Source organism: Fundulus heteroclitus, unplaced genomic scaffold, assembly GCF_011125445.2.
Source record: "Fundulus heteroclitus isolate FHET01 unplaced genomic scaffold, MU-UCD_Fhet_4.1 scaffold_28, whole genome shotgun sequence".
Lineage (NCBI taxonomy): Eukaryota > Metazoa > Chordata > Actinopteri > Cyprinodontiformes > Fundulidae > Fundulus > Fundulus heteroclitus.
In genome coordinates this window covers 3,781,676-4,070,033 of record NW_023396689.1, presented here as the reverse complement: position 1 = coordinate 4,070,033, position 288,358 = coordinate 3,781,676, and the positions used below count along the sequence as shown (strand labels likewise).

At 41.1% G+C, this 288,358-nt stretch overlaps 1 protein-coding gene and 4 long non-coding RNA genes across 6 annotated transcripts; 2 read left to right on the top strand and 3 right to left on the bottom strand.

The window, feature by feature from the left end:
- Positions 1 to 118,577: 118,577 nt before the first annotated feature.
- Positions 118,578 to 120,974, bottom strand: LOC118559388. The gene is made up of 3 exons (XR_004928823.1): positions 120,888 to 120,974; positions 119,019 to 119,126; positions 118,578 to 118,615 (listed from the first exon to the last, which is right to left on the bottom strand). It is a non-coding gene; the product is annotated as an uncharacterized LOC118559388 (long non-coding RNA).
- Positions 120,975 to 120,981: 7 nt separating this feature from the next.
- Positions 120,982 to 251,622, top strand: gfra3 (GDNF family receptor alpha 3). The gene is made up of 8 exons (XM_021312300.2): positions 120,982 to 121,487; positions 220,341 to 220,637; positions 230,088 to 230,159; positions 231,777 to 232,131; positions 233,128 to 233,237; positions 235,734 to 235,868; positions 243,435 to 243,571; positions 250,544 to 251,622. Exons 1-8 carry the CDS (start codon positions 121,448 to 121,450, stop codon positions 250,763 to 250,765), a joined length of 1,368 nt encoding a protein of 455 aa, XP_021167975.1. The 5' UTR covers positions 120,982 to 121,447; the 3' UTR covers positions 250,766 to 251,622.
- Positions 168,175 to 174,884, bottom strand: LOC118559387. Of its 2 annotated transcripts, XR_004928821.1 has the most exons (4): positions 174,699 to 174,884; positions 174,381 to 174,625; positions 168,359 to 168,603; positions 168,175 to 168,288 (listed from the first exon to the last, which is right to left on the bottom strand). It is a non-coding gene; the product is annotated as an uncharacterized LOC118559387 (long non-coding RNA). The 2 variants fall into 2 exon arrangements; XR_004928822.1 differs by lacking the exons at positions 168,175 to 168,288; positions 168,359 to 168,603 and adding an exon at positions 174,197 to 174,310.
- On the bottom strand, positions 208,841 to 209,109 carry LOC118559389. Its single transcript, XR_004928824.1, has 2 exons — positions 209,002 to 209,109; positions 208,841 to 208,928 (listed from the first exon to the last, which is right to left on the bottom strand). It is a non-coding gene; the product is annotated as an uncharacterized LOC118559389 (long non-coding RNA).
- Positions 251,623 to 257,816: 6,194 nt separating the features above from the next.
- LOC118559382 lies at positions 257,817 to 262,347 on the top strand. The gene is made up of 2 exons (XR_004928812.1): positions 257,817 to 261,389; positions 261,529 to 262,347. It is a non-coding gene; the product is annotated as an uncharacterized LOC118559382 (long non-coding RNA).
- The last annotated feature ends 26,011 nt before the right edge of the window (positions 262,348 to 288,358 follow it).

Genomic DNA, 288,358 nt, shown 5'->3' with positions numbered 1-288,358 from the left:
AGGGCTTGAACAGGGGTGTCAAGCTCCAGTCCTCAAGGGCCACTGCCTGCAACTTTTATATGTGACTCTACTTCAAGTGGTGAGATGCTCTGTGAGCGCCAGGTACTGATAAGAGAGCACCACTAAATGATGGGTGGGGAAGACACCTTATAGTTGGGCAGGTTGAGGTGTGCCTATTTGTTACTCCTGTTGCATGTCAGCTGTTTGTGTGGCTGTGTTTTGGGGATCTGCTTATCTGAGATCGTAAGTGCCGTTGTTCAACCAATCTGTTTGGTTTTTGAGGGTTACACCTGCTGTTTGTTTCTGGAACGCTGCCACTCGGCTGGTGTTATCAGCTGCAGTTGGAGTCCTTCACAGTGCACGACTTCTGCTGGTTCCTGAACAGCCTTCTTGTTCTACCTCCATTTTGAAAAGCTACCCTGTTTATACATTTCTTATTTTATGAGCACATGCCTGAGGACTACAGCTTTATATATATATATATATATATATATATATATATATATATATATATATATATATATATATATATATATATATATATACAGGGTGCGATTTGCTGGGGGGGATGGGGGGGATTTCCCCCCCCTCTGGTTGTGACGTCCCCCCCTCTGGTCATTCGTGTTTTATCCCTGGGGGGGATACATTCTTCCCCCTTCTGATCTGAATAAGTAATACTATCAGGGGTTTAATGTTCTCCGTCGCTGTGAGGGACTTTCGTCATTTGGAAAATGAGCGCAAAATGTTCCGTGTAGAGTTTTTATTCAAGATTTTAAACAGAAGCTGCGCTTAACCAATGAAATCTGGCAGAGCTAGGACATTAGCAAATCAGAAGGAGAGTAGTCTTTGCAAAGCGGAAATCTACCAGTCTGAGGTTTATCGGTGTTCAATCATTTTAACTTTTAAAAGAAAATCTCAAACTGACCACAGATGCATGAATGAAAGTAGCGGTAGTCAAAGGTTTTCTTTGGATTTATGTAAACCAGCAGGTTAGAAAGTTCAGTGCATAAAACAGCTGACAACAACTTCCCTCGGTAAGTGTGTCTGTTGCTGTTATGTTTTATTTAAAACTGAAAGAGTAACGCTGTAGCTCGGCTAATTTAGCATGACGCACTTTTTTTTTAAGAAGAAGAAGAAGGGTCGAAATGTGAAACGATGTCCCGGTCTCACAGGGTCTGATTCGGAAAAAGTAAAAAAGATCATAAATATTATTCCACCTGCGCTTTTCTGTAACAAAGAAGGTCGTGGAGGGGCTGTTGACCATCTCCAGCAGTCAATGAGCGAGAGGTGGGGACACAGAGTATATAGGATTGATTTATATTGAATGTGACAGGTGTGAAGAAGATGATGTAATGATGAAGCTGCTGTCTTTTGAATAAGCTGCAGTCCATGGAGGGTTTTGAAATTGTAAAGTGGAAAGGTGAGTGGACAGTGGACAAGTTTGTCAAAAGTGTGAAGGAAGAACTTGATGCTGTAAATATGAAAGTTAACCAGGTGATGTTATGGATGTGGAAAGTGAAGGAGATTATGGAGAGGGCTGTCCAGGATGGCGCCAAGGCTCTGAAGCTGGAAGGTGGAGAGATACAGGAATTGTCAATGGAACTGTCAGATTTGGTTAAAGTGGACTTGTTACAATAAGCAAATGAGGTTACTAAGGTGGCATGACGTCCACGGCCCGGGAATATATGGGCTGACTAGAAAATATTTTTAGTCAAATTGATTGTTTTTGCTTTAACCCCTGAATATGATGGATTTTTCAAAATTGATATTAATACATGTCTTGTGTCCTTCACATTTGTAAATTAATTTTGTTGTTTGTATTTAAAGAGTATTATTACATTTTCTGCTCAAAGCGGTTAAAGTAAATTAATACCCACTCCTGGGGAATATATGGGCTGACTAGAAAATATTTTTAGTCAAATTGATTGTTTTTGCTTTAACCCCTGAATATGATGGATTTTTCAAAATTGATATTAATACATGTCTTGTGTCCTTCACATTTGTAAATTAATTTTGTTGTTTGTATTTAAAGAGTATTATTACATTTTCTGCTCAAAGCGGTTAAAGTAAATTAATACCCACTCCTGAGTCCCGACAGTAGATGGCGCAAGTTTAAAAACAAAAGTCTAACCTACTGGATCTAGCTAGCTACCTGAAAGAGCACCTGCTAGCTAACCATTATTAATAAAACTTTGATTCATTAATACAACTTTTGAAATTATCCCCCCCTCTGGTTTTTTTGCAAATATATATACAGTGTGCGATTTGCAAAAAAAACAGAGGGAGGGATCATTTTCCTCGATTAAGATAACAGTTATCACCGGTTATTGCACCGTAAACTGCAGAAAATACGTGCAGAGTTGCTCTGTCAGCGAAACAGACCCGCGCTTACTGTTGCACAGACTGTTTATTTCATGCGACTTTGGGCTTATTTTATTCTAAAGGCGCTTGTAAATTTTATAAGTCACGGGTTGCGGTTTTTTTGGGCACGTTTCTGAAAGTGAAATCGCTTATTTGGGCTCTAAAATAATTGACGAAACAGCGGTTATTAAGAGACCTGCCTGCACTAGACACTTTGTATCCAGCTGAAATATCCCTCCGCCATAGGAGCCGACGGTAGTAAAGGCAGAATGAGCAACTCTGCACATATTTTCTGCAGTTTACGGTGCAATAACCGGTGATAACTGCTGAAAGTAGATTACTTGGTGCAGATCACCATTTTGAGCAGACATTGGTTCTGAAGATGAATTTTTAACATGCTGATAACATCGCAGATAGATACCCTACCCATAAACCGTACTTTAATGCTTATTAATTTGTTTTCTCTGTATTTGACAAATTAAGGCTGAATCACGTTGCCAAACGAAGGACCTGGAGTTACTAAACAGTTGCTAAACAGTCTCATTCAGGGTACTAAGCTCCTGCCCAGTTGCAAGCAACGTTTAAGACTGGAATGACCTGGAGATTTAAAACCTTTTTCCAGGCTTAAACTGTATGAACATGGATATAAACGGCAAGCAAAAATATGCAAAGAAGTTATTGTTGGTGTGAAAGCTCAGAATTAGATGTGTGTGTGAGAGAGAGTGAAAAAACGAAAAATAAAACTTATGACTTTATTGAAATGTAACATTTTTATTAATGCCTAATACCATGTCTATCTTTGTTTAAGAGGCAAAAAAATATATCGGCATGGTATTTATTTACAAATTTTTTTTACACATTGTGTAAACATCAGGGTGTCATGATTAGTCATTTAGCCATTATAGTCCAGAGTTTAACATTTGTCACTAGGATGTTTTCATTCCAATTCTCAAAAGTGCTTGAAAAATAACAAAATATAAATATTTTTTGTACAAGCATGTATTTTATTAGTGTCATTTATTGCAAAATTGCATATTAAAATGCCCAAACAGGCTATTACACTTTCAGAAATAAAAGGATAAAACATACAATTAATTTGCAATTAATTAATTAAATTAATTAATTAATTTGCAATTAATCTCGAGTTACCTATCGACATTATGTGATTAATCGAGGAAATGATCCCCCCCCTCTGTTTTATTTTGCAAATCGCACACTGTGTATATATATATATATAAATGGCTTGTACTTGTATATCGCCTTTTTAAGTCCAATAACCCCAAAGCACACCATTCACGTACACATTCACACCCTGACGGTGGTGAGCAACACTGTAGTCACAACTGCCCTCTAGCAGACTGACAGAAGTGAGGCAGAAGTCTCACTCAGTTCTTCCTTAGCAGGACTTCTACTGTGACACACACACACACACACACACACACACACACACACACACACACACACACACACACACACACACACACACACACACACACACACACACACACACACACATATATATTACCATATACGTAGAAAAATCCAAGATCTTTGTCTTTTTCATGTAATCAGCTTAAATCCATTGTACCTAAACTAAGTAATCTAAAAGAAAGTATTGCTATAATTTGATACTTTTTGTAAGCCATGTAACTTGTTAAAATCTCAGGTTTTAGAGAGGTGTAATACTGGTTTAGCCTCGGTGTGCACGTCTGACTTTGCTCACAGAGGTCCAACGAATGCTCAGACAAAATTAGGGGAAACATTGGTGGAATCCCATCAGTGCTGGAGTGCAACAAGGATTGGCAACAATCTTTGGCTTTCAGCAATGTTTGACAATCATTATAATTAATGACTGATCGACATACTAATGTAGCCGGGTGGTACATCCATAAAAACATATGTTTCGGAGGCTAATAGATACCCTGTGATTATGTGTACATAATAAAGTTTGAATTTAGTTAGGTTAAGAATTACTAGTAAATTTTATGTTTAAAGGGCGAACACATTTGAACGTGCCTAGTGGAGTTGTTACACCTATGGTCAATAGGGGGAATGTTGTGATAATTTAATGTTTGCTGCTGGTCAGGTCTGAGCTTGTTGACCTTTCTTCTTGTTTTCATGACATCAAGTGAGATAGACTGATAACTGTGGTGAGATATTTTAAAAAGTATAAAGTCATATGCACACAAATTAGGTTAGATTGCACAAATTTTTCTTTTTCCAATATATTTATTGATTTTTTGCATTGCATAACAATTCAAAATAGAACATTAACACATAACCCCCCCCCCCCCCCCCCCACACACACACACACACATACACACAGACCTAGGCTAAACATGCAAATTCCACCTTTGTACAACTTAGCTTAAGGAATATATACATTTGAAATCAAGTACTCACATGTAAAAAGGATCTCGCTTAAAAATTATAATGAAAAACAAATAAATAAAACATTTAAAAAAAAATACAGAACTTAGGATAAATAAACATTATATCTCAGACTCTATAATGCTCATATATGGTTCCCAGAGATGATAAAACTCTTTCTGTTTTCCCTTAGCAATATACGTTAGTCTTTCCAGTCCAAGGCACTTGGAAAGCTCCTTTACCCAATGTTTCATTGAAGGAGCCTCTACACTTCTCCAATTAAGTGCAATCACCCTCCTGGCTTGTAGAAGTCCAAAGTCCACCAATCTAGTCTTTCTGTGCATTTGTATAAAGTTCAATGGATAGATCCCAAGTACACACAGTTTAGCATTCAGTGATATGTTAAGATGAAAGGTCTCTGACAGAGAATTTATAACATCTTTCCAAAACTTCTGAATCAATGGACATTCCCACAAACAATGAAAAAGAGTTCCCTTGTTATCTTTACATTTACTACAAGTGTCTGGAATGTTGCCAGACATATGATGAAGTTTGACAGGGGTCATATATGTTCTCATTAACCATTTATATTGGAGGAGTTTAGACCTTGTATTTATTGTCTGTACTTGTGCCTTTAAACAGGCTGCCTTCCAATCCACTTCAGTTATGTCTTCTTGTATGTCATCTTTCCAGGCATGTAACCTGTCCACTACAGATTCTTTAGAAATAGATAAAAGCAAGTTATAACAGATAGAAAGTAGGTGTTTCCTTCCCATACGCCCAAGGGAGACTTCTTCTATTTTTGATAATGGTGGGACGTGTGTAAACGGTTTGATGAGATGAAATGTTTTAACTGCAGATATTTATAGAAATGCTTTGAAGGGATTTGATATTTTTCACACAATTGTCTGAAGGTTAGCAACACTCCGTCCATGTATAAATCTATCATTCTCTGTATACCTTTTGCATGCCATAATTTAAACCCCCCATCTTTTTTACCAGGAGTGAACTGTTCATTACCCCAGATTGGGGTGAATTGAGAGATTACTGGAGAGTCCCCCATTTGTTTGTGTGCAGCATGCCACACTAAAATTGTGTTTTTCAGGAAGGGATTTTTTGTTTGTTTTTTAAGTCTTTTTTCATCTGAGGAATATATATAGCTATGTAAGGACAGTGGAACGGATTCTCTTTCAATGCTTACCCAAGATGGAGGTGATGCACTAAAATAATGTGTAGCTGATGTTAACTGGGCAGCCATATAGTACCACCTAAGATTTGGAAGCTGGAGTCCCCCCCTCTCATATGGTTGATATAGCAGTTTTAGGCGAAGTTTCGCTTTCCTGTTGTTCCAGATAAACTGATTAAACAATTTAGCTAAATTATCATAATACAGTGTTGGTAATGGTAGAGGAAGTGTTTGGAAAAGGTACAGAAATTTAGGTAAAATTGACAGTTTTATAATATTAATTCGCCCCATCATAGATATAGGCAAACCAGACCATCGGTTTAATAATTGAGTTACCTGATCTATCAAGGGGTCGTAGTTTGATGGGATTATTTTATTGAGATCAGGAGTAATTTTAACGCCCAGATATTTGAAACCTTCACTAGTTGTTGTAAAAGGTGTTGTTACTGTGGGGTTCTTCCTCTCTTCCTCATTAAGAAACATTAAAACAGATTTGGAATTATTAATTTCATAACCAGAAAATTTTCCAAGGTCTTCCAATAATCTTGTCAGGTTTTGGATGCTCTTGTTTAAATCTGTCAAAAAATATATAATGTCATCTGCAAATAAAGAAATAAGGTGTTCTCTTCCTCCAATTTCTATGCCTGATATATCTTCATGTGTTCTTGCCGCTACAGCCAGAGGTTGCTAATGTAAAAAGTAGTGGTGATAAAGGGCATCCCTGTCTGGTCGATCGCTGTAGGTTAAATGGTTTTGAAACATTGTCATTAGTTAGAATTTGTGCTGTAGGATTTGTATATAGTAGTCAAATCCATTAGAGAAATGACTCACCCAACCCATATCTTGGAAGTAATTCTAGGAGATAGTTCCATTCTATTCTATCAAATGCTTGGCGTGCATCCAGTGATAACATTGCAGTGTCTTTAGTGTTATGTTTTTCATATAATATATTCAGGACCCGCCTGATATTGTGATATCCCTGTCCATTTCTGACAAAACCTTGTTGATCATTAGTTATTAATTTAGGTAAATATTTGTCTAGTCTCTTGGCAAGAGCCTTACATAATATCTTAGTGTCACATTCCATGAGACTTATTCCCCTGTAGGAGGAACATTCAGTTGGGGGATTGTTAGGTTTTAATATAAGAGTTACAGTAGCTATTCTCAATGAGTCTGGCAACATTCCCAATTCATATGATTCATTATACATGTCTAGAAGGGGCTGAACCAATTTACTTTTAAATTCTTTATAAAATTCTATTGGCAACCCATCTGGCCCAGGTGCTTTACCACTATTCATGTCACCTATTGCCTCTAAAAGTTCCTCTATTGTTAGTGGGCTATCCAGCATTGTTTTATCCTCCTCTGGCAATGTCTGCAATTGTAATTGGTCAAGAAAAGTGTTCTGGGCTTCTTCATTTCCAATTATATTCTGATTTGTAGAGAAGCCTGTAAAATTCTCTAAAGTTATCATTTATCTCTGTGGGGTCAATTGTTAAGTTGCCTTTTTTTGTCTTGATACTATGAATAGTTCTGTCAGCCTGTATTTTCTTGAGTCGCCAGGCCAGTAATTTACCAGCTTTTTCTCCTTGATCATAATATGTTTGTTTAGTCCACATTAAATTCCTAGCCACTCTTTCAGCTGTCAGTTTATCAAATTTAGCTCTCATGGCATTTAGGCTTTGTAATTTTTTAGGATCTTTGTCATGACAGAATTCACTCTTTATTTTTTTAATTTGTTTTTCTAGTGACTGTATTTCTTGTCTGTATTGTTTATTTTTGTTACTAGAGTAGCTTATAATTTCTCCCCTTATGTAGGCCTTGAAAGCTTCCCATCTAACACTAGCTGTAGTTTCATCCCCATTTAATTCAAAATACATGTGTATAGAATTTTCCATAAATTTGACAAAGTCTAGGTCCTTCAACAAAAATGATTGTAGTCTCCATCTTTTTGGACAATACCCAATCTTTCCCAAACAGACTTCCATTGACACTGCTGCATGATCACCAATTACAATGCTATTATACCAGCATTTTTTAACCTGGGGTTGTAACTCTATAGATATTAAAAAATAATCAATTCGTGAGTGAGTTTTATACGAACTAGAGTAACATGAATATTCACGATTGTTAGGATTACTAACCCTCCAGATGTCACATAATCTCAGATCTTGTATATAATTATGTAATATATTTCTGGTTCTTGAATGAGTGCTGTCAGTTTGAGTAGATCTATCTAAAACTGGGTCTAGGGTACAGTTAAAGTCTCCTCCTATGATGTATAGGCCCTCCAGAGTAGACACAGTTAAGAATAGATTTTCAAAAAAGGACGGGTAATCATCACTGGGACCATATATATTAATAAGGTTTAGTTTTTGTGACATAATACTGACTTGTACTATAATGTATCTCCCATTTGGATCTCTGATGAGTTTTGTTGTCTGAAATGGTATTGATTTGTGTATAAGAGTAATAACCCCTCTAGCCTGACTACTGAGTGAAGCATGAAATACCTGACCAGGCCATCTTTTGGCTAACCTTTGCATATCTGTTGCGGTCAGATGTGATTCTTGTATGAAAACAATCTTAGATTTTAGGTCTTTTATCCTGTTTAATACTTGTTTTAATTTATTTATTTTCCTCAATCCCCTAACATTCCAACTTGTTATATTAGCTATTAAACTATTTTCCTGTTTAGTCTTTTCCATTTAAATATGTCTCTGACTGGGACACCAGTAATGGAAATAAAAAGAAATAAAATAAAATAAGAAAAAAGGGAGACCCTATTGGAAAGATGCAGGTTTACACATACACTCAAACACACACATACACGAAACACTGAACCCCAAATAAACAATCCCTCACTGAACATTGTCATTTCCTCTGTGAAATGCCTACCCCTCCCACAGATTCAAAGTGGATTTTGAGAACGCTGATCTACAGTTTGAAGATCAACTATCAGCGTGAACACACAGTCCTCCAACCATATATCCAAAAACCGTGTTATGTTTACATAACGAACCCTTATAAAAATATCACTTATTTTAAAGACTTGCTTTCAACATGTAGTCTTGTACAAAAAAGTTGAAATTAAATTAAATTAATTGTATCCTTTGAACAACACAATAGCCTACAATATAGACTAATAAGAGAAAAGGGAAAAAACAAACAAAAACAATCTGCACATTCAGTGTAGCCTCCTCATAGTCCTACATGCATTTGTCAGGAAGAAGTTCTAAAACATCACCTGCTTTGATTTAGCTACATCTAAATGTCCACCTGTTTACACCAGACTCGCCTGAAATGTCACTCACTCATTGGATCCTCTCCTGTTGCTGCTGCCGCTTGTGTTGGGATGGTTTTATAAAATTCTTCGGCTTCCTGTGGTGTCGAAAACACATGCACCTTCCCATTGTAGAAGATCTTAAGTCTGCAGGGATTGTGCAAAAATCCACGGAAGGCGTTGATATCAACAAACGACTGTATAATCGGGTGAAACCCCCGTCGGATGCGCATCGTCTCCGCGGAGAGGTCTTGAGCAAACGTAATCTTGGCCCCATCATGCTTGACCTCTTGTTTTCTTGTCATCCGATATACAAGTTCCTTGTCTTGGTAACTTTGGAAGCGAACCAGCACCGCTCTGTTTTGATTTGGCTTCCTTGAGGCCAATGTGCGATGAACCCGCTCCAGGATGAATGTCTTTGTAGGTGGCAATTCCAACCATTTTGGCAGCATGACCGTCATAAAGTTGAGGAGTGTTTGGTCTCCCTTTGCTCCTTCTTTTAATCCAAATATGTGCAGATTCTTTCTCCTTCCCCGGTTCTCTAGGTCATCGGTTTTTGCCTCAAGGAAAGCGATTCGCTTGGTAACTGCTTCCCAAGCTGTCTCAACTTTTTCTAGCGCCCTCTCCGTTCGGTCAATGCGAGTTTCGGCTTCTTCGACACGTGCTGTATTAGTCAAAACATCTTGTTTCATCTTTGTCACTTTCCCCTCCAGAGCAGACAAAGCATTTGACATTCCGGACAGTTTTGTGTCAATGTTATCCAACTTTGTCCCAAATTCCGACCGTAATAATTTTAGCTCATTTAGCACCTCCATGCTAGCATCTGTTTCTGGCCCACTGGATGAACTCGGTTGAGAAATCTTACTTTGTCTGCGTCCACGGCCAAAAATATCACACTGCTTAACTGCCGTTGGCTTTGACATACTGCGTCTTTATAAAGGGTTGTTGAAAGTTTGTAAGGGTACTTTTTAAAGAAATGTAGTTCACGGTTTCGGAGCTTCTCCTCTAAGCTGCCATCTTGGTCACGTGACCTCTTCACCCCCTAGATTGCACAATTTAGTTTAACGTGTTCTTATGGGTTCTGATGAGACATTGTTTGTGTGATGTGGATGATGTCAGCCCTGTATGTGCTGCTTTCAAGTTGTATGATAAGTCCTGAGTGTAATGGTCACGGTTCCTGGGTCTATGTAGAGCAGCTGTTACCCATCCATTTAAGGATGTACCTATCTTTGACTCTGCTGAAAAGCACGATATGTCCCTGTCATGATGTGCCTGAAGGCTGCATTCTGAACATTTCTGACCCTGTCTCCAGTGCAGCCCTGATTGGGAACACCTGACAGGCTGCATTCAACCACGGACTCGCTCCACCGGCTTACCCTGCTATAAAAGCCTACCTCAGTTTGTTCTTTGTCACCGGTTCGTCTCCAGTCCTCTGAACAGCATGCCTGTCCTGTTCCTGCTCGTGTCCTGGTCCTGCCTGTTCCCGCCTGCCAGTTCCTGTACCCCTGCAACCCCCATCTGGTAAATGACTCTGGCTTTCATCATCCACTTCAATAAACTCTGGAAACTAGCTCTGTGTGTGTGTGTGTGCTGTGTTCTGGGTTCATCTAAGACAAATCATGACAGTCCCCCTTCAGTGACGTACACCACACAAATGAAATTAGCTCTAAATCTTTCTATCTTAAACTAATTTATCTCTGCCAAGACACAAACACCTCCTTTATGTTTAATGACTTTCGGAAGCCTTCTTTGAATATGAAGTCCAGTATGTCCAAGGCCTGGGTCAGGCCGAATGGCTTCAAACATTTTCTTTGGCAATGGAAAACCACTTTGTCGATGTAAAATAGAGATGGATTTGTCTCTTTTTGGATAGTCTATGCCTAAATGGAACCACAAGAAGGAAGTCTCAGTATTGGCTGTAAAAGTAACTGGATACACGAACAGGGATCTTAAACATTTTTAACATACTTCTTTGAAGGTTTAAAATAGTCTAATTCAACCAGCAAATCTAAAGATGTTCATGTGTCATCAGAGCACTAGGTAACAAAGTAAATTGTCAAAATGAAAAAGAATGAGCAGTTTCCAGTACTTTCCTGTATCAACTAGCGTAATATAGGACCCAGGGTTTCTAAACACTCCAATGCAGCCTCCATTCTTCACTAAAAGCAAATAAAAATCTTCCCAGGAAATAAAAAACTGCCTATTCATGCATTAGATCTCACCCATTTCTGTCCAAATCACACATATGTCTATTCACATTGGATTAGTTTTAGTACAGGACCTTGAGGATCAGGAAAACATAATAGGTAATTTTCGGGGGAATTTTTACCTTACAAATTCTTGACATGTCTGATTTGCATGGGATTAACAACACAGAAAATCTACGCAATTATCACAAATCGCAAGAGCATCTTCACAGCTGGAGCTCATGAAGGGAGGAGCTTAAAAAGGATCAGATACCCTGAGGATTGTTTTGCTCAACGAGTGGTAATCAGGCCTCTACTAGTTTGTTGCGCTTGTATTCTTTGAGGTTTCGACCCTTGTTGTCCTCCTTTCAGAAAAATATGTTTCCAGTCCTCGGTGTGTTCCTGGAATTAAGTAAAGAATATAACTTAAAATTCTCCTTCTCAGGTATAAAGCCCTTAATAATGAAGCACCATCATATATCCGAGCTCTGATTACCCCCTATGTTCCTAACAGAGCACTTTGCTCTCAGACTGTAGGTGTACTGGTGGTTCCTAGAGTCTCTAAAAGTAGAATGGGAGGCAGATCTTTTGGTTATCAAGCTCCTCTTCTGTGGTACCAACTCCCAGTTTTGGTCCGTGAGGTAGACACCCTGTCTACGTTTAAGACTAGGCTTAAAACTTTCCTTTTTGACAAAGCTTGTAGTTAGAATGGCTTAGGTTACCCTGAGCCATCTCCCTCCAATGCTCCGTCATAATCCCCATCTTCCATTGAAAGAAGGAACAGAAAGAACATGAATACATTACCAACCTGCACCGCTCAACAAGACCAGCTAAGCTTAGCTTTTTTGAGTATACTCCTTTATGGAAACTCTGCCATCTAATCAACTGTTAGAACCCATATCTTCCATCATCTCCATATCATACAAATCATATTATACAATACAACAGAAATACCTTTTTTACTCTCACAGTGGGGAAATTCAGGCATAACAGTGGCAAAAACACATAAACAGGATACACTAGAGTTACACACTAGATTAAGTTCTATCAATAAAAAGGTAATTTAAAGTTAAAGGAGCTATAAGCCACCTTGTGGCTCAAATTGGTACAATAGCTTGCCGATCACAACAATCTAATATGCCGTTTTTATACGGTGTGTCACTGTTGTGAATTTTTACTTGCACAGGATAGTTTTATAATGTTGTATTCTGTTCCATTTCTGGTCTGCTTCTCTTGCTTCCATGTTAGCAGGCTGCTGCTCTTTTGATTGGCTGAGGAACCAGGAAGTAAAAACACGCTACTCTCTAAACCGAACTCTAGGTTTGAAAGGGGAACAACATGATTAAGATATTGTTGATGGAGAGGGCCTGATTGAGAGAGTGAGAGAGAGTGAGTGAGAAATGAGAATGATTTAGGTTGATTTTACATTACCTTTAAATTCAAAAGGAAATGACACTGAACTTATTGGGGGTGGGGTGAGGGATTGTGCAATTATTGACAAAACGGCATATTCATTTAAAATGCTTACATTAAACAAAAAAGAAATGCAATATTTAAGCTAATAATAGAGGAAAGACAGCAGCTTATTTACAGAATGATGTGAGAAAAAATATATGACATATGCATGATCGTACAAAAAATACACATCAGAGTTGCTAAAGCATGTGCAAATAGACATTAAACAATATAAATAATTCTTGATCAGATCGAGAACCTGGGCAACTGTTAGCATGTTGTAAACACTTACTGAGTCTGTTGTGAACAACAGAGATTATAAAGTCAGCTGGGTAAAAGGACATGTAGAAGCGCTCCTTTGAGCATCTAGGATGCAGTAACTGAAAGAGTTCACTGAAAGAGCTCACCAGCCCTGCAAAAGCTCCAATGCATGGTTGGGAGGCATTGTCCATCAGTGATGTTATGTAATGTTGTTTTCTTACAGTCTTTCTATCTCCCACCTCCTGCACTTGGTCCAGTGGGCATCCCAGGACAGAGCTGGCCCTACTACTGAGCTTCTCCAGCCACTTCCTGTCAGCTACAGATAAGCTGCTGCTCCAACAGACCACACAATAGACTCTGTGGCATCAGACTTTGTGGCGGCATTGTGGTGGCTCATGCTACCACAGAATCAAAAAAGGTCTCCAGGAGTTCCCCTTGCACTCTAAATTATACTTCATTATAAAAATCCACTTACCTTTCCTCCTTAGTGCCATCCTGTACCCCCCCCCCCCCGAACCTGGAAGTATTATTCATTCCATCACCTGTATCAATAAACTTTTCAAGCATTCCATTTATTAATGCATGCGAATATGACTTCTGCCCAAGGGGAACAAGGGCAATACTCATATGAGCAGTTTTATTTAATGCACACACACATAAACTACTAAATAACCCCAAACAAGGGAAGCTAAAGAGTAAAATGCTCACTTTTTTTATTAAAAACTCTTGCTGCAGCATTTTGGATCAGCTGAAAGCTTTGAACTGCTTTGTGGACTTCCTGATAGTAAAGAATTATGATAGTTTAGCCTTGAAGTAACAAATGCATGAACTAGTTTTTCAGCATCACTCCTGGACAGAATATTTCTAATTCTGGAATTATTCTGATGGTAAAAAAGGGAAACCATAGAAAATTGTTTAATGTGGGATTTAATGCTATCCAGGTTAAGTGATTAATTAAAATGTTTTTTAAAGACTCGGATCCAAAGATGACAACTTCTGTCTGTCAGAATTTTAAAGCAAATATGTTTTATGTCATCCAAGTTTTAATGTCAATTCAATTCGATTCAATTCAATTTTATTTATATAGCGCCAATTCATGAAACATGTCATCTCGAGGCACTTTACAAAGTCAAAATCAATCATATTATACAGATTGGTCAAAAATTTCCTATATAAGGGAACCAGTTCAATTCAATTCAATTAAATTCAATTTTATTTATATAGCGCCAAATCATGAAACATGTCATCTCAAGGCACTTCACAAAGTCAAGTTCAATCATATTATACAGATTGGGTCAGATTATACAGATTGGTCAAAAATGTCCTATATAAGGAAACCAGTTGATTGCATCAAAGTCCCGACAAGCAGCATTCACTCCTGGGGAACCGTAGAGCCACAGGAAGAGTCATCTGCATTGTACATGGCTTTGCTGCAATCCCTCATACTGAGCAAGCATGAAGCGACAGTGGGAAGAAAAACCACCCATTAACGGGAAAAAAAACCTCCGGCAGAACCGGGCTCAGTATGAACGGTCATCTGCCTCGACCGACTGGGGTTACAGAAGACAGAACAGAGACACAACAAGAGAAACAAAAAAGCACAGAAGCACACATTGATCTAGTAATCTGTTCTACATTAGATGGTAGTAGCGGGTGAGCAGTCTTCTCTGGATGATGTCACAGTTAACAGAACGCCAGACCAGGTGTACCTACTATGAAGAGAAAAGAGAGAGAACAGAAAGTTAAAGCAGAAATGACAACACATAATGCATAATTGAAGAACAGTAGAACTCAATATAGTGAGAAAATTAGATCCTGATATACTCCAGTAACCTAAGCCTATAGCAGTAAAACTATAAAGGTAGCTGAGAGTAACATGAGTCACTAGTTATAATTTTTGTCAAAAAGAAAAGTTTTAAGCCTAGTCTTAAAAGTAGACAGGGTGTCTGCCTCACGGACCAAAACTGGGAGTTGGTTCCACAGGAGAGGAGCCTGATAGCTAAAGGATCTGCCTCCCATTCTACTTTTAGAGACTCTAGGAACCACCAGCAGACCTGCGGTCTGAGGGCGAAGTGCTCTGTTAGGAACATATGGGGTAATCAGAGCTCTGATATATGATGGAGTTTGATTATGAAGGGCTTTATACGTTAGAAGAAGAATTTTAAATTCTATTCTTGATTTAACAGGAAGCCAATGAAGGGAAGCTAAAATTGGAAAAATATGATCCCTCTTGTTGATTTCCATCAGAACTCTTGCTGCAGCATTTTGGATCAGCTGAAGGCTTTGAACTGCATTTTGTGGAATTCCTGATAGTAAAGAATTACAATAGTCCAGCCTTGAAGTAACAAATGCATGGACCAGTTTTTCAGCATCACTCCTGGACAGAATGTTTCTAATTTTGGCGATATTCCGGAGGTGAACAAAGGAAACTCTGGAAACCTGTTTAATATGGGATTTAAATGACATGTCTTGGTCAAAAATAACACCAAGATTTTTTACTTTATTACCAGAGGCCAGGTTAATGCCACCCAGATTAAGTGATTGGTTAAGAAGTTTATTTTTTGAGGACTCTGGCCCAAAGATTAAAACTTCGGTCTTGTCAGAATTTAGATGCAGGAAATTTAAAGTCATCCAGCTTTTGATGTCATCAAGACATGACTGCAGTCGAAGTAATTGATTGGATTCATCAGGATTTATGGATAAATATAGCTGAGTATCATCAGCATAACAGTGGAAATTAATCCCATGCTGTCTGATAATTTTGCCTATCGGAAGCATATATATAGTAAATAGAATTGGTCCAAGGACTGAACCCTGTGGTACTCCACAGGTGACCCTAGAGTTTGAGGAAGATTTATTATTAACATGAACAAATTGGAATCTGTCTGACAGATAAGATTTAAACCAGCCTAATGCTTTCCCCTTAATCCCTACAGTATGTTCAAGTCTTTGTAGGAGAATATTGTGATCAACTGTATCAAACGCAGCACTGAGATCTAACAGGACAAGTATAGACACAAGTCCATTATCTGAGGCCATGAGAATATCATTAGTGACCTTCACCAGAGCTGTTTCAGTGCTATGATGAGCTCTGAAGCCTGACTGAAACTCCTCAAGTAGGTCATTACTTTGTAAATGTTCACAAAGTTGATTAGCAACTACTTTCTCAAGAATTTTAGATAAGAAAAGAAGATTAGATATAGGTCTGTAATTTACTAACTCATCTTGATCAAGAGAAGGTTTCTTAAGTAAAGGTTTAATAACAGCTACTTTCAAAACCTGTGGTACATATCCATTTACTAAGGATAGATTAATCATGTCTAAAATAGTGCCACTGATCAAAGGGAATATGTCCTTAAACAACTTGGTTGGGATTGGGTCTAACATACAGGTAGAAGGTTTAGATGAAGCTAAAATTTTAGATAGCTCATAAAGCTCTACTGCTTCTAAACAGTTCAAACACTGCGCAGATTCTAAAGATTCCTCCAATGCTGCCTCACTTACTGAGGACGAGGTAATCATGTTTGGGAGGATGCCAATTATTTTTTTTTTAATGGCATCAATTTTATTTATGAAGAATCCCATAAAATCATTACTACTGAGAGCTAAGGGAATGGATGGATCAACAGAGCTGTGGCTCTGGGTAAGTTTGGCAACTGTACTAAAGAGAAATCTAGGATTATTTTTATTCTCTTCAATTAATGATGAAAAACATGCTGCTCTAACTCTGCGGAGGGTCTTGTTATACAACAATAGTCTGTCCCTCCAGATTAAGTAGGATTCCTCTTGGTGTGTAGAGCGCCATTTTCTCTCCAATTTCCTAACATTGTGCTTCAAGGAACGCAGCTCTGAATTAAACCAAGGAGCCAGCTTCCTGTGAATAATCACCTTCTTTTTCAAGGGAGCTACATTGTCTAATGCAGAACGCAATGAGGAAGTCACATTGTTAGCAAAGGTATCGATTTGTGAATGGGAAGAAACAGCAATGCTGCCATCTACAGGGCATTTCTGCAATACTGAGGATATTAAGAAGGGGACAGACTCTTTAAGTTTTGATACAGCATTATCTGATAAAAATCTACTATAATGGAACCCTCTTTTGGGGGTGGAGAATTCAGTTAGATTAAACTCAAATGTTATTAAAAAATGATCAGACAGGACAGGGTTGTGAGAGAATACTGTTAATTCTTCACAATCAATGCCATATGTCAGAACAAGGTCTAAAGTATGGAGCCGAGAGTGCGTCGGTTCATGCACATTTTGAGCAAAACCAATTGAATCTAGGATAGTTTTAAAGGCTACACTAAGGTTATCACATTCAGTGTCAACATGGATGTTAAAATCACCCACTATAATAACCTTATCAGTATTTAACACCAAATCAGATAAGAAATCTGACAACTCATCCAAAAACTGAGTGTAAGGGCCTGGTGGACGATACAAAACAACAAACAGAAGAGGTTTTATTGCTTTGCAGTTTGGATGAGGGAAACTGTGGGTTAAATGTTCAAAAGAATTGTAATTATTAGTTGGCCTGGGACTAATTAATAAATCAGACTGAAAGATAGTTGCCACTCCTCCTCCTCTTCCCACAGATCTGGGAATGTGGAAATTTGAATAACTGGAGGGGGTTGACTCATTTATACTAACGTAGTCCTCTTGTAGCCAGGTTTCTGTGAGACAAAACAAATCAATCTGATTATCAGAAATCAATTCATTAACTAACAAAGTCTTTGGAGGGAGAGACCTTATATTTAATAGACCACATTTTATTATTTTATTTTTAGGTTCAAGGTGAACCATATTGATTTTTATTAGGTTTTTATGATTTGTTCCTTTTAGATCAGTTTTTGATCTGTTAAGTTTTGGCCGTGGGAAAGACACCGTCTCAATAGGATAATGGGTGGGTAACAGTACAGAAGCTGCAGAGAGGTGTGTTAAACTACGGCTCTGCTTCCTGGTCTGGACCCTGGGTTGTCAGCATTTAGGAGAACTAATAAATCCGACCAGATTCCTAGAAAGAAGAGCTGCACCATCCAAAGTAGGATGGATGCCGTCTCTCCGGATCAGACCAGGTTTTCCCCAGAAAGTTCTCCAGTTATCAATGTAGCCCACGTCGTTTTCTGGACACCACCTAGACAACCAGCGGTTGAATGATGACATGCGGCTAAACATGTCATCACTGGTCAGATCAGGCAGGGGACCAGAGAAAATTACAGAGTCCGACATAGTTTTAGCAAACTCACAAACCGAAGCAACACCAACTTTGGTGACCTCTGATCGGCGTGACCGGGTGTCATTACCGCCAGCGTGAATAACAATTTTGCGGTATTTACGCTTATTCTTAGCCAGTAGTTTTAGGTAGGATTCTATGTCGCCTGTTCTGGCCCCTGGTAGGCATTTAACTATGGTCCCTGGTTTCTTTAGTGCCACATTTCTCATTATGGAGCTGCCAATAATTAAGGTCGGCTCCTCTGCGAGATTGTCGCTCAGAGGGGAAAATTTATTAGAAACGCAGATGGGTTGGTGGTGATCTGGGGTCTGTAATCTAGAGCTATGCTTCCTACGAACTGTCACCCAGCCAGCCTGGTTACCAGGCTGCTCGGGTGCTACTGCTTTAGGTTCGCTACGTGAAGTTACTCTATGCGGCTCCGCGCTAGCAAAAGAGCGGCTATCAGCTGGTTTTTCAACAGCACGGAGCCGGGTCTCCAATTCTGACACCCTCGCCTCCAAAGCTACAAAAACACTACATTTATTACATGTACCATCATCACTAAAGGAGGCAGAGGAATAACTGAACATCTGACACAGAGAGCAGCAGATAGGAGACTTAGTCAGGGACGGAGAAGCCATTATGAGGCTAAGGCTTGGCTAGCGCTAGGCTAACGCTAGGCTAAAGCTAGGCTAACGCCCTATTATCACGCCAAAGAACAAACCGTGTGAAACACGAGGAGTTCCCAAACGTGATGAGCAGCCACAGACAATGTTTTAAAAGTGCTTATGTTTGGAAACAGATGTTACAGCAAAGAGGTTTAAAGATAAAAAGCGAGAGAGCCTGGAGCAAAGCTCCGTCGTTCACACAGCAACAACAGGAAGTGACACAATACGCCTTACCGCAAACAGGAAGTCCGCGAGTTGATTGCTTCAAAGTCCCAACAAGCAGCATTCACTCCTGGATAAGCTTAGAGCTACAGGGAGAGTCGTCTGCATTGTCCATGGCTTTGCAGCAATCCCTCATACTGAGCAAGCATGAAGTGACAGTGGAAAGAAAAACCACCCATTAGCGCAAAGGAAAAACCTCCAGCACAACCGGGCTCAGTATGAACGGTCATCTGCCTCGACCGACTGGGGGTTACAGAAGACAGAGCAGAGACACAACAAGAGAGAAAAAAAGCACAGAAGCACACATTGATCCAGTAATCTGTTCTACATTTGATGGTAATAGCGGGTGATCTGTCTTCCCTGGATGATGTCACAGTTAACAGAACGTCAGACCAGGTGTACCTACTATGAAGAAAAAGAGAGAGAGCAAAATATTAAAAGCTGAAATGACAACAGTCATTTCAATGTAATGCAATGCAAAACTGGGGAACAGTAGACTGGAGAACAGTAGAAATCAGCAGAGTGAGAAAAATAGGCCCTGATGTCCCCCAGTAGCCTAAGCCTATAGCAGCATAACTATAGAGGTAGCTCAGGGTAACATGAGCCACTCTATCTATAAGCTTTGTCAAAAAGGAAAGTTTTAAGATTAGTCTTAAAAGTAGACAGTGTGTCTGCCTCACAGACCAAAACTGGGAGTTGGTTCCACAGGAGAGGAGCCTGATAGCTAAAGGATCTGCCTCCCATTCTACTTCAGGAACCACCAGCAGACCTGCAGTCTGAGAGTGAAGTGCTCTGTTAGGAACATAAGGGGTAATCAGAGCTCTGATACATGATGGAGCTTGATTATTAAGGGCTTCATACGTTAGAAGAAGAATTTTAAATTCTATTCTTGATTTAACAGGAAGCCAGTGAAGGGAAGCTAAAATAGGAGAAATATGATCCCTCTTGTTGATTTTCATCAGAACTCTTGTTGCAGCATTTTGGATCAGTTGAAGACTTTGAACTGCATTTTGTGGACTTCCTGATAGTAAAGAATTACAATAGTCCAGCCATGAAGTAACAAATGCATGGACTAGTTTTTTAGCATCACCCCTGGACAGAATATTTCTAATTCTGGAATTATTCTGATGGTAAAAATCAGAAGCATATATATAGTAAAGAGAATGTCAAAATAATAAAACTCATGCTACATTCTGTCTGTGCTATTGGGGGTGTAATAAGTGGGTTAATGAACATATAGACTAAGACTGGTTGAGAGGATATTTTAAAAGCTACAGTGATTTATAGACTGAGACAGTGTTAATGTTAAGTGGAGCTCATACAGACACTGAATCTTTCACACATTCATAAATTAATCCTTGCATGTTTGACACTTTTCACACTTAAGTTGTAGCCTGACATGGTCATACTCAATTCTAGTCAGACTTTGAGTCTGATACTGCTCCATAGAGCTGTGATTATGGGACGTGTTTCGAACGAACCAGGAAATAAAATTCCTCTGCACTCAATTGGATAGACCTACAACCAATAAGAGCAACGGAGTGTGTGACGTATGTTAAGCGACGCATAGTTGTTGTCAACGGAACTCAACTGTTAGCCTAGCATAAGAAGATGAGCGTTAATGATTTTTGCCGGTGTTGCAAAAAGAATGTAAGGATCCAAGGAGTCCTTCAACACACGAACCTGTCGATATCTTCTAGAACAGACCTAATAGCAGAATCTACACACCTCAACTCTCCAGCGGCAGCCATCGTTGTTGTAAACAAATTCAACCCAAGCGCGCTTTGGTGACGTGGTTGATTACGTTACTGTTGATCATCTGTCCATCATCGTATAAAGCCCGCCCTGACAATTTGATTGACCCGCCAGATATCGGGCGAGCATACTCGCGCTACTATTGAGCAATGCCAGACCGAACTTCCCGACCTAAAACGTTGTGGGCGGGACTAAGTTCGGAATGGCACCCAGGCTACTTAAGTTGCCTTTTCATTATATTTTTCCTTCTAGAGGAGAAAGCAAAAAAGTTTGATAAATTTTAAGGACCAACATTACATTGAGATGTCATAAGTGAAAAACAATATGAAGACTGCTCAAAACTTCACTGATTAATCATATCCCGTGTCTTTGTCTCCGCATTCAACACAGAATTATCCCTATCAGGGAACTGGGAGTCTAATGAAATTAGCCCAAAATTGTGAAGTGAAGTTGAAGAATAACTATAGGGATAAAGTATGAGAAATTGAAAATTCCAGGGGTTTTTACTACTTTTCAAGGGATGCTGTATGTTGCCACATTGCATTTATTGCTAAATTTTTTGACACTGCAGTGTCTTTAAAGTAGGAACATGTAACTTTTAGCCACCAGGGGCACTAGACCTGTAACTTTCAGGTTTAGGTCACTGGCAACACAGACATCATATACGTAGACGCGTCATAGGGCGCAGGTTCGCACGTCAACGTCACCGCCATATTGTATGTGGCAGAAAAAAGTTGAGTTCTGTTATTGTGAACGTGAATCAGAGAAGATGCCTCATTCCTGTGCTGCATGAAAATGTATTCTGGCTGATTTCACTACTTGTATCTGCCTTCTATAAACTAAGGCTGCACGATGTTGCAAAACTGGACACACTAAAACTGCAGAGTGGCAACACAGGCTATATATATATATATATAGATAGATAGATAGATAGATAGATAGATAGATAGATAGATAGATAGATAGATAGATAGATAGATAGATAGATAGATAGATAGATAGATCTGTGTGTATGTGTTATGAATATAAGGATCAATTTGTTAAATCTAAACATTGTGGTCTTCATTATTTCATAAAACCGTGTGACATGTGAACCTTTAGGAACAGACTTTTTGGGGGAGTATTAAAGAGGTAAAATTATTAATATGAGGAAAAAAAGGTCCTAGGTCAATAAAGTAAAAAAAAAAAACAAACACAAAAGTGATAATGTTATAGAAAAATGTCATATTATGTGAATTAAGTGGGAACATTTCCAGAATAGTCACAGTTTGCACAATTATTTCACTCCTGGAGTAATAGGGCAAGGTTAGATTATTTTAATTATTTTTATTCTTTACGAGAATAAATTCAGGAGAATGAAGCTAAAGGGATACGAAAATAAACTTGTAATGTTACAAAAACAAAAATACTACGAATACAAAGTATATTCAGAGATTAAAGTCCCTCTGATACTGTTTAAGTGACTGAGTAACTGCAGATTTGCCACATTTAAGATGGCGGACGCTCTGACACATCGCACCATAGGCAGAACCCGCCCAAGAACCCGCCCATAGACATATAATGTCTATGACTGGCAACACTGCGCTGCCGCAAAATTATACAGTCTCCAATCGTGTTTTGGAATCTGATTGCAGACCTCTTTGGACCAGCAGACTGAGAAGTCATGGAGTTACTTGTAAACTTGAGTTATTTATTTTGCATTTTTTTTTAACTACGTGCGCTGTGTCTCTGTGCTTCACCGCTCTTACTGCGCCCCCGCCCTCTCGGAGCCAGGTGCTTTTATAAGCGGCCAGCCTTCAAAACGTGAATCACTACATTTAATGTCCTTCCACTCGTACCAAAATGTCCCAAATTAAATGAATAGGAGAGTCAGTAGCTGTGTTTCATGCTCTTTTGTTTTTAACGACACAGACACAGCGGTGCTTCGGTGACCATGGTTCCTTGCGCCAGGTCGCAAAATTACGTTACATGTAATATAGGTGCACACTTTTAAGGGTCATTTTAAGGAACTTGTAACATCAGGGGCTTTAGCTTAGATCCATTTTTCATTCTCTCCCCTCTAAAGGAGCCCTTTACAGTCTTAATTTATGCATTTTTCCCACCGTTTATCCCTCGCATCCAGCAGCTGGATAATGCGTAAAGACGCAGCATGAACCCCTGTGTGCTTTAAGTGTTGCAGCTGAGGGAAAAATGTTGGACCACTTGATGAAACTCTGCCTCATTCACAAATGAGACCAACATGGATAGAATAATGATAATCTGTTGTGTTTTTATTGCCTGGATGTAAATCTGATAATTCATATTGTGCCTTTTATAACAAACTTAAAATTTTCCTATCAAAAGGTAGGAAACAAAGATTTCTCTTCCAGGGTCCAGTCAGCCACGCCCCCAACCACGCCCCCCCCCCCCCAAATTAACATAATCTCACTCTTAATTTTTGGTAAAAATTGAGAGGTCTGGTGAGGATTAATATTTTGGCTGGTAAAAAATATGCTTGGCCGGTTGATTTTTACATCAACCGGCCAAGCATATTTTTTACCAGCCAAAATATTAATCCTCACCAGAGGATTAATATCCTCTGGTGAGGAGATGACTTTATGACTTTAGAGAGAGATGACTTTAATGGCATCTGACATCCTTTTGGATGTCAGATGCCATTAAAACACGAAGAGGAAGAAGAAGAAGACGAGCGCACCACTTTTAAAACAGAAGAAGAAGAAGTGAAAAGTCGTCAACTGGTGGCAACTGATGGGGAGCTGCTGTGTTATGGTAAGTGTGTTAATCGATTCATTTTATTTGGATCAAGCTGATCCTGTGAGAAATGTTTTTTTTTTCCAGGTTAAAAAATAATCAATAAAAAGTAAGACAAGACCACGAGTTGCTGCTCACATGAGTAAAAGACACTCAGATAAAATGTAACAGAATGATTGAAAACTCTTTGTAAGGCGCTAATCTGGTATGCTGGTTCTCCAGGGATCAACAAGGGTTCGTCTAAAGAGGTTTTAGAACTGATTGGTGACCTTTACTTTATATTTCAGATAGTTAGTTATTAGTAGAGTTATTACAAGTTGTTTTGCTGATTTATGGTTGTGATTTATGAGCATAGACTTCCAGGCTTAGGTTTAGCTTTTCTACTGCTCAGTTCTGATTTATGAAAGTTCCTCATGAAAAAATAGAAGTCAGTAACAGGAAAACTGAATGAGAAAATATTTACATGATCTGAGAACGATGGAGGAAGAGATAACTGCCTGTTTAAGGTTCATTTATTATGTTGTTTTTGCTTGTATCTCCTAGTATTGTGGTAATTAGCATTTTTTGTATTTAATCAGAGGAAATAATAATAATAATAATAATAATAATAATAATAATAATAATAATTGGACATTTTCATGTTGTACAATCTAATGTTTTTGGAAGTGATGTTAAATATATAATGTCTCTGTTTTAGAATAATGTAAGATTGATACAAGAGGTGAAAGGAAGAGAATAGGAAGACAGTAAGGAGATTAAATGAGAGTGGAGGAAAATAGGAATATTGATGTAAAGAATGATTGACGAGAAGGGAGAAATATTTACTTAGAGTATTAATAAAGTTCAAGTGATAAAGCTCTGACATAATATACTCAGGTTTGAGCTGAGAAGCCCAATTGTCTGAGGATATAACCTCTTTCTGAGTCTCTGCACTGAACATGAGTTTCACTGCACTTCCCTAGCTGTGGCACAATAAAGAGGCAGTTTAGTTTTTTTTTTCTTGTGTTTTAAAAATTTCAGTTCTGCACATAATATATCCTCTTCTCCTCTTATTTTATCCAGACCTTTGGATACCGGGGCTGATGGCTCTTCAGACACAAAACGCCTTGAAGAAACCAGAGATGATCTCATGTTAGCTGACTCACTGACCGGAGTTAACTCACCTTAAAGGATCAAACAATATACTCACACATCAGCTACTACCATACACATACACATAATGTAGTTATACACACTTTATGTAAGTTTATACATGCTCATGCTGCACTACACACAAAATCACTTGCATTCATGTCAAGGGGTTTTCCAAGTCTGTGCCTTTGTTTTACCTCACATCACCACAATCCATTGGACAATGTCTTGTCCCAAACAGGCTCTATGCACTATGTGCTCTATGTGCTTATAGCTCATTAGTGGGAGAAATTAATCTGCTTTGTGATGCACAGAACCCTTATGTGATCAGTTGACAGTAAGAAACATATATCATCCTTTACCAGCGGGCTTGACTGCTACTTTTTGATGTTAACGCAGAAAAACCTATTTCTCATAGGTATGTAGACGTGAACAGAATGAGTATTTGTTGCACTTTTTTGAAATTTGGGGGACTCTGTCTCCACAGACAGCCACAGGCTAAATGTTTGTATTTACTGGTTTTTCTTTTCCTCATGTCACTTTCCCCTTAGGGGGTGGCAGAGCTCTTTGAGCCCCACAAAATTGAAAAACCCTGCTAACCACTCTGGACCCCTCCACTCCCACTCCCACCACTTTGCCCCAACCCAGAGACACAGTTCTAGTTTCTATTAATAACACTATTTATTGATTTTATTAATCTTAGGATGCACTAAAGGTCTGGAGAGGCACATTCCTGTCTTTTACACTTGATTTTTATTGTTTAAATATTAATAAACATGTAAAAATAAATGAAACCATTACTGTCCCCGTTTCCTAATTTCATCTTGATTAGATGTATTGATTTTTATCCACGAGCAAGAAATGTCCCCAGATTTGATTTTAGAAATCTGGTCACCTTATGTAAAATATTTCAGCACCTAATTTCCTAGTAGTTGATAGTGTTAGTACATCCACTGACTGTAGAATTACCTGTGAAACGTTTTCACTCAGCCAGAAAACTGCTTGTTATTGCAAGCAAATCCTATGGGATTCTGTGAGAGTAGGGACTAGCAAGATGGCGGCCAGTGACTTCAGTTTTTCGGCAAAATCAGCACTCCAGTGTATAATATAGCTCAGTTGGTTGCATAGTATACCTTTAAGGTGCACCTTCATGTATTAGCTAGCTGAGCTAAAGGCTAATGGAACACAGGGATACCAGGCCATGCCAGTTATACAATATACCTTCTAGTTTGAAGGAAACAACATGGAGCAACAGTAAATTTATGTTTTACTGTATTTTATTTCATATTTACATTTTATTTCAATTCACCTGTGGTCATAGTAATTTAAAAAAACAAACAAACCCGTTTTCAGTCACTGTGAATACCATGCATTAGACAGTACGTAATCTGAAAATTAAAATGGTGGACTTACACTGGCTCCCTGTATCTCAGAGAATAGACTTTAAAATACTTCTGTTAGTCTATAAATTCCTAAATGGCTTAGCACCTAAATACATTACAGACTTGTTATCAGTGTATCAACCCTCCAGACCACTAAGGTCTTCTGGCTCTAGCCTGCTCTGCATACCTAGAACACGAACCAAACATGGAGAAGCAGCATTAGTTCCTATGGTCCACTTAGTTGGAACAAACTTCCAGAAAACTGTAAAAGTGCGGGAAGCCTGAGTTCCTTTAAATCAAGATTAAAAACACATTTGTTTAAAATTGCCTTTGACTGTTCTAGTTAAACTGTTTCACTCTTTTTAATGTTCTTTTTTGTTTCTACATTCTATCCCTACTTGCTTTTATTTTGTTTCATTTTCCTATATTTTAAACTTGTAAAGCACTTTGCATTATCTCTGTACTGAATTGTGCTATATAAATAAATTTGCCTTGCCTTGACTACAGTTCAATAATTTGAAGATCCAATAAAATATAAAATCAACAGGAATAGGATTATTTCAAATAGAACAAAAATAAATCTGTAATTGTAGAAGAGAAACCTCTAAATCAACTTTTTTATTTTGTTGCTAATGAAGTGTTAACATGGTTGTCTTATAGTGCTGGCTACATATCTTGGTGATTATTTTGACAATTTACTGCATATTTTTTGAAATCCTTCTATCGATTTTCAGGTTAGCGATTATTAGCTTAGCATGTAGTTAGTTTATTTAACATTAATTAAGCTTTTACTCCCTGACACCTTAAATAGCTTCTTTGCACACTTTGACTCTCCAAGCAGCAGGGAGCCTTCTCCCCCAGTTAGAGGAGCACCATCAGCCTATTGTCCTGCAGCTCCACCAAGTAACTTCTTCCCTGAAAACACCAACAAGGCCACAGGTCCAGACATGGTGTCAGCCTGGATGCTTAAATCGTGTGCTGAGCAGCTAACAGGTGTCTTTCTGGACATCTTCAACCTCTCCCTGCAGCTCTCCATGGTTCTTGCCTGTTTGAAATCATCCGTTATCGTGCCTGTCCCCAAGAAATTAATGATTATCATCCCATCGCTCTGACCCCCGTCATCATGAAATGCTTTGAGAGGATCCTCCTAAAGTACATCAAGGACAGCATCCCTGCTGGCTTGGACAGCCTGCAGTTTGCCTACAGGGAGAATCACTTCACGGAGGGTGCTGTCTCGTTAGCACTGCACTCAGCTCTGACTCATCTGCAGCAGCCCAACAGCTATTTAAGGATACTCTTCATGGATGTCAGCTCAGCATTCAACACCGTGCTCCCAGACATTCTGACTCTGAAACTCCACAACATGGGATTATCCACACCTCTCTGCTCCTGGGTCAGGCCCCAGGTGGGGGCAGAGGAGAGGAGAGGAGAGGTGGTGGAGCCTGTGGACACCATTAGATTCCTGGGCATTTACATCTCCTCTGACCTCTCCTGGTCGTAAACACCTCCCACCTGGTGAAGAAGGCCCAACAACGGCTCTTATTCCTCAGGAAACTGAAACACACTGGAATTTCCACCAAGCTGCTAAAAAACTTTTACATTGCTACAATAGAAAGTGTTCTATGTCTTAGCATAACTGTTTGGTTTGGGAGCTGCACAATGAAGGAGAAGAAGGACTTAGCTTGGGTGGTGAGGACAGCACAGGGAAATGTGGGATGCTGTCTGCAAGAACTGGACTCAGTTTAAGCTGCACGGGTCAGGAGAAGAGCTAGATGCATTGTCACAGATCCTGCCCACACGGGCCATGCACTGTTAGCCCCTCTAACATCAGGGAAATGTTTCAGGAACATCAAATCCAAAATGAACAGACTTAGAAACAGCTCTTTGCAAAAGTTGTAAGGGCTATCGCCCCCTGCTGAGAGCACTGGGTCTGTGCACGTAACAATAACACCACTGTGAATGCATATTTTTTGCACAATCCTGCACAATTCTGTATATTGTGGTGTAAGAATATTGCACATTAACTATCAGGAATATTGCATATTAACATTGCACAGTTTCATATTTAAATAGTACTGACTTTCGGTACTTGATGCGAGTCCTAGCAGAACCTAAAGCAGGGATCACCAACCTTTTTGAAACTGAGAGCTATTTCATTGGTTTGTTATCATACAAAGGGTTGTATGATAACAAATCGGACCTTTGAATTTAAGGTAAACTAGAGTTTACCCTAAATTTATATAAAATAAACATATTCTTCATGCTTTATTATAGTTGTCATTTTTAAATTTATATAAACGCAAGTGTAAATAAACAGGAAGAATAACAGAATAAAATAAAGTTTTAGATGCAACTCACTGGTTTGCATCTGGAATTGTTTATTTGTTGCTTGTTATTTATTGTGTGTAAACTAGGTCAGAGTATGTCCCAGAAAAAAAATTCACCACGGTGCTTCTTAAAGGTGCTTCTAACTGCTCAAAGTGTCTCAGGGAAGATCAGCCATTCTTTCTGAAACGGGGCCCTGGAAGTCCAGTCTCCTCTTTTTTTTCTCTGACTGGTCTAAGACAGTGAAACATAGTCCACAACAATGGTCCATAACTCAGGAACCGTAAGGCATGTCAATGTCATTTCTGGAATATCTGAAATGTTGACTTTGTGTTGCTCTGGGTGGACTTGATGGAATTTACATGTCAACAAGGGTAAAACTTTCGGATTGCAGTCAGAGAAACCTATATTTTGATGTATAATTTGTCTGGATAGAGAAAAAATTTAGTAAGTGAAGAGAATTTGTTCGTTCTGTCTTAGGTGATTTGAAAAGTTAGAGTGTGCCACTCTATTGTGAAACTGAAAATCTTGAAAAACTGATAATCTAAGTCAGAATTTTAGAAAAACTGTTTGATATCAAAAACTTGACTTAATAGCAGAAGGTTGTGAAAGCTATGTAAACAGGAGACTGGAGAACAACACAGAGAAATGTGACATACCATAGTCCATCTGAAATATTACCTTTAGTTCTTCACATCACTATTGTTCATTTTGTAAATTTTGCTAAAAGCAGAACTTTTTGCAAAATTTGGTGGAATTTTCAAGGGTTCCATTCATGTTAATGGGGGAAAAATTGCCAGAAAAAGGTGAATATCCTAAAAAGTATAAATAGCATCAATACCAAAAGTCACTCTCCTGAAAAAGCTGTACGGTTGGATATATGATTTGTTGAAATGGGTGTAAGTGGACAGAAGGAGTTAAGCACTGAAAAATGTACGGAAAGTGGAATGGTAATAAAGAAAAACAGCTGCACTGATTAGAATTCAAGCTGTTGGCAACAAGCCCAACAAATACCCACTAATCTAGAAGTTACCATGTCCCAAAGAACACATCGACTCATCTAAAGAACAATGGTGCGATACATCATAAACTGATGAGAGGAAGAGTGTTTTCTTTTTGCGTTGAAAGGGCCACAGTCAGTTTGTCAGATGACCCCAGAACACTGAAAGCAGGGGTCATGGTTAGAATCCATCAAAAATACTTATAGCATGTTTAAAAAGACGGTGACCAAAAAACACAAGTGAGGAGTGGCATCTTTGCTCCAAACTGCCTGTATCAATAGAAAAGTTGTTAGATGACATCAAACAAGTTGTTTCTGAGGCAAAACCAATGGTTCTGGGTTGGAGTACCACATGTTGGTTGACTTTATGCAGCACACATGTGAAGCAGATCCCGTCTTATTAAACCAAATACCGAGCAGGAAAAGTAAAGCATTTTTCAGTTTATACAGTAAGTGCTTGAGTTTGGAAAGAGAAATGTAACCACAGCTTAATGTTTGTTTTTTCTTACCTTCTGTAGAGTAGAGAGAACAAACTGACACATTTTCTGCATCTTTTGACTTGTGTGATGTTCCAAATTTATTAACATGTATAGAAACATGTATAGAAACATGTCTAGAAACAGCTACTATACTGATTTTCAGCTTAGCTGCTTTTTTTCTTTTAAACAGATTGCTATGATTTCCAACACAATTGCTTGTCTCCTTTATGCCTTTAACTAAATGTCCCTCTTTAAACCCAGTGTCTGAATATAAAACACAGATTTCGGAGTTATATGTTTCTAACAGACTGATTCCTCCTTTACCTCCTCAGTCCTTTAAAATGTAACAAGTAAAATGTATGCAGAGCATATGTTTGTCTGTCTGTCTGTGTACTTGTAGCTCAGTGAGATTTTTTTCCCCCTGTTTAACTAGTAAAGTGAGGACTTTGATGTAAAGAGAGGACCTTTTTTGTTCTCTTTTTTCTGGGCTAGGAGTTAGGTTTAGGACTATGGTGTCAATTAAGTTTAGGTTAGAGTTAGATTCAACTGTTAAAGGTTAGGGCTAGGGTCAGAGTTAGGCCATAGAAAGACTTGAAGATGAATGGAAGTCTATGGAAGTCAAGGCACGGTCCTCACTATGTATATTAAACAAGGATGAGTGTGTGTAAATGCTACTCTGATTTTCCCAGCAGATTTACTAATCATCTGGCCCAATGTTTGTGGTCTGTGGCCTCATCAGAAGTTGTCATCAACAGTGCTGTGGCATTAGGCGGGAGGTTTGTAGAGCTCTCTGAAGCAGCAGCCTCAAATATAAAAAACAACTGAAATTATTATGGATTGATTTAGATAATGTATTCACTGTGGGATACTTTCTGTTGTACAAACAGGGGACAGAGTTCAACTATTAAATGTGAGACAGTATTTCACTGGACGGAGATGACTGAGATGGAAAGATTGACCAGAAGAAGAAGTGAAGGCAAGAGGGAAATATCGAGCAGGCTGTTTCCTCCTGCCACAGCTGTCTTGTTTTGTTCCCAGCAGAGGTTTTTATCTGAAATATCTGGGATCTAACTGAGTTACTGTATCCTATCTCCATGCCGCAGATAAGAAACCCGGGCTACTTTCAGGACAATCAGATATGCATCAAGGTCTCAGGGCATTTTATTGACCACCCCAGGATCCCTGTGGAGTTAATACAGGGCTTACATTTACGTGTCTCTGTGTGTGCGCGACATTTAATTCTTGCTCTTTCCAGGTCGTTGCTAAGTTACTCTACCACAGGTTCGCATCAACACTTTTTTTTATTGCTGTGACTGAGCACAAACACACAGGCCCTTTGTCTGCAGGCCCTGTAATTTCCCTCAAGAGGTGAGTGAGGGCTGGTTAGTTGATGAGTGAATGTGACATGTTTGTGAATGTGTGTTTGGTGTTTTGATTGGGCTTTTTTTTCATGGCCTTGGTTACTCACAAAGCAGCACCTACATCTGCTCTGCAAGGCTTTTTAAATAGATTTGAGAGTGTTGACTTGTAACTTCTTAGAGATCTCTTTTAGAACATGTTCACCCTAATCTCAAAGTACATGTATAACAGATGCTGCAGTAAAAACATTCATGTCATGGGGAAGAGAAAGTACCCCCCCCCCCACACACACACACCCTTGTTTTAAATACAAAATGAGAACTGAGCCTTGGCTTCCATTGACTTCCATTTATGTTCAGCCTTTTTTATGGCTTAACCCTGATCCTAACCCTAAACCTAACCTTTACCAGTATATATCTAACCTAAACCTAATTGACTCCATAGTCCTAAATCCCGCACTCAATCCCCCAGACTTTCCACAGGACACCACAAATTCATATACCTCATCAGCCTGAGGTTCCTACATCAGTCTGCAACCCCCTGCACATAATTGGCATCTGTGCTTGAAACCATCTAATTCAATTCCCTTTATTTTAATCAAGTTTGTTTATACAATTCACAACAAATATCATCTGTTTTGATATTGATAGTTCAAGGCCCATTCATAAAACCCAAAACATCCAGAAGACAGAAATTAAAAGAGTAATGGCAGTAATAGCTCCTTTAGTGGCTTCATCTTGGATAACCTAAGCCCCTCTAACTAGATGTTTTGTCAAAGAGGAAAGTTTTAAACCTCGTCTTAAAAGTAAAGACTAAAACTGGGAGTTGGTTCTACAGGAGAGGACCCTGATAACTAAAAGATCTGCCTCCCGTTCTACATTTAAAGACTCTAGGAGCCACCAGTAGACCTGCAGCCTGAGAGCAAAGGGCTCTGTTAGGATTACATGGAGCAATCAGGTCTCTGATGGCGCTTGAATATTAAGGTCTTGTGCGAGAAGGAGAATTTTCAATTCTATTCTGGATTAAACAGGGAACCAATGAAGGGAAGCTAGAGTAGGAGAAATATGATCTCTTGTTTTAATTTTCATTAAAACTGTTGCTGCAGTGTTTTGGATCAGATTAAGGGTTTGAACTGCATTTTGTGGACTTCCTGACATGAAAGAATTACAATAGTCCAGTCTTGAAATAGCAAATGCATCAACAAGATTTTTACGGCATCACTCCGGGACAGAATACTTCTAATTTTAGCAATATTCCGGAGTTGAAAGAAGGAAATCCTTGAAACAATCTGCATGCCATACTTATGTAAAATATTTAAATAATTCCTTGGAGAGACATTCAGATGTTGTTCTTACAGGTTTGAGGAGTGTCGTAATCCTGTCAGGACCCGGATCTCACTGTGATGACATGTTTTCTCTCTTTGATCACTTCTGTACCTACTGTGCTTGTTTTTGAAGAGAGAACAGCTCTGACAAAAATAGGTATAAATTGCTGTATCTGCTGGACATGATGTCCATGTGTGCGTTTCCAGAAAGTTGGTGTAATTTCCTTTCTGAATCCAGACCAAAGATGATGAAGATGGCCTCTGCAAAACACATGCAGATAACTGATTGAGGACAACGGGGGAAAAGGTACTTGTAAATCAAGCTTTGTAGCATAGTAAAGACATTTCAGATAAACAAAAATGTTTACACCTGTAGAAAAACAATCATCAGATTGTGAGATGAATATTAACATCTGACATCTTACATGTTAAAACAAAATATAAAAAAGTGTTAAAGCTCATTAGATCAGTTTCTGGGTATCAACAGGGAGCAGATAAATACTAATTATTAGATATTTATAGGGCTTTGATAAGATCATGTGTTGATTATGGATGTATGGTGTTGTGCCATCAAGCCCTGAGGAAAAATCTGAATGGGTAGTAAAGCAAAGGAATTTCACACTGCTCATCAAGAACTGCCCCCCTCAGCAGGGTGCTCTGCTATGCAGCCAAGCTACACTTCACTTATCTTCGTTCTTGCCTGTGGACTCTTGAAGAGAGGGTCCGCGCTGGGAAGACCACCCACCCATGCGGGCCGCATGGGGCTCAAAGACTATCAAGCATCTGCGGGGTCGACCAAACTTTGTATTGCGACGTTTGTGTTTTCCGGTCCGCTCTTAACAACCAGAATAAAGCCGAAGCTTTTTAAATTTAACACTGAATGTCCGCTAGCCTAATGCTATTAGCTTCCGGTAACATTCACCCTTCTCAGATACGCACCTATGGGTCGTTTCAAGCATAAGGTTTGTTTCGTTTCGCTCCACCATCGTTTGATAGTGCTATGAGCATGATATTGAATATTAATGTCGATTTAATTGTGTCTTTGTATAACTTTAAGATTAAACGATTTTAGCAACCGATCGCTACAGCGACCCCCAGCCTCCCAAAGGTATAATCGCATTAATAAAATTGAGCGTTCTTAAAGTTCACTGATATTTGACTGATCAAATCATTCTTTAAAATTTTATTTCATCAAATAATGTTTTGTTTAACTCATGACTTGCATTGTGAATGGGTTGAAACACATATATAATGTTGTTCTGAATTAGTTAAGCTAATTTAACCATTCAACATTCTTTAAGATGAACTTCTTCTTCTTAAACTTAGATTCACAGTGAACCAGGATACACTGAATTATTCTGATGAGGCTGCTGCTGCTGATGATCAACCACTTTATCTTGTCTTTTGTTTCTTTTGTGCGTACATAGTTCCTTTGCTTCTTTTTTATCTTCATTTTGCTCAGTAGTTGTAGTTAAGTTTCACAAACCTAGTAGAGAGGATTTGTTGATTGAAATATAGTGTTAATTCAGATAAACAGCATTCTATAGTGATGTTCTCTGGATGTTAATTTTATTTCTGTTAATAAATTCTTAAACTTGAAGAAAAGTTGTCACTCCTATATTCTATATGTGTGCAGAGTTTGCTGTTAAAAGAACGCCAGTGCTCGAATCATCCCTTTCAATTGTTGTCCTGATATCAGCTCTTGGGCTGATATTCACCGGACAATACCTAACAGACCGAGAGTTATTTATTAAACATGAAATAATTTTAAACAGTGTGTAATAGCATAACAATGGTGTACGGCTCACCAGCCAAGAGTACTCTGGAAAAGTAAGAATTCAATTTAGAGCGCTTAGACTCAGTATAGGTGCAATTAAGACTACTAATGTATTACTGGTGGAGGCTGATGAATTGCCATTAGACTTAAGATGTTTAAAACTGTCATTGGCATACTGGGTAACATAAAAGGGATCTGGAAAGGAACAACCTGCAATAAAGGTTTTATGTGAATGTTTAGAATATTCCCAACAAAGAAAACATAAAGGATTTGAATGGACTATTATTACAGAAGGAGTAAAATGTGATTTAAATACTTTAGAATATGGAGCAAACAATGTGTGGGGAAATGTTCCTCCCTGGATATTTCTAATGCCCAGTGTTGACTTACAGGTTGTAGAAAAGAAAAGAGAATAGTGTCAAAGAAGTCTAAATAATACTTAAAACTTAGACAATTTTTATTATCATTTTGTATGTACAGAGTGCATACAAAACGAAATTTCGTTATACTGCTTACGACAATGTAATGAGATTGCAATTGAAATAAAATAACAATATAAAGTGTAGCAGTGATAAGAATGTACAGTGCAGGAGAGAATTTTTAAAAAGTCTTCAGAAGAATGTTCTACCATGTTTATAGTGCAAAAATAGTGGTGCAAAAAAGGCATTGATTTGAAAAGTTCAATGTTGGCAGTGCAAAATAATAATGGTGCAAAAATGCAGTAAACGGTCAGTTGTGTACTTTTAAATTTGAATGGATTGTAAAGTTCAGCAATGTTGGCAGTGCAAAAATAATGATGCAAATGTGATGCAGAGTCCAGTTTAGTGTTCAACAGTTCAACAGTCTGATGGCAGCGGGGAAAAAGCAGTTGCACAACCTGGTGGACCTGCAGCGGATGTTGCGAAACCTCTTCCCAGAGGACAGCAGGGAGAACAGTCCATGGTGGGGGTGTAAGGGGTCACTGATGATGTTACGGGCTCGGGAAGCGCAGCACTGAGATGAAATGTCCTTATTGGAGGGAAGAGGAGCCCCGATGATCCCTTCTGCTGTCCTCACCACTCTCTTCACGTTGTTCCAGTTGGAGGCGCTGCAGCCTCCACGCCACACAGAGAGACAGCTGGTCAGAATGCTCTCTACTGTGCTTCTGTAGAAGGTCTTGAGGATGGGAGAGGGCAGGTGGGCTCTCCTCATTCTTCGCAGGAAGTACAAGCGCTTCTGTGCTCTCTTCACCAGTGATGTGGTGTTCACACACCAGGTGAGGTTGTCTGTGATGTGCAACCCCAGGAATGTTGTGCTGCTGACCACCTCCACAGCTGAGCTATTGATGAGCAGTGGAGCGTAGCGAGGCCGGTTCTTCCTGAAGTCGACGACAATCTCCTTCGTCTTCTCCACGTTCAGGATCATGCTGTTGTCTCTGCACCAGCCCACCAGCTGCTCCACCTCCTCTCTGTAGTCCCGGTCATTGTCATCTCTGATGAGGTCCACCACCATTGTGTCGTCTACAAACTTCTCGATGTGATGACGCAGTCATGTGTCATCAGAGTAAACAGCAGGGGGCTCAGAACGCAGCCCTGAGGGGAGCCCGTGCTGAGGGTGATGACATCAGAGGTGTTCCGTCCAACCCGGACTGACTGAGGTCTGTTGGTGAGGAAGTCTAGCAGCCAGTAGCAAAGGGGTGTGCTGAAGCCCAGATGTTCCAGTTTTCCTACCAGATGCTGTGGGATGATGGTGTTGAACGCTGAACTGAAGTACAGGAACAGCATCCGCACATGGGTGCTCTTCTCCTCCAGGTGTGCCAGGCTCAGGTGAAGAGCAGAGGAGATGGTGTCCTCAGTGGAGCGGTTACGCCGGTAGGCAAACTGGAACGGGTCGAATGTTGGGGGGAGTCTGGAGACAATGTGTTCTTTTACCAGCCTTTCAAAGCATTTCATGCGGGTTGACTCTCCTCAGAGTCTTTAAGACGTCGACTGTGTCAAGGCAGAGTACCTCCTCTTGCTGATGAGGAACAGCCTTCACTGCCGGAGTGCTGTTTAGTGCCTTAAACCTCCCAAAGAAGTTATTTAGTCAGTTAAGGAAGTCAGCATCAATTTCACCCACTGAGGGGGCAGGGGGGGGTTGTAGTCTGTAATCGCCCATATGCCTTCTGACATTATTTCCCGATGGTTTGAAAGATCCAGAAAATTGACATGTGGGTTCAGGTGTGTTTAAACCTGAGTTTAAACATACATAGGTACATAGGTGTACGTAAAAGAATTAATGATAAATTGTCTGTATTTACAGCTAAAATAACTACAATAATGTTAGGGTTACAGTGGATAGAAGAGGTAAAACATGCAGTCATTTGCTGTAACTCTACAGCAGCATTAAACAGTTTGATTTCAAAAGAAACAGAAAGAAGTGATTTGTTGATGGAAATATTTACATTTCTTTCAAGAATACAAAGAGCTGGAATTGATGTGAAATTCTGTTGGGTTCCTGCACATGTTGGTGTAGAGCAAAGCAGGGGTTTTCAAATTCGTTGAATATGAGCCTCCCCTTGGAATAGATAAAGATAACTAAGCCCCCCACACCCAACCACAAACCTACCCCACACAGGTCCCTGCAGTCAATGCATCTTTCTTTTGTTTCCTGAAACGCTGTGTTTCAAAAACAACTGATAGCCCAATACATGTTTTTTTATTGTAGTTCTTTTAACAAAGTACATTCATAGAAAAGGCCTATTCATAAAATATCCATCCAAATATTTCCATCTTAGAGGCTACTTTTAAAATTGACAATTTCATAAAAGATTGTTTTCAACAGCAAACAAACTGAACTAAACAGACGCCAGTGTCAAATTGGACTCACTTCAACAGGAGACATCAGGTAAAATAATAATAATAAAAAAGATAACCTGAACTTAACAGACGTCAACATATTCCATGTTCAGATTTACTTTTTAGGCTGATTATACACAATTTAAACCTGTTGCTATTTTAACAACCATGTTTTCAAGCATTCTCAATGCGAACAACGAGAATGCGCCTTTGATGTGCAAAGCTGTTCTATGCGGGGTTGTACAGAAGAAAGAAACAGCCTCAAGTAATCCTGCACTTGTGGCCTTGACCGGTATTTGTTTTTGATCAGGGTTCAAAGCAGAAAACACACATTCACATAGGTAAGTGGAAGTGAAGGGGATCAGGATTCTCATGGCTTTGGCGGAAACATGGGAAAACTTGAACTTGACACTCCACCAGAATCACGTAATCGGCATTTTCACCAGTCTCTGTTTTAAGTCCACATTTGAGCTGAGCTCAACAAGAGCCTCTTCCTCTTGGATGCTCAGTTCATCGCGGACTGTGGGTGGGAAAAAGAAGGGGTTTCTGACCCACTGGTTTCCCAGTGGGTCCTCTCCAAAATACTCTCCAAACTGATCACGCAGCCCGTTAAGATGTGCGCTGATGACCAGTTTCACAGAGTTGAGCGCAGCGCTGTCTTATATTTCTTCGTACCTACCCGGCGACTCTTTGGCACCTCCGAGGGGAGGCACACCTTGTCAGGGTTCTCTGTGTTGGCTGCTCTAACTCTACTCCTCAGGTGTGTCTAGTTGGCTGAGGAGGCGTGGTCCACACCAGCAGCTCGTTGCAGGCGGCTTCCTCTGGCTTCTTAAGCAGAGCACTGGCAGATGGAAGACGCCGGAGCCTTAACCAGTCGTGGTACGACGTGGCCTCTGTCCCAACTCTCGAAAACCAGCTTGTGAGTTTTTTTGTGACTCTTCTTTTTTGAGTAATTTTTTGTACCTCTCTGTTGCTCCAGATTTTGGTGCTTGGATGCACTCACCTGTCTTGACGTCCCGTCCGAAGAAACAGACCAGCAGACCTGTCTGCTCAGATTTTGCTCTGGCGCTCCCCTCATACTTCCTGGAAGTTACCCAGCGAGGCCTGAGATCCCCTTTCCCGGGTTCTGTTGGTTCTGTGCTCACTCTGGTCAATCCATCTGTCAACCGCTGCCGATGAGGTCGCCTCGGATTCCTCGCCAGCTACATCTGCCGCCCTCAGCCACTAGCCACCTATCTCCATCTGAGTAGTCACATAGAGTTCTCCTGACGCTACTTCTTCCCGGTTAGGTCCGCCCAGCCTAATGGTAAGCAGCGCAACTCCTAGCAAGTTTCCTGGCTCTTATTTCAGAAGAACTCACTTGCTCTTTCTTACAGACTCTCCAGCCGTGACGTTCTGACCCAGCCGAGTCACCTGTAGTTCCGTCCATAGACCTGCCTGTTTTCCTTCAAATAAAATCTTAAAACTGTGCATTGCCTCCCGTTCGTATCTGTATGTGGGCTCGTCATCTGAAAACCATGACACACCTCACCTATAGAAAACCACTGGTGTAGAGTAAACTGAAAAAGCAGATTGCAAAAAGCATTACATTTTACAAACGATGAAATGATGAATGTTTCATTTGGAAAGGGTGAGGCCAAATCACAAATAAGAACAGTAGTGAGGGACATATGGCAGGAGAAATGGGACACCGATTCTAAAGGAAGACATTATTATAGAATACAGAAATCAGTTAAGGTGAAAGAAGAGAGGAAGTAATCTTTTCAATGTTAAGGTTGGGGCATACAGGACTAAAATCGACTCTTTAACTCTCTTATTTAATGGCTAATTGTGCATCTAATGAATGTGAGGTATGCGGTGTTCCAGAGCATGTAGAACATATTATTTTGAAGTGTAGTAAATGATTATGAGAGGAGTATTTTGCGTGATAAGATGTATGAGTTGGAACTGGGATGGAACGTTGAGGAATATTAGGTGTTAGCTTGCAGACTCGACATTTGCTCTGTAGTATTTATTAATTTCAAGAATAAAAAGGTACATTTTCAAACAAGTATGTCTATTCATATGTTTTCATTACTGCTAAAACTGTCAGCATGCCCTAACTAGTGTTAGCATAAGTTATCTAGCAAATCTAACAGGCAGGGTCCGAAATTAACACTCGCCAGTCGCCAAATGCGAGTAAATTTCCCGTTTGGCGAGTGAATTTCAGAGGGCTAGCTGCCACGTGGCGAGTAAATGTTTGTACCAAATAAATAAAAAATAACATAAAAATAACAAAACCTATCTGGGCTGCGGATGATCCGTTCACAGCTCTGTCCATCCAGAGCTCAGTCTAAACTCCTCCTTCTGCGGAGAAGGAGGCATGGGGGCAGAGCGGCTCCCAGATAAAGCCTTTATTCAAAACCAGTCATGCTGCACGCTGGATTAGAAAACAGTTATGCTAACCAGATTCAGTCTAAAACGCCAATTAGTCTGTTTATAAGTTTCGTTCTTATTTATTCTGCATTTTTTTAACTACGTGCGCTGTGTTTCAGTGCTTCACCGCTCTTACTGCAACCCCCCCTCCCCCCCTCCCCCGCCCTCTCGGAGCCAGGTGCTTTTATCAGCGGCCAGCCTTCAAAACGTGAATCACTACGTTTAATGTCCTTACACTTGTTCCAAAATGTCCCAATTGAAATCAATAGGAGAGTCAGTAGCTGTGTTTCATGCTCTTTTGTCTTTAACGACACAGAACAAGCGGTGCTTCGGTGGGCGTGGTTCCTTGCGTTTGAATTCAGGTGCGCAAAATTACGTTACATGTAATTTAGGCCGTTTCTCAATATGCGTTCTTGAGCGGTCTCGTGTGCTCGTGACACGTCATCAGCCTCAGACCGAGCTCTTGCCAAGACCGGGCTTGACGTGAACGCGAGTACAGACTCGCGTTCTCGTGAATTGAGAAACGGCCATAATCTCACTCTTAATTTTTGGTAAAAATTGAGAGGTCTGGTGAGGATTAATATTTTGGCCGGTAAAAAATATGCCTGGCCGGTTGATTTTTACATCTACCGGCCAACTTGGCCGATGAATCAGGAAGTTAATTTCGGACACTGCTAACAGGCACAATGTTAATATGTTTAGGTCATGGTTAAGGTGAGTTTGGGTGGTTTTCCCTCCATAATCCTGTGATGAGCTTAAAAACAGTTTCTAAAACTAGTTACCTTGAAAGTCCCACATTTGAAATGTTCCTCAAGTACTTACAACACAGTTCAACTTTGGGTATTTGAACACTACCCTCAAATGATTAAAATCTTTAGCCCACTAGTAGATGTGTGAGCGGAATGATATGATTTTCAGTTTCTCGCCAGTTTCCTCATAATATATATATATATATATATATATATATATATATATATATATTATTTATTTTTTAATTAAAGATCCCATGAGGTCCAGTGGAAAGGGTGTGAGTTAGATACAGTGTAGTGCTGTCATGTGAATAGTTGTGATGAATTTGAATAGGGGTTTGGGATGTTGCTGATTAGTGAGCAGGGTTTTGTCCTGGTTTCTCTTTTCCAACCATGGTGGTGGAATCTCCAGAGGTGTGTGTGGGGGGGGGATGCCAAAACATTACCCTGACGGCAAAACTATTATAAATAAATAACCATGTTACTGTTGTTTAAATCAAACATACATTTATATTACTTGATGAAACATTTCCTGAATTCACAATGCATACATCAGATTTTACCAAATGACTCTATACTATACTGTACATATGATACAAGTACAACCCACAATTCCTGTATAACCTTTGTTTAATTGATTGTAAAGAAACAATCCAAAGTTGTAAAAACCTGTAGCTTGTTTGCTGCAATTTCAAATATTACAGGCACACTTTTTTCTTCTAGGCTTTTAAAAAGATTTGTGTAGATTTTTGAATGCTGCATTATCTAGAGTCTAATTTGTTCGTTATCCACTTCTAGAAACCAGATGTGACGGGGATGCGTACTATTGTACATCGAGGACTCTCTGTTCTACTTGATGATGACCTCAGTGACTTCTACATAACCTGCTTTGTAGGTTTTCATAGTAGCATCTGGTAGTTATGGGAACATTTAATTTGTATTTGACTGAATTTGTATTCAGTCCTGGGACCAATTCTCTTTACTATATATATACTTCCAATTGGCAAAATTATCAGACAGCATGGGATTAATTTCCACTGGTATGCTGATGACACTCAGCCAAATTTATCCATAAATCCTGATGAATCCAATCAGTTACTTCGACTGCAGTCTTGTCTTGATGACATCAAAAGCTGGATGACTTTAAATTTCCTGCACTTACAACTTCTGTCTTGTCAGAATTTAATCTTTGGACCAGAGTCCTCAAAAAATAAACTTCTTAATCAATCACTTAATCTGGATAGCATTAACTTGGCATCTGGTAATAAAGTAAAAAATCTTGGTGTTGTTTTCATTTAAATCCCATATTACACAGGTTTCCAGAGTTTCCTTTTTTCACCTCAGGAATATCGCCAAAATTAGAAACATTCTGTCCAGGGGTGATGCTGAAAAACTAGTCCATGCATTTGTTACTTCAAGGCTGGACTATTGTAATTCTTTACTATCAGGAAGTCCACAAAATGCAGCTCAAAGTCTTCAGCTGATCCAAAATGCTGCAGCAAGAGTTCTGATGAAAATCAACAAGAGGGATCATATTTCTCCTATTTTAGCTTCCCTTCATTGGCTTCCTGTTAAATCAAGAATATAATTTAAAATTTTTCTTCTAACGTATAAAGCTCTTAATAATCAAACTCCATCATATATCAGAGCTCTGATTACCCCGTATGTTCCTAACAGAGCACTTCGCTCTCAGACTGCAGGTCTGCTGGTGGTTCCTAGAGTCTCTAAAAGTAGAATGGGAGGCAGATCCTTTAGCTATCAGGCTCCTTTCCTGTGGAACCAACTCCCAGTTTTGGTCCGTGAGGCAGACACCCTATCTATTTTTAAGACTAAAACTTTCCTTTTTGACAAAGCTCATAGTTAGAGTGGCTCATGTTACCCTGAGCTACCTCTATAGTTATGCTGCTATAGGCTTAGGCTACTGGAGGACATCAGGGCCTATTTTCCCACTCTACTGATTTTTACTGTTCTCCAGTCTACTGTTCTCCAGTTTTGCATTGCATTACATTGAAATGACTGTTGTCATTTCAGCTTTTAACTTTTTGCTCTCTCTTTTTTTTCTTCATAGTACACCTGGTCTGACGTTCTGTTAACTCAGAATCAGAATCAGAATCAAGTTTAATCGCCAAGTAGGTTTTCACATACAAGGAATTTGACTTGCCGTTGATGGTGCAGACAAAAATAAGAATACAATAAAAAGAAATAAAATTGAATAAAATCGATATATATACAGAAGCAATATACATTCAGTAAACTGTGCGTTAATGTAACGCAGAATCTTGTAAGTCCTGAACGGGGGAGAGAGACAGTGTCCAGTGTTACAGGCGGCTCTTGGCCTTGTTCATAAGACCGGTGGCAGATGGGAAAAAGCTGTTCTTGTGGCGTGAGGTTTTGGTCCTGATGGACCGCAGCCTCCTGCCAGAGGGAAGTGTCTGAAATAGTCTGTGACTGGGGTGCGAGGGATCAGCCACAATCTTCCCTGCACGCCTCAGTGTCCTGGAGGCGTACAGGTCCTGGAGAGATGGAAGATTGCAGCCGATCACCTTCTCTGCAGACCGGATGACACGCTGCAGTCTGCCCTTGTCCTTAGCGGTGGCACCAGCATACCAGATGGTGATGGAGGAGGTGAGGATGGACTCAATGATGGAGGAGTAGAAGTGCACCATCATTGTCCTTGGCAGGTTGAATTTCCGCTGCCACAGGAAATACATCCTCTGCTGGGCTTTTGCAAACATATTTTTGCAGCACTGCAGTTCATGAATAAAATTTGTGTTGATACATCTTTTCTTAGAAAAAACATTTAACAATTTTTTATTTATTTACATTAATCGTTAAGGAAATATGAGAATTAGATGTGAGGTTTGTTGTTTAACCAGTACCAAACCGTTGGAACCCTTATTAGGCCCGTTTACACTACACTTTTTTAACCGAGCCGAGACCAGTCCGAGCTCGGTAACCGAGATAACTCTTGTGTGTAAATGGTCAGCAGACTGAACTGGACCGCGCTAGACATTACCTGACCACGCTAACTGCAGACCAGTTCCTGAGCAGGTCTCGGACTGTTTTTTTTTATCCCGGTTATCTGATAATGAAGAGCGCATGAGCAGACCGCATCATCACTTTAGTCAGCTGACTGTCCGCGAGTTTTCCGGCGTGTCTGGCTGCACATCCCGATTCACACTCCATTCAGACAAATTTCCGACATTCATAATAATATTAGCTTCCTTACCATGCCACACGATTTCCAGTGATGATTCTGCTTAGCAGTGTAATGAACCTCAGTGTCTGTTGTTGTTTCCTGCGTCTGTAAATCCTTATTAGACGTTTGTTTGTCTTATCCACGTCCCAAAAGCCGACTCTGTCTAACCATAGACATTATATACGTAGACGCGCCATTGGGTGGGTTCTGTCTATGCTGCGATTCGTCAGAGCGTCCGCCATCATAAATGTGGCAAATCTGCAGTTACTCAGTCACTTAAACAGTATCAGTGTAATGATCAGAGGCAGGGGACCCAGAATTCAGCCAGACCAGCAGAGGTTTCTTTAAAACGAAGGATTTTAATAACAGAAATCAAAAACAGAGACAAAATCCAAAAAAACCTGTTGTAACAAAAATGGCAGAAAAACAAACAGTCCAGTTGTGCAGGCAGGGCAGGACAGGAACAGACAGAACAAGATGGCTCAGGTAACTGGAGACAAAGGGGGTCAAAAATCCAAAAGCAACTCAAAAAACAGAATCTTGCAGAAGGAGATCTCAACAAGACAACCTGGCACTGATGTCTAGTCTCAGCAGTTTATATGGAGGTGGAATCAGGTGAAACCGGTGAGAGGTGATTGCAGCAGGGGTGGAGTCAGGCAGGTGTGCAGAGTAAGTAATTAGACCAGACATCAGTGCTGAGGCTCAAAACAGGAACAGATCACAAATTCAAAACCTAAACTAAGAAGCATCTGAAGACATAACTAACACAGTAAGCACGAACCTAAACAAGAATCCAGACTAGACAGAACTCAAAACAGCCAGATAATAAAAGACAGGAAAGAGAAGGAAAACTAAAACTAACAAACCATAACAGAACTCAGAATATTACAATCAGTGGGACTTTAATCTCTGAATATACTTTGTATTCGTAGTATTTTTGTTTTTGCAATATTACAAGTTTATTTTTGTATGCCTTTAGCTTCATTCTCCTGAATTTATTCTCCTAAAGAACAAAAATATTTAAAATAATCTAACCTGGCCCTATTATTCCAGGAGTGAAATAATTCTGCAAACTGTGACTATTCTGAAAATGTTCCCTCTTAATTCTCATAATATAACGTTTTTTTCATAACATTATCACTTTTGTGTTTTCTTTTTTTTTACTTTATTGACCTAGGACTTTTTTCCCCTCATATTATTAATTTTACTTCTTTAATGCTCCCCCAAAAAGTCTGTTCCTAAAGGTTTTCACATGTGAAACGGTTTTATGAAATAATGAAGACCACAATGTTTAGATTTAACAAATTGATCCTTATATTCATAACACATGCACACACAAATATATATATATATATATATATATATATATAGCCTGTGTTGCCACTCTGCAGTTTTAGTGTGTCCAGTTTTACAACATGGTGCAGCCTTAGTTTCAGGACTCAGGACTGTCAGGACTCAGTCAGCACGGCCGTGTAGCTTGCTACCGGTTCTGCTGTCCTTGCTTTTTCCCACAGGTGTTCAGTGTTGGCCAAGTGGGTGGAGATCGTCACTAGGAGGCGAGGAGCAACCAAGTAACCGGGATAGTGTGGTGTGTAAACGGTCGTTTCGGCTTGGTTAACTGATCCAAGCTCAGACTGGTCTCGGCTCGGTTAAAAAAAGTGTAGTGTAAACGGGCCTAATATGAGCTCTAAATGCTGCACTTTGACTTCAGGTCTCCTTGACATGTCACTATCCAATCAGGTTGAGGTGTCAAAATTAGCAGTTGTAACTACAGAGTTGATTACAGAGGGCAGATGAGTTTTACTTTCACATTTATGAGTTTTATCTTCATCAACTGTTCCCAAACTACCAAAACCTGAATCAAAAATATTATTTGTTTCAGTAGTTGCACAAATAGGAATTTGACATTTTAGTTCACAAGATTACAAAGTTTGAATTACCAGCACAGTCTTTTTTGGCCTGGCTTATTGGCCCATACAGTTGCTTTTGTAATTTCACCTGAAAGAGTCCTGCATGGGTGAGCCAACAGTAATTGTGGATGCCAGGTGATTAAAAGTGTGGTTGAGGAGTGGAACCCAAGTTTACAGAATTACTTTATTAGTTAAATCTCTCAAGTGTGACTTCCAATTAAACTAGACCTGTTTATACTGTGAAGAGCCTGTTCATTCTCACTGTGCTTTTCAAGAAAACATTACATCTTCGAGGACAAAGTTTCTTTTGTTTTTTCCCTTTAGTTCATAGTCACTGTTACTCAGATTTCCCCTTTTTCTGAATTAAAGCAACTTTATGTAAAAAGCTGAAAAAACAAATTTTCATGTTAATGGTGCGGAAAAGGTACACTGTCATTTTCCTTCTACATTTTAATTGAAGCAACTAAAAATACAACAAGCACTTCTCACATCCTGATGTATCAGGACCAGCCATTTTCACACATATGGTGTTTTTCAGCACAACCAAAATATCTTGCCTAATTATAAAGATCACTTGAACTTCTATGGAAAAGTGTTACCTGGCTATCATAACAGCATGTTTTTTGGTTAAATGGTATCAACTGAAAAAAGTAGGTGGAAAACAAATAGACTCATTCCTGAGTTGATTTGACCACATTTTAAAAATGTTTAAATGCATTGCAGAAGATCTGGTCTTCTCCAGCTGTTCCTGTATCTGCCCTTATCTCTCATACTCGTCCTTAGTGTGTGTCAAAACTTATAGGTTAACTTCTTTTTAACATCATCATCATCATGGCTATTCATAACCCGATGTACAGATATATTTTCACTTCAGGATGTAAAAAAAAAAAAAAATCATGAGCATCTTGTGTCATCTCCCTCAGAGTTGAATTAGTTTGTGAAAATCTGTCAGTCTGTCGCTAAGAAGTGTCAGCTGCTTAGTGACAGCAGATCCTGAGCTGCAGGGCTTCATCTGACACACACACACACACACACACACACACACACACACACACACACACACACACACACACACACACACACACACACACACACACACACACACACACACACACACACACACACACAGCTGTGCTCTCCGCCTCCTTCGCCTAAACATCAGTGGGGGTGATCTGTCTTCTCCAGTCTCACCTGAGGGTGAGCTGTGAGCGCCAGCAATCTGTCGGCTGTCACTCTCCATCACTTTTCAATCCTCATTCCGCTCAGATACACACAAGCCGGAGCACGACTGCAACAACTCTTTAAAGACTTTCAGATCAACTTGAGTCGTCTGACTGCAGTCTAACAGCTGGCTCTGTGATGACAGGGTCTGCATGTTTGGAGGCCCGGCCCGTCAAGCTCTCCATCCTTCTCTGCCCTATATTTTGTAATTACCTCTCCTCGTTTTAAGGAAAATTTCAAAGGGAAAATGTTCCTGCTGTTAGAAATTTACATACTAAAAGCCTGTCGATTAGCAGTTGAAGCATCTCACCTTATGTAACGTGACATGTTACTGAATATAGGGGCCAATTTAGAGCAGTATTTCATTCAGTCAGAGACTTGATTGAGAGGAGGGAGAGGAGGTTCTAACAATCAAGTTCACATAGAAGGATGTTTTGCCTGCCTGAGTTTTCACTCTCACCCTGGTCCACGCACCTACAGTCAGAGGCAGAAGAGGAGACAGGATAAATAACATAGCAATGATATATTTTCCACTCTTTCCTTCCAAGATTTCACAGCACAGAAACCAGGCTGTTTCTTTGAGTAATACATTTACCAAGGTGGGCACATTGCATGCAGAAAACAGTTTTCTGTTGCTAAAGTAAATGCAGAAGCAATATCATGCTTTATAAAGACTCATTGAAGCGTTTGTGTTGGTTCTGTGTTGAAATCATCATTATGAAATCTCCTACATGCAGATGTAGACAAAAGTTAAAAGCATGTTTTTTTTCATATCACATTCTAGTCTGGTGATGGAGTTTCAACAAAATTTTGATTTTAATGCTCGTGAATTTTGGTTGGCTAAATTAGTTTTAAAGTATTCCAGCTTTTCCTTTCCAAATATCATAACAGTTTATTTATGTGATATAGCTCTGTGGGAATTTAGATACCTGATAGTTGTATTTTTTAGTGAAACACGGCTGTATTCATTAGCACCCAGTCTCAACTCATTACATCCTCTAATATATTTTCATTACTGTTTCTATTTATATGTTTTTGTTTTTACCGCTCTTCCAAAAAGAACACCCTTGTGAAGTTCTCGACTAATACTTGTCCTGCCAGCAAATTCTTGCTTCAGAGTTACCATGGCCCTTTGGTTGGTCTTTCAGTTTAGGTGGACATCCATGTTTTGGTAGGTGTGCAGGTGGTCCATCTTCTCTTCAAGTTGAGGTGATGGAGTGATCAGAGCTCTGGGAGATGTTCAACGCTTGAGATCCTAACTGCTTTGATATTCTCCAGAACTTTCTCCCTGACCTCTCTGCCGAGCAGTGGCCGCACATGTGCATATTTTCAGTTAGTGTTCCACCCCCTTCTAGTTGCCTTCTAGCTGCTTGTATTTTATTGATTATCTCACACGCGTTTCTTGTCCAGTTTGATTATTGCCCAGCATATTTAAGTTTCTGGTTACGGTTCAGTCTTCACTGCATCCTTAGTTAATAGTCACCCTCTGTTAACCATAGTTATCCTTAGTTGTCCCTAGTGAAGCTTTTTATAACCTTACCTGAAGTTCCGTCATTAAAGTCACTTAACTTCCTTTTGATGGCTCTACGTCACCTTCACTGCACTGTTGGTCCTCACCACCCCACTACCTGCTTTTTAACGATTCAGCAAATATAAAAAAAGTTCAAACTAGGTTGAAACAAACCACAGAAAACCTCTTTACCAGAGGGGAAAATATAACATAGACATCATCCTGGACCTTCCTTGGACCCTCATCTTTTGTCACGTTATCAGTATTAATATTTCAGTTACTAATACTGTATACTCCAATAAAAGATTGAAAAGATCAATGTTTGTGATTTTAAAGGGGCAAAATGTGATTTTCTTGATGAATACAGGTACTTTTACAATTACACCTGCACACAACCATGTGTCCCAGGATTTCACACACATCCACACACCAACCTGCAGTTGGTGTGTGGATGTTTGTGAAATCCTGGGACATTTTGGAAACATTTTAAATCCAAAACCTCAGCTTTCACTGAATACACAATTATTCTTTACTTTTGAAACAATTTTTTTGGATTTAATGTTTTCTTTAATAACTTAAGTGTTCAAGATTTTAATTGATACCAAATTAAACTTTATGAATAAAAGTAAGATTTGCTTGAGTCGCTGTTCAGCTGTTGTCTGACAGTCTTTTTATCGATGTCTAGATCATTTACCGTACCTGACTATTTCCAACAGGATATTGTAATTAAAATGAAACCTTCTGTTAAAGGAATCTGTTCACGAAACCCCTGATTCTAGACTGCCTCTTTTCTCCTTTGAAAACCTTTATTTGGTTTCGGTTAAGATATTTTTCCAGATAACATAATTAGTTAAGTCATTTAAAAGAAAATATAATGTCAGGTGGTGTTAGATGTGTGCACACACCAACACCTCCCCTTCTGATCTTAAAACATAAATCACTGCCAAACACTGAACTGTAAATTGCATCTTGAGCTTTACTTTGTCTTCTGAATTAGTGCTGAGGTCTGGTTAATAATGGATTTTCTCATTCACATCCATTTCTGTGGGCTGTCTTTAGCTTAGCATATTGTGTGAATTTTATACATTTTGTACACAGTTCTTCTGGCAATTCTTTTGATTTCCATCATTTTTCCACCTTAATTTAACTGCCGGCTGCACCGTCCTATTTGTCTCTTTGTATCGACACACGTCTTGCTGAAACTGCTCTGTTCAATTAGCAACAATAATAGGCTCGGTAATTCCTCTCAAGGGACTTGTTGTTGGTGTGCATACTAAAGATTTGAATATGCTGCATTTGGATGTGAAGGGAGGACTTTAAAGTGTGATTAGAATATGAAATTCCACTGACAAAATAACTTTTTACTGTCATTCAACAGTGCCAGTGTAGTTCACTTTACAGCTAGTGTGAAATCCTCTAAGAAGATGGAAGTAATGGAACTAAGTGATGCTACTAATTTCACATATTCTACTATAACCTATTCTGCCTAAGATGGCGATGAAGATGGCTGCAGATGGCCAAGCTCACCGGCTCTTTTTGTCTGTTATTGTGTTTTTGTTCATGTTATCACTCCAAGCGCTAATACCGACCACCGAAACCGGACTTTATCCCACCCAAACTGGTACGAACAACAGAATCTACTCTCCCCCTGCTCCTAAAGTCTAGAAGCAGGCCAAGGCAGATGCGAAAAACATGGTGCAGTACCTATGGAAGTCACCACACCAAGGTTCAGGCTAACCGGCACAGGCCAGCTCTGCCCAGTCTCCTCCTGAATAACGTTAGAGCACTCACTAACAAACTGGATGAGATCTGGCTTAGCATTACCTCACGTAAATTGGTCAGCTGTGTAGCGATCTTCACACATAGGTGGCTGGATGGAAACGTTCTAAACATTGCAGTCAAGCTAGCAGGCCACTCTTTGTTTAGAGCCAACGGAACTGAAGCAGCTGAGAGGAGCCGGGGTTGGATGCCTAGCAATATACTTCCACAACTCTTGGTACACAGCTGCAAAAGCAATCAGAACCTTCTGCTCCCCCGACCTGGAACATTTGGTTACACAGGTTTCTGATCTGATGTAAATCAAATAATGTATACTGTCTCTCATTTGCAAATGTGTATTAGCCCACATCAGTCTCTCAGGGACTGTTCATCCATGCAAATTGCACAATTCTGCAACTAAATCTATTGCACAGTATTATATACTTTTTGACTTGAAAATAAGCCCATTAGCTGCTAAGGAGTATATGCAGGTAAGGACTATATGCATGCTCCCCCCAGGGAGCATTGTTGTTGGCCAGTTCAAGCAGCATTTTAAAGTGGAATGCACCTGTTGTGCTATTACACACTGTTTTAAGTTTTTTAATGTTTAGTAATTACCTCTCTGTCTGTTAGGTATTGTCTGGTGAATATCATCCCAAAAGCTGATATCAGGACAATAGTTGAAAGGAATGATTCGAGCACTGGCATTCTTTTAACAGCAAACTTTACACACATATATAACAAATGAGTGACAACTTCTCTTGAAGTTCAAGAATTTATTAACAGAAATTAAATAAACATCCAGAGAACACTATGGAATGCTGTTTATTTCATTCAACAAATCCTCTCTACGAGGCTAGTGAAACTTAACAAAACTACTTAGCAAAATGAAGATAAAAAGAAGCTGAGGAACTATGTACACACAAAAGAAACAAAAGACAAAATAAAGTGGTTGATCATCATCATCCGCATCATCAGAATATTTCAGTGAGTCCTGGTTCACTGCAGATCTCAGTTGAAGAACCAAAGTTCTTAAGGAATGTGAATTGAGTTTAAATTAGCTTAACTAATTGAGAACAACATTTGGTATGTGTTTCAACCCATTCACAATGCAAATCCTAATTTAAACAAAATATCATTTGATGGAATAACATTTTAAAGAATGATTTTCTCAGTAAACGTATCTGCGTATCTGAGAAGGGCAAATGTTACTGGAAGCTAATAGCATTAGCTAGTGGACATTCGGTGTTCGGCATGGCATAGTTTCAAAATGCTAACGGGAGCTACGTCGGTTAGCACCACATGTTTAAAAACACAGTGAAAACGGATTAAGTCAACCGTTCTAAATAAACCATTTAACTTTCCCTGTTTATTTCTCTACCTAACCTGTCGGTGCCTCTGTGTCAGTTTGGTTCACTTTGGACATTCTGTTGGAAGCAGTTGAAGCAGGGTAAAGGTGAAAGCAAGCATACAGTTCTGCAGCCATGGCCTTGCTGAAACGTGGCGGTCGGAGCAGGCAGCTCGGAGTCCTTGATGCAAGTCTTTGACCCGGTTGCAGTGGCCGATTTTAGCTCAGCTTTTGCTCTCAGCTTGGGAAAATGGGTCCTGTGCCAGCTGCAGGCGGGAGGCCGCTCCACGTCGTCTGGAGTCAGCTTCCTGCAACAGCTGGGAAAAAAAACCCACAAGGCTGGTTTCGGCATAGACGGATTCTTTACTCCGTCGTCTGGTTACACAGAAGTAAGACTGCAGACTTAGCTTCGATCCAGCTGGCAATTCTCTGAGCCCAGTCAGGTCCTCTGGACAACGAGAGTTTCCCCCTTTGTCGCTCCAAGAGCAACGGACTGCGTTTCCCCCCAATGCTGTTCCAATGAAACAGTGGGAAATGAGGACGTCTGTCTGTGGTAAACCCAGATTTATAGCAACGGCACCCTGCTGAGGAAGGCAGTTTCTACATTGATTCAACAGTGTCATGTTTCATGTTGATCAGAAATCAGTCATGATTTTTCCTCATGGCTTGATGGCACAACAATGTCTATGACTACAGACAAGTGTGGTAGCTAGTTTGAAAACTAGTCATTTCACTAAACCCACACTAGAGGTAATGAATTAACAAATATATATATTTTAAAAATTCAGTTAAATGGGTCATTTGAAGTTACAGTATATTTCAAAGTATAAGTTGCTCCTGAATATAAGTAGCATCAGTCAAAAAATGCGTCATAAAGAGGAAAAAAACTCATGAATAAGTCGCACCGGACTATGCACATCAGTTGTAACTCGCCCAAACAACAGACCTTTAAGGTTGCGCTAGCTGATATTAGCTTCACGGACAGCCCAATAACAGGGTTCTGTCACAACCTGGGTCCTTCGAGCTGCACCACGCAACGCTCTGCTGCGTGAATGCATACTGAAACAGCGAAACAACATCCACACGTGTTCAGTCTTTGTTGTCTATAAATTAAGATTTTAACAATTTTTTAAGTTAAGCTCTGTCTGGGGGTTGGTTTGTTTTGCTTGATTGCAACGCCGACAGGACGAGGAAGGCATCTAAGCTTTTTTCCTCCATCATGATATAATAAATATATATACTATAGACAGTAATGTGTACTCCTTGATTCATGCTGGTCAAGATGAATTACCATTTAAATTTGATATCTAAGTCGCACCTGAATATATAAGTCGCAGGATCGGCCAAACTATGAAAAAAAAAAAGCGATTTATAGTCCGAATAATTTATTTTAAGGGAATCTGCCTTTCAGTACCTAGTGGTTTAGAAACAAACTTTTTTTTTTCTTCTAAAAACATGTAACAATGAAAAACATTCTGGTTTGAAAACAGCTATACCTCTATGCAGAATATGTCGTCAGTTATCATCTAAATGAAAAAAGTATCATACAACATGGCTCTCTTTCTTTATGAGATCAGATTTATTTTTTCAGTCACTTTCTGTCATACATTTCCCATAAGCAAAAGGGAGCAAGAAGGAGATAAAATCTTATTACGTTTTCCACTTCTTATCAGGCCCTGTTTACGTGACAATGATCCACTCAGCGCAAGACTTTTGTTCCATTTCTGTTTATAGGTTTACATGACAATGTTCTAATTACAATCCCCATTTACACGGCAGCAGTAGAAAGCGGCGTTAAAGGCATACTATGCAACATTTTTCAGTTAATTAATGTGTTCCATACCATTTTGGATGATTAAATGAGTCATTTCAGGTTGAACAAAGGTTTTCTCGGCCGCCCTGGTGGTCTGTGGGGGAAATACCGCACTTGCAATTGCAGGAGCCCTCGGCCCGCACCCACAGGCTCAGAAGTCTCGTGCAAGACCGCAAGAGTCGGTCTTGCTTTACGGCGAGAACTTTATGTGTTTTTGCCCTGCCATTCACTATATGCACGCGCAAAAGCAACAATAAAGAACCGTGTGTTAACGTCAAATAAACATGCAAGCATATCAAGTTTTTTTAATTATTATTATTTATTTTTTGAATGTTGGCGAGGCGGTAGCGCGAGTTTGGCGAGGCGGCCGCCTCGCCAAGATAGCGCTGCGGGAAACCCTGATGTTCATACTTTCATTGTGTTAGTCATTGTTTGTACTGCCGTTTTTTCCACTTTTCGTTGCGTTCGCCTGTCTGCTAAGCTCAAAACAACCGCGCCTGGCTTGACGGAGAAACCAGAACAGCTGAGCATCTTTATGACAGTGCACTTTTACTTTCGCCCTCTGGGGGAGCCTCGGTGGAAAATCAACCCCGGTTGCATAGTATACCTTTAATACTGTTATGTAAATATAAAATCAGTTTTTGTATTAATCACATATTTTTCTTAAAGCAGTAAGAGTTACCTAAGTTCTAATTACTATTGTGAACTTTGTGGCCTGTAGTCTACATAGGACGGGGTCTGCAGGCTCACTCAAAGCTATAAATTCACCCAACCTTCTTGTGAGTGTGATGTTCTTGGCACTGGCGCTGATTTTTCTAAACTCTGCACACCTGTTCCTCTCTGCCCTGCTCACAATTATCCTTTACTGGCTTCAGCTGTTTTCCTCTCCATATAAGCCCCGTCCAAATCAGCTTCCAGTGCCAGATCGTCTCATAGCTTGCTAGCGAGTACCTTCCAGCGTTTTTTCCCTGTTCTGTCTGCTAACCCGTACCTGACCTGTTCTGCCTTGACCACCGAGAGTGCCTAACCCCTTATCTGATTCTGTCTGCCCACGTCTGGAAACCTGACCCGGCCCGTCCCTGGATTTCTGCATCTGCCTTCGCCTTGGATTTCTTGCCTGTGAACCGGACCTGTCTGACCGTGAGTTTTTCGAATCTGCCTAACCCCTGACGTCTGTGTATCTGCTAGTTTTTTGGACCTTGGATTGGACCTGGACCTGCCTTCTGGATTTCCCCTCTTGTACCTCTGCCTGGATTTGGCTCACTGGACTTTGCCCCACAGACCATCACCCGTCAAAGACCCCAGTGGACAGTCAGCCGCTCAACGGCTCAAACCCCCGCAAGCCCCTTCCTGTCGAGCCGGTCCCCGAGCTCACAAACCCTCTAACAGGTTAGTGTTTCAGATTACCTCTTTTCCCTTTTTTTTTCCCTGACTGATCACTAACCTGTTGTCTCCGTCTCAGGGGGTTACCGGCTCGAGAGCTACCCGCGCGCTCCACGCGCAGCGCACGCACAGTCAAAATAAAGCCTGTTACCAACCACTGACCTGTGCTGTGTCGAATCTTGGGTCCTACGTTATCGTTCGTTACAGAAACGATCTGGCCAAGAAACGGATCCCTCGCCAGACGGTCAGTGGCGGGCTAGCGTAGAAAAGTCCATCTCTGAGTTAGAAGCCGGCGTGTCCGAGATTTTAACTCATCTCCGCAGCCAGGCTTCTCCTAACCCGGCACTTCCGCAAACACCTCCTCCCGCTACTACGTCACGCGTCGTGACGTCATCTTCGGAACCACGTCTCACTCCGCCAGAACTCTTTAGAGGTGATCCCGAGCATTGTCGGGCATTCCTCACGCAGTGTGACATTAATTTTGAGCTTCAGCCATCATCCTATCCCACTGATCGCTCAAAGGTTGCTTATGTAATTTCTTTGCTGGCTGGTAAAGCAAGATTGTGGGGAGCCTCTGAGTGGCAAAACGACTCCCCTCTATGCTACTCATATTATGAATTTTCACAGGAGTTGGTCAGGGTGTTCAGCCCTGTGTTGCCCTGCCGGGAGGCCACTAGGGGGCTTTTGACTCTTAGACAAGGAGACAGGTCAGTAGCCAATTATATTATTGATTTTCATCTTTTAGCTGCTGAGAGCCCCTGGAATGAGCCTGCACTGATGGACGTTTTTATAAATGGACTGAGTGAAAAAATAAAGGACGAGCTCGCAACTCGGGATTATCCTAGGACCCTTCAGCAATTAGAGGACCTAGCAACCCGTATTGACCTCCGCCTCATGGAACGGCGAAGGGCACGTCGCTCTGCTCCTTTCTCCCGCTCTTGGTCACCTTCACCTGGCCCAGCAGCACCATCGCCCTCTCATGGTCCAGCTGACCCTGAACCAATGCAACTAGGAAAGGTTAAACTGACCACTGAGGAGCGTCAGCGCAGGGTTCAACGCAACCTTTGTCTCTACTGTGGTGCAGAGGGACATCGCGCCGCATTCTGCCCAGTAAAAGGTCAGGCTCAGTAGGGGGGGGGAGATCCCTATTGAGCCGAACCAAGCTCTCTGTCTCCCCTGACCTCCGGTTACCAGCTGTGATTACTGTCGCCGCCACGTCCCATAACCTGTCTGTGTTTATTGATTCTGGAGCTGACACAGAGTTTCTGGATGAGGGACTGGCTAGAAGGCTAAACATCAAGCTTCTACCAAGCCCGTCTCCCCGCAGCATCCTGGCGCTGGACGGCCACAGACTGGACCACTCTCATCTCGTCACGGAACCCATTGAACTGCTGATCGGAGGTAACCACAGAGAGACTCTCACTTTTTTGATTATTAACTCTCCACAGGTCCCAGTTGTCCTGGGGGCAACTTGGCTTAGGAGACACAACCCCCTCATAGACTGGCGGAGGGTGGAGGTCACAGGATGGGCTCCGTCCTGTTCTGCCTCTTGTTTGCGGTCGGCCCAGCCTCTCCAGACACCCGACGTTAAGGTTGAGGAAACCTACCCTGACCTGTCCAGGGTTCCTGCTGAGTACCACGATCTGAGGGAGGTGTTTAACAAAGCTAAGGCCACAAGCCTGCCTCCCCATCGGCCTTACGATTGTTGTATTGATCTTCTTTCCGGGACAACTCCTCCAAGGGGCCGCCTTTATTCTCTGTCCGCCCCTGAGTCTGAGGCCATGCAGAGGTACATTGAGGATTCTCTTAGGGCAGGCATTATCCGTCCCTCCTCCTCACCTGCTGGCGCGGGTTTTTTCTTTGTGGGGAAGAAAGATGGCTCGCTTCGCCCCTGTATTGACTACAGGGGACTGAATGACATCTCTGTCAAGAACCGCTACCCTATTCCTCTGATGAACACTGCTTTTGATCAGGTCAGTGGGGCCAAGTTGTTCACAAAGTTAGACCTTCGAAATGCCTACCACCTGGTTCGTATTAGAGAGGGGGATGAGTGGAAGACGGCTTTTAACACTCCTACAGGTCATTATGAGTACCTGGTTATGCCATTTGGGCTCACAAATGCCCCAGCCGTTTTCCAAAACCTTGTAAATGAGGTACTCAGGGACATGATTGGGAGGTTTGTCTTTGTTTATCTCGACGACATCCTGATCTACTCAGAAGACCCCGTGACCCATAGACAACACGTCCGCTCAGTCCTGCTTCGCCTATTACAAAATCAATTGTATGTGAAAGCAGAGAAATGCGAGTTTCACGTTACTACCACTACCTTCTTAGGGTTTATCCTGTCCCCTGGCCAGATGGCCATGGATCCAGCCAAGGTACGGTCAGTGACAGAGTGGCCCATACCAACCGACCGGAAACAACTACAGAGATTTTTGGGGTTTGCCAATTTTTACCGACGTTTTATTCGAAATTATAGTCAAGTGGCCGCCCCGCTCCATGCCCTGACCTCAGTTAAGGCGAGGTTCAACTGGAACGATCAGGCTGGCAAGGCTTTTCGGCAACTCAAGCTCCTTTTTACCTCTGCTCCAGTCCTGGTCTCTCCCAATCCAGAGAGGCAGTTCATTGTTGAGGTTGATGCCTCCAGTTCCGGCGTCGGGGCAGTTCTCAGCCAGAGGGCTGAGGAAGGCCGAGTTCATCCATGTGCCTTCTTTTCTAGGAAACTGTCTCCAGCAGAGCGAAATTATGATGTGGGTGACCGAGAGCTCCTCGCTGTCAAGTTGGCACTGGAAGAGTGGAGGCATTGGCTTGAGGGATCAAGAATCCCTTTCCTTGTCTGGACGGACCACCGGAACCTGGAGTACCTTAGGACGGCAAGGAGGCTCAACCCCCGACAAGCAAGGTGGACTCTTTTTTTTAGTCGGTTTAATTTTACTCTGTCTTACAGACCTGGGTCTAAAAACATCAAGCCAGATGCTCTCTCTCGAATGTTTGAGGAGGAGGGTCCCGAACAGACACAGGAGTACATTCTCCCTGATTCGGTCCGGTGTGCAGTGACTCGGCTCAGTCTGGAGCAAGAGGTTAGGAGTTCTCTTGCTGGGATGTGTATTCCTGAGGCCTGCCCCAAGGACAGACTTTTCGTCCCTGATTCCTTGAGGGGTAAGGTGCTCGAATTCTGTCACTGCTCCCGCCTGTTTTGCCACCCTGGCATCACAAAGTCTTTACACATTGTCCGCTCCCAGTTTTGGTGGCCTACTCTGACCCGGGATGTCAAGGACTTTGTTTCAGCCTGTACCCATTGCTGCCAGGCAAAAGTCTCCCGTCGGCCCCCATCTGGTCTCCTCCGACCTCTGCCGGTTCCCTCTCGGCCGTGGTCCAGCCTGTCCATGGACTTCATCTCTGGTCTCCCTGCCTCCGATGGTAACACAGTCATACTCACCATTGTGGACCGTTTCTCTAAGATGGTCCACATAGTTCCCTTACCCAAACTCCCCTCTGCCAAGGACATGGGAGTGATCCTGGCTAGAGAGGTGTTCCGCCTGCACGGCCTACCGGCCGATATAGTTTCGGACCGAGGACCACAATTTGTGGCTCAATACTGGCGGGAGTTCTGTTCCCTGTTGGGCATAACAGTCAACCTCTCCTCCGGTTTCCACCCACAGACAGATGGTCAGACAGAGAGGCTAAATCAGGAAGTAGAGACCAAGCTTCGCCTTTTCTGCAAATCTGATCCCACTAAGTGGGCCCAGAATCTGCCTTGGGTGGAGCATGCCATTAATGCCACTCCCTCCAGCTCCACAGGCCTCTCTCCCTTTTATGTTGTTTATGGTTTTCAACCTCCAGTGTTCTCCATCCAGGAGAGAGATGCAAGGGTTCCATCTGCTCATCTGTCAGCTCTGAGGTGCCAGCGAGCCTGGAGGAGGGCCAAGAGAGCCATTCACCGCTCCTCTCAGGCTCAGGCTAAGGCAGCCAACCGCCGGCGGGTCCCAGCCCCCCAATATCAGCCAGGAGACAGGGTTTGGCTCTCGACCAAGGACCTTCCCCTCAAGGTTGAGAGCAGAAAGTTAGCGCCCAGATTTATTGGGCCTTTTCCCATCACTAAGGTGGTGAACCCAGTGGCGGTCTGCCTCCGTTTGCCTCCATCCATGAGAATCCACCCTACTTTTCACGTTTCCCGCATTAAACCGGTCAAAACCTCAAGTCTTGCGCCCGCCTCCACATCCCCACCACCCTCCCGGCTCATTGATGGTTCCCCGGCCTACACTGTTAGACGTATCCTCAAGTCCAGGAGATGGGGAAGGGGAACTCAGTACTTGATTGACTGGGAGGGCTACGGACCTGAGGAGCGCCAGTGGGTCCCCTCTCGGTCCGTCCTGGACAAATCTCTAATCAGGGATTTTCACAGAGCCCATCCTGACCAGCCTAGGCCGTCTGGAATCCGCCCTTAAGGGGGGGGCTCTGTGATGTTCTTGGCACTGGCGCTGATTTTTCTAAACTCTGCACACCTGTTCCTCTCTGCCCTGCTCACAATTATCCTTTACTGGCTTCAGCTGTTTTCCTCTCCATATAAGCCCCGTCCAAATCAGCTTCCAGTGCCAGATCGTCTCATAGCTTGCTAGCGAGTACCTTCCAGCGTTTTTTCCCTGTTCTGTCTGCTAACCCGTACCTGACCTGTTCTGCCTTGACCACCGAGAGTGCCTAACCCCTTATCTGATTCTGTCTGCCCACGTCTGGAAACCTGACCCGGCCCGTCCCTGGATTTCTGCATCTGCCTTCGCCTTGGATTTCTTGCCTGTGAACCGGACCTGTCTGACCGTGAGTTTTTCGAATCTGCCTAACCCCTGACGTCTGTGTATCTGCTAGTTTTTTGGACCTTGGATTGGACCTGGACCTGCCTTCTGGATTTCCCCTCTTGTACCTCTGCCTGGATTTGGCTCACTGGACTTTGCCCCACAGACCATCACCCGTCAAAGACCCCAGTGGACAGTCAGCCGCTCAACGGCTCAAACCCCCGCAAGCCCCTTCCTGTCGAGCCGGTCCCCGAGCTCACAAACCCTCTAACAGGTTAGTGTTTCAGATTACCTCTTTTCCCTTTTTTTTTCCCTGACTGATCACTAACCTGTTGTCTCCGTCTCAGGGGGTTACCGGCTCGAGAGCTACCCGCGCGCTCCACGCGCAGCGCACGCACAGTCAAAATAAAGCCTGTTACCAACCACTGACCTGTGCTGTGTCGAATCTTGGGTCCTACGTTATCGTTCGTTACAGTGAGACTAGGCAAGTGGGAGTGACATGATGGTTTATGGTGGGTAACTGTCAAGAGGGTTCATGGTAAAAGCTTTTTTGTTCTATAATGTTATCATAGAATCCTAGAAACACCTGGTCAATGAATTAAAAGATAATTCCTTGGTTGACACTGCAATGTGGATCTGTTTTTTTTTTGTGAGCACACAACCGCAGATAGAATGAGTGTGCACACAGCCCCCTGACACCATCAGTCATGTACACAGTGAGGGCCCCTGCTTTTAGAAGTGTGCTCCTGGCCTGGTTCTGGCAGACACACGCCTGCAGCCGACACGGGAGGGTGGACTCTGCGGTTTACTACATGAGGCTTTAGGATAAAGTTGTAAGTGTTTGTCCCCCCATGGAATTCCATTTGTAATAAATATATATTTATTCTGAGTGTTTTGTCTCTGATTATTGTTTTCTTCCTTTGCTGCCAACATTATGTGATTAATCGATTCAAATTCAAATTTTTAATCGTTTGACAGCCCTAATATAAATGCATGTCTTGTGTCCTTCACATTTGTTAATTTAATTTTTTGTTGTCTGTTTTTAAAGAGTATTAATACGTTTTCTGCTCGAAGCGGTTACTGTCTCCAGCCAGACAGCATACAGGGCACATAACCTTGTCGTTATGTTCATTTATAAAACACTTGAAATGATCCCCCCCTCTGTTTTTTTTGCAAATCGCACACTATATATATATATATATATATATATATATATATATATATATATATATATATATAGCTGTCGTTATATTCAGAAGAGTCAGCAACCGAAACAGTACTCTAACATCTCTCCCTCCCAGACGCCGAAAAGCTGGTTCATACCTTTGTCTCCTCCAGACTGGACTATGGCAACACACTTCTCGTTGGGATCCCTAGAAACAGTCTGCAGAGGCTTCACAACCTGATGAGAGTGTGGAAACATGAGCACATTACCCCCATTCTCCATTCATTACACTGGTTTCCCATCTCCACCAGGATTGAGTAAGGTTTCCCTCCTCACACATCAATGCATCCATGGACATCCACCCCCACCACCTCAAAGAACTTATAAACCCACAGAACACAACCCGCTCCCTTCGCTCCACTTATTTAAACTTCCTCCACATTCCCAGAACCAGACTCAGGACAATGGGAGATAGGGTATTTTGTGCTGCTGCCCCACATCTGTGGAATGCCCTCCCTGACACCTTTTGCTTTTTTTTTATTATAGGCAATTGTAATGTTGTTCCTGTATGGATTAATTTCTACTGATCTTTCTAAAATTGCGCATTAGCCAGGGATTACCTAGAGGATAAATTCCTTTTCTTTTCCATTTACACTTCAGCAGAAGCAGGCATGTTTTCAAATCTTTACACTCAGGAACCCATTTTCAAACTGTGCCATTGTAAGAAAAAACTGTGTTGTCATACAAACACAACCAAAATGTTCTCTTTTCACCAGAAAACGTTGTCATGTAAACATGGCATCAGTCAAAGTGAAGTTCAATTAATCTGCTCCTTATCCAACCTAAACTGATATTGTTTTCTATATCTGGATTCCCATGTCCTATCTAATGTCAGTCTTGATGTAAAGCCTCTTTTGTTATGTTCTTCTTTACTATAAAGCTTACTTTAAGAAAGTGGTGAGCTATGACTGTTGTTTGCTTGTGATTTGACTCACAATCCGAAATATTTTCCTGCTTTATAAACCAAGTGCTTCATTTTAAAAGCATATATTTTTAAACACTACAGACGATTTTGCTGGCTTGCCACATTAGCATTAAACTAACCTGTCGCATATGCTAACTACAGTACATACAACGTTAACGTTTGAAATTGTAAAGCATAAATACAAGTTTGAGAAGGCCATAATTCAATGATCGACTTTGTTGTTGTTTCATCTGACCTGCGACCGCATGTCTTCGACACTCGGGTGAAGAGAAGGGCGGAGCTCTCCACCGACCACCACCTGGTGGTGAGCTGGCTCTGATGGTGAGGGAGGAAGCTGGTCAGACCTGGTAGGTCCAAACGTATTGTGAGGGTTTGCTGGGAACATCTGGCAGAGGCCCCTGTGAGACGGAGCTTTAACTCCCACCTCTGGGAGAGCTCTGAACACGTTCCGAGGGAAGTGGGGGACATTGAGTCTGAGTGGACCATGTTCCGTGCCTCTATTGTTGAGGCGGCTAGTCGGAGCTGTGGCTGCAAGGTTGTCGGTGCATGTTGCGGCGGCAACCCTCGAACACGCTGGTGGACACCAGCGGTGAGGGAAGCTGTCAAGCTGAAGAAGGGGTCCTATCGGGCTTTATTGGCCTGTGGGATTCCGGAAGCAGCTGATGTGTACCGGCAGTCCAAGCGGCAGATGGATCGGCTGGTCGCTGAGGCAAAAACTCGGGTGTGGGAAGAGTTTGGAGAGGCCATGGAGAAAGATTTCCGTACGTCTTCGAGGCGATTCTGGTCCACTATTCGGCATCTCAGGAGGGGGAAGCAGTTGTTGAGGAAAATAAATATCTTAGTTGTTAAATTAATCAGGTATTTGTATGGAAGAACTGAGGAATGCATGTTTTTGACTGTCTCCCTTTGAGGAAAAAATAAACATGTAGCTTGCAGGATGTGTTGAGAGCCGATTTATGGCTTGGAGAGGTCATTTGGCTTGACCCCTAACCGAGAAGAACAGCCTCTTTGTTCGAAAACAGATATCCCCCAAATTTGAGACCACCCCTCCCGAACTAAGCAGGAGGGGCAGTCAGCTTAGTAAAAGGATGTCTTTGCGAAACTTAGATTAGACAAAGAGCAGCAATACTTGGGAGAAGCACGTAAGTAACAATGGTAATGTAACTTTTGTCTCTGTTGGGAATTCCTAATGAATTAAATATGCATATTTTAAAATGTTTTGCCTCTGATCAAATGTTTTTCCTTTACTGCCAAATCTTAAGCCGGGGTATGATGGGCCTTCAGAGATATGCAGGAGCAGGCCAGTATTAATATCTACACAGTGCAGTACCAACACTGTTTATAGTGGGGGTGTTGTGCTGCTGACCTCAACTCGGGACGTCATGTGTCGGTGGGCGGAATACTTCGAAGACCTCCTTAATCCCACCAACACGTCTTCCATTGAGTAAGCAGAGCCTGGGGACTTCGGGTCAGGTTTTCCCATCTCTGGTGCTGAGGTCACCGAGGTGGTTAAAAAGCTCCGGGGTGGCAAGGTCCTGGTGGTAGATGAGATTCGCCCTGAGTACCTTAATGCTCTGGATGTTGTGGGGTTGTGTTGGTTAACACGACTGCAACATTGCGTGGACATCGGGGGCAGTTCCCCTGGATTGGCAGACTGGGGTGGTGGTTCCCCTATTTAAAAAGGGGGCCCGGAGAGTGTGTTCCAACTACAGAGGAATCACATTCTTAAGCCTCCCTGGTAAGGTCTGTTCCGGGGTTCCAGAAAGGAGGGTCCGTCGGATAGTCGAATCTCGGATTCAGGAAGAGCAGTGTGGTTTTCGTCCTGGCCATGGAACACTGGATCAGCTCTACACCCTCAGCAGGATCGTGGAGGGTACATGGGAGTTTGCCTAACAAGTTTACATGTGTTTTGTGGATCTATGTCCATAGGGGGGTCCTGTAGGGGGTACTCCGGTTAGTATGGAGTACCGGGCCCTTTAATAAGGGCTGTTAGGTCTCTGTATGACCAGCGTCAGAGCCGGGGCCACATTGCGGGCAGTAAGTTGGACTCGTTTCCAGTGAGAGTTGGACTCCACCAAGGTTGCCCTTTGTCACCGATTCTGTTTTTTATGGACAGAATTTCTAGGCTCAGCCAAGGCATTGAGGGGAGCCAATAGGCAAAGTCCTTAATTTACCAATATACATTCCTACCCTCACCTATGGTCATGAGCTTTGGGTCATGACCTAAAGAACGAGATCTCGGATACAACCGGCTGAAAAGAGTTTTCTCTGTAGTGTGTCTGGGCTCTCCCTTAAAGATAGGGTGAGGAGCTCAGTCATCCGGGGAGGACTCAGAGTAGAGCGGCTGCTCCTCCACGTCGAGAGGAGCCAGTAGAGGTGGCTTGTGCATCTGGTTAGTATACCTCCTGGACGCCTCCCCAGTGAGGTGTTCAGGGCACGTTCCACCAGGAGAAGACCCAGAGGGAGACCCAGGACACGCTGGAGGAACTATGTTTCTCAGCTGGCCTTGGAACGCCTTGGGATTCCCCCAGAGGAGCTGGCCCAAGTGGCTGGGGAGAGGGACTTCTGGGCCTCCCTCCTGAAGCTACTACCCCCGCGACCCGATCCCAGATAAGCGGAAGAGGATGGATGGATGGATGGAAGTTTGAAAATTAACCATAAGCATAAACCACAGTGTCATGTACAGCTGATGTGGACCCATAAGTTCACCCATGACAACGGACCTCTCAGCTTTTATCAAAAGTTAAGAGTGAGATTATGTTAATTTTCGGGGGGGGGGGGGGCTATGGGCGGGGCTGGGGCAGGCTGACTGGACCCTGGATGAGTCAGTCCAGTCAACGGATTCACTGCGTACTCGCGGTAAGACACTCGTTTCACTGTCACCTGCCGTTCTTAGCCGTTGTTCTTTATCCAGAGAGTGTACCCTCGTTCCCTTCGTTCCCAGACTTTCCCGAAGACTCACATCATAGCTCTCTCTGTAGTTGCTTCCTTCTATATACCTTCTAAATTCTGCCATTGTCTCCCCAGTGTGTTCTGCATGTGGGTCAAAAAAACTGTACCATGACACACATTATTGTTCAGTTAGTGGGTTGAAACTGAAAAACACACAACTGTTCAAATAAAACTGAATAAAATAATAAAGTAGTTTTAAGTTATTGACCATATTATTACACTGTTACACATTAATCTATGGGTTTCTTTATCAGTGTAGATTTATACCCTCATTGGGGAATCAGGCTGAGTTTCATCAAGCCTATATGGTCTGACATTTTCCGCGCAGCTGAAACACTTGAGGTAAACAGGGGTTCGTGTTGCGTCTTTACGCATGATCCAGCTGCTGATGTTTGCCCTCTTTTCAGCTCCACTATCCTGTACCAGTTTACAATCTTTGTCGTCACCTTTCACAGTGACAGGTTTCTCATCTCAGTCTCCACGCTGACCAGACAAATCTCCTCTATGGCGCAGGGTGCTCTGGTGCGTAAGAGTTTGAAGTTGTTCTCTGAGCATGTTTTGTTTGTGGTTGGAATGGACGTAATAATGACTTTCTGCTTCACTTTTAGCCCACCAATAGTCTTAAATGGGGAATCCTGCAGGAAATATAGCACTTTTTATTTATTGCAACCTCAGAGTCGATGAGTATAAGTGCAGCTTTTCAAGCTCTGCATCTCACTGATTCCTAAGTGATGATAAAAAAACACTTTTTTGGTAACGTCTGGTACCAGCATAATTTATAAGTAATGATACTGGTTTGAGGCGGTGAGGTGGCCGGATTTATCCCCCATTGGTGCACTGCGCGAGGAATGAACAGTGGGAAAAATGCATAAATAAAAACTGTAAAGGGATCCTTTAGAGGGAAGAGGAGGAATGATGGGTCTGAGCTGAAGCCCCTGATGTTACAAGTTCCTTAAAATGACCTTTAAAAGTGTGCACCTAAATTACATGTGACGTAATTTTGCGCACCTGAATTCAAGCGCAAGGCAGCACGCCCATGGTTCTGTGTCGTTAAACAAAATCGCTTGAAATTGACTTTAATTGGCTTTAATTGACTTTAATTGGGACATTTTGCTACGGGTGGAGGGACATTAAACGCAGTGGTTCACGTTTTGAAGGCTAGCTGCTGATAATAGCCCCTGGCACCGAAACACACCACATGTAGTTAAAAAAGCACAATTAATAAGAACGAAACGTATAAACAGGATAAGTGGCTTGACTGTATCTGGTTAGCAGGACTCTTTTCTGATCCAGCGTGCAGCAATGACTGGTTCTGAATGAATGTTTTATCTGGCAGCTGCTCTCCCCCCTGCCTCCTGTGTACGCAGTACTGGACCGTACCGGCTTACTTTCACTGGTTAAGACCAAAATTATTTATAACTCTGATCGCTCTTCCTGTTCCTCTAATAACATGAACTGTAGCAGGAATAATTACTGATGGCCACAAGCTGTGAAAGAAACTGAAACAGCTCTGCAGAAGGCGGGGTTTAGACTAAGCTCTGGATGGACAGTTCTGTGAATGCATCATCCACAGCCCAGATGGGCATTGTTATTTTTATGCATGAGAAATGCCATGTCTTGCACGTGAGCATGTGAAGTCAGTGAAATGTGTGTGTCACACGGTCTCTCACGGGCACCTGCAGGTGCTTGGATCCAGGTGCTTAGACTCACTTCTATACAGAAAACCCCTATTAGTATCTTCAGCTGTCACTTTATACATGTCGTATTAATTAATCAGTGAGAATGCTATACAGCATTCTCACTTATTAAGTTCCTTCAGGTCTTGATTATTATTCCGTACGTTTTTCGGCATCTAACTACTCCTGCATACTTCAACCGATTTAAACAATTTTTGTATCAAAACGTTTAGCTCATTCACGATATTACTGCTATGTCTTTTTGTAATTATAACTTTTATAATATTTAAAATATTTAACTTTTTGTGCGTTTTTTGCTCTCATTGAAATTGAATGGAGAATCCTTCAAATTCTTCAAATATTTCAGCTTTTTGTCATCTTACTGCTTCAGCCTACTTTCAGCTAGAAACGTCATTCAACTTTTAAAATGTAGTGACATCTTTTGGCTATTATGGTATGTTTCAGCTTTTTCATATCTTTTACCATTTTCGTATAGTACGTCATTAAAATAATTTTGGCTTTTCAAGAAATTCAGCAAATAACATGCGTTGCTATGGTCGTCAAGGAGGCTCTTTTAGAGTGCGAACCTCTAGAAATTCAACAAATTCTTCTTCTCCGAACAACTTCTTCTCACTCGCTCAATTTTAACCCTATCCACATAAATTATACATCAAAACGTAGGATTTTTTGTCTGGATTCGGAAAATGTAACCATCATTGGTGTGGGATTTATAGATTTTTCGCAAATCACCTCAGAGCGACAGTAACCCGAAACCTTCCCCATTAATTTCCTATGGAGCGGTTTTCAAAAATGACACCTGAAAATCCAAAACATCACATGTTTTCGCATCGTCGCTACTCCTAAACCGTTTCATGTACAGGCATGAGACTTTCACACATGAATGTCCCGACCCTTCTGGAATTTTGTCGATAGCTGTTATGGTTTCGCCACAGGAACAATTTGTTCGGGAGTAGCGAATGTGCAAAATCCTTAAAACGCTTAGGAGCTTAATTCTTCCACAACATCCACTTTTTTACATCATCGCTGTGCCTACACCGATTTTTGTACAAACATAAAAATGAGCTCCATAGTCCTCAAAAGCCTGCTGATACTCACAGTGAAAGAATTATTTTGATATCTCTTATACTTTTTCAGCTACAGCAATTTGTTCGGGACCGTTTTTCAGAGGATTTCTGAAAATCCATAAAAATCCCCTTTATATCATAATTTTTTACGCCTAAATTAAAATATTTCTAGCAAAAACCGATAGTTCTTCTTGTTCTCCTATCCGTTACAAACTAAACGCTGAAAAAATTACGTCTACCATATACGGATCAGGAGATATGGAGCGTTGCGCGAGGCAAAGTTCTCTATTATAACCCAATGGGACATATTTTGAGCAAAGTCTCTGCACTTCGGTAGACTGGCCCGCTGCAGCTGTGTCAGTGAGTTTCCATGACGACGGAACTCTGAGGGCCAGAGGGAGAGGCTCTATTCGGATAGAATGGCAACTTTCAACACTCACTGCAGTTGCTGTGAATAATGCAGCAATCTGAAATTCGCAGTCACTTCCTCTTGACATTTTAAAATTTTCAAGTGACTTTCAGCGATATGTCACTTTTCTGTCCCATTTTGGATTTCACATGCTTTTCTATTGAGTCTTTGCTTCCAACAGGACCTGGCATGATGCCCAGACATGACTTAATTGGCCAAATCAGCACCACCCACCTGTGGGAAATGGCGCTACTGACAATTTTGGTCAAATGTTGAGTTCTGGGCCCAGATTTGGTGAGGCTGAGTTGCTAAAGGAGGCGGATCTGACCCATGAACTTTGGTCGCGTTTGGTGACATTAAGTATTGGCACCCCTTTTTGAGGCACTTCCCAGTACAGGATTTGGACCAAACTGACAGAGTACAATTACCCGGTGATACTGAACACAACCTTGTTAGCGGCTAACGGTTAGCATGTTGCTAACCGGAAGTAGCTCTAGGAAGCTCGTACAAACTTCTGCTTCACAGAGTCTGTACTTCCTTTAGAGAGAAAGCTCCACAAGAAATTTGGCCTACGTCAAATTTTTCAAATTCTTCAAATTTTTCAAATTTCTTCAAATTTTTCAAATTCTTCAAATTTCTTCAAATTCTTCAAATTTCTTCAAATGTTTTCAAATTCTTAAATTTTTTCAAATTCTTCAAATTTTACAAATTTCTTCAAATTTTCAAATTCTTCAAATTTGTTTACGTTTTTAAAATTTTTAAAACATTTTCAAATTCTTCAAATTTTACAAATTTCTTCAAATTTTTCAAATTCTTGAAATTTCTTCACATTTTTAATTTTTTTCTAATTTCTTCAAATTTTTCAAATTCTTAAAATTTTTCAAATTTTTTCAATTCTTCAAATTTTTTCAATTTTTTTCAAATTTTTCAAATTCTTAAATTTTTTCAAATTCTTCAAATTCTTCAAATTCTTCAAATTTTTCAAATTTCTTAAATTTTTTCAAATTTTTTCAAATTTTTCAAAATCTTCAATTTTTTTCAAATTCTTCAAATTTTATAAATTTCTTCAAATTTCTTCACATTTTTAAAATTTTTCAAATTTCTTCAATTTCTTCAAATTTCTTCAAATTTTTAAAATTTTTCAAATTCTTCAAATTTTTTCAAATTCTTCAAATTCCTTCAAATTTTTCAAATTCTTCAATTTTTTCAAATTCTTCAATTTTTTCAAATTCTTCAAATTTTTTCAAATTCCTTCAAATTCTTCTATTTCTTTCAATTCTTCAAACTTTTTCAAATTCTCCAAATTCCTTCAAATTTTAAAATTTTTTCAAAATTCTTCAAATCTGATTTCAATGTTTTCTGCATCTTCTGCTCAATCATTCTGCAGATTAGCATTCTCACTCGCTGTTACGCAGGAACAGCTTTTTCTTGTACTGTATTTACTTCAGTTATGTATCAAGCCGTTACTTGATTGTATCTGTGATACTTTATCGGCTGGTTGTGCTGTTCTTTTTAAAACATCTCTTTGCAGGTGAAGAAGCAGGCTGAGGATGTATCGTTCTCTCCCTTTACTCCCCTGTATTTCACCTTTTCTCGTTTTTTTCTTCTACCTTCTTGTTTCAGTGACCATATAACATGAAATATTCCCTGCATTAATTACAATAAAAGCTTATTGCATGTATAAATCATGCGGAGCACTGTGGCGAGTGGGGTAAGGCTCCGTTTGTGAAAGTAAAATCTATTGGGCTCTTTTTGACATTAAGACAAGAATTCTTTTTGCCACATTGCCAGACAGGACACTATTAAAAAAAACATGAACTACTATTCATTACTGTTCATTTTCTTTAATCCAAATCGGGCCAAATCCAATACTTTAACAAAACACTTTTGGCAAGTTGCACCTCAGCCACACTTTGTAGCCATGAATAACCTTTGCATGATTCTGGCAGGATGTTAGAGTACTCTTTTGGGAAATCTGTTAGAGTTTATGTAAGCAGATGAAAGCAGGTCCTCCTGGACTACCTTGTCAACTGTGACAAATCTCTTTGTACCACTGGACACAGCTTAGGCAGGAGGCAAGTTGAGACAAGGCAGTGGCTCAAAAGAGGCTGGGACTCTTTAGACTCGAGGAGAGGCTGGGAACGTGAGTATGGGAAGAGGAGGAGAAGAATGATGGTGATAATCATAGTGCCACTGAATACCTTGCAGTTGCTGATGGATGTAGAACATTGCTCAGGGCATGCTAATGGCTGCTTGGGTGGGGATTGTTGTAACTCAAGAAGAGAGGATGGCAACTAGAACAGATATTAATACAACATGGGTAACAATAGTTACAGTGGCAACGATGGCCATGGTAGTGCTAGAGATGAATTTTGGAGAAGGAGATGGGAAAGAAGACTGCTTGGATGGAGACCACGTAAGCCGGTCAATGATAGTCCAGATGGCCTATCTATGTCATGTTTTGAGCTCCTGCCTTAGTTTAGTTTCTGTTTTGGGTTCTTTCTTGTTTGGTTTCTATTCTAGCTTGTGTCCTGTTTTAGTCTTAGTTTAAGTTCTGTCTTAGTTTTGGTTCATGTCATAGTTTGGGTTTTGATTTTGTTTATGTTATCAATTCACTTGGCCTGCTCAGATCACTTCTCTATATCCCGCCATTAATCAGTCAACTCAGTTCACCTACCAGCTATCTGCCAGCTCACCTCACCACCTGATTTGTTTGCTTGTCACTCCCCTGTCTAGTCAACAGCCAATCAGTTGGTTCATTTCAATCACCACTTTCCCTCTGATTATTCTCACCTGCCTCCTCTAATGAGTCTTCACTACTGTTCACCTGCTCACTCCCCTATTTATTCCTGCTTCACTCCCTTACATATTGCCAGACCATTAGCGAGCCTTTGGTGAGTTTTGTCCAGCATTCAGGAGTTTTGTCCTGTAGATATTACCCAATTGCCTCTTGACGTCTGAGCCAGCCTGATCCCTGATTCTGTTTTTCCTGCCTGTTCTGACTGCCTGCCTGTTTTACCTGACCTGATTCTGTTTTTGGATATCTGAGCTTGCCTGATCCCTGCCTGCATTGTCTGCTGAACTGTGTACCGACCTTGGACTGTTATCCGACCACGAGCTCTGTTTTTGTCCTGCCCTCACCTTTTTTTTGTTAAAATAAACCTTCCTAATCATACCTCCTGCTTGTCTGGCTGAATACTGGGTCCTCAATCTCTCGTTCATGACAATCTAGCCATGTAGTGATTGGCTAGTGGGCTAGCGAGCCATCTAGTGATTGGCTAGAGGGCTAGATGGTGCTCGAAGGGCTCAGGGGAGAAGCAATGGCTTGGGGTCTAATAGCATGTGAAGAGAAAACAACTTGGGTCTCAACAAAAGCTGGAGTTGAGTTCTTGTCTTTGGCTGCAGTTGGGACTGGGACTGTGGTGACTTTAGTTACATTTCTGGCTGTGTACCTATGCTAATCTTAGCTGCTGAATGTGAAACTTGAATCTCAAATCATGGCAGCAGATATAGCACCAAGTGGGTTCCGGCTGCTTCAATAATGTGATCTGCGAACAAAGGTGCTCACTGAAGATGCTGTTGCTGAAGGTGGAGGTATGGCCCAGTATGCGAGAAGTATAGCTTTTGAGAAGACTGTGGGATACAGCAAAACCATGTTGACTGGCCTGAACAGTCAGGAAGGGGCACCCTCATGCCCCATTAATGTGACCACGCTTCCAGAGATCTTCAGACTGGAGCATGTTTTTAGAAGCTTCCTAACGTGTGAGTCCTTCTGGCTGCTCCCTTATTCAGGGGTCACCACAGCAAGTCATTACAACTTGTACACAAACTTGGCAGAGTGTTTATGCCGGATGCCCTTGCTGAAGAAACAGGGAGTCAAACCCAGGTCCCCCATATTTAAGACACAGTCTTATTCCACTATAATGATGTCTAATGATGAAGGACCCAAAAGTGGCAGAATAAATCTCTGTGGCTGTCCGCAGAATAACCTGGGACACCACTGAAGGCAGGAACAGAAAAAATCTCATTAGAAGATATAGTGACACATTCACTATGGAATTTTTAATGGAAAAACTCTAAGGCATTTATTGCTAGTAAATGAATCCATTCATCAACATATGAAGGGATTATCCCCTTCCCTCATTCACATGTGGTGGTTAGAAAGATGAAGCAAGGGAGAAGAAGAGTCTGTAAAATAAAACACAAGCTTGGTCCTCATGCACATCCTGCACAGCTGTAGCATGTATATGTGAAGTGCATCTCTCCTCCCTTCCTCCCTCATGCTTTGCTGTGAGGGTGATAAGTCTGACAGACGGAGGCTAATTCAACCAGGTGATAAGGCGTGTCATTGGCTCTTTGTGCTCTGCGACCGTCGCTACTGTGCTTAATTTGACCTGCTGGTCAATATTAGCTCTACAGCCTCTGACTCATAAGGACATATTTGTGCACCCCGAGTCCCTGCCCCCGCTACCTACACAGAAAACAAACACACACTTCCAGCTCACACTCACGCAGGGTGCAGATGACACTGATAGTAGCACGGGGCAGGCAGTCACCTGGGCCCTGAACGTACATGGAAACAGTAACAACAGATGTTTGATGGCCAAGCAGTGCACTCTGGGTCTTTGTGTGCTGATGTTTGGTGGTCTGCTTTACAAGGATTTTATTCTTTAGAGATCAACCTGTAATCCTTTAGCCTTAACAGTAGCTTTAGAGATTCTGATGAATGTGACGTTTTTTTCAGCTGACATAAGGGTGTTTATAAAAAGATGTTTCTGGTCATAAAGACGTGTGTGATTTCGGGAAAGGTTTCAGATAAACTTAAAAAAGAAAAGTCCATCTTAAAAGGCAGAAGAAACTACAGCAGAAAACATTAGTCCAACCTGGCTCACTCTGCCCTCTCTTCTTAAAGCAAAAGGTAGGAAATAGATTTAGTGTTTGTCATTACACAGCTTATATCTGTCTATAAGTGTCTAAATCCTATATAAGGATTTAAGGTGGGAGGGTGGGGGCGGACTGTGTGAGTGTTTCAGCTCATATCCTGTTTGTTTCGACTCTGCAGTTCTTTGAGGGTAGCAAGGTAGCGGCTCACTGGGTTTAGATTGTTTGTCATTTAGCATTTCAAGTGGAACTAACAAGCCTATAAAATGGTAACGAGAAGAAGACTCGAGGAGGCGGAGGGCATCTTGAAGAGGATAAAGAGGGAGAAACATTCAGTGTGACATTTGGAGACTGGAGAGAGAAAGAGTGAAAAGGGAAGGGGGAACAAGAGATGGATGGTTAGGAACAAAGGGTGTGAAGGAAAATTAGAGGTGTAGGTATGAAAGGTAAGAAGAGGTTGAGTGGGAAAAGCCTCACATGAAATGGTTTGTGAGATTTAGTTACAATCAGGTTGTTTCACAATTTAATCTGTCTGTCCTCTCCTACACTCCTTCCTGATTCTGTCTCCTTTTTGTACCCAGCAGCAATAACATGATGCAATTTTTATTTGAAAGAAAAACCTTTAAAAAAAAAGACACCTGTGGACTACAGCTCTTGAGGTCCAGATCAGACTACTAATAGCAGACCAGGTATAAGAGCTAAATCTAACATAAAGGCTCCTCTATAAACTGAAGAGTGGAACTACAGTTGTATGGAGTGAAAACTAGGTGTTTTACCCTTCTGTCTTTTTGCAGTGCTAGAGCACTTTTAGAACACTAAGTATGCGTGTGACAGAAACAGTTTTCATATTTACAGACCTGAATAGATTTTCATAGAGCAAAAGCTCCGGGATTGATGAGAAATTTGGAATTTTTGCCTGCTGGGACCAGTTTTAGAACTATGAAATAAGAAAATAGAAGAGTAGCATTAAAGTATTTCTTTCTAGGCTTCCATCCATGAGTGCTAATTCATAATTACATCACCCCAATGTGCAAGAGAGCTGTCAATGTTGAGCTGAGTTTTAACATTACACCCCCCCCCCCCCAAAAAAAAAAAGTAGTTCAAGTCTTAACCCATCTATAGCATTTCGCATTAGCATGCTTTTAGCAATGTTAGCTTGCCCAGAATTTCTAAAACTCTTTCTGTCCATTCCTTAGAGAAGGTAGATTCTTCCAAACAGCTGCCAACATTTCCAAATCCAGCATGATTTGTAACAGAGGTTGAAAACCTAAAAGGATAAAGCAGAGCAAATTTGCTGTACTCTGTTTAGCCTCCCTGTTACCTGTTCTTACAGCCACCATTCTAATCAGTGGTCTCAAACTAAAATAATTGAGGACCGGTGTCCTGCAATCTTTACACATGTCCCTTGCCCTACACACTTGAGTCAAATGGCTAAACTACCTCACTAGCATACAGTCAAGTTCTGCTAATGAGCTCTTATCGGAGTCAGGTGTGTTGAGACACATCTAACAGTTGCCCTGGAGGACTGGAGTTTTAGACCACTGGTCTAAATGAACCAGAGATGTGTCTCAACATGTTGTAGATTCAGCAATAGAAAATGCAAAACAAAAACTGACCTCAAACATACTTCTTCACACAGGTTTAAACACACCCACTATTTTTACCTAGACTTCTGGTGACATTACAGTGTACTAATGTGTTCCACAGACTCTGCTCTTGGGATGGATCAAATTCTATATTCATTAATGTGAAACTATTATGATAAAGTGTATATTTACATGTAAGTCAAAAAAAAAAAAAAAAAAAAAATATATATATATATATATATATATATATATATATATATATATATATATATATATATATATATATATAACATAATTACCTTCATCGTGGATAGTCTTTAAAGCTAATTGTCAAGCTTCTAAGCAATGTTTCCTACCAATGCTTCATGGTGCATGAAGTAGACCTTGAAAGAATAAACAGACGGTGAACTTATCCAGACAGTGGTGTCTAAATGGTATGTAACTCCCTCTTCTAAAGGTAAATAAATATGATCTGAATGTTTGTTCTTAATTCTCCTCTCTTTACATACTTAGATTTTAGTTTTTTTTATCAATGTATTGTATTCTTACTTAGTTAATCCTAATATTTTGGTGATCATTGTTTTATTATTGATTCTTTTTGTGTCTAATATAATGATTCAGTTTACAATTGAAGTGTTAATATGGGGATTGTGATGGTAGACATTCTATCATAATGTATTCTTTTCATGAAGTGTACAATTAGGGCTCCATGACGTGGACAATTTATCCTTCAGAGTGATGCATATCAGGTTGATTTGGAAAATATATATATATATATATATATATTTAATTTGATGAATTTGATATTGTTGATACATAAATATAATTAAGTAGTCAGCTGCTACAGTTAATTTTTTTTTAAAAATCTCTGATTTCCCATTAAAGATTTTAGTGATACTAAAAATAACAATTTTGAGTTCTCATCCACACTGAAGAGTGCTGTGGTCAGTGAAACCCAATAGTGCTTAGCATGTTGCATTCACAAGATGCAGTACAATCATAAAGGATCTGCACAATTGTTGCACAAGTTGTTGCCAGTGAGCTGCGATGTGTTCTGCTAAGAAATTGGAACTAGCAGAACTGCTGGATAAACCATCACCAGGTACAAGTAGTGGACAGACATAAGCTCAAGGTGCGTTTGACTCAAATGTCAGAGCCATGGGAGTATGTTGGAATGTGGTAGCGTTAGCTGTGGGTAGGAAGGATCTCCTGTATGCTCAGATTGGTCCATTATGTTATTAATTTTAAGCACCCTTATTTGCACAAGGGGCAAATTTGAAATAAATTTAAAGAGACATTTCTTATTGTCGTCTAATAGACTCTAGCATAAACCTGATGAAAGTTTACCTCATTGCTCACTTTCAAATGTACAATGTTCATGGGTTTACTGCTTTTGTTTCTACAACACTATCGTGTTGCAAGGTCTAGTTCAGTTTCAGATTTAATGTTTTATCCATATTCTCTCTGGTAAACTTTTACCTGGATTTTAAAAAACATTTGCTTGCACACCTCCCATGAATGTTAAACCTGTTCACTCTTTTTTTTTTTTTTGGTACAGATAGGTAAAATTACCAGACCCAAGGGTTTCAAACAGCAGAATAGCTAAAAACCTTTATTTATTTAAAATAAACATTGCCATATATTACATATATATTATATATTACAGCATGCTTGCTATGAGCTATACATTCCTTCATCCTATGGTTTTAAACTATGTGTGTGTCCAAATTCAGGGGTTGCATCCTTTGTAGGACCCGGCCCACCTAGACTCGGTCCTACTTCGGACGTGAAAAAAAAAGACTAGAAGATATTGGCTGTGAATTTGGACGGTCTAACCTTCACCGGCTGTCCCCACCCTTACCTCAGCATAAGGTCTGCTGCCTAGCAACCAGTGTGCAATTTGCAAAAAAACCAGAGAGGGAGATCATTTCCTCGATTAATCACATAATGTCGATAGGTAACTCGAGATTATTTGCAAATTAATTGTATGTTTTATCCTTTTATTTCTGAAAGTGTAATAGCCTGTTTGGGCGTTTTAATATGCAATTTTGCAATAAATGACACTAATAAAATACATGCTTGTACAAAAAATATTTTTATTTTGTTATTTTTCAAGCACTTTTGAGAATTGGAGTGAAAACATCCTAGTGACAAATGTTTAACTCTGGACTATAATGGCTAAATGACTAATCATGACGCCCTGATGTTTACACAATGTGTAAATAAATTTGTAAATAAATACCATGCCGATATATTTTTTTGCCTCTTAAACAAATATAGACATGGTATTAGGCATTAATAAAACATTTACATTTCAATAAAGTCATAAGTTTTATTGTTTGTTTTTTCACTCTCTCTCACACACATCTAATTCTGAGCTTTCACACCAACAATAACTTCTTTGAATATTTTTGCTTGCTGTTTATATCCATATTCATACAGTTTAAGCCTGGAAAAAGGTTTTAAATCTCCAGGTCATTCCAGTCTTAAACGTTGCTTGCAACTGGGCAGGAGCTTAGTACCCTGAATGAGACTGTTTAGCAACTGTTTAGTAACTCCAGGTCCTTCGTTTGGCAACGTGATTCAGCCTTAGTTTGACAAATACAGAGAAAACAAATTAATAAGCATTAAAGTACGGTTTATGGGTTGGGTTTCTGCAATGTTCTCAGCATGTTAAAAACTCATCTTCAGAACCAATGTCTGCTCAAAATGGTGATCTGCACAAAGTAATCTACTTTTAGCAGTTATCACCGGTTATTGCACCGTAAACTGCAGAAAATATGTGCAGAGTTGCTCTGTATGCTTTTACTACCGTCGGCTCCTATGGCGGAGGGATATTTCAGCTGGATACACTCAAAGTGTCTAGTGAAGGCAGGTCTCTTAATAACCGCTGTTTCGTCACTTATTTTAGAGCCCAAATAAGCGATTTAACTTTCAGAAACGTGCCCAAAAAAACGCAACCCGTGACTTATAAAATTTACAAGCGCCTTTAGAATAAAAGAAGCCCAAAGTCGCATGAAATGAACAGTCTGTGCAACAGTGAGCGCGGATCTGTTTCACTACAGTCTCTAGCTCTCTTGAAACTACGGAAAGCGCCGAGGGTAAAAGAAACACAGTCCAGGAGCGCGGTGGGGAAAAACATTTAGGAACGGTGTGTGTGTTTTGACGCGCGATTAACAGCGACAAAAGAAAATGTCTGCGTTGTGGTCTTAAGCGTTAAAACTGACAGCCCTAATTTATATACATTTTTAAATTCAGACCAGAGGGGGAGGAATGTATCCCCCCAGGGATAAAACATGAATGACCAGAGGGGGGGACGTCACAAGCAGAGGGGGGGTAAATCCCCCCCATCCCCCCCCCGGCAAATCGCACCCAGCTAGCAACCAAGACAGCATTAAGCACAGCTGTGAAGCTGAACTAATGGAGCCCAAAAGGTGATGTTGCTGTCTCCACCAAATACCTACATGGGTTTTATTTTCCCCTTTACACATCCTGATGTTTTGTTTAAAATGTTGTTGTTTTGTTATTTCATTTTACGCTCATTCATCAATCAGCTGTTTGTACTTCAACGTGTCAGGATTTGTCCTGATGAACCCGAAGACGCACACCACACACGGAGCTTTTGTTTAAGAGAGTTTATTGAAGGAAGGATGGGTTGTGGATAAAGAGAACCAGAGTCTATACCAGGGTGGAGAAGATGGACGAGAGTGCAGGAGTTGGAGGACTAGAGAGAGATGGAGAGCTGCGGGTGCTGCACCAAGAACCAGCAGCTCAGCAGAGAGAGTTCTTTGGACGCAGGTGCTGCAGTAGGACCAGGAGCACAGCAGAGTGGGAGTCCTAAGAACGCAGGGGCTGCATTAGAACCAGGAGCACAGCTCAAAAGGCAAGGCAAGGCAAGGCAAATTTATTTGTATAGCACATTTGAGTAAAGAGACAATGCAAAGTGCTTTACATGATTAAAATATGGGAAAATAAAACAGCAAGCAGGAATAAAATGCAGAAACAAAATAGAACATGGGAGAATAGAAATTAAAAGCAAAGAAGTAAAAACAGTTGGACTACAAAGTGAACTAATGATGTTTCAGTAATACAGTTCAATTAGAACAGTCAAAGGCAAACCTAAACAAATATGTTTTCAACCTTGATTTAAAGGAACTCAGGCTTTCCGCACTTTTACAGTTTTCTGGAAGTTTGTTCCAGATAAGTGGAGCATGGGAGCTAAATGCTGCTTCTCCTTGTTTAGTTCTGGTTCTAGATATGCGGAGTAGGCTGGAGCCAGATGACCTCAGTGGTCTGGATGGTTGACACACTGATAACAAGTCTGTGATGTATTTACGTGCTAAGCCATTCAGGGATTTATAAACTAACATACTGTAAGGATTTTAAAGTCTGTTCTTTGAGATACTGGGATCCAGTGTAAGGATTTTAGAACTGGGGTGATGTGCTCTACTTTCTTAGTCTAAGTGAGGATGCGGGCAACAGCATTCTGTATCAGCTGCAGCTGTCTGATCCACTTTTTAGGCAGATCTGTGAAAACACCATTGCAGTAATCAATTCTACTAAATATAAACGCATGGATTAATTTTTCCAGATCCTGCTGAGACATTAGTCCTTTAATCCTGGAAATGTTCTTCAGGTGATAGAAGGCCGACCTTGTAATTGTCTTTAGGTGCTTTTGGAGGTTCAGGTCTGAGTCCATCACTACTCCCAGATTTCAGACCTGATCAGTGGTTCCTAGCTGAGGCAGCTGAAGCTGTGTGCTAACTTTTGATCTCTCCTCTATTGGTCCAAATATTATTACTTCAGTTTTGTTTTTATTCAGTTGAAGAAAATCTTGGCACATCCATGCATTCATTCTTCTAGGTGTAACACTGTTTACTCAGTGCCTGAACTGGTTCATAGTCACCTGGTGACATTGTGATGTAGAGCAGTGTGTTGTCTGCATAGTTATGGTAGCTGATGTTGTTGTTTTTTATGATCTGAGCTAGGGGGAGCATGTAAATATTGAACAGGAGGGGACCCAGGTTGGACCCTTGGGGAACCCCACATGTGATTTTTGTCATCTCTGATGTAAAGTTACCTACTGATGCAAAAAAGTCCCTGTCCTTTAAGTAGGTTTTAAACCAGTTGAGAGCTGTACCAGAAAGGCCGACCCAGTTTTCCAAGCGCTCTAACAGGATGGAGTGATCGACAGAATCAAATGCTGCACTGAGGTCTAATAGTACCAGTACTGTGGTTCTTCCACAGTCTGTATTTATTTGGATGTCATGAAACACCTTGATAAGGGCGGTCTCTGTGCTGTGGTGAGTGGCTAGTTGTTGTTAAGAAGGTGTTTTTCAATAATCTTACTGATAAAGGGGAGGTTTGAGATGGGCCTGTAGTTCTGGAGTAGTAGTTTGTCTAAATTGTTCTTTTTCGACAGTGGTTTGATAATTGCTGTTTTTAGGGACTTGGGAAAAACACCTGACAGAAGGGACGTGTTTATTATCTGAGTCAAATCAGATGCTTTGACAGGCAAACCTTTCTTAAAGAAAACTGTGGGTAGAACATCAAGGCACCAGGAGGAGGAACTTAGCTGCTGAATGATTTCCTCCAAGCTTTTGTTGTTTATTTGGCTGAATTGGGACATTTTGTCAGGATAAGTTCCAGTTGGATACAGTTTTGGTTCTGGAGTTGATATGGATGTACAAACTGATCCTGTAATTTTTAGGCTTTTCTCACTAAAGAAGTGATGATCTTAGAGAATAAAGATTCCCTTTCATTTTTTAATTGTAAGTTATATCTGTAAAGTCTCTCTTTATAGGTTTCATAGTGAACCTGAAGTCTGGTCTTTCTCCACCTGCGTTAAGCTTTTCGACACTCCCTTTTTTCGCCTCTAACTGCTGGAGCACTTTTCCACGGAGATTTTTTCTTCCCGGAAATAACCTTCACTTTAACTGGAGCAATGTAGTCAATGATGTCTGAGACTTTATACTGAAAGTTATCGACTAGCTCCTCTACTGAGTTGCAGCCCAAGGTTGAAGTAGCAGAGTAAGCTTGAATAAAAGTTTCTGTGGCATTGTCCTTAAAGGTGTGCTTTCTTACGATGTCCTTTTGGCTAAATGAGTCACTGGAAATTAGGCTTTCAAAGGTAACAGAAAAGTGATCAGAGAGAGTCCTTCGGATGCAGGGGCTGCAGTACGACCGGGAGCGCAGCTGAGAGAGAGTCCTAGAACGCAGGGGCTGCAGTGGATCCTGCAGGACTGCAGGGATAGTTCTTGGAGGTGCAGGGCTGCAGTAGAACCGGAGGTGCAGGGGCGGCAGACGGGAGAAACTCAGGCAGGCAGGTGAAAGAGGATCTCTGACCGTTAGATGTGGGAAAATCTCTGACCGGTAAAAGAGGGAAGGCTGACGCTCAGACAGACGTGGGAAAATCTCTGACTGAGGGACATCAGATGATTGAAGATGGACCGGCGGTGAGGAGCTGACTGAGGAGGGTTTATATGGAGAGGCTGGCAGGTGGAATGAATCCGTGCTCATGAGAAACTGACAGCTGTAGATGTTTACTGGAGGGAGACGGAGCAGGGCAGGAGGAGGAAGGTGCTAGAAAGGTTCCGGGTGCAGCAGGCAGAATTGCACCCCGACACAAAGTAATTCATGTTCATAGATTTAAAAATATACCACCAAATGAAATTAATCACAGTAGTCCTAGGAATGTCCTACAGACCTCTGCTTCATGGAGTCTATACTTCCTTTACAGAGAAAGCTCCACAATAAATCTGGGCTATGTCGGATAAAGCATCTCCATGATATGAGGTGTCAAAATCCATTTTGACCCCTTTTTGCATCTGCTACATGCTGCAGAAATGCTCCAAAGACACCAAAATCACACATTCCACTCAGTCTCCCCCATGATAATGGTAATAATGAATAAGACAGAGGGCTGCAGCTGTCAGTGAGTCTCCATGACAATGCTGCTAGCCAGGGGCTCCCAGGAGGTCAGGGACATGCTCCATTGGCTTAGCACAGCACGTTTTGACGCTCAATGCGGGGGCTGTGACGAACGTAGGAATACGATATTCGCAAGGGTAACTCTTACGGTTAGGATGGTACGCATAAAGATGCAGGACCCTCTTTAAATTTATTCAGAAATTTTCTAGTATTATCCATGTTGCTCGTACTGGCCAGCTTCTTGTGATAGCATCCTAAGTGAGGATGCTAGAGGAAGGAACAGGCGTATGGAAACGCCAAGGGAAGGAACGGGCGTATGGAAACGCCAGGGGAAGGAACGGCCGTATGGAAACGCCAGGGGAAAGAACGGGCGTATGGAAACGCAAGGGGAAGGAACGGGCGTATGGAAACGCCAGGGGGAAGGACAGGCGGACTGATACGTTAGGGCTCAACAGCGTAAGGAAACGCTGGGGCACAACTAACGTACAGAAACGGCGGGGGGAAAGAACGGGCGTGCGGAAACGCCAAGGGGAAGGACCGGGCGTACGGAAACGCCAAGGGAAGAAACAGGCGTACGGAAACGCCCGAGGAAGAAACAGGCGTATGGAAATGCCAGAGGAAGGAACGGGCGTATGGAAACGCCAGAGGAAGGAACGGGCGTATGGAAACTTCAAGGGGAAAAGACCGGGCGTATGGAAACGCCAGGGGGAAGGAATGGGCGTATGGAAACGCCAGGGGGAAGGACAGGCGGACTGATACGTTAGGGCTCGACAGCGTAAGGAAACGCTGGGGCACAACTAACGTACAGAAACGCCGGGGGAAGGAACGGGCGTACGGAAATGCCAAGGGAAGGAACGGGCGTACGGAAACGCCAAAGGAAGGAATGGGCGTACGGAAACGCCAAGGGAAGGAACGGACGTACGGAAATGCCAAGGGAAGGAACGGGCGCACGACAGCGCCAAAAGGGAGGGAACGGGCGCAAAACAGCGCCAAAAGGGAAGGAACGGGTGCACAACAGCGCCAAAAGGGAAGGAACGGGCGCACGACAGCGCCAAAGGGGAGGAACGGGCGCACTACAGCGCCAAAGGGGAGGAACGGGCCAACGGCAGCGCTAAAGGGAAGTAACGGGCGCACGACAGCGCCAGAGGGGAAGGAACGGGCGTACGGAAACGCCGAGGGAAGGAACGGACGTATGGAAATGCCAGGGGGATGGACAGGCGGACTAATACGTTAGGGCTCAACAGCGTAAGGAAACGTTGGGGCACAACTAACGTACAGAAACGCCGGGGGGAAAGAACGGACGTGCGGAAACGCCATAGGCAAGGAACGGGCGTACGGAAACGCTAAGGGAAGAAACAGGCGTATGGAAACGCCAGAGGAAGGAACGGGCGTTTGGAAACGCCAAGGGAAGGAACGGGCGTATGGAAACGCCAAGGGAAGGAACGGGCGTATGGAAACGCCAGGGGAAGGAACGGGTGTATGGAAACGCTAGGGGAAGGAACGGGCGTATGGAGACGCCAGGGGAAGGAACGGGCGTATGGAAATGCCAGGGGGAAGGACAGGCGGACTGATACGTTAGGGCTCAACAGCGTAAGGAAACGCTGGGGCACAACTAACGTACAGAAACACCGGGGGAAAGAACGGGCGTGCGGAAACGCCAAGGGGAAGGAACGGGCGTATGGAAACGCCAGAGGAAGGAACGGGCGTATGGAAACTTCAAGGGGAAAAGACCGGGTGTATGGAAACGCCAGGGGGAAGGAACGGGCGTATGGAAACGCCAGGGGGAAGGAATGGGCGTATGGAAACGCCAGGGGGAAGGAACGGGCGTATGGAAACGCCAGAGGAAGGAACGGGCGTATGGAAACGCCAAGGGGAAAAGACCGGGCGTACGGAAACGCCAAGGGAAGGAACGGGCGTATGGAAACGCCAGGGGAAGGAACGGGCGTATGGAAACGCCAGGGGGATGGACAGGCGGACTAATACGTTAGGGCTCAACAGCGTAAGGAAACGTTGGGGCACAACTAACGTACAGAAACGCCGGGGGGAAAGAACGGACGTGCGGAAACGCCATAGGCAAGGAACGGGCGTACGGAAACGCTAAGGGAAGAAACAGGCGTATGGAAACGCCAGAGGAAGGAACGGGCGTTTGGAAACGCCAAGGGAAGGAACGGGCGTATGGAAACGCCAAGGGAAGGAACGGGCGTATGGAAACGCCAGGGGAAGGAACGGGTGTATGGAAACGCTAGGGGAAGGAACGGGCGTATGGAGACGCCAGGGGAAGGAACGGGCGTATGGAAATGCCAGGGGGAAGGACAGGCGGACTGATACGTTAGGGCTCAACAGCGTAAGGAAACGCTGGGGCACAACTAACGTACAGAAACACCGGGGGAAAGAACGGGCGTGCGGAAACGCCAAGGGGAAGGAACGGGCGTATGGAAACGCCAGAGGAAGGAACGGGCGTATGGAAACTTCAAGGGGAAAAGACCGGGTGTATGGAAACGCCAGGGGGAAGGAACGGGCGTATGGAAACGCCAGGGGGAAGGAATGGGCGTATGGAAACGCCAGGGGGAAGGAACGGGCGTATGGAAACGCCAGAGGAAGGAACGGGCGTATGGAAACGCCAAGGGGAAAAGACCGGGCGTACGGAAACGCCAAGGGAAGGAACGGGCGTATGGAAACGCCAGGGGAAGGAACGGGCGTATGGAAACGCCAGGGGAAGGAACGGGCGTATGGAAACGCCAGGGGAAAGAACGGGCGTATGGAAACGCCAGGGGAAGGAACGGGTGTATGGAAACGCCAGGGGAAGGAACGGGCGTATGGAAATGCCAGGGGGATGGACAGGCGGACTAATACGTTAGGGCTCAACAGCGTAAGGAAACGTTGGGGCACAACTAACGTACAGAAACGCCGGGGGGAAAGAACGGACGTGCGGAAACGCCAAGGGTAAGGAACGGGCGTACGGAAACGCCATAGGGAAAACACAGCCGGAGCGTGAGGGAAACGCTGGGGCCCAAGGGACGAGATCGCCGGGGCGTGAGGGGACCGCCGGGGCGCAAGGTAGAAGTTCGCCGGGGCGTGAGGGGAAACGCCGGGGCGTTTAGGGAAAAGATCGCCAGGGCGTGAGGGAAACGCCGGGGCACAAGGGAAGAAATTGCCGGGGCTTGAGGGGAATTTCTAAAATACCAGGGACCAGAGGGCGTCCTAACACGCCGGGAACAAGAAATCTAACGACTAGGAATCAGAGGGCATCCTAACACGCCGGGAACACGAAATCTAAAGACTAGGAGTCAGAGGGCGTCCTAACACGCCGGAAACACGAAATCAAAGCACTAGGAGTCAGACGGCGTCCTAACACGCCGGGAACACGAAACCTGAACACTAGGAGACAGGGGAACAGAACAGCGACACCTGGAGAAAACAAGCGAAACGAAAAACCACGGACGGCTAGAGTGGACTAGACTAACCTAACTGGGCAAAACTAAGATAAGTAAACAGGTGAAGTGAAGCGTAGGGACCTTGGAAAGCGCAGGGACCTAAAAGAGCGCAGGGACCTTTCAAAACGCAGGGACCTTTTAAGAGCGCAGGGACCTTTCAAAGCGCAGGGAACCTTTAAGAGCGCAGGGACCCTTTTTAAAGCGCAGGGTCCTTTTAAAAGCGCTGGAACCTATCCAGCGCAGGAACCCAGAGAGCGCAGGAACCCAGAGAGTGCAGGAACCCAGACAGCGCAAGAACCCAGACAGCGCAGGAACCCAGACAGCGCAGGAACCCAGACAGCGCAGGCATTAAGGGGATAAAACAACAAAACTTAGAACAAATACGGAACTAAGACCTGAACCGACAAACTAGACAGGGATCCACAGGGAAAAACAGAAAACCACTGGGCCAAACAAGAACCACAGGGGCTACAGCTAGAAAACCAAAACAAACCAGAACACTAGGAAGGGGACCAAAACCTAAAGAAAAACTATGAGACTAAGCCAAACAGGGAGACGAGGGCAGAGGCAGCTCAACTAATAAACAACTAGATAACCAAAACTAGAAAAAAGAACACAAACAGAAAATCTAAGGTAAAACTAGAATTCAGAAACAAAACACGATAGACTAAAGACAAACCCAGAACAATAGAACTGAGCTAAAAGAAATAAAACCCCAAGCAAGACAAAAACTCAAGTAATCTAAGCAGGAACACAAACCGAAACTAAAGTACTCTAAGAAAAACTCTAAGGAACACTGAAAAAACTCTAAAACCAAAGATTGTTAAGTAACTCAAAACCCCAGGGCAAAAATAACTCAAAACAACAACAGAAACTAGAGAACTAGATGTCTAACTAGAAAACGAGAAAACAAGGAAACAAAGGCAAATCTGGAAAATAAAGCTAAACTAGGAAACTAAAGATCTAAGGCAGGAACTTGAGCACGCAGACAGGAACTTGAGATCGCAGACAGGAACTTGAGACGCAGACAGGAACTTGAGAGCGAGGATCTTGAGACGCGGACAGGAAGTTGAGCACGCAGACAGGAACTTGAGAGCGAGGATCTTGAGACGCGGACAGGAAGTTGAACACGCAGACAGGAACTGAGACGCTGACAGGAACTTGAGACGCTGGGCTGCGTCGGAGGCGGGCTCCGCGGAGAACGATCCCTCCAGCGGAACTCATCCAGCGGCGAAGGCACCCACGGAGACATTTAACTGAGGCGGAGCAGATCCTGCCAGCTCCTGCATTATGACTCTGTGCGTGCTCGGGTTCACCCTGTGGCTGGCTCGTACTGTCATGATTTTGTCGAGGGTGAACCCGGACACAGCACGCACACACAGAGTAGGATTTAAGAGAGTTTATTGCAGGTGGATGGTAGTGACGTGAGGAACCAGAGTTGTTACCAGGCGGAGGTGAATGATGCAGGAGCTGACTGGCAGGTACAGAGTCCACGTGACAGAGAGGAGCTGGGCTGCTGCAGGACCAGGGACGAGACGAAGACGAAGACGGAGAGACTGAAGCCAGCAGCGCAGCCAAACAAAACCAAAACTTGACGGACCGGGAACCAAGACGGGGAACAGGTGCACGAAGGACAGCAACAAACACTACGAGCCAGCGACGAGGAGACAACTGAGGTGAGTTTATAAAGGGAGCCTGACAGGTGACGGGAATGAAGACTAATTAGAGTGGGAGGGAGAGCTGGGTGAACTACAAAATAAACAGAGGCGACAACTTAAACCATGACAGCATTACAATCTGTAGGAAAAGCGAATAATTTCTACCGATTTAAGGTTATGAGTTTCCAAAGGCCTTGTTGAACATTATTAAATGTATGAAACTTCAGATTCAAGGTGTTATTTACCGGAACAGTTAGCGCTCCATAAAAGACCATTGTTAATAGCTGTGCTGCTTTCTTCTTACCTTACTTTGTCTTGCTATGATGTGGTCTTAAAATTGTAGGCTCCCATTGCTCAACAGCTTCCTATTAATAACAAAGAGAGACATTGACCGTATCCGTGTTTTTATTTTGAGCATCAAGACCTGCAGTGTAAACGTAGCCTTTTTTGGTCTGCATCATAGTTCAGTTGGGCATCCACGCTTCCCCAAACAAACCAAACTTTCTGAGAAAATGAACCAAAGTCTGATTAAAGTGGACTAAGGAGGACGGGTGTGAATGCACCCTAATTCTTTAATCTAAACAAGTCAGAGAATGGGTTTACAGATATCAGCAGTGGGTCTTGATGAATATCATCGCTGGAAAAAGGAATGAGAAAGAGCCATAAATAATGGTTACATCAGCTTGTTCTAGATTAGCAGGCACACGCCCCCTGCAAGAGTGGAATATCCTTCTCATGGTGTCCACAGAAAACGTTTCACCACGGGGAATTACCTGTCAGACTGTGGGATATCATGGAGTCCAAGTTTATCCACATGTACATGCTGCCCCGAGATGACTGACTGCTTGTTTATCAATCCCATTGTCCAAATCTATGCATGCCACATCTGTGACGTCCACAATGCCTGTGAATTATATGTTATTTCCCCAATAACTTCTTTGAACAGCTCCAGCAACCTGTAACTTCATGTAATATCAAACACCTGGAATCACTCAAAAACAACTCATTGGGTAATTCATTTAATTTATGAACACCAGGCATTAGTCATTTTCTTTTCTTTTTTACTTTAGAGAAAATATGATTAAACGTTTCCCCCATACAGACCAGGAACTTCCTACGTGCTATATCTTTAAACCCTGTCCAACAGTGTCCCATTTTTCCTGGGTTTTCAGCTTCAAATATGTAACTTTAATAGCAGAAGGTTCATGTGCAGCTGTTGATACTCCACTCAGTGTCAATTGCTACAGGAACAATATAATCAACGCTTTCAGTTGCATCTGTCAATGTCAGTGTGCATAAATGCTGTTCAGTTCAACCCAGAGAAAATACTGTGATACAGACTTTGCTGGCGCCACACCACTGATATAGCTGCAAGCACAAAAGTAACATGGAAAAGACACATTTACAGGATTTGGGTGGGCCAACTGCTGTTACAGGCAGCACAACAGTATGGCCTAACTTACTAAAGAATCATAAAATAATCTGATGACCATAGACACTACATCCGTGCAGCTAATGGCTGAAACATTTTACCTAGGCTGTTATCAAACCTCTATGCTGCAGCCATATTTGTTCTGAAGATTTATACGCTGCTGCTCAGCTTCCATTATGATGTGACGGTGATTGTTACTTGTTGTGATGTCATAGTACTCTTCACCATATGTGTCTCCCTGGAGAGATGAGGCTCTCCACTGATTAGCTGAACAGCTTGGTGCCCCACAGGCCATGATTCTGGATGACCTCTGGGGGCGAGTGGGGAGGCATGTAATTTGCTTGATGGTGTAGGGTTATAACACTTGGGTGTATATATATATATATATATATATATATATATATATATATATATATATATATATATATATATATATATATATGTGTGTGTGTGTGTATGTGTGTGTGTGTGTGTTATTTTCAAGTGAAATGAAAAAGCTGTCAATATATGAACACAATAGTTTAGTGCTTTTCATTGTTTCCTAAACCCTCCTGTTGCTTCCTGGTTCTGTCAGCTCATGTCTATGCTTCTTTTCCAACCAAAATCAGATACTTTACTTCTACTTAAGATACAAACAAATGATGGTATTGACTTGCTTCATGCTGTAACTGACTGTTATGGTTGACCAGATATTAAAGTGTCTCATCCAGCTCATCTCCCCTCTATTTGCTCTGTCATCCAGTCCAGGAGAGCACCTAACTGCCCACTGTTGAAACTGTTGAAGAAGCACAGCCACTCCCATGTGCACCAAAACTACTCTGCTCCAAAATCACCATCTGTTCCATTGGTGCTGAAGATCAAACATGAAATTTCAGAGAAAGCCAGAAATTCTAAGCAATGCTTAAACATTTAGGTTAAATGGAAGTACATATATGTGAAATTTAAAGACTTAATTTGTTTTATAAAAATGTAATTTCATTCATTCCTGCTAAAAATGACTGTCAATGAAATTCAAGAAAATGTTACTTCAGCAAACGTGAGAGAGATGTGGAATACTTGAAAACAACAAGAATTGGAGCAATATGTTTGTTTTTCAGCCTTGATTAAGAGGAATGTTCAGCTATTCATTGGATATAAGAGCTAAGATGTTAAACCCTACATCCGCCACCTATGAGATGTGACAAATATCAGAAATTTGGATACGTTGAATGATGCAAGTGGATAAATCAAAAAGTTTGGAGTTCACTACACCGTCCCCCATTATCCTACAAAAACGGCCGAACGAGGCCGAACCCCTTTGTATGAATAACTTAAATGTTATAACTGTGGAGAAGATTCTGTAGCCTATCAAGATTGCAATGTTAGTAAAACAGCAGAGGAAATTACAAAAGGGAAACTCTCAGAAGGAATTACACTGAAGCTGTGAAATAATTTCAAACCACCCCAAAATATCAAAACAAACTTTAGCATCACAGTCAAAGTTCAAAATCATGTCATGGATGTTTTGAGATTGATAAGCACTTATTGATAGTAAATAAAAACAATTTTCTCCAGTTTATGGTGGAAGTCTTTAACCGTTCAGCTCAAAAAGGAAAGAAAATTGAATAATATGTAAGGTAATAATAGTAAGGTCTGATGAGCTATATCTTTGTGTAAAAAAAGATCTTCAATAAGAAGTGGTTCAAAGTATGAAAGATAATAGTGCCTTGAGATGACATGTTTCATGATTTGGCGCTATATAGATAAAATTGAATTGAATTGAATTGAATAATGGTGTAACACCACCATAATCAAAAGTAAGTTTTTCTGCATTGTCATAAACATTTTCCAGTGGAATACTAGAAGTCTCATCTCTAATGAACACAATTTCAAACATTTAATTTCAGAACTGTAAACCAAACCTCAGGCTATTTTGTACTAAAAAAAACTGTCTTAAACTGGTACCAGACTTTGTAATACACGGTCAATTGCTATCATGAAGTATTGATCTGTTGTGCAATTATACACTGTTTAAAGTTATTTTGTGTTTATTAAATAACCCTCTGTTAAGTATTGTCTGGTGATGATCAGCTCTTAAGCTCATATCAAGACAATGGTTGAAAGGGATGAATTCGAGCACTAGCGATCTTTTAACAGCAAAACCTGCACACACATAGAATAAAGGAGTGACAGCTTCTTTTCAAGTTGAAGAATTTAATAACAGAAATAAAATTAACATCCAGAGAACATCACTATGTAATGCTGTTTATCTGAATTAACACAATATTTCGATTAACAAATCCTCCCTACTAGGCTACTGAAACTTAACTAAACTACTAAGCAAAATGAAGATAAAAAGAAGCTAAGCTACGGAACTATTTACTATTTACTATTACTATCTTTTTGTTTTTACAAACAAAAGACAAAACAAAAGTGGTTGATCATAATCAGAATACTTCAGTGAATCCTGGTTCACTGCAGATCTGGGGTCCGTTCTTCGTACGTTGCTTAAAACATCCGAGATCAAATGACACATCCAAGATGATTTCATCCGGCTAATCATGATCCGTCTAATTGGGTTCTTCGAACACACCTGTTGTTTACGATTAGTATGGCTGGATTGAGTTATCTGAGACAACTGCGCGTTCATGCGTTTGTTTAAAAGGGGAAATGTATCAATAGTAGAAACATTGATCAGCAGCGCTGCTATTGGCTGTTCAGCATGGCCAAAGAACGCCCACAGTTTTTCTCCCAAGCAGAACAAGAGCTTTTAATGAAGGTTATGCCGAATTTGAGTCATTAATTAAAACGACAGTAAACACCTCAAAGTCTGCTTAAGCCAGGAGAGAGGGCTGGCAATAAGTAGCAGACAAATTAAATGCATAAGTGCTGTCCATGTTAGATGTTTCTATCACTTTCTACAGTATTATTTTTTGCATTTTAAGAATTTGATATATACTTTGTTCTTTTATATCAGAGCCTCCACGGGACCCACTTGAACATGGGAACAAGTAAAAGTGAAGTACAAGAATATTATACAAAATGGTAGCCTTTAATTATTATACTTTATTTTAAAAAGGCACTTGTTATGTCAAGAGATCCAAATTTCGGTGTCATTCCTTAGACACTGGAAGTAAAGAACACGTGCAAACTGGGATTTTTAACATAAAATTATTTATCTATAAAAAAATTAAGTTCTTCCTTTTCCAAGTCAATACACAAAACTGTATTGCTCCGTATCTAGATAATCCATCCATAGTTTTTTCTAATACAATATACGGCTCGACAGGAAGCAAGCCTTTCAAAGTACAACTAAACTTCACAATAAAATGGCCAAAACAAATCTTACCAAATATGATAAAAATAAAAAGCAAACCATCATACAAATAACTTAAATATTTTCTATTTATGGCTCTAACGCCACTTTTTCCGCTTTAAAAGCCACAGTTAAATGATGTGTTTGTCTGTTTATAACAGCCACCAAGAAAAATCTCTCTACAATTACACTGTCGCGCTGCGCTACAGGATCCTGTCTATTGCGCAATACGCGATTAATTCGAAAAGCTCTAAAATTATTCTTGCACCTTCCGCAACAGGTTGCTGTCGTAAAAATGGACATGGCTACGACAGACTTCCCTATCTCCTCCGTTTATACAGCTTTGATCTAATCCTTTTTACATGAAATAAGCCTGCTCTCGAGCAGGTTTAAGCTGGCGCACATGTTGCTATGACAACAAGTGCAGGAAGTCTTTCGAAGAACTAAACGATCCAAGATCATGCCAAATCGTCAACAATGAAATCCAGCTAACTGAGTTTGCAATGTACGAAGAACGGACCCCAGATTCCAAAAGCATGGAATGGAGTTAAAAACATTTAGCATGTGTTTCAATCCATTCACAATGCAGAGCACAAGTTAGTAAGAACATTATTTTGAGTAAATAACATTCTGAGGACCGGTTTGTCCTGTAAAATCATTTAATTCAGAATCGCTTGCCTTTGTTTATACAATTCTACCTCCTGGCGCTAGGGGTCGCTGTAGTGATCGGTCGCTAACCTGGTTAAAGTCTAGAGTTATCAAAATAGCTTTTTAATATACCATATTAATGTAGGAATAAGGCTCATAACATCATCGAAGGATGGCGGAGCAGAACGGTTAAACCATATGCTTCAAAACAACTCATTTTGAAATGTCTGGAACCAGATATTAGCAAGGCTAATAGCATTTTGGCTAGCGGGCATTCAGCGCTAACAAATAAAGGCTTTAGCTTTATTTTTAGTCATAATGAGTGTGCTGGATAACGTAAACATTATTGTCCTTTGTTCTAAAGGCACCATGTGTCCAAATGAGTTACAAACATTTCCCAATAAACCTTTTAACTTCACCTTCAGCTCTCACTGCCCAAACCTGTCGTTTGCCTTGTGTGAGTTCTGTCCACTTTGGCCATTCCAAGGAAGGAGCGTTAGGAGCAGGAAAGTTGTTGATTTGTCCAGCAGCGGGCAAGGCGCTTAGCTCTGCAGCACCATGTGGTCGGGGTCGGAGGCCTGATGTCCTGCAGACAGTCTCTGACTCGGTTGTAGTCACGATTAGAGCAGGTCCTCCTGAGCATTCAAAGTCGGTTCAGCTGCTGGCTTTTCAGCTCCATCTGGGGTTCGCTTTCCTGTAAAGGCTGAAAAGAATAAACAAAGCTGTTTTTGTCAGGCAGGATCCCTTCCTCCTGCTCTTCATGCTGAGGTTAAGATAGCAGACTTAACTCTGATTTGCTCGGACATGTTCTCCGAGCGACGAGAAGTTCCCCCAGGTGCTGGATGTGCGTCGGTCAGGCCCGGCCAGGGCCTCATTGTTCAGGTCTTCTCCTTTGTCTCGGTAGTAAGGAAGGTCCAGGGAGGTGAGTTCCACAGAACGGCTGTTCTGAGGAGCATGTGGCTTTTGGGTCTTCAGTCACATGGCTGCTGAGGAAGGAGACCCCCCTCTCCTTGGGAGCCCCAGAGGAGTGCTGGTCGTCTAAGGGTTTGGAGGAGTGTGAGGAAAAGAGACTTTTTGTCTGTGGGGGGAAAACTTTTATAGCAAGAGGGAAGCCCTGCTGAGAGAGAGAGGGGCCGTCCCCGCTGGCTCTCTCTCCTCTGTGGCTGTGTCATCAGAATTCAATCTGACCTCAACCATTTTGATGATCATGGCGGTAATATCACAACAATCTGATAGAAGAGGTGGAGGAAATATGACATTTATACAAAAGGGTATATCCTATAATACAATATAAAAAGAACATGACTATATAACTATAGAATAAGTACAGGTGAGCAACAAAATTAACTAATATAATCTATGCAAAGAATTAAATCATATCATATTGATTAATGATGATTAATTTCCAATAATGTTAAACTAGGCATGGACATCCTTCAAGAAAAAATATTTAGATTACCTAAATGGCAACTGAAGCTATATAAGAAACTAAGAGAAGACATTTAAGATACTGAGGAAATAAATGTAAAAATAATATACAAGACCCAAATTAAACAATTCCTTAAATTACAGGATGCAGAAATAAGAAAAATGTTCCCTGGTGGGTTGATGGCTGGAAAAAAAAACATTAAAGAAAGGAATAAAGCATTTAAACGGTTTAAAACTCATTCCACAAAGTAATAGCTGATATCCTAGAAGAATGCAACCAATTGTTTGGTAAACAAGACAGCCTGGTTTATGTTATGTCATGTTTGTTTCCATGCCCCTCTGCATTGCCAAGTTTCCACTTTGCGCACCTAGGAAAATTCCTAACTATGCAGACAGTCCTGCACGTAAAATCATGGCAGCCAAGCTCTTTATAATTTGGACCAAAAAGATCAACGTGACCAACAAATTGTTGACAGTTCCTGGACAGAAATCACCTTCACTCTTGGAAGAAAGTAAGAGGCTTAAATGTTTGAAATGTTACATATTGTATGAAACTACAAGTTGCTGGAGCTGTTGATAGCAGTTATTGGGGAAATTCATCGACACTGCGGACGCCACAGATGAGGCATACATAAACAAACTCTCAGGGAAGCATGTACATGTGGAACATTGTTGGAGTCTATGCTATTTCATAGTTTGACAGATAACTCCCAGTGGTGGCACATACTTCTCCTGCGTGGGCGTGTCCCTGCTTGTCTATAAGAAGCTGATGTAACTCTCATTTGAGGCTCTTTCCCATTCCTTTTCCCTGCATAGGTATTTTAAGAGCTTCAGCAGACACCACCTGTAACCAATTCTCTGGCTTGTTAAGATTAAAAGTGTTAAAGTGTCTGTGACATAAATGGTAAAAAAAACCAACTCAATTGAAAGATTACATTGACAAAACTGTTTTGATATAAGTATAATACAGATTAAATAAACGGTTGTTGTTGTATATATGGTCAGAAATCTCTCTATAAAGGACTCTTTTTTTCGATATTCTGTTGCGCTCCTTTATGACGTAAAAGGGGAACCCTGGCGCATAAACTGACAGCTGCCACAATGGTTGACAACACAGAAAGTAGGGAGTCTTACTTTTCTGTAGAAATAGCTCAGTCAACTATCAGCTGTCTGATAGTGTCCGTTTCTCAATATGTGTTCTTGAGCGGTCTCGTATGCTCGTGTGCTCGTGACACGTCATCAGCCTCAGCCCGAGCACTGTTCCAATGGCCGGGAACGCCAAACCGAGAACGCGCCGAATCCCCAGATGTTGTTCTCGCCCCGCCCTCTTTATCGAGCATGCATCAGAGCAGACTTGTGCGTTCTTCAGACTGACCGCTTGCCCAGAATGCACCGCGGCCGCAGCTTGATTCGAGACAGCGCAAATAGAGCTCACAGCGCTAAGTTAAATATTCCCTTTTCTGCTGATGCCACTGTGTCCGGGGTCTTGGCGGGGGGCTGCAATGGGTAGTCAGCGGCTTGACAGGTCTGGGGCTGACGCCTCCGCTCCCCCCAGGAGGGGCGGGGGGCAGGGGTGGGGGAGGGAGGGGGTTTATTAGGTATTTAGGGGGTGAGGGGGGCTCTGGCTGGGTGGCTCGTACGGGTCGTGTTGGCCCGCCCTCTTTGGGGCGCCTGGTCCGGGGGGCGCCTGGTCCGGGGGGCGTCTGGTCCGGGGGCGGGGCCAGGGGCCGGGCACAAGCAGCCGTATAGTTGATTTGGGGTGACCCCCCCCCCCCCTCTGGTCAGTGTTGGATGCGAGTGTTATGTGGGAATGTGTGTACAGCGTCTTTTTTTTTTTTTAAATCTGTGTGTGGTGAGTGGGGCACAAGGGAGGGATGGTGTGAATGAGTTTCCCTTTTTTTTCAGGTATGGGTGTGGTCCGCTCCCTCTCCCAAGAACATCTGAAGTCTCCGCTAGGTGCAGAGCCCATCCCCCCACGTCCTGCCCTCCTCCGCAATGGCATCTAGGTGTTATTCGATTGTATCTGTTGCTTTATGTCTGTTGGTTGTGCTGTTCTTTTTGCATCTCTCTTTCCAGGTGACGGAGCAGACGGAGAAGGTTTTATCATTCTCTCCCTTTTATCTCTTTTTTCTTTCACCTCTACTCTTTTTTTTCCTTTTCTTTCTCTTTCACTTCTTGTTCTTCCTTTACTCTCCCCTTGTAATGTCCATATAATTTGAAATTATCCCTGCAGGAATCACAATAAAGCTATTTACAAGCATAAATCAAGTAGAGCACTATGGCGAAAGCTGTTCGCTCCACTTGTAAAAGCAAAATCTGACGAGCTCTATCTGGCATTGAGACATCAATTCCTATTGCCACATTGCTAGACAGGACACTGGGGGAAAAAAAAAAAAAAGACCGGACTTGACGAGAACGCGAGTACGGACTCGCGTTCTCGTGAATTGAGAAACGGCCAGTGACTCACCGTCATCATATGAAGTGATTAAGAAAACGTTTTTGGAGTGTCTCCTTCTATGTTTGACCACCATTAGAGCCGGGAGCTCCTCCTGGAGGTGAAGCAGCGCTGCAAGGATCTGTCATACTCCGTGGTCTAGGTGCGGACCTGTTTTCCTTGCTCTCTCTTCTCTGCAGGGTTGGAAGGGCAGGTGTGATTCATCAGAGCTAATTGCCACCCTTTATAGGGAGCTGGAACCAGGAGGAGGGCGTCAGTTCGTTTGCGCTCTTGCGTGGTACAGACCAACCCTATGATCTCTTGTTATTTCCTGAAGTCCGTTACTAACCTTGTTCTTGTTGCCTCCTTGCTCCAGAAACCCGTTCATCTGACCTCAGCCTGGAAACCTCGTCACATTATCAGAAGCCAACCTGGATCAGTCCTCAAGAACCGAGCTGAACCTACAGAACCCTGTTTGCCCTCCTGCCTGCGCTCACCTGCCTGTCCACCCTCCAGCCAGTCACAAGAAGGAACCAGGACTTGCACCGACAACCCGGACGTATGCTCAGTACCTCTCCTCTGCACCACACCCAAGCTGCGGCCTAAGTGAGTTCCCGACCAAGTCTCATCTTCACAGTAACCAAGCTCAAGTTGTTCACCAACTTCTCCATCTTTCTGGCAGAACCCGTGAGACCTTCAAACCACAGAAAGAACCATCCATTTCCAACCATACAATAAACCTTTTAAAATCTACCTTTTTTGTCAGTCATTGCGTTCTTCAGAGTCACATTTACATAAATATGACAGGATCATCATCAGCAGCAGCAGCAGACACATCTGCTTTTTTTTTTTAGATTAAAAGACAATACTTGGTTTAGAATTTTGAAACTTTACATTGGAATAATTGTATAAACATTCTTTCCAATATATTATAATTAGCCTTGAATATTTATTAGACGAGTTTTATTACAAGTGCACTTGCAGCACCCATGAAATCATGGCAAGTGTGACAGAGTGCTGTCAAGAAGTTCCTCAAGTTGTAAATGCCCTGACTGACTATAAACAACTTTTCCCCCCAAAACCTACTCCACAAGTGACTCTAGCCCTCTGATGCATGAATTATGAATCCCTGACTCTAGATTTTTTTATGTGTTTTTACTCTTCTTATGGCTTGAAAAAAACAAACAAATATGAACTTTTTTTTCAAAAATGTTATTTTTCCAGGAAGTTACAGAAATGTCCACTACAGTGGACTACATGCGCCTGAGACCTCAACTCAAAACATTATGAACTTATTCCAAAAACAGAACAATCTTGTATTCTGTTGTAAATATACAAACAATTGTTTCATTTTATGTTTTGAAAAATATTTCAACATATTTTGTTTAAATTTTAACACTATAGAGGCCCAATGTTTAGAACTGAATAAGAAAACCAATAATAATCATAGCCAAAAATCTTTAACCTGTCTGACAAACATCACTGTGACTTTCCACATGTCTATAAGAATGTAGGACAGTATAACCAAGTCCTTTTATTAGCATGTTGCAAGAAAACATGAACTGTCATTTTAGTTTCTGCATCTCCTAACACTTTGATGGTCATCACATCTAAGCTGTATGAATGTTTGCAACTCACCCAGTGCACTTTGGCACACAGCATTGCATGCAAATGTATTTGGTCTTCCATGTGCATGCAGCATCATGACCTCTGTTTGCATTTTTAGAATTTTTGGATGGAATTTATTGGACTATTCTGCAGGTTGCCTTATTCTTCGCTGTGTTTGAAGTCTACAATATAAATAATTGCTATAGTTATCACAAACTACAGCTAATCTGGGCAAAATATACACAAAGTATAAACAAAATATACTAAAATGTAAATTTTAAATGAATAGCTTATATGTGTTACGTTTAAAACACTGAATTATAAACAAAACAGTTACAAGACAGTAAAGCTATTATATGACTTCTGTTGAAAAAATTTAATGGGAGATGCATGATGTCCACTTCAGTAGACACATGATTAATCGTAATTTTCTAAATGTTGGAGAAAAAATTTTATATTTCAAACTGATAATACCCTTCCTTAGATGTTACTGTAAAACATCATATTTTTTTTATCTGTTGGGCTCTTCTACTGTAGAAGGATTGAGAGGAATTGCCAGCAGTGGTCGACAGATGTTGCTGTTTGTTGGCCATCTTGGATTCAGAAGAAATTTACTTACAGTTACAATGACTGACCACTGAACTGACCTCAATGGAGTGTGGCAGCAGAGAGCATTCTAGACACTGATATGCAGTTTTACCATAGAAACCATAGAATTAAAGAGATATTTACTTTTTAGTAGCTGTCCACTAACCTGACAACAGCCAGCTGCATGTCTCGCTCTGCCTAGCTCCACTCACATACATCTGGGACACCGCCATAGGAATTGCCTTTACTGAAGGCTGGGCCTTATCAAAACTCCTTGCATATGATTGGATAAGGCACTTGTCTGTCATCTTTATCGACGTGCTATGTCAACCACTCACACCGAAGCTAACCCGTGACGCTGATGAGACCGACGCAGGAGAACCCCCCCCCCCCTTTTTTTTGTTTTTTTTTTGTTTTTTTATGTGTTTGCGGCTCTAGTGCAGGGTTTCCCGCAGCGCTATCTTGGCGAGGCGGCCGCGGAAAACGTGTCGTCCACCCCCCGCCCCCCCCCCTCCGCTCCGCGAGCCGGTCCGCAGAAAACGTGTCGTCCACACTCCCCCCCCGCTCCGCGAGCCGGTCCGCGGAAAACGTTTCGTCCACCCCCACCCCCCCTCCGCTCCGCGAGCCGGTCCGCGGAAAACGTGTTGTCCACCAACCCCCCCCCCCCCGCTCCGCGAGTCGGTCCGCCTCGCATAAGCAAATTCCTGCGGGAAACACTGTAGTGGTACGCGTTTTATTGACAGTGAGCTGACAGGAAGAGGGGGGAAGACAGGCGGCAAAGCGCAGCAGGTCGGAGTCGATCCCGGGCCGACCGCGTCGAGGACTAAAGGCCTCCCACTATGGTTCGCCCCGGAAAACAAAACTTGCCAAATCCGGTCGGGAGAAGGGCGAAAACATGGTTTCCACCAACAAAAGCCTTCAGAGTCGATCTCTGATGTTCTTTTAATGAAACAATATCAGATAGATTGGACAACACGGAAGAAATAGCAGCATCAATGCTAACGCTTGCTTCCTCGATGCGAGCCGCCATTGTTGTTGCAATCTCACGGTGGCTTCTCCACTACGTCACATCCATGAAACACCCACCCTGCGTCCTGATTGGCCAGACCAAAAATTTGGTTGGGGAAATCACTTTCAATGAGCGATGTCCCAGATGTATGTGAGTGAAGCTAGGCGGAGCGATACATGCATCTGGCTGTTGTCAGGTTAGCTGTCCACTACAGTGGCCGCTATGCACCAGAGGGCTAAAGTTTGAAGAAGATTTATTATTAACATGAACAAACTGGAATCTGTCAGACAGATAAGATTTAAACCAGCCTAACGCTTTCCCCTTAATCTTTAAAGTATGTTCAAGTCTTTCTAGGAGAATATTGTGATCAACTGTATCGAATGCAGCACTGAGATCTAACAGGACAAGTACAGACACAAGTCCATTATCTGAGGTCATGAGAATATCATTAGTGACCTTCACCAGAGCAGTTTCAGCGCTATGATGAGCTCTGAAGCCTGACTGAAACTCTTCAAATAGGTCATTAAATGTTCACATAGTTGATTAGCAACTACTTTCTCAAGAATTTTAAACAGGAAAAGAAGATTAAATATAGGTCTGTAATTTATTAAGTCATCTTGATCAAGAGATGGTTTCTTAAGTAAAGGTTTAATAACAGCTACTTTAAAAGCCTGTGGTACATATCCATTTACTAAGGATAGATTAATCATGTCTAAAATAGGGGCATTGATCAAAGGGAATACCTCCTTAAATAACTTGGTTGGGATTGGGTCAAACATACAAGTAGAAGGTTTAGATGAAGCTAAAATTTTAGATAGCTCAGAAAGCTCTACTCCTTCTAAACAGTTCAAACACCAATCTGGTTCTAAAGATTCCTCTAACACTACCTCACTTACGGAGGACGTGGTAATCATGTTTGGGATGATGCCAATTACTTTATTCTTAATGGAATCAATTTTATTTATGAAGAGTCCCATGAAGTCAATACTGCTGAGAGTTAAGGGAATGGATGGATCAACAGACCTATGGCTCTGGGTGAGTTTGGCAACTATACTAAAGAGAAATCTAGGATTATTTTTATTCTCCTCTTATAATGATCAAAAATATGCTGCTCTAACTCTGAAAAGGGTATTTTTATACAACAGTAGACTGTATTTCCAGATTAGGTAGGATTCCTCATTGTCAGCATTTAACACAAAATCAGATAATAAGTTTGAGAAAAATCAAAACATTGAGTGTAAGGACCTGGTGGCATTACAAAACTACAGTGACGTGCAGTAGGGTTCATAGCTGGTGAGGCACTGACGTCTTCAGTCAGATTTACAAATATATAAACTGTACAGACTCATTGCAAAGTGGTGAAGGAGACTGATTGAGATAAAATAAATTCACCAAGAGACATGAAAAAAATATTAATTCTTTGATGAAAAAAATGGATTATTTGTCATTTGATTGGTAACAGTTTATGAGTTATGATGCATTTCTGCATTTGTAACACATTCAAAAACTATAACCCACATTACGCACATTTCATTACAAAAACAAAACATGAATAATTATCGCTGTCTTACCTCTACTTATAAATGAAGTCCATGCAGAGCTCTTTCTGAACAAAACTATTGGTCACTTTCCGGTAAAAGTTCTCTTTATCTTCTTCAGTTTTAAAACTCTCTCAGTCTCAATGGAGCTCACTGCCAGGGAGGAAAGCCTTCCTTGATCAGTCCTGTTCCAGCTGTATGTTTAATGCAGTCTTTTTAATGATTTACTTGTTTAGCATAACTCGCTAATAATACATCCATAGCTGCGTCTCAATTAGCAGGCTGCATCCTTCGAAGGACGCATTTTAAGGCCGTTGACGTCACAAAAATGTGCGAGGCTGTCCCATTTGGCAAAAATTTTGAGGATGCCTAAAATGCAGCCTTCGAATGCGTCCTCCTTTTCTGAGCATGCACTGCTACCATCCTTAGTGGCCTCGCCTGCCATAAGATTTCCCGAGGTGCTTTGCGCGCTTTTTTAGTAATAGTGAAAGTAGTGATTTAAGTCTGTTATTTACAGGGTTTGTACACATTTAACTATTCAATTCAAATTACTAAAGTTATAAACATAAGCTTATATCAAGTCTTACAAATAAATATAACATTTTATATTTAAACAGATTCGTCAATCTGCTGACAAGCGTTTGTTTAATAACTGGTATATTATGATCATTAGCAGGCCCCTGTGGGTGAAAATAATAGCAGGTAAAAATGTTACCTCTCCACTGCGCTCTCCCAGCCTGAGAAAAATTTGTCGCCGGTTTTGCTGCTGCCAAAGCCGTCTAAGCCGACTGTCCTCCTCCAATAACAAGTAAATAAAAAAAAAATAAAAATATAAAATATAAATTTCCATATCTATTATTGTGTCATTTATCCTGTCGGTTTTTGTCTGGCGCTGCTTTTTTTATTGCAAAAAAGAACATACAAGAACAATATAGAACAATAGTAATTACAAACAGATACAATATCAAAGGGCTTTACAGAACAGAGCAATTATCTTACAATGTCAAAATCAAGTCTGTGCTCGAGGGTTGCAATTCTTTAAGGGCAGTTATGATTTGAATGGCTTTAGCATTTGAACTGAATTTTAAGGATTCTATATAGATATTAATAGAAGATAATAAAATCTGGAAATTAGGTTTTTGTTGTAAATATTTGGAGGTGTGTATATGATACTTACCATAAATAATAAAAAAATTAACAACATATAAGAATTCTGTTTTGACAAGTTGACATTTCTCCATCCCAAATAAAACATCCTTATCTGTTAAAGTAATATTGAGATTTCTTTGATGAAAAAAAAAGTGACATATCTCTCCAAAAATATTTTTGTATAATTACAATCCCAAAAAAGATGAATAAGCTTTTCTTCATTATTTTTACAAAAAGTACACTTTGGGTCCAAATCCCATTTATGTCTTTTTATCAAAAATGCATTAACAGGATAAACATTATGAATAATTTTATAAGAAATTTCTCTTACTTTGTTGTTTATTAAGTATTTTTTAAGGAGCAACCAAGTCCACTTCCAATTTATATTTTCAAAAGTGTTGGACCAATAAAAAACACAAGCTGGTGAAAAAACAACATCTCGTAATAGAATATTTCTTAATCTTTTGTTGGTTGTTTTCTTACTTATAAAAGGACAATCGTAATCAATATAAATGGAGTTTGGATCAAAATTTGGCATTGAGTGAATTGGATGTGTGGGGAAAGATGATAAAAGCTTTAATGATCCACTGGGGATTGCGTCAAACACAACAGCATATTCTTTAGGGGTAACAGGAAATTGGAAAAGTAACATAAAGTCAGAATTGTCAGGATGCAGCTTATTGGCTGCATGCTGAGCCTCTCTCCCTCTCTCTTGTTCCTGCGCAGCCTGATCAGTTTCACCTGGCAGGCTGCAATTAACCCACAACTGCTTCCACCTGTTCCCACCGCTTTATCAGACTCACCTCTTTCTGTTTCCCGTCGCCGGTCCATAGCGTTCACTCCCGCTCAGTCCCTGCCAGTTTTTCTTGTCAGCTCCGTTCGTACCCGTCAGCCTGAAGACTCCGTTCACCTGGTCATGTTACAGTCAGCCCATAGACTTTCCGACAGTTTTGTTTCCTCCAGTATTCAGCTCAGACGTTCAGACCTCCACCGCTCGGCTCAGACGTTCAGATGCTCCACTACTCGGCTCTGAGGTTCTGCTCGCCTCTGCTCAGCTCTGATGCTCTGCTCGCCACTGCTCGGCTCTGACGTTCTGCTCGCCTCTACTCGGCTCTGATGATCTGCTCGGCTCTGCTCGGCTCTGATGCTCTGCTCGGCTCCGATGCTCTGCTCGCCTCTGCTCGGCTCTGATGATCTGCTCGCCACTGCTCGACTCTGACGTTCTGCTCGCCTCTGCTCGGCTCTGATGCTCGGCTCCGATGCTCTGCTCGGCTCTGATGCTCTGCGCTCCACGGCTCTGCTCAAATGTCCTGCTCTCCAGTGCTCGGCTCCAGAGTTCCTCCCGGTCAGTCTCTCCACACTCCTCGTGCCAGCCAGCTTCTACACCCTTCATCTCCGTCCGTTGAAAGACTCTGGTCTCATCCTCCATCTTCCAAACTATTCAATAAAACTCACTCATAAGAACTGACTCTGTGTGTGCGTGCTGTGTCCGGGTTCATCCCAGAAAAATATATCATAACAAGAATAAGACAATAAATGACCATTTGGATTTAGTAATTGGTTTACAAGTAATATTCCCCTATCATACCATTTTCTGTAAAAGATTGTCTTATTTTTGTATTTAATGTCTTCATTATTCCAGATATAATATTTATGAGGAGAAAAATTGTGTTTGTACAATAATGACCAGCTTAACAGCATTTGTTTATGAAATGTAGATAATTTTAAGGGTATTTTGGGTATACTGTAATTGCATCTGACAAGAAAGGGTAATCCTCCAATTTTGTCAAAGTTGTAAATGGGAATAGCATTCCATATAGAGGTTGGGTTTTTTAGAATATTTTTTAAATATTTAATTTTGAATGAATTGTTTAAAGATGTGAAATCAAGGGCTTCAATTCCTCCTTTTTCAACTTTGTTCATTAGAATATTTTTCTTGATGAGATGGCATTTCTTTTTCCATATAAAGTTAAAGTTTATTTTATTAATGTTGGTACTGATCTGTTTGGGAACATCAAGAGCAAGGGCCGGATAGATAAGTCTAGATAAACCATCAGCTTTGACTAATAATGAGCGACCTAAAAGAGAAAGATCTCTCTGGAGCCATAGATTAAATCTTTGTTCAACTATTTTAATTATGGGGTTAAAATTTTCAATTGATCTTATATTTTGATCTTTAATTATTGTGATTCCAAGATATTTAACTTTGTCTTTTATAGGAATGTTGAGGAATGTACCTTTTAGATCAGATTTAATGGAAAGTATTTCACATTTGCTTAGATTTAGAGTCAAACCAGAAGCTTTGGAGAAGGAGTTGATAATTTCAATAGAGTTTTTTATTTCACATTTATTCTTTAAAAAAAGTGCAGTGTCATCCGCAAGCTGGGAAATTACGATATTTCTGTTTGCAACATTCATCCCTGTAATTTTTTCCTTGATTTTAAACGAAAGGATTTGCATGGCCAGAATAAATAGATATGGGGAGACTGGACACCCTTGTCTAAGACCTCTTTTCAAATAAAATCTTTTAGAGCAGCCATGTGACAATTTTACAGATGCATTACAATTCCTGTATAACATTTGACAACTTTTAATTAAGACTTGTCCGTATCCGAATACTTCTAATGCTTTAAACAAAAATGTATGTTCAACTGTGTCAAAGGCTTTAAAGAAATCTAGAAATAATATGAGACCATCCCCCTCTATTAAATCTAAATAATCTAGCAGATCCAATATAAGTCTGATATTATTAGTTATATGTCTGCCTGGTATGAATCCAGACTGAGTTTCATCAACCACTTCTTCAAGAGTATTCTTAATTTTTGTAGCAATACAGCCTGCAATAATTTTATAGTCATTTTGTAGTAATGTAATTGGTCGCCAGTTATCCAGAAGAAGCTTGTCTTTTTGTGGTTTAGGGATCAGTGTAATCAGACCTTGGGTCATTGTTGGTGGGAGTGATCCAGAATTCAAACTTTCAAGATAAACTTGATGTAAAAATGGCGATAGATGTTCTGAAAACTTTCTATAAAATTCTGTATTAAGGCCATCAGTCCCCGGTGATTTATTTAATTTTAATTTATTGATGGATTTTTGGATGTCTTCAAGCGTAATCAAGGAATCACATTGTTCTTTATTATTTTTGCTAATTTTTTGCATTTTATTCAGAGAGTTAATATATTGTGTGATAGTTTCATCAGAACATTTTGATTGATAAAGTTCTTGGAAAAAAGTCTCGCAATAAGAAAAGATTTGAACAGGGTCTTCACAGATGTTATTATTGATTTGAAGTTTCATAATACTGTTATTTGGTGTTTTTTTTCTAATCTAAAAAAATAAGAAGAGTTTTTTTCTCCTTCTTCTAACCATTTCTGTCTTGATCTGATGTACGCCCCTTTAGCTTTGGAAATGTAAATATTGTCCAGGTTCAGCTGTAAATGGTTTAATCTAATCTTTTGTTCTTCAGATAAATTTTCTGGCAGAACATTGTTCAGTAAGATAATTTCTTTTACTACTTCTGATTTTACTTTTCTTTTTCTTTTAGCGATCTCAGCTCCAGTTTTCATTAACATTTTTCGAAGTTCATATTTTAGGAGTTCCCAATTTTTACTAAATTCCTTCTGACTTTGAGCTGTATTCCAATACTTTATAATTGTTTGTTTAATGTTTTCTGCTACTGTTTTATTTTCTAACAGTAAAGAGTTGAGTTTCCAGTAAGCTGTAATTTTATTTTTTCCAAACTGGTTTAATTTAGTTTTTTCAATTAAAATAAGCTTATGGTCTGATAAAGGGGCTGGAAGAATCTCTGACTTAATTTCATCAGCTATTAAATCAGATACAAGCCAGAAATCAATTCTTGATTTAAAGGAGCCTGTTTTGTTTTGCCACGTAAATTCAACTTTGGAATTATTTTTTTGTCTCCATACATCAGTCAGGCCAAAGGTTGACATAAAGTTTTCTAGAACTGTGTTTGGATTTGTATTAGCTTTTGGAGGAAATCTATCTAAAGTATCATTAAGTGTTAAATTGAAGTCCCCACCAATAATAATATTCATATTATGATATTTTCCCAATAAATGATTTACCCCGTTACTTAATCTATCATAAAGTTGCATATTTTCTGCTTTGGTATTGTACCCATATATCGAACTCAACAAAAACATTTCTTCATTTATTGATACAACTAATAAAACAAAATGCCCACATGTATCTAAGAGTGAACATAATACATCTCCCCTGAAGTTGTTTCGTAATATTGCCACTCCTGCTGATTGAGTAGTGCCATGTGCCAGCCATATTTCGGCCCTATTACTCCAGGAGTGAAATAATTGTGCAAACTGTGACTATTCTGGAAATGTTCCCCCTTAATTCTCATAATATGACGTTTTTCTCATAACATTATCATTTTTGTGTGTTTTTTTTTTTTTTTTTTTTTTTTACTTTATTGACCTAGGACTTTTTTTTCTCATATTATTAATTTTACCTCTTTAATACTCCCCCAAAAAGTCTGTTCCTAAAGGTTCACATGTGACACGGTTTTATGAAATAATGAAGGCCACAATGTTTAGATTTAACAAATTGATCCTTATATTCATAACACATACACACGCACACACACACACACACACACACATATATATATATATATATATATATATATATATATATATATATATATATATATATATATATAAAGCCTGTGTTACCACTCTGCAGCTTTAGTGTGTCCAGTTTTGCAACATGGTGCAGCCTTAGTTTATAGAAGGCAGATACAAGTAGTGAAATCACCCAGAATACATTTCCATGCAGCACAGGAATGAGGCATCTTCTCTGATTCACGTTCACAATAACAGAACTCAACTTTTTTCTGCCACATACAATATGGCGGTGCGAACCTGTGCTCTATGACGCGTCTACGTATATAATGTCTGTGACGCAGCCCATAACTTGCTGTCACTCTACAGTTTTGGGATCACGAGCGGTGCCCCTTGAGCGCCCCCTGCCTAGAGGCCAAGGAACTGCCGGCCTCACCCACAACTGGTTCTTTGCCATTTATGATCACGCAGCAGCACGAAAACATGTTACCTGCACTCAGTTTGATGACCAAAACACAATAAGCTATCCACACACATTAAATTATGGAAAAACAGTTCATAACTGTTCGAACAATTGAATTTATGATCTAGAGACAGGAAGATGCATTCACAGAATGGAAGCCAGCGCAGTTGACATGGGATTGCGCAATCCCAGGGGAGGCCAAACTCAAAAATAGCGAAACTTCCGCGACTTTAAAGAAAATATGATCAGAATTGATCAAATTTGAAAAAAAATTAACTCTTTATTACAAATGACTGAGTGAATCACAATTTATATGATGTTATCATCATTATATATTTTCTTTCTTTTTATGATTGCAAGTGAGGCCTGGCCTCACTTGCCTCCCTTGACTGCACGTCACTGCAAAACTACTAATAGAAGTGGTTTTAGTGCTTTGCAATTTGGATGATGAAAATAAAGTGTCATGATTTGCGGGTGTTAAGGACCAACGGTGCAGCAAAGCCGACACAGAGCCATTCAAAGGTAGGTAGGTGACTTTAATGACGGAACTTCAGGTAAGGTTACAAAACGCTTCAGTAGGGACAACTAAGGATAACTATGGTTAACAGAGGGTGACTATTAACTAAGGATCCAGCAACAAGAAACAGGTGTGAGATAATCGATAGAAATACAAGCAGCTGGAAGGCAATTAGAAAGGGGTGAAACACATTAACTGGAAACATGCACAATCCAAGGTGTCTGGAGACCACGAAGAAGCCCAGGCGATGACTGGAGACCAGGATGCCGCTCAGGCGATGACTGGAGACTAGGAAGCGGCTCAGGTGACGACTGGAGACCTTGCTGCGAGGAGCTGGCACCGCAGGTGGTGCTCTTAGGCTGCGATGAGCTGGCATGGAGGAAAGTGCTCTAAGGCTGCGAGGAGCTGGCACGGAGGGAAGTGCTCTGAGGCTACGAGGAGCTGCGGTGCTTCATAATGCCGCGGACGCTTCCAGGACCACTTCTCTGCCTCCCGATAAAAATACTCAAACAACGTTGTCTTCTTATTGCCTACTGCTGGGTCCTCGGGTTGGCTGGATCCTTTTGTCATGGTTTGCGGATGTTGTGACAAGTATTGTGTCAAAAGAATAAAATATCCTAAAGAATTGTAGATATTAATTGGCCTGGGACTAATCAATACATCAACCTGAAAGATGGCATTCCACCACATCACCCAGTATTTCTGGGAAAGTGAAAATGTTATGGTACTATATCATATCTATCTATCTATCTATCTATCTATCTATCTATCTATCTATCTATCTATCTATCTATCTATCTATCTATCTATCTATCTATCTATATATATATATATATATATATATATATATATATATATATATATATATATATATATATATATATATATATATATATAGGACATGTGAAAGGAAACAACACAACATTTTTCCCTTATGGTTGTACACCCCACCCTCCACACCCCCAATATTCAAACATTTTCTCTGAGTAAAACATCCATTTATTTTAGGGCTTTTGACACATATTTACCAATGGCGCCGTGCAGTGAAACCCAAAAGCTGTTACATTGCCTGTGTGTTTAATATCAAACAGCCATAAATCACTATAGAAAAACACCTTCTGAGAATATATTTTGCGATCTGTAATACAACTGTGGCTCATAAGGACGATATCTGAAAATGTCCCTGTCTGGTGATGAACAAGAAGTTTAAACATTTGATTGCAAATAGCCAGCAATTAATCCAATTTAAAAGGAAGTAAACAACAAATTAAAAATAATTCAAAGATTTCAATTTAGGTTGTTTATCTTGGTTTTATGATGTTTGAAGTCTGTTGCCGGTCAAATGTCAAAAAAGCCATCAGACCCATGTAGTGTTGCTGGAACATTGTGCTACTCCAGGCAGTTATGGTCCTTTATGATTCTGTTATTGTCTTATGTACAAATGAAATGGAAGTGATGGTACAGTACTTTAACAGGTGGAGCCCCTGCAGCCCTCTAAATGACCCCGCTTTTTAAGTTGCTGCCTTTCTGAGGCAAAATAACTGAAGGCTGCATGTGGTGCAGTGTGGCCTATTATAATAATATAATATAATCCCCTGAAATGTGCTTCCTTTTATAGTTCTTGCCTCCTTTTTCCATCCACTACAGGTGAAATCACCACATATACCTGAAGATGTATGCCCAGTATCCTTTACATATTTTTTGATGTTCCTTCTTAGAAATATTAAAGGTCTCAAAACTCACTGTAAATCCCTTCAGGTCAGTGCGGTATGGTAAGAGGAGGCTTACCCATAAGGAATTGCATGTATGTTAGCCAGAGAAGACAGAAGTTGATACACTGGTTTATCATCCTATGAGTTTTAAGCTCCATAGCTCCACTGTAGTGACTGACTTGCTCTAGTCAGAAATGACTCATTGACATATGCTTAGATGAGGGGATATAAATCTTAAATCTGTTTTTTACTTCATTACAGTCCTGTTTTCGCCCACTTTCACTTTTTCAGATGTCCTTACAGAAAACCTGTTCCAGTGCAGAAAAACAGGTGATTAGTCCCTTTTTTACCACTGTCTGTTTAAGATAAATCAAATCCTAGTGGGACTTTTAAAACCGAAAATATTTGAACAAACATTCTTGGCTCATACAAACCATGAAGGTACATCTTAAAAGATTTATTTTCTCAATATGAGACAGTGTGTGTTTCGGAACAAATTGGATAGAGAAACTTAAGTATATAGTGAGAAATAAGATAGAAAAATTCCTTTATTGTCCCACAATGGGGAAAATTGGGTGTGACTGTGGCAAAACGCAAATAGAGTTACACACTAAATCAGTAATGGAAAAGTTAGTTCAAATAAGAATAAAAGTAAAAAAATGCAACCTAATTAAGTATAGCAAATTATTGATTTGTCATATTCAGGTAAAAATTTAAATATCAAAGTTAAACATAGGAAAGACAGCAGCCGATTTACACCACAGTATGAGAAACTATGTAACGTACATGACTGTACAAGCCACACACGTTTTTATTAACAATGTCAGGAGCTTTAGTCCCTCACCTAGGATCTATCTGCCTTGGGTGAACCTACTAAGGGCATAGACAAAGAGCAGCCCAAAGACCCCTTATGATGAGTACAATAAAAGCGTGTGCAAATGGACATCAGCATCTGAGAGACAGTGTGAATGATTTATAATCAGATCACAGCCCATGCAACAGTGTTAGTGTGTTAGTATTTGTGTGACATAAAGGTATGAAAGAACATTTTTCAGGTCGAACCACTATTGCAAATTTCACCACATCTGAGGTGACTAAACAAAGGAAAAAAATAAAAATTTCTGACCTTTGCCTAAATATCTTCCATAGTAAACACTACAAAACGCTTCACACTTAATAGACCCACATCTTGACTATAGCTGCAACAAATCTGGACTGAATCGGTTGAAACATATTTGTTCCACAATGATTTTAGTGCACAGTGTGCTAAGTGAACCTGCGATTTTGACCCAGGTGTACCAAAATGGGTCAAATGGGTTTAACACCCTTCCCTGGGCTGCCACCTTATCGTGGCAGAGGGGTTTGAGTGTCCCAATTACCCTAGGAGCTATGCTGTCAGGAGCTTTATGCCCTTAGTAGGTTCACCCAAGGCAGACAGATCCTAGGTGAGGGACTAGACAAAGAGCAGCCCAAAGACCCCTTATGATGAGTACAACAAGTGGACGTAGTGTTCGCTCGCCCGGGCGAGCGGAAGAGGGAGGATGGATAGATGGATGGATGGAGGGTTTTGCATCTCATAAAAGGGAATCTGGTTAAATAATTGTGCTAATTTCCATTGTAGGACTCCTTTTGCATATGACAAAGTATTTGTTCATAAGATTTACCCTCTGTTTCATCAAAATGTACCATTGTGCACAGCATAATATCAATAAAATGAAGAGAAGAGTTGAATTGTGTCCTTTTGTCTCAAACAACAATTTTATTGAAGAAATACTTATCAATAAAAAACTAAACAACATGAGCAAAATTAGATTATCAATATTCCAAAAAAGTTAAAAGAACAAAACAACTGGAGTTTTCGAAGTTTGAAGACGTTTCACTTCATATCCAGAAAGTTTCTCAATTCAAAATGTCTGGAGTAATGTGGAGCTCCAAGCTTTATGGTATTGCCCAACAAAGGCCTTGTAATGGCTTAAGGCCCGTTTACACTACACTTTTTTAACCGAACCGAGACCAGTCCGAGCTCGGTAACCGAGATAACTGTTGTGTGTAAATGGTCAGCAGACTGAACCGGACCGCGCTAAACATAAAACAAAACAAAAGAGCGCATGAGCAGACCGCGTCTTGTCCTTACAGTCAGCTGACTGTCCGCGTTTTTTCCGCCGTGTCCGGCTGCACGTCCTGATTCACACTCCATTGAGACATTCATAATAATACTAGCTTCCTTACCGTGCTCGGTCCCGCCTTCAATCCCAGCGAGGAGCAACCAAGGAATCGGGATAGTGTGGTGGACTTTTGTCCTTAAAGTGTAGGTAGACAGAAAAAGACAAGGTAATTAACCAGTCATCTTATTATAGATTATATCCAGGGGAAGACATTCCATGCTTATATGGACTCCCAAAAATTCACAAAGAAGGAACACCACTCAGACCCATTGTTAGCAGTATTAACTCAGTAACATATAAAATTGCTGAACAGCTTGCTAGTATTTTAGCCCCCCTGGTGGGAAACACACCACATTACATAGAATGTAACCACCCATCAATCCATCCATCCATCCATTTTCTGACCCGCTTAATCCCTCATGGGGTTGCAGGGGTTGCTGGTGCCTATCTACGGCGTTCACTGGGCGAGAGGCGGGGTACACCCTCGACAGGTCGCCAGTGTGTCGCAGGGCACATAGACAGGACAAACAACCATTCATGCACACATTCACACCTAAGGACAATTTAGAGAAGCCAATTAACCTAACAGTCATGTTTTTGGACTGTGGGACTGTGGGAGGAAGCCGGAGTACCCGGAGAACACCATGTTGCACTGAAATGCCCAGGCTGGATATTCATCAATTTTGGGGGGGTGGGGGTAGTAATGGTAATGTCAAGAATTTAAAATTACTATCACCTCTGCCTCTATCTCACCATCACTCCCCCTCATGATTTCTTCCAAAGCCCCATGATTGGTAAATTTCCTCTTCTGTGCCATCACAACTGCAGATGTTCTCCGAGAAATTGACACCCCCGAAGTAGTAAGCAAAAACAAGCCGTCTGCTGCATACGCAAAGCAGCTCTGGCTGTGAGTTGCACAGTCTCCAGTACACACGATAATTATATCACCAAGACAGATTGGACAAAGACATGCTACACCTTGTTGGAAAGTCCAGAGTCTCCAGTTTCCATTGATACCAGTCATGGGGGGATTGGACAGAGCATCTCCATGCAGTGAAGCATTTTTCTGAGAGAGTAAGCCATTTGTTTTTTTGATATTTTTCGCAGCTCTAGTGGCTCAATTTTTAACACAGTTGGCTGACAGCAAGGGGGTGGAAGAGGGGGAGAGACATGCAGCAAAGGACCACGGGTAAGAGTGAAACCCGGGTCAACCGTGTCGAGGACTAAGGCCTCCGTACATGGGTCGCACTACCCGCTGCGCCAACAGCGTGCCTGAGAGTCAGCAATTTTTGATAGACATTTAAATGGTATTTCCTGTTTAAAGTGTCTTTTAAAAAAATGGGTGACTTGTTTTAGAAACTGTTAAACCTCCTTTTTAGAAGGATTTAGAACAAAAAGGTGACCGTTTTTTATCTAACCTTAAAGCTAAATAAAAAAGGGGTGTAGCAGCCAATACCGCTACCAGAATGGGTGGGTTTAAGGGGCTAAACACGGCAGATTATAAAGGATCTTCTGGCCAGCTTCTTTGTTGAATTATAGTTACCTAAGTGTGTTAACCAAGCCCTCTCTCTCTCTCTCTCTCTCTCTCTCTCTCTCTCTCTCTCTCTCTCTCTCTCTCTGTTTTCCTGGTATCTTTACTTCCAAGTTAATAAATTGTATGTCTCCTGTCCTCTACAAAACACAACATAGCATCCCCTGATCTTTCCAAACAAATCCTTAAGCGACTGCCAAACACACACTGAAAAAACTGACTTTTTGGTGCAGTAAACTCTATTACAGTATTCGTCTTCATTTCTACTTTGTATTTTTAATCTTCTGCGAGAACTAGAGTTTCTGAAGTAAAATAAACCTTATTTTATGAAAAGAGTAAGTTTTGCTTAGATTTCCTTAAAATATTTAAATGTTTAATAGTAGTATGAATATGAACCTACAAATACTGCATAAACTTTACTCTAAAAATGTAGCGTTTTGAAATGTAGCGCATGTGCACTGTAGCTCACAGCAGGACTGGTTCGACTGCTCCTAGTCCAGACGTTCACACAGATCACAGACTATGCTGTTATCATGGCTAGAAGCATTAACCTGACGCCGCCAGATAGATTAGCTTCGCATATCCATCTGGAAACCTTCCGTTGAAGTAATTTTGGGAAGGGGCGAAAATACTGGTTAGCTGATTGGCCTATGTTGGTGATAGACGGGCCAAATAAACCAATCAGATCAACGAAGCATATGACGTACTCGTCAACATGCTTCCACACACAACCACAAGCCAAGCTACTCTTGCTGCTGCAGGTAAAGGCTCGTTAGCTCAGCAGAGAAATACTCTGTAATTCCGATAAAACTTGCTCGATAGCCACACTAACGCTAGTTTCATCGGCTGAAGCCGCCATGTTCTTTAGACTGAACTGTCGCGCTTCTCGTTGCGTCACACCTCAACCCGCCTCAAAGCCAACGCTGATTGGACGTTCGTTTGGTGAACGGCTCCAAATTTTCTTTAACGGAGAGTAGCCAGACTGATCTGCGAGTGAAACCTTGAAAGCTCGCGAGATCAGGATGGTCTCACGAGGCTATAGAAGCATATGAAGTCCTCTGAATTGAGCGCGCAGAAACCAATCTGAGCGTGCAGTGAAACAGGTATTCAGCGTTTAAACGTCACATGCGTGTTCAACTCTGATAAACTCTGCTCAACCACTACCCTCGCGCTCGGTTCTGTCTGCTCTCCTTCCACGCTAAACACCAGGTGTGCGCGCGCTCGGCTGTTTCTGCATTTGCTTGGCTCTGTCTCTGCCCTTGCCTCTTAGAAAACTGTCCACTCGACCAGCCAATCACAGAGAGGTTTTTTTTCATCCAATCAGAGTATGGCTTGCGAATACTGCAATCGGATGGATTAAATCAAAATGCTGCAGCTTTTGTCAGAAATGACTAAACATGACGGTGGGATTGAAGAAAAGAAAAAGAAATAAACAGTTGAATATTTTAGCCTAAATATTCTAGGCTAAAATATTCAACTGTTTATTTTTTTCTTTTTCTTCAATCTCCCCGTCAATACCTGCCTCACTGTGCGCTCGGATTGGTTCAAGCACGTTCAAGACAAAGGCACAAAATAACTCCATAGTAGCATGGCTGTGTCGTGCTGTGCAAAGCCCACCGCTACCCCTCGTGCTACCCATCAATACTCATAATAAATTTAATATATTTTCACCAGTCTGTACCAATTTGGGTTAACCATTTTTCCCACAAATTTTTACTAGTTGTAGGACCTGTTTCTGGTTGTCTGCTTCCAAATCGAGGCCATTAAAATTGTTTATATACTGTAAATATGCCTGTCAATATGCATGCCTGCGACTGCATTAAAGTGACTGACGGTACTGCACACTGCATGGCAGTGTCTTATTAAAATATTTTTCTATTTATCAACAGGAAGCAAATCACATAAAAACATTATCCTCATTCTTCAGGTAGGTGGAAATAATGTATGCATGATAGATTTTTGTCTTATATTTGCCCTTATTCATCCATCAAAATGTAATTGTAAAGTTGTGGCTGAATATTTTAGACCATTGTTTTAATACCACAAATTGTGTCTCTTCTTTTTTAGGGTGTCCTTTGGAGGAGCCAGTGGAGTTTGTGGACAGTTGGACTTGAGGTCTAGGGAGAGGAGGTAGAGGAGGAACAGTTATTCACAGCCTTATACTGTACCTCAGGGAGAAGGAAGAGGAACTTTTTGAAGACTGCTTGGTATGGCATGATTTTAGTCATTTAAAAATAATTCTTTGTGGTGGGCTAAAGGAACATTGTGTAGGAATTACTGCCATCTACCGTTGCGGTTGTATTTCTCAAGCAACTTGTATTGAATCATATTTTTCATGCTGCATTCACGTGAAATTGAGCAGACAGTAGGGCTGGACGATATAGAGAAAAATCTTATCGATATAATATAAATTATATCGATTGATATCGATAATTATCAACAAATTCAAAACATATATTTAAAAAGCAGTCCTGGCCATTTTATGTTGTTGCTTAGCAACCTATTTTTAGATAAAAACACACAAAACTTGACTCAACCTTTTATTCAACCACCTTTTTTAAAAAAAGAAAAAAAGTACGCATCCTCTCTGAACTCTTTGAAGGTGGCAGAGCTCGGTTCCTGGGTCTGCGCTGTGATTGGTTAAGAGGATGTAATGAATTAATATTAACCCAAATAGCTAAAATGCAAAAGGAGGGAAAATTGTTATTCTATTGAACTTTTATTGACACTTTTTTTTCTATCATCGACATACGTCTATTGATTGATGTATATCGTTATTGAATTATCATACAGGCCTAGCAGACAGCAGATGGACAACAGCCGCTGCATGTAGCGGCATAAACAAGCCTCTATGCAAAGAAGTGGTCCGTCAGCACAAGGCAAAACATGGCGATGTTGTATTGTTTACCTGATCCAGGTTTACCAGCTTCCTTTCGACTGCTGTGACTAAAATGACACCTGGTTTGTTACCGACAGCCATCTGCCCAGCTGCACATAAATGCAGCATCAATGTAACGCACCATTACTGAATGTATAAACATGGCGACATGATATGGCAGCCAGCACAGAGCTTTCCATTTATATCCATGTATATACACTATAAATCATTATTCAGAGCTTATTAGAACACTTCAGTCTGTTGATGGGTGTACTTAGTACGGTGTACTTAATAAAAAAAAATATTTTTGTACTTAAGGGTGTACTTAATAAAAAAAATATTTTTAACTATTTGATTTTGAAGGGCTGCACAGTGGCGCAGTGGAGCAAGTGGCCTTACAGCAAGAAGGTTCTGGGTTCCAATCCAACTCTGGGTCTTTCTGCATGGAGTTTGCATGTTCTCCCTGTGCATGCCTGGGTTCTCTCCGGGTACTCTGGCTTCCTCCCACAGTCCAAAAACATGTTAAGTTAAGTTAGGTTAATTGGCTTCTCTAAATTGTCCTTAGGTGTGAGTGTGTGCATGAATGGTCTGTGTTGCCCTTCGACAGACTGGCAAGCTGTCCAGGGGGTACCTGGCCTCTCGCCCAGCGAACGCTGGAGATAGGCACCAGCGACCCCATGAGGGATTAAGCGGGACAGAAAATCGATGGATGGATGATTTTAATAGACAACAGATGTTATCTCCTTTACACAATGTCCCTTTAAATTTTCAAGTTAAGAAGAAAGTAGTCAAACAAACAGAGGTATTCTTGTGTTCATTCTTCCATGATAAAGAAGTAATTTTGATTCATGCAACTCTTTTATTTGTTTCTCAAATAAAAGAATAAACATTCTTTTTTTGTTGTTGTGCATTACATGCAGGAGGACAGCTGGAGTGACGTCAATAAACATATCATCAAAATACTTGTTCTCTATGGTGCTGATGAGGATCCCCTTGATGTCTCCATCCTTGTTGAAGGCCAGGAGATTTTGGCAGCATTCAACAGTACTGCAAAAGCCTGCTCGCTGCTCATGGGACTGATATATGCCCTGAACTTGGCATACCCTCCACTGATCTCTATTTATTCACTGGACTGCTGAATGGCCGTTGTTAGTACACGTCGCTGTGAAGCCACCAGCTGCCATATTGGTACTCCCTATTTTCCCCCAGTAACTAGGGAATATGTGCGCTACAGCATCGAACAACGATGGTTTTGTTCAGGGGGGGCTTAAGACTTTTAAAAAGTCAAATGCCATATACTTTTCTGTTATGTTCTAAAACTATCAAGTACTGAGAAAGCCATGTGTTGAAATATTTTGCATGTTATTTATATATATACAGGCCACACACACACACACACACACACACTATATATATATATATATATATACATATATATGTATATATATATATATATATATATATATATATATATATATATATATATATATATATATATATATATAAATAACATGTAAAATATTTCAGCACCTAATTTCCTAGTAGTTGATAGTGTTAGTACATCCATTGACTGTAGAATTACCTGTGAAACGTTTTCACACAGCCAGAAAACTGCTTGTTGTTGCAACCAAATCCTATGGGATTCTGTGAGAGTAGGGAGTAGCAAGATGGCAGCCAGTTACTTCAGTTTTTCGGGCCTATCAGCAATCCAGTGAATAAATAGAGATCAGTGATACCCTCCCACTTTGCACTACACTTTTGAAGTCTTCCAAAAACTTGGATGGATTTAAACTGTCCCCTAAGTAAACACCTTGAAGTTTAAGTTGCTTTCCTACATGCATTTATGACTTTGTCATCTTAGAGGAGGAGAATGTGGCATCAAATGCCAAGAATTAGCAGTGGGTTCCAGTTAATATTAGTGCAAGGTTGCCTTGTCATTATTATTATTATTATTTTTTGCAAAATAAGGTATCTGTTTTTTTTGTTTTTTTTTACCAAATAACAGATACCTTTATTCAAATATCCAGTAGAGATTTTATTCTTCATTGAGAATGGTTAGACAGTTGAAGCTGTCCATTTTTAATTGTGTTGATTTTGTTTCATTAATGTTGTCACTGCATTCTTAAAAGTCCACTAGTCTGGACTGTGTTGAAATTGCACTGTTTCAGTGTGTAGGTTTGTAAGATTTTTATTGCACATTTGAGTAGTGACTATATTACCAGATCTGTGTTGGATGTGGTGTATTTGTTGTTTACAAGTCATACCAACCTTATCTTTTTTTTGGTACAAATTCTAATGCAGTACAACAAAATGCACTTTTAATATTAATGCTATATTTGTACATGCTTTTTTTCATTTAAATAAAGGCATACATAATCTATCTATCTGCTCAAAGTTTAAATGGCTGTTTCTGTTCTGACCCTTGCCCAGAAGTTATTTTGAGCATGTTTGTGTAAGTTAAATATTCTTGATGTGACATATGAGTATATTTCTGTAACGAATCTTGACACTCAGTTTCAAAGGGTTGTACTTTTTTTTTAATTGCATATTTGAATAGTACGATTCCAGTTAGACTGTCAAATTTCTGGCTGGCCCATGACAGATTGGGCAATTTAAAACAATAGTGTATTTACCTTCTTTGTTAAACTGTTTAAAATGAAAAATAAACTGTTTAATGTATATAAAATGTATAGACTATTGGTTCAATTTATTTGGTAACATTTATCAAAACAAAACTGGCAATGATTACCTAATATTGGTGAGTAATGTAACATAATAAGGCAAAGTAATTCAATCTGAAAAACTCACACAGAAAGAAAAGGCAATTAGAAGAATTTTATTGATACAATATTTTAAGAGTTTGGCGCTCAGACCTCGGCAGGAAAAATTTACGCTGAATTATACTTCGATATGCATAAGCAGGCGTATGAGAATAGGGATATTTCCCCCCAGGCCTGAAACTGGTGGTGGAGTGGAGATAAATAATGTTTGTTCAGTCCATATGATGATCTGTTTGAGCTAGATGTCCAACTTGGATAAACACAGGTTTGCATGAACTGTCCATGATGAGCAAGCATGAAGCGACTGTGGAGAGGAAAAACTCCCCTTTGGGAAGAAACCTCTGGCAGAACCAGGCTCAGCATGGCGGTCTTCTGCCGGACCGTTTTAAGGAGTGACTGGGAATTCCATAAGAGTCCAGGAGGAATTACACTCTGATAGGGACGAGGTTGAAGGAGGACCGTAGGAAAGCCAGGCGAAGCTTGCTACGATGGTGGAGAAGGGGATAGAGGTGGGTTGAATCCGGTCTTCAGAGTCCAAACCAGACACGCGCAGCCACCGCTTGCTCGCTGAGGAGAAGGCCAAGACAGGGATGTGGAGTTCTTTTAAGATGAACCCAGGATGCTGATTGGCTTCGAGGAGGAGCAGTTCAAAGCTGATTGGCTTGCGTCGGAGGCGGATGAGTCTCTGATTGATGGAGGTAGGCAATAGAGTTTCTTCAGTTGAATTTTCGCTTAAGCTCCATAAGTCAAGCACAAGAAAATAATAAAATCTACTTAATTACTTCACAACAGCAAATTCTACAGGAATATAAAATTTACTTAAAATTTTGAGTAAAATGCAAATTCACTTTACTTCATTTTTTTAAGTAAATCTAACTTACAACTTGGATGTAATTAAGTAAATGTTACTTAATATCTTCACAACTGTTATGTTTAATGGAAAGTAAAATTCACTTGATACTAGCAAGTGAGTGTTACTTGATATCGGAGCATTAAATTTTACTTAAATCATTTGAGTGCAAATACTTACAATATATTTTTTAAGTAAATCTTATGAGTTGTTTTTTTCAGTGGACAACAGCTCTTACCTGGAATCCTTCCCCCCTTTTTATGATCAACCACTGCAGATCCTCTCTCTAGTCTGACTGCAGCATACTCTCCCAGCCTGCCAGCACCACCAGAACTGCCAACACCACCTACATGACATGTGGAAAAACAAATGCAAGTAAACATTTTAATCGCTCCCTTTTTATTAAACAAAGTCCCCATGTGTGTATTGTAATCTCAGTATGAATCCAACTGTTCTTTGAAGGCCTCAGAGGTTTTATCAGAGAACATTAGTGAAGAAACAGAGAACAAAGCACGCCAGGCAGGGATTAAGTTGTGGTGATGCTTAAAGAGACGCTTAAATCAGGATCTGGTTCGAACATCTCACAGAGCTCTGTTCAATCCATCATCTGAACATGGACCGACTGAAAACCTTCCAAGACATGGCCATCCAACTACACTGACAGAATGAGCAAATGTAGAATTATATAGAGGAGCTGTAGAGCTCCACAGCTCAGGTGGAAAACTCTGTTGACAGGAAAACTTTTATTTGTACACTCCAAACGTTTTACCTTAAAGCAGCACCATGTAGCTTTTGACCCAAGTAGTAGCTTAATTTGAGATATAGTAAATGATCTTTCAGGTCAATATACAACACTTGCTACATGTTCATGCTCTGTTTGGGCTCCCTTCTCAAAAACTTGCCTGTGTAACTTGAAACGGTGAAATCCACCTCTGAATGAGTCATGCTGCTCCAGTGGCGCCACCAGGGGGTGGCCATGGCCCTCCCATGCCATGTCCTGGCCACCCCACTGGCCGCACTGCAAAAAGGGAACTAAAAGTAAGTCAAATTTTCTTGAAATTTGTGTATTTGCACTTGATTTGAGCAGGTAAATAAGATGATCCGCCAATGAAATAAGATTTTTGCACTTAAAATAGGAACAACTCATCTCCATCATCTTATTTCAAGTGAATATATCTAATTATCTTATTTTAAGAGAAGAAAATGCGAATTCCATTGGCAGATAATCTTGTTTAATTTCTCAAATCAAGGACAAAAACATTAATTTCAAGAAAATTTGACTTTTAGTTGCCTGTTTGCGGTGCAGTGTAAATTGTAGTAGCATCAGTTTAGCATTCATCCCATGATGCACAGCCAGCAAGGCAGCCGTTCTTCTTGACTTTGTATCATGCTTTTATTTGTATCTGCCAGTATCTATTTTCCCCTAGTAATTGTTTTGTTTTTCAATAAATTAATACATGTACACCTTATTTCGAATATAATTACACAATAAAAAGGAATTGTTCAACTCAAAATGTACTGTTATCGGTCTATGCATATTTGCAACAGTGCAGTGTTACCAGTGGCCTTGCGGTCTCGCGCCCCTAGTGACTCAAAGGTACACAAAGCTGCTTTAACGGAGGACTGGCAAGAGGAAAGCTAAAAGCAGTCTTGTTTAAGGTTTGCCACAAGCCTTGTTGGGACACAGCAACTTTGAAAGACATTTTAAAACCATGACTCATTCTCCTTTCATTTTACAATCCCTACTTTAAGTCTCCTGCTCATGGCCTATTGTGCTTATCATGTAAACTGATTGTGTGAAAGAAACACCTTTTGTAACAACATCTAAATAAAATTGGTACTGTCTACTTAAACAACATAATGTAATGATCCATAACTTTTAGGAAACAAAGATGTGCCGTTATAGTGTGTTGGTTCTTGCACATAGTGTTCCTGAGGCCTATTTTCAGAAAATATGAAGAACACCGATTTAAACTGAGGGACAAATATAAAAATGTCTGAAAGTTTTGTTCAGTGAAATTTGGTTTTCTTGATTTTTGTTCAGATTAAAACTCGTATAAACTGGCACATTATTTCATGTTGTTACAGACTGCTCCCTTATAATGACCTCAATAAGGCACTGTTTTCATTCGACTGCCCCTAAAGGTGAAGATGATGATGATCCGTGGGGAGAAGGAGGGGGAGGAAGGAGGGATGTCACCAGTTAATAACCCCAGCCTCCCCCTGCCTGTCAGCATCATGATCGCAGAAAGCACCGGGAGCTCTCCACCAAAGCAGCCGCGTCGTGATGACCGTCAGTGAGCGGAGCTGCAGCCCGTGACGCCCGACTCTCCCTGCACCCAGCCGGGTAGATTTCTCAGCTTAACACGGTGTGAACGCTGGAGCTTTGGGACACGGACACACAAACACTGGCTCCGCAGCTTCATTCGTCTCCCCAGGGCGCACTTCGCTCTCATCGATTCCTCCGAGGCTTCTCCTGCTCTCCATCTGGGAATTGAAAACTTGGGTGAGCAGACCGCTGCAGGCGGAGGATAAGCGGACGCACGGATAGTGTCCGCCGGCTGGCTGCGCGTCTTTCTGCGGCGCGCACAGCGGAGCTGCTGGAACTGTTCCCGTCCCGCGTTAGTCCAGCATCACTTCTGACTGGGCGTCCCGAACTCGACCAACATGGTTCTCCTGGGGTCCCTGCTTGTTCTTCTCTTCCCAGGTAAGATGCGCTCTCCGCCGTGGTTCCGTAAAGAGCAGCCAGATGTCATGTCAAGACAACATTGTCCCTCACAAGTTTAACTGACATGATCGCAGAAAGTAAACTTCTCTTTCTGTTACAAACCGGATTCTTGACTCCGACGCGCTTTTGGCTCCTTTTTTTGATCAGTGATCCTCAGTCAATAGACTAAACTGAGATACAACTTTTCAACAGCAAATTTCATATATATATATATATATATATATATATATATATATATATATATATATATATATATATATATATATATATATATATATATATATATGTACTACTGTCGCGTCAGAGGTTAGTTCTGGTTGTTGTTTAGTCACGGACAGGCTGTATACGTGCATGAAAGACGCCACTAGGCTACGCCCTTCCAGCTGAAAGTTTGCTGAGCCAGAGGCCGGACCCTCCTCACTGATCCATCAATCAGTCAGATGTTAGACTGGAAGCGCTGTTCGCTCCAGTTGGCTTTACAATAATTACTGCAATATCACCCTGTAACTGAAATAATCATAGAAATAATCAACAAACCTTTCATAAAGGCGGAATTTGACCGTGCGTTAGTTATTCGTAACTTAGATAAAAAAAAAGGATAAACATCTTTTTCTACTTCAATTTTCATAGAAACGGTAAATGTCTGCTGGTCTTGCTTCACTGATGAGGGTATATTTTAACAGCACCATCAGGAAAGATATTCATTTACTTTTATTTATAGTTTTCAGAATATCTTGTTTAAACTATAGATTCTTTTTATTTCCTGTTCTAGAATTCATTTTCTACACTTTTTCAAAACCTCAGCAGCTCTACAGAAAATACTTTCAGAGTGCAGTTTGTTCTTTCTTTCTTTACAGGTGGAACATGAATTTGCAGTAAAACCACTGTGTTTTTTTAGTATCTACAGGAGATTTTTTTTTGTAGTTTGAGTCTCCTTTATTATATTGTAATTCAGTTCCAATTTGCACCCTGATAGCGCTTATTATTCCGAGGTCTTGATGAGACTCATATTTTCTCCCTGAGAGCGGGGCCTTTTATCTCATCCAGACAATAACCCCTATCCCCTGAGTATTTGATTTGCACCACAGGCTTAGTGGCACTTCTTGAACATTTCAGAGACATTTTTTAATGTTTGCTGGTTTTATTTGAAATGCGACATCTTGTTTGAATAAAACGAGATAAATTCCTCCTGGGCGTGAGTGTGCTCCTGTAGATCAGCTGGTTGAGTTTACTCTCATCTCTCTGTGTATGTTTTAGGGGAGTGAGTTTGTTTCAAGCTCTAGAAGACAATAAAAACAAGACCCATGGGCACCTATCATACCGTATTTTATAGGTGTAGTTGAGCCAGCAGAAACGGTTTTGTGCTTTGACAGTGCAGTCTGCTGATATCCACTCATGAATAAATGCTGCTTGTCCAAATGAACTGCAATTATCTGGCTCAAACTACAGCAGATATGGATCAACACTTAGGTTAGGGGGGCTGGAAAAAAACATAGATAGGACAAAAAAAGTTTCCTATGAAAAAAGAAAATGCGGGCACACAAAGGTATTTAAGAAACACAAGATCGGCTCTGTGTTCTGATCCTGTGGGGCGGTCATTGATGAGCTCATCATGAAAATCCCACAGAAAGAGTCACAGGGTATTTTCTACCTGAGCCACATTAGTACACATTCCCTGCTACAGCCAAATATTTGTTCAACTTTAAGATGAACTGGATGTAAATGTTGTTGCTGATTGATTTGTAAGTAATATTTGCTCCCAGGAAAAATTTCTATTATAATCTATTAGATTTTCCTTTTTTTGGTGAACTGAATTTGAAGGGAAAGAAATAGATAATTTTTGTGGGACTTTATCTGTAGAAATAGAATAACTGAAATAATTGTTTCCATGGTTGTTGGCCATTGGACATGGTTTGAGTTAAACTGAAATTCAGGTTAGAAAGTGAAACTCTAGATTTTATTTTTTTCGGTGTGGTCTGTGTTTGTAATGGATATGGGTTACTGGAATGACGAGCTATACTGAAGCAGCTCAGCTGCGCAAAAAAAAAAAAAAATTACTTTCATATAGGCGCAATAGAGATGCATCAAGCTGTATGTAAATTAGCATAGTTTTTCTACTTATTATATTTTTTTATCCAAAAGCAAACAAGAAAACAAAAACCAAATGCAGATAAGATCCATCTTATTTCTGTTTTTAAATTTGCTCTGATGCTCCTGAGTCCTTCCAGGTACAGGCAGTGCGGCTCCACAATCACTGCTGTTATCAGTGCCGTAGCAGAACTAATGAAATTCTCCAATGGTGGATTTAAATGTGAGCTTGTTCTGTACTGCATCGTGGTCCTTCTGTGTTCATTAGTCCTGTCAATGATTGTCCAACATGTACTGATGCCGTGATGTTGAGTGACAAGCTCATATATCTCTAGGTGTACCCCACCCATCCTCTCGTCTTTGCTCTCTCCCTCAAGGCTTTCAGGTCGTGTCTCACTCTTTTTTTTTTCAATCTCAATCTAAATTCCCCCTCGGATTCAGTTGAGCGTCAGAATAAATTGTTCAAGTCGTTCAATGAGGAAGTGCAGTCAACCGACACCGGTGTGCAAACACATTTGGAGCAGCGGTGTTTGACGTCTTATCGGCACACAGACAGGTGTGCATGTTTGTGTGTATTTTCAGGGGGTTGGAGAGAATGCGTAACATGGCTCACTTTGCGTAGACGCCTCCTGGGAGTTTTTCAGGATCCAAAGTGGTACTGATACTTTGGGAGTCTAGCTGTCCAGCAAACAAGTTAGCATCCTTCTGCTTTGGGTTCCCTTCGAAGCTCCTTTATATGTGCACCTGTTTTGTCACCAGGGGTGATTCAGGCATAAATGGATAATTATCCCTTCCTTCTCTATATGCAGGGATGAGATGATGATAATGATTTTAAATATATGTCTGACAAATCTAAGAATTGCTGTACTTTTTCTTAAAGTAAAGATTACACATATGATCAAAACTGTTTTTTTAAAGAATCAGTGTCTCATCAGTTTGATCATCCAAAATTACAGTTTTCCATCAATTAATAAAGTGTTCATGTTGCCCAAAAATAATTTAAATGCATTAATTTTGAAATAGAATAAATGTTTTGTAAATCTTAAACTGCATTTTAAAGAATATCTGTTGGCTGTCCAGTAAAATCATCAGCAATAACAAAGATGTTTTCTTCTGTGTGCTCCTGCTTCCCTCTGGTGAAATTACACCCTCAGTGGTGAGCCACAGTGGCAATATAAAAAACCATTGGCCCTTCTTTTTAAATGTTGTGAATGTTAAAAAGTTGTTATGTTAATTTCATGTTTTAGTGCAGATCTTTGTAGAATTGTTTTGATAAATGTAGCACTTTAGCTCATGCCTATCTGCGGCAGTGAACAGTCAAGAGGTGGGGAGCATCCTGGTCACCAGTCCATCACAGGGCAACACAGGCCCAAACCAGGCTCACAGCCATAAACGTAGTCCCTCATATTTAAAGGCAGTTCAGATTTTCTCAGAATTACAATGCCTTTTATTGTCGTTATATATATACTATTATACACATGTACATCAGAATTAAAGCCAACTTCAAACAGTGCAGAAATATCAAAATATCAATTATCCAAAATATATACAGTGTAAACATTAAGAGGTCCTGGGTGTTATGTACATTGCAGAAATAAAATAGATTTCTGTATAGATTGTTCACTATATGTGTGTATATATTGCACATTGTAGGGTAAAAACTGTACATATTGCACATTGTCATTATTTCACAGTAGTAAGTTTTTTAATGGTTGTTTATCAGTGCATGTGGGAGTTCAGGGTAGTTAATGCCTTAGAAAAGGAGCTGTTTTTGAGTCTGTTTGTTCTGGTCCTTATGCACCTGTAGCTCCTCCCTGAGGGCAACAGGACAAACAGTTCAAAGCCAGGGTGGGAGCTGTCTTTACTGATAGTTATGGTTCTGCTGAGGCAGCGGGAGGTGTAAATGTCCATCAGGGAGGCGAGAGGGCAGCCAATGATCTTTTGGGCTGACTTTATGACTCTTTGGATCCTCTCCCTGTCTGCAGCAGTGCAGCCGCCGTACCATACTGTGATACAGTATGTCAGCGGGTTCTGAATGGACGATCGGTAGAAGGTCAGCAGCAATTGGAGTCTAGTTTATGCTTCCTGAGGACTCTCAGTAAGTGTAGCCACTGCTGAGCCTTCTTGGAGAGCAATGTTCCCAGACTAGAAGATGTCAGCAGAGATGAGGACACCAAGAAACCTGAAGGTGTGGACCTGCTCCACATGCTCACCATTGATGAAAAGGGGGGTTGGGTCAGTGCTGAAGTCAACACTGATTTCTTTAGTTTTCTTGGTGTTCAGAGCAAGGTTATTCACTGAACACCAGGCTGCCAACTTCAGGACCTCCTCTCTTTAGACTGTCTCATCAGCTTTTGAGATGAGTCCGACCACTGTGGTATTGTCAGCAAACTTGACAAGGTTGTTTTTGTGGGCCGAGCTACAGTCGTAGTTGTAGAAGCAGTATAGGAGGGGGCTCAGCACACATCCCTGTGGGGAGCCGGTCCCAGCGTGTGGGTGGAGAAGAGGTGGGGAACAAGTCTCACAGTCTGAGGTCAGTTAGTAAAAAAATCCTTTATCCAGGCACATGTGAAAAGCGGTAGGCCGAGAATGTCAATCATTTTTTTGTAAGGATGTCCAGAATTATTGTATTGAAAGCTGAGCTGTTCTCCACAAAGAGCATCTGAACGTAGCTCTGCTGCTGCTCTAGGTGGCTCAGTGTGAAGAGGAGAGCTACGGCGATGGTGTTCTCTGTGGATCTATTCACACTGTATATGAACTGGTGAGGGTTCAAGTCTGAGGAGAGATAGTCCTTGACGTGCTGAAAAGCTAGTCTCTGGAAGCACTCCATGATTACCGGAATAAGGGCCACCTACAGTGTGTTTTTCTTTGTTGCAAGAGCAAACCTGATGAAAGAACACAAATGCACGAAGAGAACGTAATAAAAAATTCCTTAGCAACTTATTTATTTAACAATTCAATGCACCTAACTTTCGCAGAAATTGTCCCTTAAAGGTATAGTGGACGATATTTCCAGAAATGTAGATAAGAAACTTCCAAGTCCCTTTTTGAATAACTGCACATTTGCAAGACCATCTTATCAGCTCATATGAAAAAAATCTCCCAAATCCACTCTGGTCTTATTTCTTTCTACAGAGGCTTTCCTCTTCTTGTCATAAACTTGTAAGACAGTTTGCTTCTTGGGACTTTCTGTCATATTCAAAGAATACGGTGAGAGCAGTGGCACTACAATGAATTGCTAACACTGAAGCTAACTGGATACATTAATACTAGAAGTGTGCATGTGCAGCAGGAGGAAACTAGCAAGGAATGTGTATGCAAATTGACATTACATGAGCGCGTCACAGTCACTGGCATGTGGAACAACCAATAGATAAGGTGATGTCACCGGAACTCAAAGCTGGAAAAGATCGTCCACTATACCTTCAACACACTATTTTATAAATCTATACGTCAAGATATCCTCCTCCTCCTCCTCCTCCTCCTCCTACTACTACTACTACTACTACTACTACTACTACTACTACTACTACTACTACTACTACTACTGAAGTTTGTGTGTTGTTCCTGCCTGATTACTATGATAAGACAAACTTTTATCCCACATAAAATCACAAATACTTACAAACACATAGATGTTAGATAAATTTGGCTCGTTACTTAAAACCATCACACCTTTGAAGAACACTTCTTGATGAGTTCACTGCACTACAGGGGTGCACGCTTTGAACCACAGGGGCCATTGCAGTAAGCAGAAAGTGGGATAGAGACAGAGAGAGGACGTCTTATCTGTATTGATCTTCAGTGACAGATGATGACGTCTATGAAAAGCAATGAGGCCAGTGAAATGAGTATCATAAAGCTGCTTTGATGATAAGTGTGGAAAAAAAAGCTACTCAGAGTCGGACGGAGAGGCGATCATCCCAGGTCAGACCAGTTAGAGGGAGGTGGGAGGATGAAGAGGATTAGAGGTGAGTGAGGGGAATGAACTTGGTGAAAGAAGTGAGGAAATCCATCTTCCCTCTTCTGTTGCATTTAATGAAAAATGAGCAACGTATGGGGCTTCCATCCACCTGGTTCGATCTGATTTGGAAGCAGGAGTGTATGCGGCGTGTGTGCCTGTAGATGAATGTGTGTGTGCTGTATTCTTCTCAAAGGCAAATGGTGTGTCTGGGGGAGTAGTTTGGAGGTCTTCTGTGTGGTTTGTTGATAACTGGGATTTGGAACTCAAACACAGAGAAAGCAGATGGTGTGTTGGCTGCTGCTGCCTTCACTATGTGTTTGTCAAGTGTGTGAACAAACATAATGCTGCGTGTGTGAGTGTGTCTGCGAGTGTGTCCTTATCTAAACCCGACTCCAATCCCGAGTCAGTGGTCCCGGAAGGTACCTCTGCTCTCTGTGGTGAAAGTCCAGGCCACGGCTTGACCTCCTGCCCATCTGCTATCATAATGACAGATGTGCCAGAGATTGGCTTCAGATCTGTGGCTGGACCTACAATCCCAAGTTAGTCCCTCTGACAGATTTCAGATGGCAGGAGGGACCACTGACTTACATTTCCTCTTGTTCTTCAAATCCTAAAAATGTTTGCTAGCTCTCAGCTTCAGATGTGGGCTTGCTGTGTAACATATGAAGCAGAAAGCCCTCTGATCCAGACAGGATTGAAGCATCTGAGGGAACATTAATTTTCTGTGGAGAGAAATAAATACTTTCCTGTTTTTCTTTTACAGTTTTCAAACAGGGATTATTGAACTGCAACTACATACCTTTCCAAAAGTAAAAAAATACAACTTAAGTGTTTGGCTCTGAGTCAATTTACCTCTTTCGTGCATTTTGTACCAATAAGCAGACTATTGTTGTGCAAGTTTACCTTTTTGATTATGAATATTATTAACAAATATAATTGGATATTATAACTGATAATATGTTATTCTAATCAAAGGAAATGTTTCAAATGGTTGTGATTATGGGCTATCATCATCTAACCATTATAACTAGCAATTGGATTTATTACTTAACAATTATTAAACTTATTTAGCATGAAAGATGGATGCCAAGTCAGTTGTAAGACTGAAGTAGAAAAACATTTAAATTGGAATAATTAATCATTAACCACAAGCAAATAAAACTAATGTCTCTTATGTATTAATATTGTCAATCCAAAAGGGATAATTTGTACTCTTAGAGACAATTCGATCACTGATATAAAAAAAACACAGACAACCACAGTTAAACTATTTAAAATGTGTTAAACCAATTCCCTGTTACAGCAATTATTTTGTTTAATACTAATACTACTTGAACACACAATACCACTGAATACACACACATAACATAAGGATGAAAATAAAAGCAATAACAAACAGCAATAGGATGAAATTTGGATGTGGGAGCCTTTAGCATTTGTAATGTACAAGAGTTGGACCCAAACACAACCCGAAACAGGTCAGTGACGTTAGGAGCTTTGTTTATTTAAAGGGAGGAGGAGTGTGGCTCTCTGTACGCGCTGCTTGCGCTTAACCGGCTGGCAGTCTCCTGGAGGCAAGGGAACAGGTTAGTGATCAGCAGAGTTAGATGTGACAAATCAGCAAAGCTGGATCACTAACCTGACCGAGAGCTGGCTTGTTCGGGTAAACGGCTCTGGGGCAGCTGAGGCTGACAGGCAGAGCCCGTATGGGACAATCAGGGGTGTAATACCAGGGGCAGTCCGGGTCCGGTAACGGGGAGGCCAAAGATCCAACGGCAGCACAGCAGGGATATCCAAGATCGGGTTCCGGTTCGGTCCAGGTTCAGTGCACGGGGAGACAGTCCAGGGGGAAGGGATTCCAAGCAGACAGGATCAGAGAGGGCTTCGGCAGACTCGGGAAACGGGAGGCAGATCGGGTCGGGTAACAGACAGGCTTGATACTATGACAGGCTTGAAGGTGCTCAGCGAATGGCTAGAGACGTTCTGTCACTGGAGACTGAAACTGATGGTGCTTTTATGCAGCTGGAAACAGGTGGAGCCAGTAACGGTTAATTGCAGAGAGGTGGAGACTGAGCAGGTGAGAAAACTAAGAAATGGACCAGCTCCAGTGCCAGAATCATTACAGCATTAAGTAATTTTCTAGCTTAAAATAAACCCCACTTAAGAATTGAATAATCACCATTTAAGCCGGACATACACTGTACGAGTTTTTGCCCTTTTCGGGCCAATTCTTCAGTCGTGAGAGCAATTTTTGAATCAGGCCGAATTTCAGCTTGATCGTACAGGGGGGGGAGGAGGGGCGACTGGCTTCTCATGACTACCTCCCAATCAGGAATGGGACGGTCGGTTGAAAATCAAACATGTTTGAAATTTAGTCGGCCATCGTGAGATTTTCATGAGCTCATCCTGCTGTTCAAGTAGAGCTCCCCTCCTCTCCGTCCCCACCAGGGGAGGGAGGGGAGCGGGCGTCCCCGAACCGACCTCCGCCCGGCCCAGTCGGCTCCCGGAGGTTTGGGGAGGGCGAGCGTTCCGGTCCGCGCGACGCGCCGACCGTCTGTTTCCGTACGCCTCCGCTCACCGGGGTTGCGGGCTGGGCGGTCTGCTGTGCCGCGCAGCCGCCGGGGCGTCTCGTCTTTCCTCTCTTCCCTCCGTTCCCCCCGACGCCTGGAGCCAGGCTCAACCCCCTGGTCTGGGTCCCTGTCACCCACCGTCGCTCGCCTGGCGTCGCTCGCCTGCCTCTGCCACCAAAGCGCGTGGTTCCATCGGCCTGCTCCCGTCAGGGCCTCTGCGGGACTTGACGACGGGCCGCGCGTTGGAGGTCTGGGCGGACGGCGCCACGTGCACGGTGACCACACGGTGCGGGACCTCCCTCGGAACCCTACAGCGCGGTGCGGCGGTCCAGGCCCTGGCCGTCCTCCGTGCGCCGGCGGGTACTCAACTCTCCCCCCTCTTTCGGAGGGGGCACGACGTACAGTGTGAGCACTCCGGTCGCGTCCAAGCGCCGCGCCGTACAGTGTGAGAACACAGATCGTGAGCGGTGAACTTTTAAACCCCGCGGTTCCGTCACACTGTTTGATATGTATATAAGTACCATGACTGAAAAACTCATACAGTGTATGCCCGGCTTAAGACAAGCAAATTATGTAACTGTACTGAAATGGATCTGGAGAGAGTGCCTTAAAGCAAGGCCTGCTACTAGTTGAGTGGCTACAATGAGCTTAGCTGCTAACCTACCAGCTCCAAAGGATGAGGGCTTGTGCCTGAGCTAACCATAGCTACAGATTAGACACCACAATCATGTAGTGTCACAGAGGGGCGGCTAACTCTACACAAAGGCCACTAGTTGACCCAATGATGGCTTCAAACAGAATCCATGCGAAAAGGAAAGGGCCGATCAGGATTCTAACAATAACGTTCAGAATAAATCTGGCGCCAATGGTTTTCCTGCTCAGAATAATAGTGATAAAATCCACAATAATAGTCAATCGTCAGAGCAGTAGCACTCATAGTTATCAGTAAACAAGTAAACACAGTAAGCAGCTTATCACCTGAATTCAGTCACTGCATGCAAAATATTCAAAGGCAGTTCAACAACTCCTTCTGGAGTAAAAACATCGGCATTAAACCTTTTTCTAAATGAGTTATGCCTAGGCAAAGATGGAGTTCTATACAAGAAATAAAGAGGTTGTTTACTGGTCTGACCTTTGCAGGACAGCTCTCAGTGGTCTTTGTGAACTGTTCGGCCAAAAACAGAAAAGATAGCCTCATCTGTCGACAGAAAAAGGGGATGAAACTCCTCGTTCTTCCTTTGGTTGGGTGCTACAACCTGATTAAAGTCCTAGGACCTCCTGTGTCAATCCGACGACCAAAGAGGTAAAGGTGATGTTTGGCTTTGTCCAGCAAGGTGTCGATCACCATTTCCTACATGTATTCCAACGTGAGGAATCTTCAGCTAAGATGAGGTCTCTTTGATACAGCTGACGCCATCTGAAGGAGATGAACCCTGTTTGCACCATTCTTTTATCATCTCGGGCTGTGGTCTCACAGGTATTGGAGTTTCTGGTCCTAAATCGTGTTGCATGCTGGGAGTCGTAGTCTGATTGGCAATTTTATGGCAAAACACTATTTTATACTCATACTTTACCCTTTGCATTTCAGTTTATTTTTCTGTGTAAAGCATTTTCATAGTTAAAAAAATGTCAAATCCTATGTAAAATTGGATGTAATTGTTAATTATTTTCCAAAAACTTTGTTTAAACACATATTTCTATGTATTATGGTTATAATCTGGATTTGGGCCAGTTGGATCTTATGAAATATGACAGATTAAGCCCCCTGATCAGTCAGAAAAACTCTAAGTGATCTCCTGCTGTTAGCAATAAGTAATGAAACCACATTTCCTTTCAGTGAACCACAAGTAGCAGAAAATCAGCATATGTTAAATTATCAGTTGTCAAAGGGTGCAAAACATCCCGCTGGCATTTTGATTCTTGGTCCTTGCAAAGCCTCTCGTGATAGATGGCACCACCGCGCTCCTGAAAAAGCCACAACAGCCACAAATGATCAAAGTTCCAGAGATAAAAAAAGGTTAAAGAGTTAAATGACCATCACTCATTTAGGTCATTTAAGTTCAGCTTTATGCCAATAAAACCATGGCAGCTTTTATAGTTGAGATTATAATTAAAACAGTGAGTTTTTAGAAGATATGTTCAGCCAAGCTGTTGAATTATTGTATTGCAGGTGTATGTAATGTACTCTTTGCTGCATGGTGAAGGATAACATAATGAGTGGAGCCTGAGGGGGCATCCAGTGTTGGCCATGGACTAATTACTGCTATCAATGTATACCAAGGTTTCAAAAAGGTAGGATAAGATACGATAAGATAGGCTTTATTGATCTCACAATGGAGAAATTCACTTGCCACATCGGTTCATACAAGAAGGTGCAGAGTAGGAAAGGTGCATTCAGTTATATACAGTGAATCTTCATATATACAATGGATCAAAAAGGATACAAAACAATACAAAAGAAATAGGAATGGGCATATGATGTCTTAGTTACATACATAGTGATCTATATGTATATAGACATATATACATACTTATATATATATACATATACCTATACACCTACATACATACGTACCTACACGTATATATGTGCATATACATTCGTGTATACATTTGTACATAAATACATACCAAACTACTAAGATCTTAATTCACTTTGAATACACTGAGTGCTTTCAATGAGATTTAAGAGCAAAGTAAGAATCCAGGTGAATGAATCACAGGCGTACATTACCCCTGCCCCTCTCCTGTTGCTGTGCATTGCTACATACTTAGCTGAATGAAGGCTCCTGCACTTCTCCCGTGCTTACAGGAAAGACAAATTTGGCTGTTCGGAAATATGTCTGGTCCTGATGAACTCAGACAGTGTGGAAACTAAAGGAGCACCTCCCATCACTGTTATCAAGGTAACACTACAAGATGTCATGTTATAGGTGGCATGCCTATTAAGCAGCCTTTTGCAGACTGGTTAGATGAGCTGATTGCTAGCTAATACCAGCTTAAATCTTTAAAGAGAGAAAGGGTAAAAATGGCAAACATTCTGTGTTACAATAACTTGAATATTAGAACTAAATTTTGCAGCTATCTTTTAAAAAAAATTGCCTAGCGTTTATCAAAAAACACAACAGTATGAAGGAATGTTGCCTTTATGGTACAAATTAAACTAAAACAAGGTGTTTATTTATTCAGGATATTCATCCAGTGTAAATCTGACATTTGCTAAGGCCTTGTCCCTACATCAGACCATTGCTTTTTTTATATGCTTCATATGTTGGGAAGATACAACAAACATGTTGGGAGATGCAACAAACCCGAAAACTGAAGACTGTTTTATCAATCGTCCTTCATTCACCTATATGCTATGGTCAGTGCCTGATAGCACAATTGCTCACTCATGTTGCCACTACTCATGTTGCTAAAGCCTGTTTTAGACCTTGCAGCTCATCGTACTTTGAACAATTTTTATCCCCTCCACTGGTCTGCTTGTGTATCAAATTGCGTCCGAATTGGGACATTCTTTCTGGCTGCTTAACTGTTTTTGTCTGAGCATGTGAACATTTTAAAATAGTTCAGAGTGAACCCATTCACTCCAGTCTCCAGACCAAAAAAAAAAAAATTAGCTTTTGAGTAACAATAACCAAAACATATTTTTTCAAATCCTGTTTGGAAACTTTACTCAAATCACAGTAATCCAAAGTATCTGAAACACAAAAACATGAAACCATCATTTACTGCGGCTCGCCCATCAGTCATTTTCTCTCCTATAAGGCTTGTGAAACTCAGTACCATTTTCTTTGACAAGATTTTTCTTTTGTTGTTTCTTCTCACTCCATTCCCCTGACAGCTGTAATTCTTGGCTCTTTGACAGATTTTCTTTCTGCTGCATTTTTGCAGTCGGATGCTTGGAGCTTGAAGTAGTTTTCAGTCACCGTGCATTTACTCTGTTCATGGCAACAATGCTAGACTATTCAGAAGCTCAGGGACCAAATGCATAAAACTCTTGTGGTTACATGTCTAAAATTCTATGAACACAAAGGCAAAAAAAGTGCCTACTTATTTATCTCACCAGACCTTTAAAGTGAATAATGCTCATATTTTTCTTTCATTCTCCGTCATTGTAAAGGTCTGTACATATTTGCAGAAAATCAACTTTATTTAGGGTTTCATTTTTTTTTTACCCTAAGCTAAGTTAATGTTTGGCATTGGTGGGTGTGTCAATCATTTTGGGATGCAACGTAACACTTCGGAGAAAGACAAGATGCACTGATCTCTAGAAACCATAGCAGTTTATGTAAACACAATGTATTTACAAATTAGATAACTTCTGCAGATGTTTGCACTTAGATTTATTTGGTGGTATCAAAGTAATAAGTGTTTAAAACAGATGCACATCACACCTTTTTAGAATTTTGTTTGTAAGAAAAGATACCAACTCGCATTTTCCTTCCACCTTCTAATTATGCACAACTTTTTCTCTATTCATGAACCTGTCTGTCTGTCTATGTTAGGGCAGCAGCTAACAATTATTTTAGTAATCGAGTATTATGTTGATTATTCTGATGATTTTTCGAGTGTTCAGAACAAAATATTCTACAGATTTCTCTTAAGAGAAAATGCAAGTAAACAAATTATTTAATTATTTTTGAAACTGTTTTATTGCTTAAGACCCTGTAATTCTTTAGTGTACATTTGAATATTTGTAACAAAGGATGCATCTGCAGCTAAAAACAAAAGCTCAGCACTTTCTTTACAGCAGTTCAGTGCTGCCCCTTTGGTATAAAACAAACACACAATGTGCCACTTGCATATGCATCCTGTTTTTTTTTTTAAACATTTATAACATCAAAAAGAGAGTAAATAATAGAGTTATACTCTTGTTTTTTGTGTGTGCAAGAACAGAAATAAAAAATAACATTACCAATTCAGTTAAATTAAATTTAAATTATATAATACTTTATTAAGCTCAAAGGAAATTAATTCAAAATCTAACTTAAATCCAAAAATTTATTTTCATTTAGGCGCAATAAAAACTTCCTTTCAACAAACTTTAATTTTAGTTTCCTCTCATGATGGGAAGTCCGGGTCTTTTCAGAGAGACAACTTGTTTAACTCCAGAACGGCTCTTAATTTAGGATATTTTTTCACCCATTTTTGGTCTTCGCAAAAATGGTTTGTGTTTAAAAATGGTTTGTGTTTAAAAATGGTTTGTGTTTAACAACTGTATTGCATTCAGTGTTTTCATTAGAAGTCTTATATTTGTCTACTTTTGTGCATTTCTTCTGTTACAAACACATTCATACATTTAAAAATATTTTAATTAAACTATGCTAAACTGCATACACACAGACTCACACAAATTCAGAAAAATTAATTAATAAATTAGGGTGGAAAGAAATTATTTGTAAATTAATTTTGCTTGTCTGTATTTCTAAGTGGCAAATTTCTCTGAAAGACAGAACTGGTGTTGAAATCAGTGTTGAAATCAGGAATGTTCCGTGTCAGTTATTTTTCTATGGAGAGCATAGCCAGAGCATTGAGTCAAACATGTGCCATGGTTTTTCTAAGGGATGTTTTTATCCTTGTTTAAAGAGTAGTAGCAGCTCTATAATTCTGATGTTGTCATTAGTGTGGTGATGAGGGTCGTTAAAGGACTTACAGTTTGGGTGAAAGTATGGTGTAGGTTATTTTCCATCAAAACCTGATAGAGAGCACCACTGAAATGCTGTAAGTGATTCTCGTAGATCAGGGACAGTTCAGTTTTAAGTCTGGCCTGATCCAATGAGGGAAGAGCTTCCACTGTGGTGTTCAGGGCTGAAGCTGAATCTGGGAACTTTCTGCTGCAACAGAGCAGTCCTGACGAGGTGCTTGGTAAAGAAAGCCTCTTCTTGACCTGGCTGTTAATGGTGTCACATTCCTGTGCAATGCAATATAATTAAAAAAGGGTATGATTTCAGCAAATGGCAAATTTGCTTAAATAAAAAGGCAAATGAAAGCATACGGGAAAACACAAGAATAAAAACCTTTAAGTTTATTCTGGAGAGAAAAGTTTATTCTGGAACAAGATGGCGGAAGAGGAGTAAGACGTGCCTCGCGTGGGCTCCCGCTTTAACCTCTTTAGTTTATGGTTCTCCACTAAATGTCCTTGCTGTTCTGAGCATTAGGTCTGTCCGGTCTCGTCCTCTAAGTGACTCCTGCCTGGAAGAGTAGAAGAATGGCGACAAATTTGAGGAAAGGCAAACACTCTAGCGTTCCGGCTGCTAGGCCCGATACCGCCTCGGAGCAGACTATTGCTATATCCGGAAGCTCAGCACCCCCTTCTCCTTCCCGTGGTGAGGCGGACGCACTCTCCTTGAAGTCCGACATTCTTGCCGCTATAAAAACCGATATCTCAGCGGTGATTAAATCCGAAATAAAAGAGGCTCTGGCTGAAGAGTTCACTTTTATTAAAGGAGAGCTACAAGCGGTGAGAGCGGAAGTGGCTAACGGCACAATGCTACTCCGTGCCGACCTAGACCACGTTAAACAAAGCGTCAAAGAGGTAGAAGACGGCTTGTCAACCTGGTCCGATGAGGTTGTTACTCTACGCACCACTGTGTTGGAGCTGAAAGAAGAAGTTGATGGGCTCAAAAAGAAGTGTGACGATATGGAAGGACGCATGAGACGGTGCAACTTGCGGATCATTGGGGTTCCCGAGACGACAGAATCCAGCTCCACTGAAACAGTGGCTAAACTGCTAGCAGAGGTGCTACAGATGGATAAAGCGCCATTGATTGACCGAGTTCATCGTACTGGCAGTGGGAGCAAGTCAGGCGATAAGCCGCGGGTCATTGTCGCTAAGCTGCACTATTATCAAGAATGTGTGGAAATATTACGTCGGGCTCGGAGCCGTGGCCCTCTTCGCTTCAAGGAGGCACCGATTATCATCACATCTGATTATACAGCGGTGGTGGCCAGGGCTCGGGCGGCGTTTTCGGAGGTGAGGAGGCTTCTTCGCAACCGACGAGATGTTCGTTACGGCCTGCTTTTTCCTGTTAGGCTCCGCATTTCTCATGGGGAGGAGGACAAGGAGTTTTTGGATGCCAATAAAGCAATGGATTACGTTAAAAAGAAAATCATCTCAGCAACGGCCAGCGAGGACCGACGTTAACTGCGGGTCCAATCCCCATCGTTCCATTATTTCAGGTTGTACAGAACTTTCCGACATTATGTCCCGTGCTATATCTTGATTTAATTTTCGACACTATTCCGAGGGACAACATTCTTCTTTTGTGTTTATGTATGAGGGTTTCACAGGGGGTCTGTCCAGATCTTGGTCAATGATGCATTTATTGTATCGATGCAGCAAGGAGCATAAACGACATTAATACTTTAAAGTAGAGGAACCTTTTTCTTTTTTCTTTTTATATATATATATATATATATATATATATATATATATATATATATATATATATATATATATATATATATATATATATATATATATATGTGTGTTTTTTTTTATTTTATTTTATATTAAATTTTTTTTTTTTTTTTTTTAGCTTTATTTAGCTTGGCGGGAGCCCAGGCAGGGAGACAAGTTCCCCAGCACAAGCACAAATGTGTGGATATTTTGTTTGTTGGGTTCTCCGTGGTTATTCAGGAGAGATGGGTGGGACTATACCGGATCTATTTGTTTTGAATATGCCTTTTGTCAGTTACCTTTTTGTGATGGTTTGTGGTTATTGTACTACATCTGATTGACCATTCATGAGCAGTCCTAATACTAATAGGTTCATCAACAGTCACCCAGTTAATTGTGTGAGTTGGAATGTGAAATCCCTTAATGGTCCAGTGAAATTTAGGAAAGTTACGACACATTTAAGACAACTTGAGGCTAATATCTCTTTCTTACAGGAGACCCATTTGTGTAAAGCAGACAGTGCAAATCTATGTAGGCGATTGTCCGGTCAGGTGTTTCAGTCTAATTTCCAATCTAAATCGAGAGGGGTAGCCATTTTAGTTGGTAAACAGGTGCAATTCACGGCGTCCTGTGTCAAAACGGACGCTGCCGGACGCTATGTTATTGTGGTTGGAAAACTGTATGCGCTTCCAGTTATTTTAGTCTCGGTATATGCTCCAAATTGGGATGATCAAACGTTTTTTAACACGCTCTTTTCAAATTTACCTAATATTTCAACACATAACCTTATAATTGGAGGAGATGTGAATTGTGTGCTATCATCCCTTGATCGTAGTACAGCGGGAAGGATCTCTCTCTCTAAATCTGCCCAGTCAATTAATTCATTTCTTAACACCTATGGAGTGGTTGACGTATGGCGTTTTCGAAATCCGACCCTAAGACGGTATTCGTTTTTTTCTCCTGTTCATAAGAGCTATTCCCGGATTGACTATTTTTTCCTCGATAAACGGATTTTACCTTTAGTGAGCGAATGTAATTATGGAGCTATAGTCGTTTCTGACCATAGTCCGCTCACAATGAAACTGAACATTCCTGTTGTGCAATCAGTCTATCGTCCTTGGCGACTTAATCCCATACTTTTATCTGACGAAAACTTCGTCGATATGCTTACTTCTGAAATTAAGTTTTTTATTGATATTAATCGGACTCCTGGGATGCCACTCAGCACTGTTTGGGAGTCATTAAAGGCTTACCTGAGAGGTCAAATCATTTCTTACTGTGCAAACAAAAAGAAGAAAGGTATCGAACGGCTAAAATTGTTAACAGATCAGATTCTACAATTAGATAGGGAATGCTCCCATACTTTTACACAAGACTCTCTTCAAAAACGTGTATTACTCCAGACAGAGTTTAACATCTTATCTACCCAACAGGCCGAATATTTATTATCCAAATCTAGGTGTGGCTACTATGAGCATGGTGAGAGGGCTGGACGCCTTCTTGCGCAGCAGCTACGGCAACGCTCAGCTAAACAGGATATCTCAGCAATTAATGATGAGCATGGTGTAAAATGTTATGAGGATGCTGGAATTAGTCTATGTTTCAGCAAATTTTACCAATCTTTGTATACCTCTGAAGCCTCACTTAACCCAACTGAATTGGATGATTTTTTTAAAGATATTAAAATCCCTTCACTAAGTTCTGATTTATCTAACGAATTGGAAAGAAATTTTTCTTTAGCTGAGATTAACTCTGCAATTAAAAATATGCAAAATGGAAAATCTCCAGGACCAGATGGTTTCCCGGCAGAATTTTTTAAGAAGTTTTCTGATTTACTTTCTCCCCTGCTGCTATCAGTTTTTGAGGAGTCTCTGGCCATACATTTACTGCCGCTGTCTATGCGTCAGGCTGTAATATCACTGCTTTTAAAGAAGGATAAAGACCCCTTGAGCTGCAGTTCATACCGCCCAATATCGTTATTAAACACTGATGTTAAAATTCTCACAAAGATGTTGGCAAAACGAGTTGAACGGATTATCCCTACAATTGTTTCACCTGACCAGACTGGTTTTATTAAAAATCGTCAATCCTTCTTTAATATCAGGCGGCTATTTAATGTGTTGTACACTTCTGCCCCGCCCGGTCACAATTGTAATGAAGTTTTAATCTCGTTGGACGCTGAGAAAGCGTTTGACCGGGTGGAATGGAACTATCTATTTAAGACCTTGGTGATGTTTAACTTCGGTCCTAAATTTGTTTCATGGGTGAAGTTGATATATACCTTGCCAATGGCAGCAGTACGCACTAACAGTAATTTATCCAGTTATTTTGAACTGAAACGTGGGACGAGGCAGGGATGCCCACTTTCGCCACTTTTATTCGCAATTGCAATTGAACCACTCGCAGTGGCCTTGCGAAACAGTCCCAAAATTAAAGGTATTGATCGGTTTGGCACTGAACATAAAGTTTCCCTATATGCTGATGATACACTTCTTTATATCTCAGATCCCTTATCTAGTATTCCTGAGTTACTTATTTTACTTCAAAAGTTTGGAAACATTTCTGGCTATAAGGTTAACCTTCAAAAAAGTGAATTGATGCCTGTGACTCCAATGGAAGTGCAGCATATGGGTTCAGTCCCTTTCAAAATTAGCCCTGCTAAATTTAAATACCTTGGTATCTGGATTACTCACAGTCACAAAGATCTTTATCCAGCAAACTATCTGCCTCTCCTGGTGAACCTTAGGAAAGACATCACTACATGGGCATCTCTGCCTCTATCCCTGGGAGGTAGAATCAATATAATCAAAATGGCAATACTGCCTAAATTACTTTATCTATTTCAGAGCGTGCCAGTGTTTCTCACCAAGACTTTCTTCACAAAATTAAATAGTGAGTTGTCGTCATTTATTTGGAATAAGAAGCACCCGCGGATAGGCTGTAAGATGCTACAGCTACCCCATGGTCTTGGTGGCTTGTCACTCCCCAATTTCCTATATTATTACTGGGCGGCTAATATTAGGGCCTTACTGTACTGGTTGAGAGAGGACAACCCTGCTCCCACTTGGGTGACTTTAGAGAGGAATTCAGTTACGGCTAGTTCTCTCTCTGCTTTACTCTGCTCCCGGTTACCGTTTGATCAACCAATCTCAACGTATACTTCTAATCCGGTTATAACTCACACAATAAAAATCTGGAATCAGTGTAGGAGGATGTTTAAAAGTACGGAATTATTAATATCTGCTCCAGTATCAAATAATCACATGTTTGCTCCTTCACTAATGGATTCTGTTTTTTATGCCTGGAGTTTAAAGGGAATAACTTCTCTAAACGATCTTTATATAGACAATAAGTTTGCCTCATTCGAACAGCTCACACAGAAATTTGATATTCACAAGTCACAGTTTTTCAGGTATTTACAATTGAGACATTTTGTAATGTCAAATTCTGGATGTTTTCCTCTACATCCACCAACTTCCCTTGTTGATGAGATTTTGATGTGCAAGTCTGTAACAAGACGCTCTATGAGTAAAGTCTATTCCCTGCTCAATTCATTTAATGATACCAATTTAGATTCCTTGAGGGTCAAGTGGGAGATGGACTTGGAGGAGTCCATATCAGATACAGTTTGGCAAAAAATTATTCAAAATATCTATTCGTCCTCAATATGTCTGAAACATGTTATAGTTCAATTCAAGGTAGTACATCGTTTACACTGGTCTAAGGACAGATTGTGTAAATTCAAAAGGGACTTGGATCCGACGTGTGATCGTTGTAAACATTCTCCAGCCACACTTTTACACACATTCTGGTCTTGTCCAAAGTTACACAGATATTGGCAAGGCATCTTCGACACTTTTTCAGGAATATTTGGACAAACTGTTTATCCATCACCACTCATCTCTCTCTTTGGGGTGGCTCCAGCAGAGACCTCTTTTAGCAAACATCAGAGGACTGTGTTAGCTTTCTGCTCTCTACTGGCTAGAAGACTTATTCTTCTTCGATGGAAGGATCCACATCCTCCAAGATATGGACATTGGTTAAGAGAAGTTATGTCTTACATTCATTTAGAGAAGATCAGATATACTGTTAGGGGATCTGTGAACAAATTCTTTGACGTCTGGCAGCCATTTATATCCTATGTCGGGAATATTTCGGCAGATAACTTTGTGTAAAGGTCAAATATTGGTTTTGTGTTGCAAACCTGTGCTTTGTATCGGCTGATGTATGAATAAAAGGTGTATTCTTGTTGGGGTAGTAGACCCGGTATAGGAGGGGAGGGTGGGGAGGGATTTTTGTTGTATATTTCGTCGGGTTTTCCCTTTTTTCTTTTTTATTTATTATTTTTTTTTATTTTTTTTTATTTTATTTTATTTTTTTGTGTGTGTGTGTGGTGTATGTAAAGAAAAAGAAGAAAAAATAATAAAAAGACCTTGATCAAAAAAAAAAAAGAATAAAAACCTATACACAAAAAAACCTAATGGTCTAAATGGTCAACCTTCTAATTTGATTTTATTTGACAATCTGATTCAAATCAGACCAAGCGGCAAGTGCTTACCTCCAGTACCAATCACTGTGTGTTCTTCTTTTCTTTGTGGGTGGGTCCTGACTAGATCCCCTGTCATATCAGGAACAGTCTCCCTGATCCACTTCACAAGTTTTGTGATTAAGTCATGAAAACTGTCCATAGATATATTAGCCAAACCTAAGATATTGTTACAATTACTGGCGATTCTGTTTCTTAACGTCAGATAAAGTCATTGCTTTAATTAGATGACAAACAGGTTACACAGAATTTATGCAGACAGAGAAACATGTATTTTAGGCTACATATGAATGCCTTTAACCAACCTGATAGCCTGGATGGGGTTCATGAATGCAGTTCTTAATGAGAATTCTTGATCTCCCATCTTGCTTCATGCATTCGGAAAGGTGCCTTAAGTCAGTTTGTCCAGACTCTGTCCATGTCAGATTACACCTGCTACTTTTGAAAAAGGATAAAAGCAAGGGAAACAACATGTGCATTGGCTCTTTCACGTTCTCTCAGGCAAAACATACACTAGAATCAGCTCCTGCAAAAAGTCCTGTAGCATGTTTTAGCTTTCTCCTTGTTTTGTTGGGTTATGGTTATTTATGACTTGTGGAGTCCCAACTCTTCAACTGTGATTTCCCCCCCATCGTTGTTCTTGTCGGGAAAGGACATGGAAGCTGCACCTTGACTGACGTTGCAATCTTGCCTTAATCTGATTATGATCCAATACTTTTATGCATGCACAATTTCTATAACAGGTGCAACATTTGCAGCACTCCAAAACCATTAAATTAGACTGCGCTGATTTGCCAAATATTTATTAATTTCACCTAGTAACCGTGGGTGATTGGCAATTTCACTGCACTACTCACCCTAAAGAAAAAACATTGCGGTCAGTTGGTGGAAAATCACAGTTAAATGAGAATAAGTTGATTGAAATTTTGTTTAAATTCAGATTACATGTAGACACACACTATTAAGATTGATAATGATAATAATTTTTTTTATATATATTTTGATAATACTTTCCGCCTTCACATAATGAGGGGCAACGTCCCAGAGCCCCCTATGTGCCAGCCGCCACTGATTTAAATGTTTGTGGAGGAACCTGCTCTTAAAGTTAATTTAATTTTTCTGTGAAGGAACTATGCTTTGTTGTTCTCAACCTCTTTAAGCTGTAGCCAGACACTGCTTCACCTTCGGGTATCAGTTACATTACACTACAACATGACACCCACATACTCTGCCATCTCACTCACAGTGGAGCATTTGCCCCCCATTTCTGTTTTCAGAAATGGAATGATACTGTATACTCCTATGTGATTGGCCGCCATGCAGCCAATCAAAACAAAGTTCTGCTGTGAGCAGAGCTTGGGCTGAGCACTTTGAGAGCTAAGCAGTGAAACGAAAAAAAAAAAAAACTGGGAGCTGGCTCTCACTCGATACAAGCGGGCTCTATTGGTTTTCTACATGTATCTGCTCTCAGAGCCACATATTTTGCACATGATGCTATCACTATCTGCAGTATTGATGCAAGTTATAGATTAACGATTTAATCTAAAGTTGATTGATTTATGGATTGACTAGCGATTAATTGATAGCCAGACATTTTCTTGAAAACTCTAGTTTTCTCGTGTATCACGAGAGTCTTTCCATAACATGATGGGATAATTATTTTACAAGATGCAGGATTTAAAAAGAGCCACAGCACTATATTTTAACAATTTACTGTGTCACCTGTATTAAATATTGATTTAATAAACAAAAAGTTGTGGTTTTCTCACACATTTTTAGACATATTTATGAAATATGGTAGGAACCTATTAGGTAACTTAATAAAAACAAATAAGATGAATAAAATAAAATACATGAATCGCTAATAATCCTCATGAAAGCCCTCACCATCGACCGGGCTTATTGGCATCAATTTCTTGCTTGATGCCCTGCTGTCATCATATTTTTGCATTCTGCTGCACACATTAATACGTTTTGGTTCAGAGGTTGATGCTGCTCTGCCATGCAGCATGGCTGAATGGCGCTATTTAGGTGGTAATTTAAGGAATTTGTTGAGTGTTTATATTTAAAAATAGAACTGCATAAAGTGCATTTTCCATCCTTCTCGTCATTAAACCGTGTAAACATATTCCAAACCAGACTCTGTTTGGACCCTTTCACGGTCCTGGGGCCCGTTCTTCGTACGTTGCTTAAAACATCCGAGATCAAATGAGACATCCAAGATGATTTCATCCGGCTAATCATGATCCGGCTAATTGGGTTCTTCCAACACACCTGTTGTTTATGATTAGTATGGCTGGATTGAGTTATCTGAAATAACTGCGTGTTCATGCGTTTGTTTAAAAGGGGAAATGTATCGATAGTAGAAACAATGATCAGCAACGCTGCTATTGGCTGGTCAGCATGGCCAAAGAACGCCCACAGTTTTTCTCCCAAGCAGAACACGAGCTTTTTTGGAAGGTTATGCCGAATTTGAGTCATTAATTAAAACGACAGTGAACACCTCAAAGTCTGCTAAAGCCAAAGAGAGGGCTGGCAAAAAGTAGCAGACAAATTAATGCGTAAATACTGTCCATGGTAGATGTTTCTATCACTTTCTACAGTATGAATTTTTGCATTTTAATAATCTCATATTTACTTTGTTCTTTTATATCAGAGCCTCCACAGGACCCATTAGAACATGGGGACAAGTAAAAGTGAAATACAAGAATATTCTACAAATGGTAGCCTTTAATTATTATACTTTATTTTAAGAAGGCACTTGTTATGTCAAGAGATCCAAATTTCAGTGTCATTCCTTAGACACGAGAAGTAAAGGACACGTGCAAACTGGGAATTTTAACAAAAAAAAAATTCTTCCTTTTCCAAGTCATCCACAGTTTACACGGTAAAACTGTATTGCTCTGTGTCTAGATAATCCATCCATAGTTTTTTTCTAATACAATATACGGCTCGACAGGAAGCAAGCCTTTCAAAGTAAACTAAACTTCACAATAAAATGGCCTGAACAAATCTTCTTACTGAATATGATAAAAATAAAAAGCAAACCATCATACAAATAACCTAAATATTTTCTATTGATGGCTCTAACGCAACTTTTTCCTCTTTAAAAGCCACTGTTAAATGATGTGCTTGTCTGTTTATAGTAGCCACCAAGAAAAATCTTACTACAATTACACTGTCGCGCTGCGCTAAAGGATCCTGTCTATTGCGCAATACGCGATTAATTCGAAAAACTCTGAAATTATTCTTGCACCTTCTGCAACAGGTTGCTGTCGTAAAAATGGACATGGCTGCGGCAGACTTGCCTATCTCCTCCGCTGATACAGCTGCGATCAAATCCTGTTTACATGAAATAAGCCTGCTCGCGAGCAGGTTTAAACTGGCGCACATGTTGCTATGACAACAAGTCCAAGATGAGTTTCGAAGAACCAAACGATCCAAGATCATGCCAAATCGTCAACAATCAAATCCAGCTAACTGAGTTAGCGACGTACGAAGAACGGGCCCCTGTTCTGATATGCCTCCACCTTGATTATTACTCTTACAACTATCATGGTCTGGTTCCGCTTAAGGATGAGCAGCAGTGCCCTCTTCTTGATGGCGGCCATTCTACAACACAGAAAGAAGGTGCATGTAGCAGACATTATCAGTTAATTGGATGGAACAAACTTTAATCTAATAAACCATTAACCAACAATTAATTGTAAGTCGATTGTTGGTTTAAATCCCTAATCTGCAGACATCTGTTGATTGGAAGACACATCTTTCTGACGTTCGAAGCGTGAGTTAATAATAAATGTGCAACCTAGTCACTTTTTGACTCGTTGGGAGGAGGAGGGGGGGTTGTCTGAAATGTATTCAACAACCACAGTAATCCTCACTTACAAAGAAAAAAGACTGATTGGTCTGCAAGCAATGTTGTGGGTTAAAAAACATTATTGACACAGGGAAAAATAATTAAATACATTTGAAAAAATATGTTTTTAAAAGCCACAGAAAGCGAAGAAATCAATCAAATGTGCAAATCAATCTCGTTCCTAAACTATTACACAGAGTGATACGATTGGTGAAAGCAGAGAGACCTTTCAAAAAAAGAAGTACAACGGTTACAAAACAAACTAATTGCGGTGGTAACAGCTGCATTTTGTGATATTCGGAATCTTCTAGTAAGCAACCTTGAGGCCATAATCTGATACTGGAGAGAACCTAATTTTACCACCAGCAATGGCTATGTGTTCCTCATAAGATTTCTAACAATGGAGTCAACGGAATATTTGAAAGAATTGCCCAAGAGCCAAGAAGCACTCTCAGGGACCTTAAACAAGACCTATAAATGGCAGGAAAATCTTTTCCTATGAAAACCATAGGAAAGTCTTGAGTTTTAGTGGTCTTCCTGTACACTCACTGCACAAGACTCCATTCCTGAAGAAAAAGCATGCTGAACCTTGGTTAAAGTTTGATGTGAACTGTTTGGACAAACCAGTGAAATACTGGCCAACTATAATCTGGTCAGATTGGAATGAAGATGAACTCTTAGGATGTCATTGCAAACATCATGTTTTGTAAACGGATGGTTTTGCACATAACTGCAAAAACACCATGCCAGAACTGAGGATAGGTCAGTTTATGGGCTGTCCTAAAGCATATGGTTCTAGCAGATTTCATAGAACCGAGGAACGTTGAGTGAAGAAATGCAGAAACTCTGTCAGCTGTCAGCTCCTCCCCGATCACCCTCCAGTCTAGGAAGGAGCCGTAAAGTCAGCCTTACTTACTAACTTGCTTACTTACTCTAAACAGCTGGATTTCCCTCCGCCACACTTCTCAACAGCCACTTGAGCCAAAATATTGAAGCTCCAAAATAATTTCATACAAAATAACTGTGCTTCGATCACTGGAGATCTTTGCAAAAGCCAGTATAGATGATGGATGAATGAGTTACAGAGCCCATATTGGAACAAGTCATTAATAAATTGTGAACCCGCTGTTGTAGCGGGACCACACGTCCAAGATTAACAGGGACAGTCCCTGTTTTGGAATATGTGTCCTCGTTTAAAATGTATCGCGATTTGTCAGCGATTTCACCATTTTCTGAATGAGAACTAGGCCTGAAGTTGTGCAACAACAGCTGTTTTGGGAGCTTGTTGTGCTGCTGTCAGTTACAGACAGACAGAGCAGAAGAAAAAGAACGGGCTCTGTCACAAACGCTTCCCCTTTCGGCCCCTGCCCTCACACACACACACACACACACACACACACACACACACACACACACACAGACCTGTGCAACTTGTCTGGGGTGGGGTTATGCCTTTACATCGGGGTGAGTTACACTTAATTTGGTGGTGTGCCTAGTTTCATTATTGATTTGCATGCTTTTAGACGTTTCTTCAATATTTCTGCAATACGTTTCCCTCTCACAATATAATCTTTTTGGTGAAGTTCCCCAGTTCCTCCTGGTGAACTTCACATACCCACACCACAAACCCACAATAGAAATAGCACAACAGTCTTGTGCTATTATACAGTTGAGATGGTGTTCTCCTCCTGTTTCTTCCAAATGTAACAATGGTCATTGTGGTTCCATTTTGGTTCAGTCAGGCCACAGGACAAACTTAAGGTACTGTTATCTGCCATTTTTGAAGTAATGCCTTTTTTCTTGCTTAGTGGCCTTTCAACCCAAGCAGATACTGCACATTTATTGTGCACAACACAGGGGGCACTCTACCCCCATTGAGTGAATATGGAAATAAACACCAGAAAACCCGGCCAGGGTGCAATTAATTTATTTTATTTCGGAGTGCTGATTCTGCACTACAACAGGACACCCTGGGCAGGTCACCATGCTGCCCATATTGAATAAAAGCCATTGATGGTGAACTAATTTTACTTTCAGTAAAAATAGATTATTGCAACTGGATCTTGAGATTTTGGCAATTCCTGAAAATCCTATAAGTAATGTTTCTGGTATGAATCCAAGGTACTTTTGCACTTTGCTAGAGTTCATGAGGCAAAGGTCCTAATTTCAACACCCAGTTGACATCAGCCCATCCTCAGTATTTGACTTTGGGGCCTCAGCTAAATCTCTCCTTCCTGAATCTTTTCGTCTTCAACCTCATAACAAAGTCATAACAAGTTTACTTGAGGCTGTACCTTGCTCAGTACACAGCAACACAACAGGATTTCCTTTGCAGAACAAAATGAGAAACATTTATCACTGTGTGGGATGTTTTCAACCATCCTGAAATCATCCATTATATTGGTCTGTGATCATAATTACACTATATATGGCCCCTGTATTAGCACAGCAGCTTATAAAATGAGGGATATTAGATTTGGTATTCAGATGTATTAAATCTATAGAAAATATGATAAGAGCTTTGCAGGTGTCATGCTGACTTCTTTGTAAAATTATTAGAATTTGGGGCACAAACTCCTTTTGTTGGATGTATAAACTTGCCAACATATATAGTTATTTTCTCTCAATATGTTCCACATTCTCTATTTTTTTAATCATTAGATTTGTTGACCCATTCCGGTGCTCCAGAACTAATTTTACAAGTGTTGTGAAGTTTGTGATCTGTTAAAAGGTCACTCAGACTCCAATTACTAGTTGTCAACTTCAGCTCTTAGTAAGGAAGCACATGAAGTGGAGCTAAAGTCCATGCAAGGACCCTCAGAGGTCCTGTAATCACATGCTGCAAACACACAGCCTGCCTCTACTCAGCTTCAGTCGGTTTGTTCAGGGTGAGCTTTTCAGAATTCAGCCATCAGTCATGAATGAAGCCACCGAGAGTGACAACTCCACTGCTACATGGCCTTGTTATTATAAAGATGTGTATGGTGTACATCAGTAAAGCAGAAAAAGATGGTTTGGCAAGGAAAACGCATATAAAAATGCATTGAATCTTGCATTTGGTTTTGTACGGATGAAGCCAGGAAATAACAGGCTTTGAATGATACACAGAGCATCAATTCCTAATTTTGATATCTGTAAAATATAAAAAGATAGCTAAGAGAAACATAGAGCAACATTAGGATAAAAACCGTTAATGGCAGGCAGGTTATTGCAATTTTAGAATTAAAGCATTGAAAGAATTTTGGAGAAATTCCAGTGTGATTGCTGAAATTACTATTTATCAAAAATTAAAATAGTTTTTCAGATTTTACTTTGGAAACTTTTCCTTTCAGTTTTTTGCAAACTTGTTTTATTACAGTGAAATCATATTCTTAAAATTCTTCATTTTCTGTATTTTTTCACAAGGAAATTGATATTTGACTTTTGATTGTTTTGTTTTTTTTAGAAAAGATACTAAAGCAATTTACGTTGCAATTTATTGCATTGAGAACTGCATATACCTATGTAGAGCTGGGCAACATATTATTCAAACAAGCTTACTTTGGGCACTGTTTTGTTTTAGTAAGAGATACATTCCGGTTCTGGTCCAGGGACCACCTGTGTGAAAAGCATGAGGATTATCCCATCAAATTGAACTTGAGTGCATGAAATTAAATTTTGGTTTATTTGTGAAGCATCCACTGCTTCGTCTTGAGTCTTGTTCTAATGAAGGATGACCTTCCTTTCAAAGCAACAGAGTTCACTCTTAAGCTTGGAAATGTTTACTATAACCATATTAGATAATCCTTAGTAGGGTTCTGTTGGATCAATGGGTTTCATTACTGTCAACAACAGTGTAAATTGGAAACATGCCACCCTTTAGGAAGGTCTGAGAATGGCTGTGTTTAAGCGTGTGTCCCATAGAATTAGGAGCTTTTATGAGTGATGCTGGTTAGGATCACCGTTAACATAAAAAATCAAAAATACAAAGAAAGATCATCCTCCACATGGTTGCTGCAGTACCTGCAGCAGTGGCACAAAGCAACTGCTTTAAGCGTATGAGGTTTATTGGAAAAAGAACCAGGACACTGTTGGGCAGAAAACAGACACACCTCTGAATGTTGTTGCGGTTTGTAGCGCAGGAAGAAACAATGAGCACGAGTAGTATGGTGCTATTTTTGCTAAGTTTAGATTGATACCGGAAAGCATTTCATGTGGATGACAAGTGCAAACTCATCTACACCAAATATTTGCATTAGTGTGGACAGGGTCAAACCTTACTCTATGTATTGTGCAGTGTAACATGTATTAAAGCTACCAACCTGGGTTTTCACCATGGTCTACCCTCATATTTCCTTGCTTAATCAAAATATATTGTTTCTATGTAGAGATTGACTGATCAGAATTTTGTGTCTGATTTCCATTTTTTTACACTTTTTCCTGCCGACAGCTCTTTCCTTCCACAACCAGCAGTATATAATGACACATTTTTAAATGGTAAATGGACTGAACTTATATAGCGCATGCTGACCACCCAAAGTGCTGTACACTATAACCACATTCACCCAGTCGCTCTCAGATTCATACACCAAGACGCAGCTCAGTAGGTAACTTGGGGTTAAGTGCCTTGCCCAGGGGCACATCGACATGTGGCAGGGGGAAGCTGGAATCAAACCCACAACCCTCAGAATGCCAGACGACTACTCAACCCACCAAGCCACAGTCGCCCTTTAAAAGTGATAAGCATGCTTGTATGTGTTCCCCAGAGAATATGAGAATTTACTTTATCTCTAAAGTATAAAACAGAGCAACTCTGTGGTACTCTGTTAAGTCTTCCTGTTTTTTGCTGAAAGTCTCCTTCTCTGTCCATTTCACACAGCCTAAATAAACCACAAACCTGTCTCTGTGTTTTTTAGAAAGTTTTCTTTTAAATATCTCCTTACCTCTGTGCACCTCAGTGATACTGAACACAGCTAACTTAGAGCCTCCGTCACTCGGTAATAGCATCTACAATAAAGAAGGCTGTTTTTAACCCTCCTCAGTATTATGCAGAGGGTAACCATCAGGACCCTACATGCCAAGGATGTCCAAAACTCAGGTGACATTTTTGATGAATTTGTGTAGCCCTTGACCACAATTTTGGGTGGAGCAAATCTGGCCTTCAGGCACAAGTGGTTGATGCAGATTGTTTTATCTTTTAGGGCAAGATTTTCACAGACAAATTTTTATTTTTAGGTACAAGAAAAATTATTTCTCCGTTATTCACCAAGCTTTTGCATTTATCTTAGTTTTGTAGTTAATACCCACAACAATTGAGCAGCTTTTATTCAAAAGCACACTTGATAGATCACTGTTTTAATCATCACTCATTTTTCTCTCCAAAGGTGTTAGGATGCTTGTAAGGTTGGAAGGCTTCTGTGAAGTTGTTTTTGAGTGTTTGCTTATTATAGTCAGAGAATTTACCTCAAAATTTACATATTTCATATTCATTAACCTTTTGTAGATGGCAGCTTTCTTTTTTTCTTTGATTTTATGCAATGACATGATAAAGACATGATTTTAGCTTTTTTCCCAATAAAAAAGAAAATCTGAAACTTATCAATGGGGAAATTCTTTGCACCACAGTCTAGATCAGGGGTCATCAACCTTTCTGAAACCAAGACCTACTTCTTGGGTACTGATTAATGCGAAGGGCTACCAGTTTGATAAAGATTTAAATAAATTGCCATAACTAGCCAATTTACTCAATTTACCTTTAACTCTATGTTATTATTAATAATTAATTATATTTATATTTATGGAAACACTGATCATCTTAATGATTTCTCACAATAAATATATATAGAAACAGATACATATCAATATGCAACACTTTATTTTTATATTTTCTCTTTGTGTACATTTTTAAAATTGAACATTTTCAAATGATCACTTGTAAGACCTGTGAAATCACAATATCCCAATTTAACTAGCTTGCCACTAAATTTTTTTAACGAATCATGAATTACTTTGCACCATGTTTATACAAATAATAACTCACGTAAAATACAAAAGTCAACTCTCAAATTTTTAAATAAATCATGTCACACTTAGAAATGGACACCAAATCTTTTATGGTTTTTTGTCAGTTAGTGAGTGAGTCTTGCAAATGTGCATCAGTGAGGTGTGTTCTGTGTTTGTTCTTGATAAAGTTCATGTCAGAAAAGGCTGATTCACAGAGATAAGTTGAACCAAACAGGCTTGCAACCTTCATAGCTGCTGTGCATACACCACTGTATTTTTCTGTGTTAACAAGGCACCAAAGGTTTGGTGCAGCCTGGTGGGCTTTGAGGTGGAGGTCATTTTGCAGTCTTACAATTTCAATCTCCACCTGTTCAGCATCCAGGCTGAATGTTGCACTTAACTGCTCAGCAATGCATGATATGTCCACGTTCATGAAAGGATTAGAAATGAACAACACACATGGCTCAAGCTGATTCAGGTCACAAAACCTGTTCTCAAACTCTTGCCCAACTCTCTTTATGACCTGAGAGTGCTTTTCTGCAACTTTGTCAAAAGCCTCAGATGCAGAAGCGTTGTCTTTTAGCACCATCTGCACAGAATGAAAGTGCAGCACTTTTTTTCTTTGTAAATGCACAGAGTAAAGGTTCATCTTAGCTTTAAATGCATTTAAAGCACTTATCATATCGAACACAGTTTGACCTTTGCCTTGCAGCTCACAGTTCAAACTGTTTAGTTTTCCTGTAAGGTCCGTTAAAAATGCAAGGTCAAGTATCCACTCAGTGTCCTCCAGCAGCGCGGCGTCCTCACCTCTGGACTGCATGAACTCTTTGATTTCACCCAAAATTGACAAAAAACATTGCAAAATTCTTTCCCTGCTGAGCCATCGGATTTCTGTGTGCAGGAGAAGGTCACCATATTCAGCTGACAGCTTCTCCAAAAGTACCTTGAATGCTCTGTGCTGTTTAGCTCTGGAACGGATGCTGTTTATGATCTTCACGACGGGAGTCATTACGTGCTCAAAGCAAATCACTTTTGCACATAAGGCCTGCTGGTGTATGATGCAGTGGTACTGCAGAAAGTTTGGGAACTCTGGGTCAGCTTTACAGTGAGCAACGAATCCTGTGTGTCGGCCGATCATAGCAGGAGCCCCATCCGTAGTCACTGATACCAGCTTTTCCAGCGGCACCTTTTGTTCAACCAAAAACTCCTTTACTGCGTTATAAATGTCAACTCCCCTCGTAGTTGTCTTCAGGGGCAGTAGTGTCAGAAGTTCTTCTTTTGTGGAGAAATCATCAAACACCATCCGGATAAATACCATCAGCTGCGCCGTACTGCTGCTGTCCACCGACTCGTCACACTGGATGCTGAACCTCCGGCACCTCGCCAGATCACGGTCCAGCTGGTCGATCAAGTTCCCAGATATCGCCGACACTCTTCTTACCATTGTAGTCGCCCTGAGTTGAACATCGGAGAGAGTGGAGAGGACATCGGTTGCATACTTCTCGTCTTCAAGCACAATTTTAGCAATTATCATCATTGCTTCTTTGACAACCTCCCCATCTGTAAATGCCTTTTTTTTCTTCATCAAGAATTGCGTAGCTCTAAACGAGGTTTCGGTTGTTTTTTTGCAGTTTTTAACCGGTCTAGTGAAAAAAGACTGCTGTTTGCACAAAGTTGCCTTTAACTTGCAGACTTTTTCTGCGCGCAGCGCGCTGCCCAGTGGGTAGTTAGCATGGTAGCTTGTGTGACTCGTAGTGAAATGTCTCTCCACATTGTGCCGCTTTGCTATTGTCACAGTTGCCCCGCAAATGAAACACACGCAGGATCCTTTCACATTGGTAAAAAAAAAACTCTACCTCCCATTCGTCGTGAAAATTATATGCTTTCTTTCTTTTTTCTGGCATTTTTTGGGGTAGCTCTTCTCCTTATATTCGCTGTGTCCACTTACGTTAGCTTGTTTGTAACAGCGCAACAAATGCTACGTTTTGGTCATGCGCACAATAATAGGTCAGAGTTAATTTTTTATTAAACACAAAAAACACTTTACATTTTAATTGTTTATATACATTGTCATTTGTGAGTTACATGTAAGTACAATTTAAACAACAATACCTAAATAAATAAATAAAATAAAATAAAAAAATAGAGGCAGCTCACTGGTAAGCGCTGCTATTTGAGCTATTTTTAGAACAGGCCAGCAGGTCCTTACGGGCGACCTGGTGCCCGCGGGCACCGCATTGGTGACCCCTGGTCTAGATAGATAGATCCAAAGGTGTGTATAGTCAGTTAATGTGTTGTTGCCCAAGTCCATGTGATCCAAATAAAGGTATTATTAAAACCAAATTTAGAGAACTTTAACAGGTCACCTAATATTCTAACTAATCATGTGTCAAAATGAGAAAACATGAATTAAGTGACACAAGTCCTGTTTACACTCTTGTTTACACGTTTGCAGCTATATCACAATAGTGATATAGCTGCAAACATTTGAACCCCATGTAAGCTGACATTTGTCATTATAAACAAACTAATAGATGTCCGAGCGCTACAATGACATGTGCTTGCACACACCAAGCTGCATTGACAGAACCAGCAGAGGCACTGCAGAACCAAAGATTAGGATAGAGCGGCGAAGTTCTGAACGAATTAAGCAGCCCAGGTGCACACCCAGACTCCATTTCTAACTGTACAGTACAGCAGAGTGCCTCTGTAATGAATAATTTAACTAGCTTTCTGTTTACTTACTGATTACCTCACTCTTCAACATGTTGACTCCACTGAACTGAAACTGGCTTGGCATTTAAGTCAGAATTGATAGGATTATGGCTTTATTTAATTTTTTTTTTAATGCCAGCCACTCCTTATTGTTACGTTCCTTCATTCCCACTGAGACCTCTTTCTCTCTTGGGTGATCAATTAGGGTTTGTTTTCTTTTCGATGGCTGTCTCTTTGTCTGTTCATTTGGCTGTGTTTGCCATCTCTTGCTATTCTAACCAACCGTTTACTTCTCTATTTGTTCCAAACAAATCCAAAGTGGATGTGAAACGCATCACTTCCACTTTTCATCACAGTGTTGGGATTACTTTCACCTAGAAAATAACTTCTGTCGTTTTTTTTCACCGCAATTGTTGGGAGCTAAACATGAAAAACTGTGAGCGGTAGGAATGTGTTCTGAGCAGGAAGGGCGGTTAGACTGGGCAGCTGGAATGAAAGAAGAGGAATATCATTGTGGAGTAGTTCCACTCATGCTTTGTGCGTTAAACTAAGTACATATCCAAGTGTGTGGCACAGAATGTAATCCTGTTGGAGTCTAAGGCCAGCAGCAGCTGTTTCTGTTTGTACATGGTAATTATATCACAAGCGTAGAAATGAATGCAGGCACTAATGATTTATTGATGCTGAAGTGCATCATTATTAAAGACTGAGCTGGTGCTGAAACTGCTGCCTGTGATAGGTGAAGTTGTCTTTTGTGATTTATCACACTTCTTCACTGCGCGGAAGCAAGTGATCGATATTTTCACATGAATACCTATTCATTCTTCTGTCCTTCACATGCAGTGTGAGTGATGGCTGCCGAGTTATGCTCAGTTATTTGATTTTATCTGCTACTTGCAGGTTACAGATTTTAACAATGGCGATGTCAGGGTTCTGTCAGGGTCCAGTCCAGAACCTTCCGTTTGTCTTTACTAAAATAACATTTGTACCAAGGACTTGCTGATCTTCCATTGTTTCTGAGAAGATTTGTCTTCCACTCCCATCCACACAATTTTGAAGGTAGGATTTTCTCTCCAATTTCTGCCGATACAATACCACTGCAATTCAATTGGATTATATCTAACGGTTATATTTGGGTTTATTTCAGTGTTTCATTTATCACTGAGATCAATGGTTAACATTAAAGTGAGGCTCCATGACAGGATAGTTTTCTATAACTTTAATATGTGACTAGAGCACTCGTGTTTATTTGGAAATTAAAAGTTTGCTATTTTTTAACATTAATGCTGGGAATATTGCCTAATTAAAGAAAACAATCCTGACTGTAAACATGTTAATATGGTCCCCATTTTTACATTAGGATATAGTTTAAAATCTTTTTAAACATTAAGCAACGTTGAAAGCTTGAAGGTAGAAATATTGTTTTAAAAACATTTTTACAGTAGAAAATCTACTTTGATAGAAATATTAAAAATAAACTAAGTCAGTTCAATTTAAAATAAATATTTTATGGAGGATCCTTTATACAGCTAATAAAGGAGAGTGATAACAAGAGACAATAAAGAGGTGTTCAAATGTGTGTAGAAAAGAACAGGTGAGTAAAAGTATTTTACAAGAAACTGAAGTGATGAAGATAAAAAAAGAAATTGTGATTAATCGACTAATCAAAAAATAATCGCTAGATTATTTCACTATAAAAATAATGGTTAGTTGCAGCCCTACACTACTACTACCTTGTTACATAATTTAGGGAGCAGTCATGTGCAAGTGTAAATGGACATACAGTGTTCAGTGTGTCCATTTGAACACACTTAAAGTGAGCACAGCTCAATCAGATAACAGTGATCTATCGATGAGTCATTTTAGCTGCTCCCTTATTCAGGGAGCAAATCATTGCAACTTGTTTTTACTCCAGATGTCGTCACTGACACAAGCGAGAATGAAACCCGGGTCCCATTTCAAAGACCCAGACTTATGGGACGTTTCCACGGCACCTCTCTACTTGTCCTGCCCTAGCTTCACTCCACTGTACTGCTTTTGGTTTTCAACAGACCCGGTAACGCGGTAGCTTTAAGCCCCACGTTTGTTTTGCACCCTGCTGCTATTAAGCATTACTGAACGTAAAGAAATCATTGTATAAAAAACATAAATTAAAAAATTACAAATATTGCAAGTATGTCGTGAATTTTTTAAGTATAAAACAATCCATGGGATAAATATCTATATCATGGATCTTTCATAGGCTGGATATTGGGCATTCACATTGCGCTGTCCTGATTTGGTGGCGTGTTCTTTGGTTTAGATCCAGTATTAATGGCAAATTTGCCCATGCTGCCTCCCTCAAGCATCCTCTCTCCTGCAGTAGGTGGCTATAGCAGGAGCTATGCCCTCTACGGGACACACACACACAACGCTGGTTATATCAGCGGCCGTGAAGAATAACTTTTTGAACCATGCAGTCTGTATAGACAATGCTTCACAGCATTTTGCATACCGAATCCAGGGTTTCCCTCTCTGTAGTATTGAGTGAGTCGGCAAATCACAATTTTTTATTTTTTTTTTCCCCTTTGCTCCACGAACATTATTTTAAACACAAATGCAAGTACAGCATGCACCCTAGGCAGTCATCTACAAAAATAACATGAGTCTTCTGCAGAACACACATCAAAATACAGAAAATAAAAAGTGTCATATAACCTTCAGTATGTAAACAAACACGCAATGCTTGAGAAACATTAGCAGGCCTTGGCAAACCTGTTAGTGGAAATATAAACAGATTCTTGCATAATTAAATAATCCAAGAAGTAATTGAAAATTTCACAACTTAAGTGGTAGAAAATACTTTCTATGTATCGAACAAAAATACAGAACAACTAAAGTTCCTGTAAACGCATGAACGGAGGGAATTGCATTGATCAACATGGAACTGAAACAACATGAAACAAAGTTTTGCTTCAAGTACAACATGTAGACTTGTTAAATCTTAGTTTTTACTAATGTAAACTGTAACAACAATACTCTTGAAAATCTATACATATTTGTCAGAACTCAGAACAGAAGGATCCAGTATTCAAGATGAACAAACAGTTTATTGTGAATAACTGAGCGGACGGCGCCGGTGATCTCAGCGGGAACCTCTGCGGGCGGAGACAACAGGTTAGTGACCCCATCGGTCAGGATGTGATTTAACACGAACGTGCGGGCCACTAACCTGGTGTTATGTTCAGTTCTGCGGTCCGTTCTTCGTACGTCGCTAACTCAGTTAGCAGGATTTCATTGTTGACGATTTGGCATGATCTTGGATCGTTTGGTTCTTCGAAAGACATCCTGCACTTGTTGTCATAGCAACATGTGCTCCAGCTTAGGCCTGCTCGCGATCAGGCTTATTTCATGTAAACAAGATTAGATCACGGCTGTATAAGCGGAGGAGATGGAGAAGTCTGTCGTAGCCATGTCCATTTTTACGACTGCAACCTGTTGCGGAAGGTGCAAGAATAATTTGCAGAGTTTTTCGAATTAATCGTGTATTGCGCAATAGACAGGATCCTTTAGCGCAGCGCGACAGTGTAATTGTAGTAAGATTTTGTTGGTGGCTGTTATAAACAGAAAAACACATCATTTAACAGTGGCTTTTAAAGCAGAAAAAGTGATGTTGGAGCCATAAATCTAAAATATTTAAGTTATTTGTATGATGGTTTGCTTTTTATTTTTATCCTATAGTAAGAAGATTTGTTCAGGCCATTTTATTGTGAAGGTTAGTTTACTTTGAAAGGCTTGCTTCCTGTCGAGCCGTATATTGTATTAGAAAAAACTATGGATGGATTATCTAGCCACGGGGCAATACAGTTTTACCGTGTAAACTGTGGATGACTTGGAAAAGGAAAATTTTCATTTTTTATGGATAAAGATTTTTTTTGTTAAAATTTCCAGTTTGCATGCGTCCTTTACTTCCCGTGTCTAAGGAATGACACTGAAATTTGGATCTCTTGACATAACAAGTGCCTTTTTAAAATAAAGTATAATAATTAAAGGCTACCATTTTGTAGAATATTCTTGTATTTCACCTTTACTTGTCCCCATGTTCTAGTGGGTCCCGTGGAGGCTCTGATATAAAAGAACAAAGTAAATATCAAATTATTAAAATGCAAAAATTCATACTGTAGAAAGTGATAGAAATATCTACCATGGACAGTATTTACGCATTAATTTGTCTGCTGCTTTTTGCCAGCCCTCTCTCCTGACTTTAACAGATTTTGAGGTGTTTTAATTAATGACTCAAATTCGGCATAACCTTCCATTAATAGCTCGTGTGGTGCTTGGGAGAAAAACTGTGGGCGTTCTTTGGCCATGCTGAACAGCCAATAGCAGCGTTGCTGATCATTGTTTCTACTATCGATACATTTCCCCTTTTAAACAAATGCATGAACGCGCAGTTGTCTCAGATAACTTAATCCAGCCATACTAATCGTAAACAACAGGTGTGTTCGAAGAACCCAATTAGCCGGATCATGATTAGCCGGATGAAATCATCTTGGATGTGTCATTTGATCTCGGATGTTTTCAGCAACGTACGAAGAACGGACCCCTGGTGAAGCAGTGGTCGGGGGACGGGCTAATTGCCGTGAAGACAATCGAGGGCAGGAAGATCCAAAGGGGTCGAGCAGGAGACGATGTCCGGAATGTGGTCAGTGGTCGGTAACAGGAGGTCAGAAAGCTGATGAGGTACCAAGGGATAATCCAGAGCAAAGTCGGGTCACAGTCCAGAGATCGGTACACGGGTAAACAGAGATCAAGCAGGATATCAAGTCGGGCGGGCATCTAGAAACAGGCAAACGGGTCAGGAAGGAACAGGCAAACTCGGAGGTCAAGGAACAGAACAGGTCAGGGATAGGTAATCAGAATACAAAAACGCTGGAATAGATCAATCACTAGGACGAAATAAACTGGCACTGCTGTCTTGTCTGAAGGGTGAATCTATACTGTCAAACGCAGGTGGAACAGGTGAGCAGTAATGAGAACAGTGCGAAGTAACAACAGGTGTGAAATGGGTGAACAGAACAGGTAACAGTACCAAAATCATGACACATCTTGTTTGTCAAACAACAAATGTAGCATCACAGTGTCATAGTACCGTTTTTTTTCCCCCCTGCACTTGGAGATCTTTTGATAGAAAGTACAGTATAAATTAAATGTATTATTATTATTATTATTATTGTTATTATTATTATTACATCTAACATAGTTGCTAAGTTAACTAGTTAACATGTTAGAAACTATGTCTATGGGTGAGAGCTGGAACAAAACTCTGACAAATCTATGCCCTTCAGGCCAAACAGTAAAGATTGGTTATAGTTTTTACAGGCCTGCAGCTCCCACAGAGAATTATTTTTTTAACCTCCTTTTTTGAATACATAATGTATTAACTAGTTTCAGGATAGAAGGATGATTTTACCCAGTATGACAAAGAGTGTTGCTGAACATAATTACCAAATATAGCTTTAAATAGATTGGGATCTTGTGTCTGTACCTTAGCCTTAACTGAGTTGATGACATTACATGCAGTGCTGGCATCAACAGTTGCTGGAACCTTGGCTGTTGCCTAAATAACAATTTCAGAGGAAATAACATGGATGAAACTCCCTGTTAACACTTAAATATCTGAGCTGCAGAGACAAAACTTTATAGTAACTTGTCCTGGATAACACCACCTCTTGTTCACAAGCACTGTCAATCCACCACCTTTGCTCCTTCTTCTCTTCTTTAAATGTCTCTCTGCTCATATGCTCAGAAAGCCTGGGAAAAGAGATGCTGGAGTCGGGATATGATCTTGTGGCCATGTTTCAGTTAAACACAAAATACTTTAATGTTTTGAAACCCAGGACCCAGAATGTAGCCAGACAAGATCAGATGTAGTTAAGAAATCCGTTTATTGAGGTGAAAACTGCTGCAGGTTGAATAACAGTCCGATCTGGACAGGTTGAATGATCTTACTCATGGGACAGGCAGATGCTCTGTGGTCGAAAAAAAGGCTCAGGGTCAGAACCAATAGCAGAGTCAGGCAGGATGATCAGGTGGAATAACCAGAATCCGAATTCCAAGAGTCGGGGCACCTCCTGAGGCCATTGTTTACACTAGCTTGAGTTTACCTTAAAGTTACACAAACACCATTAGATCGACATTAATCTTCCATATTAATGCTGTAATAACGTTTTTAGTTTTCAGCCACTCAATGACAACTATTTTGTTATACTATTTTGTTATTAATTCTTTCCAAAAAGCCGCCAAATGTGAAAAGCTTCCCAAACTTTTACAACCCAGCCATAAGCAATTTTTCCCAGCTGAATGTGCTCAAAACAAGCCCAATTGTGTGGAAATCCACCCAATCTGGCAACACACTACATTATTGCCTTTTTTCTTTAGATTTTGGTATTGAATTGAGGTAATAAATATTTTCTTAGCACTGTACAAGTGATCACTGAGCCACTGTTCAGCCTAAAGCAATTAAATGTTTTTTGAAAAACTGTGTCCCCCTGAAAAAATGGAATACCCCCCTTTAATTTGTTTCTGCAGTCGGGTCTGAGTGAGCACAACCCATATACGGAGGCCTTAGTCCTCAACGTGTTTTGATTACGGCCCGAGGTCCTTTACCGCAAGTCTTCCCCCTCTTGCAAACCCTGTTTCCTGTCAGCCTACTTTGAGAAAAACAAGCCGTGCCGGAAAATCCCAGAAAAAAGAATATATGTTAAAAAAGGTAATTTGCTGCCGCCTTAACAATTTCCCGAATCTCACTTTTTTATTTCTTGGAGCGATTTCGTAGTCCAGGCTAAAGGATGGCAAAGCTACAAGTGAAGATGTTTGGATGTTCATTATACCATCCCCCACCATACTACAAAAATGACCAATTGGGGTTGGGCGGGACACTCTGCAACCTGGTTGTATGTGAAGTGCATACTTTAGATTTAGAGACCAAAATTAGTTACTCTCAGACACACCTCAGAACAGGGGGTAAAATGGGGGAACGTCGGGTAAATTAATGAGGAATTCATGCCAAAGCTTTGGCAGTTTCATTTTATATGGACCTCAACTGAATGATTTTAATGCGAAAAGGAACACGATTCGTCCACTTTAAATTATAACTAACTCAGTGTAAAAGCATAACCTTTCTATAAGAGAAATTTGGAAAAATTCCACCAAAGTGGACGATCCAAAAACACACTGAGGGATAGGGCCAATTGTGGGGATGAGGGGGTAATTAAGTAATGGTCTGATCAGGATAAATGACAGCTAGTTTAATTTGACATTTTGAAACATGGACTGTGACCAGGGTGGTGGTTTTGCCCTGGATTGTTCTTTTAAGGTGATGGATTTTTCACCCCCTCGTCACCGGAAGTTGTAGGCAACTTTGTGGAGCCATCAGGCCTAAGTCTTATCAGTTCAAGCTGCTGACTAAAAACACTGACTCAGCCGTGCCTGAAGCTGGTGCTGCCAAGGCAGAGGAGCACAGAATGGATGCAGTTTCTGAGTCGTAAAATTATGTTAGCAGCATCATTGTTTACATAGGCTAATGTAGGCTTTACATTTAACTGTTTTAGATGTGACACCCAGCTTGATACACTGAGCTGTTCCAAGCAGGCGGTTGCAAGGATGCGCAGCATCACAGTCCCTCTCTGTTCTTACTGACAGGTGTACGGTGAGAGCCTGCTGGAAAAGAAACGGCTCTAGGTGCTCAGCTAGCTAATCAAACATTTTACCATCTGTTCCGCCGCTTCATCCCACTGGCAGAAAGCTTGAGAATTGTAGGAATTTGCCACAAGAAATGTAGGCAACAGTACGCTTGACTATGAAGGGTAAAACGTCTGCGGAGAGTCAGCATGGAGTCTACCAAACTCACAGTATGCACACAGTATGCCCAAGTCTGAAGGGGCCTTTAGGCAGCCCTTGCCCACAGTACGACCTAGCAACAATAAACCTGGTAAGTTAATTTAATATAAAAGTTACATTTATTTTGGACTCATGTTAGAAACAGGGCAGTGTAGTCCAACTACTCTGTCCTCCCGACAGAGATAGATAGCTCTCTCTCTCAGGAGAGAGCCGGTATGTGAAGGGGCGGAGTGATATTACACACTTGGGAAGAATATTTAGTGCGCCTTATAATCCGGTGCGCCCTACCTGTGTTTTATTTCCAAACACAGGCCTGTGACATAGACATGTGCCAAGCTGTACCATTTTAACCAATAGGAAAATTCAACTGCCACATTTCAACCCAAAAAGGTTAGATAAGGTAAGATATTGCAGACTTAAACATGTTTACAGGAAAATTTACACAGTTTCATACACATAGCAGCTTAAGGCCCAATGTATATAGTTTATCTGCAAAATTGTTGATTTGGGATCAAGTTGCTCTTTGTGTGTTGTCTAGCACAGCAGAGCACAAGGCCATTACTTTAGGCAACAACAAATGGATTTTAGAGTATAGCGGAACAGGTCCTGCATTCGGTGTGCAAGCCCCAATAACCAGATGATGTAATAAAAGAGCACTGAATAATAGGAAAAGTACAATGAACAGTAGTTATGGGAGTAAACTTTATAAATAATTGTTACTACAGAGGCTTAAACTGTAAAATCTTAACTAAGTTACAACATGAACCAGTTATGATTCACTGTTCATATTTTTTCTCAAGCCAGAACCAGTAAATAATGTTGTGGATGATATGCCTCCTCAGTGTCACAGGTAGGACTGGGACATCATCTGCTATCAGGTCAGGATGGTCATCCCAGTTTTCAAGAAAAAGGACCAAAACATATTCTAACATTTGAGGAATCCTACTTCTCAGCTCCACTGGGAAAGTGTTGAAAATGTGACCGTAATGGGTTTTCAAACCTCAGATTCAGGATTCTTCCTCTTTGAGAGACTGCCCCTTGTCTCTTGTCCCTTTTTGTGGTGTTCATAGATAGGATTTCAAAGCATAGACATGGTGAAGAGGGTATTGATTAGAGAACATCAAGAACTGATCTGCTTTTTGTGGATGATTTTGCTCTGTCATATTCTTCAAGCCATAATCGTCTGCATGTACTTGTGAGTTTACAGTCAAGTGGGCACTGCACTGTTGTGGTGAAGAAAGAGCTGAGCCAAAAAATGAAACTTATGATTCATTGATATGTCTGTGTTTTGACACTGCTAGGGTCATAAGACATGGATTTGGACTGAAATGACAAGGTCCTGGATTCAGGCTTCATTGTTATGGTGGTTAGGCCCACCCCTTCGAGATAAAATGCAGAGCTTCATGACCTTATGAAATGTTACAGTTCAGCTACTACTCATCCGTATTGGGGAGTGCTGGCCTAGTGGTTAGAGCAGCGTGCTTGCACTCAAGTTTAATCCCCAGTGCCTGCACTCTGGGTCCCTGAGCAAGACCCTTAACCCCTGAACGCTTCCTGGGCGCCGCACAGCGGCAGCCCACTGCTCCCCTAGGGGATGGGTTAAAAGCAGATACCACATTTCGTTGCTTGTACTTGTGACAGTGCAATGACAATAAAATGTAATTCTATTTTATTCATTTAACGAGTCAACTGCAATTGGTGTAGTTGCAAAATTACAGAATCTGTGTGTTCAATATGTTCACTTAGGTCAATCCATTTCAGTGCCCTTGTGCTAGGTCTACAGGGAGTCCGGAAGCAATGCGCATGCATGCTTTGCTGCCTGCCACATTGTATTCTTTATAACTGCCATTGGAAGGTGATAAATGGAGCATTCCTTCAGTACCGTACATTTTGCCTTTAACATGACGTTATCCTACTGCTCAGTGAATTGTTCTCTTGGGAATAATAAAGATCAACTGATTCAGTTACCACATAGATCTAATTCTATAGTAATCAATCACACACTGACTGACCTGGGCTTTAAGGCCAATAAATCAGTTTTAATAGCAGCATCTGCTCCAAAATGCATTTCTGTTATCTATGCATAAATTAACGTATCAGAATCTGAGAATAATAAGCATTTCCCCTAAATTTAAATACAGTCGGAAGGGAATCTTTACAGAGGCGATTCCCTGCACTCTCCTGGGATCTCTTAGAGCTGATGTGCAACCAATGGTAGGTTTGATAGTCATTATTATTAACATGGTAGATTGATAACATTGAGGTTGACCAGAAATGAGGTAAAGAGCCTCTGGATACTAAGAATATTATGCCACAACCACTGAAAGCTATATATATATTTTTTCTATTGGCATTTGTTTACAAAGAAGAGTAAAGCCTCTTTTCAACTAGTAACTACTCGGCTCAACTTGGTTTTTAGAGTTTTGTATTAGTTACTTGAACTAGGTACCAGCCCTTTTTCTAATTAACTATTTGGCTGGGGTTCCAAGTGAGCTGAGTCGAAGTGCCAATACAGGAGCTGAGCGGCGGTTTGTTGCCTCAAGAAAGAAGTAGTCTCATTAGAATCAGACCTTTTTAGACATTAAATTTATAACACTGAAAATGTATCTTGTTAAATTATATATGTGATTCTTTTTTACTTTAAATTTGTCAGAAAAAAAATCACCTGCACCACTTTGCCTGAAAAAAAAAGTTCAGAAATTCAGCTGCTGGAATTTGCTTGCAAATGTGTTGATCTTTTTGTGACATAAACCAAAGCAATCAGCACTAGATCAAGTCAAGTGGCGTTTAGCCAATCAAATTATGCTTATTCAATCACATGACATACCAGTGCATGGGCAGAGGTGAGTTTCTAAATAGTTAACCTGTTACTCCAAGAGGAGCGACGTAGACGGAAGAAAGCTGTGGAGGCAGCAAATGTGCCGAAAAGGACAGCAGATATCCACAGGAGGTTCCTGACCTAGCAGCACTTCCAGCTCGAGGAAAGGAGACATCTCAGATATTGCAGGGTAAGCTGACGCAAATGTTTTTAATTACAGCCACCATGAAACTAGCACTACAGGAGAAAATAGAGGAGCTAATTTCAGCCAGGGCTTTGCATATAACTTGCTTTATTGTTAAAATTGTTGCATGTAACCATGTGACATTTATTAACAAGTATTTGTATTATGCGTGTTTTTCAGTTAAATGTCGCCATAAAATGTAAGTTAAACGTCGAGCTGCTATGTCACCTTCATAGACTCTCAGTGGTGGCATACCTTCAGGATTTCCAGAGAGACCTTAATCTTTCTATGCAATAAAGTGCAAATAAGAATAAATTTGTGCTGTTTTAAATGTCTAGCCCTGGTTTGATTAAACCTTCCATGTTTTTACATGTCTGAAAGTGATTAAATAATTGGGGGCAAGTAAATTGAGACCCACTCGGGAAGATAAATCTGCATACCACCCCACCCCCCACAGAAAAAAAAAAAATCACACAGCAGCCTACTTCGTGCACCGACAACCAGAAAGTAAGTGAATTTTTTGCCATGTTGTAAGACTGACCGTAATCTATAAGGTATCAAAACAGTAGCTTGTAGTTGGGGTCCATAATTTCCATAATGCAGAAAACACAGACAATCGCACAATTTACAGTAAACAGTAAAACCTTCAATCTACCAAACGAGCAGGACACTGCGGTGGGCTCAGCGTGCACACCTGCCGTCAAATGGAAATACGCTAGCAAAGAGCTGATCACTTTTTTTTTGTTTATTCATGCTTTTATTTCATCTCTTTTTTTATCAAGAACAAGAAGAGAAAAAAAGAAAGAGAAGAGGTGAAAGAAACAAGAGATAAAAGGGAGAGAATGATAAAACGTCCTCCGTCTGCTCCATCACCTGGAAAGAGAGATGCAAAAAGAACAGCACAACCAACAGACATAAAGCAACAGATACAATCGAGTAACACCTTGATGCCATTGCTAAATCATATGTATTAATATTTAAGCTGACATGCTGAAAAAAGAAAGTGAAAGAAAATAAATAAATAAATAAATTACAGGCTTTCTGTATATAAGTGAACACTTAATACCTGGAACCCTGCACCTGTGGTAGTTTGTGAGAGTGCACTAGTTTAGGTGAAAATTATCCAGAAGGAAATAGCTCGATAGTGGTTGTGGACAACCAAAGACCCACCTTACCCGAGCACAGAGGCAGGGGTCAGGGTACCCATAACCCCGGACTCCCCAAGGGGTCCCCAAAGCAGGGCGCCCAAGAGGGGCCAACACAGGAAATCTGCAACCCCCCACAAGGAAAAAGGAGAGACGACCCCGAGGAAATCCCCCAGCCACCGCAATGCAGATGCCCCCAGGAGCCGCGGGGACGAGTCTGTGGGCTCCACCGGCAGCCAGCCACGCTGAAGTGGTCCCGGCCATGGGCCCTGAGGGCCACAGGGGCGCCACGCCCCCGTGGCGGGGGCCCCGGCCGACCACCGGGGGGCCAGGCCCCGCGAAGCAGCCACCGGGAATGGGCCGGCACCCACCAGGGAACCCGCCCCAAACCCAGGGACCGTCAATGCGCCAGAGGGCCAAGGCGCCTGTCAGCGCAGCGGAGGAGGGCAGGACGTGGGGGGATGGGCTCCACACCTAGTGGAGACTTGAGATGTTCCTGGGAGAGGGAGCGGACCGGACCCGTACCTTGAAGAAAAAAAAATACTCATTCACACCATCCCTCCCTAGTGACTGCCCGTGCCTGACCCCCGGACCAGACGCCCCCCGGACCAGGCCCCCCAAAGAGGGGGGGCCAACACGACCCATACGGGCCACCCAACCAGAACCCCCCTCACCCCCTAAATACCTAATAAACCCCCTCCCTCCCCGATCTTACCCTAGCCACCCCTGCCCTGATCACTTTTTTGACAAACGAGTGCAGCCAACTGAAGGCTCCCTCCCACGTGTTTGCGGATTTGAGTCCAGGCACACAAAGCTGTTGTTTTCACCCAGAAATCTGCTCGGCGGGAAGAAGTCTTCCCATCAAACTGTTTTGTATGTGACTCAGAGCGGATGCGCTGAGCAGCTGCAAGCTCGGCGTCACTGTCACTCTGTGCTGCAGACAGGTGAGCAATGGGTGCTATCGATACCCCCGCTTTGTGCCTCAGGCAGAAAGTGTAGGAAATGTAGCAAAGTACGCTCGACTCTGAAGCAAAACATCCACAGAAGGTACTCGCTGCTCACGGTATGAGCACTGTATTGAATTGAATTGAATTGTATGCCTGAGCAGACCTGGCTGCAAATTAACGGGGGCCTTTCTATGTTTTCAGGGATGCACATTTTTCAGCAAACATTTTACCAAACATTTTATTAGCTTTCAGGCTGATCAGTGGCTTCTGTGACCACTCCTACAGTGCTGCAGAAAAAAAATCTCAATTGAATTCCAAAATCTAAGAAGTAAAAGTGTTGTGAATTGGACTTATTTTGAACACGTTAGGATGGAGAAAATATTTTTGGTGGGTTGTTAAAATTTGGGCTTCTTTTTACAACATTTGGCGAGTTTTTAGAAATAATTAATGGGAAAGTTCTATCCAAATAGTTGTGTGGCAGAACAGTAAAAACTTCTACATTTTGATGTCATGTTTGCCTTGAGATGTCGGGCCCACATGCAGAAAACACACTCGGAAACACAGGTCAGAATTCAAGGATTTATTAATAACTCGGGAGCACACGGAGCGCAGCGCTAGTCTGCGGGGCGGGGGACGATGGCGGCTCGAACTTATCCCGGGACCAAGGGACCAGACCAGTCTAGGAGGTAAGGGATATGTGATTAACAGAAGGTAAGAAATGGGAGATAAAGCTATAAACGTAAGCTTACCACGAGGATTGGTTAACCGAGCGGGGAGACGGTAAGGAGGACTCAGCTGGATTGTCTTGAGCAGGCGTTCGGGTCGACGGAGAGCGGGGCGAGGGGGTCCGAGCAGCAACGAGGGCGTCCAGGGATCCAGAGCAGCGAGAGGAACCGGAGAGAGAGTTGGTGTGACTCGCGTCCTGAGCTGAGGTACGTCTGGTCGAGTCGAGGAACTCTAGAGTCATTCGGGGTTCACGTAGACACAGGGAAACCTTGAGAGAGAGCAAACGAAGGATTAGTCTCTGGGAACAAGAGTGGGCTAGAGGTCGAGGCTGTCACGCATACCGCAACGAAAACACTCTGGCGTCCTCTCGCTGTTCGGACGCAGTTCTTATAGAACGCTCAGATGCTGCTGAACGAGCTGCAGGTGTGCGCACTCCGCCCACCGTCCAACCACGAACACCTGTGAAGGAGCAGAGGTAACGGAGCTGGCAGCAAGCTGCACAGCCCTGCCAGCTGAGTCCTGACACCACCCCCCCCTCAAGGGTCGCCACCTGGCGGCCCAGAGGAGGAAGTGGAGGGACGAGAGGAGACGAACGCCTCGATGAGAGACTGGTCAGGGATGGAAGAACCAGCGAGCCAAGAGCGCTCCTCAGGACCGCAACCTACCCAGTCGACGAGGTACTGGAACCCCTTACCTCGCCGACGGGAGGCCACAATCTGCTGGACCTGTCGTCCCTGATGGTCCTGGGCGGGTGGTGGGGGTTCGGCCGGAGGGCACAAGGAGCTAGTGAGAACAGGTTTGATTTGTGAGACGTGGAACGTGGGATGAACCCGGGAGTGGGACGGGAGACGAAGGCGAACGGTCGTTGGGCTGACTATGGAGGTGATCTCGAAGGGGCCGGCGAAGCGTGGAGACAACTTCTTGGAGGCTGCTCGGGAGGGTAGGTCTCGAGTGGAGAGCCAAACTCGCTGACCGGGACGGTAACTGGGAGCTGGGGTGCGTCTTCGATCAGCGAATCGGCGGTTCTGTTCTGCAGTGTTCTTGAGGGCCTGGATTGTTTGGGTCCAGTAATGTCTGCACCGGGTGATGTGGTCCTTTACTGAGGGAACCGTTACTCGGGGGTTGTCGTCAGGAAGCAGAGGTGGTTGATAGCCCAGGGAGATCTCGAAGGGGGACAGGCCGGTGGCTGTGGAGACATGACTGTTGTGAGCGTACTCGACCCAGGGGAGGAACTTATTCCATTCGGATGGGTTCTGGGAGGTTAGGCAACGGAGGGCGTTCTCCAGCTCCTGGTTCATCCGCTCTGTCTGACCGTTGGTCTGAGGGTGATAGCCGGAGGTTAGCGTGTACCGGGCCCCAAGGGCCACGGCAAACTCCTTCCAAACCCTGGAGATGAACTGGGGACCACGGTCAGACAGGATCTCCCGGGGGATTCCGTGGAGGCGGAAAACGTGTCGAACCAGGAGCTGGGCCGTGAGATAGGCGGAGGGGAGCTTGCGGAGTGCGATGAGGTGACAGGCCTTAGAAAAACGGTCAATAACTGTGAGGATGGTTGTCATCCCCTGGGACGAGGGGAGCCCGGTGACGAAGTCCAGGGCGATGTGGGACCAGGGACGATCGGGAACGGGTAGCGGCTGTAGGAGGCCTGCAGGGGGTCTGTTAGATGGCTTGCTCTGAGCACACACGGGACAGGAGAGAACAAAAGTCTTGACATCTTGAGACAAGGTGGGCCACCAAAAGTGGCGAGAGATGAGGGTGCGGGTTCGGTAAACACCAGGATGGGCAGAGAATTTCTCAGAGTGCGCCCACTGGAGCACACGGGAACGAACCGAGGCTGGGACATAGTTCCGGCCGGGTGGTCCAGTACCTGGGTCGGGGTCTGACTGCAGTGCCTGAGCGATCAAATCCTGAATCTCCCACTGGAGGGCTCCAAACACACAGGATGAAGGGAGAATGGTGGCTGGACTCTCGTCCGAGTCAGGGGGAGAGTAAAGGCGGGACAGAGCATCAGGCTTCTGGTTCTTCGACCCGGGGCGAAACGTGATGGACAAATTAAAACGGGAAAAAAAAGGGACCAGCGGGCCTGCCTGGGATTTAACCTCTTCGCTGTCTGGATATAGGCCAAGTTCTTGTGATCGGTCCAGATAAGGACAGGCTGCTCGGACCCCTCAAGCCAGTGTCGCCATTCCTCCAAGGCGAGCTTGATGGCGAGCAGCTCTCTATCTCCCACATCATAATTGCGTTCGGCCGGTGTCAGGCGCCGGGAGAAAAAGGCGCAGGGGTGAAGCTTCTGGTCAGACTGTGAGTTCTGGGAGAGAATGGCTCCAACCCCTGTATCCGAAGCATCAATCTCCACCACAAACTGTCTACTGGGGTCAGGGTGAATGAGGATGGGCGCCTGGGAGAACCTCTTCTTTAGGTCAATGAACGCAGAGTCAGCTTCAGGGCTCCACAAGAAAGAGGACTTGGTGGACGTGAGTGCGTGGAGAGGAGCGGCGATCTGGCTGTATCCTCTAATGAACCTTCGATAGAAGTTAGCGAAACCAAGGAAACGTTGCAGCTGTTTCCTGGTCTCGGGAACCGGCCAGTCGAGAACCGCCTTAATCTTGTCTGGGTCTGAGCGAACTTGTCCTCCCTCCAGGATGAGCCCGAGAAATGATACTGAGGACTTGTGAAACTCACATTTCTCCGCCTTCACGAATAGCTTGTTCTCTATGGAGTGAGGATTGTCTGAAAAAGATTTGAATAAATATAAAAGGATATATATACATATACATACATTTATAAATATCCACGTACAAAATACAAATATAAAAATGTGACATACAAATAAATAAAACAAATTTATATAAATAAACGTGTCTTTATAAATATATTTTCGAGATTTGAAAAAAAATATGCTTGACTTTGTATGTGGAATCTGCATCTGTGAATCTCCTTTTTGCTTTTATGTCAATGACGTAATTTTGAGACATTCCTACTGCACACCAAGATCCACAAATAAATACCACTAGATTTGAATGCGAAGACACTAGCTATGCAGCCACAGCTAGTCTGGCAGAGCCGAGATAAAGGCAAGCGCTAACCACGACATTCAGCAGAATCTGGAGTGGATGATGGATAGAGCCGGTGATCAAGAAGCATTTACTGTAATTAGTGCTTTTTGCATTATTTTACACATAATGTGAGTTGATCTTCTATGTTGATCTTATAGTTGCGATTGAGGCCAGAACCGGATACCAATGACTGTACAGCCAGAGCCTAGCTATCGTTGCACAACGCCTTTGCACAACACTGCCATCTGCTGGTTGTTCAGTGGAGGGTGTCTTCACATTCAAATCTAGTGGTATTTATTTGTGGATCTTGGTGTGCAGTAGGAATGTTTCAAAATTACATCATCGACATGGAAGCAAAAACGAGATTCACAAATGCAAAAAGGAGATTCACAAATGCAGATTCCACATACAAAGTCAAGCATATTTATTTTCAAATCTCGAAAATATATTTACAAACACACCTTTATTTATATAAATTTGTTTATTTATTTGTATGTCACATTTTTATATTTGTATTTTGTACTTGGATATTTATAAATGTATGTATATGTATATATATCCTTTTATATTTATTTAAATCTTTTTCAGACAATCCTCACTCCATAGTTCTCTAACAGGCGTTGGAGGACTTGTCGAACATGGTCTTGATGCTCTGAGTGATTGCGGGAGTATATGAGGATGTCGTCTAGATACACGAAGACAAATACGTTAAGGAAGTCCCGGAGGACATCATTGACCAAAGCCTGAAAGACAGCTGGGGCATTGCATAAACCGAAGGGCATAACCCGGTACTCGAAGTGTCCCAGGGGGGTCTTGAAGGCAGTTTTCCACTCGTCCCCCCGACGGATCCGCACCAAGTGGTAAGCATTACGGAGATCTAGTTTGGTAAAGACCTTAGCTGACTGGACCGGTTCTAGGGCGGAGGAGAGTAGTGGAAGAGGGTATTTGTTTTTAACGGTAATTGCGTTTAGACCCCGATAATCGATGCACGGACGCAGAGAGCCGTCCTTCTTGGATACGAAGAAAAAGCCTGCCCCTACCGGGGAAGACGAGGCTCGAATAAGACCTGCCGCTAAGGATTCCTTTACGTACTTCTCAAGGGCCTGACGCTCAGCCATAGAAATGTTGTAAAGGCGGCTAACCGGCAACGGGGCACCAGGCAGAAGATCGATTGCGCAGTCATAAGGCCTGTGCGGCGGCAAGGAGCAGGCTTGGGATTTGCTAAAGACCTGTCTTAGGTCATGGTAGCACTCGGGTACTAGCTCCACTAGTTCCGGATCCGCCGGAACGGAGGACTGCGAAACGGTTTGACAGGGAGGAACTGCTGACTGTAAACAGGCAGCATGGCAACCTGTGGACCAGGACTCTACCCGATGGTCCACCCAATTAATGTGCGGATTATGTCGCTGTAACCAAGGAACACCTAGCACTAAGGTGGCATGTCTTACTGGGAAAACAAGGAAAGCTAACCGTTCTCTGTGATTACCGGAAACTACTAACTCAAGTGGTCTAGTGCTATGAGTAATACTAGGGAGGACCCCTCCATCCAGGGCTGAGACGTGGAGGGAAGAACTTAACGGGACCGTCTCGAGTCCGACCCGACGGACGAAAGCACTATCGATTAGATTAAAATCACAGCCGGAATCTACTAGGGCTGATAAAGAAAACGAGTCACGAGAGGTTACTACGGTTGCTTTTAAACTAAGTCGCGGAGAGGAAGAGGACGTTAACTGGAGCGGGTCCGTCGGCTTCTCCGCTACAGCCGGCGGACCTGATCTTTTGGCCGCTCGGGGCAGTCCCTAATAAAATGAGCAGGGGAGGCGCAGTACAAACACAGCCTAGTGGACATTCGCTGCTCCCTCTGCTCAGGTGTCAACCGCACACGACCCAATTGCATGGGTTCAGGAGGCGGGGAGCGAGGTGCCGCAGGGCTAGGTGGTCTTCGCTCGGGGGGTTGAGTTCGGTAAACGAGAGGCCCGAGGGAGCGATTCTTAGAGCGGGAGCGAAGGCGATTATCTAAGCGGATGGCCAATGCAATAAATTCATTTAGAGTAGCGGGTTCCTCCTGACGTGCTAGCTCATCCTTAAGCGAATCATCTAACGCCTGAAAAAATACCGTCTTTAAAGCACGCTGCTCCCAGCCAGCCGCAGCGGCCAGCGTACGGAATTCAACAGCGAAATCAGCAAGGCGTCTTCCCCGCTGCCGGAGAGCTAAAAGCCGCCTGGAATCCTGCACCTGATCTACCTCAGCTGCAAAGATCATTTTAAATTCAGACAGGAACTCGTTAAATGTACAGCCAAACTGCTGGCAATTGGGGAACCGGGCCTCTGCCCACCTGAGCGCGCGGCCCGTGAGCAAACGTAAAATAAAGGTAATCTTAGCTTCAACTGAAGAAAACGAACGAGGGGACCGATTAAAAACTAAGGAGCATTGGAAAAGAAACCCCCCGCAGTCACTACTCTCTCCGGAGAATTTCTCCGGAGCGGGAGAGGAAGACTCGGAACCAGACGGTGACGTCACTGAAGGCGGAGCTGGGTCGGAAGCGGAAACGGAAGGGGCCGAGGCTGCGGGCTGCTGGCTAGCACTTAGCATCACAGTTAGCTGGTTGATTTGACCGGCTAAGCTCTGCAGATGGCCTTGTAGGCCTAACACCGTGGACTCTAAGCCCCGAATCTGATCCTGTTGGGCCGCTAACGCCCCTCCGAGTGTGTCTGCTGGGTCACTTTGTTGGCCAGAGTGTTCTTCTGTCATGTTTGCCTTGAGATGTCGGGCCCACATGCAGAAAACACACTCGGAAACACAGGTCAGAATTCAAGGATTTATTAATAACTCGGGAGCACACGGAGCGCAGCGCTAGTCTGCGGGGCGGGGGACGATGGCGGCTCGAACTTATCCCGGGACCAAGGGACCAGACCAGTCTAGGAGGTAAGGGATATGTGATTAACAGAAGGTAAGAAATGGGAGATAAAGCTATAAACGTAAGCTTACCACGAGGATTGGTTAACCGAGCGGGGAGACGGTAAGGAGGACTCAGCTGGATTGTCTTGAGCAGGCGTTCGGGTCGACGGAGAGCGGGGCGAGGGGGTCCGAGCAGCAACGAGGGCGTCCAGGGATCCAGAGCAGCGAGAGGAACCGGAGAGAGAGTTGGTGTGACTCGCGTCCTGAGCTGAGGTACGTCTGGTCGAGTCGAGGAACTCTAGAGTCATTCGGGGTTCACGTAGACACAGGGAAACCTTGAGAGAGAGCAAACGAAGGATTAGTCTCTGGGAACAAGAGTGGGCTAGAGGTCGAGGCTGTCACGCATACCGCAACGAAAACACTCTGGCGTCCTCTCGCTGTTCGGACGCAGTTCTTATAGAACGCTCAGATGCTGCTGAACGAGCTGCAGGTGTGCGCACTCCGCCCACCGTCCAACCACGAACACCTGTGAAGGAGCAGAGGTAACGGAGCTGGCAGCAAGCTGCACAGCCCTGCCAGCTGAGTCCTGACATTTGATAAAATGACATCTTTGCACAAATTTTATTAGTTAATTTTTATTGAAATATGTAGAATCTGTTGAACTCAATATTATCAATGACTAATAGTCTCTAGTTAATCAAGTGTCACTACGGATAATGTGGTATTGGTCAATGGCCACTGTAAATGCCCCAAATAGGTTGAGATCAACTTCAAACCACTCGTCCCTCCTTCAACAACATGACCAGCTACCAAAACAGGTGTTGTCATGTGCAATAAGCTAACTCGCTCTATCAACCCAGTTACCGTGATAACACTTTTTAATCATTTATCAAAAGCTACAATCCGGAGAAACATGTCCGGAGACAGCTTTTGTCGTTGACTGGTTGTCTAAAGCTGGAACTTTCCCCGGAAATCAGCGAAGTCTGCCGGGATAACCCAAGGCTATGAGTAGCATTAGCTTGTGCTAAATAACAGATAACGTTCTAGCCGAATAGCAATGCAGAACACACAAGACAAATCATTAATTTTTTACATATCTGCCAGCTAATTTTTAGATATCAACAAAACATTTAGTTATTACTTAAAAACAGCTGGAATATTTGTTTTGTTTTTTGCACTTGGTCTGTTTCTACAAGTAGTATAGAGACCCAGATGGAAGTACAAAAATATGCAAAACGTGAATTTTTCACAACAGGTCACCTTTATGAAAAACTCATTTGATGTTTTGTATATGTATAAGTAGGGATGTTCTGCTCACATAATGGCTTTCAAGAATCTGGCAGGGACTTGCTGTGTGAGGCAGGAATATATAGTCAGGCACACAGCTGCACACTGATCAGGTGATCAGAGTAGCGCCAGAGTCACTGTTCCCACGGATTTATGGAGCAGAGCAGCCATCCTGACCAAAACACCACAGAGCAGGAAACATGTGCTTGCACAGCAGAAGCATTACAACGGAGCTATCACTGTGTGTTTGCGGGAGTGAAGTCAGCTCAGTTTGTATGCGTTTGTTATAATAATGTAATTTTTTTTGTACAAGTTTCTTAATCAAATAATCGATTATTTGGGCAACCCGATCCAAGTTAGTATCTAATTCAGAAGTGTGACATAGTGTTCAAGGGAACAACATAGCTTTAACTTGAATGGCATTCATTTTCTTAACATTTGATTTGTTTTAGTTGAAATTAACAAATGTAGTAAACAAGCCATACGCAGCAGCTCATTATCTAACTCCATAATGAGAACATCTCCGTGATTCTGTAAACTGCAATTGTTCTGACACTGACTACTCATGAGCAGTTAACACAACTCACTCTCAGTAAAACTGAAATTTGTCTTCAAATAACTATGACTTAAGGAAGTGCTGTTAGTAAGATAAATAAAAGTAAATAAATAATTAGTCTGCATCTATTTATATTCAACAAATAATTTGAAAATAACATAAAATCTTCGGAAACAAAGGAAAAAAGCATAAATTAAACTTTTGAAACTTCAATATCAAGCGCAGCCATCTAAGCAATGGAGAAACAAATAGAGCAGCAAATAGAGAACTAGCAAATAGAGAAGCAAATAGAACACTATAGCGTGCTAAAGACAAACTGTAAGCTTTAAGGTGTCTGGCTTAAAACCAGAAATATCAAATTATTATGAGATATTCTACTTTTTTTACTTTTCAAGTCAAGACTATAGGGTGTTCATAATTATGCTGCATAATTTAAATTTTGTTAAGGTTTACTGAGTCACTCTGTGGTAATGTTTTTTTGGGAAATTGTTCATCTAGATCAATCCATCTCGAATGTGGACTGAAAATAGTGGATGGAATGCTGCATCACTATTTGCTTCTATTCACAGATTTTCATGAAAATGGGAGTGAAATTAATGCAAAATATAGATGAAACCTGAATATATTTAAAGTATTTGACAATGGAATGATGCAACATCAATTCAGTTTCTCCAAATCCTTCCAGGATCCACTCTGTAATTGAGATTTCTAGCTGGAAGAAAGCAGGTCTGACTATATAACAGTGGGAATTTAAATGATCCCCTCTTTTTTAGAAGACACTGAAATGGAAGCCGACACAAGTCTATAGCAAACTTATGTCACACACAATTATTATAACTATGCTATGAAAATGTATTTCCCACTTACAGATTTAAGTTTAGAATCAGACAAAGGTAACCTCAAGAATAAATAAATAAAAATAAAACATACAAAATTAAAATGACAATTTCACTTTTTAATGGAAAAATGCAAGCCAACCAGGCCCTATGTGGAAAAAGTAATTGCCCCCTAAACCTAATAACTATAATTTTTTTACCCTCTCACCTTCCCTTTTTTGTGGCATCTATCTTTTCAGTAAAGAGTAATAGCAGCGCCCTGTAGGCAATAGTAGCTCCTCAAATCATGACTGTAAAATACCCTACTGCAGGATCAGCTTTGGACAGATGACCTTCTCTGTTAAGGGCTCCAAGCTCTGGAACTCATCAACATCTGACTGTACCTGATTTTAAAATGTTCTCTTACAAGCTTACTGGTTAAAGACAAACCAAAAGTGTACTCATTTGTAATTATTGTAACTAGGTAAGAGTTAAGTAGGATATGCATGTGAGTGGAGGGAAGGTAAAATACAATTAATATGATCTTTGGATCAGCTGAAGGTTTTTAACTGTGTTTTGTGGACTTCCTAAAAGTAAAGAATTACAATACTCCAGCTTCAAAGTAAAGGCTGGTTCACATGTTAGGATTTTTAACACAATTTTTGCACCGATCTCCCCCTTCCGAGAGGCGCCGATTTTGGCGTGTCTCTTACGATAATCTGCCATGTGTGGTGTGTTAACAGCGATTGGGTCCACTCGGTGGAACGTCAGGACCGATCCAACCTCAAATCGGGGATATTCAACATGTTGGATTGTATAGCCCCAATATCCTACCGTGTGTGGTGTTGCCCGAAGACAAACAAGCATAGAGCCTACTGAATGTGGCGTGTTGCCAATCAGAATGTGTGGCGAGGGATCCCTCCCCCAACTCGCCTCCATATCATAGTGCACCAAATGTAGAACCCCCCCCCCCCCCCCTCAGTTGCATTGTCACCGCTTCTTTAACCAACGGCTTTTCTTTTTATGTTTTTTCTCTGTTAAAATCAGTCCACAAACTATCTGTCATGTTTGGCTTGATATATTTGGCCCACATGCAGAAACACTCGACAACTAGGATCAGTTTCGACAGTTTATTAGTAGGACTTAGAGGCGACGGTTCCTAAGGGAACGATGAGGGAGCGACAGGGTTGAGACCCGTCTGGTCACTGGAAGGGAAAGGAGATCGATTAGGAGGTGATGGTCAAAACAGTGGGGAACTAACTGAGATAGTAAGCTTACCACCGGGCGCGGCGCCAGATCGGAGGAGGAACGAAGCGGACTCAGCGAGCACATTGAGGTTGGAAGCAGGTGCCCAAAAAACCGACGGGACGGGGGCTAGAGGTCGGTCCGAACAGCGCCAATGATCCAAGGATCCAGGGCAGCAGGAGGAACCAGGTGGGCTTGGAGATCCACAGCTTGGAGCCGGCAGAACAAAGAAGCTTCAGAGCAATTAAAGGCACGGGAGCGGTTCACCAAGGAGGCGATTTGGATTCATGAGGGGAAGACTGGGAGACACAGGGGTAAGAGGTTACTTTCAAGATTCTTATCTCAGTCAGAAGACTGTGGCCTTTAGGCGTACCACGATGGTTAACACTCTGGTGTCCTCCTGCTATCCGTACGCTGTTCTTATAGCGCGATCAGGCGCTGCTGAACCAGCCGCAGGTGTGTGCGCCCCGCCCACCAGTCAACTGTGGACACCTGCGGAGAAAGCAGTGAAACACAATTCTGTGGCCGGAGGGGCAGAACCGGCAGAAAATGCCCGGCTCTGTTGACTGAGTCCTGCCCCCCCCCCCCCCACACACACACACACACACACACACACACACACACACTCAACGGTCGCCACCCGGTGACCTAGAGGAAGATGTGGAGGGGCAGGAGGAGAGGAAAGAGTCAATTAAAGACTTATCAGGAAGGAAGGAACCGGGAATCCAGGTCCGGTCCTCCGGACCGCAGCCCACCCAGTCGACGAGGTATTGGTGGCCTCTACCGCAACGACGGGAGGCCACGATCCTTCGGACCTGACCTCCCAAATGGTCCAGGGTGGGGGGAAGGGGTCCGGCCGGAGGGCACAACGGGCTCGAGATCACTGGCTTGACTTGGGAGACATGGAAGGTAGGATGGGATCTAGAATGGGACGGGAGACGAGGCGAACGGTTGTGGGACTGACAACAGAAACAATCTCATAGGGGCCGGTGAAGCGTGGTGACAGCTTTCGACAGGAGGATCTGGATGGGAGATTCCTGGTAGACAACCAGAGTTGTTGGCCCGTGTGGTAGGTGGGGGCTGGCATTCGCCTCCAGTCAGTGAATCGTCAGTTATCTTCGGTGGATCTGTTCAGGGCCTGAATGGTCTGGGTCCAGATCTGTCTACAGCAACGGATGTGATGGTCCACAGATGGTACCGCAATGTCCTTATGGTCCTCGGGGAGCAGTGGGGGTTGATAACCCAGAGAGGCCTCGAAAGGAGAAACGCCAGTCGCGGCGGAGGTATGACTGTTATGCGCATACTCGATCCAGGGTAGATATAGGGACCAGTCGGAGGGGTTGGAAGAGGGAAGACAGCGGAGAGCAGTCTCCAGCTCCTGGTTAAGTCGTTCTGTATGATTGTTGGTTTGCGGGTGGTAGCCACAGGGCATCAGGCTTCTGGTTCTTGGAACCGGGCGGTAAGAGATGTTTAAATTAAAACGGGAAAAGAAAAGGGACCAATGGGCTTGTCTTGGGTTAAGTCGTTTAGCTGTTTGTAAATAAGCCAGGCTCTTATGGTCAGTCCATATTTAAATAGGCTGCTCGAACCCCGCTAGCCAGTGACGCCACTCCTCCAGGGCAAGTTTTATGGAAAGGAGCTCCCTGTCACCGACATCATAGTTGCGTACGGCAGGTGTCAAGCGACGGGAGAAGAAGGCACACGGGTGCAACTTTTGGCCTTGGACAGAGCACTGGGACAACACGGCACCAACCCCTGTATCGGAGATTGATATCTCCACCATGAACTGCTTGGAGGGATCAGGGTGGATGAGAATTGGGGCTCTAGAGAACCTGTCCTTCAGGTCGCAAGAAAGCTGAGTTTGCCTCCGAGTTCCACCTCAACTGAGTCTTGATGGATGTGAGAGCATGGAGGGGGGCGGCGATCTGACTGTAACTGTGGCTGAAGTGGCAGTAGAACTTGGCAAAACCCAGAAACCGCTGGAGTTCTCTCCTGTTTTCGGGGACAGGCCACTCGAGGACCAGATCGCACCTGCCCGCCTTCCAGGATGATCCCCAGGAAGGTGATGGAGGGTCTGTGGAATTTGCACTTTTCAGCCTTAACAAAAAGACAATTTTCTAGGAATCGCTGAAGAACGAGGCGGACATGGTGTCGGTGCTCGGATTGGGTTCTTGAGTAGATAAGGATATCGTCCAGATAGACGAAAACAAAAAGGTTTAGGAAGTCACGGAGAACGTCGTTAACAAGTGACTGGAACACCGCTGGAGCATTGCAGAGCCCAAAAGTCATCACCAGGTACTCAAAGTGACACAGTGGAGTTTTGAATGTCATTTTCCACTCGTCACCCCTACGGATCGAACCAGGTGGTAAGCATTATGTAGATCTAGTTTGGAAAAAAACGTTGCAGATTAGGACCAGTTCGAGTGCGGAGGATAGGAGTGGGAGGGGGTATTTGTTTTTTTTACCGTTATCGCATTTAATCCGCGGTAGTCTATACAGGGACGAAGGGAGCCATCCTTCTTGGCTACGAGAAAGAAACCAGCCCCAAAGGGAGAAGACGAGGGCCTAATCAGCCCAGCAGCCAGAGATTCTTTAATATATTTTTTTAACGCCGGTCACTCAGCCTGTGAGATGTTATAAAGGCGACTGGCTGGCAGCGGGCGCCCGGCAGGAGATTTATTGCGCAATCGTAGAGACGATGGGGCGGCAGCAAACAAGCCTGGGATTTGTTAAATACCATCTTAATGTATTTAGGTCTCGGGTACCAGACTTAAAATCTCCGGTTCAACCTCAGCAGCAGGCTGAACAGAGGCGGGGCTGGATGGAACAGCTGACAGCAGGCAGCTGGAAAGACAGTTTGAGGACCAGGCTTTGACGCGCCGATCGGCCCAATTAACGTGAGGATTGTGTCGCTGTAACCAGGGGTAGCCCAACACAAGAGGGGCCTGTTTGACAGGGAAAACAAAGAAACGGATCTGTTCCCTGTGGTTACCAGACACCACGAGCTCGAGGGGTTTGGTTCGGTGTGTTATCTGGGGAAGTGCACCGCTATCTAGCGCTGAGACCTGGTTTGGCGAACATAGAGGCTCTAAATCACAGGTGTCAAACTCGAGGCCCGCGGGCCGAATCCGGCCCGTCAAGGTAAATTATCCGGCCCTCAAGAGCCAAAAAAAAAAAGGCATATCATGTCATAAAGTAGAGGTATATATCCTTTTAAAGTGTATAAAGTGGCTAAAGCTGTGCCTCCTGTAAGTGTTTTCACCCCAATATCAACTTTTCTTGCAGATAAACTGTATAAACTGGGCCTAAGGTTGCTATTTTTATGTTACTGTGCATTTTTTATACTTCTATGTGAACTGGAATGAAATTATGAAATGAAAAGTATCGTCTATACACGTGCTACCGGCCCTTTTAATGACTTCATGACGCCAAAGTGGCCCCATATAGAAATGAGTTTGACACTCCTGCTCTAAATCAAGCTGGGCGTGTTGAACGAAAGAATAATCAATTAAATTAAAATCGCACCCCGAAACAATCAGGGCGGATAACTTAAAGGTTTCTTGGGAAGTAACTATAGCAGCGCATAAACACAGACGTGGAGGAGAAGGGATGGACAATTTAATGCGGTCCGCCAGGCACCCTACTGCCGCAGACGGAGCCGGTCTTTTGACCGCTCAGGGCTGTCGTTAAAGGGGAAGTCTGGTCAACAAGGGAAAATCAGGGGACCGTTAGCTATAACTAAAACTAATACATTTGTGGTTATTTAATGAACTTATCTTTAATCAATAATAAAATAAAAACATATATTGTCATCTGGATCACTGTGTATGGGGGCGGCCATTACTGCCCATATTTGGGCAGTAATGGCCGCACTTGTTCATTACAATATCTTGTAAAAGACAAAACACAGCTTCTCAGGATACCAAATACATTTGCTCTGGTTAACATAGTTATTGGAAAATGCTTTGATACCTAGGAAGGGAAGAAAATAAGGCATTTACAAAACCCAGAGTGAGAACTAGCTACCAGGAAAATCAAGTTATTATGAAAACTAACTGTCAGCCAAACTGTCTGAAACAGTTTGGCTGACAACCTTAAGACTTTACAGAGAATTCCTATCCTACACAAAGTTTATAAACATTACTGAAAAAGATCATATCAGGAAACATTAACATGTAACAAAAATGTCTACTATATCTGTCCAGCCCAGATGACAAATTTGAAATTTTTTGAGCTCCTGTTGATTATCCAGTCGCCATAACTTTTTCCACCTTTTGTGGGAGATATAAGTGAAATACTTTGGGAATTCCTGTCCTCTGGTGAAAGGCATCTGTTTTGTCATTACACGTACAACGTTCACTCGTTCATAAATGGCAGTTTTAGTCGCCATAATGGAGGGTCGCTAAAATTAAATGGATGATCAGTCTCTGATCCATTTTGCTCTTTGACTAGGCAGCTAGTTCCCCCATCTGCACTGTGAGAGTTAAATGATGAACTTTGGGTCCACCATTAGGGGCTTAAGCTCTCTGCCAATTTATTTATTTATTTATTAAATCATTTCAATTTGTAAAAGGATTCGGGCTAATTCAATGTTCATGTATTGGAAATACATTGTAATCCTTTTAAGTTTCTCATTTTCTTTGTATTTATTCTTCACCTTTTCTGTTCCATGTCAGTTTGGCAATTAGTAAAATGCTTTCCTTTGTCACGTTTATTTTCAATTCAGTGCCAATTTTCTTACATTTATAGACTATTTTATTAGATCAAAATTACTACATTTTCTAGGTATATTTATTGACATGGTGCGCAACGATTTGGTTGGAAAGAATTACAACACATTATTCAACAAATGCAGCCTTGAGTAATTAGACAAGAGAGGTCGAAAACTAAAAATGTTTTCATGGACAATTTACATGACAGTTAATTAGATCTGTTACCTGGTCATATGTCCCTCCATGCTTCCTCTCTCTATGGTCACCTATTATTTGCTCTCTCTTTCACTGCTCTTTATCTGTCCTGCTATCATACTCTTTAATCTGATATAAAACAGTGCAGTGCATCTTCAAATATCTCACATAAAAGTTGGACAGCATTTTGTAAAAAAATAAATAAACAAAACTGGGTAACATCACAAATGTCATAGCAAGACCCCCTCCCCCATCACTGTTGAAGACTGACCAACACCACCACCCCCCCCACACCCCCATCTCTCCCTCACAAAATTGGCAGGAGAAGTCCCCGTTATTCATTTGAGAAATCATTTCAAGCTAAGTTGCACTGGTAAGCATTAGCTGCATTGCTGCTTACCTGGCTCTCTGAATGGACATCATTCTCTTGTATTTCTTATCCTGCTGTGTGCAGCTTTTTCCAGTCTCATGCTCAGAATTGTTTCAAGATTTACTCATACAATCCCTGATGTTTCTGCTATCGTATTCTCTTTTCTTTTCAGCACACCAGACTTCTGAAAACCGGACATTCTGATATTACTTAAGCAGCTAAATATACTTGGAAAATTGCAACAACTACTCTTAGCCAAACCATTATATATATATATATATATATATATATATATATATATATATATATATATATATATATATATATATATATAGACTTAATGTTCCTTTTGGTTAGCAGTGATTTTATCTTTGAAAGTCTCACATTCATGCCATTTTTGCCCAACCTCCTTTTCTTGTTGTTAATTCTTGAATACCGAACTTAACTAAAAGAAGTCAGGCCTCTTTTTCTGGGTTAGGGGTGAACACAATTTATTATGGAAGGCTAAGGAAAGGGCATCAGAAATTGTATGGCTTTTGATGTAGTATAAAGCTGTCTGCAGCCCGGATGTGGTCAAGCTCGTGCTAAAATAGTCACTTGTTTTTTTTTTCGTTTTTACAAAATCAACAATTCTACATCCTAATGCGAAAGGTCTTCTATGTTGCATAATTTGATATATTTAGTAATGTTTGTGTTTGATATTCACAGAAGGGAATTGCTTTATTTAGAGATATTTAGATGTAAAATATGTCATAGACTTTGTTTTTCTCACCAAATGTAAGTCAGTTACTTCCTTTTCTATTCAGGAGTTACACTTAGACCAAAGATAATATTTATCGTTTCTTGGTGCCACATATGAGGAACACATGAATATTTGAACTACCAGCAATCAGGCTGCATTGGTTTTAATGTTGGAGACAGACAGCTTTATCTAAGCTGAAATGACTCTAAAGTGCTGTCCCAAATTCTGAACTTGGTCGTTGTTACAGAATTTTGTACCACTTTTTTCAATGTCAAATTAAACCCACTGCAAAGTACATATAGCTATATTAATACTAATACTGATGGTAAATAGTTTTTATTGCTATATTACATTAAACAAAGCTCATTACTATGTCTTGCTTATCCGTATTCATAAGCACAATGTGTGTGCTTGAACAAGGCCTTTATAGTACACTTAACACTACTACTCATGTTGTCTGCTGACTGGCCAATGATTGGCAGCTGTGATCTATCCTTTAGTAACAAAGGTCAAAGCTACTTAAATGTAGCTGGAGGAAGGGACCCTGCCACATCCTGTTACTGATTAAGTCAATGATAAGCTGGTGTGAGCAAGTTAGTACCTGTTGGTGCCTAATGGGAAATTCACCACTTTATTGTCTGAGTTTCAGGCTGATCTGCAGTGCTAATGAAAAAAAACAAACTACATAATATTTCATGTTGTTGCTTCTTAGGCACATATTGTAAAAATGTAAAAGGTCTGCATTGTGGGCAACTCTTGATTTGTTTGTTTGTTTGATTTGCCCTGTGAAACTACATAAAATAAAAATAAAAATGTGTATGTTTTCCTCCATTTTCAATGTATTGATTCTTGCTGCTGGGTATCACAAGCCAAAATTAGATGAGTGGTTGTTTTTGATTTTTGGTTGTGTAATAGACAGTTGTGTGTGCACCACAAATGAAACAGGAAAATAACATTTAAACTCTTTTCAAAAGCTCTCACACTGATAAAGTTATACAAGGTACCAGATTCAGAATAAGCTTTTTTGACTCATATTGCACCCCGCCTCTCGCCCATTGAAATACTGGAGATAGGCACCTGCACCCCTCGTCACCCCATAGAGGATAAAGCAAGTAAGAAAATGGATGGATGGATGGACTTGTATTTCGGTTTCATGCACTCACATTGTAGAGGTATAGTGGACATTTTTTTTCCGGCTTCGGGTTCTAGGGGGATAATTTCATTAAATAAAATTTTATTTAAATGCAATGCCTCTAGTGTGTATATATCCATTGAGCTTCGGTTTCAGCCATTCATTGTAGCTCCACAGCTCTCACTGTATACTTTGAAAATGGCTGAGATTTGCAAGAAGTAAACTGTCTTATCAGTTTATGAGAAGAATAGGAAGGCCCCATAAAAAAGAAGTAAGACCAGATCTAGTCTTGCATATGCACAGTTATTCAAAAAGTGACTACACAGTAAATTTGTGAAATTTACATGAATTGAAGAACATTTACTCAGAAACAGATACCATTTGGTCCCTCTCAAAGAAATGTAATCAATTTGAGTACATTTTACTCAGAAAAACCTTTAAAGCTCCAGTGTCTTAAGATTTTCACACTGGTAAATTAATTACAAACGACTTTGCTGTAATGGGTACTATGGTAGACTCGGAGTATAATAAGTGTGACAATATAAACATGTAGTATAATAAGTGTGACAATATAAACTCAATGTCCCCCGCCTCCCTCGGCGGGGGAAATTGAGTCTGAATGGACCATGTTCCGCGCCTCTATTGTTGAGGCGGCTAGTCAGAGCTGTGGCCGCAAGGTTGTCGGTGCATTTCGCGGCGGCAACCCTCGAACACGCTGGTGGACACCGGCGGTGAGGGAAGCCATCCAGCTGAAAAAGGAGTCCTATTGGGCTTTATTGGCCTGTGGGACTCCGGAAGCAGCTGATGTGTACCGGCAGTCAAAGCGGCAGGCAGCTCGGCTAGTCGCCAAGGCAAAAACTCGAGCATGGGAAGATTTTCGGAGAGGCCATGGAGAAAGACTTCCATACGGCTGCGAAGCGATTCTGGTCTCCGGAGGGGGAAGCAGTGCAGTACCAACACTGTTTATAGTGGGGGTGGTGTGCTGCTGACCTCGACTCGGGACGTCTTGCATCGGTGGGCGTAATACTTCAAAGACCTCCTTAATCCCACCAACACGTCTTCCATTGCGGAAGCAGAGCCTGAGGAATCTGGGTCGGGTTCTCCCATCTCTGGTGCTGAGGTCGCCGAGGTTGTTAAAAAGCTCCTCGGTGGCAAGGCCCCGGGGGTGGATGAGATTCGCCCTGAGTACCTTAAGGCTCTGGATATTGCGGGGCTGTGTTGGCTAACATGGCTCTGCAGCATTGCGTGGACATCAGGGGCAGTTCCCCTGGATTGGCAGACTGGTCCCCCTATTTAAAAAGGGGGACCAGAGGGTGTGTTCCAACTACAGAGGAATCATACTCTTAAGCCTACCTGGTAAGGTCTATTCCGGGGTTCTGGAAAGGAGGGTCCGTCGGGTAGTCGAATCTCGGATTCATTAAGAGCAGTGTGGTTTTCATCCTGGCTGTGGAACACTGGATCAGCTCTACACCCTCAGCAGGATCCTGGAGGGGGCATGGCCGTTTGCCCAACCAGTCTACATTTGTTTTGTGGATCTGGAGAAGGCATTCGACCGTGTCCCTCGAGGGGTCCTGTGGGGGGTACTCCCGGAGTATGGAGTACCGGGCCCTTTAATAAGGGCTGTCAGGTCTCTCTATGACCGGTGTCAGAGTCTGGTCCGCATTGCCGGCAGTAAGTCTGACTCGTTTCCGGTGAGAGTTGGACTCCGCCTAGGTTTCCCTTTGTCACCAATTCTGTTCATAACTTTATGGACAGAATTTCTAGGCGCAGCCAAGGTGTTGAGGGGATCTGTTTTGGTGGCCTTAGGACTGCGTCTCTGCTATTCGCAGATGACGTGGTCCTTTTGGCTTCATCAGGGCGTGATCTACAGCTCTCACTAGAGCGGTTCACAGCCGAATGTGAAGAGGCTGGGATGAGAATCAGTGCCTCCAAATCTGAGACCATGGTTTTGAACCGGAAAAGGGTAGAGTGCCTTCTCTAGGTTGGGGAGGATGTGCTGCCCCTAGTGGAGGAGTTCAAGTATCTTGGGGTTTTGTTCACGAATGAGGGGAAGATGGAGTGGGAGATCGACAGTCAGATTGGTGCGGCAACTGCTGTGAAGCGAGCGCTGTACCGGTCCGTTGTGGTGAAGAGAGAGCTGAGCCAAAAGGCGAAGCTCTCGATTTACCAGTCGATGTACGTTCCTACCCTCATCTATGGTCACAAGCTTTGGGTCGTGACCGAAAGAACGAGATCCCGGATACAAGCGGCCGAAATGAGTTTTCTCCATAGTGTGTCTGGGCTCTCCCTTAGAGATAGGGTGAGGAGCTCAGTCATCCGGGGAGGACTCAGAGTAGAGCCGCTGCTCCTCCACGTTGAGAGGAGCCAGTTGAGGTGGCTTGGGCATCAGATTAGGATGCTTTCTGGACGTCTCCCTGGTGAGGTGTTTCGGGCATGTCCCACCGGGAGGAGGCCCAGAGGGATACCCAGGACACGCTGGAGGGACTATGTCTCTCGGCTGGGAACGCCTTGGGATCCCCCCGGAGGAGCTGGCCCAAGTGGCTGGGGAGAGGGATGTCTGGGCCTCCCTACTGAAGCTGCTACCCCCGCGACCCGACTCCGGATAAGTGGAAGACGATGGATGGATGGGTGGAATATAAACATGTCCTCCATGTATTAGCCACTGGCAATAGCTAATAGCTATGGTCACCGTGCAAAATGGCATGGTGACCGTCACTTGGCACTGTTGTCAAGTCCGCTTGTTTATTTGTAAAGTCACTTGTAAATTCCCATAGTCATGTTTCTTTTAGGCTCATTTTTGAATGTGCAGTCGCTTATTTGGGGTCTAAAATATACGACTATAAACACCAGTAAAGAGACCTGGCCGGTCTTGCTGCTGTACAACAGATAGTGAACGGGCCGACTAGTATCCTTTTATGTACTGTACATACATACCCTTCGAGGGAAAGAGAGGTGTCAGGAAGAGAGGGGGGACAAAACTATCCATTTCTGCTGGGAGGACAGAGTAGTTGCTGGACAACACTGCCCTGTTTCTAACATAACGGCAGAAATAAACTTATTTTAAATTAACTTACCTTTGCTGAAGAAAGCCTGCAGCTTCCGCATCAGTTCTGAGTCTGCGGTACCTCAGAAATATTTCCACTCCACCTGGTATTAATTAGCCTCGTGAGACCATCCTGATCTCGCGAGCTTTCAAGGTTTCACTCGCAGATCAGTCTGGCTACTCTCCGTTAAAGAAAATTTGGAGCCGTTCACCAAACGAACGTCCAATCAGCGTTGGCTTTGAGGCGGGTTGAGGTGTGAAGCAACGAGAAGCGCGTCAGTTCAGTCTAAAGAACACGGCGGCTTCGGCCGATGAAACTAGCGTTAGCGTGGCTATAGAGCAAGTTTTATCAGAAATACAGAGTATTTCTTTGCTGAGCTAATGAGCCTTTACGTGCAGCAGCAAGAGTAGCTTGGCTTGTGGTTGTGTTTTCGTCGTCGCTCGTAACAGAGTGACGACGAATCTGATTGGTTCATTTGGCCCGTCTATCACCAACATAGGCCAATCAGCTAACCAGTATTTTCGCCCCTTCCCAAAATTACTTCAACGGAAGGTTTCCAGATGGATATGCGGAGCAAATCTATCTGGCGGAGTCAGGTAAGGTATTAATGGCTAAGCCAATATAAACTCTCATTTTATAACGGTTGTTACTTTTTCTTTTCTTGGTTACTTTCTCTTCCCTCTCACTGGGAAAAGCGTATGAACAGTCCTCTATTTCAACAGAAAACAGCAAATAGAATGAGCTATGGCCGTCTTTGCTTGTTTTCTACTCTACCAACAGTGCGTCTTCACATACAAGACAAAAAGGGAAAATGCGTCTTCTTGGTGGCTAGCAGTTAGCTGTAGCTCTCACAATTTTTTTTTTACTGCTTAGTTGTTTTAGTATTAGCGAAGCTAATATTTTAGTTAGTGAACATGGGTTAGTGAAGCAAACTTTTTGGCTAGCTGTGCCCACCACTGCGAGCAAGCTAAGAGCTAGCCACTGATTGCTACATTGGCCTGACTTCCCCTTCAGGTGACTGGTGACTACTCTTCCAAACATCCACATCTATAGCTAATAAATTCACACACAAATAATGACAGTTGTTTGTGTAGTCATTGGTATCTGAAGGGGCTTGTGCATATCAGCCCTTTTGGTTAACTGTCTTATAATACAGTTTAGGGTGACCAAACGTCCGTATTTCCCGGGACATGTCCGTATTTCACGTCCTGTCCCGGGCGTCCCGGGTTTTTTTTAGAAAGTGAGGAAATGTCCTGTTTTTTAAATTACCTTCATTGGACCATTAAATTGACAGGCACTAGGGCACTGCGCACAGCGCTGCGTGTGACGTAATCCCTGAGCCGCGTCAGTGCGGGCAGCCCTGTTCTTAACACGATAGCGTGGCTGTCAGTACACCAACAACATACCAAAGCTCAAATGTATGTTTACCGACGATTTATAAAATAGGGAGACCATATTTTCATTTGGGAAAACCAGGACACATTGGAGCGGGGGGGGGGGGGGGGGGGGGGGGGGGGGGGGGGGGGGGGGGGTTGAGTCTCTGTTCCCATGCATAGAGATGTCTGTGGCATGCACTCACTTAACATAGGCCTACGTAATCCTACAATAACATGATATTTACAGTTGGTTTATTAAAAATGCTTTTCAGTAAAAGTCAACAGCAATAACTCCAATAACTAATGATAAGTTTATTCAAAATGTATTTATTGAAAAATGCTTAACAATTCCTGTAATGAATGAATAGCACAATAAAGGCCTCACATTTGTCTCGACCCGGTCTGAAAGCGGGGAAACTCTTTTGTAAATCGTCGGTAAACATACATTTGCGCTTCGGCATGTTGTTAGCGTACTGACAGCCATGCTATCTATCTTCTGATTAAGAACAGGGCTGTCCGCACTGACGCGGCTCAGGGATTACGTCACACGCAGCGCCGTGCGCAGTGCCCTAGTGCCTGTCAATTTAATGGTCCAATGAAGGTAATTTAAAAAACAGGACATTTCCTCACTTTCTAAAAAAAACCCGGGACGCCCGGGACAGGACGTGAAATACGGAAATGTCGCGGGAAATACGGACGTTTCGTCACCCTATTATAAAAGAGTTTCCCCGCTTTCAGACCGGGTCGAGACAAATGGGAGGCCTTTATTGTACTATTCATTCATTACAGGAATTGTTAAGCATTTTTTAATAAATAAATTTTGAATAAAATTATCATTTGTTTTACTGAAAAGCATTTTAATAAACCAACTGTAAATATCATGTTATTGTAGGATTACGTAGGCCTATGTTAAGTGAGTGCATGCCACAGACATCCCTATGCATGGGAACAGAGATTCCCCCCCCCCCCCGCTCCAATGTGTCCTGGTTTTCCCAAATGAAAATATGGTCACCCTAATACAGTTACATCCATGGTGATTTTTGAATACTGTATTTTTTGGACTATAAGTCGCTCTGGAATATAAGTCGCATCAGTCAAAAAATGCGTCATAAAGAGAAAAAAACATCTATAAGTCGCACTGAACTATACATCGCACCAGACTATACGCATTTAATTAGACATATATTTCACACAATCCAAGAATAAAAATATACGTTTAAACTGGTAAACCAATTTATTAAATTACACAGCTGCATCTACAACTGGCTTAATAACATAGAACATACCTTGGAAGATGAGTGGGGTAAATTAGCAGGTCCAACCAGCAACGTTTTGTCCAGCGCATTTCAGCATGGTGGCCCGTTACCAAAATTACAGCTAAATTAGACAGTGAGCGTGACGATGCTACGTGCTAAGGTAACAGTATGGCACGAATGTTTGAGAGCAACATAAAGCTCGTGCATCAGCGAAGTTGTAACTCACCCGGACAACAGACCTGTAAGCTAGTGCTAGCTATTATTAGTTCCACGGAAAGCCTAATAACAGGGTTCTGTCACGGTCTGTGGCCTTTGAGCTGCCCCACGCAACGCTCCCCTGCATGAACACATACTGAAACAGCGAAACTATATACAAACGTGTTCTGACTTTGTTGTCTGCAAGTCAATATTTTAATAAATTTGAAAAAAAAGTGGTGCAGGAGCATGATAGTTTTCAGAAGCCTAGCAGGCCCCCTTGTAGTTATAGATGGTAATGTTTACTCCTTGGTTCATACTGGTCAGTATAAATTACCATTTCAATTTAGTATATAAGTCAGTGGCATATTTAGGCCGTTTTTAGGGGTGCTGAGATAAGCTCAAGCTTATCTCAGCACCCCTAAAAAAATTACTGATTGAGTATTTCTGCTTGTCGGTTCGGTTCTGCCAGACGTGCGTACATGCACAGGTTCGCCCGGAGCGCCTCCGTTTGAAGCGCTCGGCGTTCCCACGGTGTCATTTCAACGCTGCTGTGCACAGCTACACTGTCTGCTTTTTCTTTCCTGTCCCTTTAACTCTGCAGCACACGTAACTGTGCTGTGTGCTGTTTAACTCCACTCTCATTGGTTGTGCTGCCTTAAATTCCACCTTCCCTCTTACTGATTGGCTGTTTTCTATGTGTGTGCATGCTTGTTTGTGCGTGCTTGGAGCGCGAGATTTCAGTTTTGATTCATACTGGGATACTGCGGTTACTACGATTAAAACTAGGCTTCGAAACTAGTCCCAGTTAAGAAACTAAATATTATCTGCACTAAAATAGGTGAAAGCTGCTGAGTGCAGTTCTGAATAGAATTCTGAACAGAATTCTGCCTGGCACAGAAATATTCTGTGCCAGGCAGAAGTTCTTAAGACCCCTGGAATGGTGGAAAAGCAAAGACTGCAGGTTATTAAAAATTCAGATTCTTAGCCACAGCCGCCTGAAAAAGAAAAGGTGAGGGTTTCCCTTTTACCAATATTTCGTTGCTATTGTTGCTTTAATTTTTTGTCGACCCTTCGAGGCAGTTCAGGTATAAATAGCAGGTGTAATTTCTTTTACATAATATACAGTATAAGAACACTAGATGCCGCCTAAACAACTATTTTTTGTTTAGACTTTTGCTTATTTATAATAGCGTAATTAGGGTTCCACAAAATAATACTGCTATTTATTTGACTATTTCTACTTCTAGAATTAGGATAAAGACAAATAAAACAGAGTAACACTATTTACATTGGTTTTATTGTACAATGATTTCCACACTGTCCATTAGTAAATTAGTACAAACCAGAGGCGGAGTTAGACATTCTAATCATCAGGGGCTTAGTCCACAAAATATTTCATCATTACGAGGGTAATTTGGTACATCAAAAAGTAAGCAATTATTTAACCTGTTGATGTGGTCCCAAAATTAATTTAATATAGGCCTTTACATATCTTAAAGTTTAATCTGCTGTTATTTAATAGTCGTACTAGTACACAGGTGTCAAACTCAAGGCCCGCGGGCCGAATCCGGCCCGTCAAGGTAATTTATCCGGCCCTCAAGAGCCAAAAAAATGGCACTTCATGTCATAAAGTAGAGGCATATATCCTTTTAAAGTGTATAAAGTGGCTAAAACTGTGCCTCCTGTAAGTGTAACTCACCCCAATATCAACTTTTTTTGCAGATAAACTGTATACATTGGGCCTAAGGTTGCTACTTTTATGTTACTGTGCATTTTTTATACTTCTATGTGAACTGGAATGAAATTATGAAATGAAAAGTATCGTCTATACACGTGCAACCGGCCCTTTTAATGACTTCATGACGCCAAAGTGGCCCCATATAGAAATGAGTTTGACACCCCTGTACTAGTATATACCAATAGTATATTAATATGTTCTCATTTCAATGATGAAATGGACAACCACTCATGTAACAACTCAGTTTTGGTGTCACCATCTTACTCAAAGTACAGTATTGAGTCCTCCATGCTGCTTATGTATTAAGATTTACTACACATTTAAACATTGACAACTCACTATTGTTAGGGAAATAATTAGTTGTCTTAGAGGATGTATGTAAGGAGAAGCTGTTATCTACACTTTAGATATATGTAAGAAATGTGTTTGGAATGTTAAGATAAATTACATGAAATGGGCTAAAGAGAGTAACTACAGCCTGTCATGATTTTGTCTTTGGATGAACCCGGACAGAGGACGCATACACAGAGCTGGTTTAAGAGAGTTTATTGCAACAGTGGATGGTGATGACATGATGAACCAGAGTCACTTACCAGACGGGAATATAGGAGGCAGGAGCTGGCTGGCAGGTGCAGAACGGAGTTGATAGTTCAAGAAAAGGAAGAGCTGCGCTGCTGCAGGATCAGGAGTGAGGACCAGAGACCAGGAACACAGGAACGGAAACCAGCAGCGCCGCAAACAGAAACTTAACTAACCAGACAGAAACTAGGACGGGAGCAGACAGGCATGGTGTTGGAGTAACTGAACGTTACGAGCCGGCCACAAAGAACAAACAGAGGTGAGCTTATGAAAGGGTGTGAACAGGTGGAACCAGTCAAGGAATGATTACAGTCTGACAGGTGCTCCCAATCAGAGCTGCGCTGGGAAGGGTGGAGGCAGGAAATGCTCAGAATGCAGCCTTCAGGCTGCATCCTGAGCAGCCTGAAGGTGACCACACAGCCCAGTTATACATTTGTTGTTTGAATTTAATATTTGAAATGCTGTTAGTATTAGTTACAGTTCTACTTCCAGTCCAGAGTAAATACAATAAATTTATTTGGAGTCTCTTGAATGTATAATTTTGCTGTGTTTATGATGCAGTATCTTATGAGTATCTTAGATTAAGGGTGGGGTTTATCTCTGCACATTTCTATATCTTCAAAAGACAATACAGGATAGACAACAGACATATTGTGACTATATTTGGTTTAATAGGCACATATTCACCGTTTGTCTCTGTTGCTGTTAGTTCAAATGGAAAAAAGTCCCAATTCGACATTCATCAGTTCTTCTAATGCTTTAAACGTTAACAAACAGCATCTAGTGTGTGTCGTGGTTATAATATTTGTATAAATGTAGCAAGAAATACTGCTTTTCTCTTTAGACAGACGAAACATATATATATATATATATATATATATATATATATATATATATATATATATATATATATATATATATATGCTTCTCCACAACTGGGTATATATCCAAACTGCTAAATTTGTCTCTCTTGTAAGCAAAGCAATAAGGCACTACGGAAAGTGTAGTAATAGCCGCCCGCACACTGTGCAGCAAAAGATTTTTGTGGGCTACCATGTTGTGCTTTGTTAAGCCAGAGAAAATTAAATTTCAAGAAAGCTAATTTATTTTTTTGTCTTTTGGGAAATTATTCCCCACTTTTATCAATATAGCTAGTCTAACTATTGCCATAATGCAGGTTTTACAAATATACAAGGTTTTATCGCATGAAAACATTTCAGTCTGTTTGTCACTGCCTTTGGATGGGCCTAAATTGTAGCTTGTTTGATGAGCTTTAGATTAAAAATAAGTCAACTCTAAGAATCTTACATCTGGACTAAAAATGTAAAGCCTGGTGTTCATGCCAGGAATAACAGTCAACACTGGGGGCTGAGCACCCCTAAAGGTCAGATCATAGAATCGCCCCTGATATAAGTTCCAGGATGGGCCAAACTATGAAAAAAATGCGACTTATAGTCTGAAAAATAGGGTTATTGTTATCAGTTAGGATTGTCATTTATAGGACTTAATAAATATTTATAATAAACCCTAATTGCACAACTGTATCAACTATGAAGCATAGTGGTGATGGCACAAGCCATTGGACTTTTTTTTTTTTTTTCTGCTCCACTGCAGTTTGTAAATGGAATAACAAAGAAGAAGGACTTCTTACAACTACCTCAAATCAACTAAAATCAAGAAGTAGACAATTGGAGCTTGAAAACCCCAAAGACACAACAAACTGCATGCTAACATGAATCCTCTGGATTGGTCTGGACCCTGCTAAAAATGTACATACTATGTTTAAACACCAGGTTTGAATGATGAAAACATTTATCTTAAAATAAATATCTGCCAACAAGGAAGGCCCAATGTCCAGCCAGAGTTATGCTAGATGCCCTCTTGATTGATACAAAAAAGTGTACGCAAGAAGTGCCACTTTGCCACAGAAATGTTAGTGAGGTTGTATAATTCAATTTGATCCTGTATACATTTACAATAAATTCAAAGCTTTGAATCAAATTCTTACTTTAAACAAACATCATTATGGAACAAGAATTGTTTACATAAATATTTTGAAATCTAAAATTATAACGGTATTCATGTCCATAGTGAGTATATGTAAATTTCTCTACAGTACTGTATTTATTTGTAACCAGTTGCTTAAATATAACATGGTGAAGCAGCAGATTTAAAAGAGCGACAGTGTTTTTCTTTTTATTTCAGCAAAGCCTTAACTAAGCAAAAATGTCTCAATCGGAGTCTGTCTGCTGTGTTGTGCTTGTCTTGGAAATACTCCCAGTTTTAAATGTGTGACATGGGCATCAATGCTGTGCTTCCTTTACACCGCTGATAGAAATGAGTGAATGTTTTGCACTGCCAGCCTCACATATGACCATGTGAGGCTGGCAGGATACCACAACTGCCTCTGGTCAGAAAGTGGCTCAGAGTCAAGCCGTCCACGTTGGGCAGTTTGCACCAAGTGTCCACAAACTGAGTTGTGATAGAGTGTCAGGATGCAGTGCTGCACAAAGGCTGTTTGTTCAACCTACAATGTTTTATGTGTGTGGTTAGTCTTTCATCAGCACACTCAGTATTCAATTTACATACTGTCTACTGATCCGGCACTGAATGTTAAGCTGTTTATGCTCCCTCAGCCACTTTATTCTGACACTGAGATGTGTGTGTGGAAGTGTGTGTGTACGGGTGTGTGTCTTAGACAGATTGCTTCGCCCTCTCTGCCCCCTCCCCTGTGGTTGTGCAGTATTGTGTTCTGGTAATAATGATGGGTTCTGTGCTTCCCAGTCTCCCTCCCAGCAGGACAAGCACATAAAAGGGTCCTTCTCAGGGTAGTCATGTGTGTGCGATGTCTCTGTGTTGTTATTTTGCCACTGCATGTGTGTTTGTGTGTGAATATGTGCACATTTTGGTGCAAGTATAAGAACATCATTTTCGGTGGTGCATGCTGATTGTGCTTCATGCTGTGCGCGCGTCCAACCCATCAAGGTTCACATTGGTACTGTGCTTTTCTGTTTCTATTTCCTCTGCTCTCTGCTGCAGCTTTTCTCACTCTCCATCTATCGTTTGATTTCCAGATTTCTGTTTCCCATATGGCATTTTTTGCTGTCCCCAGATGACTTATACATATTGAATTTTTAGGAGGGAGCATCCTCTGTTTTTACTATTGCTAATCAAAGCAACCACGCTGCAGAAAACATCCAGTTCAGGATGGGTAAACTCTGATATCTATACCATACAAAACTTCAAAAGAAATTCAAAGCAAAAGTTAAGAAGTCATACACATCTGACAAAGAGTCAAACCCCAGTTTAAGAACATCTGTAATTTTAATAAGCAAAGAGGTGTTTGAAGTTCTGTGCCCCTGGGCCATGACAAGTGGACTGATGCAGTTCAGTCAGTTTTATATGTGGAACCAACAAATATTGAAGTCTTGAAAGGGACTAATTGGTCTTTATTTACACCAGTTAATGTACTTTGTTTGTGCTGTCCGTTCAGTTGAATTAACAAAACAAGAAGGTAAAAGTGGAGAGTAATCTATTTTATAAGGGAAATTGTAACTTCTTCACTGCTTGTTGTTTTATACCAGGGATGGGCAACTGGCGGCCCGGGGGCCGCACACGGCCCTCGTCATAACTCAGTGCGGCCCGCGAATAGATCAATAAGAATTTAATAATGATTTAAAAAAAATAAATAAATTGTAATTATACTTTTGACCGATAGGGGCCGTACCCAAACAATAGCGGGCACGGGCCGCTTTGCAACAGCGAGGAAGAAAGTCAAGAGCCCTGGCCACTAGCAGTGGAATAAAGGGAAAACTTGACGAGAAAGTCACATTTTTCAGACGAAATGGGAAGAAGTATGGACATGGGGAATTTTTTTTTTTGGTCTCTTGTCATTCACACACAACATAAACCGTGAGAGCCGACGTGAGTTTTGAAACTGCAAAGCTTTGTCTTAAGCAGTAGATCAAACGTGCAGCACCGCGTTCACAGACCAGTGTGATGCATTTGTGAGCGTCAGAAAGCTATGGTGCATTCAGGAGCATGGGACATTAGATTTTTCAGAATAAAAAGCTAACAGATGTGCATAATCAAAAAGTAACAGAAATACAATTATAGAGCATTCAGTATTGTAAGAAAGCCCACACAGTTTCTGGATAGACACGTTATTATTTGAGTTAAGTTCTGTGCCGTTTTATGCCTCTTTCCTTGTAAATTTGAAATGACCCATGCTCCTGAATGCATTGATATGGAGGAGTTTAAATTCCTTTTTTTTGCATTTTTTTTTAAAGCAAACGGTTTGTCTTTTGCTTAAGGACATATTAAAATGCATTTATATGCAGAAAATAGTTATATGTTGGTGCAGTAAACATACAGATATAAATTCATCTAAAATTTGTTCTTATTAAGAATAATTTGTAGCGTCTCTTATCCAATTATTTGAAGTGCGTGGTCATGTGGCCCTCCAATGGTCGTGCTGAAAAAAATGTGGCCCTCTTTATCATGGAAGTTGCCCATCCCTGTTTTATACTGTAAAAAATAAAATCTATACCATTTAAAATGTCTAAGCAAAAACTCTAAATCTGAATTTTCTCCTTTTATGGCCAGTAGTTATCATGACAAATGTTAATTATTTAGGCCAAAACCAATTCTGCTTCAAATATCCGCCATCCTTAAACATAATTTACAAAATAAGTCTATTAAACAGTATTTTTGTATTTAATAATTTAAATATTTATTATTATTATTATTAAATATAATTTAACTTACTAGGAGAAATTGCTGATGAATTTCATAATAAACTGTGAGATATTGCATATCACCCTGTTCTGTGCCATTAAATATGATGAGATAAAGTAAAATGTCTAGGAAGCCACAATCGCAACTGTGTCCCACAGGACGTTTTTTTTTATCTTGACTAAATAAATAAAAAAAATTTTCAGACTAGTGGAGACCCTCAAATGTTCAACCTGGGCCTGAAAGGGGCCTGATCATGTACTATCAAGGGTTTAGGAATGTATTGAACATTGGTGGTGGTGGGGGGTGGGCACATACTGGAAACCTTACAGATCTGTAAATGGTTTAACATGTTTTATTTGTCAAAAATGCATTTCTATAGATTGAATGGCAGTTGAACTGGTTCTTTCAGTAACAATTTTCTGACACGTCTGTCTTCTCACTTCTGAATCTCTCAACTGTCTATTCCCACACTGAATGCCCTAAAAAAAAAAAGCCACAGTTGGTACTTTACACAGACAAGAGTAATCGGAATAAACTGCCGATCAGAACAGAAATGTGCCCTGTAAGCATGCTGGGCTGAATATTAATAGATTAAAATCAATTGGAATGAATTCGTAATCCGAATGAGATGGGTGGTTTATGTTGACTGACAATCAGATTGGGATGCATGTAAAAACTTGTCAGGATGAAGTTATTTTGAAAGTGGCAAGCTGACCTGTTGTCAGCATGACAAAATTCTGCTTTGAGTAGCAGAAATATGTTGGGGAGCAAAACTGTCTCTACTCCAAATACAACCTTTCTATTTGAAATATTAAAAAGGCTCAAAATTATTTATTCATTAACGACTCAACCGTAATTAGAACCTGGTGCCAGTCCAGGATAGGCACTCGGAAGACAAACAAACATAAAGAAAAATTTAATTGAGATAATTTACTCACTAAAATTTGGTGATTGACAGTGTCAAAGGCCTTTTTAAATCAAGAGAAACTGCTCCAATCACACCACATTTATCAGTTTCAGATAAATGTTTTTCCAGAAAAAAGCAGATTGCAGTTTCAGTTGAATAGTGTTTTCTAAACCCAAACCGCACTGAGTAAAGATTGACCTGACTATTTTTAAGATGTTTAATAATCTGCTCTGCTATGCATTTTTCAGGTATGTTAGAAACTACTGGAAGAATACTTATTGGTCTATAATTAAAGGGATCAGCGGGATCACCCGATTTATGGAGAGGTGTAATTACTGACCACTTCCATGAGTTTGGGAGGATATTTTCTCTTAGGATAATTAGTGGCTCAAAATATTCAAAAGCAAAATATGCATTTGGTTTAAATAAAAAATTTAAGAATCATAAAAAAGCATGTATTAATTTAATTGCAAACATTATTTATCATATTTATTTCAATGTGAGATTTTTTATGCAAATCAAATAGCTAAGATAGGAGCTTTCTGAGAGGACTGAGAATCTTTGTGAAAACAGGCACTGGCCATTTTCCTTGCACCACATTGCTGCCACAGTTAGTCTTTTCTCCTCTGAAATCAGTACAGGGTTTGGTTTGTGTAGATGTTTCTACATAATTTTTGTCTGTTTTGGGTTTTGATAGAATTACTGTTTTCCTTATATGGCTTTTTAACAATTCCTAGTTTGTTTTCGTTAAGTATGCATTTGGCTTTACAGACATATCTGGTCTGAACTTCTTGTGAACACACAGTTTTAGGTCAAGATATCCTGCTTTCTTAATCTTCTCCCTGGTTATTGTTTGCCTTTTTTGACCATATCCTCTTCCTTGTTTGCAACTTTGTTGCTCCTCTGTGTCATTCTAAACTTTGTTCTTTGCTCTGATTGTGGGTGAGCAGCATTTGTCACATGGTGAAGTAATCTGTGCCCAGTGTAGGCATTGTTTGCACACCAAGCCCACTGGTGGGTTAGAAAGGACATGCCTAGGATGCACTGTTCAGCTCCACTGGTGAGAGTATCAGATGCCCACTTCAGCCATGTAACTGATATAAACAAACAAAGATATAATCTAACAACAATGCCTGCATGCCAAGAGAAAATATTGCCTTACATAAAAATTATGAATTGATTGGCAAAATGTGATAGCTGTCATGTTCTGGCCTAGCTGTCTGTTTATCTGCCTCTGCACCTAGTAATTAGGATCACTTGCTGTATCTGCGCTCCTCTGCCACAGCACAATCAGCCTCATTCAGTTAACCTGTTCCTCTGCCTTCATATGCTGGGCTCCCACTATCAGCCAGGGCTAGACTATTGAAAGCCAATGGTGAGTAGATGTCCTGCGTTTCTGGGCTTCCTTGCCAAGTTTTTGACCTGGACTGTTTTCTGGAGCACAAACTTTGCCAAGCCCATTTGATCTGTCAGGCTGGATGCCACAGATCCTGCCCAGAGCCACCAGTGAACGCCTGCTCAATGTAATCAGTAATTGCCCACAAAAGGGCTTGTTTTTTTAATTTTTTTATGAACTTCTAAAAATGCACACTGTGTCTGCCTCAAATATTGGAGTCTCTTGTCTACCCTGGCATTACAATAGCTATATATCAAAAAACAAATAAGCCCCAATAGTTTATATTACATTTTTAAGCTGTTTTTGGTTACAGAATGGCAAAAGACTGAATTTGTCCCTCCACAAAACACTTTATCTTCCATTTAAAACGAAGGCTTGCCTTCAAACTGAATTTGCCTATGTTTGCTTTTCATGCATATTTTTAAAGCTGTAAAAGTTGTGTAGATGTGAAAAACTACCTTCAAGGTTTGCTTTGAAAGTGTTGATAGGGAAGTTTAGAGGGTTGCCCTTTGTGCCAAGGGGAGACTGTGGTGCTGCATCAAGTCAGGTGTGGCAGACAAGCACAAGGGGTGATGCGTGACATGTAGAGAAAAGTGAGGCAGTGGTGAGGTTTGTGGCAGGAGTGAAAGGGTGATCACATCAGTGATCAGAGATACAACAGAAAACAGGTGGAAGAGAAGCTGAAGATATGGAAGTATGCCTTGAAAATAAGAGAAGAAGAGATTCAAAAGAAATGTTTACAAGATGCTTGTGAGACCTGCTATGATGCAGTTTAGAGACAGTGTCAAAACAACAACAACAGGTGACGCTAAAGGTAAGAGTGATCAAAATAGACAGGATTAGATTTATGAGAGGGACCGCTAAGGTAAATGAAGGTAGCGAGACAAGGGTTAGCTGCTTCAGACGTGTCCAGTGGAGAGATGGTGGACATTTCAGACAATTGGTCTTGAATGTGAACCCACAAGAGAGGTGCGCAGGAGAAAGTTCATGAATGTAGTGATGAAGAGTGTAGCAGGGTTGTGGGACCGATGCAGGAGTTAAGGTGAGGATGAGATGCAGGGTGATACTCGCATATGGAGACCCCTTAAAGAAACAGGCAGAAGAAGACACAAGGAAGTTGTTGAAGAATGCCTTTGAATCCAGGAAAGTCTTCTCTTTCACCATAAAAAATATTTGTTTTATTTGATGTAGTAGAGATATTGATATAATAAATTCAGTCTATGCTAAGGTTTCTACCTTATAAGAGATATGAGCAAAATGACAGATAAAGGCTGGGTCACACAGGATAATTTGCCCAATTTTTGCTGCTCGAAAGGACGTTGGGACCACTCTGACCTCAAATTGGGGATATTCATTGTGTTGGATTGTCTTGCCCAATATCCTAACGTGTGTGTGGTGTTCACCCAGGACAAACGAGCAGGCAGCCTGTTGAATGTGATGTGTAGCCAATCAGAAAGCGATCTTATGCTATATTACCGCCATTGAAAATTAATTGAGGTCAGACTGAATTCTGAACAGTGGAAGAGTTTGACAAAAGAATTCTATCTGGCTGCAAACATAAGGAGACAGGCCGAAAGGACGGCCCCTCCTCTCTCTCAGCAGGATGTCAGCTGTGACCACTCCCCAAAGATAGTCACAGCACACTTTTGCAAAAGCAATTTTGATAACTTTATGCTGTAACCTTTTATTTTTATTTATTTATTTCCCAGTGTCCTGTCTAGCAATGTGGCAATAAAAATTGATGTCTTAATGCCAAATAGAGGTCGACATATTTTGCTTTCACAAGTGGAGCAAACAGCTTTCGCCATAATGCTCCACTTGATTTGTGCATGTAATTAGCTTTATTGTGATTCCTGCAGGGAGAATTTCAAATTATATGGACACTACAATGGGAAAGTAGGAGAGTAAAGGAAGAACGAGAAGAGAGAAAAAAAGAAAGATAAGAGGTGAAAGAAACAAGAGATAAAAGGAAGAGAATGATAAAACGTCCTTTGTCTGCTCCATCACCTGGAAAGAGACGCAAAAAGAACAGCACAACCAACAGACATAAAGCAACAGATACAATCGAGTAACACCTTGATACCATTGCTAAATCATATGTATTATTATTTAAGCTGACATGTGTAATGTGATACCTTTAAAAAAGAAAGTGAAAGAAAATAAATAAATAAATTATAGGCTTTCTGTATATAAGTGAACATTTAATACCTGGGACCCAGCACCTGTGGGAGTTTGTGAGAGTGCACTAGTTTAGGTGAAAATTATACAGAAGGAAATAGCTCGATAGTGGTTGTGGAGAACCAAAGACCCGCCTTCCCCGAGGACAGAGGCAGGGGTTAGGGGACCCATAACCCCGGACTCCCAAAGGGGCCCCCAAAGCAGTGCGCCCGATAGGAGCCATCACAGGAAATCTGCAACTCCCCCCCTTCCCAAGGAAAGAGGAGAGACAACCCCGAGGAAATCCCCCAGCCACCGCAATGCCGACGCCCCCAAGAGCCGCGGGGACGAGCCCGTGGGCTCCGCCGGCAGCCAGCCGCGCTGAAGTGGTCCTGGCCATGGGCCCCAGGGGCCAGAGGCCCCAGGGGCGCCCCGCCCCTGCGGCAGGGGCCCCGGCCGCCCCCCGGGGGGCCAGGCCCCGCGAAGCCGCCCCCGGGAATGGGCCGGCGCCCACCCGGGAACCCACCCCAAACCTGAGGACCGCCAATGCGCTAGAGGGCCAAGGCGACCGCCAACGCAGCGGAGGAGGGCAGGACGTGGGGGGATGGGCACCGCACCTGGCGGAGACTTGAGATGTTCTTGGGAGAGGGAGCGGACCAAACCCGAACCTGGAAAAAATAAAATAAAAAATCTCATTCACACCACCCCTCCCTAGTGCCCCACTCACCACACACAGACACACACAAAAAAAGGATGCTGTACACGCATTCCCGCATAACATTCACATCCAAAAATCCCAAGTGGGGGGAGTCACCACAATTCAACTATACGACTGCCTGTGCCCGTCCACCCGGCCCCGCCCCCGGACCAGACGCCCCCCGGATCAGGCCCCCCAAAGAGGGGGGGCCAACATGACCCGTACGGGCCACCCGACCAGAACCCCCCCTTACCCACTATATACCTAATAAACCCCCTCCCGCCACGACCTTACCCTAGCCACCCCTGCCCCCATCCCTTCCTGGGGAGAGCAGAGGCGTCAGCCCCAGACTTGGCAAGCCGCTGGCTACCCGCAGCAGCCCCCCGCCAAGACCCCGGACCCAGTGGCCCGCACCTCCTCCAGGCCCCAGCCCCCGTGCCGCGCTCGGAGATCGGGGGTGTGCAAAAGAGCGACGCAAGCGGCGCTGTAGGCCACCCGTAGGCCTCCCAAGCTCCTCCCAGATGGGGGCAACATACCCTGGAGTCAGACCCACCATGCGCCCTACTCCGAGTGCCCCCAGAGCCCCAGGAACCCCTCCACCCAGCCACTGCGCCCTGCAGGAAGCAACCCACCGCCCCGCATTCCACTAAGTGATGGTGCTAATCAAAGGAGCCCAAAGAGATCGATCAGATGTGGAAGCAGATGCTGTCTCAAGATTAATATGATCCAACAAAAGATCTCTATACTGATTGATACTGAGATTCTCCTTACTTTTCCAATTCATGAGGATAGTTTTCTTTGCGATACATAGTGCAGTGAAAACCATGTAAACTATTTTATTCCCCAGAGGGCTTTCCTCAAAATTACCAAGCAAGCAAACTGATGGGGAAGGTGAAATTTTACAACTCAAGCACTTTGATAAGTCCTTACATATCTGTGTCCAGAATCTCTGGACTGGTGTGCATAACCATAACGCATGAATATAATTATCAGGATGATTGCCTATGCAGTGTGGACAGATATTAGATTGTGCCAAACCCATCTTGAATAATCTTTGTCCTGTGTAGTGTACTCTGTGAAGGATTTTGTATTGTATTAGTTGTAAGTTGGTGTTTCTAGTCAATTTGAAAGTTCTTAGACATATCTGAGCCCAGAAGTTTTGTTCAAAGCTAACTGATAAATCCTCTTCCCATTTCATAATAGGAAGAGATACTGAATCATCTATTTTAGTCAGAATCCTGTAAATATATTACTTGGAATTTGTAAACCACCTTTAATATGCTTAATTTTCTTTCTAATTATAGATTTAAGTTGTTCATATTCAAATAAGGTATTTTTACTAATGCCATATTGCATATTTAGTTTGGAAAAATTTATGAACTCGGTTCCATCAAGTAAATGTTCCAGATATTTAATACCTTTATTCTTCCAGTATGTAAAGTTTATCATATTATTATTTTGTAGGATGTCAGGGTTGTTCCAGATGGGTGTACGACTGCATGGGATAAGTGATGACTTTGTCATTTTAAGAAACTCCCACCACGCTGTCAGAGTAGAGCTGATATTGATATTTTTAAAGCATGTATGCCGTTTTATATTTGAGCTAATAAACGGCAAATCTGAAATCGTGATATTATTGCATATTTTCTGTTCTATATCTATCCAGGGCTCGTCTAAAGGATTATGCTTTATCCATTTAGTGATATATTGTAGTCTATTTGGAAGTTAGGCAGATCTAGTCCACCTCTGTCTTTAGTTTTCTGTAGCGTCTTTAAGCTGATACGGGGTGGTTTATCTTTCCAAAGAAATTTAGAGGTTGAAGAGTCTAGAGATTTAAACCAGTCAGATGATGGTTTATTGGGGATCATTGAAAATAAGTAATTAATTCTAGGTAAGACCATCATTTTAATCGAAGCTACCCTACCCATGAGTGAAATTGGAAGCGATTTCCATCTATCCAGGTCATCTTCTATCTTTTTTAAAAGTGGGATGTGATGGATTTTACTAAATCCGCAAGTTTAGACGACACAGTGATACCCAAATATGTAATATTTCCTGAGCGCAAATGTAAATCAAGGGGGTTTTGGAAAGAGCAATCAATTGGCAGTACTGTAGATTTAGACCAGTTTATAGAGTAATCAGAAACCTTTGAGAAGTTTTCTAGTAATCTAATTACTTGAGAAAGGGAAGAGTTTGAGTGCTGAAGATAGAGTAATACATCATCAGCATAAAGACTAATCTTATGCTCTATATTCATGAATTTTATACCTTTAATAACCTTTGTTTGTCTAATTGTTGCTGCTAGAGGTTCAATAAAAATGGCAAAAAGTGAGGGGGAAAATGGGCATCCTTGCCTAGTGCCCCTCTGGATACAAAAGCTGGAAGATGTTTGATTATTTGTCCTGACACAGGCTGTAGGAGAGCTGTATAAAATTTTTAACCAATTTATAAAAAAAATTGCCAAAACCAAATTTATGCAGAGTAGCGAATAAAAAATTCCAATTTACTCTATCAAATGCTTTTTCTGCATCTAAAGACATTATAATAGTTTTATTATTTGTACTGTAGGAATAATTAAGTAATCTGCGTGTGTTTGTGGATGACTGCCTTCCTCTGATAAAACCAGTTTGGTCTGGGTGGATTATGAAAGGAGTGACTTTATCTAATCGTTTTGCAAAAGCTTTACATATTATTTTAATATCCACGTTGATTAAGGATATGGGACGATAACTGGTGGGCAACATAGGATATTTGCCTGGCTTAAGCAGAAGACTGATGGTTGCAGAGTTCATATCAGCTGGAAATCTGCCATTTTCCTGAATTTCTTGCAACATTCTGTGAAACGTTGGTGCCAGAATACTCCAGAACTCCTTATAAAACTCAGTAGGGAATCCATCTGGGCCTGGAGCCTTTTTATTGGGCATGCTTGTTAAAGCTTGCTGAACTTCAACTGTTGTCAGCGGTGAGTCCAGTGTCGTTCTTTGGTTATCTGATAGTTTAGGAAGTGTAATTTTATCCAGAAACTGCTTGATGACATTGTCTGATGGATTTATCTGTGATGTGTATAAAGATTTGTAGAAATCACGGAAGGTGTTATTTATACATTTTGGATCATGTAATGTATTCCCATTGGAATCTGTAACTGCAAGTATAGTCGTTTTCACTTTATTTATTTTTAACTGATTAGCTAAGAAGCTTCCTGACTTATTGGCATGTTCAAAATTTTCTAATCGAAGTTTTTGTATTAGAAATTTATTTTGCTTTTCAATATACTGGTTTAATTCTAGTTTTATTTTACGGATTTTACCCAACTTTCCCTCTTCCAGGGAAGTTTCTAGTAACTTGAGTTTTTCTTCTAATTCCTGAATCTTCTTGTTTTCCAACTTCTTTTTGTGAGATGAGAATGAAATTATTTTACCTCTCATCACTGCTTTCCCTGCTTCCCATAGTATAGATGCTGAAGTGCCTGGCAGATCATTGTGTTCTAGTATGAAGCCCACTCTTCTTTGAAAAATTTATTAAATTCTTCATCTTTAAGCAGCGATGTATTAAATCTCCAGCTCTTGTTTTGTGGGGTTATTTTTTTATTTGTTAGGGTTAAAGTAACAGGAGCATGATCACTAATAGCAATAAAATGAATTACAACATCTGAAACGTCCGACAGCAGCAAGCTGCTGATTAAGAAATAGTTCAAACAAGAGAATGGTGGACATTTGGAAAAAGTAAATTGCTTACTATTAGGATGAAGAGAACGCCATGCATCGCAAAGACCAAAATCACTCATGTATTGTTTGACTATATTTAATGACTGCCAACTACGCTGAGCCCCTGTTGTATTCAGCCTGTCTATTTCCTCATTTAGACCAAAGTTGAGGTCACCCCCAATAATTAGAGAACAATCCCCGTGTTTTGAAAGTGCATGGAAGCGTTTGTGGAAGAATGACGGTTCATCAACATTTGGACCATATACACTAACAATACATAACTTCTGGTTATGAATAGATATTTTAATTATTATGAATCTACCTTCGGGATCAATAATTTTGTCTAATATTTTAAAACTAACGTTTTTGTGGATTAAAATTGCTACTCCTCTCTGTCTAGAGTTATAGCAGGCAGCAAACACATTGGGGAACTCAGGTGAGTTAAGTTCACTTACAGTTGCATCTGATTTATGGGTTTCTTGCAATAAAACAACATCTGCCTTTAATCTTGTAAGCTGGTTAGAGATCTTTAGCTGTTTTTCCCTGGTGCCTGCTCCATGCACATTCCATGACACAAACTTTACATTCATCATAGGTGAAAGTGAGAAGTTGAAAAGTGCATGTCCTCAGAAGAATAGTTATACAAAGACCCAGATAGCATCTTCAGATGTGCTTGTGATTTTCTGGTCAGCAGGAAAGGAGCAGATGAATAATATAAAGAAAGACAGAGAATTAAGAAAGTGCAAAGAGTGAGAAAAGACGAAAGAGAAATAACCATCACCCATGCCTCGTGTACCCAACCGTGACTAACAACCATACCGTGCCAACGTGCTCTTTAGCTGTGCATTTATTTCTTTTATCACCGTGTTCCGAACACATTTTTTTCTTTTTTCTTTTTTTTTCAAGCATGACAAGCTATAAATCCACCCTTTGTGCATCTAATAAAGCCAAGGAGTGATCTTCTGATCCCTGAACACCTGACCATTGATATAAAGTTTGTCAACTGCAACGTTAGCTCTGACGCCATCATTAATGTATTTTTTCCTGATTGGAAATAACACTCGCCTACGATCTAGGATTTCCTTGGGAAACTGGTCATTAACACTGAAATCCGTTCCTCTCAATTCGCGGCCATAGCTTTTAACAAACACTTTTTGTTTATAATGCTCAAATTTGGCTACAATCGGACGAGGGCGGATTTTATCGGGTTTCTCACCTCCGAGCCGGTGAACGCGATGGAAGGTGATGTTTTTTACCTGATCCGCCGGTATTTTTAGCTTCTGCTGAAGAAACTCACGTATAACAAACTTAGGGTCCTCTTCTTGGCGCTCCGGGATGCCTGCAAAGACGAGATTGTCTCTCATACTTCCTGACTGTATGTCCAGAATGGATTCTTTCATCTTCTTATTTTCGCCGGTCAGCTGCGTCAACCCCTCGGTAAGCTCCGTGACTTTCCCCCTCAGCGCGTCGTTTTCCGCGGCAACAGAAGCCAGCTGGGCTTGGCTAAATTCGACCGCTTCTCTCAGAGCCTGAAACTCTTTGTGGAGCACCTCTACCAAGGCGAGGCGAGCGTCCAGGCTGGTAAGCTTTTTGTCGATTGATTCCAGGACGTCGCTGTTGCTCCTGTCGGGAGACAAGGTGGAAGTTGAAGCACAGGTAGAGCTAGACCGGGTTCGTTTGAGTGAAGGTGTGTTTGTGGCTGCGGGATTTTTTTTCTTCCCCATCACGATGTTGTCAAAACACTCGTCCAGGTAGCTCTCCAGGCTCGTCAAGGTCTCTTCTTCCAGTTTGCTCCCTCGTGAAAATGAGACAATTTTTAATGTTTAAACTTTACTTTGTTTAATTTTCAGTTATTGGTTATTACTTACCTGAGTGGATTTAATTTTGAACTACATGTATGCCGCCATTTTACTTACGCACAGCTCACAGCTCTCGCAAGATCTCAGCCGCTCATCTGGTTTGCTCTAACCTTTTAGCCACCGATTTGCTACAGCGACCCCAGACGCCCGGAGGTAGAATCGCATTAACAAACTCGGTCATAAGGGTTTAAATCAGGAGTGTCAAACGTACGGCCTGCGGGCCAGAACCGGCCCGCAGAACAATTTGGTCCGACCCGGTGGCTAAATTCATGATCAATATTCAACAGTGATTTAAAAAAAATTACTTTGTTCCTGCAGTTCCCATATTGTCCACGAGGGCGCTGTGTTTTTTTCAGAGCAGCAGCATGATGCAACACTGCATCAGAAGAAATAGCAGCTTCAGGTTCTGTTGACGGCTTCGATTCTATTGCTTTACCAGCTTTTTATTTTGGCCCTAGCAACCTCATCACGAAATGTCTCTGTCAAAAAAGAGAAAGGTAAAGTGTCGCATTTTTCAAGAAAAATTGACTTCTTATTTGTTCACGGAGGTGAATGGAAAGCCCGTATGCCTTGTGTGCCTGCAACAGGTTTCGGTGCTTAAGAAATAGTGCATATATTCGCCGAATAGTGCATATATTCGCCGAATATTCGGCGCCACTATGAAACTCAGCATGACGAAAAACACCAGCATTTGCACAGAGAACTGAGAAAACAGAAAATAAATGAAATGTTGATGGGTCTGGGGAAACAGCAATCTGTTTTCACCCGGAGTCGATAGGTTAGTGATGCTGCGTTGAAAGCCAGCTACCTAATTGCTAGCGAAATAGCGTTGACATCAAAGCCTTACTGTGATGGAGAGTTCGTCAAGAACTTCATGCTGAAGGCTGCCGAAATTGTTTGTCCCGAGAAGCGAGAAGCTTTTGCCAATATTAGCTTGTCAAGTAATACCGTGGCAGACATGATTTTGGAACTATCTGCAGATTTGGACAACCAACTCAAATGCAAAACAGAGTCATTTCTCGCATTTTCTGTAGCAATTGATGAGAGCACTAATATTTCGGACGTCTCGCAGCTGGCCATATTGTTGACGAGACACTGACTGTCACAGAGGAGTTTCTCGAGTTGGTGCCGATGACCGACACCACAACAGCTAAAGACATTTTCCGCTCCGTTGTTGGAGCGCTGGACAGAATCGGGGTGGACTGGTCCCGTGCCGTAAGCCTGACCACTGATGGTGCGCCGTCAATGATCGGGAAAAAGGCTGGTGTTGTGACAAAGTTCAGAGAGAAAGTACAAGCTGCAAATAAAGGGGGCGAGTTTTGGACATTTCATTGTATTTTGCATCAGGAGGCATTATGCTGCAAGTCGTTAAAAATGGATCACGTCATGGAGGTGGTTGTCCGAACTGTTAAGTTCATCCGAGCCAGAGCTCTCAATCATCGTCAGTTTGACAGCCTTCTCAGTAAATGCAACATTGGCAATGGTCTACCATACCACACTGAAGTTAGATGGTTAAGCAGAGGTGCTGTACTGAAGCGCTTCTTTGATCTACCTGGGGAAATTGGAAGGTTCATGGAGAAAAAAGGTATACCTGTTCAGGAATTACACTGCCTGCTATGGCTGTAGGACCTTGCATTTATGGTTGATATCACAGGACACTTGAATAATTTGAACAAAATGTTGCAAGGACGCAAAAAAATTGTAACACAGTAATATGACAGCATATATGCATTCAAATTAAAGCTGATGTTATGGAAGACGCGGATGGCAAGCGGGGACCCTGCTCATTTTCCCTGTCTAAGAGATATGTGCGCAGCAAGCATTAACTGTGATGTGAAACGGTACAAAGATAGAATTTCAAGGTTGCTGAGTGAGTTTGAGAAACGATTTCAGGTATTTAGCGAACTCGAGACAGAATTCTCAGTTTTTCGCTCACCATTCACAGTCAGAGCGTCTGATGTGCCTGTTGATATGCATCTTGAAATCATTGATTTGCAGTGTGAAGTGGAATTGAAGAACAAATTTGCATCAGTTGGCTTGGACACGTTTTACAAATGTCTCCTACCAGGATATCCTAAATTGACAGCACTGGCTGCAAAAATGTTGTCCATGTTTGGGACTACCTACCTTTGTTCAGTACCTGTTCAGAGACCGCCCTTATTAAGGTGTTTAATGACATCCATATAAATACAGACTGTGGAAGAACCACCGTGCTGGTACTATTGGACCTTAGTGCAGCATTTGATACTGTGATCGCTCCATTCTGTTAAAGCGCCTAGAGAACTGGGTCGGCCTCGACTGGTTTAAATCCTACTTAAAGGACAGGGACTTTTTTGTGTCAGTAGGTAACTTTACATCCCAGATGACAAAAATCACATGTGGGGTTCCCCAAGGGTCCATCCTGGGTCCCCTCCTCTTCAATATCTACATGCTCCCCCTAGCTCAGATAATAAAAAATAACAACATCAGCTACCATAACTATGCAGACGACACACAGCTTTACATCACCATGTCACCAGGTGACTATAAACCAGTTCAAGCACTGAGTAAATGCCTAGAAGAAATCAATATGCGGATGTGCCAACATTTTCTTCAGTTGAATAGAAAAAAAAACAGAAGTAATAATTTTTGGACCAATAGAGGAGAGATCAAAAGTTAGCACACAGCTTCAGTCGCTTCAGCTAAAAACCACTAATCAGGCCCGAAATCTGGGTGTAGTGATGGACTCAGACCTGAACCTTCAAAAGCATCTAAAGACAATTACAAGGTCGGCTTTTTATCACCTGAGGAACATTTCCAGGATTAAAGGACTAATGTCTCAGCAGGATCTGGAAAAACTAATCCATGCGTTTATTTTTAGTAGAATTGATTATGCAATGGTGTTTTCACAGGTCTGCCTAAAAAGTGGATCAGACAGCTGCAGCTGATCCAGAACGCTGCTGCCCGCGTCCTGACTAAGACTAACAAAGTAGAGCACATCACCCCAGTTCTAAAGTCATTACACTGGCTCCCTGTATCTCAGAGAATAGACTTTAAAATACTTCTGTTAGTCTATAAATCCCTAAACTGTAAAAGTGCTGAAAGCCTGAGTTCCTTTAAATCGAGATTAAAAACACATTTGTTTAAAATTGCCTTTGAATGTTCAAGTTAAACTGTTTTACTGTTTTCAAATGTTCTTTTTTTGTTTCTACATTCTATCCCTACTTGCTTTTATTCCTATATTTTAATCATATAAAGCACTTTGCATTGTCTCTGTACTGAATTGTGCTATATAAATAAATTTGCCTTGCCTTGCCTTGCCTTTGTGAGCAGATTTTCTCACTAATGAATTTAAATAAAACAAAGCAGCGCTCAAAGCTCACACATAAGCACTTAAATGACACTGTGAAACTGGCTGCTGCTCAGGACATGATGCCTGATATTGATGGACTTGTGCAGGCTAAAAGATGCCAAGTTTCAGGGGCAAATACTGAGTAAAACTAAATCCTATGGAATGTTACTGTCAATGTTGCAAAAAAAATTACAGCTTTGAATAGTTGCTGAATTTCTTATGTTAAAGTTATTGATAGTCAGTTACAGATTTACAACAAAAGAGTTTTGTATGCAAGTTTTTCTATATATACACATTTTATGCATAAACAAGAAAGGTGACAAATGTACTTAATCAAATGTCTGTTTAAAACAGCTAACACTTAAGATTTCAAATGTGTGAAGCCAGATAATATGTTCAAATTGCTTCCCAGGTGTGGAAAATTGATTTAAAATAATTTCTTAATTTTTATGTTTGATGTATTTTGTCATACAGGACAGTGTTTTTAAGTTCCAAAAACAGTGAATTAATGTTTTGCAACATTGTGCAATCACTGTAATCAGTTCTTAAGCATAATGCACTTAAATAAATGTTTACTGAGTAAAAGTATTGTTGAAATTGCATATACTTTTCTTAAAAACTCTGAGGTTATTCATAATATATTTGTAAAAGTGAAATTCATTCAATATAAAAATCAACAAGTCAACTTTTATTAGTTCTATTTAATCTCGCAATGAGTTTACTTGTGTGGCCCTCTTGAGATCAGGTTAAGCTGAATGCGGCCCCTAGACCAAAATGAGTTTGACACCCCTGTTTTAAATGATTTTACTGGCCAAATCAGTCTTCAGAATGTTATCTACTAGAAATAATGTTCTGTTTAACTTGGGCTTTGCATTGTGAATGGATTGAAACATGTGCCAAATGTTTTTAACTCCATTCCATGTTTTTTAATCAGATCTGCAGTGAACAAATTATTCTGATTATGACCAACCACTTTTGTTTTGTCTTTTGTTTGTTTTTGCATGTAAATAGTTCCTTAGCTTAGCTTCTGTTTATCTTCATTTTGCTTAGTAGTTTAGTTAAGTTTCACCAGCCTAGTAGAGAAGATTTGTTAATTGAAATATTGTGTTAATTCAGATAAACAGTATTACATAGTGATGTTCTCTGGATGTTAATTTTATTTCTGTTACTAAATTCTTGGACTTGAAAGAATTTGTCACTCTTTTATTCTATGTGTGTGCAAGTTTTGCTGTTAAAAGATCGCTGGTGCTCGAATTCATCCCTTTCAACCATTGGTGATGATCAGCTCTTAATCTGATATCGAGACAGACAATACTTAACAGACAGAGGGTTATTTAATAAACATTACATAACATTAAACAGTGTATAACTGCACAACAGCGAGGTAAGGGAAACCCAGAGTAAAAAAAACATTTCACCTCTATATGATGAACGCTGTCTCCAGTCCTTTTACCAATGCGTTTTTGATGGATTTTTTCCCCACAAACTATCGCCATTATTCTTCCTCGTCGTTCATGTTTATTAACTCAAGTTTTGGAAGGTTTCCCATCTGACACCTGAATGTTCCCAAGTGAAATCTGCTTGTGTGTGGTGCTTGCTGTTTGACCAGATGCTACACACTGTACGAGCAAACCTGTTTTATCTACAATTTTGTTTTTATTGTTACGTGTGGCAGGTTAATTTTGCCGTATTAACCTGCCTCAATTGGGAACACCTAGTAAAAGGGTCTGCACACGAAACTATCAGAAACATATAACAGGCTTCAATCTTTAGATTTGACTGTTGCTACCCCAGGTTTATAGTTTTACTGTATGCATCCATTATGTTAGAGTTGTTTTTGTGATTTCCTAATATTTTATATTTTTGATTAAAAGCCTGCATACTGGTATATACACCTAAGTTAAAGCTCAACAATTGTTTTTTCCAACTGAATTACGGTATGGTGGCTGCTGTCACCTTTACAGTAAATTACAAGCAGCAAACCATGTTGACACTCCTGACCTTTGAGAGAGTGGAGGATTCCAGAGGGAAGGATGCCTCAATCAATTATCAACTGAGTGGCACCATCCTTTCAATTAACTCTCTTAGCAGAAGAAATCTTTTACAGGTGAGAAAAAAACACAGCTTCAAAGAAAAAAAAATTATTAAGTTGAAGATATTGAACTCTACAAAGCTTCCTATATTTTTTTGTGGTGAATGTATTGAATTGCAACGAGTGCTGGATGAATATGTATGTTTGAATGAAAACAATTGAAGTCATAGATCATTGGTGAGGTTTTGTAGTAAATAACTGTGGATCACTTACCTGCTGCTGAACTTGTCTCCAAATAAGTTCAGCAGCAGGTAAGCAGGTGATGCTACGTGTTAGATTCAACATGTTTAATTTAGACACACTGATTAATTCTTGAGGGATTGCTGCTTGATGGATTGCTGCTTGATGCAATCTACTGGGTTTCCTTAGATAGGAATATATTATGACCAATCTGTATAATCTGATTGAATTTTACTTTGGAAAGTGCCTTGAGATGACATGTTTCATGAATTGCCGCTATAAAACATTTAATTGAACTGAATTGTTCTTTTAAACTTTACCATAGCCAGTTCTCAGGTATGGGTTGTTGAGATCGGAACCAAAGCATAGACAAGGGCTGGGAAGCCGCATATTGAGTGATGGTGATTTGTAAATGAAAAACAAGGCTTATAAATATGACAGGGAACCAAAAACACAGTGAACTAGACTAGAACGTAGAGCTTGACAAATGAAAACAGATGACCTGACAATGAGTCCGACAGAGTGAGCTGAATATAAAGGGGAAGAGACAGAGGGAAACAATGGGTGGATATTTGGGCACAGGTAAACTGAATGAAACGATCAGCTGCAGGGAAGGTAGAGCAATGAACTGGAAGGCGCAAAGTGAGAACATAATCTAAATTGAGAATAAGAGGATGATTCTGACAGGGGAAAAGGATCTAACCAATAATGGAACAGATAACAGAAATAATAAGATAACTAAATCTATCATAACCAATAATATAAATAACAAAACCAAAATTAAACTAAACTGTCATGATTTAGTTTTAGTCTGGCCTTTTTGTTAGTTTTCAGTTCCTCCTCCTCTTCTCACTCAGCTTACCCTCCACTCCCTCTGCAATCAGTCTCACCTGTTGGACATTAATTAATCAGAACTCACTCCACCTGCCAGCCTCCCTACATAAACCTCCCTCAGTCTTCTCTTCCCTGCCAGTCCGTCATCAGACTCCACTCACTCATTGCCTGTCAACCTGGTTTGTCCCTGCTTGTTATTGGAATCCTGCCATCTCTGAATCTCAAGTTAAGTCTCTGCCTGCTGCTGGATTCTTCCTGTCTGACCTCTGAGTCTCAAGTTAAGTCTCTGCTCGTCACTCTACCTGCCTCTTCTGTGCTTCACCTACTGGAATTATCTGCCACCTCTCTGCGTCAAGCCTCTGCTAGCTGTTGTATTACCTGCCTCATCTGTGCTGCTAGCCGCTGGGTTCCTGCCTCCTCAGTGCTCCAGCGGTCCTGTCATCAAGAACTCTCTCCGGGCCGTCAGCTCCTGCTCACATCTACACCCCTGTTCCAGTCCAGTCCTGCCTCTCTGGTTTCATCTGTTACTACTCATCTTCCTTTCTCAGGTTTAGCTCCATGTGTGTGGTGTATATTCTGGGTTCATCGAAGAAAAATCATGACATAAACAAAGTCAGCATAAAGTAAGAATCTAGTAGGACTACAAAGATCATAAAATACACTAACTAGACTGGAACTAATCTAACTAAAATGCATAAATGCTGAACAGACAACTAACAGATGACACAAGGATCTAAGGCTGAACATTACAAAATTATAGAAGCAGAGCTACTGAAATAATATATAAAATGACTGCTAACACAAAGCTAAACAGGTGACAAAACAAGTATATAAGGGTAAACAAAAACAACAGTGCACATAAACAGACAGAAGACTCCCAGGGAGCTACCATAAGTAATAACACCCCTGGGATCCTGACACAGTGACCTAACAGATCATGCAAATGCAATAATGTGTAGATTGCCTTGTTAAAGGACTCATCAAACACAATAAAACAAACTTTAATGTACAGGTACATCTACAAAAATGTTTAAAATGGAGTGAAAGTGCAGTTTTTTGCCAGTCATTTTAAAAAGTGAAAGTTATTTTATACAGATTCATTAAACAGTGAAATATTTCAAGCTTTTAATTCCTTGTAATCTACATGATTATGGCTTACAGTTATTAAAAAGTTGTTTAGAGTCTCAGAAAATTAGACCAATGGAACCAGGATGTTTTATGCACCAATGTCAGACTTTTGAAAAGTATGTCCATTACTAAATACTCAATACTTGGTTGGTCTCCTGCATGCCGTGGCATAGAGGAGATCAGCCTGTGACACTGTGTAGGTTAATGAAAGCCCAGCTTGCTCTTATAGCTGCCTTCAGGTAATCTGGCTTGTTGGGTCTGGTGTCTCTCATCTTCTTCTTGACAACAGCCCAGAGATTTTCTAGGGGTTCAGGTCAGGGGAATTTGCTGGCCAATCAATACCTAGAACACCATTGAACCAGCTTTTGGTACCTTTGGCAGTGTGGGCAGGTGCAAGGTACAGCTGGAAAATAAAATCAGCATCCATAAAGCTTGTCTGCAGAGGGAAGCATGAAGTGCTCCCAAATGTCCTGGTACGTAGATGGCTGTGTTAACTCTGGACTTCAGAGAACCCAGTGTACTAACACCAGCAGATGGCATGGCACGTCAAATCCTCAATGACTGTGGACATTTTACACTGGACTTCAAGCAACATGGATTCTTGGCCTATCCTCTCTTCCTCCAGACTCCTGATTTCTAAATGAAATGCAGAATTTACTTTCAATGCAAAACAGGATTTTGGACTTTGGACCATTGAGCAACAGTCCAGTCCCTTTTTCCTTTGCCTAGCTAAAATGCTTGCAGCCCATGTTTAAGATTTGTCTCTGTGTGGTGGCTCTTCAGGCACTCACTCTTGCCTCAATTCACTATTTGTGAATTTCCCTCAAATTCTTGAATGGATTCCACTTGACAATCCCCTCAAGGCTTTGGTTTCCCTCTTGCTGGGGCACCTTTTCCTACTGCAGTTCTTCCTTCTGTTTAATTTTCTGTTAATATCCTTTGATACAGAATTCTGTGAACAACCAGCTTCTTCAGCAATTTTCTGTCTTCCCCTCCTTGTGATGGTGTTGATGACTGTCTTCTGGACATCTGTCCAGTCAGCAGTCTTCCCCATGATGGTGTTGCCTGCTGATCCAGCGTGAGAGACTGTTTTAAAGGCTCAGAAAACCTTTGCAGGTGTTTAGAGTTAATTAGCTGATTAGGGTGTAACACCACAATATTCCGATAATTAACCTTTTCGCAGTATACTCATTTTTAGACACTGTGTCATGTTTTTGTCACGGTGAACCCGAACTCAGACCACACACACGGAGCACAGTTCAGTAATGTTTATTGCTAGGATGACAGGAAGGACTGAACTGCTGGAGGTTGCTGGGACGCTGCGGTTGCTGCGCCGTAGAAACGGGTACCCCCAGAGCAGGCTGAGAATCCTGGCACAGGGGAGACAGGATTAGTCCAACAGAGGAAGATGGACTTACTTGATGCTGGAGGGAGCGGGCAGATACGGAGGACTCGGGAGCCAAACGAGGAACAGAAGGTGACATCCAGGAAGACGTGGAAAGAATCTCTTTCTGAACATCAGGTGATTGAAGGATGAGTGAAGACGAACCAGCGAGAGACTGAAGGTAGAGTGAGGCTTAAATAGAGAAACTAACAGGTGGAGTGGATTCTGTCAGATTGCAGACCTAACAGGTGTAACTGATTACTGGAGGGTAAGCAACGTGAGAGGAACTGAACTCAGACAACAAGAAACAAAACTCAACCCTGACACACTGCATTTTGGATTTTTGTTATCTTTAAGCCATAATCATCAAAATTGCAAGAAACAAATTCTTGGAATAAATCATGTGTAATGATTCTATATAATGTATATGAATTTCACTTTCTGAAATGACCGGCATCAAATACTGTACTTTTATGCAATATTCCATTTTTTTAGATGTACCTGTCTATTCATCGGATTTCATGTAACAAGTCAACACAAAGTAGTACATAACTGTAAAGAAAATGATCTTGCATTTTCAATTTTTCATAAGTAAAAATCTGAAAAAAGTTATGTGCAAGCCTTTTGGAGTCTCTCTGCAAGCTTTGCACATCTTTAGACTGAGATTTTTGCCCATTCTTGCACTGAGTCTTTCATATTGGATGGGAAGTGTCTGTGAACATAAATCTCCAAGTCTTGCCATGGATTTACAGCTGTATTTAAGTCTGGACTTTGACTAGGCCATTCTAACAGATTAATATGCTCTGATTTAAACCATCAGTTGTTGCTCTGGCTGCATGTTCAGGGTCGTTGTCCTGCTGGAAAGAGAACCTCCATGTAATCACAAGTCTACACTGAGAACTCTAGCAGGTTTTCTTTCACTATTGTCCTGCATTTATCTCTATCTATCTTCTAATCAACTGTGACCAGCTTCCCCGTCCCTGCTAAAGAAAATATGTCACTCTATGATGTTGCCATGTTGGTGGGGTGATGAACTGTAAGTTTTCCTCTATAGTTTTGCTTGTTTGTTAAAAAGTAAAAGGTAAGTCTCATCTTAGCAAAGCACCCTCTTCCACATGTTGTTGTCTCCACTACTTGGTTTGTGGCAAACTGCAATCATGACTTTTATTGTCTTTCTTTCAACAATGGCTTTCTTGTTGCCATTTTCGGACGAGGGTCAGACGTGTGAAGTGCACGACTCGTAGTTCTCCTGTTGCCTATGTCCTGACACTGCTCCACTAGTGGCATCTTGTGAGTTTCTCGGATTAAAGGTCCCCTTTGGCATTTTAGGTTAGATGGATGGGCATGTCTCAGTAGATTTGGAGCTGTGTATTTCAGATGATGAGTTGAGTAGTGCTCTGTGAGATGTTCGATGTAACAGCTTTCTCCCTGACCTGTCAGCTACCTTCCTTGGTCTTCATGATGTGGTTTATTTTCCAATATTCTCTAAGAAACCCCAACAAAATTCTGCATTTGTACAGGGATTTAATTACAATTCAATTTTATTTATATAGCGCCAATTCATGAAACATGTCATCTCAAGGCACTTTACAAAGTCAAGTTTAATCATATTATACAGATTGGGTCAGATTATACAGATTGGTCAAAAATTTCCCATATAAGGAAACCAGTTGATTGCATCAAAGTCCCGACAAGCAGCATTCACTCCTGGAGAAGCGTAGAGCCACAGGGAGAGTCGTCTGCATTGTACAATTACACACAGGTTGACTCTGTTCGCTACCCTAAGGGCGACAGTGGCGCAGGCATTAGGGAGTTTGTCCTGCAATTGGCGGATTACAAGTTCAATCCCTCTGTTTAGTCGTTGTGTTTTTGGGCAAGACACTTCACCTGAATTGCCTGCTGCTGGTGGTCAGAGGGCCCATTGGCGCCAACGTATGGTAGCCTCACCTCTGTCAGGCAGCTGTGGCTACTAACATAGCTCACCACTGTCAATGTGTGAATAACTGATTGTAATGTAAAGCGTTTTGGGGTTGTTGGACTAGTTAAAGTGCTATACAAGTACAAGCCATTTTACCTATACCAATTAGGTGATTTCCAAAGGTAACTGTTTACTTTGGATTTTATTTAGAGCTATCTAAATGACAAGGCGAAATGCAAATGTGTGCTACAATGTGGGGATTTTATTTCTAAAGAATTTTGAAAACCTTTTATTCTTTTCCTTGTACTGAAGTTATGTGATAGTTTGTGTTTGTCTAATGCAAAGTAGCACATTGAAGTTTGTGTTTTGTTTTTGTTACAAAATGTTAGTTAAATGGCTATACCTTTGTAAGGCATTGTAGTAATAATTACTCCTCCATTGTTCAATTTCCATGGTAATCTATTCCATTTTTTTTTCTCAGGCATGATGCTATCCACATCACAAATATTCCCCTTCCCTCCACCCGTGACTGACTGTGTTGAAGCTCATCGTGTGTGCGCCACTGACCCACAGTGTGAGGCACTGTACCGGGGCTTAGAGCTGTGTGCGGCCGATGCTGCAGTCTCACCACTGGGAGAACAAGCAGCATCAGAGTGCCTGGAGAGACAAGATGCCCTGTTGGCCAAACACCCATCACTCTTGGCATGCAAGTGCCAGCGTGGTTTCCGGAAGGAGGAGCGGTGCCTACGTATTTACTGGAGAGTTCGTCTTCTGCCAGGTGAGCTGGACCACTGTTGGATTTGGAGAAGCTAATGGTGTATTAACAAACATTTTTACACATATATGATTCAGGAACCATACGTTATCGGATACATATTTATTCTAATACTGACAGCAGAATAGAAACCCACACAAATGGATCAACTAAAACATGAAAACTGAATTAATAATCCTTTGTTTAACATGCTCTGATATTTCTAAATCTACAGTCCAGTAAATGTCTAAACTTTAGATCTGTTACCATTTTGTCAGCAGAAAACCTTTAAGACTAATTTTACAAAATACATGTGATTAGACATTGGCCAGTTTGAGGTTTCCATGGTATGATAACGTTATGTAAAAATACCCCAGTTTCACCGTAATGCAGCATGACGACAAATATTTAAAGCAAAACTGTTTAATATGATCTAAAATTATATAAAAAAACAATCATTACATTAGTGCTGGTAAAACCATGTTGATTATTAAAGATGGACTAATGCTGTCTGTAGCATTTATTTATTGTTATTGAAAACACAGCTGTTGTGTCAAAAGTCAGCCATTTCATTTACTCATGCCAATTAATTAAAAAGGGGTTTTCCATAAACACATTTTGAAAGTCATTAATTAAATTTTACTTCAGTGACAGACGAGTAGAATTGAAGTTGCTGTCAAATAAAAACTGAAAGCTATTTTAAAATATTTTCTAAAGATATTTATACAGTGTCGGAAGACAACAGCAGCATATAAATGAACACTGGCTGAGTTTACTAGAAGCTTGTAGCTGCTTATTGTGCATAATATTCTGCTTGTCGTTCTTCTCCTCATTGAGTAACACTGAGGCTAATATTAGCGAGCTAATTAGCCAGGCCCGGTTAGCTAGACAACTTTACTTTTAGAAGAGCATTACCCATATAACACTAATGAGCGGCCTTTGGTTTCTAGTACAGAACTTTCTGTGAAGCCAGGTGTGTTTCCATCATTCAAGAGAAGTAAGAGTGAGCGGTGTGTTGCTGCATTGTACCAAAACGGGGATGGGAGGAGTGACTCTAAAGTCCATCCATTCCTGAACTTTCTCCGGTATTTTCTCAAAATGATGTAGGAGCGGTATGACAAACAAGTAAATGTGTTCCAAGCAGTAACTTTCTAAAACTGAGGTATACCTTGAGACTGGTAAGTAACACATGCCTATCCTGCAGAGGTTTAACAAAATTTTGATCTGGAGAACATAGAAGCCAAAAAAATGTCTGCAGTGTAGCAGGGAGAATTAGCTATTTTCCATAAACAGGCTGTTGCTCTCAGCTCAGTGTTATGTGTATTCTAAGCCCATGTCTCACTAAAATTTCATTATGGTAACACGAAGTGACAATAACGATTCTTGATTCTCAGATCTGATTTCAATAAACAGGTGTAATATATCAGACATTTACATCGGTGGTACATGTAAAAGAAATATTCACTTCAGTAGCCAAACCGAGGAGTAGAAGCAAACCATGCTAGCTTGTTGTTTAACTCTAATGCACCCTAATAGTGTGCCATGTTCCGGTAAAGTAGATACATTTTCCCAGCCATCCACTGGGGATCCATTCTGATGTGCAGCTGTCACAGGAGCATCAAACTACCTTGATGCAAAGAAAGCAGATGATTTCATCAGATAAATAATTTTCCTTTTACATGAGTTCAGTGGCTGGCTGTTAGTGCATCACTGACCCAGGAAAGATATGACACCAGGAGGTACTATGAAAGGAATGCAAGTCGGAGGCTTTCAGTGTTGTTCTGCTGAGAATCATTGCTTCTTGTCATTCATATGCAGGGCTGGGTTCCTAAGATTGCTGTCAAATCTTCGGATCCTTTATAGGCTTAAAAATTATTAATTGATTTTCTAGCTTGAATATCAGGATATAGCTTTAGTTGTTGGCCCCTTAATATTTGCTTTGCCTTTCATGATAAGCTGCTTGTAAAATTGTTTAAACTGAAAATTGTTTTTACTTCTATCGTTAAATACATACAGACATAGATTTAATTGTTGAAAAAGTTTTTTTATGCTGTAGATATTCATGTCATAAATACGGGTCCACTTGCATCCGTCTTGCAATCAGATAAAAGGGCCTCTCCAAAACAGGCACCGGGGCTGAATTTGAACCCTAGCCCGCCCCTAGCTGTAGAGGTAATACCACTGAGGAGATTTTTTAACTTTAGTTCAGAGCTGTTTTACTGCAAAAGGGAGAGCAGTTGTATTTTGGATTATTGGCTGTTCTTTAATGATCTGATTGAGACAATAATGAAGGGGCCTGGGCATGTGTTATGACTTTACAATTTTCCACTTAAGTAGCTCCTTCTGGATGCATACAAAGGTTTTCTGATTAAATTATCATGCACTGTAGGCTTGGTATATTTTATCTCTGTGTTTTATACTTTGTTTTTGCTCTGTTTTTTAGTGAACAAAGCGCTTTTGTGTATATTTAACGTAACAACCCCATGTGAAGAAAAGTAGAATATTGCTCATGTGCACAACGAGTAAACAAGTGAAACCAATGAGCCAACAGACATATGTACAAAGTTACAATGAATAAATACAATCATAAGTATATGTTCATTCTTACCTATGAAAGGTAACACCAGTATCTGGTTTTTAGTGTGAATTGGTTGGTACAATTCCACACAGCACATGATCTTCTCCAAATTGCTCCACTATGCCACTTCCAATATGGCAGTGATGTTAATGTGTGATTTAGTGCTCAACAAGGTTTATATGTATATATGTCTGAGATGGACGCTGAGCGAGTCAACAACGTTCAGCGGATATGCAAAAAGAAAGAGGTAAAGTAACCCTAAAGAGTTTTTGTCTCAAAGTCGGGATGGGAAGAACACAAAAAAGTTTGTTTTGGCTCTTTCTATTGATACTGCTTGAGATGCTCGGCTGCAGAAGTCAGCCTCAAATCACTAAAGATTGGGCGGGCGGGAGAGTGGGGCACAGAGAGCTGAGCACAGAGCAGGCATAGAGCTGGCAGACACAAGGCTCACGGAGTCTTCTGCCGCTATTTTGAAAGATTTCAAACACCAACGGTACTACAGGGGCAGGACTGCACTGTAAACACTGCAAGTGAGCGGAATGTTTGGCCGGTTAAACCACCAGAGTTGAACTGAACTGAACACGGCCATCTAAATCCTGTCCAATCAACAACAACGCTCAGCAACAGTCGGACAACACCCCTTGAGCGAGACAAATTGTCTCGGTTCTCTTGGAGTAAGTAGCAGTCTTTAACCTGTAGATTAGGTTGGACTTTGACCACATTAAGGCATTGGTGTTCTGCAGGACGGTCTTCTGGCTTTTACAGTAGCCGCATCAATTGTCGTCATCTTGTTTTCTGATCATTTCAAGGTAAATGTACTTTATCAAGTCCAATGACCCCACTTTACACTACAGTCATTCATTCACCCATTCACACACACATTCACACCCTGACAGTGGTGAACTATGTTTGTAGCCACAGCTGCCCTGGGGCAGACTGCCAGCAGGCAATGTAGGTGAAGTGTCTTGCCAAGGTTCTGAGAAGTGTTTTGTCCAAGGACACAACGACTGACCGTTGACATGGGTCGACCTGTTACAGGTCGATCTCTTGCGCCACCGTTGCTCCTACTGATGCTACAACAATGTTCATGTTTATGTATAGTGATTGTGACTGGTGCAAAAACGACTACGTAAATGCTATTAGGAAAACACTTGGCAGATATTGTATTATTTGAAGATAATTAAATGTTTGAGTCCTCTTGTTTTAGTCCAAATATGTGACTAGTTGCCTTTAAGATTCACCTTAATAAAATGTTATTTAGGAAAGCAAAAGATCGTATCAGACACTTACATTTATCCAGCTTGTCATTCTGAACTCTTGGCAGCAGACATCAGTGGAAACCAACAACTTTTAACAAGAAGAAACCTTCTGGCAAACTAGGCTCAGGGTACTCTTGTTTTTTTTGTTTTTTTGCCTTCACATAGTTCCCCATTGTTTTTCCTTAGCTAGAGAATAACCAATCCAAACTCTGATTATTAAGAGGGTCTTTACTTTTAAAGGTTCATACACTCTTGAAAGGGAAGAGAGTGTTGTGCCTGTGATATGAACTTCCTGACTTTTAGCACTTGTGGCTCAGTCAGAGCAACCAAAACCAGAGCTTTTTTATTTACAACCAGAAATCTAGCCATGTTAGCTTGTTTAAAAGTGAATTGCCATTAAATAGACATGTTATTCATGCAGAGTGTCACACTTTCTGCTAACACTCTTCTCTTTTCACCCTAAGCATCCCTAACTGGCTATATAGTCAAGTGCTGTCTAATGAAAAGCCTCCACTCAAAACGCAAAGAAACACACCGAGCAGCACAGCATATCTCAAGTGCTGGTGTATCATGTGCATTAGCAAGTGAGCTAACACTAGCAGACAGACTCCTCTTCCCCTGTGGCCTATTAGTCAGTGGAGCATTAGTGTAATTACACACTCTTCAGTTCCCAGTGCTGCTAGGCCGCTCTAGCGTTTCATTACCATAAGTATATAGCCGGGAATAGGATTTACATACATAAACATTTTACATGCCATTGGACTCTTGATTGAGTTTGTTCTTTAAATTGTGTTTAAATAATCTGTAGGACAATACAGCTTGTCCACCAGTCTATTGAGGCTCTGCTAATGGGTTTTACAATTGGAAAGAAACTGCCAATAAAAACTAAAGGTTATCATTGCATCACATTTTTGCTTCTGAACATATACATTTATTTAGTTTTATATTACTTATATAGCTTTTTAAGACACAGGGAATTGTCACAGGCTAATGATGTTTCTCCCAGTATCATCTATTAAGAGCACTTTCTAAACATTGGATGTCTCCTTATAAATTGCATTTGTTACTAGATTAGCGAAGGACATTTTAAATAAAAATGAATTCAGAATTTGAAGATGCATTGTAAGGGTGTGCTGTTTGTTTCTTTCCATGCTTTTTACCTTTTTGTTACTGGGACACCTAAATGAAATGTAACCTGTGTTATTGTCGTCTATTGTCTGAGAGCTTCTAATATTGTGATAAGCCTATATATTTTAAAGGCATACTATGCAACATTTTTCAGTTAATTAATGTGTTTCATACCGTTTTGGATGATGAAATGAGTCATTTCTCGGCCGCCCTGGTGGTCTGTGGGGGAAATACCGCACTTGCAATTGCAAGAGCTCTCGGCCCGCACACACAGGTTCAGAACTCTCGTGCAACACCGCGAGAGTCGGTCTTGCTTTACGGCGAGAACTCCATGTGTTTTGATGAAATGACTCACTTAAAGGTATACTATGCTACCGGGGTTGATTTTCCAGCGAGGCTCCCCCCAGAGGGCGAAAGTAAAAGTGCAACCGCGTGTTAACGTCAAATAAATATGCAAGCATATCGAGTTTTATTATTATTATTATTTATTTATTTTTTTTGAATGTTGGCGAGATGCGGCCGCGGCGGCGGCCTCGCCAAGATAGCGCTGCGGGAAGCCTGATGTTCATACTTTCACTGTGTTAGTCATTGTTTGTACTGCCGTTTTTTTAACTTTTCGTTGCGTTCGCCTGTCTGCTAAGCTCAAAATAACCCCGCCTGGCTTGACGGAGAAACCAGAACAGCTGAGCATCTTTATGACAGTGCACTTTTACTTTCGCCCTCTGGGGGGAGCCTTGCTGGAAAATCAACCCCGGTAGCATAGTATACCTTTAAGTGAGTCATTTCATCAAGCATGTTTGCTTGATTTTTATTTCAGCCCCTAAACTCCTCAGGTCTTACAATGCATGTACAAGCAGTGGTAGGCACAGTGCCGCTAATCTGCATACAGATAATTGCAGAACAAACTTTTCGTTCTTCCCATTATCGTTTGTGCTTAGTTTGGAAACTGTTTACGGACCAGTTAGCATCCATTTCATTGGGTTTCAATACGTATAAGTACAATTACATTCATCCGTCATCCATCTTTACACATCAACACAGACTTCTACAATAACAGTAGTAGTCACGGCTCCAGAAAAATACATTGTTAATAGCTGTGCTGCTTTCTTCTTACCTTTCTTCTTCGTGTGGTCTTAATATTGTCGGCTCCAATTGCTCAAAAACAGAGTTGCTGGTGTGTGCCTTTTTTTTCTGTAAACAGTGTGCTGCTGTGTGATCCTGCCCCTTTAATTAGCAGTGTAAGCGAGCTTTCTGGGTTTGTTACGGGTACCGCATTAGGTAGAAGGAGACTGGACTTGGAGCTTGGCTTTTCGGTTGCTACGGAACTCAGCAGGACTCTTCCAGAACCAATTTTTATTTATCAATTAAAAATAGGGTACATTACATATAACTAGATTGATTTTATTAATATTACAACAATAAGTAGCCCAAAAAGTCATAATTTATTGCACGTTTGTTAAAGAGCTGATGACAGCTTTAAATTGGCTGCCTCTTAGTGACATACTAACTTGCTACCTTGACGACATGCTCTATGTAGCCATCAACAAGCTCCTTGCATAATTCAGCTGGATATGTGACGCCTCCTCTTACAAGTAGTAGGTGCTGCGAGAACCATTCAAGTTCTAATATAAAAAAAGGAAAAAGGATATAGCTTCAACGACAAAGGTCATGGTCAAACCCCCTGACCTGGGAAACTTTGTTTTTAGCTTATTTTTCTCAAAGCCAACCCAATTTCTTTGGGTTTTTTGAAAGAGTTAAATGACCATTACCCACCAAAGTTTAGCTCACTGCTGAAATAGCCTGGATAAACAGCCAACATGTCTCTGTAGAAAATACACTCGTCTTTCAAGAAACTTCTTATTCCTTGATTTCTTCATTTGACTTCACAACTTACTTTTCTTTTTTTTCACTACTTACTTTTCTACTATTTTAGTGAAAACTAACATAGTCAAAACTTCCATTTCAAAAAGTGTTGTTAATGCAGCCACACTGTGTGGTGCATTTACTGATGAGGAATTGATCAGATTTGTGTGCTTCCAACTGACCCGTCCCCAGTCAAGGATGGTCAACTTGAATATGAGCTCTACTACAGTTATACAGGTCATCCGGCCTAATTTGGCCTAAAGCCTTGATCTTTAAATTGCTGAAGCACCACACACTTCTCTTTAACCATCCTTTGAATATGATCTTTTCCAGTCATGCAGGCTGTATGCTCATTAGGGCTCACTAGGCAAATATGAACAAAGATGTTCAGGACTGGTTGTAATTTGTTTCTGAAAGAATTCTATAGAAGAGCAACTTATTGCAGCCCTTTCCACTGGCATTATAGAGCAAGTGCCACCCTCTGCGTAGTGACTCTGGTTGCTGTAGTGGCAGGATAGCAGAGGGAGGCCCAGATTTCTGAGGAAAAGCCAACAATCTATGCCTGATATTAAAACTGCTATTCACATGACCTGTAGCAGCCAATAATGACCTCAAGAAAACACTGTAAAAATGCTGTTAGTAAAAAAGAGCACAGCTGTGATGAAAAAAATCCTAATCTTTAGCGCACACAGATGCTGAAGACCACATTGATTGGACAAGTAAAACAGATCTACTCTGAGCTGCCTGTGGTTGACAGAGCTCCTAACTGAGTCCCTAGGATGGAACCTGGCAACCCAACAGAGGTTATTTCAATCACATTTGTTTTGATATGGTCTGAATCACCTGACCATAAAAGAAAGACCATGGCTACCTTCAGTGTTGGTCCTCACAACAACCGTTATCATCTGCAAAAGGCTAAGATGAGAGCCTCATACACCCTCCTCTCCACAAGTGTGCCTTGAAATTCTGATTCTCTGATTGCTGAAACACACTCCAAAAAATAAATAAAAATAAAAAACAGAACATGGCATCCCTGTCCCTGTGTGCCACCTTACACGTGTTGTCCTGGTTCCTGACACAAGAATGAAGCAGCATATCTGTGTTCATGTAAATCAAAAATTCTATTCAAGTTTCAAAAATGTTGTGGAAACACATTTTTTTGCTGTTTGTTAGTAGCCATATTTTGGAATAAGAAACTAAAAATCATAACATTGAGATGATTCAACTAAAATAGGGGAAATGCTCAGGAATTGCAAAGTCTGTCTCTGCAGTCTAAATCTGAATGTATTGATTTCAATGTCGCTTTATCAGGCATTCAACAATATTCGCATTCACATGGTCACTTGGTATTACCATGTAAAGGATTTATTGGAGCCATGGTGTGGGAATTAGATTTGTAAAGTATGGTTGTGTAGCTGTCAGGAGGTGAAATTTAGAGGCAAGTAATTCATCAAAGCCAGCACATGTCTGTTTATCTACACACAAGTGATTACTCTCTGCCACATGTACTAAATTAAGATTGGAAACTCATAAAACCAAGTCAGGGAGTAGCATTTTTCACTATGCATGTTTTTACCTCTGGGGAGGTCTCTGCACTGCAGGAAATGCAGAGGGAGGCCTTTGTTCTCCCAATTAGCTCCCAGGAAGAACATGTTCAGTCTGCTCAGTGCAGAGAGCTGGTGGAAAATACACTGTTCAGTTTAATTTACAGATCTCGTTGAAGATATCTCAGGATCATTTATTTTAGTGACTGAACAGCATGGAGATCAGCCAAGCTTAGCTGTCTGAGATCCTGAGAGCCTAACAACGATCTCTGACAGATGACGTATCATATTTGAGTGATTGACAATACATTTAAGTAAATTTAAGGTTTCCATTACTCTTCCATCCTTTTTATTTGGTAATTTAACTGATAATGATCATTAAATTATCCCTCGATGGAATTTGGACACAACTCATTATGTTCTAAAGATGCATAGGGTTTTGTGTTACAGTGGTGGCAGATAAAGGGTAGTACAGTGAATTGTAAAAAGATTTTGGGTTTGAAACTTGCGTGAGCTTTTCTGACAGAAGTTTCCATGTTTTGTGAGGTAATTTTCTTTGAGTTCTCTGTCTTCACCCAAAGTCTATCCCAAGGTGTAAAAGGAGCAGAATGGAAATGAAAAGATCATACTTTGATTGTCCATCTACATTCCACGAGTTGCTCTCGAATGCATCTCAGAACAGGGGCAAATGAGGGGCTGTGGGGCAACAATAAGGAGGAATTCAGACCAAAGTATTGGAGTTCAACTTTATAGAGACCACAACTGAATGATTTCAATGTTAAAAGTATGATATGTCCCCTTAAGTCAAAAATAATAAGTTGCTATTTTTTTTCTGTTATCACTATTGATCTAAAGTAACACATCTTTCTTTGAACTTGCTTTGATTTGATTGTAGATTGTTGTTGGCAGAATACATGTTGGTCCAAATTCATAATGGGGCACATTGATAGAAAGATGGGTAAACCAATGCCTTTTAATTTTCCTTAAATTTTGTAAATATATTTGTCCTACTTTAGTTCCTTCCAACCTGCTGCTGTTCTCGTGGTTTGTAGATGGTCACTCATGTTTTGCCAATGTTTGTATCATTCTTTGTTTTCTACAGGAAGGGATGAACTGGAGATATCCCCCTATGATGACTCACTGATTGACTCTCCCATGGCCTCTTTAGTATCCGGTAAGTTACTCAGTATCCATATATGGAGGAAATACTTGAAGCTTAACCAAAACAAATCACCAAAAAACACAAGCAAACTAGGCATGTTCCCTTAACTGATTATGAAGTGTTACCAGTGAACAATAAAGTGCCCAAAAAGGCCTTAAACTTCAGCATTGCAAGTAGCCAATAAACTTAGAGTCCTGTTCAAAAGTGTCAGCTCATTCCCATGTGACTGATATACTGCTTTATGCAGTATATCAGCAGCCACTTTGACAATTATTTTATGTTAGAATAGAAGACTATTTATCTCTGCTGTCTAATTATGCCTCTTTGTACCTGCTCTGTTTAGACATGATATTACTTCCTCATTAAACACGGCACACAAATACTAGACAAGTTATTGCTGCATATTAGACCAAGTTAAATGCAGCTGATTTAGTAATCAACATGTGTGACAAACAGAAGAAAAGCCTCTACAATGAACCCAGAACAAATGAATGTTTATGATAACAACCCAGGTTACACATCTTACACCTGTTTCACTTACCATAGTTCCTCAATTGCAGCTGGTACTCTGCTCTGTACATGTGCATGGATCTGGCAAAAATTCATCCACAAAGTGCCCAGATAATTGGGATTATTGCCTTAAGGCATCCTTTTGAGTTTACTGGTCACAAAGTGGTTCCAGTTCCACCCAGTTCAGAGATAGAACAGGAAGAAAAAGCTTCTGGGCCAAAATGAGCCCCAGTTGAGTTTATTCTTCCCAGTTTCTCTGCTAAATAAATAAAACTAATTCACAATTGAAACGTTTTTATTTATTTTTTAAATAACTGGTATCTGTCTATGGTATGGTTGTTTTAGAAAAAGGGGAAATCATAATCTCTGCTGATTTTGTTCCCCTGAGGACATTTTTAATGTCTATATGTGTCTCTCACCATCACTAGTTCTTCCTCTTAAAGAAAAAAAACAGATCATTAGGCCAGCTAGAAATCCTCAGAGTAGTAAAGGAAACAACGTAGTATTTGACATCACTCTGTGCAACATACTGTGTTGTAAATAAGAAGAATGAATGAATGTGTCATGATGTAACCTGTCATATGAATATGACAGTCCTGTGGAAAACCAAGCTGATGGTAAAATAGAATGCACCCTAATTTAGTTCTGTTTCATTTCTATAGCACACAAAAACTCATGGCATTTACAGGTTCAATTTATTTCCAACAGTATACAATCCAGCTCAGTGCAAATTCCACCAAAAAGCATGAAAACAATTTTATACAATTTAATTCCAGACAATTTCAATACATCAAATTCAAATGGCAAAATGTGTCTGAGAGACCAGAATGTTTTATTGAATCTTCACTTCGATGTGTTCCTGCATTCTCAACAACTGGAGAGGCATGAATCCCTTTTAGCAGGAAGGAACCCCCAGAAGAACTGGACTCAGGAAGGCAAGCTGTCTGCCTCCACCAGTTGAAGGTTGGGAGGAGACAGACTGTTCTACTTTAACTTAAACAGTCCTTTAGGAAGTTCTTTGTGAAAACGCTGTTATAAAATTCACTGATTTAGGATATTGAATAAATATATTGATATGGTTGACATTTTATTCCATTCCCTTTACATACTCCCTTCTAGCCTCATCCTTCATGCAGCTGGATGGTGAGAACCAGTGCTTGAAAGCAGCACAGGACTGTGGCCTGTACGAGAAGTGCGGAGCTCTTCGGTCAGAATACGTGTTGGCCTGCACCAAGCCATTACCCGGCACCAGCCGATGCAACCAGTACAAGTGCCACCGGGCCCTGAGGCGTTTCCTGGAGCGGGTACCGGAGGAATACAGCCTGGGTGTCCTGTTCTGTCCCTGCACCAACACCCTGTGTGGTGAAAGGAGGAGGAAAACCATTGTACCCTCCTGCTCCTACCAGGACGCAGAGAGTCTGCAGCCTAACTGCCTCCACCAGCAGAGCTTCTGTCGTCGAGATGACCTGTGCAGGTTAGACATCTAGCTAACAAAATGAAATGTTTTAAACATTACAAATCCTAGTTTACACTTTTTTGAGCGTGTGTACAAAACTCTTTTTTTAAATGTTGTTCTAAGATAATCATAAATAAATCATTTACACTTAGATGTTCTCAGTGTGATTTCCAAAACAAGGTCTGGACTCTGAAACCAATAAGTACATGAGAGTATTTAGACACATACATTCCAAACGGTGGCCCTAGATAATACCACCACCGTGGCCCCTGTAAGCACCTGACCTCATGTAAAACTATGAAACATTATCAGATGCTGGTGATGCTGTCTAATGCATGATCACTTCCACTTAGTGTTTTTACCAGCTATGGGATGCTTCAGAAACCACCTGTGAAACAAAGTACAACCCACAGCCTCTGGATTACTCTATCTCAAGGCTGGTGACTGGTCAGCATGTGAGCTGAATTAGACCCTAAAATGTCCTCTGGGTGAATTACTGTATTTGTCTGTGACTGACCTTTGGCACAAGGATAGGTCCTTCAAGAATTTTCAGTGTTTGGTAGAATTGTTGTGATGACAGCAATGTTTATGTGAAAATAGGAATTATGAGAAAACCATAAAAACTCTTGTGATGAAGCTAATGATTAGTTAGAATACCTCATAAAGCAAATGTAGCCTGGTATTTATATCTTTTTGATCTTTTTTTTTATTTTTCATCTGTCTGTAAAGGTTTTAGAATATGAGATCAACACAATATTTCCCTCAACGGTAATGATGATATGAGAAATGTCCCAAATCTTTGTCCCAGTTTGGAGAGTTTAATATGTATCTGACATCAGCTCTGGACACAAACAAGAATCAGTCAACTCTGTGGAGAAACATTAAGTGAAATAAGTGGGTGAAATAATAAAACCTTTTTCTGTCTAACCCAAATTCAAACACACCTAAGGTCATTCACCCAAATTCTTTGCCCATTTTTTCCATTTGATGTTGAGCTGTTTGTGTTTTTGCCAGGTCCAGGCTGGCTGATTTCCTCAGTAACTGCCAACCATCCCATGTGACAGGCAGCGGGTGTTTGAAAGATTCAACAGGCCTCTGCCTCCGAGCCTACGCTGGACTCATAGGTACCAACTAAAAAGACAGTCAGATAACAGACATTGCATTCTCGCATCATTATTTGATCTCATTATAAGAAATAGGACCTAATCAACTAATTTGCCCTCTAATATCCGTCTGAACTCCCTCCTTTGCAACGTATGTAGTAGCTGGATTTTCAAGCCCAAAAACCACAGAGAGAGCAGAGAGAAAACAAAACTCTAGCTAATCTAAAAGGTCAGATTTAGTATTTTAAATTTGATCACGTTTGTCTTATATAAATCAGATGAAACAACTGTACTATCACTTCCTTTTTTATACGAAGTTGCTAATTTAGAGAATTAAATATGTTATTTTGATAAGCCACCTCTCGCCCAGTGACTGCTGGCTTCAACCCCCCGTCACCCTGCAACAACAAGCATGTATAATAGATGGATACAGTTATGTATGTTAGATATTTATCTTTTTTATTCCTCGACCTCATTATGCATGGTGTAAATTCTGTTGGGAACTTTTGGTCCAACATGTTTACATGTTGTCAAGTAATCTCTTTCTGACCAATTGGAGGAAGAATGGAGGTACAAATATGAGGTAATTCTGTATTGATCAGACATTTTCTATGCTTTTCAATCCCTGAGAGCAGATTAGTTGTGTATTTGTCTATTTTTAAGAGTTAATTTACTGTTAAAGGTGAGAATGCTGTCACCAAAGGCAAGGACTGGGATGCAATTCACTGGTTAAATATTACCAGTCATAAAAGGACGTGACAATGTTACTTTTATTTTTGAAATCTAATTTATACCAAATGTGCTCTGTGCAGCACTGTTGACCTTTTCTAGAAACTAATGTTTTTATTTTATTTTGTTTATTTTTTACTGGTTGTTGGTTTTAACCCTAACAGTAGGGTAAATAATTAAAATGTTCCTGGGTTTTTAGTTTACAAGTGAAGAGAACCCACCAGTTGGGCTTTCAGGGGCTTTAACTCAGCCACGTCAGTCTTGACTCATCATCTGCTGAGAACCAATGGAAAATCATTCACTGATCACAAGAGTTACCCAGTTTACATTTGAGTCCATGCACCAGCTGAAGCCACAGGTCAAGCTTCATCTGAATAAAAGTGCAGTCAAGAGCAGCACAGGTAGTCATGTCTGATCATCTCAGAGCTTCAAATGGACATGAGCGTGTGATTATAGTTACAAATGTTACTATATTTAACAGTGACTGCCAACCAATTACTTAAAAAAAAAAAACATTCCAAAACAAACCACACTACCATCATATCTATGGTAGACCTGGCAGGAAGGAGGTGAATGGATTGATCAGATGCATATGATATACAGTTAAATACCAGTGTTGTAAAATGCCCCCCCCCCCCCCCAAAAAAAAAAAAAAAAGACTTAAACTTCTCATGTTCCCTTGTGGCTTTAATATAAATATTTAATATAAAACATGAAATATTTAGTTTAAAAAACAACAAAGAAATGGTGATTTCCCAGAGATGTTACTTTGTGATTACCTATAAACAACGTATCAAATATGTATTTATGCATACATTTTTAAAATAATCTTGTGCTTTAAAAAAAAATCTTTTTGAATTTCAAAACACTCAGATTTATGTGAGAGTTGCTTGATTATGATTTTTAAAAATAATAAACAATCTCCCGAATGTGTAGTTATACGTGATTATTTGCTTATCTGCATATATAGCTCAGCTCAATCAGCCTCAATCCAAGTCTACGTTACCCAGCAGGACGTTTCCCTTAATGAAAGTATCACTGTAAACGAAGTTGTGAGACATCTGATGGGATGCATAAATGCATGTTGAGCTATTAACATGTTTAGTTTAACACTGACTTTAATGTATGTCAAAATTAGTTTCTATTTTGTTACAGATCAAGCTGTGATTTCATTGAATGTAATGAAAATGGTCCAATGCAGGAGAGCCCTCTCACTTTCCCCAGTGATAGATTTCATTAGGAGAGAATAGTCCATATGATTTGATTGCACTAAATAAATCTCATGAGTATACTGACTTGTAAAAATCAAGAACTTTAAACTTTGAAGCCAAAAACAAACCAAAAAGTTGACCCAGAATAACTGACAACCTGTTGGTACAATGACAAATCAATTTGCGCAAAGATTCTCTGTAGAAATCAGCAGAGCAGTGAGTTGATAGGAGTGGAGATAGATAGCCAGGGAAGCAAAGTAGAAGGTTGGGAAAGTAAAAGAGGCAAGACAGAGTGTTAAGAGAGATGACAGCTGACAAGCGAATGTAGATAGAGAAGTGTTGAGTGGCTTTCTGCCAGCTCTGTTAGTGATGGATGAGTTCTGGATCAGGCCCAGAGTTTTTAGATGGGCACAACTCTTCACACCCTGTCAGACACCCACAAGCCCGATTCTCTGATTGTAAACAATCAGAGAATTACAGTGTGTTTGAGGGTGGCACAAACCAAGATGTTTTGAAAAAAGATCCAGGGTATCCAAAGACACATTTTCTTTTGCTAAGCTGATATTCTGACTTGCAGGTACCATCATGACTCCCAACTACATCAGCAACAGCTCTGCTGACGTATCGCTGTGGTGCAACTGTGAGGGCAGCGGCAACCAGTGGCAGGAATGTCTGAAACTCCAGCGTCTTTTCACCCACAACAGCTGCCTACGTGAGTCCACTCTGTGTGTGCATTAACAGGCCTTCTGTTATGACCCCAAATACATGTTAGGTGGGCTGTGAAAGGCTAATGTTTCTCTCAAGTCTGGCCCAGACATACTGGTCCATGTTCATGCTAGCTTTTTTGTCTCTGCGTTTAGTAAAATTCCTGATGGAGGTCAGATTTCCCTCGAGTCCAGTAAATAGGTCACAAAATAAACATTTTCTGATAACTATGGAACTAGTTTATCCTATTCTTTTGAACTGGGTTTTTCAGAGAATTTCTGACAATATCTGTTTATGTGCAGTGCCGTTTTGTAGCATCCCTGCTAAAGAGGCATAAAAATCTTAGAAATAAATGTTGCTTCAAATGATGTTGAATGCAAGTGGGGCTCCTGTTCCACCTAGGGTAAAATCTATATCATACATACTGTCCAGTGATGTGCGATGAGGTTAATGACTGGTGAGGCAACAATGTGCAAATATATATATATATATATATATATATATATATATATATATATATATATATATATATATTAGGGCTGGGCAACGATTAAAATATTTAATCGCGATTAATCGCATAATTTGCCTGATTAATCGCGATTAATCGCATTGTATTTACAAACTCCAAGAATGAATTCAAAAGTAGTGTAAAGAGCACTTTTATTTTAATGTTCTGCTGCCATATGAACAAAAGTGTTGTAACATTTGTAGCACTTTTCAGTAACACATATTTAGTGTAAAGCTCAACTTAAACATGTAAAACAAAAAATAGCAATAATAATAAATTAAAGCTTATTGCCACTGACAGGGAATTCTCTTTATGGGGAAAAAATCTACCAAAAACAGGCAATTTCTGAGGTAACCGCAGGGAGCAGCATTACCATTTTATGTTCAATACCAAAGTTTAACTTGGCAGTGGTTACAACTAACTTGTTTCTGTCACATTCGATGCTGGAAGAACTTTAAACTGAAATGCTTGCTAACTCGATATGCTTGCGTTGCTTGCGTTTATTTGACGTTAACACGTGGTTTTTTGTTGTTGCTTTCTCGCGTGCATATAGTGAATGGCAGGGAAAAACAGGCAATAACACATGGATACTTTGAAACGAGAAGCGACTTCACCGACGGCGTCGATGCAGACCCCTCCGCTCCGCTCCGCACAAAACTTGTTCCGGCCGCCAACTCACCGCCTCACCTAAGCAAATTCCTGCGGGAAACACCGCCTTCCGCATGTCAGCTTTGTTTTTTTTCCGGCCAGCACCTTTCTTCCTCTGAATCAGAGGCTTGGCTTACAGCGAGGTTATTGGCGCATTATCGCCACCTACTGTTCTGATTCAAACCCCTACACCGCAGCAACAGACCTTCACAAAATAAAAGCATGTGAGCAACATGCGTTAATGCGCGTTAAAGAAAATATCGGCGTTAATAGTCTAATGAGTTAACGTGAAATTAACGCGTTAACTTGCCCAGCCCTATATATATATATATATATATATATATATATATATATATATATATATATATATATATATATATATATATATATATATATATATATATATATAAATATAGATATATAATATATAAATATAGATATATCTCTTCACTTTATGAAAGGGGTAATGCCCAACAAGGTGTCCATTATCATAAATTAATGGACGACACAGAGACATGAACCGTCCGATGCAAAGCGGAGGATGGTTTCTTCCACGAAGTCTGTTAATTTCTGATGATGGAGACTTCGAAAGGCATTATCCCTGTTATACCATAGTCACTTATGAAATAAATACATATTAAATCAATAATTAATACTTTGATGTTTTCTTCACCATTAAATTCTTACGTTTTTCACAAGAAGCAGCAGTTGTCTCATTGTGACATTGCCAAGGTAATCGGTGTCAACTGTCTTGCCCTTACCAGCTAACGTAGCTCAATAATGTAGAACAATCAGGCTATTTGACCGGAACTTATTAGGTGATCTATAGCACTTTTTAACAGACACCCTGCAGCCAATCAGAATCAAGTATTCACAGAGACCATGGTATAATTGTAAATAAATAATGTCTATGCACCTGGGGTCCGTTTTTCGTACGTCGCTAACTCAGTTAGCTGGAATTCATTGTTGACTATTTGGCATGATCTTGGATCGTTAGGTTCTTCGAAACTCATCCCGGACTTGTTGTCATAGCAACATGTGCGCAAAGTTGAGCCTGCTCCCGAGCAAGCTTATTTCATGTAAACAAGATTAGATCGTAGCGGAGGAGATAGGGAAGTCTGTGTCTAGCCAGCGCACTTGGACCACCTAGTGGCAGAGGAAGGGACAGAATTGTGGAACACCATTTTATTTTATGTTCAATAAAAGACGAAACAAATAATGCTTTGTTCCTGTCGTTTTATTTAAACAATTATTTATAAAGAAAAGTCAGCAAGTCATCTTTTGCCTGCAGTAAGAGGTAGTTATACAAAGTCAGTAATACTACTATGTGTAAAATGGTGTATTAGAATTTACTCTGAAGGTCCTTTTGAAGCAACTCGATCTCTAGTGCAGTTTTTCTTCTTTTCTTGTTGTGGAGTTCAATTTCTCCTCTTAATTTTTTTTTTCAGGACAAAATACTTTTTCTTTTGTTGAAGATGCCGTTAATATAGGGAACAAATGGCACCTTGAGTCATTATGTGAAAAAAAAAGAAAAAAGAAAAAGGGTTAAACATGTAAAAGTAAAAAGAACCCAATTTTTTTCAGCCTTCTTATTGGTGGCTGTTAAAAACAGACAAACACATAATTTAACAGTGGCTTTTAAAAAAGAGGAAGAAGTTGCTTTTTAAAATACAGTATAATAATTAAAGGCTATCATTTTGTAAAATATTCTTGTACTTCACTATTTCCCCCCCATGTTCTAGTGGCTCCCATGGAGGCTCTGACATAAAAGAACTTAGTACTTATGAAATTATTAAAATGCAAAAATACATACTGTAGAAAGTGATAGAAACATCTATCATGGACAGTATTTACAATTTAATTTGTCTGCTGCTGTTTGCCAGCCCTCTCTTCTGGTTTTAGCAGACTTTGAGGTGTTACCTGTCGTTTTAATTGACTCAAATTCGGCATAAACTTCTTTTAAAAGCTCTTGTTCTGCTGGGAAAAAAAACTGTGGGCGTTCTTTGGCCATGCTGAACAGCCAATAGCAGCACTGCTGATCATTGTTTCTACTATCGATACATTTCCCCTTTTAAATAAACGCATGAACGCGCAGTTGTCTCAGATAACTCAATCCAGTGATACTAATCGTAAACAACAGGTGTGTTAGAAGAACCCAATTAGCCGGATCAGGATTAGCCGGATGAAATCATCTTGGATGTCTCATTTGATCTTGGATGTTTTAAGCAACGTACGAAGAACGGACCCATGTCCTTCTCCATCACTATGTTGTGAAAATTGTCCTTGTTTGACATCTTTTTTAAATGCTTCAACGGAGATAATCACCAAGAAGGAGAGTTGTCCTGGGCCGGTCCTATCCCGACTATTTTCAGTCTTTTCAATGTGGAGAAAAATGGAAATGAAATATGAAATTAAGTCATGGAAAGCAGAAAACAGAGCTGTCTTGCATAACAGCCTGCCATTCCAAGTATAGCACTCCGGTTTAAAACAGCAGGATACCTTTCTCTCACTTGTTTGAAGCAGGTCTTTGAGCTCTGGAGTTGGCCGTCCTGTCTAATACCTTCTATATACAGTGAAAATCCAGTTTAGGAAAATCCTTTAGTTTAGAGATGTAGTCTTTAATTTTGTCAGAGCACATTTAAATGAGAGCACCGTTGAACTTGTCGCTGCGTAGAAGAAGAGAGTACGCAGCGACATGCACCTGTTACCTATTGTTCCTATGGGGCTCAGCGCTGCCCCCATTACTTTCTGCCTCAGTCAGCGAATTTTAATCACACCTTTATGAACAACTAAAAAGACTAAATATCCCACACACATTCATTATATATTTCAGACAGACTGCGTAACGTCAGCATGTGTAGTATAGGTGTAAAAAAAAAAGTATATTGGCGATAAAAAGAGAGACAGTAATGAGTGTGTTCCAACTGCCTGTTACAGTCAGTGTGTGCAGCATGGCACCATCGGAGGGGAGGCACAGCTCCTTACTGCCTCACCTTGCCATTCTCTCATGTATTTAAACAGGCAACTCATAAACTCTGTGATTTGAACCATAACAAACAATGCTGAAATCATACTGGAAATAAATAAGGAAAATTACAGATGATGACGGGTGAAGCACTGTCTCACCTGCCTCCCCAGACCACACATCACTGGTACAGTCAAACTTTGGAGGGAGTGTGATGGTCTGGGGTGGTTTTGCTGCTGCAGGACATTGGCGACTTGCTGTAATTGTTGTAACCACAAATTCTCTTCCCTACCAGAAAATCCTGAAGGAGAATGTTTGTGACATTAAGCTAAAGCACACTTGGGTTATGAAGCAGGACCAATATCTTCAGCCACTCCACAAATGCACCTAACATAACGGCTTTTTCATTTTTTGACACCTGCTGTTGGTATTTACTCAGGTTGCCTTTCTCTAATATAAAAATTTGTTGGATAATCTTTAACATTTAGATGTGACAACAAAAGCAAAATACCCAAGAATGGTTTTAGGGGGTTAATACTTTTTCAAAGTTTTTCTTAAGTTTTTCTCTGTATTTCTTTACATGTTTTCCCCAATAAATTATTTAAGTTAAGTGAACGGTGGGCTTTTCTAAATTTTTCAAGTATGAGATTATGCTATTGAAATAGAAAAAATAATAATTTTAAGTTTTTTTATATTTCTAGTAGGCCTGCCAATACATTTGTCTGTAAGAATCATATTTAGCTAAATGCATTGCTTGAGCTGCCCTGTGTTAGGCTCATTTCTTTTGAAATAGAAACTAAAAGGACAAGAAAACAGTTTTCAATGCTTATTACTCTCCTATAACGCTCTGTGTGGTGTCTCGGGGATATTTGAAAATAGTTCAGTTTAAATGCCTGTCTTCTGTAATAAAGACATGTGGCTGATCAGAGCTAAGAAAACATGACCTATTTGTCTGCTTTAGAGATCCAAAGAAAGAGCTCAAAGAGAGCAAATGAAAAAGTGACTTTGACACAGTGGCTGTTGAATTTGTCTGGGTGGTTGCCTCCTGCAGCTATTCTCACAGCACGAGCCACACTCTGCTGCTTTACATGTCTGCTACATGTCACAGTGTTAGCATCCAGAAGGTTCTCACCGCCATGAGAAGCCTGCTGGCTCTGAGGGGGGAGCTGGAGCATTAAGTCCTCCACCTGTCAGTCAAGCACAACATCTGTCAGATAAGTTTATCGATACACGCTGGGGTGTTTGTCCGAACACTAAAGCCTGGATCAATGCGTCAAGGCACCTCCCATAAACCTGATTTATCAAGCTGACGATGGCTCTGACAATAAACCTGCCAAATAGATATGTTGTTTCACACCCACTCAGATGCTGCATCACAGGCTAGCCGAGTGATTTCTCACACACACACACATACACGCACGCCCGTGCGTGCGCACGCGCGCGCGTGCGCACGCACGCACGCACACACACACACACACACACACACCAACATCCTTATTTAATGTGCATAGTGAGGACCGTGTCTTGAATTCCATTCATCTTCAAGCCTTTCTATAACCTAGCCCTAACCCTAACCTTTACCAGTTTATACCTCAGCCTAACCTAAACCTGTTTGACACTTTAGTCCTAAACCTAATCCATAACCTAGAAAAAAGTGAGGACCATTTTTCAGTTCTGACATCAAAGTCCTCACTTTACTGGTAAAATTAGCCAAATATATTCTCACTGAGCTGCAAGTACAAGAACACACACACACATCCTTGTTTAAAAATACTTACGAGGACCATGTCTTGACTTACATTGCTTTTCAACCCTTTTTATGGCCTAACCCTAACCTAAACCTAATTGACATCTTAGTTCTAAGCCCAACTCATACCCCCCCCCCCCCAAAAAGAGAACCAAGAAGCCATTTCTAATGAATGCTCCCAACTTATGTGGATGACCTCAACTATAACCAGCTGATAGAGAACCCTACAAAGCCTACATCCAGAATTGAATTAAAGTCAGGATTTTACAGTATCCCAGGGCAGTCAAACTTTTTTAAAGTAGCAGGCCGCACACTATCAGGTAGGAGGGTGCATTTATGCTGGTGCCCGAGCCCCGGAGGGGAGAATTTTGAAAAATAGACTCTCCCTGATATATTTTGGAAGCTTCCAAGACAGGTGATTATTTAAACAATAGAGTCAGAGTGCATGTTTCAAATTCAATAAAAGGCAAAAAATGTGAATGATCAATTCTTCAAAAACATTTCTTTGTTATCATTATTCTTAAAACATTATTTTTTCACATGATGTTATCATCATGTTTTAACAAGGTAAGGTAATCTCCATTTGCATAAAAGTTGTTTAATTTGAATTACTAGCACCACATAAAACAGATCAGATTAGGTGAGGTCTATTCATCTTATTATTATTATTATTCACAGTTCTGTTCTAAAAACGACCGTAACATTTCTTCACGAACAAAGTCGAATTTTTATGATACAAATACAGGGTTGGAATTTGAAATTGAATTCACATGTTGAAATTTATTTCAGTCATATCGCTCTTTTCGAAATCTCTTATCTCATTTTAATTTCACTTGCACTCATGACACACACGATATCATATCATCAGCGAGGATTCTAGAGACGAACACAAAATGCATCCCCTGAAAAACTTTGATAATTTGCTGCTGTAATATTATATTTTATTATATGTAATATTTTAGATTTTTCAGAATAAAAAGCTAACAGATGTGCATAATCAAAAAATATCAGAAATACAATTGTAGAGCATTCAGTATTGTAAGAAAGCCCAAGCTGTTTCTGGATAAATACATTATTGTATGAGTTAAGTTCTATTCCGTTTTATGCCTCTTTCCTTGTAAGTTTGAAATGTCCCATGCTCCTGAATGCACCATAGCTTTCTGACGCTCGTGAATGCATCACACTGGTCTATGAACGCAGTGCTGTGCACGTTTGATCTTCCGCTTAAAAAGCTTTGCAGTTTCAAAACTCACATCGGCTCTCACGGTTTTATTGCACTTTTAGGCATAACACCGGTCTGTGTTTTGATCGGAAAAGTAGCATCTCGGTTGGAACAAGGAACCCAATCACTCGATGATGTTGCTCTCAGTGGAGACAGATGCTAAGCTGGTCTTTGGGATGTATAATCGGGGGAAAGTAGGCGGCGGCAGGAGCTGCTATAGACGGCGATTTGCCGCCGTTGACCGGCTACTTTTGACTGCCCTGGTATCCTTCTCTAACCATCAAAGCTGATGTTTTACTCTAAGGTTTACCCTGCCCTCAAGGATAATCTCATTCTAACTCTGACCATTTCATAAATTTTAAAGATCTGGTTTCCATCATTTTGGCCCCTATACAGCGGTCAGGCTCCAAAGTCTGGGAGCTTTCTATTGTTTACCGAAACAAGATCTCAACTCAGAGATGATGTGGCTGTGTGTCTGGGCAGGTAATTCTATCAGCTGGATGGGAAGCCCCGGATCACTGCCCGCAGATCCCACTCAACCTCCTGCTCCCAGGCCTTCTCCACTGGTTCAGAAGGATGAGCTGCTGAGCAGGAACCACCTACCTGCACTCAACAACGATGTGAGTATGTTCAGAGGTTATCTTGCTAGGATCGTAGAGTCTAGTTGAACCACTCTAGTTTACATGGACAATAAATCCATTTGTGTCTGAAGATGACTAAAACTTACAATTTTCAGATTTTCACATGTAAAATTAAGGGTTGACAAATGAGTAGATTAGTTTTTAAAGGTGCCATGACATCACAGTATAAACCATTTCATGTACTTGATATTGCTGCATATGTAATTTTTCAAAGAATTTCATTAAAAAATAATGTCATGTTGTTTTGTCAAATGTCCCTCCACCATTAAAAGGGTTGGGTACATAATGATATTCAGCTCTAAGTGGACTTCACTCTGGCTACAACCATATTTGGAAAACCAGTCAAATCAGTGACAGGAAAATCATTCCACTGTTACAAGCCATACAGCAAACATGTGCAAGAAGGTGCTCCAAGAAATTTTTTCAAATTCAAAACATTCAAAACATTATTGTGAAGCATCATAACGTGGGGAAGGTTTCTTCAGCAGGAGCAGGTTTAGATTTGATGCAGCTACATCCAGAGCGATCCTGGAAAAAGACTTGAAACCTGGGCAGAGGTTGGCCTTCCTGCAGAACTACAACCCTACACATCAGCCAGAGGTGCAATAGAGTATTTTAGATCAAATGATATTCTTGTGTTAGAATTGTTAGGTCAAAGTCGAGACCTAGGTCCAGTTAAAACATTGTGTAAAGGCAAGTGAAAAATATGGCATACAGAAGCTTCATCCAGAAGGTTGGTCTATCACAGGGTCTCAAAACCCCAGTCCTCAGTGGCCAGTACCCTGCAACCTTTAGATGCACCACTGCTCCAATGCAGCTGAATCATATGGCTGATTTGCTTTGTCAGCATGCAGTGAGGTTCTACAGACTCATGCTAATGACCTGATAAGACGCATTGAAGCAGAAACACAGATAAAAGTTGCAGGACACCAGCACTTCTATCACATAATACACACTGAAGTTTGCGCTAGTAATGCCTGGCACACAGTACGCCATTTTGAAAATCCTAGAACCCTTGAATCATTTATTTGTTGGGGGTGATGTTTTGTGATGATTTTTGTATTTGAGAAATGATAACTCCTATTTCTGACATGATGAGAGAACATAAGATCGCAGGAAAGAGGACAAAATACAAAAAGGGAGGGGAAACTCAGGACAGGCACAAATGGAAAACAAATTGTAATGTGTTTAAGAATAAATAGAAAGCATTATTACTATAGACTGATGTCAGTTTTTTTTCTTTTTGGCAATGTACCCTGCTAAACATGCAAGTTGTTGTTAGAAAGAATGTGAATCTTTTGATTAACTTTATGCATGATTCCAGGATGCCAGTCTTTTTTTCCCACTGAATGCTTATTTGGTTTTTGTCATGAAACAATCGTTTTGAGATTGACTTTGACTTTGTCTTTAAAACCAATTAGATTCCCCCACTCTCTGTCTGACAGTGAGTTTTGGCCCTTCCATGTTTTGATTTCAGCCCTGTTTGCTAGGTGGCTGCCAGCCTGTTAATGTGCAAACTGTGGCGTGGGCACAGACACACGCTGAAGATCAGCAGGAACACCTACGGTCTGAGAGCCCTGGCTCCTGGCTGCCCTTGTCCAGCTCTGATTGTCCAACCTGGTCCAATCCAATAACTGGCCTGGCTCTTCCAGCCTTGGCCGGACCGCAATCTGCAGTGGCTCCCGACTCTCCGGCTCCCAGTGTGCTGCGCTGCCAGAGATAATCTGGGCCGGCAGACAGGAGGGAATTCCAACTTTGCTCCAATCGCTCGCTCTCTCCTTCTGTCTTTGTCTGTCTGTGTCTCTCTCCCAGTGAGCAGATTAGATGAGGTGTTTGTTGGAAGGGCTGCTTCATTAGTGTGAATTTAGTCATACCCATATGTCACCTACCTGTTTTTCTTCTCCCCTGAAATCCTCTTCCTCTTCCTTCCTTCTTTCCTTCCCCAATTCCTTTATCCTCCTTTCCCTTCTTGTACTCATTCCCCATTGTCTTTCATTTTGTTTTCTTTTTCAAATTCCTAAAGCCTCCAGTGGATATACCTGCTCCTTATGTTCTCATCAGTCTGTCACTCAGAAGCTCATTTTCTCTTCCCAAAGCTCCATTCAATAAATGTCCGCCCAGGAATGAAAAAGTTTATGCTTCCAATTAGAAGCATTGAAACTTATTTTGCTAGAAATGTTACATTTTACTGTGGATACCGATAAACGTGAAAGAATTAGAAATTTTTTATTTTCAGTTTGAATAATAGCGGTCTAATAATTGTCTCTTTCACAGATAAACAGGTTTTTGTTTACCCCTTTAAAAGGAAGCAAAATATTGAAGAAATTGCTTCTCTCCATTAATGTTCATAATAACATGACTTGAGAAGTTTCACATTCAGAAGACCTAGAAAATGCCATACTAGGAGAAAAAAAGATTAGGCAAACTCTAAATCCTTTAGCATAGCTAATGAATAAGAAGTTAAAGCCACATATTTATACACACTATACAAAGACAAATCTTTTCTCTTACTGTCTAACTTACAATTAGAATAAACGTTCCTTGTTTTAGGTGTGTCAGGATTACCAATCTAAAAGAGAGTTTATTTTTATTTTTTTGAAAAAAAAAGTAGAGATCCTATGGAAGGGTACTTTGTTGAAACGTTTTCTCTTCTCCAAGAGACTCGGTCTTATAAGCAGGACCTTTGCATAGTGGATCAACAAGTTTAACTGTGACAAAACAGGTTGCTCACATGCAAAAGAGGACCATCGGGCTACCACTCATTAGTGCTCTGATTGCCGCTTATTGTTCCCTGAGGGCTGAGTCATGGCCCTAATAACAGCATTGTACTGTATTATTGGATTTTACAGATGCATCAGGGCGTTTTTCTTTTTGTAGAATTTAAATTAAGAAGTTTTATTAATTTCTGTAGCATTTAGTGGAATTGCTGTTAAACCGTTTGATGGGTTTGTAGAACAACTAGCTTTTGCAAACCTTTTTTATAAGCTCTGCCTACTGATGTTCTAAAGGACGCACATCATGGCTTTGTGTTGGCAACTCCAAAACGTTAACTTTGTTCTTCTTAAGCAATGATGTAAGAAATCGGAACATATTCTTCTGTTCATCCTCCATTTGGAAGACCCATTTGTGTCCAACCTTTCTGGCTGATGTCTTGAAAGGTTGCTTCAATATTCCCCCATAATACTCTTTTCTCATAACATCATCTATTGTGTGAAGTGCACCAGTCCATCCAGGAACCAAAGCCTGATATGTGTCTTCAGCTAAAACTTACTGGCCTGTTTGTTTTCTTTGACTGTCTGAGCATATTTTAAACAGCTAAAACTGCATCAAACAAGCAAAGTAAGAGATGGAACCTGCATTAAGCCAGCCACAAGTGAAACAATGGCAATGTTTCTCTGAGAATGACAGAGAGGTTTATAATTAACAGTACCTAGCATGCGCCTTGAGCTGCTCCAGATGTTTTTTGCATATTATTGAGGATAAACAGCTGGGCGTCCCCAACACTAACAACAGGCACAATGCTGCATGGACTCATTTCCATCAAATGAGTCCATGTGATCAAAAGGAACGCATTAATCCATGCTGCAAACAAAACTTTCTGAAGTCGGCCAAAGGATTTTCTCTTGCAAATAATCAAACGTACACATTTCCAACACTCTGAGAGAATATAATATATTATTAATCACAACCTTTTAACCCAACCTTTTAACAAGTTGAGTGACTCAATAGCAAGACAGGAAGTAAAAACATAGTGACATTTAAACAAGAGAAGCAAATGTCTCTTGGATGATGTTCCCATTAAACGTGACCACAGAATGTCTCACCTGTCCAGACCAGAGTAGGAATCCTCCGACTGACACTGAAAAATCAAAAACTAGAGGCTGTAATGCGTTTGCATTATAATCTGTGGGCTGTGAACTGTTTGTTTTTGCCAGTGACACCTGTATGAAAACTCAGACAGACATCTAGCAGAAGTGTTGCGTAAACATAGGTTTCACTCTAAATTCTTGAGCTCTGTTGAAAGATGACATGAGTGTAAAATCACTAAACGACTCCAACCTTTAGTGATGTTAGTGTTAGAAGGCAGAAAATATGTTCATGAGTTAAATTTACCGTAATTGACTTTCAGTAAGTATATCCCGACTATAATTTTTGACCCTGATCAGTTAAGAATCAAGTTTTTAGGGTTTCCTTTCAATCAAAGTTGTGTATAGGCAGAGAAGTAACATGCTAGATTTCATTAGTGCTACATGGTGTACATTAGTGGTGGGATTGTGCCCCATTGAACTCACTTCCCTACAATGTTGGGGAAGCTGCAAAAGTACCTTCTATTTGTGTATTTTGCCGTCTAGCTCCTGCTGATGATGATGTCTTCACCCAGAGCACTTTGCTTGAAATGCTAGGCTAATGTTAGCATGCTCTATTTTAGTACACTTTATACCACAATAGAGAGCCTAATGCACACACCTAAAACATAGAAAATTAGGTTCAGACATGAAACTTAATCGCAAATTAATCGCATATTTTATCCTTTTATTTCTGAAAGTGTAATAGCCTGTTTGGGCATTTTAATATGCAATTTTGCAATAAATGACACTAATAAATTACATGCTTGTACAAAAAATATTTTTATTTTGTTATTTTTTAAGCACTTTTCAGAATTGTAATGAAAACATCCTGGTGCCAAATGTTAAACTCTGGACTATAATGGCTATATGACTAATCATGACGCCCTGATGTTTACACAGTGTGTAAACAAATGTGTAAATAAATACCTATTTTCATGACGATATATATTTTTTTGCCTCTTAAACAAAGATAGACATGGTATTCTGCACCATGTAATCTACTTTCAGCAGTTATCACCGGTTATTGCACCGTAAACTGCAGAAAATACGTGCAGAGTTGCTTTGTCTGCCTTTACTACCGTCGGCTCCTATGGCGGAGGGATATTTCAGCTGGATACACTCAAATGTAGTGCAGGCAGGTCCATAACCCCTATTTCGTCACCTATTTTAGAGCCCAAATAAGCGATTTCACTTTCAGAAACCTGCCCAAAAAAAACGCAACCCGTGACTCATGAAATTTAGAAGCGCTTTTAGAAAAAAGCCCAAAGTCGCATGTGTCCGAGGGTAAAAGAAACTTTGCGCTCTCGCGCAGCGCGGGTCTGTCTTGCTACAGTTTTCTAGCACTCTTGAAACTACGGAAAGCGCCGAGGGTAAAAGAAACACAGTCCGGAAAGCACGGCGGGGGAAAAAACATTAGGGAACGGTGTGTGTTTTGACGCGCGATTAACGGCGACAAAAAAATTGTCGCCGTTAAAATGGGTTTACGTTAACGTCGTTAATAACGCGTTTAACTGACAGCACTAATTAATATATATATATATATATATATATATATATTAGGGCTGGGCAAGTTAACGCGTTAATTTCGCGTTAATTCATTAGACTATTAACGGCGATATTTATTTTATCGCGCATTAACGCATGTTGCTCACATGCTTTCAGTCAGTGTCAGTCAGCACGCGCTGACTGCAGCGCGCTGTCTCACGGCAGCACTCTCCCGCTCCCCCTCCCCTCTCGTACATGGCTCAGCGGCGCCAGCCAATCAGCACGCAGGCTCAGCCTGGCCCGCTCACTTAGCTCTCACACAAGCTTAACAAACAAACAGCTGAGAGAGAACGCAGCAGCGAAAAACATGAACAGAGGAAGTAGCACCGTTCGGCTTTATTTTAATACCGTAAATGAAATCAAGCTGTATGTTTTGTAAAAAGCCGGTTCCATTTCAGTGGAAACACAACAAATTTATCTAAGCACGTGAAAAAACATGAAAACGTCGAGCCCCAGAAACGGAGAGAGGAGACGAAACTTCTCTCATTGCCCCGACAGACCCACAGACGTCTCTGACTGAAGTGTTTCAGTCCTCCATGGAACATCCAGGTAGATCAGTGGATGGATGGATGGATGGATGGATGGATGGATGGATGTTACTGGAGCCCACACATAACATGTAATTAAGACCTTGAAAGAACCCAGTACATATATTAAAAAGTGTTATTTAAGATAAGATAACATTAGCTAATCCTTTTTTATCCCACGACGGGGAAATTTATAGGATTAAAGCAACAGGCAGGTGCACACAACACAGAGAAAATTACATAAGGATTGAAATATATAAGAGGTGGATTAGCGAAATAACACTGAACATAACATTATTATTATTATTATTATTATTATTATTTAATTTTAATAATAAAATAAAAACCACAAAACCCAAAAGGTCAACAGTTTCATGATACATCAAGCTTAGGGACTGGCTAATATACAGCAGGTCAAAAAAGGCCATATTTTGGCTGCAGTGCTTGCTGTTCTCTTATGAAGAAAAGATCAACTAGTGCACTAAATTCAATAGATGGGTTGAAAATATCCAGTATAAAATAAGTGCTACAAATGTTACAACACTTTTGTTCATATGGCAGCAGAACATTAAAATAAAAGTGCTCTTTACACTACTTTTGAATTCATTCTTGGAGTTTGTAAATACAATGCGATTAATCGCGATTAATCGCGATTAATCAGGGCGATTAATCGCGATTAAATATTTTAATCGTTGCCCAGCCCTAATATATATATATATATATATATATATATATATATATATATATATATATATATATATATATATATATATATATATATAGTAAAGATAATTACAACAAAGGGATAATTTTTTTAAAGGCCTTGATAGAGATCCCAAGGAGGTAGCTGGAATCATTGTGGGACATTATCAGACAGCAAGGAAATATTAGACTAACTGGAGTTTAACGTGGACAATACATTTCACATTAAACTCTGTGTGACAATTAGACAGGCCACATTCTAAATGTAAAGCTATTTAAGCTGCTAAACACCACTTCAGCTTTCACTTACTCTGCCTGCATCCCAACAGGTGGTAGAGAGCGAGGAAGAGGAGGAGTTGACACAGACGGTTGAAGAGGAGGACGGTGATGAAGGTGGCCAGTTCGATGTCATCCCGCTTTACTCGGAGAGGGCCACGGTCTCCAACCTGGGTTCATCTGGAACAGGGGGGGCTGCATCCCTCTGCGCCAGCCCTACTAAACCAGTACTGCTGCTCCTCCTGCTCCTAACCGCTGCCCTCAGCTGGGGGTAGAACAGTGGATATATAGAAGATACGCTCACCCACACATTCACACTCACACATGTACACTCTCACATCAAATGGCTCTCCAAACAATCCTGGTCTGATTGCTCAAAAAGTACAAGAAACAAGGGGAAGAAATGGACTTTGCTTTTATTTTTTGTTAGAAGCATTTTATTGGTTCCTGACTCTTGTCTTTGCTTTCTTTATTCACTGCAAACATGACAAATATCACTTTTATTTATTTGGCTCTGACTGGAGTCACAGTGGGGTATCCGCTTGCTACCTTTAACCAGTAAGCACACTTGAATATTTATTTAATGCTAGCACACAGATAATAGTTTGTTGGTTTTAAGTGGTGCTGACAGGGTCTGTGAACAGCTGCTCCACATTAGCCCTTTAGTGTAAATTATACATCGGAAATCTGCTGATGCGTAAGCAAGTAGCCAAAACAAAATGTCTACAACCAGCAATAGCAATTTGCAAACATGGCACATTATTAAGAGTGAACCCAGTGCTACAATGGACTTTCAGAGCTAATGTATGAATAAGGGAAGTACTTGAAAATGGCCAGAAAAGCTTCAAGCTTTAGCATGCAATGCTTTATTTAGTATTAGTTAATGTTGCAATCTTCCTCTGATTTTGAAGTAATTATTGTTTCAAAAGTGTTAGTGGTGTAAAATCATCCCATGTTATGGCTAGAATACTGGGTTTTATTCCTGACTAGAGTCGTCTCTCCACTCGGCTCCTCTCCTGTTGTCCTCCCAAAAGCAGGAGAACATGGGAGTCTGCATCAATCCAATTCAATTCAATTTTATTTATATTGCGCCAATTCGTGAAACATGTCATCTCAAGGCACTTTACAAAGTCAAGTTCAATCATATTATACAGATTGGGTCAGATTATACAGATTGTTAAAACATTTCCTATATAAAGGAAACCAGTTGATTGCTTCGAAGTCCCGACAAGCAGCATTCACTCCTGAAGAAGCGTAGAGCTACAGGGAGAGTCGTCTGCATTGTACATGGCTTTGCAGCAATCCTTCATACTGAGCAAGCATGAAGTGACAGTGGGAAGAAAAACTCCCCATTAACGGGAGAGAAAAACCTCCGGCAGAACCGGGCTCAGTATGAACGGTCATCTGCCTCGACCGACTGGGGGTTACAGAAGACAGAGCAGAGGCACAACAAGACAGACAAAAAGCACAGAAGCACACATTGATCCAGTAATCTGTTCTACATTAGATGGTAATAGCGTGTGAGCCGTCTTCTCTGGATGATGTCACGGTTAACAGAACGCCAGACCAGGTGTACCTACTATGAAGATAAAAGAGAGAGAACAGAAAGTTAGAGCAGAAATGATATCAATGAAATCCCTTTGGAATTTCTTACAGATATAACTTTCCCTGGACTTTGTAGATATTCTAAATAAGTTAAAAAACCTGTATGATGTGATCCCTGTGAGAAAATGTTCAGTCAGAGTTTTATTGTTAAAAATTATGACCCTTACACTATCTGTGGGCATACCCAGTTTTGGCCTCCACAGTGGAAACAATTACTATAAAATGGCCAAGATGATAAAAACATGCAGGGAAAACATTTTCAGGTCTCATGGTTGAAATGTTCTGAAGGCAATTAGTGTTACTGAATTTATTTAGGGCTATCAGAGTAAAGGTGGCTGAATACAAACACATGGGACAATGTTTAGATTTTTTATTTAAAACACTGTTGTTTTGGATGATAACTAAAGTGGCCAGGGAGAGCTAGCGATGGTGTCGGTCTTAGATTTTTCTATCCATTCCAAAATGTAATGCATAAAATAAAAAATACAGGTAGAAAATCAATAAGGAAGCTTAAAGTTAAATGTCTTCAGATGTTTATGATGCATCTGTCTGACTGCATAGTGTGCCACAGAGGAAACTGGTTAATTTAAATATATGCAGATGAGTTAGCAAGTGAGAAAGTCTTAAAAAATGTTTTAATTAGTGTAAACTGGTTTAAGAGCTTAGATGTGAAAACCCCTGAGAGATTCAGGCCCCACAGCTTCAGTCAGAGCTTTTTCTTTTCTTTTTCACTGTTTTAAATGACTGATGGATGATTGTTGGTCCCACTGGTTGTGACTTACCTTTTGTATGAGTCACCATAATCATGACTGAGGGTTAATGCACCTGAACTTTATCCCAGTGATAGATTTAATGTGCCTGACTCTCCAGACAGTGTGAGTGACACATTACACCACTGTCCCTCATTGCTTGATGAACATAAGGTAGCAAGTTCATGACGAGTGTGTTTGTGCACACACATACAGGCATCAAACAGGCAAACGCCCTTTGTTGTAATTGGAGTCTAGCACTTCATCATTTCCACCCACGTCAGCAGAGCTAAACATACTGCAAAATAGATGCGCGCACACACATTTGCACACACGCTGCGGCCCACCAGTTCAGCCGATGCAGCTCTTTCTCGCTTTATTGCTCTAATGCTGTCCCCGTCGTCCTCCCAGGTGATGCAGGATCAGGGCCCAAGCCGCTACAGGCGCCGATATGAATTAAGCCGTCATAATAAAAACAATACACAAGAAACAATATGAGCTTTAAAATAAAATGGCAGAACAAATCAAATTACACCCCAGCAGGCAAAACACACAAATATACAGACTTGAAAGAAAACACATGCTACTTCTGACAAAGACTGAGGTATAGTAAGGAGAGTGGGACAGAGAGATTTATGAAGGAGAAATTAAGAAAAAAAATAAGGCCAAGTCCCTGTGAGGTCTTTGTGCATTTGATGTTTTACTTGTTTTTAGTTGGGAGGCTGATAATCAGCCCCTGACAACATCTCTTTATCATCTGACAGGCTCCTGTGGAGAGTGCAGGGTGGGAGGTGTGTGTGTGTTTGGTGGGGAGAGCGGGGTAGGGCGTACATCAGGCAGTTTTAGAAACCGTCCATGATAGCGAGAACAGAAAGGACCCTGGAGCACAAACATAGCAGAGAGAATCGCAGGCTCTTGATTTTCTATGTCTTATAAATCTTTTGCTGACACTAATTTTTTCGCTTGTTCTTTTTCCTATTCCTGGGGTGCGTGTGAAATTAACTTCCATCTTACTGGTGCTGGTGACAGTGGAGGGCAAATAGAAGGAGCAGGAAAAAAGGGAAGGCAACTTATGGCAAGAGTGGAAGAGGTGAAGGGAAATATTATAGAAAAGGGAAAGACTGCAGCAACTTACAGGAGACAAAGTAAGTGGATAAAATAAAAGATGGAAAAGGGAAACTATGTGGAAAATTAACAAATTAATTAATAATCTATTTAACTAAGATGTTATCAAAAGAAGGCAAAAGAAAAGGTTGCAAGAATGAAATATATTTTTTTGTCATTGCAATTGTACATTCCAACAAAATATTTTTTTTTCCATTTAACCCATCTCTTAGGGATGGGTTAAATTAGCACATCATCCGGATTAGCTATCACAGCACCTGGAGGGACCCACAGCAGCAGTCTGCGGGGGTTGAACCGGGTATGTGCAACTTTCCCAGAGCACAAGTGTGCTGCTCTAACCACTAGGCCACTACCCCCCAAGAGGTTCAAGGAAGTGAAGTAAGAAAACAACATTAGTAGAGAATAGAAAACTAAAAAGTAGAGAGACAGATGACGCTTTAGGTCCAAGAAAGGGGAGATAAGATAAATAAAGGAGAGGGCAATATGAAAGAAAGAGAAGGCAGAATTAACTCCTGAAGCACTTAAAGCATTTAGTTAAATTTTTTATCCTCGAACACAAAACTGTCCTCTCATAAAAGTCTGGAAAAACTTTTTAAAATTCTGCACTTTCTTCGCTTTTCTTGAATCAGTTTTTTTTTCATCTACTTTAGACCTAAAATTAGAACTAATTTTTTTATAATTATTTTTTGTATATATATTTTTGGGTTTTTAATCCTCTTTTAATTTTTAATCCTCTTTTTTCAGACCAAATTTACCACAATCAGTCTTTAAAATAACCTAGAATGAGAATACAGTTGCTTGGGCCTCACGGTGCATGGAGAGCTTAAAGACAACAGTAGGGAGATTAATTAAAAAATAATGAAATACCAGCAAAAATCAAAGAATAAAAAAAAAGTTCAGAATTAATAAGGGAAAGGCTGACCAGAAAAGATAATGGAGGAAGAAAGGCTAACAATGAAGAAGAGGAAGAAAAAGTTGGCTTTGTGAAGACAGAGAGGAAACACTACAAAGGAATTAAAGGGTGAAGGCTGAGACTGAGAGAGTCGGGTCATGTCCTTTAACCTTTCTTTTTCCTCAGGGCCGGTGTTGGGTTCGGCTGCTGAGAAACACGGCCATTCTGAAGGGCCTTTCTGACCTAACGCAGCTCTCTCACAAAGACTTTGTCCATCACTGAAACCAATCTTTAAACAGAATGCAGAGTTCTCCTAGGATTTTGTCCTCCACAATTTGCCTTTACTTTGTTAAAATGTGTTGAAGCTGCAGTTTCAGAGGCAGGGAACACTGTTTGCTTGCAGGTTAAATATTCTAACAAAGAAGCCAGCAAAATAATACATTTAGCATTGAAAATGACAGCTTTAGACACGGACAAGTTTAATGTTTAGCTGTGAAGTGCATAGTTACTTAGGGGAAGGGGTAAACCTTTGATAACACTTTCACTCTATCTGTTGGCACTCCATTCAGGCGAAGGTTAAATTATTTGACTAGCACATGAACATGAGGGATTTAGTCTGTTTGAATGTGTCATGCTATAAGTTGGCAATTCTACCGCAGACATATTTCATATTTCACGAAAAGACCAAAATATTAAAACTAATATCAAATGTATCAGAATCCATCAACTGGACCTTCTTGTGGTTTCTGTGGCAGAATAATTTTAACACATAAATACTTTGCTATGTTTTCTCTTTTTGCTTTTTCCTGCTTGGTAAAATGAAAACAAAATATATTAGTTGGCATCAACAATTGATGTGAAAAATGTGTTGTGTTTCCTATTTTTAATGCTAAGATTTACACTGGGAAGTCATATCGAACATAATATAGTGGATCACTTTAAATTTGACTTTGCAGAGTTTCTTGTTAATGGCGTTGGAAATGTGTTAATTGAGACAATGTTTCCATGTGTGTTTGTAGCACATAATTCCTTGTTTCCAAGTGTGCCCTTGAAAATCTTCATTTGAAGGGCTTGAAAGTCACGCCCTTAGCCCTCTCTACTCCAGAGAAACTATTAAAATGCCCCCTCCCCCCACCCTGCTGGTGGGATGAGAAAATGAGGAGCAAAGAGGATTACGTCATGTTCACCGTGATTCTCTGTGTTCTGTGCTGAAGCAAAGTTCTTATCTGAGAACCTGTATGTTTGTTTATAGTTGGCATGAGTGGGCATTGTCAGCATATTATGCTAAATTATACCTGCAAAATATGCATTTTCTCATATGAATGTGAGGGCTTTTATTTACGTCCTTCATGTATCAGCCTCGACATAAAGAGACAGGCCTTCATTTTTAACCTGACCTCACTCTGTGTAACTAGCACTTCTCAAAAAGGTTCAAGTCCTAGGAAATATCAACATGTAGAATAAAAGTAAACAGTGTGATAAGTTAAAGCTGAAAATATATGATCAGAAGAGTCATGAATTGCCAGCATCTGTCCCTTTCCCTTGTATTGTTAGGAAGACATCATGCTGCACATTCACCCGGCAGGCTAGGGTCTCCCACTTGCTTCTGTGGTGTAGGGAAATGGCAAATGTATAACTTTCTCTGCTTAGACAGAAAAAGAGTGATATTGTCTATTAATATTGGCTAAAAGAGTCCAAAAAAAGAAAAGCAGCAAAAAATGCCCAATGCTTAAAATAATGTTTTAAATTCACCATCATGTTTCTTCTGACTGGAAGAAATAAAAATGTTTTAGAGTGGCCCATCCAGACTTAAATCACCAAAAATAAAATGTCAAAATAGCTGTGGAAACATGCAAAAGCTACTCGGAGGTTTGGCTGCTTTAAAGCCATTAAGGATTTTCCATTGATTATTGAGAATGATATAAATTGTTTTAAGCTGTTTTCTTAAATTGAAATATTAATAATGCTTCAAATTACTCTTTTCATGAATTATACTCCTGTTTTAATGTTTATCGTCTTTTCCTACCAGAAACAAGCCTATTGGTTGAATGAAAATAATTTTAAGTCTAAGGGTGTTTTCACACCAGCCACATTTGCTCCACTTTAAACGGACCAGATTCCGTGTCCCCCTTCTTAGTCTGGACCTTTTGTGCAGGTATGAATACACTTGGGGGAACCCTGGTTTGGACCAAACAGCTGGATTAAGACGCATTTTTATGAGGTGGTCTTGATCCACACCCTAACAGACTCTAATGTCCTCTGCAGTGGGACTTCTTGGATAATTTTTTCTAGTTTTATTCTTAGCAGAAAGAAGGGGCTGCACGCTTTGACAGGGTTGACTTCTGAACTCCTTCAGACGGATTACTGCTGCCTTGCCCAAAGGCTTCTCCTTTTTCTTTTGCAGTGTGTAGATGCTGTATACTTTCCTCTGCCCTTCATCCTCCCATTACATAGATTAAGATAGCCGGGTCACCTCCTCCCTCACACCCTACCACCCAGTAGCGGGGGTTAATTGAGATCAGCGGTGGAAAGCTCACGTCTGATTGACATGGCCGACGGGGACCGGGGCGATGGCCTTTTACCAGGGCCTCTTGTTCATTTTAATTGTTGTCTCAGCTCTTTGTTGTCAGGGCAGAGACCCGGGGGCAGGAAGACAAGAGGGATGGACAGGGAGAGAATAGACGGCAACGGAGGGAGTGGACACTGGTGATTTACATTAACATGTAGTGAAATAAACAAGCAGAGAAGTCAAGCGTTAAATCAACTTGGAGAGAGAGACCGAGAGAAAGCCTCCAGGGTGAGAGGGGAACAGAGGAAGAGAATGTATGTGTGCTCCGAAACAAACGCTCTGTTTTATTGTTCTATTAGCGTGCACTGGATTTACATGCAGAAAAGTTTACACGCACGCACACACGCACGCACACACACACCCACACACACACACACACACACACACACACACACACACACACACACACACACACACACACACTGTCAGATTTGAACGTCTAGAGTCTCTGTTTTCTCTCTCCAGTATTTTAGTATTCTAATCCATCACTGGCCTGACATGGGGATGCTGTCTCCCTCTCTCTCCATGCTGCTGCACATACACAGCATCCAAACGGAAGATAAAGGCAGAGCAGGGGGAAAAACAAACTCCACAGCAGGGAGAGCTTTAGCCAGACAGATAAAGCGGCGGAATAAAGCAGCGACGGAGAGATACAGTGGAAGTGGAAGATGTGGAAGGAAAAGGGGAAAAAAGGAAGTAAGCAACTGAAGAGGGAAAGGATGAATGAAAGGGTGGAAATACTGAAAAAAAAATGAAGGCAGGAAAAAAGGACGGCTGAAAGAGCAAGAGATAGAGTTGTGTGTGTGTGAGCGTTGCGATGAGTTGCGGCTGAAGCTTGAACCTCCCTGCTCCATTTCACACTCTGTAGGTCCTGACGCATCACTGCTGGAGAACACACTAAGAAACACACACTTTACCCCTTTTTTAAAATTTCTGATTGAGAATAACACTTGTCTCCAGTCATTTTCAAATCATTCATACGAATAAACAAAGAAGCACAAACACACGGTCATGTCTGCTGAACTGTAAATCCTGGAGCTTTAGCCCTGTTCTCGCTTCAATGTGTTGATTTGAGGAGTATTAAAGGAGGGGTTCCCTCTAAAATGATCCTAATGATTTTCTTAAGGCGCATTTGTGACTGCTTCTGTCCAGAGCTGCTAAACTGTATCATTATGACACAATTGAACTGTTTATTTCCTTCCAATGAAACGCCCTGAGCATTACAAACTGGTGATACATTTAAAACATTTCTGTTTTTTTGTGTGTTTCCACTATGAAGTGATAACAGTATCACTTTGTTTCCAATGAAATTACAGTCAGTTACCTCAAAGAAGAAGAATTAAAGGTTTTCTCACTAAATACTTTTTGCTGGTATTTCTATAAAAAAAATCGAATAAACTTTGACATGATTTATAATATCATTTGTTGCAAAAACACAGTGTAACAGTAACAGCATGTGTGTTTTTGCTTTTTCATGGTCCTTTACTAGACCTGAATCAAGTCATCAGCCATTATTTGTAAATTCAGTTGAAGTGTGTTCACGACAACTAAGTTTATATATTTTAGAATTGCATTTAAGAATTTTGTAACTATCTGCAATAGTTATATGATTCTGATGGCATGAAACCCCAATTGACCAGAATTTTAAGGGTTAGTTTGCTGAAGGTAGGCTTTATGAACTTGTTGGTAACAGTCCCAGTTTCTGTAGCAACAAGTTGTAAAATCACTGTGAGCTTGTTAAAATGTTATTAAATGCTCACAGTGGTGGAAACTAGCAGCTAGTCAGACCTACAGATAATTATTTAGTTGACTTCAGCGATTTAAAACAACTTAAAGGGAAAATGTTCACATTTGTGGGATTAAGAATATGTTGGCAGACATTTACAGTTTACAATTTCACAAGAAACAGTTGTTAAGTATGGTGCTGTTTAGTTCTGATCAACATGTATGGATTTATTTTGGGTGAGCTAGCCGGCTGCATCCACTCTGACTCATCAGTCCACCAAGAACTGAGTAAACGTTTAGATCTTGTGTGAGACTCGGAGTTGTGCAGCAGCATGAAAAATGCCATGTTCCTATCTATCTAACCCTTCACGTATAATCTAACCCTTCAAGTATAATCAAATATCATCTAGTTGTTTGTTTAAAAATAGAAATATTTTTTTAGGTTCTGCTAAAATATTTTATATCGAAACCCTCTTGAATATTATATGGCTCAAATATTATAATTTTCATTTGTTGTAATATTGATTCTGTTATATAGTCAAATATATGCAGAGACAAAACACTGGTTTATGATTTGCAAAGTCAGCTCTTTCATGTATACAAGAAAGCAGTTTATTTATTCATATCTAGATAAAGATTAAACAATTTCTTTAGTCTCGAGAAGTGAGATGAAAGATATTGTGATTTGGATGAAAGATCTACAAAAAGAGAATTATGCAGTAGTTTGTAAGTAAGATGAGTTTTAATAGAGGACAAGCGTGTCTCTTTTCTTCTGTTCTTTGAAAAACCTTTTTGTGTGCATTCGTACACGGTGATGTTAGAAGGTTAAGTGGCCAGGTTATCTGCCCCAGCCTGCAGTAGGCTGTTTATTTAGCCAACAGACATTTTAACTCTTACAAGCACTGGAATCAAAACAGAATTAGGGGTCAGGTGTCTAAACCATCTCACTATTTGGATGACATTTAAGGCCCACTACGTCAATTTGTTTAAGTCTCATTTAGAATCTTTCTAATCATGAAGAGTCCAGTTGAATCTAATTAAAATGCATTTCCAAGCAATCTGATTCAGGCCATTGTCTGTCTAAGGAAACCAACAGATTGAAATATTTAATCTGAAAGAATTGATTCTAAAGAAGCTCAGGCCAACAGCGGAGAGAAACCACTCACTTTTAACAGGAGGAAACCTCCAGCAGAACAAGGCTTAGGGTGTGCCTTGAGCAGCTGGGGACTGAGAGGACAGGAATGAGTGATGGATAAAACAAAGAAGCCAAAACATGTGCAAAATGACTTAATGAATTGCTGCATTCTTCAAAAAATTCTCCAAAGGGCACCGCATGAATCTAAAAGCATCAGGCAGATCTAATTCATATCCAAGATTATTTTCTGTGATAGTGATCATTATTCAAAGACAACTAGACCTCAGTGAAGCATGTTTTTCCCCAAGCAATAGCGGCTGTGGACACAAGTCATAATAAGCGCCTTAGAAAAATAAAATAAATGCATACTTAAGAGTGATGTTAAAACCAAGTCTAAAGATTGTTAGTATTAAATATTTGTCATTACTGCTCCTACTGAAATGAGACTGTGGCAGTAAAACCAGAGAATGTATTGTGACCTGTATTTGGTATGAATGGGGAATTTTTGGGGTTAAATTGTCGACCACTGTTGTACGGTTTATTTTAGCTCAGTTTTTAATGTCATCCCATCTGTTAGAAACAAAACACTTCAACATGCATTCAGCTTAGTGGAACAGCAGTTTAAAGTATCTGTCATGCAATCTATGTTATTAATTCAGACAAAGGTTTATGTAAAACCGAGGATTGTGTGTTTTGTCTTGTCATTCATTCATTAGCAGTTTTGGCAGTAGATTTATATATTCTCACACCTAGAAGAATATTTTGCTGCTAATGGACTCTCCATTCATCTCATGTTGACATGCTGAGTGGGATCCGTTTTGAATATTTAAAGAGAAAGCAAAGGAAATGATGGGGAGCTCCTGGAAGGCACCCCTTCAGACCCATGGACACCTGATACACCTCCTGAACTCTATAAAAGACTCCTTCCTTCATCACACAAGGATAGCTTTTGATATCTCTGCTTGGTGTTTTTGTTTCTTTAGCTGAATGTTTTTCTTCTCCAGCTGTAACAGATGCACAATCCTTTTACTGTCTGCAATTCGTCGCCATGGATACCTGTGTCTCACCTAGGCTGCTGCACCCCGGGTGATCCCAAAAGGTAAATGGAGCTGAATGATCTTCGGAAGTCTTATTCTTTTCAATCCACCAACACCTGGTGAGGGCACGGCAGCAGTTTTTATGTTTTTCCCTCCCCGATTTGACTCACTGAGTGAAACCCGTTCCTCCTCCTCCCCCAGCTCTTATCCCGGCAGGTGCCTGGCTGAATGGGACATCATCGCCGTGGAGATTGAAACGATGACACGGGCGCGCACACACATACACACCAGCCCAGACAGTTGCCGACTTGGAAATGAGGCTGGCTTTCATGAGCGAGCGGCTGTGCAGTCTGATGAGTTGTCTCTCTGAAATGGAGACAGCCGTGCGGATTGAGCTGTCGCCGGAGGGGAACTCTGTAAAAATGTACAAAACTCCCCCTCTGTCTGATTCTGTCATCTGTTAACCTTTCTTAATTCCACACCAGAGCTGGGACAGACACTGGTCCATGTAAATGCTTTCCAAGAACATTGAGGCTAAAATCCACTGCTCCATCCTCCAGCCCATGTCCACACTTGCTTCCTGTCCACAGCATGTCCGTGTACCTCATCGGAGTGAAGGAGTCACAGAGCCCACAGGAGGGCTTTTCCCACTCTGTTCCCTGTTAGTGTGTTATATTCTCCGTTGGGCCTGTGTTTTTTGCCTGTTTGGACTGTCCATGACTGTTTCGTAAGCACACAAACCTCAAGTGGGCGTGCACACAAATAGCAAGACTGAAAAAAAATATTTACACGCTGGCCCCAGTTACTAGAGATCAGTGGTTGGTTCTGAGCTGTGTTGTTTTAAAACTTGGTATCTCAGTGGGCATATATGTGGCCTCGCATGAAATATTTCAATTTCCGATCTTCCGGTGTCATTTTGCTCCACTGAATGTACTCAGAGGGAATATGAAGCTCTCCATGCCTCCTCTGCTGTGTTCACCTGTGAATAATAAAATAAATGTACAAGCTGACCTTTCTTTACCTCAGGTTGCTGATCTTGTTTGTCTAATGAATTCTTTCACACACTGAAGGCTGTTTTTTTTAAATCATATGCCTGCATTAGAACAGCATATAGACAGCATTAAAATGCAGATGACAAATCTGCTTCTATTGTGTGCTGCAGCAGTTGCTGAATTTTAAAAGTGTTTTAAATGTTGCAACACCCAGCATAACTGGTGGGGTCGTTTTAGAGCCTGTGGAGGAGCACCCCTGGATTTATATTCTGGTATTACTAAAGTGCCCTGTTAGTACTGAGGTTTTAATGATCCTTTATACATGTGTAAGACAAATTAATTTGTGTAGCTCATTTCAGTACAAGGACTACGCAAAGTGCTTTACATGATTAAAAGAAAGGAAAATAAAAACAGAAAAACAGCAAGTTGGAATAAAATGTAGTAAATTGAAACAAAATAAAACATGGGAAAATGGAAACTAAAAGCAAATATGAATGATTTTAAAAACCGTTGAACTACAAACTGGAAGTTTGTTCCAGATCAGTGGAGCATAGGAACTAAATGCTGCTTCTCCATGTCTGGTTCTGGTTCTGGTTCTTAGCGAGGCTGGAGCCAGAAGACCTGAGTGGTCTGGAGGGTTGATACACCGATAACAAGTCTGTGATGTATTTAGGTGCTAAGTCATTTAGGGATTTATAAACTATCAGAAGCATTTTAAAGTCTATTCTCTGAGATACAGGGAGCCAGTGTAAGGACTGTAGAACTGGGGTGATGTGCTCTGATCCACTTTTTAGGCAGACCTGTAAAAATAGCGTACCGCGAGCGAGCTATTTTTAGAAACGTAAAGTCACGATGACGTCACATCACGTGGTACGCAGTAGGGCAAGCTTGCATAGTCCGCCGCTGTTTCGCTGTAAAAGAGACGTGCGTTACCCTTGGTTTTACTCGGTAAACGACTGCTTTTTCCGAATCTAAGACCATAGTTCTTAAACATTGTTGCTATGGAACGTGCAACAGCGACTCGAGGTACGCTGATCGGCCGCATATGAAGGATGTTTTCTTCAAGACTGCCAAGGAGAAATGTGTGCGCTTGGTACACCGGTGCGGTCGGCCTATATATGTAGCAAGTATTTTGTCGGAGGAAAGGGCCCAACCGAAGAACATCCTGACCCAATTCCAGCGACATCAAGTAGTGAACAGGTAAGAGTATTTTGGTGGCCGACATGTTAATAATGAAGCGCCTGCTACCATGATAGCATATAGGCTATCATGGTAGCAGGCGCTAACATGATACCCTGCTACCAGGATAGCTTACTCAAAAACATTTCAAATAAGACAAACATTAAACATATACCGATCCCTGGACGGTGATTACAAACAAAAAAACGGCCGACGACGCCATGACCGCCGCGCAGGAAAAAAAACCAACAAAGCTTACCGTTCAATCAACTCGGCCCGTTTTCCGGTCTTTTTAAGCCCTCGACACTCAAGCCATCGTTTGAGCTGAAGATTGCTGTGTTCTTCGACAGTTCAACCAGTAATCCGTGTGCCTGGGACATCGCCTTGGTAAAGTTTAACGGCTGTAAAGTCGGTCATATCGCTGGTTCTGTTGTGCATGTAATAGCTGGTTGCTACGGGCGTTCTCTACCTGTATGTCCTACCTAAGCGGCAAAAGGGGCGTTGCTCTTGAGACGGTGACGTCACGTGCGCAGTATGCTATTGCAGTACTAAATTCTACTAAAGATAAACTCGCAGATTCATTTTTTCAGATCCTGCTAAGACATTAGTCCTTTAACCCTGGAAATGTTCCAACCCAATCTTGCGTGCAGTCCACTTATCTACTCTCAGTGAGAAAGACCCAGCTGCTCACTATGGTTGGGTATCTCTGCTTTGTGGTCGGTGCGATAAATATGTAGATATGCTGTCTATGATCCAATACATCAAAGAGCAGCAAACACTCATTTTGCTTCATCTCAACCACAATTCAATTTAATGTAAAATTAAAGTTAGCATGAAGCAAATCAATTCCACTTTCCTGCGATAGACTGGCGACCTGTCCAGAGTGTACCCCGCCTCTCACCCATTGACAGCTGGAGACAGGCACCAGCACCCCTCGTGACCCCACAGGGGATAAGCGTGTGGGAAAATGGATGAATGGATGGATAGCACCAATTCATAATACATATCATCTCAAGGAACTTTACAAAGTCAAATTCAATCAAATTATACAGACTGGTTAAAAAGTTTTCTATCTAATGAAACCCAGTAGATTGCATCAAGTCTTGACAATCAGAATTAACTCCTCATAAAAAAGTGTAGAGTCACAGGGACAGTCGTTTGCATCGTTGATGCCTTTGCAGCAATCCCGCATACTGAGAAAGCATGAAGCAACAGTGGAGAGGAAAACTCCAAATTAACGGGAAGGAAAAATCTCTGGCACATCCAGCCTTAGTGTGAACGGTCATCTGCTTCAACCAACTGAGGGTTAAAGAATACAGAGCAGAGGCACAAAAAAGAAACACAAAAAGAACAGAAACACACATTGATCCAGGAATCCTTTCTATATTATATGGTAATAGCAGATGATCTGTCTTTCCTGGATGATGTCACAGCGAAAAGAACGCCAGACCAGGTGTACCTACTATGAAGAGAAAAAAGACAGAGAACAAAAAGTTAAAAGATTAAATAACAACAAGCAATGCAAATTGGAGAACAGTAGGAGAACTCAGCAGAGTGAGAAAAATACACCCTGATTTCTTTGAGCAGCCTAAGCCTATAGCAGCATATCTACAGAGATAGCTAAGGGTAATCTAAGCGACTCTAACTATAATCTTTGTCAAAAAGGAAAGTTTTAAGGCTAGTCTTAAAAGTAGACAGGGTGTCTGCCTCACGGACCAAAACTGGGAGTTGGTTTCACAGGAGAGGAGCTTGATAACTAAAGGATCTGACTCCCATTATACTTTTAGAGACTCTAGGAACCACCAGTAGACCTGCAGTCTGAGAGCGAAGTGCTCTGTTAGGAACATAGGGGATAATCAGAGCTCTGATATATGATGGAGCTTGATTATTAAGAGCTTTAGATGTGAGAAGGAGAATTTTAAATTATATTCTTGATTAAACACGAAGCCAATGAAGGGAAGCTAAAATTGGAGAAATATGATCCCTCTTGTTGATTTCCGTCAGAACTCTTGCAGTAGCATTTTGGATCAGCTGAAGACTTTGAACTGCATTTTGTGGACTTCCTGATAGTAAAGAATTACAATAGTCCAGCCTTGAAGTAACAAATGCATGGACAAGTTTTTCAGCATCACCCATTGACAGAATATTTCGAATTTTGGCAATATTCCGGAGGTGAAAAAAGGAAACCCTGGAAATCTGTTTAATATGGGATTTAAATGACGTGTCTTGGTCAAAAATAACACCAAGATTTTTTACTTCATTACCAGAGGCCAAGTTAATGCCATCCAGATTAAGTGATTGGTTAAGTTTATTTTTTGAGGACTCTGGTCCAAAGATTACAACTTCTGTCTTTTCAGAATGTAAAAGCAGGAAGTTTAAAGTCATCCAGATTTAGATGTCATCAAGACATGTCTGTAGTTGAAGTAACTGATTAGATTAATCAGGATTTATGGATAAATGTAGCTGAGTGTCATCAGCATAACAGTGGAAATTAATCCCACGCGGAAGTATATATATATATATATATATATATATATATATATATATATATATATATATATATATATATATATATATATATATATATATATAATCAGTGACGTGCGGTAGGGTTCATAGCTGGTGAGGCACTGACGTCATCAGAGTCAGATTTACAAATATATACACTCTACAGAGTAGACTCATTGCAAAGTGCTGATGGAGACTGATTGAGCCAAATCAATTCACCAAGAGACATGGAAAAAATATTGATTCTTTGATGAAAAAAACCAAAACAAAATTATTTGTCATTTGATTGGTAACAGTTTATGAGTTATGATGGATTTGTGCATTTGTAACACATTCTAAAAATATAACACACATTACGCACATTTCATTGCAAAAACAAAACATGAATAATTATTGCTGTCTTACCTCTACTTATAAATTAAGTCCATGCGCCGCTCTTTCTGAACAAAAATATCGGTCATTTTCCGGTAAAGGTTCTCTTTATCTTCTTCAGTTTTAAAAGTCTCTCAGTGTGAATGGTGATCACTGCCAGGGAGGAAAGCCTTCCTTGATCAGTCCTGTTCCGGCTGTATATTTAGAGTCTTTTTAGTGCTTTACTTGTTTAGCAAAACTCGCTAATAATACATCCATAACTTGCTGTGACTCTACAGTTTTGGGATCAGGAGTGGTGCCCCTTAGGCGGCCCCTGCCTAGAGGCCAAGGAACTGCCGGCCTCACCTACAACCACTTCTTTGCCTTTTATGATCGTCCAGCAGCGCACGAAAACATGTTACCTGCACACAATTTGATGACCAAAACACAATTTGTAATCCACATACATTACATTGTGGAAAATCACATCATAAGTGTTTGAAAAATGTAATGTATGATCTAGAGACAGGAAGATATATTCACGGAATGGAAGCCAGCGCAGTTAACGTGGGATTGCGCAATCCCAGGGGAGGCTAAGCTCGCTGTGGCCTCACCGGCTTCGCTATCAAGCGCCACCAAGGATTTACATGGAAAAAAGCGAAAAGACTGCGATTTTAAAGAAAATATGATCAAAAATGAGGAAATTAGATAAAAAATATCTTTTATCACAAATGAGTGAATCACAATTTATTATTATGTTATCATCATTATATATTTTCTTTCTTTCCATAATGACAATTGAGGCCTGGCCTCACTTGCCTCTCCTGACTGCATGTCACTGATGCATGGACTAGTTCTTCCAGCATCAACCCTGGACAGAATGTTTCTAATTTTGGCGATATTCCTGAGGTGAAAAAAGGAAACTCTGGAAACCTGTTTAATATGGGATTTAAATGACATGTCTTGGTCGAAAATAACACCAAGATTTTTTACTTTATTACCAGAGGCCAAGTTAATGCCATCCAGATTAAGTGATTGATTAAGAAGTTCATTTTTGAGGACTCTGATCCAAAGATTATAACTTCTGTCTTGTCAGAATTTAAGTGCAGGAAATTTAAAGTCATCCAGCTTTTGATGTCATCAGGACATGACTGCAGTCGAAGTAATTGGTTGGATTGATCAGGATTTATGGATAAATATAGCTGAGTGTCATCAGCATAACAGTGGAAATTAATCTCATGTTGTCTGATAATTTTGCCAATCGGAAGTATATATATATATATATATATATATATATATATATATATATATATATATATATATATATATATATTAGTGCTGTCAAACGATTAAAAATTTTAATCGCGATTAATCACATAATGTCGATAGTTAACTCGAGATTAATCACAAATTAATCGCATATTTTATCCTTTTATTTCTGAAAGTGTAATAGCCTGTTTGGGCATTTTAATATGCAATTTTGCAATAAATGACACTAATAAAATACATGCTTGTACAAAAAATATTTTTATTTTGTTATTTTTCAAGCACTTTTCAGAATTGGAATGAAAACATCCTAGTGCCAAATGTTAAACTCTGGACTATAATGGCTATATGACTAATCATGACGCCCTGATGTTCACACAGTGTGTAAACAAATGTGTAAATAAATACCTGTTTTCATGCCGATATATTTTTTTTGCCTCTTAAACAAAGATAGACATGGTATTATGCATAAACATATAAATCAATAAAAATTGTACATTTCAATAAAGTCATAAGTTTTGTTCATTTCTTCACTCTCTCTCTCTCACATCTAATTCTGAGCTTTCACACCAACAACAATAATTTCTTTGAATATTTTTGCTTGCTGTTTCTATCCATATTCATACAGTTTAAGCCTGGAAAAAGGTTTTAAATCTCCAGGTCATTCTAGTCTTACACTTTGCTTGCAACTCGGCAGGAGCTTAGTACCCTGAAAGAGACTGTTTAGTAACTGTTTAGTAACTCCAGGTCCTTCGTTTGGCAACATAATTCAGCCTTAGTTTGTCAGAGACAGCAAATTAATAAGCATTAAAGTACGGTTTATGGGTTGGAGTTTCTGCAATGTTATTGGTTCTGAAGATGAGCTTTTAACACGCTGATGTCTGCTTAAAATGATGATCTCGACCATGTAATCTACTTTCTGCAGTTATCACCGGTTATTGCACCGTAAACTGCAGAAAATACGTGCAGAGTTGCTCTCGCTGCCTTTACTACCATCGGTTCCTATGGTGGAGGGATATTTCAGCTTGATACACTCAAATGTAGTGCAGGCAGGTCTCATAATAACCCCTATTTCGTCACTTATTTTAGAGCCCAAATAAGCGATTTCACTTTCAGAAACCTGCCCAAAAAAAACGCAACCCGTGACTCATGCAGCTTAAGCGAAAATTCAGACTGAAGAAACTCTATTGCCTACCTCCATCAATCAGAGACTCATCCGCCTCCGACACAAGCCAATCGGTTTTGAACTGCTCCTCCTCGAAGCCAATCAGCATCCTGGGTTCATCTTAAAAGAACTCCACATCCTCGTCTCGGCCTTCTGCTCAGCGAGCAAGCGGTGGCGTGCCGTGTGTCTGGTTTGGACTCTGATGACTGGATTCAAGAGATAACTTATCCTGAAATCCTCCTGCCATAGGAATACCATCTAGCTGCACATCTTCCTTTCCGACCTCTGTTTTCGTCAGCTCCGATTCCTGGCGCAAAGAACTCGCAAGCGACGCAGACGCGTCCCAACTCTGCCTAAGTTCCGGTCAGCTTCGCTTCATAGCGCGCCGGGGTCTTTCTCAAACTGATCCGGTGGGGCTGGCTCTTGGTTCGCGGATCCGCCAACTCATCCGGGACCTCCTCTAGTATTCATCGGCTTTGCGGCGCCACCTTGCCGCTCGTCCCGGCCGCAACTTTTCAGCCGGATCTACTCTCTCATTCACTCGCTAATGTGTTCGGAGCCAGCTCAGGTAATATGTATTCACCCATGTTCGTCCTCTATTCAGGCGAACGTATTTCATTTTCGTTTTCTTCTTCTGGTGTTGCCGGTAGCCACCGGGCTTGTGGTGGTATTGCTGCCACCTACTGGTTGGAGTATGAAGTGCATTTTAAATTCAGCAATTGATAACAATTGTTATTAAACCGCTGCAACTCTGGTGCAGTTTGGCATCCGCTTGGACTGGTCTGCATGCGGCCTGCCCTGCCATGTTCCCTGCGTTCTCTGCCATATTCCCTGCGTTCTCTGCCATGTTCCCTGCGTTCTCTGCCATGTTCCCTGCGTTCTCTGCCATGCTCCCTGCGTTCTCTGCCATATTCCCTGCGTTCTCTGCCATGTTCCCTGTGTTCTCTGCCATGTTCCCTGTGTTCTCTGCCATGCTCCCTGCGTTCTCTGCCATATTCCCTGCGTTCTCTGCCATGTTCCCTGTGTTCTCTGCCATGTTCCCTGTGTTCTCTGCCATGCTCCCTGCGTTCTCTGCCATATTCCCTGCGTTCTCTGCCATGTTCCCTGTGTTCTCTGCCATGCTCCCTGCGTTCTCTGCCATATTCCCTGCGTTCTCTGCCATGCTCCCTGTGTGTTCCCTGCGTTCTCTGCAGACCCGGCGGCATGGGCGGGCATTGGGGGGCCGTGCCCGCCCTGTGAGCCAGCTGTGCCCGCCCTGGACTGAAAGCTGTCTTTTGTTTTTATATATATACCTCGGAGTGGCCATCGTTCTATTAGTACTATCTTTGATGTGTCAATCATACAATTTAACCAATCAAATCAACGACTGAAGGCAACATGCTAGCCAATCACAGATGGAGTGGGGCGGGACACTGAGTTATAGCCTTCAGTTGCCGACGCGGTGCTCGGCTCAGCTGTGGTCACCGTCGGTGTCGGTAGAGCGGGATGGAAATTTGGTCTGATTACCAAACAATTAAAAGAAGTAACAACGAAGCAGACAAGAGCGAGCTGGAAGCAGCGTGATTAATTACTGTTTGAAATGTCAGCACTGAAGTCTAAAGTGGAGTAAACATTGACGCTAGGAGGGTTAGCTACGACAGCTAGCAGCACCAGGAGCAGATCTACTGCCAAACTGGAGAAACTTTGGTTACTTGCAGACAGAAGGGAACTCTGCTTTGTTCTGCTCCTTGCGCTCCATACCTGCTGTAATTACAGAACCTCTTCTAGTGTGAATTTTTACTTCAGTCAGTGTTCAGCCTGATCTCATGCTAATAAGCGTGTAGCTTATGCTGGACTTTGAGTTAAGACACAGCACTACAGGTTACCCTATCTCACTGATAGTTTCCAGTAACCCAACATAAAACCTGCCCAACTTAAAAGAAAAAAAAAAGCCCAAATCTCAAACTCTCACGTTAAAAGCACAGAACTATTAAACACATAAGAACTATTAAACATAAGAATATGCCATTAGCACACAACTGCACTGAAGCAAAGAAAAAAACTGTGCATATGGCCTCTGAACAAAATATGCAATCAGACAACCAAATAACACACAAGATCTCTTTAACAATCATGATATATCAACCGGAAAAAAATTATTTATAAATAGCTTCCCAACATGAGTTGTAAATCTACCTTAATATAAACTTAATTTCTCTCAGTATAGGCCAATCAAACATTTCTCTTACACGCAGTCATGAAATATTTTTAAGTTGATAAGTAGAACTCAACCCCTCCTGGGCGTTTACATTGACCAAACACTTGATTAACCATTATTCTTTTCTTGTTTTATCATAACAATCAATATTATTCATTATAACTACTATTCATTGATGATGTCACATCGACAGATTCGACTTATTTAAAAAATAAATTGACCAGTATGAGTTGTAGGAGATGGCATTTTATTAAAATGTTTTGGTTTCCTGTCCAACGTTGACAACTATTTTGATATATTTTGTTAGTAATTCTTTCTAAAAGCCCAACAAATGTTGTAAAAAGCTTCCCAATTTTTTTACAACCTGCCCATAAACTATTTTTGTTCCAGCTAATTGAAACAAAAATTAGGCTTTTGTGTTCAAAAGCCTAATTGGTTGGAAGCCTGCCTAATTTGACAAAACTGACTACACTATTGCTATTTGTTTGTTCGTTACAGTAGTCACAGAGCCATTGTGCAGCCTGAGTCATTCATATATATATATATATATATATATATATATATATATATATATATATATATATATATATATATATATATATATATATATATATATATGAAGTAATAAATAAGTAATAAAAAACTTTTTAAAGTGTGCCCCCCTAAAAAAATGGTATGCCCCCCCTGTGATTTGTTTCTGCAGCCGGGTCTGGTTCTCTGCCATGTTCCCTTCTATGCTCCCTGTGTTCCCTCCCATGTCCCCTGGATGCTTCCCACCATGCTCCCTGCTATGATTGTTCATTCATCACGTGCATGGCTGGACCTCAGCATTTTTGGGGGGGAACATCCCTATTCTCATACATCTGTTTATCTACTTTAAAGTATAAATCATGTTTCCTGATTTATGTTTCCTGCTGAGGTCCAAGTATTTCGATTTAGATGTTCCCCTTTGCAAGCCTTTCAGTTCCAAGTATCATCCTGAGACTGACCATCTCTATTCATTCACCTCAACATACACCTCACCTCATCTCCCCATACATCTCACTCAACTTTGGTAGGCCTTCGCGGCAACCGGCCTGTTTGATGCACTGGCCTCGACCTCGGCAATTTTTTGGGGGAAATATCCCTATTCTCATATGCCTGCTTATGCATATCGAAGTATAATTCAGCGTGAATTTTTCCTGCCGAGGTCTGAGCGCCAAACTCTTAAAATATTGTGTCAATAAAATTCTTCTAATTGCCTTTTCTTTCTGTGTGAGTTTTTCAGATTGAAATGCAGCTTAAGCGAAAATTCAGACTGAAGAAACTCTATTGCCTACCTCCATCAATCAGAGACTCATCCGCCTCCGACGCAAGCCAATCAGTTTTGAACTGCTCCTCCTCGAAGTCAATCAGCATCCTGGGTTCATCTTAAAATAACTAAACATCCTCGTCTCGGCCTTCTGCTCAGCGAGCAAGCGGTGGCTGCGCCGTGTCTGGTTTGGACTCTGATGACTGGATTCAACCCACCTCCATCCCCTTCTCCACCATCGTAGCAAGCTTCGCCTGGCTTTCCTATGGTGCTGCTTCAACCTCGTCCCTATCAGAGTGTAATTCATCCCAGACTCTTACGGATTTCCCAGTCACTCCTTAAAACGGTCCGGCAGAAAACCGCCATGTTGAGCCTGGTTTTGCCAGAGGTTTCTTCCCAAAGGGGAGTTTTTCCTCTCCACAGTCGCTTCATGCTTGCTCATCATGGACAGTTCATGCAAACCTGTGTTTATCAAGTTGGACATCAAGCTCAAACAGTTCATCATATGGACTGAACAAACTTTGTTTATCTCCACTCCACCACCAGTTTCAGACCCGGGGGGAAATATCCCTATTCTCATACGCCTGCTTATACATATTGAAGTATAATTCAGCGTGAATTTTTCCTGCCGAGGTCTGAGCGCCAAACTCTTAAAATACTGTATCAATAAAATTCTTCTAATTGCCTTTTCTTTCTGTGTGAGTTTTTCAGATTGAAATGAAATTTAGAAGCGCTTTTAGAAAAAAGAAGCCCAAAGTCGCATGTGTCCGAGGGTAAAATAAACTTTGCGCTCACACGCAGCGCGGGTCTGTCTTGCTACAGTTTTCTAGCACTCTTGAAACTACGGAAAGCGCTGACGGTAAAAGAAACACAGTCCGGAAAGCGCGGCGGGGGGAAAAACATTAGGGAACGGTGTGTGTGTTTTGACGCGCGATTAACGGCGACAAAAAAATTGTCGGCGTTAAAATGGGTTTACGTTAACGCCGTTAATAACACGTTTAACTGACAGCACTAATATATATATATATATATATATATATATATATATATATATATAGCCCAAGGACTGTGGTACTCCACAAGTGTCCCTAGAGTTTGAAGATTTATTGTTAACATGAACAAACTGGAATCTGTCCGACAGATATGATTTAAACCAGCCTAATGCTTTCCCCTTAATCCTTACAATATGTTCAAATATTTCTATGAGAATATTGTGATCAACTGTATCAAATGCAACACTAAGATCTAACAGGACAAGTACAGACACAAGTCCATTATCTGAGGCCATAAGAATATCATTAGTGACCTTCACCAGAGCTGTTTCCGTGCTATGATGAGGCAAGGCAAGGCAAATTTATTTATATAACACAATTCAGGTTAGGTTAATTGGCTTCTCTAAATTGTCCTTAGCTGTGAGTGTGTGAGAATGGTTGTTTGTCCTGTCTGTCTCTGTGTTGCCCTGCGACAGACTGGCGACCTGTCCAGGGTGTACCCCGCCTCTCGCCCAGTGAATGCTGGAGATAGGCACCAGCAACCCCAGCGACCCAATGAGGGATTAAGCGGGTCAGAAAATGGATGGATGGAGCACAATTCAGTACAGAGACAATGCAAAGTGCTTTACATGATTAAAATATAGGAAAATAAAACAGAATAAAAGCAAGCAGGGATAGAATGTAGAAACAAAAAAGAACATTAAAAACAGTAAAACAGTTTAACTAGAACAGTCAAAGGCAATTTTAAACAAATATGTTTTTAATTTTGATTTAAAAGAACTCAGGCTTTCCGCACTTTTACAGTTTTCTGGAAGTTTGTTCCAGATAAGCGGAGCATAGGAACTAAATGCTGCTTCTCCGTGTTTGGTTCGTGTTATAGGTATGCAGAGCTGGAGCCAGGTCTTCTGGCTCCAGCCAGAAGGCTTCGGAGCTCAGATGAGCTCTGAAGCCTGACTGAAACTCTTCAAATAGGTCATTACTTTGTAAATGTTCACATACTTGATTTGTAACTACTTTCCCAAGAATTTTAGATTAGAAAAGAAGATTAGATATAGGTCTGTAATTTACTTACTCATCTTGATCAAGAGATGGTTTCTTAAGTAAAGGTTTAATAACAGCTACTTTAAAAGCCTGTGGTGCATATCCATTTACTAAGGATATATTAATCATGTCTAAAATAGGAGCATTAATCAAAGGCAATACCTCCTTAAATAACTTGATTGGGATTGGGTCTAACATGCAAGTAGAAGGTTTAGATGAAGCTAAAATTTTAGATAGCTCAGAAAGCTCTACTGCATCTAAACAGTTTAAACACCGATCAGTTTCTAAAGATTCCACTGAGACATTATAATCAATAATAGTCCCTTTTTAGCAAACATGAGACCATATAGGCTTATTTCAAAATAATTATCATGTAAAAGTAATGATAATTTTAAGGCATGTTACCAAACAACATAGAATTTGTATACAGACATGCAGTCAGTTCCATCCAATCAAAGATAAAAATTAAAGTCAATTCATTCTAGTTATTAACCCCTAAAGCCCAGAGGATTTCAGGAGCAATTTTCACCTGAAATTACATATGTGATTTAAATCAAGTACACCTGTATGCATTAAAGAATATTTTGCAGGTGGAACCACTATTGCAAATGTCACCATGTATGATTTATAGGCGATTAAACAAAGAAAGAAATCTAAATTTATGAGCCTCGCCTACATTTTATCCCAAATAAACACTACAAAACCCCTTTGAAAGTATACAAGAAGCCTCAGACTTTGTAGATTCACATCTTGACTATAACTGCAATAAATCTTGACTGAATCGGTAAAAGCATATTTGTTCCAAAAAGGTTTTAGTGGGCAATGTGCCAGGCTGACATGGCACAACTGTGCCAAAAGGGGACAAAATTGTGCCAAATGTGTTTTTCCCCCCATACAAGGGAATCTTTTCAGATAAAAGTGCTAATTTCCATTGTAGGACACCCTCTGCAGATGAAAAAGCCTTTGGTCATAGATTTACCCCAGGTTTCTGTCACGTCCGGAGCAGAAAGACCCAGAATTCAACCAGACAGAGGGTGCTTTGTTTTGTTTATTTAGAAGGAAAAGACAACTACGCACTGTGGGACTGTCCTCAGCGTACTTGGCCAGGAGGTCTGGAGAGAGGAAGAGCAGGTGAGTTATTTTGCCAACAGTTCGGGCCCGATGTGTAAGCGGGAGAATAGTCACTGACCTCTTTGAATGCGGGAGACGGGAGGACACAAAAGGGGGCCGGCGACCATGGGTTGACAGACCCGCCGAAGATGGCCTTTCGAATCGGGGGAGAATCCCTTGCCAGTCTTGGCAACCACTGGTTGCTCGAGGGGCGAGCCGATATTCGGATCCGTTAGGGATGTTAGAGGGGATGTTCAGTTCTCGTGTTCCAATGTCCAGGGTCCAGGGTCAGATCCAGGTCAGAGGTCCGGGAAAGGTCCGAGGGGAAATCCAAGGCGAGGTCGAGGTCCAGTTCCAGGTTGGTACACAGGTAGGCTAGGGAAAACAAGCAGGGGTCAGGCAGGTTCAGAAATCAGGAAAACAGATCGGGTCAGGAAACAGGCAGTCAGGTTCTCAGGAAAAATACGCTGGATTAGTCTAACCAAGTGGCACTCGTCTCTGGTTTGGAGGGAGATTATATAGTGACAGGAGCAGGTGAATAAGATGAGTGGTGATGAGAGTAAGGTGGAGCTATCCAGGTGTGTTGGGTGATGAATCAAACCAGCGGGAGAGCCACGATCATGACAGTTTCATCAAAATGTACCTTTGTGCAGAGCACAATATCAATAAAATGAATAGAAAATAAGATGAATTGTATAATTTTGTCTCCAAACAGATGTATTTTATTGAAAACAAGAATTATCAATACTAAACTGTCTTAAAATGTACAAAAAAGTAATTGTAAGTACAAGTGGCTCAATGCCAGGGTCATCTGGACTGTGCCACATGTCCTCACTGTCATTAGGCAGTTATGATATTCCTTGAATCAATGCCACATAAGTATACGTGGTTCCATTGTTCTTGAAGTGGGGGTTGGTGGAGGAGGGAATTCATAGTACAGTTTTCTGACTACAAGATAGTCTTTCCAACTGTACCACAAAAATAGCAAGAAAAAATATTATGTTGTTAAGCTGTAACATTAACGTGTATTGGTAAAGTGTTCATAATGTAAAAGCTTTATAACGTTCCTTGAATCAATTCCTCATACAGTACGTGTGCTTCCTTTGCTCCGGGGATGAGGGTAAGGGAAGGAACTCATTGCAAAGTTTTCTGATTACAAGATCAGCATTATTTCCTATTGCATTTGTGTGCCCTCTTTCTGAAATAGCATACACATAATGTAAAGATGCTGGAAATAAAAAGTTACAACACAATTTTGTGAACCGGGTCTCTTCGAAGCATTTCCTCATCTTCTTCCACTTCAAAATCCGAGCTGCTGACTGAAGATTATTCGACTTCTCCGTCGCTGGTCTGCTGAATTTCCTCCAAAGTTTCCCAAACAGTAATTTTCTTCTTCTGTGCCATTATTATGAAGCCGGAAGTAATACAGCACACACAGCTTCAAATAACAGGGGTTCTATATTTATAAAAAAAAAAAAAAAAAAAAAAAAAAAAAAAAAAAAAAAACGTTTTTCTTCTCAGATTCACATCTTGACTATAACTGCAATAAATCTTGACTGAATCGGTAATAGGATATTTGTTCCAAAAAGGTTTTACTGGGCAATGTGCCAGGCTGACATGTGATTTTGGCACAACTGTGCCAAAAGGGGACAAAATTGTGCCAAATGTGTTTTTCCTCCCATACAAGGGAATGACTTGTTTTAGAAACCTTAAAGCCCCGTCTTCAAAGGCATGTTGATATGACCCACATCTAAAAATAGCTCAAAATGCGCATTTGTCTGCTTGACCCGAACTCGGGCCGATCGGATAAATTAAGTTAAACGGGCTGTCAGGTTTGGCTTATTATTTATTTTAAGAATTTTTTGTTTACTATTTATTTTAAGAATTTAAAACAATTCAGGATCAAAATGTTCCTGTCCGTGTAACATATTGCTGTATCAAGGGATATTAAAAATTTTAATATTAACATTTTCATAAAGGACCAATGTTAAGTTTGGAGCTGTTGTCTTGGGCAAACAATGTCTAAATTGTAACATACCATAATTTCAGAAGGGCTACACCACAGGGCTGTACTTTACCAACATACTGTTGTACAATCCAAAAGCTTACTCCACTCTCAATAGACTGATGAGTTATATCTCAGGCAGAGGAACATCACTCATCCACCATAACTTTGTGTACTAACACTGACGTAAGAAAATGTTTGACGTTTCAGATTTGTTAACATAGTAACATATCCAGTGGGTATGCACATTGTCAGTTTGAGCTAAAATGGGGTCTCCGTCTGACGAGGATTTGTTCACTTTTCGACAAACCCAGAACCATGGGACATCTGTCTACTATCAGTAAGAGAACTATTACTGAGAACGTCATATAACCTCACGTAAAAATGCCTTCAGGAAATGATCATGGCTCTGCAAAGATTGTCTGGGTTTGTCTGCATCATAGCAAAGTCTCCCAAATTTACCTCAAACTGCCACACAACCAAGTTGGCAAATATGAATACCACTGGTACCTGTTGATGCATATTCAACTCATACCAAGTATCTTATCGGAATCGCTGTGAGGCCATCTATTGGTTCAGTTATGCCTAATTATGCCTAATTATTCACCTACTCAATATCTATATTTAAATACACTATATCTGCTGTATTCAGATTTATATTATTTATTTATGTATTTATTTATTGTCTTAATTTATAATCTACCAAAAATAATTAATTTGTTTCTGTAACTGTAAATATGTTTAGACGGTAAGGGGTTTATCCTCTATGAAGACACTAAATGCAGAAAATGTGGAAAAAATAATTCAGATCTGCTTCCCAACCGGCACTAAAGACAATCAAAATATGAAAGGAATAGTCAATTCAAAGAAGGAACTTTTCAAGGGAAACTGTTGACCCAGTGCCAGGGAACAAGATTTGAGTCAAAGATCTTGGGCCTTTCAGCAGGTCAACAACCTAAAGTGTACATTCACCAGGAGAACAGAACTACTGAAAGGGAGAAATGAGCATTTTAAATTGCCTAACAACCAGAGTCCTGACCTGAATCCCATTGAAAACCTCTGAAGTGAAGTTCCTGAAAGGACCCCAGCTGGCTGTAGAGAATGGGCACAATGTAAAAGCTGTCAATATAAATTGACAATCAAACTTTTTACAGTAAAAGCACCTACAATCTGTTATTTTTGTCTAAGATTCTGCATCCAAGTATTTTTTTGAAAGAGGCTAATATTTTAGCAGGGGAAATTTGGATTTACACGTTTTTCATTATTTCCATTTTGTTCCCATTCGTGCCTTTGATATTCAATAGAAACTATACACAAATGTGGTTTATATGTGCTCATTGGTAAAGATGCTGCAAACTGGTGTCTGGTAGTGTCAGAAAGTTAGTTGCTGCTAAATGAAATAAAATAAAACAAAACATTTCCAGTGATGTGATTTGAGTTGTTTTTCATTGAAAGTTAAATTATTGAATTAGCATTTAAAAATAATATTAAACAATATCTTATTGAAATATCAACCATATCTGTCATTAGAATGTTTTCACTGAGGGAAAACAGGATTCCTGAAGGAAAACCTACTCACACTCATCATTTTGAGATTTCTGGTCTGTGATATATTACAAGTTTTCTTTTCTTACAAGGGGATTGATGGAGTGAAAGAGGGATTCAAGCAACACATTCCCAGAACAATGAGATTGGCAGCTACCCTAACTGTTGCTTGACATGGCTTAGATTACACACAGAGCAGATGGATATAACAAAAATAAAACATTTCCATGCTTCTGGAAAAGTCTGCATTGATCAAGTCACCAGCAACAACAGGATGATAGTCACCCTCACCAGGGAGGGTGTGTGCTCAAACATATGGTGGCGGTAATAAGCATGCACATACATAATGATGCATATGTACTACATGCAGGGAATGTGGTCATTTGAATCGACTTTACAGGCAGATTGATTTTCCTTCAGGCAGTAGTTTTAAGTACAGGACAGATTGCAACCTAAACAAACGACCTGATACAGCAAGATTCAAGCCTCTGTGAAAATACCTTCACGCCCGCAGTTAGCTCACTAAAAATCTGCCTGGGAGAAAGAAACTAAATACTGCTTAGCTCATTCCATTTGGAGCTGTAAAATATCTTCTGTGCCTACTATTAACTAGCAGACAACTTGTATGTTATCCCAGGCCTTATGCAGTAAACAAAATAAGCAAAAAGGGGGGTGAGGGTAGACTTTAAAATTGGATCGGTGTGAACTCCATTCGCTTCCATCTCGTCATCCTGCTTGCCATGGGAATTACGCCTGTCAAACTGTGATGAGAATGAGTCCAAGGGTGTTTTTAATGGAGCTTGTCAGTGTGTGACTGATGAAAACACACTGATATCTGAAAATTCATTTGATGTTGGCACAAAGCGGAGCACTCACATACACAACCAAACACCAACAGAAAGAGATGCTATGTTTACTACACCTCCAAAAATCCTTCCTATAACCAAATGCACTGCCCTAAACAAGCCTTAGTCTTAAAAATAAGATTAATACAAGTATAATTCTGGTTAAACCGATGGTAAATGTGCAGTTTGTCAGACAATAGATAAAGAGGTAATCATCTAGGCGTTTTAAAATTATTTTTAAAATATGCTGACGATAATGTAAATATAGACTTTAGAACATTTCCTCTAGTGTGAAATACTATTAGTGGTGGTGTAGTTTGCAGTTATTAAACAAGCATAAATTAACTTTATTCTCTGGGAAAACTGCATTCATTTTAAGTTTCCAACAATCCTAAGCTATGCACCCAGTGAGTTGCACTCTCTGGTGGACACATCCTGCTGACAACGCAACACCAGATAACCGCACAGGGCTAATAGCTGGAAGAGAGGACCCTTTCAGCTGCAAATTATTGAGTACCCTAGTGCACTGTAAATGCTACACAGTTATTTAGAGTCATGCCCATCAACCCACATAAGGTTGCCTTTAATATTTTTAGTTCAATGGGCAAATCAGATAAGGTTTCTTTTGAAACATTCTCATTTTCTTATTAAGCTTCTGAAAACAATAGAAATCCTTCTTATGGGGGACCGGGCTGAAATATGAGACACAGCTTGATTCAATTCAATTTTATTTATATAGCGCCAAATCATGAAACATGTCATCTCAAGGCACTTTACAAAGTCAAGTTCAATCATATTATACAGATTGGGTCAGATTATACAGATTGGTCAAAAATGTCCTATATAAGGAAACCAGTTGATTGCATCAAAGTCCCGACAAAGCAGCTTTCACTCCTGGGGAAGCGTAGAGCCACAGGGAGAGTCGTCTGCATTGTACATGGCTTTGCTGCAATCCCTCATACAGAGCAAGCATGAAGCGACAGTGGGAAGAAAAACCACCCATTAACGGGAAGGAAAACCTCCGGCAGAACCGGGCTCAGTATGAACGGTCATCTGCCTCGACCGACTGGGGTTACAGAAGACAGCAGAGACACAACAAGAGAGACAAAAAGCACAGAAGCACACATTGATCCAGTAATCTGTTCTACATTAGATGGTAATAGCGGATGAGCCGTCTTCTCTGGATGATGTTACAGCTAACAGAACACCAGACCAGGTGTACCTACTATGAAGATAAAAGAGAGAGAACAGAAAGTTAAAGCAGAAATGACAACACGTAATGCATAATTGAAGAACAGTAGAACTCTACAGAGTGAGAAAATTAGATCCTGATGTCCTCCAGTAGCCTAAGCCTTTAGCAGTAAAACTATAAAGGTAGCTCAGAGTAACATGAGCCACTCTAGTTATAAGTTTTGTCAAAAAGGAAAGTTTTAAGATTAGTCTTAAAAGTAGACAGGGTGTCTGCCTCACGGACCAAAACTGGGAGTTGGTTCCACAGGAGAGGAGCCTGATAGCTAAAGGATCTGCCTCCCATTCTACTTTTAGAAACTCTAGGAACCACCAGCAGACCTGCAGTCTGAGAGCGAAGTGCTCTGTTAGGAACATACGGGGTAATCAGAGCTCTGATATATGATGGAGCTATATTATTAAGGGCTTTATACGTTAGAAGAAGAATTTTAAATTCTATTCTTGATTTAACAGGAAGCCAATATCTTCTACCTGGATACCTGAGGGGATTTTAAAGTCATGTGAAATAAATTAGAGATGCTTGGTTATAATGCACAGCACCATGTTTAGTGATCATCACAAACATCTCTCAAGCTTAGTGATTGTATGTCCATAATTGGTGCTCATTTTGCAGTCACAAGACCTGGACATCTTGCAGTTGTGAGACAACAATGGACTCCAATGGATGCCAAAAGTGATCTAGACACAAATGTGATATCATCTGTCCAATACCTAAAACCTGGCCCAAACTTATAACAGAGGAGCTGCAAATCTACAACAGCACAGGTGAAAAAAAATGTTGCTATAGCTTGACGTGATGCTCAACCTGGCCTCAACCTGAGGATAAACAGCAAAAAAAGAACAGTAAATTAACTCAGTTTATCTTATTGTTTGGCTTGCCTAGATGCCTCAACAAGTTCCTTTCCTCGTTATTTTCTCCTTTGCTCTCATCTCAGCTGTCATGAGCATTTCATTACCAGTCCATTTCCTTTTTGATAGTGGGTGAGCAATTCTCTGCACGTTTCCCCTTATTTTTGCAAACAGACCAACTGATGAAGTCAATATTAATTTTCCTTTTCCTTTTTTCATAACCAAATAATAAATAAATATTGAAGATAATTGTTAAATTCTAGACTTGCCATCCACCTGTCTGCCTCATGGTGCAGAAAGGCTTTTTTAAATGATAGTGTCCTCATCTAAGTTAGTTAGTCAGACAGTATTCAGCAATGGAGAGAAAACCTAAGCAGAATTTTATGTTTCTATCTGTGTTACATGCCAAGACATGCAAATGTGTAAGTCACCCCCAAGCTAAATTGTATTAGCACCACAATCACAGTGGCTAGTTTTCAGGTCAGACCCATTTGTAGACATACAATCCTTGTTTGCAGGCTGACAGAAACAAACCTTACTCATTCAGGGTTGCTACTCTTTCTTAGGTGCTTCTTGTGCTGTAACAGCACATTAATAAACATTTTATACATTGCAAAGAATTTTATGAAGAAATATATATATTTTATGCACCCTGTCAATATGTTGTCAATGGGATAAAGAACTTGGGAGTGTTCTGGCCATGGACTTTACAAATCAATGTTTATAACTCTAGACATTTAGTTATTTAGACAAATTTAGACAAAACTGCTGTTAAAGGATGTTCAATCCCATCCTGTTTTCATGGCTGCTTTTAATAATGGTGGGACGCTATAAAAATGGTATCTAATTAATTAAAGGATTCTACATGTGATCAATGCTACCCAACTAGAACCAAAGCACCAAAACTTTCTATTATTGTCAGGCTCTAAGTATCCCTGACCAGTGTCCACCTTGTCTGCTAAATGGTTAAGGAGAAATGTTTAGTCTTTGTAATGTCACTGTTTTCCAACATTTTCTCCAGTAATTTATAAGTTTCCTGACTGTGCTATAGTAATCAGAACTCAGATTACAGAATTAGGATATCCTGTTAAATATTACATTTTTCCATAAGATTTTATATATTTATGTATAACCTTTTAAAAGTGGAAAAGAAAATGAATCATACCTATTGAACAATAAAAAATAATCTTGTTTTATTTATTAAACAAAATCTAAGAACATAAGTGTGTTGTTTGGCTGGATAAAGGTTAAGACTCCCTCCCCCCTAACTGCTATTGTTACCTATCCCCTTTGACATAAACTGAGATGCATCTTTAGCCATCAACCAGACTCTGAAATCAGTCTGAGGAAAAGTTTCCCCGCTCCACAATTACACCCCTGTGATGTTAGGGAGATTTATTGTACAACTTGTTTCAAGCTACCACACAGCATCTCAAAGAAAAAAAGATCTTGGCCCATATTCAGAAATAATCTTATGACTAAAAAAGCTCTTAGTGATGTCATTTTAGGAAAAATATTAGATCTCAACTTCTAAGATTTGACTTAGAATTTTACCATGGTAAGATATGTTATTCATAAAGCGCTCTAGTCCTTCAGAGAGCAGGATTAGTGAGTAGGAGTTTTAGTGAGCCTAAGAGTTTCTTAAGCAGGGAAGATGGTGGAAACAGAGAGAGCTGATTGGCTGATCCACCACCCAAACAGTGGAGGAAATTAACACAAACATTTCTATAACAATCCATCCATCCATCCATCCATCCATCCATCCATCCATCGTCTACAACTTATCCGGGGTTGGGTCGCGGGAGTAGCAGCTTTAGTAGGGAGGCCCAGATGTCCCTCTCCCCAGCCACTTGGGCCAGCTCCTCCGGGGGAATCCCAAGGCGTTCCCAGGCCAGCCGAGAGACATAGTCCCTCCAGCGTGTCTTGGGTCTCCCTCTGGGTCTCCTCCCGGTGGGACGTACCCGGAACACCTCATCCAGGGAGGCATCCAGGAGCCATCCCAACCAGATGCCCGAGCCACCTCAACTGGCTCCTCTCGACGTGGAGCAGCGGCTCTACTCTGAGTCCTCCCTGGATGACTGAGCTCCTCACCCTATCTCTAAGGGAGAGCCCAGACACACTACGGAGAAAACTCATTTCGGCCGCTTGTATCCGGGATCTCGTTCTTTCGGTCATGACCCAAAGCTCATGACCATAGATGAGGGTAGGAACGTACGTAGATGGACCGGTATCGCCTTTTGACTCAGCTCTCTCTTCACCACAACGGATCGGTACATCGCCCGCTTCACAGCAGACACCGCAGCAATCCGCCTGTCGATCTCCCGCTCCATCTTCCCCTCATTCGTGAACAAGACCTCAAGATACTTAAACTCCTCCACTAGGGGTAACACATCCTCCCCAACCCGGAGAAGGCCCTCTACCTATTTCCGGCTCATAACCATGGTCTCAGATTTGGAGGCACTGATCCTTATCCCGGCCACTTCGTACTCGGCTGCGAACCGCTCCAGTGAGAGCTGTAGATCACGCCCTGATGAAGCCAAAAGGACCACGTCATCTGCAAATAGCAGAGACGCAATCCTAAGGCCACGAATATGGATTCCCTCAACACCTTGGCTGCGCCTAGAAATTCTGTCCATAAAAGTTATGAACAGAATCAGTGACAAAGGGCAACCTTGGCGGAATCCAACTCTCACTGGAAACGTGTCCGACTTACTGCCGGCAATGCGGACCAGACTCTGACACCGGTCACACAGAGAACCTGACAGCCCTTATTAAAGGGCCCGGTACTCCATACTCCCGGAGTACCCCCCACAGAATCCCTGGAGGGACACGGTCGAAAGCCTTCTCCAGATCCACAAAACACAAGGAGACTGGTCGGGCAAACTCCCATGTACCCTCCAGGATCCTGCTAGGGGTGTAGAGCTGATCCAGTGTTCCACAGCCAGGATGAAAACCACACTGCTCTTCCTGAATTCGAGATCCGACTATCCGATGGACCCTCCTTTCCAGAACCCTGGAATAGAACTTACCAGGGAGGCTTAAGAGTGAGATTCTTCTGTAGTTGGAACACACCCTCTGGTCCCCCTTTTTAAATAGGGGGACCACCACCCCAGTCTGCCAATCAAGGGGAACTGCCCCCGATGTCTACGCAATGCTGCAGAGCCACGTTAACCAACACAGCCCCACAACATGCTGATGCAATCCTCGTATGATCTGAGTCCAACCGCGCACTGGCGCTCTGCTCTAAAATTATCAGTTGAAAAGGTGAATGGCAGAAAGTGCTGCACTCCTGTGACGCTTCGACATTCAGTGGAACCTCGGGTTTGTCTGGCGTGCCTTCCACGCCGCTTGCCCCATTTGTGTTTACCGTTCCTCCTCCACCTGTTAGGCCTCCGGAGCATGTTGATCACAGCCTCTGTTGTCTGCTGCAGTTCTGGTAGAATAATGTCTGGACTTGCTAGTCTTTATAGTCTGTAAACTCTGGGTCCCCCCCCCCCCCCAGTTCCAGCAGTTCAGCCATTCCATACAGCATTAATGCTCGGAGGGGTGAAAACACAACCAAAAATGCAAAGGCGAACATAAAAAGATGAGAGCCTCGTGCGTCTGCAGTTATCCGCACAGCCATCATAATGCAGGTTTTCTTTTTTGTTTCTCCAGAAGAATACATTTGTACAATAATGGAAGATAGCGTGATGTGTAAACGGTCGTCAGAACCAAGCTCGGCTTGGTTAACTGATCCAAGCTCGGACCGAGCTCGGCATGGATCGGTTTAACAAGGGTAGTGTAAATGGGGCTTATTTAAGCCTGTATTGTCCTGAGTGCTGGTTGCCAGATTCTCGAAAACCATTGTGTAAGTAGACATTCCAGCGTTCCAGGCCTGCCTGACTGTTTCTGACTCCTGATCATTTTTGTATTTCTGCCTGTTGCATCGCCCTCGTCGGATCCTCCTGTTGGTTCTCAGTTTCTGGACATTGACCCAAGCTTGCCTTGATTGTTTGTAACTTGTCTTCAATGTACAACTAGGGCTGGGTTAGAGGACTCGTCCCCCCTGTCTCTATGGTCCCATGTATTTTCCGGGGACATGGCGCAATATGCTCCCTAAATTCAGGGAACTCACGTGGAGCCATTAGAGCGTTCATTTGAATGGGCCGCCAGGGCTCATGAAAGTCCTTAGGGAGCACATGCAATACTGAACATTGGCCACTGGATGGCAGCCTTACCTTACGTTTTTTAGAATGTCAGTAGGGTCCACTTGGTGACAGGAGGCTATCAAATGGGTTCTATTGGGTTAGGGTTAGTACTGGTAGTGCAGTATATGGAATTATTGTGTGTGTGTGTGTGTGTGTGTGTGTGTGTGTCCATTATGTTGTAAAGTGTGACATGTGGTAATTAAACGTGTGTTAGACCAAGTGTTTTGGTACATGCAGTCCAATGTATCAGTGTGTGCGTTATGGATGTTGGTTCTCCAGGACCCAGAGTCTGTTTCAGGACCCTGGAGGTTGCTCCAGGACCCAGAGTCTGTTCCAGGGAGGGGGGGTGTTAGCTCCAGGGAGGTTGTTGCGGGCTAGTGGTGCTTCCTTCCTGGACACATGACCTCCATGGTGCCTCCCCTGGTTCCTCCAGGACCCTGGAGGTTGCTCCAGGACCCTGGAGGTTGCTCCAGGGAGGGGGTGTTAGCTCCAGGGAGGTTGTTGCGGGCTAGTGGTGCTTCCTTCCTGGACACATGACCTCCATGGTGCCTCCCCTGGTTCCTCCAGGACCCTGGAGGTTCTTCCAGGACCCTGGAGGTTGCTCCAGGACCCAGAGTCTGTTCCAGGGAGGGGGTGTTAGCTCCAGGGAGGTTGTTGCGGGCTAGTGGTGCTTCCTTCCTGGACACATGACCTCCATGGTGCCTCCCCTGGTTCCTCCAGGACCCTGGAGGTTGCTCCAGGACCCAGAGTCTGTTCCAGGGAGGGGGTGTTAGCTCCAGGGAGGTTGTTGCGGGCTAGTGGTGCTTCCTTCCTGGACACATGACCTCCATGGTGCCTCCCCTGGTTCCTCCAGGACCCTGGAGGTTCTTCCAGGACCCTGGAGGTTGCTCCAGGACCCTGGAGGTTGCTCCAGGGAGGGGGTGTTAGCTCCAGGGAGGTTGTTGCGGGCTAGTGGTGCTTCCTTCCTGGGTAAATGACCTCCGTGGTGCCCCCCCCTGGTTCCTCCAGGACCCTGGAGGTTCTTCCAGGACCCTGGAGGTTGCTCCAGGACCCTGGAGGTTGCTCCAGGGAGGGGGTGTTAGCTCCAGGGAGGTTGTTGCGGGCCAGTGGTGCTTCCTTCCTGGGTAAATGACCTCCGTGGTGCCTCCCCTGGTTCCTCCAGGACCCTGGAGGTTCCTCCAGGACCCTGGAGGTTGCTCCAGGACCCAGAGTCTGTTCCAGGGAGGGGGTGTTAGCTCCAGGGAGGTTGTTGCGGGCTAGTGGTGCTTCCTTCCTGGACACATGACCTCCATGGTGCCTCCCCTGGTTCCTCCAGGACCCTGGAGGTTGCTCCAGGACCCAGAGTCTGTTCCAGGGAGGGGGTGTTAGCTCCAGGGAGTTTGTTGCGGGCCAGTGGTGCCTCCTTCCTGGACACATGACCTCCGTGGTGCCCCCCCCCCCCTGGTTCCTCCATGGTCCCAGATTGAGCCGAGCCAAAAACCCTAGTAATCCCATGTGGAATGTAATGCTTTTCATGTTGGAGTTTGCCCTGTAATGTAAAATGCCGCCCTCTGTCCCATATTAAATGCAGCCTTTTGTACATAGTGGTTCCCCTGGTTCCTCCAGGACCCTGGAGGTTCCTCCATGACCCAGAGTGTGTTCCAGGGAGGGGGGTGTTAGCTCCATGGGGATTGTTGCGGGCCAGTGGTGCTTCCTTCCTGGGTAAATGACCTCCGTGGTGCCCCCCCCTGGTTCCTCCATGGTCCCAGATTGAGCCGAGCCAAAAACCCTAGTAATCCCATGTTGAATGTAATGCTTTTCATGTTGGAGTTTGCCCTGTAATGTAAAATGCTGCCCTCTGTCCCATATTAAATGCAGCCTTTTGTACATAGTGGTTCTGTAAGACCATCAGAGTGTAGCACTGTCCAGTCCCTGGTTCCTCCATGGTTCCCCCCCAGGCCCTGGCCCTCCTCTGGCCGACCCTGGTTCCTCCATGGTCCCAGATTGAGCCAAGGACAATTGCAATCCCATCTGCAATGTATTGTCTTCCATGTTGTGCATGTATTGTCTCCCTGCAATGTAAAATGCTGCCCTCTGTCCCATATTAAATGCAGCCTTTTGTACATAGTGATTCTGTATGATATATCTCTGTGGAAGTGTATGTGGGTGGGGGATGGGCGACAGGCCATGTGCTCACTCCACTTCCATGCAGGGAAAGAGTCTGTTAGTCCCGGGTAGAGATGTTCCATTTCCCCCCTGTTTCTCTGGAAGATAAAAT

Coding starts and splice junctions, on each gene's coding strand:
- gfra3 (XM_021312300.2), top strand. CDS start 121,448: ATGGTTCTCCTGGGGTCCCTGCTTGTTCTTCTCTTCCCAG. Junction 233,238..235,733: donor AGCCTACGCTGGACTCATAG/GTACCAACTAAA, acceptor TCTGACTTGCAG/GTACCATCATGACTCCCAAC. Junction 243,572..250,543: donor TACCTGCACTCAACAACGAT/GTGAGTATGTTC, acceptor GCATCCCAACAG/GTGGTAGAGAGCGAGGAAGA.